Source organism: Daucus carota, chromosome 2 (genome assembly GCF_001625215.2).
Source record: "Daucus carota subsp. sativus chromosome 2, DH1 v3.0, whole genome shotgun sequence".
Classification (NCBI taxonomy): domain Eukaryota; kingdom Viridiplantae; phylum Streptophyta; class Magnoliopsida; order Apiales; family Apiaceae; genus Daucus; species Daucus carota.
This window is the reverse complement of record NC_030382.2, coordinates 33872259-34099431: the sequence shown is the minus strand read 5'-3', so window position 1 is coordinate 34099431 and position 227173 is coordinate 33872259. Positions and strand designations below refer to the sequence as shown.

At 34.6% G+C, this 227173-nt stretch overlaps 21 protein-coding genes and 1 long non-coding RNA gene across 26 annotated transcripts; 7 read left to right on the top strand and 15 right to left on the bottom strand.

Annotated features, from left to right (window-relative positions):
• Nucleotides 1–6134: 6134 nt before the first annotated feature.
• LOC108208017 (uncharacterized protein At5g01610) lies at nucleotides 6135–6632 on the bottom strand. Its single transcript, XM_017378484.2, has one exon. It carries the CDS (start codon nucleotides 6630–6632, stop codon nucleotides 6135–6137), a length of 498 nt encoding a protein of 165 aa, XP_017233973.1.
• Nucleotides 6633–11178: 4546 nt separating this feature from the next.
• On the top strand, nucleotides 11179–11913 carry LOC108208409 (RING-H2 finger protein ATL2). Its single transcript, XM_017378941.2, has one exon. The coding sequence runs from the start codon at nucleotides 11179–11181 to the stop codon at nucleotides 11911–11913; it is 735 nt and encodes a 244-aa protein (XP_017234430.1).
• Nucleotides 11914–18165: 6252 nt separating this feature from the next.
• LOC108208454 (probable pectinesterase/pectinesterase inhibitor 41) lies at nucleotides 18166–20148 on the bottom strand. Its single transcript, XM_017378983.2, has 2 exons — nucleotides 19151–20148; nucleotides 18166–19070 (listed from the first exon to the last, which is right to left on the bottom strand). Exons 1-2 carry the CDS (start codon nucleotides 20118–20120, stop codon nucleotides 18382–18384), a joined length of 1659 nt encoding a protein of 552 aa, XP_017234472.1. The 5' UTR covers nucleotides 20121–20148; the 3' UTR covers nucleotides 18166–18381.
• A 1268-nt stretch (nucleotides 20149–21416) lies between these two features.
• LOC108210219 (putative disease resistance protein RGA4) lies at nucleotides 21417–25677 on the bottom strand. 2 transcript variants are annotated; one of them, XM_017381515.2, is made up of 2 exons: nucleotides 22380–25677; nucleotides 21417–21966 (listed from the first exon to the last, which is right to left on the bottom strand). In XM_017381515.2, the coding sequence occupies exon 1, from the start codon at nucleotides 25584–25586 to the stop codon at nucleotides 22536–22538; it is 3051 nt and encodes a 1016-aa protein (XP_017237004.1). In that variant the 5' UTR covers nucleotides 25587–25677; the 3' UTR covers nucleotides 21417–21966; nucleotides 22380–22535. The 2 variants fall into 2 exon arrangements, with proteins under 2 accessions (XP_017237004.1, XP_063943280.1); XM_064087210.1 differs by having other exon boundaries at nucleotides 21417–21894.
• A 20780-nt stretch (nucleotides 25678–46457) lies between these two features.
• LOC135150164 (uncharacterized) lies at nucleotides 46458–47952 on the bottom strand. Its single transcript, XR_010288461.1, has 2 exons — nucleotides 47680–47952; nucleotides 46458–46596 (listed from the first exon to the last, which is right to left on the bottom strand). It is a non-coding gene; the product is annotated as an uncharacterized LOC135150164 (long non-coding RNA).
• Nucleotides 47953–52935: 4983 nt separating this feature from the next.
• Nucleotides 52936–54229, top strand: LOC108207943 (ethylene-responsive transcription factor ERF071). The gene is made up of 2 exons (XM_017378392.2): nucleotides 52936–53166; nucleotides 53562–54229. The coding sequence occupies exons 1-2, from the start codon at nucleotides 53034–53036 to the stop codon at nucleotides 54080–54082; spliced, it is 654 nt and encodes a 217-aa protein (XP_017233881.1). The 5' UTR covers nucleotides 52936–53033; the 3' UTR covers nucleotides 54083–54229.
• An 877-nt stretch (nucleotides 54230–55106) lies between these two features.
• LOC108206079 (large ribosomal subunit protein eL19x) lies at nucleotides 55107–57154 on the top strand. The gene is made up of 5 exons (XM_017376259.2): nucleotides 55107–55298; nucleotides 55560–55682; nucleotides 56319–56632; nucleotides 56761–56819; nucleotides 56929–57154. The coding sequence occupies exons 1-5, from the start codon at nucleotides 55187–55189 to the stop codon at nucleotides 56942–56944; spliced, it is 624 nt and encodes a 207-aa protein (XP_017231748.1). The 5' UTR covers nucleotides 55107–55186; the 3' UTR covers nucleotides 56945–57154.
• A 5491-nt stretch (nucleotides 57155–62645) lies between these two features.
• LOC108209763 (probable polygalacturonase) lies at nucleotides 62646–67120 on the top strand. Of its 3 annotated transcripts, none has more exons than XM_017380852.2 (6): nucleotides 62646–62807; nucleotides 64043–64360; nucleotides 65391–65511; nucleotides 65618–65792; nucleotides 65879–65949; nucleotides 66053–67120. In XM_017380852.2, the coding sequence occupies exons 1-6, from the start codon at nucleotides 62796–62798 to the stop codon at nucleotides 66724–66726; spliced, it is 1371 nt and encodes a 456-aa protein (XP_017236341.1). In that variant the 5' UTR covers nucleotides 62646–62795; the 3' UTR covers nucleotides 66727–67120. The 3 variants fall into 3 exon arrangements, with proteins under 3 accessions (XP_017236341.1, XP_017236342.1, XP_017236340.1); XM_017380853.2 differs by lacking the exon at nucleotides 62646–62807 and adding an exon at nucleotides 62886–63534 and having other exon boundaries at nucleotides 64141–64360; XM_017380851.2 differs by lacking the exon at nucleotides 62646–62807 and adding an exon at nucleotides 62887–63534.
• Nucleotides 67121–67347: 227 nt separating this feature from the next.
• Nucleotides 67348–71676, bottom strand: LOC108205906 (uncharacterized). Its single transcript, XM_017376032.2, has 10 exons — nucleotides 71297–71676; nucleotides 71127–71210; nucleotides 70472–70605; nucleotides 70284–70381; nucleotides 69772–69860; nucleotides 69594–69672; nucleotides 69082–69233; nucleotides 68934–69004; nucleotides 67889–68003; nucleotides 67348–67785 (listed from the first exon to the last, which is right to left on the bottom strand). The coding sequence occupies exons 1-10, from the start codon at nucleotides 71567–71569 to the stop codon at nucleotides 67615–67617; spliced, it is 1266 nt and encodes a 421-aa protein (XP_017231521.1). The 5' UTR covers nucleotides 71570–71676; the 3' UTR covers nucleotides 67348–67614.
• Nucleotides 71677–72515: 839 nt separating this feature from the next.
• Nucleotides 72516–83598, bottom strand: LOC108210268 (nicotinamide adenine dinucleotide transporter 1, chloroplastic). Of its 2 annotated transcripts, XM_017381580.2 has the most exons (9): nucleotides 83225–83598; nucleotides 79860–79964; nucleotides 77650–77756; nucleotides 76907–76955; nucleotides 75732–75841; nucleotides 74390–74484; nucleotides 74200–74288; nucleotides 74003–74097; nucleotides 72516–73251 (listed from the first exon to the last, which is right to left on the bottom strand). In XM_017381580.2, exons 1-9 carry the CDS (start codon nucleotides 83292–83294, stop codon nucleotides 73009–73011), a joined length of 963 nt encoding a protein of 320 aa, XP_017237069.1. In that variant the 5' UTR covers nucleotides 83295–83598; the 3' UTR covers nucleotides 72516–73008. The 2 variants fall into 2 exon arrangements, with proteins under 2 accessions (XP_017237069.1, XP_017237070.1); XM_017381581.2 differs by lacking the exon at nucleotides 79860–79964 and having other exon boundaries at nucleotides 72871–73251; nucleotides 83225–83440.
• Nucleotides 83599–86830: 3232 nt separating this feature from the next.
• Nucleotides 86831–87259, bottom strand: LOC108207413 (uncharacterized). The gene has a single exon (XM_017377862.1). The coding sequence runs from the start codon at nucleotides 87257–87259 to the stop codon at nucleotides 86831–86833; it is 429 nt and encodes a 142-aa protein (XP_017233351.1).
• Nucleotides 87260–93809: 6550 nt separating this feature from the next.
• LOC108206699 (receptor like protein 27-like) lies at nucleotides 93810–97461 on the bottom strand. Its single transcript, XM_017377084.2, has 2 exons — nucleotides 96403–97461; nucleotides 93810–96174 (listed from the first exon to the last, which is right to left on the bottom strand). Exon 2 carries the CDS (start codon nucleotides 96014–96016, stop codon nucleotides 94580–94582), a length of 1437 nt encoding a protein of 478 aa, XP_017232573.1. The 5' UTR covers nucleotides 96017–96174; nucleotides 96403–97461; the 3' UTR covers nucleotides 93810–94579.
• Nucleotides 93879–94307, bottom strand: LOC108207412 (receptor-like protein 9DC3). The gene has a single exon (XM_017377861.1). The coding sequence runs from the start codon at nucleotides 94305–94307 to the stop codon at nucleotides 93879–93881; it is 429 nt and encodes a 142-aa protein (XP_017233350.1).
• Nucleotides 97462–101797: 4336 nt separating the features above from the next.
• Nucleotides 101798–102991, bottom strand: LOC108207986 (GATA transcription factor 15). The gene is made up of 4 exons (XM_064087209.1): nucleotides 102851–102991; nucleotides 102611–102647; nucleotides 102365–102466; nucleotides 101798–102273 (listed from the first exon to the last, which is right to left on the bottom strand). Exons 2-4 carry the CDS (start codon nucleotides 102626–102628, stop codon nucleotides 101998–102000), a joined length of 396 nt encoding a protein of 131 aa, XP_063943279.1. The 5' UTR covers nucleotides 102629–102647; nucleotides 102851–102991; the 3' UTR covers nucleotides 101798–101997.
• Nucleotides 102992–106862: 3871 nt separating this feature from the next.
• On the bottom strand, nucleotides 106863–111433 carry LOC108210197 (importin subunit alpha-2). Its single transcript, XM_017381488.2, has 11 exons — nucleotides 111113–111433; nucleotides 110706–110802; nucleotides 110526–110617; nucleotides 110275–110406; nucleotides 109972–110157; nucleotides 109510–109673; nucleotides 109325–109403; nucleotides 108742–108870; nucleotides 108388–108515; nucleotides 107934–108307; nucleotides 106863–107090 (listed from the first exon to the last, which is right to left on the bottom strand). The coding sequence occupies exons 1-10, from the start codon at nucleotides 111314–111316 to the stop codon at nucleotides 107935–107937; spliced, it is 1584 nt and encodes a 527-aa protein (XP_017236977.1). The 5' UTR covers nucleotides 111317–111433; the 3' UTR covers nucleotides 106863–107090; nucleotide 107934.
• Nucleotides 111434–128549: 17116 nt separating this feature from the next.
• Nucleotides 128550–135205, top strand: LOC108208375 (dnaJ protein ERDJ3B). The gene is made up of 10 exons (XM_017378906.2): nucleotides 128550–129034; nucleotides 129221–129369; nucleotides 129468–129597; nucleotides 130597–130711; nucleotides 132541–132657; nucleotides 132825–132911; nucleotides 133803–133862; nucleotides 133940–134017; nucleotides 134588–134659; nucleotides 134792–135205. The coding sequence occupies exons 1-10, from the start codon at nucleotides 128964–128966 to the stop codon at nucleotides 134948–134950; spliced, it is 1038 nt and encodes a 345-aa protein (XP_017234395.1). The 5' UTR covers nucleotides 128550–128963; the 3' UTR covers nucleotides 134951–135205.
• Nucleotides 135206–139678: 4473 nt separating this feature from the next.
• LOC108205648 (phospholipase A1 PLIP2, chloroplastic) lies at nucleotides 139679–142988 on the top strand. Its single transcript, XM_017375644.2, has 5 exons — nucleotides 139679–140375; nucleotides 140741–141316; nucleotides 141423–141482; nucleotides 141590–142006; nucleotides 142099–142988. The coding sequence occupies exons 1-5, from the start codon at nucleotides 139875–139877 to the stop codon at nucleotides 142675–142677; spliced, it is 2133 nt and encodes a 710-aa protein (XP_017231133.1). The 5' UTR covers nucleotides 139679–139874; the 3' UTR covers nucleotides 142678–142988.
• Nucleotides 142989–150975: 7987 nt separating this feature from the next.
• LOC108206100 (BRCT domain-containing protein At4g02110) lies at nucleotides 150976–157486 on the top strand. Its single transcript, XM_017376289.2, has 10 exons — nucleotides 150976–151195; nucleotides 151301–151390; nucleotides 151824–151928; nucleotides 152386–152487; nucleotides 152600–152684; nucleotides 153457–153526; nucleotides 153622–153666; nucleotides 153810–156251; nucleotides 156350–156566; nucleotides 156722–157486. Exons 1-10 carry the CDS (start codon nucleotides 151103–151105, stop codon nucleotides 157337–157339), a joined length of 3867 nt encoding a protein of 1288 aa, XP_017231778.1. The 5' UTR covers nucleotides 150976–151102; the 3' UTR covers nucleotides 157340–157486.
• A 5779-nt stretch (nucleotides 157487–163265) lies between these two features.
• On the bottom strand, nucleotides 163266–166354 carry LOC108205842 (uncharacterized). Its single transcript, XM_017375934.2, has 3 exons — nucleotides 166053–166354; nucleotides 165188–165600; nucleotides 163266–164752 (listed from the first exon to the last, which is right to left on the bottom strand). The coding sequence occupies exons 1-3, from the start codon at nucleotides 166143–166145 to the stop codon at nucleotides 163525–163527; spliced, it is 1734 nt and encodes a 577-aa protein (XP_017231423.1). The 5' UTR covers nucleotides 166146–166354; the 3' UTR covers nucleotides 163266–163524.
• A 40881-nt stretch (nucleotides 166355–207235) lies between these two features.
• LOC108207411 (uncharacterized) lies at nucleotides 207236–207697 on the bottom strand. The gene has a single exon (XM_017377860.1). It carries the CDS (start codon nucleotides 207695–207697, stop codon nucleotides 207236–207238), a length of 462 nt encoding a protein of 153 aa, XP_017233349.1.
• Nucleotides 207698–210089: 2392 nt separating this feature from the next.
• Nucleotides 210090–216082, bottom strand: LOC108207977 (BRASSINOSTEROID INSENSITIVE 1-associated receptor kinase 1). Its single transcript, XM_064087208.1, has 11 exons — nucleotides 215634–216082; nucleotides 214696–214828; nucleotides 214518–214589; nucleotides 213745–213888; nucleotides 213417–213488; nucleotides 213189–213260; nucleotides 212995–213102; nucleotides 212129–212250; nucleotides 211701–212042; nucleotides 210974–211368; nucleotides 210090–210491 (listed from the first exon to the last, which is right to left on the bottom strand). Exons 1-11 carry the CDS (start codon nucleotides 215722–215724, stop codon nucleotides 210177–210179), a joined length of 1866 nt encoding a protein of 621 aa, XP_063943278.1. The 5' UTR covers nucleotides 215725–216082; the 3' UTR covers nucleotides 210090–210176.
• Nucleotides 216083–217222: 1140 nt separating this feature from the next.
• LOC108210238 (GTP-binding protein SAR1A) lies at nucleotides 217223–219803 on the bottom strand. Its single transcript, XM_017381537.2, has 3 exons — nucleotides 219516–219803; nucleotides 219285–219416; nucleotides 217223–217810 (listed from the first exon to the last, which is right to left on the bottom strand). Exons 1-3 carry the CDS (start codon nucleotides 219642–219644, stop codon nucleotides 217490–217492), a joined length of 582 nt encoding a protein of 193 aa, XP_017237026.1. The 5' UTR covers nucleotides 219645–219803; the 3' UTR covers nucleotides 217223–217489.
• Nucleotides 219804–227173: the final 7370 nt, after the last annotated feature.

Here is a 227173-nt window from a genome sequence, read left to right as displayed (position 1 = left end):
AGGACGCGCCCTCCCCAGACATGGCCCGGGAGGTGCGGTCTCTTGTCCAGTAAACAGGGATGAAGACGGGAATTGGGAAGGACACGTCCTCCCTATCAGGGCGCGTCCTTTGACTCAGAAGAGGCATAGTTATGAAATACATGATGAAAGAAAGAGGATGAGTGAGTCTCCGTGACAACCCTTCCGAGGGATATGAAGACTAGTTACCAAGCTCATTTGGTAGTTATCAGGCTCATCTGATAGTTCCCGGGCTCATCCGGGCATGATCTACAATCCTCAATCCTGCTATCTGCCGAGTTAACCCTCGTGTGGGGGCTTGAGGTGATCATGGCTCTTGAAGGCCCTCCGGGGTAACACGAAGGCCGATCATATGTCTGGATCCTGTATTCTGGTGAGTTAGCCCTCATCGGGGGATTGAGACGATCGTGTAATTCGGCTCCTTGTCTACCTTGTTTGAAGATGAAGACCTCACCGAGAGGTGAGGACATGTCCCTGCACCTCGAGGGGTTAGCCATGGCTCTCCCAGATAACTTCTCCATAAGAGTCGTGGTAGATGCTATCTCTCGTAGTGGAGATATCGTTGAATCCGTGATCTATTTGGATTAGGAGTCTGGGGTAGTCATACTCAAGACTAATTCTAACAGGAGTAGGATTCTCCAAGATGGGCCTTCGGCCTATCTCCGACCTTATCGCCAAGAGGCCTAGTCCTGATCAAACTAGGACTCTTGGTCCAATAGAACTACGTATGGCTTGATCCCCTATAAATAGGGGTACGTAGGCACATTGGGGGATCATGAGTTGAGAGCACGTGAGACCAACTCAAAACCCTAATCTCAGCCACCCCCTAAAACAAACAACCACCACTCTCCGGCGACCAAAACCACCGTCACGGATCTTGATTCCGGCCATGAACCTCATCTTTGTTGATTACCAAATTCCTCTATCAACAAATTGGCGCTAGAAGGAGGGGCTATTCAAGATCTTCATCTTAGGAGGAAGAGATGTCACACGACGGAGATTCGCACGTAGAGGAGGAGCGTTTTCCGGCAGGGCGATGGCTAGAGCACAAAAGAGGAGGAGACCTTCATCTACTTTTTCAGGAAAAGGACGATATCTCCATCGGGAGTTTGAAGGAGGACGATCATCAACGAAATTCTAGGAGGTAACCTAATTTGCGATCAGGGTTTTCTGGACCGGGAAGTCAGCGAAGGATGTGATTTTCGGAGACCTGACACCTACGAAGAGGGTACGCCTCCCCCGGACAGAGTACGCCTCCCCCGGACAGAGTACACCTCCCCCGGACAGGGTACACCTCCCCCTGACAGGGTACGCCTCCAAGTGATGTGGTGCTCGACTACCACCGTGAGGAACGAATTCCCTAACACCTCCGAAGAAGGCGCACCTCCGGGTAAGATTCTCACAATGCTTTCGCATGTTATTGCTAACAAGTCTGTTGTGGTTTGAGTCTTTACGAGAAGGAGATCGCCTCCCTGGAAGCCTCAACGGTTCTCTGAAGGGGCGCGCCCTCCCCAGAGCAAGTAATTTGAGGTTCGCGAGAGGCGCATGTTGAAGGCCTGACCACATGTGATGATATGAACGGGAAAGTTACGAAGGGCGAGCTATTGAGATGGAACCTAGCTCGAAAAGTCGTAAGGATGCGCGCCTTCCCCTGACCGGGCGCGCCCTCAGGTAAATACTAAACTCCCTCAGTATTTGGTTCCCTAAGACTACTACATGTGTAAATTCACAGGTAATATGGTGTTACCTTTAAGAGGAGTACACCTCTTCTCCATGAGGAGTAGTCGCACTTTCCTCCAACAAGGCGCGCCCTCCCGAAGAGACAAACATACTCAGGAAAGAGCTCACTAGTCTTGAAGAGGTCACGTCCCTCCCTAGGGCGCGCCCTCTCGGAAGTACTCATCACTTGAGGAAGCGCATGAAGGCGCGCCCCCAGGATAATAAGGTTGAGGAGGAATATGCTTCAAAGACGCACCTCCTCCTAGTTGGACGCACCCCGAGTTTCAAAGTCACGTTTCCAGGGTTGATAATTTGGGAGGACGCGTCTTCCCCCAACAGGGCGCGTCGTGAGGTAACACTGACCATCAGTATTAAGTCGTATACATGATAAAGTGCAGGTCAAGTCCAACATGCTAAAGGAGCTGTCCATCTTGATGAGGGCGCGCCCTCCGTTCTACAGGAACGTAGCATGATACCTGCAAGGTCTTTGATCAAGGTACACTTAAGGCCTTTCAAAGGTTACCAAATTATCCATGACCAGCTCTGGGTACTATGAATTTTAACCATCCATGATACGCTCTGGATGTCATCCACGATCTACTCTGGATGCTATGATTATTTACATATCCATGATACGCTCCGGATACTATATTTGCGCATCCATGATACGCTCTGGACATTATACTTGCGCATCCATGATACGCTCTGGATCTTACATATCCATGATATGCTCTGGATAACATTTTATACTATTCATTCCCCATTGATCTATGAGCTCTGGGACCTGTGCGATGCACCGGAGTTATGAAAACCACGATAAGATTCGTGATGCCCCATATGGGAAGATGTATGGACTGGGGAGTGGTCCTCTTGATTTTCTTAAGCAAGTGATTCACGCGTGAAAAAGTAAAGCTGCGCCAAAGGCCGCGCCCTCTACTTAATCCTTGGAAAAGATCAAAAGAGCCCACATTACAAGTAAGGCTGCGCCCTCTGCTTATACAGTCCTTGAAAGAAAAGAAATATTGCAAGGCAGCGCCATCAGCCGCGCCCTCTGCTTAGGCAATTCTTTAACAAAAAGAATTAAAAGGGGTCATGTTATAACAAGGCAGCGCCACTCTGTAAGTCGCGCCTTATATTTACTATTCCCAGGTACCATGGACACACTAAGGCTAAAAAAAAAAAAAACCCACAAACCTTCGCACAGCGAGGGCGCGCCCTTCTTTTGTTGAAGTTCATTGGCGCGAATGTTATGGTTGAATGTGTCCTTTGGAAGGAATAAGCGAAGCTGCGCCACTGTCAACAACAGATAGGCCGCGCCCCCTGTTTTCTTTTGTCTACATAAAGATTGCTTATTATTTATGAACACATCAAGAAGACGCGACAGCCTCATGCTTAGCAACTTTGCTAAATGATCAAAGACACCGACATTATATACATGCAAGGCTTGTGCACAGCCTGCATCTTGGAATGTCGAGGAATAGAAGTGGCTTACGTCACGCCTCTATGGGCGGACGCCCTCTCGGAAGAGGATGTGTGGTATGGAGTAAAAATTTCCCTGATATCTCCAATATCAAGAAAATTTGGGGAGTACTTGTTATAGCCAAATTTGGCTAGGTCCTTGTTGGGCCAAGTATGTACTTAGTTTAACTAAGTAAGACATGAATTGGGCTAAGAGTCCTATATAAAGGAAGGACGCGTCCTCCTGCTTATAAAGTGAGGACGCGACCGACCCTTGGTGTTGCTTGAAAAGGACGCGTCCTCCGAGTCACAAGGAGGGACGCCTTACTTGAGAGTGTTGATGGAGAGACGCGACCGACCTCCGTCCACCCACGTCCTGTAATATGTGGAGGAGGGCACGCCCTCTTCGGAGGTGACCGAGGGGCGCGTCCCTTGTAAGAAGTTGACAATGAGATGAAGACCAAGGGCGTGCCTTTAACGGGGTGTCCTCGCCTCCCCGGGGGCGCGACCTCATGTTAAAGAAGGACCTGTCTGATGTGTTGTAAGAAGGCTCTTCTTATGAGAGAGTGTACATTCGCTGAGACAACCCTTCCGAGGGAGACGAAGACCGTCCCTCCGGGGATAGGAAGACCTACCCCTCCGGGGGGATATGACGACCCCTCCGGGGGATACGACGACTCTTCCGAGGTGTTGTAGCCGTTTTTGTATATCATGTGGAGGGGAGGACGCGCCCTCCCCAGACATGGCCCGGGAGGTGTGGTCTCTTGTCCAGTAAGGAGGATTGAAGACAAGATAAGGGAAGGACGCGCCCTCCCCAGACATGGCCCGGGAGGTGCGGTCTCTTGTCCAGTAAACAGGGATGAAGACGGGAATTGGGAAGGACACGTCCTCCCTATCAGGGCGCGTCCTTTGACTCAGAAGAGGCATAGTTATGAAATACATGATGAAAGAAAGAGGATGAGTGAGTCTCCGTGACAACCCTTCCGAGGGATATGAAGACTAGTTACCAAGCTCATTTGGTAGTTATCAGGCTCATCTGATAGTTCCCGGGCTCATCCGGGCATGATCTACAATCCTCAATCCTGCTATCTGCCGAGTTAACCCTCGTGTGGGGGCTTGAGGTGATCATGGCTCTTGAAGGCCCTCCGGGGTAACACGAAGGCCGATCATATGTCTGGATCCTGTATTCTGGTGAGTTAGCCCTCATCGGGGGATTGAGACGATCGTGTAATTCGGCTCCTTGTCTACCTTGTTTGAAGATGAAGACCTCACCGAGAGGTGAGGACATGTCCCTGCACCTCGAGGGGTTAGCCATGGCTCTCCCAGATAACTTCTCCATAAGAGTCGTGGTAGATGCTATCTCTCGTAGTGGAGATATCGTTGAATCCGTGATCTATTTGGATTAGGAGTCTGGGGTAGTCATACTCAAGACTAATTCTAACAGGAGTAGGATTCTCCAAGATGGGCCTTCGGCCTATCTCCGACCTTATCGCCAAGAGGCCTAGTCCTGATCAAACTAGGACTCTTGGTCCAATAGAACTACGTATGGCTTGATCCCCTATAAATAGGGGTACGTAGGCACATTGGGGGATCATGAGTTGAGAGCACGTGAGACCAACTCAAAACCCTAATCTCAGCCACCCCCTAAAACAAACAACCACCACTCTCCGGCGACCAAAACCACCGTCACGGATCTTGATTCCGGCCATGAACCTCATCTTTGTTGATTACCAAATTCCTCTATCAACAGATAACATGGTCCGGAGAGACTGTCATATGTTCAACTGCTTTCCAGAATGGCGAGTCAGTCTTGTAAATATCTTGTCATTCTATACGTAGGGTCACATGAGCTGGACAGTCAAAATATCCTAGAATTATACTTTTTAGGTGAAAAACCGAATAAAATCAGGGATGTATTGTAGCCTTGAAGGGTGAAAATAATGAGAGAAACTATCAACTGTAAAGAATTGCCAAGGTTAATGGGAAAGCTTAATTTAAGTCTAAAAAAATGAAGCCTTATGTTTGGACTAAATGGTCTCGGGCCTCTTGGCTAATCTGGTCAAAGAATATGATTGTTCCTTTTAGAAAATGGCAGGCCTCTTTATACTCTACCGCTTTAGTCAACACTTTCAAGCATGTTTTTATCACTTTATAATCATCTTTTATACCACTTAATCTTGTAATTTCTATCAAATTTAGCTGAATCTACAGTTTTATCACGTTTATCATCACCAAATTGAAATATGATCTCACTCTTTTGTTGAAGAGTCTATACAGCGGCGCAGCAATGTGAAGTTCTGGGAAGCCATTTGATGCGTACTCCAAGTCCTTTGCTGAGAACAAGAGAGTCTGAGACAAGGTCTTAAAGTAATTTTCTGTAAACTAATAATTGGAAAACTAATATCGAACACTACCGCGTTTTGAGGATGATTATTAGTAGCCTTCTTCTCAATATGATTTCAAAAATGAATCTATAGCTTTAATAACAACATGACAGTTTAACTAAATTTATAAACATTCATTAAATACATCTCTGGTGTTATTATTCGATAAATTACTAAGTTAAATATATTAATAAATTATTTTTAAATAATATTTTAATAAAATAAATTGTATGGTTCCAAAGACAATTTATTCATCGAGACTCAGGAGAGTAGGTTGGAATATTTTTGGTGCTAACAAATTTTAATCATTTATCGAAATAATATAAATTGTGAGTTGAAAAACACATAAAAATCATATAAGCATTTCTAACGATATTAGTTAAATACAATAATGGAAACTACTGAATAGAGTACATCGATTACTAACACATCGTCTTCCAACAGATTTTATTCTTCTTCGAACATTTTCTACATTTCTAACATACTGCATGTTATTTTGCAACTTAATTTATATTTGTTCGATCATACTCCTTTCTTGCTCTCGAAACCACACTGCTAATCTAACGAAGGATAAAGAAACCGATTCAAATACCACGATCTATCTCTCTTCCCCATTCCAACGCCGCCGTTACAATCAAACCCACACCCACACTGCGGACTCTCCTCGAAATTCTCAACATCAAAATCCGCCGAAACAATCCCTACCGAAAACTCCAATTCATCCCCGTCTCTACTAACTTCACCGATATTCAACCAAAACAGCAGCACCTTCACACTTATCCCGCTCAAATCCTTGAGCTTGTTCGTCGAGATCGTCCCGGATATAGTCGACTTGTACTTGAGCGTGTAGCCTTCCACGTCAAACTGGCACGAATCGTCCAAATAGACTTGGAACTTGCCCGTGTTCGTGTCGAGTTCGTATCGTGTTATGCCGACGGGGAGCAGGCCTACAGGGAAGTTGTATTGTTGGAGGACTTCGTAGACTGAGGGAGTGGAGGTGGAGAGGAGAGGGAGAGATATGAGGAGGGAGATGAGAAGGTGAAGTGAAGACATTGTGTTTGTTGAGTTTAGAACAAGGTGTTAGGTGTGTGTTTGTATATGTAGAACTCAGTAGAAGAATGGTTGAGTGATGGGCCACGTGGGTGTTTAAGACCTTTCTGCGATGAGATTAAGGCTCGGTAGTCTTTGGTGAACTTGTCAGTGTAGGACTAGGAATTAAATGCGTTGGATGTTCAAGTGTGACGCCACGAATTTCATCTTGCGCACGGGATTTTATGATAATTATTTAGCTATGATCTCGCAGTTTTTTTTACGAGCACTGGACGATAGATTTGAGATTGTGCAACACTTACACACGTTATTTGTGCTTAGGCTCCACGTGTTTACCTATCATTTCCCGAAACAAGTCGATCACATGGCACGACTTATTTCTTTCTGTTGCCGATATTTTGTTAAAACTAAATTCAACGACTTAAGACGGAGTGGGTTGATAATTGATATCATCTGATAAGAAATGATAGGCGTTAATTGGGCCAGCATTTCAAAAGTTTGAACAACATGATTTTTGGCCCAGAACTAAACCCAAACCACACTCGCATCGGTGACTACTATTAAATCACCAAGACACCAACTACAGTAGATAATCCACGTGGGAACGAAGAAGAAAAAGAAATCGCCGTGCTATTTTTGGGTTTTTATTTAATAATTTATGTGAATGTAAGGTATAAATTTGTTAGCCGGTGGAAAGAGCAAGCAGATTGTAGCTGTATTTTACTTGTGTTTATTTGAATGGAACGGTGAGGGATTAAAATCAAATTTCTACTATATTAAGAAATATCGGATAAATATTTATAATTTTCATCATATCATTTCATACTATCTAAAATAAAAATTAACACACTTATTTTGAGTGGAATGTTCCCATTTCCTCACTATTTTCACAAAATTCGTTCGCTATTATCTTACATATTGTTATTTCTCCTTTAAATTATATTTATAATTTTTCATTATGTTCCTTGCTCTAGTAATGTTTATTGAAGTTCTTTGTCAAATTATATAGTAGATTATATAACAATATTTTAAGGGTAGTGTTAAGAATCCCAAAATTTGTTTTCAAATAATTTTTTCAAAAGACGTGACAGACATATGACGAATTTTGGTTGGGTGGTTTATGTGCATACAGGGTCTCATTATTTATTAGTATGAGTGTAACTAATCTGGTATTACCACATAAATTTAGGAACAAATTCTGAGATATTTAGCATTTTTCATATTTTAAGGGCCCCAACTCCTTGCAAGCGTTTTTGTAGCAATCTATTTAACTAATTTTTCGCACAAAGAGATTACGTTGTATTTTTAATGAGCATGCAGGATTTATTAGCCAATATGCGGTTTAGACATTCATTTTAAAGTTTTTTTCCCTCGGTATTTTATCGTGGTGAAAACAATCAATTATTAAGACAATCTCGTATAACTAAATAAAATGTATTTTTTTTTATCAAAAACAGCACCAAATACATGCTATTATATCATTCCAAACAACAAATGAAGTTTGTGTTCAATATTATGCCCACTAGAACGTATGAAATGTGTGTTCAACATCATGCTGAATAGAACTTATGGAGAAAATTTTATCAATGCTCTAAATGTTCTTCGACTCACAACTGTCCCAGTCGCTGTTAAGGGGCAAGAAGGGGTAACTAATCAAATTAAACAGCGCTTGCGTAACCAGGCTAGTATAATTGTGCCTTAAATCTCCAATTAAATTCCTGCGCCATTTTTGTTAAGGCAGATCTCAACTAGAGCTCTTGAAAAACTTTTTTTGAAAATAACGATAAATGGACGATAAGGAATAAGAGAGATTAAGAGAGAAATGACGTCATTGAAGGACATGATCCAACAGTCATAAACTTTCCTCAAACAAACAAAAGTGTCGACAAAAATAGTCCTCAAATGACCGGAACATTTGTGTGAAAATGTGAAACAAGTCCTCAAATGACAAGAAAAATCAGGACTTGAATGTGTTTAAAATTGTCCTCAAATGATTGGAAAACGTCTAAGACATAATAATCTTCTAATGACAAGAAATGAAGCATCTGTCAGGACAATGAAAATTATATGTAATACAATCTAATCTAATTGTTTATTAAAAACAGTAATATAATATAATTTAATTGTTTATTAGAAACAAGTAGTAGTTTGTTCCAAGAATTTCTTATTGTATTCAACGACTTGGGGGGGAATATTAAACAACTTTCTTTTAATTCATTAGTTTGAAGGGGAGTTTAAGCAGTGAGAAGGGTAGTAGAGTTTTTGATTTATATATATGTGTGTATGTGTATGTATATATACAGTGTGTGATCTAATTGTGAAGAAACGTAGCCCTTTTCAGTAAAGTATATTACTACTCCTTCCGTCCCACCAGGATGTTTACGTTCACTGTTTGCACGCATTTTGAGACTCCTATGTAAAGTATAGTTCAATAGCATTTTTTTAATTTATTTATTTTTTGAATAAAAATTTACACGTCAAACTTTTTTTTTCCATGAGCTTTTTTGAAAAAAAACATTATGAAACTATACTTTACAGAAATCTTAAAATACATGCCAAAAAGTAGCGTAAAGAACTTGATGGGACGGAGGGAATATCTCTTTGTTCATTACTTTGTTCCACCTATTTTTGAATCTCAAACTAAGTTATTAACTGCCTTACAAAATTCTTCATTGTTTCCTTGAAAGATTGAATAAATAAAGCGGATGCTTGCTGTTAAATACTCTGGATAAGACCTAATACAAGTACAAGTAGGTGTACGTTCATATAATTCTGGTATTTTGAATGGTACAAGTGGGAAGATTTTTATGAATAGCCGGAATAGCATATAATCACAAGGAAAGCTACTCATCCTTTGCTATGCTTTATTCGCAAGTGAGCTTTCGGCATTTAGCTTTGAGAACACCAAATTGCCCCCGTCTCCCATGCCTCTGCCTCTTGAATCACGAAATGATCAGATTATGGGAGAGTGTCCACTCAAATCACCCAGATAAGGTCGGATATAATATGCATGTTGCAGGCTGTACTAAAGCTTTAGATGATGCTCTTTTAATTCCCCTCTTGTGTACTGAGGTTGGATGCCTTCCTTTCAATATCAATAAATTCTTCTCTTGCACTTTTTGTTCTACCTTTTAAACTCATTTCTTGTTTTAGGCTTTAGCTATAAACATGAGCATGTTCGGCCCTACTTATTTTTTACGAATCATGATTTATGTTTGAAAAGTTAAATTATATTTTCATAATCATATAAAGAGTAAAGTTCTATGGAGTACATAAAATATTGGGGTATTGGAGTACAAAATTGGATAAAATGTATTCATTCATCTAAATTTTAATTTTTTTTGTTCAATAATATTCGGAAACATTTAATAACCTGCACATTATATTCTACAACATAAACATTCTAATCAAAAGATAGAATAATGACTTTTATAAATTATAGGACTCTATGTTCTGCAATATAACTAATAAGCAGAACAATAATGTTAATACTTGTTAAAGTTGAAAGATATTAACGATTGATAGACAATTATGTGCAAGACAACTTATAAATGATAGATTGTATATAAATTTGCATAATCAAATATATTATTTATATTTAAACTAAAAAATTAAGACTTGTACTCCAATACTCCAATGTTTTTGTGTACTCCATAGAACTTAACTCATACATAAAATCATGTTCATAATAAAAATCGAGATGTTTTTACATGCTCCTGATTTATAACTCCTAATTTATGTGTTCTTTGTGTAAAAAGATTATAAGTCAATTCTAACTTAAACATTATACTCCCTCTGTCCCTCTTTTCTTTACGTTATTTTTTGGCACGTTTTTTCACACTCATTTAAAATATAGTTCCGTAATTTTTTTTTAAATTTTTATTCTCTGAATAAAAATTTGATGTTTAAACTTTTATTCAAAAAACAAAATAAAAAAAAAAGTCATGAAACTATACTTTATAGGAGTCTCAAAATGCGTGCAAACAGTGCATGTAAACTACCACGGTGCACGGGGGACCGAGGGAGTATAAGAAATTGAAAATACTAGTTTCTTAAATGAATTATTGTGTTTGAAATTTGATTTTATCAAAATAAGTAGGAACACTTTGAAAATACTCTATCATTTTTTATTATTATATGGATAATTTTTATACTTGTGAATATTAAAAAAAGTTATTCAAATATATAAATTAAAAATTATATCTCATTTATTAATTGTCTTCATTTATAACTAAATATATTTTTTAAAATTAAGCCAAAATGAAGAGAGATAAGTTTTAAGGTTGAAATGTACTCATTTGACAAAAAACTATAATGTGTTACAATCTAGATTTTACCAAGTTGCACAATCACATAGGAACAAACCGACTCTAAATTCTGCTTTCTGCATGCATATAAATATCTCTCTACCCCCGACTTTCACCGAATCATCTCTAGCCAACTCACTCATTATATACCACACCATCCTTCCTCTCCAGTGTCTATACGCACACACAACATATCGAAAATTCTCTCATCGAACACAAACACCAGAAAACATCAAATTAACATGGATGACAAATACACTCCGCACGTAAATATCGAAAAATCGAGCACCCATCTCACGAACTATGCTTATAGTAGCAAGGTCATGTTAATCTCCGTCATTGTACTCTTCGTTTTCTCCGTCACCTTCGCTATTTTTCACCTCTACTCTCGCTTCGTTCTCCTCCGCCGCTCTCGTAATCTAATCCGTCTTCGTCATCATCGCACTTCATTTACCGATGATTCGCCGCTCTCTTCTACCGAAAAGGGGCTCGCGCCGTCCATTTTAAATTCGCTTTCGACGTTTGTTTTTGTCAACAAGGATAATAACGCATCGCTTGACTGCGCGGTCTGTTTGTCCGAGTTTGAGAAAAATGAAACGGGTCGGATCTTGCCCCGGTGTAACCACGGGTTTCATTTGGAGTGTATTGACATGTGGTTTTTGTCGAATTCGACTTGCCCGTTGTGTAGAGCTCCGGTTCAGTTGTGTCCGGTTTCGGAGCCGGGTCGTAACCGGGTTGATGTGGTTATTGATATCGATCGGGTGGGTCCTGACCCGGTTCGGTCCGGTTTGAGCTCAAACCACAGCTGTAATAGAATGGTTTATTCCTCATCGTCTTCTTCTTTGCCGCAATTGCTGAATTGTGCAAGTGTGAATAGGGGTACTGGGCTGGATGTAAGGGTCGGGTCGGATTCTAGAATAGGGTCTAAACCGATGGGTCAACCTGCAAGGTCCTTGACCAGGCTCATGAGCATTTAATTGCAGTTGTTTATTGTCAAAACTGTTTGTAAATGCTGGCACTTGAACCGGCGTGTCGTGCTGTGGTGAAGACACGTTGCAATGCTGTCGTACACCTCATAAACCTTTATCTATAAATATAAAATTTAATTTTATGCGTTAATTACACAGTGAATTCAAATGTGACCACCGTAAAATGTCTCTTCGTGTTAAGGGTTGCCGAGCGCTTATCCTTAGGGCTGTAAAATGATCCGGTGATCCCGGGTACCCCTCTGCTCAAGTACCGGATCATATTATATTTAGCTTGTCCAGATTTGGGTCTGGGATCGTTTTATTCGGATCTAAACCGATCCCGAGTATTTGAGATTCGGATCTGAACCGGATATGATCCAGTATCGTATTTTCGATTTTTTAACCGGGTAGTTTATGATCCATCGAATATGAGCCAGATATGATCCACTACCACTAAGTATCATTATTATTTCAGCTGTTCAAATAACTATCATTAGTCTAAGTAAACATAATATTATAAAGTATAATAATTTTAAATTAAAACATATAGTTATATGTTGATATATATCATTTATTAAATATATATGAAGATAATAAGTATGATCACATTAAATAAATCATATTTTATGAAGATATAAACTTAAATAAGATATTAAAATTTTATAAAATGATGACTATTTACTTGCAAATATGATGGTGTTAAAATATAATATGTATATGAATTTGAATCGAATATGAACCGTGGATCATATTCGGTTATTCGGGTTGGATCATATTATGAAAAGTTATATGAGACCGAATCTGAGCGGGTATAAGCGTGCTCGTATCCGGGATCATATATTATACGGGCTTAATTTTTCCGCCATATTTGGATCGTTTTCAAAACGGATATGAGACATGTATCATGTTTTCGAGCCGGATATGAGCCGAGACACCGGATAGTCCGTATCGATTTACAGCCCTACTTATCCTACACACGATTTGTGTATGTTCACAGGTGGATGTGATTTAAAAATTTTCCAATACGTACAGGGTACAGCGCTTAAAAACCGTTGTACGTGTAAATTTCTTCCTATCATACAATGATTGAAATACGTTGTAAATACAGATATTCAAAAACGTTCCAAAATTTTAATAATTACAAAACTTGACAGCGACTCAAAAACGTTCCAAAAGTTTAATAATTACAAAGCTTGACAACGACACAAACATATGTGAACAACCCTTACTTACTACTCCAAGTCCTTCACCACCTCTGCGCCACCGTCCCGACCACGCGCGTCATCATTCTTTCTGAGTCTCTCCCACCCTCTCCTCTGACCTCTCTCGCACTTCGTTACAACGATTGACGCTATCTCCGACACGTCAAAGAAGCTCGATTATGTGATTGCCGCACAATTGTCGTTTTTGTCACTCGTATTGCCGTTGGTGCTGGCAAAGGCAATTGCGCAGGAAAAGGCGTGTGGTGCGGTGGAGTTTGTTCAGAAACCGAGTGTTGGGAGCTCGGAGCCGAGCGTAAGAGTGATGGTTAAATGTGTGGGGCTTCTGTTAGGGTTTGTGAATTGACAGAATGGTATATATGTGCTTGCAGCGCTTTTTAAGCGCTGTATTTCAGGAAGAATACACGTATAACGGTTAAAAAATGATGTATGACAGACATATTTAAGGGCTGTATTTCAGGAAGAATACACGTATAACGGTTAAAAAACGATGCATGACAGACGTACAACGATTTTTAAGTGTATGAGAAAATTTTTAAATCATGGTCGTCCGTGAACATATCTAACGGTGCACAAATCGTATGCCGGATTAGCACTCCCGGCATACAAGTGAACCCTTCTATTAAAAAATTTTCATTTCTAACTACATTTTTGATTGATAGGCATTTGATTAATCGCCAGGAGTCGAACTCCTAAACTCCCGCAAAAGAGACATGAGCTCAACCACTGCACCAACCTTTGCTGGCTTCTTCCAGATAGTAAAACAAATACGATCTATTATTAAATTATGAACTGATACTAGTTCATAACTCAACCATATTTTTCTAGTTTAAAATTGAAAATTGATAAACTGAACAAAAATTCAATATAAGCGAGAAAATCTATCAAAAATATTTGCAGAGCACAATCAAGCTAAAAATATCAATATAAGTGATCCTCTCTCGGAGAGGTGAAAAACAAGAAACATATCGTGGGCGTTTGGGAATATAACTTCTGGGCTTAAAAGCCCAGAAGTCTGCTTCTTCTTTTTTCACTCCCGTTTGGCAAATCAAATGAAGCGCTTATATTAACTGAAAGAAGCTCAATAAAAAAGCTACAAAACATAACTTCTTTTGGAGACTTGGCTTCTGCTTTTTTTTTCTCTGTGACCCACCCCATGTCCAGTGATGCAAGGATGAATTGATATGTTCCGCGTAATATTTTTTTTCTCCATTCAGCACATAATCTTTAAATATATAGAAGTTAAAAACTATGATTTCCTTGCATTTTGTGTCATCTCTCATGTGTTGTTGCAAATGAAAAGAATATTTTCATTTTTGCTTACATTCGTTGTTCTGTGATTCAATATTCCGATAAAGTTTGATATTTGTAAAATATTTCATGTATTACCAATAAAAGGTCTTTTATTATTATTATTTATATTTTAAAAGAGGCAAATTATTATATTATAAAATTATAAAATTCCAAAACTATATCAACTTATAAGTTAAGTTATCAAACACTTAAAAAACTTATAAGTTACAGTATCCAAACACTTACAGTAGCTTATAAGTTCAAACCAACTTCTCAATTTTAATCCACTTCTTTATTTTAAGCAATAAGTCACTTTTTTTAAGTTCAGCCAAACGCCCCCGATACATAAGTTTTTTTTTGAATAAGTCTAATAATACTCATTAGTATCTGTTCTGTAAATAGCTCTACCACTCTACCACTGAGCTACTCTTAACCAATATCAATATAAATAAGTTACTTAACGCGTTTAAAAACAAATTGAGAACTAGTTATTATATATGCAAATAAAAAGTGTCCCCGTAGCATGAGAAGGAATTGTTTCTGAGACTTTTTTAATAGTTGAATTGATAAAATTCCAACCATAATTTTTTCTATAATTTTAAAATATTGAAATAGATTTTACATACTTTCCTGTTATATATTTTAAATATATTTTATTTAATTTGGCTACTAAACTTTACTTCTTTTAAAAGTAAAGTCTTCAGAAGAGTTATAATAATGTGCTAAAATATTTTTATCAATAAAAAATTAGTCATTTTCAACACATCATTCTCCTCGAATATATTATTTTAACAATACAACATAATGAGAAGATACGTTGTTAAAGTTTATTTACTAAGATAATATTCGAAATTGTTACGACATTTTTATGTTTATTGAATACTTACCACAATATTGTTTTTTTTTTTTTTTGAAATTACTTACCACAATATTGTTGAACTTATATTTGGTTGGATTGTATTTAGCTTGGACCGTCGATTTCCAATCACGGAGACCTTGAGCGTTATACTAGAGGGAAGAGTTAATTACACTTTGTAACCTCTAGGTTTGCTCCAAATACAGTTTAGTATCTGAACTTTAAATCGTGTCAATATGCATCCTACACTTAACATTCATGTGCAAGTTGTAACCCCTAGTCACTATTCCGTCCAAATTTGCCGTTAACTTTAACTGTTTGAGAGATAACAGTGTGTATATTAGTTTCTAACAGCTACTTTACCCCATGTGAGCCCTCAAAAATTATGTATTATCTTTTGAAATTAATTCTGAACACACACAACGATGTAAAAAAAATGAAATAATTTTTAAAATATGTATCTAGATTTAGAATTTGAAAATTCAACTTTTTTTTACATAAACGATGTAACTTATTTTAAAATTTTAAAATAAATACATATTTTAAAAGTTATTTTGATTTTTTTTACATCGTTGTGTGTGTTCAGAAATAATTTCAAAATATTATACATAAACTTTTAGGGGTCACAGGGGGTAAAGTAGCTGTTAGAAACTAATATACACACTGTTACCTCTCAAACAGTTAAAGTTAACGGCAGATTTAGACGGAATAGTGACTAGGGGTTACAACTTGCACGGGAATACTAAGTGTAGGGTGCATATTGCCACGTTTTAAAGTTCAGGTACTAAACTGCTTTTGGAGCAAACCTAGAGATTATAAAGTGTAATTAACTCCAGAAAGAAAGCAGAATACATCAGGATCATATACACAGACTGCATTGAAAAATTCCGGGCTCAGATTTACGTTGTTTTGGTTGATTTCTCATAATTGAATGATTTTTTGATATTTCGATCATAGATATTGTTGGGGTTTATATTTAACTGGTCAATATTTACGTCAAAATATCTCACTTGACTCACCCATCTCATCGGGTGCGAGTTTGATATAAAACTCGATATTGTTGTGAAGGAATTTGACCAATTTTCTACAGAGTGTATGTCTTAAAAATTAATTAGCCTCAATTTCCAAATGATTTACGATTGAGAATATTCAACATTACATGTGAGATTATGTATACTTTTTTGGGTTGAATTTATTGCAATTCCTGGTAAAATAGAATGATGCAAAGTTATGCACAATCATCATAGATCATTGGTAAAAAACATGTATGATCATTCCCGTCGTTACCTAAGAATCGATCCCTGATATATGGCTTGTATATCCTCTATTTTTACCGTATTTATAAGAGTATCAAGTTTAATGGAGCTATCATTGTCGTTGGCTTAAGATATAAATGATCGACTATATTTTTAAGTATCATCATTCGAATACTAATTTATAGTCGTTTGTAGCATCCAAACTGTTCTTAGAAGTTTCGTGCAAAATCTTATATTCAAATTAAAACTTATAAAAAATATTCACTCTTTATTAATATATAGGAGTATGATATATCGGATATATGTGATGTTCATCTTCTGATTTGACATAATTATCCAACTAGAATTGTACTAGAAATCCAAGATAAAAACTATTCCATCTTTTGATGGTCGAAAGACTCGAAACCTCCAACCTCCAAAAATTTTGTGCATAAAATATTTTTCATTTCAAAATAGAATGAGTAATAATTTTAACAATACAGTCAAAACGCCTAATATTGGGTGAATAAACGTCACATCATGCCTAAAACAGATCGCGGGGAGCATGAATGTGATTACTTATCTATGGTTTTGGAGATTAATAATGTTTACACAAATCCTTATTTTTGCTTATAAATAACATGAAAAACTCCGAGAGCATTGTTCAACAAGTCCAAGGCCTCCTGATTGAGTTTGATAAGCTGCTCTGTTTTGGGGCCCTTCCCTTCCAGATTCTTCTGGCATGCTTCAATCGATGAAACCGCATCTTTCAACAAACCATGAATCTGTTTATCATCGTCTTTTGTTCTGCTAGCCAAGTAATTAACTGAGTTATCGACATCATCCATGGCGCCTTCGTATTGCTGCTCACAGTCATCAAACACCTGCTTTAGTGAAGACTTTCCCGCGTCTCCTGCCTGACCGATCTCGGGATCTTCACTTGATCGTGTAATGTATTCTATGTTTGCGACGGTCTTGATGGATGCAGCTTCGAAAGTTATGAAAGCGAGATCATTGATGTCGTTTTTCGGTGTTTTGTTGTCTGCATTGATTGTCTGGTGACAGAGATCTTTGTTAGGTGTAGAACTACAAGCTTGTGCGATTAGTTCATTTAGTGAGGCTGAGATTTCCTGGGCAGGTGTGACAGCTGCTGTGGTCGGATCGGGACAAATCGAAAAGGAAAGTGTGAGTGATAATAGGAAAATGAAGCTTGACATGGTTGGATTCATTTGTTTCTTTGTCTGATAATGTTTTTCTTTGTTTCTTGGCTTTTGTTTTTCTTCATTCATTGATTGGCAGGGAGAATTATTAGGAAGCATGACCATGCAGAGTCTGCAAGCTACGGTAAACCACTCAAACAGGGCCTGCACATTTACTGGAACCATTCTACTTCATCAATATGTTTACTCAGTCAACTCAACTGTGCCAGATCACATACTCCGTCCGTCCTCCCATCCAAATGTTACATTTGAGGTGGATATGAAACTTAAGAAAATATATAAATTAAGAGTGAAAAAGTAAGAAACCTAAGGATAGCGGTAGGACCGACTGATATTTTAAAGTAGTGAGGCAGTCGATTTTTATATTATAAAATTTTATTATATTTGGTAAGTTTCGAAATATAAAAAATTGGTTTTGATATGTTTAAAAAAGAAAGCGTAAAGAAATGATTGGAACCGAAGGCGTAACATATTTCCGAGAACAAGTGCAAAATGAACAAAAATTAATACATAACTGAAGGTATATTTTCCAGATGATGAATCTGTCAATAATCCTAACCACCGAGTATAAATTTGAATTGTAACAGCTTGTTTCTCTTTTAAAGATTCCAGCGTAAAATCAAGAACGCGGAAAATAAGCTGGCCTTTCACAGTTATAAGCCGCTTGAATAAGGCACTCCAGTTTGAGGTAACCAGCTATCCCCAGATATAAAGTTAGCAACTGTAAAATCAGCAGCCTCTGTTGCATTAATAATGTGATAACCTGGCCATGTAACTCTGCCACTAGTGTTTGATCCAGGCCCTGTGTTGCTGAACTCCGCATAATACAAAGTATCCAAGGCAAAATTTCCAGACCATTCATGCCAACCAACAGGGTTTATCAAACTATCCATAAAAGATTGCAGATACACTGTCCGCGAATACTGTTTCCAAGGCCTCCCGAGATAAGTCTGCGTGCCTCCATTGCTTGATGCCAGATCATCAGCCGCTCTAATATTACAGTTCTGTATTGAAATGCCTGTGTTCTGTGTCAAATCAGTTCTTCCTTGTGCAGTTATGGCATTGAATTGATTAGCCAGAGGCAGACGCGGATAGATGTTGCAGTCTTGTAGCATAGCTGCTCCGTTGCCAAATATGAAGTCGACTGTGCCATATATGTCACATTCTGTGTAGAATTGCCTGTTGGAGTGTGTATATAGCGTATCTTGATACCCTTCAAAGCTGCAGCTATAGAATGTTGACATATCCGCGCCACTTCTCATGGCAACTGCCTGGTGATCTGCTCCCCCTGCTGTGTTCCGGAATGTTATATTCACGGCCACAAATCCCTGTCCTACTACAGCTGCATTAACAACATTTTGTCACAACATAACTCAATTATTTTTTTAAATCAAATTAATCAAGAAATCGATGATGTCTTACCAAATGTTGCAGAGTTGAAAGTTGTGAAGCCATCAGCAGTGCTACGGTCGCCTGTGATCACTGTCTGATTAATTCCGTCCCCAATCATCATCACGTACTTGTTGTTCTTTGGAATGGACACATATTCTTCGTACACCCCAGCCGTGACATATATCACAAAGTAGCCATCACTAGCTAAAGTTTTGTTGGGAGCCAAAGTTAAGGCCTCATTGATGGTTGTAAAGTTCCCTGTTCCATCCTGACTCACGACCACAATGTCGCTCACCACAATATAATCACCATCATCTTGTAGTAGATGTCTTCGACCTATTTTTTCAAAAATCGCTTTATTTTTGTCAGATGTCTTAAAGGGAAATCTACCCTGTGCAAATGCGCCTCTTCTCCTTGGAGTATGAGATGAGACTCTTTTTGTTTTTGAAACCCATCCGGTTTTGAAAAGCGATAAAGAAAGACTATAACTCTTAGTTGCATTAACAAGAGGCACGGATACTCCATCTTTAAGACTCCAAGTCGAAGCAGTTTGTTCAAGTCCATCTAAACAAGTCTGCGTATTGGTTAAAACTGAACTCATTAACGTATGAACGGTGTCAGCTTGAGCAACAGACAACGTCTCAGCTTGTTTTGTAATTGTGGACGATTCAAGTATATAATCAACGTTTAGCTCAGCCAGTAACCTGCAATCTTCAAGAGCAGCCACAGCTCCGGATGGCAAACCGGAGCTTCTGTCAAGAAATTTTTGTGTTAATGACAGAAATGCACGAGCTGTTGATAAGGAAGTGGTGAACGAAGATTGGCCATAGTCATGGACTTTGGCATTGTTGTTATTGGGAAGAGAGGATCGACATAAGGATGGATAAGGAGTGGAATCACAGACATGCGCGGCCAAGGCCTCCGAAGAGAACAAAAATGGTAGTAGAAAGATGAGGAAAGTTGTGCTGACAGAAGTGGAAACATAGGGTTTAAAGGCCATGGTTGTCTGAAGCAAGGAAGGATCAGTAGTAGTTTGTAGTAATATGGTTATAAGAGTGAGTTGACAGGGTACTTATAGTACTCATCAAAAGTTGGTGAGATAGAATGTCTGAGAACTCAGAATATTGTTGGTAATGAAGTCAACTTTGATATATGTTCACCAAGAAACCAGAAGCACGTCTATCGCAAATGTAGATTGACTTTGTCCTGTGCTTGTTCCAAATAGGACAAGTTTTCAGTTTTTGAAGTATTCTTATTGTTGCATATGTATTAGAATGTTGAAGACTTGAAGTAGTACCATTGTTCAATTTGATCTTTACTGATTTAAGTTATAAAAGGAAAAACCTTATAGTTCAAAAGTGAAGCATGCATTTGAGTAATTTTTGTTATAACATTCATCAATATGATTAGTATCATTAAGTTTTTTCTTCCTCTGGCTCGGAATCAGGATTTCAAAACAATCGGGACTAAGAAACAAATCCCCCTCCGAGTGGTTAACACCAACCTTACTTGATTCTGTCATCGCATATGTATAGGCAAAATTATGATGTGGTGCATATTAATAAAGTAGTTGCTTCAGCAACTTAGTAGTTAGTATACATACTGAATGACACGCAAAGGATAGGTGCATGCACGTTTGGCGGATAGAAGACACAGGCATATAAAGATACCTGAAATAAACCTTGGACTGGGCCTTTTGATAATAAAGAAATAGTGCAGGAAATTTAGAAGATCAATTAGTGGGATGTATGTTAGTCTTACTACAGAAAAGGATTAATAAAGACTGACTATAGTATATGGGTATTTATTTGGAGAAAGTCTAAATTGGACTTTCTAATTACCTAACGGATGTGTTGAACAATTAGCTTAATAATCATATATACACTACGTGAGAGGCAAATTAAGGAAGCTGTCCTTGATCAATATCACAAATATTACGTATATATATTATTTTCCTATATATCTCATTTATTTATAATATTTTTATTATTCGACACGTATCTTAAAATTCATTCTCTCATCATTCCATTTTATCCAAATAAACACACAAGACTTAGTTAAGAACAACACGATAATGATGAAATAGTAACCGTAATTTGGTTTTAGTACATAAATAGGGAGCGATCGAATTATGTAAGTAGAGTCCATTGTCACCCAGTGTCTTAAGGTGTGCCTACAGGCTACTGTAATGAACAACCAACAGCGTCTGCATCTCAGTATGAAAGCGAGTCTTTGAATTGCTACAATGATAACTATTTCGATCCATAAAACATTCAGGACTTACTAGAGATCGCTGGAGTGACAACTCTTTCGATGCATAAGCATTATCAAGGCCGCCATGTCACCACTGAGACCAGTGCTCAGGTTCATCGGGAGGTCTCAACTATTTTAGTTCATACAACAGTAAAGCGGAGACCAAATTTAGCAAAAGAGGAAAAACTAATGTGACAAATAAAGAATTACTATCGAAATTTCTTCATAATCATAAACCACTTTGATAATTAACTCGGTCAAGTGGCAGGTTCATATCAAGGGGTACCAGAGCTCAACCACCGCACCAACACCTTGTTGGCATATCTCTCATAAATTTTTAACATAATAAGAAGGGCCGGACAGCAAGGGCCTAAGCACATGATGCCAGTTGTTAAGAACTAAACAAAACATTCCAAAGTTCTGTCTGATACTCTGATCCAGCACTCAAGAACCTATACCTCTGCCTGATCTCAAATGTTCCCATTCTTCTTCTTCCTTTGCATGTGCTTCCTTCTTTGTTCCTGCAGTTGTTATGTTCAATGCCATGTCTGGAAGAAAGTCTTCTCTGATTCTCTACCTTCATCTCATCCAGCCTAATTAAGGTAAACAAAACTCACATTTTCAAATGAAAATAGATCAAATTGTGTATAATTTTGATGAATGACTAAAAATAAATATTTTTTAAACGAATTATAAATAATTAGTAGCAGTGGAACACACCCTGATGAAATACGAATCATAAGTCAGTATATAAGTTTATTATGTATTCAGTATTCACCAATTATAGCCATCGGTATAAACAAAGAAAATGAGGACATATTAGATGTTCTTGCAACATTTTAATTTCCCGGCTTGAAAAGAATTTAATAAAATCATGGTATGACAAGTCCGTTCCTAATTTTCGAATTGGATATATCATCATCCCTGAATCATAAGCAGATATAAAAATAATTAAGCAAATCAATGATCTAAAAATAGAGAATTATGGGAAATTTGGATGTTGTACCGTCTTATATTTGAAATATGCTGAATCCTTGACAATTCTGGCTTACTCCCCTTCCTACATCCTTCTTCCCTGGGTCTTTGACAGGATTAATCATCAAGTTCCCCCGCAGGTAGGCATCATTGACTGTTCGACCTTACCTGTCCCAACCAAGGAGATCTAACCTGATATCCAGTTTGAAAGAGAGGGGCATCCCCAAATCGTAACATAGTTCAGAACACTTGAGTCTTCGACTAAATTGATACTGGTTAGATCATGACAGTAACTCACTTCTAATTCCTTAATAGCCGGACCAAGTTTCAGACTTGTCAATCCCTTGCAGTCATATAGTTTCAAAGTTTCCAAAGACTTAAAATTGTTTTCCAGGAGCTGATCAATTATGGAATCCATTTTTGAAGAAGAAGACGAAGAGGATGAGCCTCCTCCTCCGTTGCTAATATTCTCCAGTCGTAGATACGCGAGTGAGCTAACATTTCTACTAATTGTTTCTAGTATCATGCTGCTGCTGTCTGAATCTACTATGAACAATAATTTCAAGGAAGGAAAACAACTACCCGGGATTCTTGTCAACTTTGGACAACCATTGATTTCCAAAACCTCAAGTTTAGGAAATGCTAGCATAGTACTTCGGTCTTCATCACATGTACTCATAACCGATTCCAGCCATTCTTCAAGCTCTGGCAAATCAAAGAAACGGAGTTTTGTCAATGATGGATACATAGTTGTATTAGTTTTTGTTCCCCAACTTGCAGTAAACTCAGTACCACCACTACCGCGACCTCCACTGGAATTGTCCCCAATGAATTTGACATTTTTCATCCTATTTATCTCCATCTCCCTAAGTTTAGGAAGGTGGCCCAGTGTTGGAAGTCCTTCACATCTTGAGCAATATCTCAATGTGATTTTTACCAAGTTGGTCATCATTGCAATCCATGATGCAAGCTGCTTCCCCTTAAAGTATTCAATCTTTAATTCTTTCAGATTGGTGTGGGGTTTTAATCCTCTCATCACTTCCTCATCATTGTATTCTTCGTCTACCCTTAGACTTGTATTGGTGTCCCATTCTAACACTAAAGACTGGAGATTAGGCTTTAGACAGAGCTTCGCTTGAGTTGCTTCAACCATATCTTCCACATTATCAAGGCCATAGAGGTCAAGTTTGCCTCTCAGATTATTCAACCCTCCTAAATTTTTAACAAGACAACTATGATCTGGACTCACAACAAAGTGAGGCAGCGTTTGTAGACAAGTTAAATTCTCGATCCCAATAAACATGCATCTTTCATGTGGATTCACAATGTATAGATGTCTCAAGTTAATCAAATTGCAGAACTCTTTTGGAAGAACTTGTAGAGCCCAAACTCTCAATGTCTCCAAATTGTAGAGGTCTGTGATGTAGCTTGGCAATATACCACGGAAACAAGAGATATCAAGATATTTTAGATATTTCATCTTGCTCAACGAACTTGGCAACTCAGAAGTGATTTCATTAGCATTCAAAACCAGAACAGTCAAGTGTTTGAGGTAAGGTAACATGTCACCCAGGAAACGAGCCCCAGTATATAATGCTTGAACCCTCTCAAGATTTCTCTTTAAAATTGCTGGGTTTCTATTTGAAATTCGTTCATCAAGCCTCAAATATATAGGCTGGGAGATATGGGATACAATGTTCAGCTCATGGCCTGTCTTCACAGTTACAGAGTGATATTTAGATAGATCTAGTGCAAGATCATGCACTAGATCATGCATCTTGCAACTAGTGATGTTTCCCACTGCATCCTTTTCTACGTCTTGTAACAAAGAATTACATAACAGAATGTTGAAGTACTCGTAGCCAATATCTTCCATTAATGCAGTACTTCCTCTAGCAGGCAATAGAAATCCCAATGCCTTCCATATCTGTGCTAATTCATCCTTACAAATGTCGGTATCCTTTGGTATGATGGAGCAATATGCAAAACATCTTTTCAACGAAGAATATGGTAAATTATCATATGACAAACGCAAGGAAGCCAATACACCTTTTGATTTCCATATTTCACTGTTTTGGATCTCCAACCATTCTTGTTCAGACTCCTTTGAGTGCAACAAACCGCCTAGTGTTTTGATTGCCAGAGGCAAGCCACCACACCGTTTCACCAATCTTCTCCCCAACTCTTCAAATGCCTCTGTCTCTACGATTCCACCATGAGAAAAAGCTATTCTCTTGAACAATTCATAACTATCTTCCTCCGATAATATCTTCACCTGATAAGAAACAGAACATCTCATGGCATAAGCAACTTCCTGACTACGTGTGGTAATCAATATATTGCTTCCTCTCGCACCACCAATTTCAAGCAAAGAATTCCTCAAGTTATCCCACTCCTCCGGTTTCTCATTCCACACATCATCCAGTACAAGTAAAAACTTCTCCCCCTTGAGATTCTTTTGAAGCTCTTTAATCAACCCTTCTGTATTCTCCAAAACAGAAGCCGTTGAAGTGAGTGACACCACCATTTGATTCAAAATCTTCATGAAATCAAAATCTTCTGACACAGTTATCCACATCCTCTTCGGAAACATATTGATCACAGCATCTCTATTGTACACCATTCGCGCAACCGTCGTCTTGCCTTGACCCCCCATCCCATATACAGCAGTGACAGGCAATTCAACTTCATGATTCTTGCACACCATTTGGACTAAATAAGATATATCATCATCTCTCCCAACTAATAGTGACTTGTCTTCAGAGTGAGGTGTCTTGCGTATTAGCCTCGTTTGCATAGTGGCAAGTAAATGAGCTACAGGCTGAAGCCCAAGCTCTCCAGCACTTGTAAAAATATTGTCAAATGAAGTATTGATAGACTTCATCTTATGAGCTACTTTAAAACGATATAATAAGCTGCTTTTTTTAGATGGAATGAGAAAATCCCATACTCTATGATGCTGTACCTTATGTCGAGTGACTTGGTACGCAAGTTCGTCCATAAAAACATCAGCAACATGAGCGACAGCTTCGATTTGGTTGAACCAGGTTTGGACAGCCGACATGGTTAGTTTCTTGGTAGCAGCGTCGAGTAAGAGAGCGTCAATTGATTCCATCCTTTGCCTTAGTCTTACGAGATCGTCCAGAAGATTCCAAGCTAGTATTATTTCTTCGGTTGCAAGCGAAACGAGCTTACGAATCAAGCCGCTAGCAAGGTCACCTATAATTGCATCACTCATTGTTTCTTGTAAGTTGTAATGATTTTTATCTACAGATTTGTAGATCTCTATTTCGAGCTGATGGTTGGATGTAAAGTAGTACTCCCTCCGTCCCACCAGGTTCTTTACAGTTACCTCTTTTGGACGTCCCATCCATTTTTTTACATTACAAAACTTTCCTAAAATAGTTAATGGGTCCCATCACTTTATCACTTTTCCTTCCTTTTCACACTACTTTTACTCCACTATCTCTCTTTTATATATTAAAAATCGATGGGTCCCACCACTTCACCCACTTTTCTTCCTCTTTTTCACTACTTTATACATATTTCTTAACCTCCGTGCACAAACCCAATGTAAACAATTGGGTGGGACGGAGGGAGTATGTAACTACTAGTCTACTACTCACTCAGATTTTTAAGTCTTGGTCAACTTTCAGCTAGGTGAATAAATCGCACACGATCCTATACAGGGCCCTCCATCCTAGCTCGCTGCATCCTCATCCTTAGAGCATCTGCAGGATAAAGGATTCTGATAATCTGCCCAGACTGACTGCCTACATTGTTAGGCAGATTTGAGACTCTCAAAATATAGTTTTTTTTAGTTATCACATTTGGTTTTGTGTCGGTTAAACTGACCAAAATTTGGCTAAAATTTATTAATAATTTATTAATTGATAAAATAAAAAAAATATGTCATCGGAAATAATTTTTAATCTATTTTAAGATGTAACTTTAAGTTTTTTAAAATAAGAAAAGAGTGACTTATAATCTTAGGTCAAAAGTTAGTCAATTTGACCAATTAAAATAAAAATGTGACAACTAAAAATATATGGAGGGAGTAACGTTTTTCTAATTTTTTTCTTTTTTTAATAAAAATTTAAACGTCAAACTTTTTTCAAGAATATTTTATATATATATATATATATATATATATATATATATATATATATATATATATATATATATATATATATATATATATATATATATATATATATATATATATATATATATATATATAGGGAAGTGCTCAAATACAAACTAAGTTAGTGTACAAACTACAAACTCAATATAAGCCCTTGGATGAATCTAATCCAATGGCCCCGCAGGGGCAACCACACACCAGTTAATATACACCCTGTCACACATGATCCGCAGATTCCCCTCCGTTTTTAATTTGAATTTTCCCGTTAATCGGTGAACTTTTTTTGAAATCCGACTTCACTGTATTTTTGTTCATCTCGCAACAATCAATTTCCATACCATATGTGCTATATTTCGATTTGATTTAGAGACTTTTTAATTTTAGTTTGTAGTTTGTACGCTAAGATGGTTTGTACCAGAGTAGGACCCTATATATATATATATATATATATTATGTAAGTATACTTTATAGGAGTCTCAAAATACGTACCAAAAAGTAACATAAAGAATCTGCTGGGACAGATGGAGTATATAATAAGCATAACTCTTATATTAAATAATACTATTAAAAAAATATTCTATGTTAAATAACAATTCAAATAATAATTTTACTTGTGTTCTCTAAAAAATTAATTATCAATAATAAATTATAATTTTTAATAAAGTATGAAATTATATTTTATTTGTAAGTTAAATTATTAGAAAACTAATTTTATTTTTTTTTCATTTGAAAAATATCAACTTCTATTAGCAATTGATGTTACTATATTTTTCACGCTTTTCCAGTATTTTTCTGTTGATGCATATATTTGAATGTTTTCGTGTTGTTTTGCTTAGAAATGGCAGGCCTTAGGTTCTTAATATATGACTACTTTTTCATTTCTAGCCCGTGTGATTAATGTCCTTTCAAAGTACTTTGTTGTCAACTAATAAGTTCTAAATTAGTAGTTGATGAATTCTTGAAATTATTAGTTGACAATCCAATTTTCATAGGGGCCGTTTGGCTCGACTTAAAAGAAGTGACTTATTGCTTAAAATAAATAAGTGGATTAAAAGTGAAAAGTTGATTTAGACTTAAAAGTTATTACAAGTGTTTGGATACCGTGACTTATAAGTTCTTATAAGTTATTTAAGTGTTTGGATAACTTAACTTATAAGTTAGTATAGTTGTGTAATTTTGTAATATAAATTGTTTTATTTAAAAATAAATTATAATAATACAAAACCTTCTATTATTAATAGACAAAATATTTTATAAATAAAAAATATAAGAACTATGCATTAAAAATATAAACACTATGCATTAGAAGAAAAAATTCTATTTTCTGTTAATTAAAGAAGAAGTGCTGCAAGAAGAATTAAAGAAAAAGAGTTGCAGGAGAAGATCGGCGGCGAAGAAAAGGAAAAGGAAGTGTTTGTAATAAGCTGGAGTTAAAAAAGAAGCTGGATTTTGAAGCTTTTTCTTGGAGCTTCTTTAGCTGAAAATAAGCGCTCTTTACATTTTGCCATACAGCCAATTTATAAGTGAAGGTGTAACATCTGGGATTATCCGTGTAATTATTTTAATGATTAATGAATATTATATGAATTTCTGGGAATTAATTGGTTCCTGTTCTATCTATTTAGTTATACATTTCTGATTAAATTTTGAGGAATATCAATTTTTATATGTTCAGTACGAAATATAGTTTATTTAGATATTTTCATATCGATTTATGTGTTGTTGTATGATTTTATATTTGATTTATGGATTTAATTACGTATATTACATTTAATTATTAATTATTTTGATTTTACGAAAACCGTCAACTTGTAACGGTACCGAGATTTTATTTCCCGAAAATTTCAACAAAACTCACCTTTAGCTTAATTTGAATATTCCGGACACTTTTCATGTTTTGACTTTTTCGATCCGGAGTACGGTTTGTTCCGGAGCCGGTCCGGCGGAGTTTTTCGGTATTCGATAATTATCTGTTTGTCTCGATAAACGTGAAACTAGATATTTTACCTCATCCTTATCTTGTAATAATTACAATGGGACCCGCATACTAATGACTGATTAAAAAGCCCGTTTTGATAGTTATCTCGAAAACCGGTACCGATTGGACTTGTTTTATTATATAAAGCTATTAAACATTGTATTTTCGTGTCATATATGATCCAAAGGGGTATTAATTTTTCAAAACTATAAATAGCCTTAACCGCAATTTAATTCATCGGGGAAATCATAATCTCAGTAAAACACGGGTTTAGTGAGAGAGTGTTCTTCGTGTTCTTGAGATTCAAACGAAGATTTGGAAGCGTTATCGGACTCAGATTTCAGCGTTCAAGTATCCAAATCGAAGGTTTTGAGGAGTAGAATCTGATTCTAGCATCAAAAACATCAAGAGATTTACAGGTGAGGAGAGATTTAAGGTTTTTAATTCGAAGTCATTTAAATTAAATTAGGGATTTTTGATTTTGAAGATGTTTATGTGTTTTGATGATTGTATGTTGTAGAGAATTGAATTGTGATCATTTTGGTATATCATATGTGTGATTTGGAGTTCAATAACATAGTTAATTTGAGGTTTAATTATCGAATTGAAGAACTAGGGTTCTAAATCGCGATGAATGTTCTTAATTGGAATTGGGAACTTTTGATTTGTTGATTCTGGGTACAAATTGAGGTGTGCAATAGGTTGAGCATAGATAGAAGAGTCGAATGGTGGGATAAAATGTTGTGGAGGACGCCGGAATCGTGCAAATCGGGAGAGAGAAACTCGCCGGCGACGGCGAGTTTCTTCGAGGTTTTCCGGCCGATTCCGGCTATGTTTGATGAATCTGAATGGTGGAACAAGGTTATAGCAACCAGGAGAAGTGATCTGTGGAGTTTTGTGGCTAAAGGTAGCCGAATTCTCCATCTCCGACGTCGGGCGGCGGCGCCGACTGTAAAATTACAGTTCGGTCCCCGACGTTTTGGAGATGGTGAAGTTGTAGGATCATACTTTCATTTCTTACACTTTTTGACCCCAGGTTTCAGAATCTTACACTTTACACCCCTGCGACAAAGTTTTAAAACTTTACAAATAAAACCTTTTCCTTTATTTTCAAAAATATATTTTAATTAATTTCAAAAATAGTTTTTAATTATTTATTAATTCAAAAACAATTCTGATTTAATTTATTAATTAATTTTAATTAGTAATTAATTATAATTAGTCAATTAATTTAAATATTAATTGATTAATTATTTTAATTAATTATTAATTGATTTTAATTGATTTATTAATTAGATTTAATTATTTTAAATGATTTTAAAATTCCGAAAAATAGTTTCGAGCTTTGAAATATTATTCTAAAATATGTGTGAAGCTCGTTAATTGTTTTCAAATGATTTCGGACTTGATTTCGAGTATCCAGAATTGATTATTTATTTATAAAATGATTCTTTGACCCGTTTTAATTCCGAAAAATGTTCTAAAATTCATATCAAATGCCAGAAAAAAATCCTTTTGACTTCAAACCTTCTTTGGAAAAATAAATTTTATTGAATATCTTATTTGATATATGTTATATGATATCTGATGGGTGTGTTACATGCCTATGTGAACCTTATATGATTGTGTTTGACATATCTTTTAATCCGTAAGTCGGATTTAAATGAAACGAAGGGTAGTTAGGAACTCGTTGTGAAGGTGTGATGATAAAAATAGTATGAGATCATATATTGATAGATGATTGTTGTGATTAGCAGACGAAACGAGGCGTAGAAAGGAAAAGCAAGTGGCTATAGAGTAGTATAGCGAGCAGGTGTAATTGAAACCTGAGATCAGCTATATAAGGCAAGTTTCCCTCAGACTTTCCTTCAATTATATTTTGTATCTGTTGTGGTTATTTAGTGAACTTTCTGATAAAGTCATGTGACCTATTGAATTATAGCATGGATTATTTATCCTATTGATTCTTGAACCTTCAACCAAATTTCTTGAACTATTTTATGGATTATTTATCCTATTGATTCTTGAACCTTCAACCATATTTCTTGAACTATATTATGGATTACTTACCTTATTGAATCTTGAACCTTTGACCGATTCTTTGATACCTGCTACGAAACTTATTTCAATTGTAAACCTTCAATCTTTAAAACTTCCAAATGATTACCATAAGAACCTAATTTCATTTCAAGAATATACCCTCGATACCTCAACCAGTTATCAATCACTCTTCTTTCAGACCGTAACCAGTTGACCAACCCCAAATAACGTCTGTTATGGCATATACCTTACAGTTGATTGATTCTTTCCATAAACTCCAGTTTCTTGATCTTAACAGCATTCATTTATACTTGGATTCTCTTTTTGTGAACCTAGAACCCTTCTTCATATAAACGCTACACTTTGATATGCTTTGCCATCTTATGAGACAATGTTTAATTCTTGTCTAAACCATGAAGTTATTTCTCATTCCTCCGTTGAGATCTATCTGAGACACTTTGAATAGTAGTCTGCTTCTGCTTCAAAATTTATTTATGATGTTGATGTTTCTATTTTATTGAATAATATTGTTGATCATCTTGATTGTGATAGAATTGGATAGTTTTCTAACTTGGACCAAATGAATGGTCAGACCAGATGAGTGGTCGCTTTAGGCCAATGTGTGCCTTGGATCCAGTAAACGAGCATGGTGGGACCTGCTCGGGGTTAGTGTCTGACTGATCAGCAGCCTAACCTTTGATTTTTTAAAAATAAATTTAATATCCAATTCTAATCAATGTTCTAAAAACAAATCTTGGTATTGAGATTGATTCCTTGAGACACTGGTTTCCTTCAGCTTATGATTAATATTGTAAATTGATATTGTTATACTTGCTGAGCTGGTTAGCTCACTCTTGCGGTATTTTATGTTCTTTCCAGTGAAAGCAGAGAAAGTTGGTAACGATGACCCTCAGGCTAGTGGTAAGGCCAGGATTCCAGGCTAGGAGATGAAGAAAGCTATCAGCGGCACCTGGCTTTTTATATATATGTACTAGTTTGAATAACGAGAGACAAATGATGTGTAAGCTTGTAAGATTTAAGTTTATATTTTGGGATTGGGTTTGTAATAATTAAAGTTATGCTGTGGCTTGTTTTATACTTTAACCTGTTGCGATCCATGGACAGCTAAGGGTCACTGCATATATTATATTATTTACAGGTTTATGTTATGTTGTGGACCCCAAACTTCTGACCCGGGTTTGGAGGGCGCCACAGGTTGGTATCAGAGCGACAGGTTTTAAGTCAATGAAACAAGCCTAGATTGTTAGGTTGGGTAGAAGATTAGGACTAGAAATGAGTGATAGGTAGATAGAACGTGAGAGGTGAGTATTAGTGAGAAGTAGGCTCTTGTGCTATCAGGAATTCTTATAGGTGTTCTGTTATATTGATTTGCAGATATTTATGATGTCCGACCCTATCATTCCTCCATATTCACAACATTCAGACACCACAGTTAATGGACCCTCACCTCCTCAGAGACCTGAGCTTCGCCAGCCTGTTTCACCCTCTTTAGAGGATGTGTTGGCCGCAGCAGCAGTTGTTCCATCCAGAAAGATACCCTCGACTTATCATGCTAGGCCTTTTATACGTGGACCCCCACCCAGTACCCTTAGTTCCACCCGAGGTTCTTCTATCCACACTTCTTTCCGTACTGCATCAGACCCTGTTCCTTATCATGAGTTTGAGGCGATGAGGATGGAGCGTCAGTACTTACTTGGGCAGGTCAGAGAGATGGAGCGTATCATACAGATGATGGACCCTAGTAGAGCTGAACGAGAGCTGAGGCAGAGGATTGTGGATGTAAGAATGAATGCGATGGCAAAGCTTAATACCGTGGCTGAGGGTTATGGTGACTTAGCAGACTGGGCTATTTGGATAATGAAAGAGTTGGACACATTTGGAGGTCCTACTTTTCCTGGGAGCTAAATGATAGTAGTTGTAGAGCGGAGGTGCCAGGTACATTAGTGTGTAGTGTGTAGTATGTATCAGGTCAGCAGATTTTGACATGTATGTATATAGACTAGCGGAGCTGACTAGATGACGGGTATGTTGTTGTGGTTGTCAGCAGATTTTGACATGTATATATAGACTAACCGAGCTGACTAGGTGATAGCCTTGCTGTTGCTGTTGTTGTACTTTACTTTTGACGAAGCGCTTGACGCTTGTATCTCCAGCACTGACTTATATATATCAGCATCTTTTATTTACAGTCTTGTCCTTTACTTTATCGCACTTGCTTTACTTTACTTTACTTTCAGTACCAATCATAAACTCTTGTGATAATATTGAACCCTTCTCTTTTATTGCTTTACATTCTGTAAAGAAGCATGCAATTTATTTAGTTCAACAATCTCAAAAATGTTTTCAAAAATGTATAACTCTGTATTCTTAAAAAAAAACTTTTTATAAAAGAGAATTTGATTTAAAACGACTGAGTAAATTGTTTCTTCTTTACAGAATGCCTCCAACAAGACATACTCGTGCCAACAGTGATCCTGAAGGCACCAACAGCATTAATGATAACAATGATAACCAGAATGTCAACATAGGCCCAGTAGATCCTACTGTGGCCCAACTAATTCAAATTTTGGCACAACAAACTGCTCATCTTACCCGACAACAGCAACATCAAGAAAGTTCTAGGGTAACTTTTAAAACTTTTCAGGCAGTTCATCCTCCAGAGTTTAAGGGCTCAGCAGATCCTGTTGCAGCCCAAACATGGTTAAAAGAAATGGAAAAGTGTTTTGAATTAGTTCCAGCAAGTGAGGATCAGAAAACAAAGTTTGCTAGTCATTACTTAAAGAATGAAGCAACGTATTGGTGGGAATCTGTGAAGAATATGGAAGGTACAGTTGAGATTACTTGGGAGAGGTTTAAGGAATTGTTTTTAGAAAAGTATTTTCCTAGGTTTCTTCAGGACCAAATGGAGTTGAACTTTTTAGAGCTGAAACAAGGAAATATGTCTGTGGGTGAATATGAGAATAAGTTTGCGGAATTGGCTAGGTTTGTGCCAACGTATGTAGAGACCGATAGGCAGAGGGCAAAAAGATTCCAACAAGGTCTGAAGCCTTGGATTAGAAGCAAGTTAGCTATTTTGCAATTAGAGACTTATGCGGCAGTGGTTGAGAAGGCAATGATTGCGGAGGCTGAGAATGAGTTGTTTCAGAAGTCTAAAGAGGATAAGAAGAGAAAGCCAGACAATAAAGGAGGATCATCTCATCAAGGGAGGTTCCAGAAGAAAAGGAAGTTTCAAGCAAGAGGAAATCCTAATTTTAAGAGAATAGGCAGTGGTGGACAAGGAGGACGTTTTCTTACGGGAAGTCAGGCCAATCAGCAAAGGCCTTCAATGCCAGAATGTCAAACGTGTGGCAAGAGACATGGAGGAGTATGTAACAAACTGAATGTGGTATGTTTTAAATGCAACCAGAAAGGACACTACTCTAGAGAATGTCAGAACCAGCCAGCGATAAAGGATCAGACCAATAGAGGCTCAACAAGTAAAGCTCCAGCTATAGGATATGCATGTTTCAAATGTGGGAAGCAAGGACATATGGCTAGGGATTGCAAAACATCAGCTCCAGTTAGTAATGCACTTAGAATCATGGGAACTGTTCCAGAAGTGAATGAGCATGAGTCTCCTAGGGCAAGAGTATTTGATATGTCAGTGAAGGATGCTATTCAGGATGCCGATGTCGTGGCAGGTACGCTTAACGTAAACTCTTTAAATGCTAAGGTGTTAATTGATTCCGGAGCCACTAGATCATTTATTTCTCAAGCTTTTGTTGATAAGTTGAATTGTCCGGTTGAATTGTTGAATGAGGTTATGAATGTAGAGCTAGCTAATCAGGATCGTATTCCCGTTAATCAAGTTTGTCCTAATTGTGAAGTTGAGATTTTAGGAAGTAAGTTTTGCGCCGACTTGATACCTTTCAAGTTGGGGGAATTTGATGTAATCTTAGGGATGGATTGGTTGTCTAAACATAGTGCGCAGATAGATTGTAAAAGTAAGAAAGTAATACTAAAGGCACCAGACGACAAGGTAATAACGTTTAGAGGACAAAAGCAAGTAAAGAAGTTCTTAACCATGATGCAAGCAAAAAGGATGTTACGTCAAGGATGCGAAGCCTATATTGCCTATGTAATTAATAAAAGTCAAGAACCAGTAAAACTTGAAAATATTCCTGTAGTGAATGAATTTCCAGACGTGTTTCCGGATGAGTTACCAGGACTTCCTCCAGATAGAGAGATAGAATTTGCAATTGACTTAGCACCTGGAACGGAGCCGATATCTAAAGCCCCGTATAGGATGGCACCCGTAGAGATGAAAGAATTGGCAAAACAATTACAAGAGTTATTGGAAAAAGGAGTGATCAGACCGAGTGTATCCCCGTGGGGAGCGCCAGTGTTGTTCGTAAAGAAGAAAGATGGGAGTATGAGGTTGTGCATAGATTACAGAGAGCTAAATAAGCTTACTATCAAGAATAAATATCCTTTACCCCGTATTGACGACTTGTTTGACCAGTTGAAAGGAGCAGAATATTTTTCTAAGATTGACCTTAGGTCAGGATACCATCAGCTCAAAATCAAATCTGAGGACATACCTAAGACAGCTTTTAGAACAAGGTACGGTCATTATGAATTTTTAGTGATGGCTTTTGGATTAACGAATGCACCAGCAGCTTTTATGGATTTAATGAATAGAGTCTTTAAGAAGTATTTGGACAAGTTTGTGATCGTTTTTATAGATGATATTCTGATATATTCTAAGACAGTTGAGGAGCATGCAGAACATTTAAGAACAGCCTTAGAGATACTAAGAAAGGAGAAGTTGTATGCAAAGTTTTCTAAATGTGAATTTTGGCTACAAGAAGTTCAATTTCTAGGACACATAGTGAGTCGGGAAGGAATCAAGGTAGATCCAGCAAAGATTGAAGCTATAATGAATTGGGAAAGACCAAAGACCCCCACAGAGATCAGGAGTTTCTTGGGGTTAGCAGGTTATTATAGAAGGTTTGTACAGGATTTCTCAAGAGTTGCGACCCCACTGACTAAGTTAACTAGAAAGAATGAAAAGTTCATATGGAATGAGAAGTGTGAGGAAAGTTTTCAGGAGTTGAAGAAGAGATTAGTGTCAGCACCAGTATTGTCCCTTCCAGATGATCAAGGGAATTTTGTGATTTATAGTGATGCCTCTTATAAGGGATTAGGATGTGTATTGATGCAACATGACAAAGTTATTGCGTATGCGTCTAGACAACTGAAACCTCATGAACAGAAATACCCTACTCATGACTTGGAGTTAGCAGCTATTGTATTTGCATTGAAAATATGGAGACACTATCTGTACGGAGAAAAATGTGAGATTTATACAGATCATAAAAGTTTGAAGTACATCTTTACCCAGAAGGAGCTTAACATGAGACAAAGGAGATGGCTAGAGTTGATTAAGGATTATGATTGTACGATTAAGTATCATCCAGGAAAAGCCAATGTTGTAGCAGATGCTTTAAGTAAAAAGGAGAGGTTAAACGTATTGACTGTGCCAGAGGAATTATATAAAGAGTTTCAGAAGTTGGAAATCGAGGTAAGAATTCATGAACCATCAGAGATAGCAATGTATACCATGACTTTCCAACCAGAGCTATTAGAAAAGATTAAGAAGTGTCAGGAAGAAGTAATGGATCAGGATGTGAATAAGTTAGTAGGGGAGGAGTTATGTACACAGAAAGATGATCAAGGTATTCTTAGATTTTCTTCTAGGATATGGATTCCACCGGTGACAGAATTAAAGAATGACATCTTGCAGGAAGCACACAATTCTAAATATTCAATTCATCCAGGCAGCACTAAGATGTATAGAGATTTAAAGGAGAACTATTGGTGGCCAGACATGAAAAGAGAGATTGCAGAATGGGTGAGTAAATGCTCTACGTGTCAAAGAGTGAAAGCAGAACACCAAAGACCAAGTGGATTAGTGCAACCTTTAGAGATTCCAGAATGGAAGTGGGAACATATTGCTATGGATTTCATTGTAGGATTACCAAGGACTAAAGCAAACCATGATGCCATTTGGGTTATAGTGGACAGACTAACCAAGTCAGCTCATTTTCTTCCGATCAATGAGAGATTCTCTTTGGATAAATTAGTTCATATGTACTTAAAAGAGATTGTAGTTCGTCATGGAGTCCCCGTATCCATTGTATCAGATAGAGATCCACGATTTAATTCAAGATTTTGGAAAAGTTTTCAAGAATGCTTGGGCACCAAATTGAATATGAGTACGGCATATCATCCACAAACAGACGGCCAAAGTGAGAGAACTATTCAGACGATCGAGGACATGTTACGTGTTTGCGTAATCGATTTCAAAGGCAATTGGGACGAACATCTACCTTTAGTGGAGTTTGCATACAATAATAGTTATCACGCAAGTATTGGGATGCCTCCTTATGAAGCTCTTTACGGACGCAAATGTAGATCGCCAGTATATTGGGATGAAGTCGGAGAACGTAAGATACTTGGACCGGAATTAGTACAACAAACAAAGGAAGTCGTTGAAATTATTCAGAAACGACTAATTGCAGCACAGAGTCGTCAACGAAATTATGCAGATCAATTCCGGAAGAACGTAGAATTTGAAGACGGAGAAGCAGTGTTACTGAAGGTGTCACCATGGAAAGGACTGTCCAGATTCGGAAAGAAAGGCAAGCTAAGTCCCCGATACGTGGGGCCATTTGAAATCTTGAGGCGTGTAGGCAAAGTAGCATACGAATTGGCGTTACCCCCGCAAATGGAGCACATTCATAACGTCTTTCATGTATCGATGCTTAAGAAGTATAATCCAGATTCGAAACATGTGATAGAGTATGAGCCGGTAGAACTCGAGGCAGATTTATCGTATGTAGAAAGGCCAGTGGAAATTTTAGATAGAAAAGAGAAGGTGTTAAGAAACAAGGTAGTTAAGTTAGTAAGAGTATTGTGGAGAAACCCAAAGGTTGAAGAGTCAACCTGGGAATTAGAAAGTGATATGCGTGAAAAGTACCCTCATTTGTTCACCTAAGCGATTCTGAGGACAGAATCCTTTTAAGGGGGGAAGGATGTAACATCTGGGATTATCCGTGTAATTATTTTAATGATTAATGAATATTATATGAATTTCTGGGAATTAATTGGTTCCTGTTCTATCTATTTAGTTATACATTTCTGATTAAATTTTGAGGAATATCAATTTTTATATGTTCAGTACGAAATATAGTTTATTTAGATATTTTTATATCGATTTATGTGTTGTTGTATGATTTTATATTTGATTTATGCATTTAATTACGTATATTACATTTAATTATTAATTATTTTGATTTTACGAAAACCGTCAACTTGTAACGGTACCGAGATTTTATTTCCCGAAAATTTCAACAAAACTCACCTTTAGCTTAATTTGAATATTCCGGACACTTTTCATGTTTTGACTTTTTCGATCCGGAGTACGGTTTGTTCCGGAGCCATTCCGGCGGAGTTTTTCGGTATTCGATAATTATCTGTTTGTCTCGATAAACGTGAAACTAGATATTTTACCTCATCCTTATCTTGTAATAATTACAATGGGACCCGCATACTAATGACTGATTAAAAAGCCCGTTTTGATAGTTATCTCGAAAACCGGTACCGATTGGACTTGTTTTATTATATAAAGCTATTAAACATTGTATTTTCGTGTCATATATGATCCAAAGGGGTATTAATTTTTCAAAACTATAAATAGCCTTAACCGCACTTTAATTCATCGGGGAAATCATAATCTCAGTAAAACACGGGTTTAGTGAGAGAGTGTTCTTCGTGTTCTTGAGATTCAAACGAAGATTTGGAAGCGTTATCGGACTCAGATTTCAGCGTTCAAGTATCCAAATCGAAGGTTTTGAGGAGTAGAATCTGATTCTAGCATCAAAAACATCAAGAGATTTACAGGTGAGGAGGGATTTAAGATTTTTAATTCGAAGTCATTTAAATTAAATTAGGGATTTTTGATTTTGAAGATGTTTATGTGTTTTGATGATTGTATGTTGTAGAGAATTGAATTGTGATCATTTTGGTATATCATATGTGTGATTTGGAGTTCAATAACATAGTTAATTTGAGGTTTAATTATCGAATTGAAGAACTAGGGTTCTAAATCGCGATGCATGTTCTTAATTGGAATTAGGAACTTTTGATTTGTTGATTCTGGGTACAAATTGAGGTGTGCAATAGGTTGAGCATAGATAGAAGAGTCGAATGGTGGGATAAAATGTTGTGGAGGACGCCGGAATCGTGCAAATCGGGAGAGAGAAACTCGCTGGCGACGGCGAGTTTCTTCGAGGTTTTCCGGCCGATTCCGGCTATGTTTGATGAATCTGAATGGTGGAACAAGGTTATAGCAACCAGGAGAAGTGATCTGTGGAGTTTTGTGGCTAAAGGTAGCCGGATTCTCCATCTCCGACGTCGGGCGGCGACGCCGACTGTAAAATTACAGTTCGGTCCCCGACGTTTTGGAGATGGTGAAGTTGTAGGATCATACTTTCATTTCTTACACTTTTTGACCCCAGGTTTCAGAATCTTACACTTTACACCCCTGCGACAAAGTTTTAAAACTTTACAAATAAAACCTTTTCCTTTATTTTCAAAAATATATTTTAATTAATTTCAAAAATAGTTTTTAATTATTTATTAATTCAAAAACAATTCTGATTTAATTTATTAATTAATTTTAATTAGTAATTAATTATAATTAGTCAATTAATTTAAATATTAATTGATTAATTATTTTAATTAATTATTAATTGATTTTAATTGATTTATTAATTAGATTTAATTATTTTAAATGATTTTAAAATTCCGAAAAATAGTTTCGAGCTTTGAAATATTATTCTAAAATATGTGTGAAGCTCGTTAATTGTTTTCAAATGATTTCGGACTTGATTTCGAGTATCCAGAATTGATTATTTATTTATAAAATGATTCTTTGACCCGTTTTAATTCCGAAAAATGTTCTAAAATTCATATCAAATGCCAGAAAAAAATCCTTTTGACTTCAAACCTTCTTTGGAAAAATAAATTTTATTGAATATCTTATTTGATATATGTTATATGATATCTGATGGGTGTGTTACATGCCTATGTGAACCTTATATGATTGTGTTTGACATATCTTTTAATCCGTAAGTCGGATTTAAATGAAACGAAGGGTAGTTAGGAACTCGTTGTGAAGGTGTGATGATAAAAATAGTATGAGATCATATATTGATAGATGATTGTTGTGATTAGCAGACGAAACGAGGCGTAGAAAGGAAAAGCAAGTGGCTATAGAGTAGTATAGCGAGCAGGTGTAATTGAAACCTGAGATCAGCTATATAAGGCAAGTTTCCCTCAGACTTTCCTTCAATTATATTTTGTATCTGTTGTGGTTATTTAGTGAACTTTCTGATAAAGTCCTGTGACCTATTGAATTATAGCATGGATTATTTATCCTATTGATTCTTGAACCTTCAACCAAATTTCTTGAACTATTTTATGGATTATTTATCCTATTGATTCTTGAACCTTCAACCAGATTTCTTGAACTATATTATGGATTACTTACCTTATTGAATCTTGAACCTTTGACCGATTCTTTGATACCTGCTATGAAACTTATTTCAATTGTAAACCTTCAATCTTTAAAACTTCCAAATGATTACCATAAGAACCTAATTTCATTTCAAGAATATACCCTCGATACCTCAACCAGTTATCAATCACTCTTCTTTCAGACCGTAACCAGTTGACCAACCCCAAATAACGTCTGTTATGGCATATACCTTACAGTTGATTGATTCTTTCCATAAACTCCAGTTTCTTGATCTTAACAGCATTCATTTATACTTGGATTCTCTTTTTGTGAACCTAGAACCCTTCTTCATATAAACGCTACACTTTGATATGCTTTGCCATCTTATGAGACAATGTTTAATTCTTGTCTAAACCATGAAGTTATTTCTCATTCCTCCGTTGAGATCTATCTGAGACACTTTGAATAGTAGTCTGCTTCTGCTTCAAAATTTATTTATGATGTTGATGTTTCTATTTTATTGAATAATATTGTTGATCATCTTGATTGTGATAGAATTGGATAGTTTTCTAACTTGGACCAAATGAATGGTCAGACCAGATGAGTGGTCGCTTTAGGCCAATGTGTGCCTTGGATCCAGTAAACGAGCATGGTGGGACCTGCTCGGGGTTAGTGTCTGACTGATCAGCAGCCTAACCTTTGATTTTTTAAAAATAAATTTAATATCCAATTCTAATCAATGTTCTAAAAACAAATCTTGGTATTGAGATTGATTCCTTGAGACACTGGTTTCCTTCAGCTTATGATTAATATTGTAAATTGATATTGTTATACTTGCTGAGCTGGTTAGCTCACTCTTGCGGTATTTTATGTTCTTTCCAGTGAAAGCAGAGAAAGTTGGTAACGATGACCCTCAGGCTAGTGGTAAGGCCAGGATTCCAGGCTAGGAGATGAAGAAAGCTATCAGCGGCACCTGGCTTTTTATATATATGTACTAGTTTGAATAACGAGAGACAAATGATGTGTAAGCTTGTAAGATTTAAGTTTATATTTTGGGATTGGGTTTGTAATAATTAAAGTTATGCTGTGGCTTGTTTTATACTTTAACCTGTTGCGATCCATGGACAGCTAAGGGTCACTGCATATATTATATTATTTACAGGTTTATGTTATGTTGTGGACCCCAAACTTCTGACCCGGGTTTGGAGGGCGCCACAGAAGGTGGCTTTTTGGGCTTTTAAGCCCATAAGCTCAATCCCCAAACACCCACATATCTTTGATGGGTTAAATCAAATTATTGTTCATCGGTTGGTATTTCGATTAGTTGTTGATTTTCATTTCACTTGTAAGTCGCTTACTGCGTCCAAATGTATCAAGTGAGTCACTAAATACAAAACTGACTAAAATGAGTTATTTAAAAAATTTTATCAACAATATCACTTTATCGTTAGTCGAAATTCTTAAACTATTATATATTGAGTTTCGCACATTTTTTATCAATGTTTTTCTTATGAATGTTAATACATCCAAATGAAAGATTCCGAGTGCTAGTATTTTAGATAATAATTTTAGATTTTTAAAAATCTACCTGCTATTCGTTTTTATTTAAATCAAATAAAACAATCAAAAAATTAAAAATAAATAGTTGATAATATTTCTGAACCCACTACTTATCAAAAATTTGTGGGCAAGCTGCTTTATTTAATAGTACCTAGGTCTGGCATTACATATGGTGTTTAGGGTTAAAAATGGGATGGGGAAAATGGGGAACCCGTCCGAACCCGTCCTGAATGGGGTAGATCCGTCCCGCTAATACGGGGAATGGGGTAGTGACGGAGAATGATTTTCTGCCCCGCGAAAATATGGGGCAAGTATGGTATTTGTTGAATCCCCGCGGGGATTTTCCGCCCCGCCCCGCATATATTTAATATAAATAAATAATTATATTTAATATAATATATTTATTATATTTAATATTATTATTTTATAATACACAAAACTATAATTTTACAATGTATAACATGTCTCTTTGATTTCTATTACATTTAGTTTTTTGCTTTTAATATACATGTCTCGTATATTTTTATTAAATTCTGAAGGAAAAATTACTAAATTTAAAATAATTATTTAAAGTGTAATATTATAGCAGCGGGGCGGGGTGGGGCGGGGCGGGGCGAAATTATATCAAATCCCCGGTGGGGCGGGGATGGGGATTAAAAATAAATCCCCGTGGGGAATGGGGCGGGGACGGGGCAGGAAAAATATATATGGGGCGGGGCTGGAAAATGTAGTCCACGCCCCGAACCCGCCCCATTTTTAACCCTAATGGTGTTCATCATTTGAGCTAGTTCTTTCAAGCTTCTCGTGTTCCTTATATTAGGGGTTAGGGCTGCGCATGGCTGGACTGGATCGGTTTGATCGTTCTAACGACCCAACTCATTTAATACGAGTTACAAGAATATCAACTCATTAAACTCGAAAAAATTATGAAACCTAACCCTATTAACAGTTTGATGGGTTGGGCCGGTTTGGGTTCGATTAATTGGGTTAATCTAGTGAAGATACATCACACCAGGTAGCCTGATTTAAAGAAATTATCATGTGTCTGCAGTGGTAAAATGAGCATGTGCTGCCATATAATTGTTCGGAAATAGGAAAAAGGGACTGCTGGAACTTGTAAGGATCAGAAATGAGCTGGACTATTAGAGTTTAGAGTGTAATAAATCTAAAATGGACTGGGCCTGTTTAGTAGAATAGGGTTGGGTTGGGTTAAGGTAATATTTATCTAGATTTTGACCCAACCCATAATAAACGGTCCAACTAAAAAACAACACAATTAACCCATGGTCTCGAATGGGTCGGTTTGATCGGCCAAATTAAGGGTTAAATTGGTTTGGTTTTGCCGGGTTCTACAACCCATGAGCAGCCCTACCTCATATGATGGCATGGCAGTACACCGTGTTTTACGTTACTTAAAAGGCATATCTTATCAAGGCTTGTTTTATTCTGCAAATGAGTATATAATTGTAATTGGCATCTCTTTGGTTTCAGCATAATGCACATTGCACCTAATAATTTTGGAAAATACACTTTGCAGCCCCAGACTTTTAACTCGTGGACACTTTGCACTCTTTCTATTAATTTCTGCCGTTATCGTTAATTTTTGCAGGGGCATTTTGGGAAATTTAATTATATTTAATTAAAATTAGACCTTTATTTAAATTTTCTGATCATATAAACGATATTTTTCGGAAAAACTTAAAGAACGAAAGTTGTAGAGAATAAAAAGATCTTTTTAGAACAATAAGCTTCAAAATTTAAATAATTATTTAAAAACGATTGTTCATTTTTACAAAATTTCTAATTTTTGAATTTTTCTAGAATAATTATAAAAAGAATTGCGAAAATTTTGAACCTTATAATTCTGAGAAGATCTTTTTATTCTCTACAACTTTCGTTCTTTAAGTTTTTCAGAAAAATATCGTTTAAATGGCCTGAAAATTTAAATAAAGGTCAGATTTTAATTAAAAATAATTAAATTTCCCAAAATGTCCCTGCAAAAGTTAACGGTAACGGCAGAAATTAACGGAAAGGGTGCAAAGTGTCTACGGGTTAAAAGTCTGGGGCTAAAAAGTGTATTTTCCAAAACTATTAGGTGCAATGTGTATTATGCTGAAACCAAAGGGTTGCCAATTGCAATTAACTCTTCTGCAAATACTACCCTCAAATGTGAGGCATATTGTGACCTCTACATTGAATTCTTCTGGTATGCTGAAGCATCATTGGCATGTGGTTTAGCATTGGGCTCTTCTCTTGTTAATTGACATTCAACTAAGCAGAAAGTTGTTTCTCACTCAACAGCTGCGGCTGAGCTGAGGGCTCTTGCGGATACTGCATGTGAGGTTGTAACACTCCAGTCCCACATCGAGTCGTGTGGAGACTTTAGTTCAGTTTATAAGCATAAGTATTACTACTAATTGCACCAACAAATCATGATCTTTTGGGGGCCTGTGGTGGGCTTGTGGATTACCCAAGTTGTTGTAATTGGGCCAGTTTATTTCGGCTTATTTTCGGATTCGGATTTCGGGACTTGACCCGATTTTCGAAAAAGACTCAGGATTTGACCCGGGCTGTTTCATATGGTATTCAGAGCAGGCTCTCGAAAGCTTGATTCGTCAAGTTGCCGGAGGTGGGGACACGAAAGCTGGTGGTATTATCCCGCAATGGGCAGGGATCCGGAGGTCAAGTTGCTGGAGGTGGGGACACGAAAGCTGGTGGTATTATCCCGCAATGGACAAGGATCCGGAGGCGGGGACACGAAGCCAGCCGGTATTATCCCACAATGGCTAGAGAGGTTCGATCTGGGCCTATGGGCTATCTGTTTCGGCCTGACGAGGACGTCAGGAATTTAAGTGGGGGAGTTTGTAACACTCCAGTCCCACATCGAGTCGTGTGGAGACTTTAGTTCAGTTTATAAGCATAAGTATTACTACTAATTGCACCAACAAATCATGATCTTTTGGGGGCCTGTGGTGGGCTTGTGGATTACCCAAGTTGTTGTAATTGGGCCAGTTTATTTCGGCTTATTTTCGGATTCGGATTTCGGGACTTGGCCCGATTTTCGAAAAAGACTCGGGATTTGACCCGGGTTGTTTTAGAGGTCTCTTGGTTTAATCTGCTACTAAGTGAATTTCAACTACCTCAATCTTTGCCAGTTGAGATTCACAATGATAACCAGGCTGCACTAGATATAGTTGCAGACCAAGTGTTTCATCCACAAACTAAGTACTTTGCCTTCGATTGCCATTTTGTTCGTCAACAAGTTCAGGCCACCCTCATTCATCCACGCTATCCTTCCCCGTGCATCTCAGTTAGCTGATATATTCACAAAAGGCTTGGGACGATCTGCTCATTGGCATCTATTATCCAGATTGGATGTTTCTCATCCACCTTTAATCTGAGGGGAGACAATTACACTGCTTATCACCAACACTCCACTTCATTTTATCAAGACTGAATAACTGTTTTGTAACAGATCTCAATATATAGTGTGCAAGTAGCTTGTGGATATTTCACTTCTTCACCATTACTATCTGTAACAATACATTTTCTCTACAACTCCAAGTATCTATATACGTATGTTCTGTGCTAGTATGTTGGCTCTGCTTTAAGCTTTAATGGCGTTTATAACAACTTAAGGCTTGCAACATTTTAATTTCCCGACTTGAAAGGAATTTAATAAAATCATGGTACGACAAGTTCATTCCTAATTTTTTTAATCGAATATATTATCATCACTGAATCAATAAGCATATCCAAAAGAATTAAGAATATTAATTGATAGATCCAAAATCCAACATAATCCGTAAGGTCGTAGGACCCGACAGCACTAACCCCTACATCACCCCCATACCCTACCATGCCTCCGGAATATACATAAGGCCCGTAAGCCTGAAACATGACACGTGTCCGCCTCCTGTTGCCACACTTGTCCACCCTAACCCCTAACTCAGCTGCCTTCCTGTTGCCAAAAGTTGCACCAATCACCTACTTTAAAAGAATAGACTAGCCCTGGTGTTAAGAGGGGAGAAAACAGGGAGTGACTAAGGTAAAAGGAGAAATAAAAGAGAAAGGAAAGAGAAAAAAGAGGATTCAACCATTATCAAAACTATCATCAATGATAACAACACACAAATTGAAGCCCTCCTTTTATTTGTCATTTTCTTTATTGACTTTCCATTTAACCAAACTCCTCAAAAATAGTGCGTTATTTACAATATGAATGGATCTACGGTCTTCCGATTCGTGGATTACTATGCACTGTTGGTGATTCTTCCCTCAATTTATCAGGTATGTGTTTTTACTTTTTAGTACTCCTGGTAGAACTCGTACAGATAAATGTTTACCTAAATGCTCGAATAAGAGCCTTTCCGATACAGTATTCTAGAGGTAGGACTCTCTCCAAAAGTATGACTCTCTCTTTTATTTGTGCATCTCTCCCAAATTATGTATGCTTCTGTTTATGTTTAGATAAAAATTTAGTATAACGTGTTTTCATCTCTTTTGCTCTCTTATTCACACTATTTGATCCATCCGATTTGCGTTTTCAACTGAATCAAATATTAGGATCTCGATCTACTCACCGACATCTGCACGGGCATCTTTGAAAACGACTCATTTTGAGTGAATATACTCCACAAAATTAAGGTGTACTTTTTCTAATTCACACTCTTAATTGTTTATGTGATCCGTTGATAATGTAGATATGTTCATCAAATCTTAATATTATTATTCGTAAAATATATCTTTTGCATTTTGATATTTTTTTTTTTTTTTGACTGAAATGCACTTGCCCGCAACGAGATACAACAATACTCCGAGGAGTTTCTTTCATTCAAAAAGCTTATTATCTAACCGAAAGACATGAAAATGTCTCCGGAAGTTTAGACAATAATACTTAATGTCCGAAAAGAGAAACGTCCCATCTTGTATGATCATGCTACCTGAGACAAAAACAATCCATTAATAACATGAAAAGTAATTATAAATTAATTATTAAAATAGTATAGTTCGTCAAAAAAAGTAGTTGGATGAAATAATAAATATAAAATAATCTGTCAAAAATAGAAGATAAATATAAAAACAAAATATATCTAACCAAAGGGAGACCCTTTGGCTAGATATATAACAAGCTGAATAATTACTAAGAATATAATTAAATAATTAATAAGAACTAAAATATAAATATAAAAATATAACTTTGATATTCAAAATGATATTTAAATTTTAGATAACAAGTTAAATATAATAAATAAGCCAACAAAGTGGCACCAAATTGCCCCTACTAGGCCAAGAATTTACGCCATCAATCATGGCCACCCATATATGGTACATAAATTTAAATGCATTCATTTACAAGATTCAAAATTCAAATCACCCATAAATGGTGCAAATAGATTTAAATGCATTCATTTACCAGATTCAAAATCCGAATATTTTAATTAATCTTCTAATGAATACATAAAAGTTGAAATTAAAGCATGAAGAGAAAATTCAAATTTCAAAACCAAATAAATTAAAAGAGTCAACTTGCCATTTACAAAACTGAAATTAAGATTAACATTTACTACTATTAAAATCAAATAAAGCCAAATTTTCAAATCTAAACTAAAATAATGCAACAAACTAAGTCAATCAGAATAATCTAATATCAAAACACCCGCTAATTAGGTCGCCACTACACCACCTCCGTCGTCACCGTGCAAGAATCGGAAAACTACAAACATTCATCATGGACACTAGCGAAAACTAAGAATCGAAAAGAATCGAGAATCAAAAGGTAACTAATCATATAATATAAAAATGGTTACATATACCCAATCTCCTCCAATTCAGACAAAACAGAATAAAAAATGACAAAAAGAGGATACAAAACAACACATACACTAAAAGATTCAAGCACATTACATCAATATACTTAATCATGAAAAATGAGTGATGAGCCAAACTATAATAATATATACCGTGAATTCATAAATAATCACACAACCATAATCATGAAATTTTATATATTGGAAAGATCGCACCTGTTTTTCTTGTTTTTAATTGTATTTCTGTAGATATGAGCTTTGACAGCTGTGAGCATTCAGACTCATAACCTCCGTTGACTCGGACACCATTTCTAGTGATGCGTTGATGACTATACATATCATAGTTTTCATCAGAGAAATTGAGAGAGGAGGGAGGGAGAGAGGATTTCTCACTTGCGGGGTTTTAGAACAATAGGTTGAAAATCGGATATTGATTTGTGCTGAGGTAATTGTACTGGGGAGAGAGAGAGAGAGAGAGAGGAGAGGGGGAGAGGGAGAGAGAGGGGAGAGGAAAATAAATTTGAAGCAGGAAAAGTTGAAAAAAGATGAGTGCCGCTAAATAAGAATAAGCTCTTTGCAATCTTGAGTCTTGACCAAACATAGATTTTTGATTTAGTGTTTATATGTTGTTCTTATGAGATATTAGATTCCGGGGAGATGATGGTGGTTTGCGGTGGTGGTTTGCGGTGGTGGTTGTAATATCTTTGACTAAAATTTTGGCATAATTTATGATTTCAGTTTTATAAAATTGTATTTAATTTTCGGGTTTAATTGTCTGCATTAAATTTCGAATTTTTTCGATTACAATAGATATAAATTTTATCATGCAATATTATTTTCTTTTATAGTGATCGACTCATGTGTTTAAATTTTGATATTAACCTTTTTAGTAATTGTTATAGTAAATTTAGTGATTGATGTTTTACTTAGATTCCAAATACATTGTATAAAAATTTGAATTTCTTTAATTAGAATTTCCTTTATCATGTTAAAGTTGATTCTTTTGTACAAATGAAAATTATTTGAATTTTTTTAAAAATGTCTTGATTCTCATTTAATCGGTTAGTATGTTAATTGTGCCTCTATTGATGACTAATAATGTACCATTTATGGGTGGCCATGATTGATGGCATATTATTGGCTTGTAAGGGGCAATTATGTGCCACTTTGTTGGCTGCAATTATGTGTCATTTTGTTAGCTTGTTAATAATTGTTATTTTATATTTTTGGTATATTATTTTTTTCCTTCGTGTCTCACCAAAGATCCATCTTTGGTTGGGACTTTAATTAATTTCCTTTTCACTACTTGAAATGATATACACATGATTTTAATAATTATTATTTCTTGGATATATTATCCTTTATTTTTTAATTATATATATATATAATCAGTCATATATATGGACTTATATTCTCCCTGTTTCATTTGTTTATATTTTCAGGATGTTTGGAAGAAGACGGGTTTTTCTTTTCGGACATTAAAATTTTATTATCTAAATTTCTCTGGTCATCTTGCATGTCCGATGGTTAGATGATAAGTTTTCTTGAATGAAAGAATTATCACGGTGAATTGGCGAATCATATCGGTTGAGATACATTCTCATTTAAAAAAAAAAACTATCATCAATGATTAAAAAAGAAAAAGATCCCATTTGGAAAATAAGCAAAAAATTCGGAAATAATATTTGAAAAATCTGGCATCTCTTTTGAGAAAAATAATGTGGAATACTGACACTGCCAGAAAGAAAAAAATGACATAAATTTTTAATTAACTTTTACCGTACAAGTTACATAAAATATGTCTAAAAACCCAATTTCTGATATTTAAACCAACTAGCATAAAAGCCCGTGCGAGGCACGGGACTCTAGTTTTTGTTGTGTTTTAAATAATATTCGTGTGTCATCATATTATTTCGAGCATAACTATTACGTCTTTTTTTTTAACAGAATATGTAAATATGAAATGTAACATTTGCAATCTAATAGCATTGATATATAGTAATAATATGTACTATATTTAAAAAAATTATGGATCAAAAACAACATTTGAACTGACTTTTCTATATTCTAATTCGTTAGGATATAGAGGCCACTACCATATTATCTACATGTTCAAAATTATATTCGAAATTACTCCTGAAACTTTTAGAATTTAAATATATTATACCTCATTAAAAAGATTTGTAATTTATTGTTAAAAATTATTAAATTATTTCATCCAATATGAAAACTTGTTCTTGATATGTGAATTACGATATCCTAAATCATGATTAGATGAAGATGTGTGGTCCGTGTTGTTTTATATTTATTTCTCTTTTTTTGAGCGTACGTTTGTGTAATAGTTAAGTGATATATGATAGACACACAATCAACACATTATTTTATATCATATGTTGCACACACCTTGTATAAATAATAATTGAAACATACATTGTATGTAAAAGACCCTACCCTTTATTATAAAAGCATCAATTGAACTACTAACCTTATAATTGTACCCGAAAAATTTCGGCACGTTTGATGTAGCTTACCCTTTTAATTTTCATATCAATTATATAGTACTTCAATGTCTTATATATTTTTTTGTTAATTTAAAATATTAGATGATTATTACTTTGATACCGCGTGTTATAATATTGTCTTGTTATAAAATATTAATTTTTTATCATTAGTTTTCTGAGCTTGTTGATTAAGACTTTTAATGATTTTTCATGTAATTGTTATAAACCAGATCCCAAATAGCAAAAATAGAGTGGATGTCAGTTAGGCACCATGAAGTTCATAAAAATAAGAAGTTTTTAGTTTAATTAGTCGCATAGTTACTTTTTTAGTTTTGTGCAAACTCACATTTTTAAATATTTTGATACTCTTATTTCTTAGGGGTGAGTAATGTAGTATATCATGTTCAGTTGTTAAACATCAAATCAGGTGTTCGATATTCTGGATTATGAAAAATTATTCTTGTTCTATTCCTGTTTAATCAGATATTAGTTTTCACCTTATCGCGTCGGATTATCCATTTCAAAATTAATTATATTTTATTAGTTTAATTTGTAAATGATTAATTAATTTAATTATAGTTTGAATCATTTTATTTAACTCGTATGTTATACATTGATGGATGGCATATTAAAATTATAGTTTTAAGATTTTAATATATATATATAACTTATTTCTCTGTGTTATTTTATTTTAAGCAAGTAAAATTTATAACTCAATTCTTTTTAGTAGGTCTCGTGAACACGTTTTATTATTATTTGCTTGACTTTTGATTAACAACATAGAATTTCCCTAAATTCACATTTGTATCACAAGTTATAATATTTCAAATTCATATATCACCAAAATCACATCATTTAGACATATTTTCTAACACCAAATTTGATGTCTTTGTCACTATTCTTATATCTATAAAAAAAAATCAGAAAGATTTGGTTACACGTCAAATTCTGAATTCATAAGTTTAAAATAAAATGTAATCTAAATAAAAATATTCTTTCAGTTATCTTATTTCATGTTCTTCAAAATATTGTAATCTCTTTATAAGTCATCTTTTATAATTAAAAAAAAATATGACATAGTCCATGTTGAAAGTCCATCAATTTTTCTTTTCAAAGATGCTCACCGAAATCTTAGTTTTTGTGCTTATTTCTCACATTCATGAATTAAATTTCTCTATATTGTATCGGTACTCGTTTAAAGTATTAAGTTAGATTTGTCCAATTTTATTCAAATATGAATTATATCCATTTTTTGAAATCTGAAACATGGCTTGAGCCCAATTGTTCAAATTCTTTTTCAAATTTAAATTTATTACATAAATAATTATTTTATGGATATTAATCTATCATGTAAAAAACATATAAGACTTACCTGAAATAATAACTTAACTCAAATAAATAAATATCAAAAAGAATATAAATACAACAGTATTAATGTATGAGTTTAATGCTTTTGAATAAAAAGATTAATTGCCTGTGTAGCTCAAGTGGTTTGAGCGGTGTAATTTTAATGAAGAGGGCTTGGGTTCGAGTCCCATGAATAACATTTTTTTTTTTATATGTATGAGGAGGAGTTAGGTTCGGAGTTAGGCTCGAGTTCGGAGTTAGGCTCGAGTTCGGAGCTAGGTAATTTATTTGCTCATGAGGGAGGCTTGGCACGAACGTGTTGGGCTATTATAGATATAAGTAAGAGGGCTTGGGTTCGAGTCCCATGAATAACATTTTTTCTATATGTATGAGGAGGAGTTAGGTTCGGAGTTAGGCTCAAGTTCGGAGCTAGGTAATTTATTTGCTCATGAGGGAGGCTTGGCACGAACATGTTGGGCTATTATAGATATAAGTAGATAATCATGTAACCGATCTTATAATCTTCGAAAGTAAGAAAAAATGTTTTCAAATTGCTATAAAGAATCGTAAATTTTTTACAAGAGATCTAGGCAGTCTTGTTTAAAATCTTTCTCCCAGCTTTAGGTATGAGTTCTCCATCCTAGCTAAAATCGGTAGAATATAAAATTATATTTTCTACTCTAAAACATATGTAGAAATTATGTATAATTTGACGAATTTATAAGACGGTGTGTTTCGACGATATTGATTATATTGGTTGATTATAATTTAAAAATAATATGTTATTAATATATATCAGATTGTTAAAATAGAATATATGATTTCAACATGACTATAAATAATGTGTAATCTTCTAGAGATTCTTTACCGACCGATTCGAGAAATAAAACTATCCATGACTAAAATTATAAACAAAGTTTGAGGATGGTTGAAACATGATGGTTTCAAGATATTTATTATATTTTTTATTTTTAACATGTCTATTGACATTTTAGTTAAGGCTTTTGATAGTCGGAAATTTTATTTACGTACATAAAACATTTACGATCAACGCCTTGCAACGAAAAGAAAATCGTAACATTATATGCTGCAACAATGTTAGGAACCCGAACCCTCGCGGCAGCCCCTGGAAAACCATTTGTGCAGCAGCCGGTTTTAAGTCTCTAGTGGATTATACCGGGACGAGGATATTGTACTTCAGCACTTGCGGGAAGTACAACGTGCTGCATGTACAGCACTTCACTCTATTCTTCTTGCGGCTACATACCGTGGATTTCATAATTACAAGTTTGCGAAACAATGTGCTTCTTAATTCCTAAACATCCCTCCGACATGGCATCAAAACTTTTACATGCTAAAAGATAAAGTCGATTAGATTACATACTCCAATATGTTTATAAGGTTTAACTACTACAACTTGCTGGTATTCAACAATTTTATAAAATCGGAACAAACAAAATAATTAGAATTTATGCAATTATCGAAGATTACGAAACAAAAACACTTGTAGTTGATGCCGTCCCCTAAACGTTTAGTAAAGGTTACTATGAAAGTTCATAATTATAGGTGTTATCCACCACCTTTCCTTGTCCCTTCCAAACCTCTATATAAGCCCTCTTGCATTACCACATTTCCCTCATCCATATTCTAAAACACTCTGTCTTTGGTTTTAGTTCAAGCATTTCACTCGCAAGTATTCTCGTCAAACAGTTAGAATTAAAGATGTGTGGAGGTGCAATCATCAGTGATTTTATCCCTCCTCGAAGTAACACCAAGTATGTATCCTCCTCTGATATCTGGCCCTCCTCACCCCTCAGTCCTAAAAGAGATCATCAGCCTAGCCATAATATTTCTGGTAACGAAATTTCGACTTTTTTCTCTGAATTCACCGACAAAAATACGATACTATATCATATACTCCCTCCGCCCCATGAGTTTGCTAACGTTCATTGTTTTATTCTAAGTCTCCTATAAAATATAGTTCTATATCTTTTTAAATTTATTTTTTTAAATAAAAGTTTAAATATCAAACTTTTATTCAGAAAAAAATATCATGAAATTATATATTAAAGAGTTCTCAAAAAGAGTGTCAAAAAGTATTGTTAACAATCCGGAAAGACTACTAGTTTACGAAGTGAATTACACAGTTGATCGAGAGGCCAAAATCAAAATTTGTCACTAGAAATTTGCGGTGTAATTTTTTTTAATTATTAAGTTTTATTGTTTGACGAGTGCATTTTGATTAAACAGGGGGTGAGGAACTGAAAAAAAGTGTAAAACGCCAACGCAAGAATCTGTACAGAGGAATAAGGCAGCGTCCCTGGGGAAAATGGGCAGCTGAAATCAGGGACCCGAGAAAGGGCGTGCGTGTTTGGCTTGGCACATTCAACACTGCTGAAGCTGCAGCCAGAGCTTACGACAAAGAGGCTCGAAAAATCAGAGGAAAGAAAGCTAAGGTTAACTTTCCGAACGAGGATGTCACAAATGATTGTCTCGTCCGACCCCGATCCGATCCTCCAAGCGAGTTCTCTACAAATGACATGGCTCATAACTGTGAGAATGATCACAACAAGGTTGGGACAGGGGAGACTCGAGTTATGGAAGAGGAGAACCAAGTGCAAAAACTGACGGAGGATTTGATGGCGTACGAGTCGTATATGAAATTTTACGAGATTCCGTATTTTAATGGCTCGTCTGTAACGGTGGCTGCAGCAGCAGCTGCGCAGGAAAATGCTGAGATCAACCTGTGGAGTTTCGATGATGTGGTCTGATCTTGTTTTGCCAAGACTGATTTTTCTTTTTTTGTCTAATTACAAGTATTTTGCTTCTGTAAAACCATTTAAGCTTTTGTTTTCAATTTTTATTGTATGATCTTCGTTAACATAACTAAGGCATGTTGGAATGAATACCTTTTTTCATCTCACTAGTATTATTAGTACTTAAAAGTAGCCGAGGTTTGAACAAAGCGGCGCTGCTGGTTTCGTCCTCTAATTAAACAACTGAAATTTGTTGGATTGATTATTTTATGCTCCAAACCACCACAGGCCACAGATACATTTCATTGTTAATTGCTGTGTTTGTAGCACTTTTACATTCTTGGACATGTGAAACCTGAAACTTATTAACTTTTTGCTTAATTGTGTTGATGTACATGTCTTGTATAGTATCATACCCACTTTGCCTCAAACTTAGTAAATTTTTGCTTAATTGTGCTGATGTTCGAAGTCTTGTACAGTGTCATACCCACTTTGCCTAAAACTTACTAAATTTTTGCTTAATTGTGCTGATATTTATACCCATTTTGCGTTAGCAGATTTTTTACGTTAAATTTTGACTAACATTTTGAGTCTCTCGTAAAGTATAGTTTTATAATTATTTTTTATTTTTTCTTAAATCTTTTTTGATATTGAAACTTTTATTCAGAAAAAAATATTATGAAACTATATTTTATATATAGGAGCCTCCAAATACGCGCAAATAATATATATAAACAATATAATATATTCACAATTACGGTTTATAAGTCATATTAGTTAAAAAAAAAAAACATGTGTATCTTGAAAATTCATTTGTCAAAAATTAAACACACACTATCTCTGGTATTACAGGGCCAGGAAAATATTATTTATTCAACAAAACTTATCGAAAATTTATTTATCGTATTTTTACACAGGCCCAAACAAACACAACTAATTTAAAAACAATACCCAAAGTTTTTCTTGGGCCTCGACCCAACAGAAATAGTTCCCTTTCTCCGAACAGAAAAAGCCCAAAAAGACCCAAACCCTAAGAGGGCCAAAACATATAAAAAGAAACCCTAGCCTATCGCTTTTCTTCTTCTTCTTCCTGGAGTGGTGTGCCGCTGCTAGACAAAAATGGTGTCGCTGAAGCTACAGAAGCGTCTAGCCTCCAGTGTGCTCAAGTGCGGCAAGGGCAAAGTGTGGCTCGATCCCAACGAAAGCAATGAAATCTCCATGGCTAATTCTCGTACGCTTTTTCATCAATTTCCTTTCACTGTTTTGTTTAACTTAATTTAATTTAATTATCCACTTTCTTGTTTTGTTATAAGTACTATTAGTTTCTATACTAGTTTGTATTGTTATGGTAAAGCTTGCTATTAATTTATTATATTCGTTGTTTTTGGGTGGCATTTCTGTTGGGTGATGTGTGAAATGGTTTAATTGGGAGGGTGTTTCTGGAAGCTGCGGGTGATGATGTTGTTTTAATGTTTTTGTTTGCGGTGATCAGGTCAGAACATTAGGAAATTGGTCAAGGATGGGTTTATTATCAGGAAGCCGACTAAGATTCATTCCCGCTCTCGTGCTCGTAGAATGAAGGAAGCTAAGAGGAAGGGTCGACATGCTGGATATGGTATTTCTACTTGCTCCTGTCATTTTACGTATTTAGTCTTAGGCTTCATTGTATTTAATCAATTAAGGACTCTTTATTGAATGGAATTGAGAAAATTTTAGTGTATGCAATTTGATTTTTTCATCACTAGGGAGAATGTTAGTCATTTGGCAATCAAGCACCTAGGTTTTGCAAGTATTCGATTAAGCACTAATTTTTGCTAATATTAGAATCTTGCTAGTTTTCTCTTTCTCTGTTCCAAACTTATAGAAAATTACTTTTATTATTATCATTAAGCAAACTACAACTAAGCACTTTGTATGTAGCACCACCACCGAAATCTAAAAGAAGGGAAGAAAACGTGAACTTATTAACCCAAGCAGAGCAAATAAATGAGTCATATAATCTGTGGAAATGATGCTGGCTTTTGATTGTCCAATCCATTATATGATATAATTATCAATACAAGCAGACATGCATATATATAAATGTGTATGTATATATATGTCGGGTTGATAATTATCTTTTATATTTTTTTCAATGTCAGCATATGTAGGCATTAAAATTGCAGGCAATATTGAGAATATGTTTACAGTATGTACAAGGCAGGTTAATAATGTTTGTGTCCTTATAGCTGAATTCATGTACTCAAAATAGGTAAGCGGAGGGGAACTAGGGAGGCTAGGTTGCCAACAAAAGTCTTGTGGATGCGGAGGATGAGAGTGCTAAGGCGTCTTCTCCGTAAGTACAGGGAAGCAAAGAAGATTGACAAGCACATGTATCATGATATGTACATGAAGGTGAAGGGTAATGTGTACAAGAATAAGAGAGTTTTAATGGAGAGTATTCACAAGTCCAAGGCTGAAAAGGCTCGTGAAAAGACCTTGTCTGACCAGTTTGAGGCTAAACGAGCAAAGAACAAGGCAAGCAGGGAGAGAAAGTTTGCCAGGAGGGAAGAACGCCTTGCCCAGGTAATGAACTGATACTCAGATGTCTTATTGCAAAATGAAAAGAAGCATGTGTCCCCTTTCCTAACAGGTTACAACTATACACTGTTATATTCTGATCAAGTAAATTTCTTGTTATTGATTATCTACAGGGGCCAGGAGAAAAAGCACCAGAAGCTCCACCAGCAGCAACTCCAGCAGCTCAATCTCAGTGAGTTTTTGTATTGTCGTTAATGTGTATATATATTGTATTGTAAATATTATCTACACCAAAAGAATTAATAAATTAATGGCTGTTTAACTTCTGTTCTTTTTTCCAGGCCATCAAAGAAGTGAAACATTTCAGTGAAGGAAAATTCAGTACGAGTCTGTGTTTAGCTCTAGTGTTTTTGACCACCATGGTTTTATGTTTTCATCATTTATTGTTAAAAGGGTTGGTTATATCTAGATGGAAGGAGAGTTTAAATCTTGATACTTTGTTTAAAATTCTCGTATCTAGATGAATGAAATTTAACTCAATACTGTGTTTTAAACAGTGTTATTATAGATTGCTCTTATAACTGCTATTCTTGTGTTTGATATCCCATTCTGTGATTAAACCGTTGAAAAATTGAAACTTGTAACAAAGATTTTAAGGTAGAAATCTGATTGTGGACAATATGAGTGGGATAGAGGGAGTATATGTTCTTTTGTACTTCATAGGCTTCATGTCATTTAAGTTCAAATCCTAAACTTCTAGATCTCATAAAATTGTTATGATATTCTATTATATTAGTAATTTATAGACCTATGTCTTTCATACATTTTTTATGTAAAAAATCTATACAATTATTGTATATAGGATACTAATATACCATGTGTTGGGGAGAATATAATGAGCAAAAATAAAGGATGATAAGTGGTGGGATGGAAGATTTTGGTTAAAAATTTAAAAAAGATTTTGAATGGTTGTCCATGATATAGTTCAAACCTCAATCTACTCCTTTCAAATTTATTCACCCCAACTACATACAACATTAGTGTACGGAGTTTACTAGTGGCAACTGAGGTTGTAACCTTGTGTCGACCTGCTCATTGTGCTTTTTGCCAGCTTGATTATGCTTTTTCCACATGGGTTTTTCGGGTCTCATATATGTTTAAGTGTCATCTTCTGAGAACTGAAGTCTGTCCTCCAATTTCTTTGTGTCGATCTTGATGATTCTTCAGAAAGTGTTGAGGTTTGTTTATAATGTGGGCTTCTTTTATCTTGTTGCTTTCTTTGGAGCATCTACCATCTTCAATTTTCAATTCAACAGTTTTACATTCTTCTCTGGAATCCTCTGCATTTTCTAGGTCACTTCTGTACTAAATTGCAGCTCTTCTGTTTACTAAATTATTGGATTAGATCAAAGCCTAATTGGATTGTTATAATTTCATTTACACTGGCAAGGTGAATTGAGGCGAAGACAAGGAACAAGCCTCACTCAACAAACACTTTTTTTAAGTTAAGTCAAACGATCCCAGAATAGAATCATCTAGTTTTGAGTGGAAAAAATTAAGCAGAATAAGTACAACGTAGCAATAGAATGGTATATCGTATATGTAGAGCTAGAGTAACTTGTTTTCTAAAGTAATGGGCAGTTTTGTACTTGAGATTCGAGGACACGTAGAAAGTAAATTCAGTGAACTTTCGAGATTTTGAAAATTATAAATCTGAATCTGTAACCGAATGGAACAAGACTCTTCAAGTAGTATAAAATTTAGTAGTATTTCATAAAAAAAAAAAGAGTAGGAATTTGGTATAGCCTGAGCTTGCAATATTGAAGAGGCAGAGGTTATAGTATTTTATAAAAAAAGGGAGAATCTGATATAGCCCGAGCTTGCGATATTGAAGAGGCAGAGGTTCAGAAAAGCCGTTCGGAGAATAGTAAAGTAAGGTTGCTAGAAGCAAGTTTAACAGTTTACCTTTCTCATGACATGTTAATAATATGAAATAAAGAATGCTAGTGAGACTTACGGGGGTGTATTCGATTGGGATTTTAATGCATTGTTTTTAGTCTATGGATTTTAATGGATTGTATGGGATTTTGATTTTTTGCGGATTCTTGATGAAATGTCGCAGAGTTGATAGGATTTAGGTACAATGCTTCGAAATCCCATTGAATTTGGTGGGATTTCAAAAAACTTAAAATACACTGAAGAATGCCACAAAATCCATCATTTTATGAAATGAAATCGAATACCCTCGGATTTCATGAATGCAAAAAAATGCTTTAAAATCCCAATCCAATACACCCCTCTTAGTGATTTAGATAATTTATTTTTACTGTCAACTCTAGTAACAATTCCTATATTTATTTTCCTATTATTATTTTAATAATAAATTTGAGGGAGAAGGGAGAAAAGATAAAAGAAAGAATGAGGGACATGAATTTTTTATTCATAAATATTAAATAATTATTAGTTAGAGTTTACTTAAAAATAAATAATAGGTAAAAGATTTGAAAATGTTCTATTGATTTAGATAATCACTAGAATAGTAATAAAATAACTATCATTTACTCCCTCCGTCCCGGTAGATTGTATACATTTGGTTTGGATACGGAGACCAAGAAAAAGTGCAAAAAGTGAGTAAAGTGAGAAGAAAAGTGAATAAAGTGGTGAGACCCATTTATATTTAATGATAGATTTGAGATAGTGGAGGAAAATAGTGAGTGTAATAGTTTTTATATTATTATAGAATGGAAATAGTGGAAGAAGAAAGTGGGTGTAATAGTGTTTTATATTATTAAAAGTTACTATATTTGGAATGTATAAAAATGATGGGACGTCCCAAAAAGAAAACTGTATAGAATTGATTGGGAGTGAGGGAGTAAGAGCATCTCCAATAGTCTCTTAAATTGGCTCTTAAGACTAAAAATTAAGAGCATGGAAAAATATAGAGCTCCAATAGACTCTTGGCTCTTAAAAACACTAAGAGCATATCCAAGAGGCTCTTCATTTAGGCTCCTAACTTGAGATTTGAGGAGGGAGAAGCAAAATGTTGCTCCAAGAGACTCTTAGGTGGCTCTTAAATCTTAAGAGCCTTTTGTTTCTCTCTCCTCAAAGTTAAGAGCCACCACATGGCTCCTAACTTATTTTTTCACAATAAAAAAATCCTTCCCTCCAATCAACCTCCATCTTTCCCTCTCTTTTGTTATAGTGGAGCCCAATATATGAATAAAATATGAAATAGATAAGAGATGTATAGAGTATTGTTGGAGTTTAGAGCATCTCCAAGAGACTCTTCATTTAGGCTCCTAACTTGAGATTTGAGAAGGGAGAGGAAAAATGTTGCTCCAAGAGACTCTTAAGTGGCCCTTAAATCACTAAGAGTCTCTTGTTTCTCTCTCCTCTCTCCTCAAAGTTAAGAGCACCCACAGTGCTTGGGGTTACTTTCTTTACTTTCTGACCCCACGCAAAAGCCACGTAAGCAAAAGAGGTTCTGTGAAATAAAATGGTCTCGTGCCTCCAATGCTGAGCCCGTTTCACTTCTTTTAATAAAATTCTTTTTAACTTCATGGGTCCCGCATTGCAGTAATTCAGCCGAACTTAAGTGAACAATTGATTAATAAAAAACTAAAGAAACCAAAGTGGCCAGGGACGGTGAAGAGGCACCGTGCCACTTCCTTCTTATTCATTCAAGGTTGTCCAGGGTCATTTCTATATAGCTAAGACAGTTTGCGCGTCCCAAGACACCAAGTGACCCTCCGTTGCTGCTGCTCTAAGAGCCACCACATGGCTCCTAACTTATTTTTTCACAATAAAAAAATCCTTCCCTCCAATTCACCTCCATCTTTCCCTCTCTTTTGTTATAGTGGAGCCCAATATATGAATAAAATATGAAATAGAGAAGAGATGTAGAGAGTATTGTTGGAGTTTACACTCTTAACTTTGTCCTAAATTACTAAGAGCCACATTTTTTATATTATATTTAGGAGCGAACAAAGAGGCTCTTGGAGATGCTCTTACACTCTTAACTTTGTCCTAAATTACTAAGAGTCACATTTTTTATATTATACTCCCTCTGTTTTTTTATATATGACACTGTTGACTTGGGCACGTATCTTTAGGTGGGTTGACCGCATAGTAAAAATTATTATTTTTAATTGATTTTTTTTGTGAATTAAAATTTTGATTGTATATTTTTATTCAGAAAAAAAAATTCAAAAATAATATTTTTAACTACCCGGTCAAAGCACTTAAAAGTGTGTGCCAAAAAGTCAAACGTCATATATTAAAAAACAGAGGGAGTATTTAGGAGCCAACAAGGAGACTCTTGGAGATGCTCTAAGAGTCCATTATCTCTCCTCTCTTTTAAGAAGAGTGTGGGTCCAGTATGATGATGATCTGGTGAAGTCAAGTCACTCCCGCCTGGCATTCGTAGTAGTGTATCATTATTCATTGGGCTGCCGGTCCCGTATTTGGCCAGACGCTAGTCTTCGCTGTCCATGTGCACACATGATTCCAAAAATCTCTTCCTCAATCATTAATCAATCAGGTGTATTGTTAAATTCCATCGGTGTATTGTTAAACTCGTTCGCGGTTAAGATTCATCTCGGTGCACTATCTATATTCAGGTTCATATTTTTCTATCTCGTCATGATTTTTGGTTATTGGCAGATTTTTTTTAAACGAAAGCTCTCCCTTCTTTTTTAATTATGCGGATTTTGTCATTCTTTCGGTTGTTTTATTCGGACATCAAATTTTTTTATCTAATCTCTTGTGAGTTTAAATGAAAGTTTCTATGTATAAAATAATCTTTTTCGATTCTTTCAGTATCGTATTTCGATATGACATGAAAGTCTTATGACAAAAAATTATTTGAGAAAATAAAATCAAGTTTGACATGATTTAAGTTGAAAACACTCTCTTCAAAACCCTAAAAAAATCCTCTCAAGCTTCTTTATTTTCCCTAGCCATCGTGAGGGGTTTTCATCGGTTTTCACCGGTGGAAAACCCCAAATCATTTATTTTCTTTGTTTTGTTTTTTGTATTTCAATAATACTCCTCCTCAGGTAAGGATTTCTATCTTTCAAGATTGTATTTTTGTTTGATAAAATCTTTTTTGGGTGAGTTTTGTTCCCAATTTATTTAGTTTTTGTTTATTCTCTCATTGTGAGAGCTTGGTGTGTTTTTTTGTTGTGTTTTAGTGTGGTTCAATGTCCAGGATGTTAGATTTGCCAGATTTTCAAGAGATTGATTTAGTGGTAAAGATTTATATGGGATTGCAATTACGATCGATAGCTCAAACTGGTTTTAACGAAGACTACATGTATATATATCAATTTCAACAAATCGCTTGATTGTATCTTTATAAAGACCAGATTAATCAGCGATATGATCCGTTTTATGTTTGTTCGACTCAATTTTTCTTAGAGATGCGGTATGGCTTTTTATTATTGAATTTATTTTATTTTATTTTTTTTAAAAGTTTGACATGATTTAATTCATTAACGATCCTAAGCACCTATCACTCGATTATGATTATGATTTAGCCCCCTCTAATAGTAGATTTAGTTTTTGACCTAAATTTTGGTATGAATTTAAATCGAGCTAGTTTTTCATTATAACAATTTGACCTAAATTTTGGTCCAAATTCATATATCAATATTTTATTCCTCAAACTATCCTTATATTATTATTTTAATCTTTTAACAATAATAAAAAAGTTCATATTAACATAATACTTAATAAATTTATTAAATAAAAAAATATTACATTTAAACAAAAATATATATATATATATATATATATATATATTAATAAAAATATTATTTATTACTATATATATTATAATATATCAATAATATCACAATTATAAAATACAAAAAAAATGATATGCGATGGTAATGACTAATGAATCGAATTTACCCAAATGATACATTATTGTTAATTAGTTTTTTCTAATCTTTTGTAAACACTAAAATAAGCACTGTTCACTCAACTAATAATACAGTAACAGCAGATCTGCAATGTGATACCGATACGTATACCAAGAGTAAACAGCTGTAGTATAAGCATTCTTCTACCTGTATTTTCTACTCCTCAATCAATAGGTGTCAAGGAAGAAGGCCTCTCTTTTCTTTTATCTTCTCACTTGTCTCTTTCTCTCTCCCTCCTTCTTCCTCCTCCTCTTCTGCAAATGCTCTGAGGAGAGAAGACAATCATGAAGAGGCTAGTAAGTACGCTGCTTTCATTTCTTACATTTTTTAGCATGATTCATGAATTTCGCTTGTTTTTAATTTTCTTGATACCCATTTCGTTCTTGCATAATGGGTCTTTCTTAGTTTACTTCAATGAAATCTACATTTTGTTTTATGTATTATTTTGATTTTTGGGTAAAGATCGTTTCTTTATGATCTTCGTGTGATCATATGATGTGTTTGTTGTCTAGTTATGTAAATTGTCATGTGGGTATCTGTTTATTTTAACTGGGATTGATTGATCCTATATGTTCTTCTTGTAGCTGTTCACTTGTCTACATTGTCTGTTCTCAGTTCTGACCTTGGAATGACTTGTCTTTTGTAGGATGTATGGTTTTGGTCTATTAACTTTAATGTTGTTTTGCCAAGAGTGGAAATTGTTATGATTTGCTTTCATTGGTCTTTTGTTTGACTTTGTGGCCATGAGTCAGATCACCTAGGATCCGTTTTCACTTGCTTCTTTTTGCACTCCATGTGACTAAATTTTTGTACAATCATATTGAGCTAAACGTAGCTAGTGTGCATCCGGTTCGGATAAGTAGAGTCCGGGGAGGGTATAAATTATAATGTAAGCAGACCTTACCTCTCGGCTTCGGCTCGGACTAGCCTAACCGTTTTAGCTCATATATGAATGGTAGTTTATATCTTTTGGTTTTCACTTCTTCCATCTTGTAGCATAGGATGTTTCTCTTCGCTAAACTGGTAATTTGCTGAACTTTTGGTTTGTTGAAATGAATGGATGTCATTTCCGGTTGTATTCATTTATAAAAACAGCATTTAGTTCTTTTTACATATCTGTTGTGCTTGATTTAATTATTAATTTGGTACCAGCAGGTTGTTAAGTTTTATAGTCAATGTTTGGCTGTTTAGACAACTTGTCCTTCTCTGGAATGTTCAATAATTAATAGTTCATCTACTTTGTAAGCCTTATTCCAATTGTTGGTTACATGGTTGATATTTTCATGTTCCATTTTAGTATTGTTGTTTTATTCGTAGTTATAAGTAGCCACTATAAAAGTGACCTTGACGGCATTGTTGAACATATATATCCCGTATACGTTTCTAATTTCTAGTAGTTCATTGCGTAGTTATTCTACCAAAAGTGAGCATCAAATAATGAAAGGAAATTTTTCAGCGTAAAACTTTGAGGCGTTGAACCATGTTTTGCATCTCTGTTTACTGTTTATCTTTTATTATCCGCTCTTTTCAGGTGACTCTGCTTTTACTTCTTGCATTGAGTCATGTTGTTGAACATTGTGGGGCTGATTATACTGGACAATGCAAATCTAACGGACCTCTCAAACCCAGGCCTCACAGCGTGTCTATATTGGAATTTGGGGCAGTTGGCGATGGGAAAGCACTAAACACGGTTGCCTTCCAAAATGCTATCTTCTATCTGAAGTCCTTTGCAGATAAGGGTGGTGCCCAACTCTATGTTCCGCCCGGTAAGTGGCTTACTGGAAGTTTCAACCTTACCAGCCACCTCACACTATTTTTGGAAAAAGATGCAATTATTCTTGGATCGCAGGTGACTAATGCCATTCAGTTATTTTTTTTCGAGTATGCAGAATTCATGTAATTTAATGTTATACATATTTCAAGCCCGTTTGGGATTGCTTTTGCGGACACTAAAAGCAGCCTTCCTAATTCTTCTAGCCAAAAACTGTTTTTGGTAAGCTTGAAAGTAGCGTCAGCACTTGTAAGTCAAGGCGATATTAAATTTTTATACAACAATAACCCGAACCTTTAACTTAATTTCTGTAAAATCCAACATTAGTTTCTTTTTTAACTTTCAACTTCTAACTTTGTCCTTCCTATCACTTTTAACTTCTGCCAAATTGGACCTACATACGTGTAATGTGTGCACCATCCCTTTTACTTTATCCGTGTTTACACTAGTTGCAACATGACAGAGAATATTAGAATGCATGTGCAGTAACTAGTAACGGCCAATATGAATGAATAATTATAAATGTGGGAACCTAACCAGACCTGCAAGTTGAATTGCTTCCTACAGACTACAGTTAAAACAGGCCCGGCATAAGAAATTGGTGTTCTGATAAATTTAATTTAGAAATTTTCTCCACTAAAACTGTATAGCTACAAGCCATTTATTGTCCCTACTCCCATCTCCTGGATTGTGCAGGCTTGTATGTCAAATAATAAGATTCAATTCAATAGATTCTAGTAATCTTCCAGCAGAGGTAGTCATCCTTTGCACATTCATGGGATCTGATTTGCTCGTTGTAAAAGCAATGACAGTCTATCCAATTTGAACTAATCAGCCTGCTGAAATAATTTGTTGATCAGAGAGGACATTTGTTTGTAGGCTTGTAGCTGAATAAGTATTTTTGTGGGTACCAAAAGGAACCACCAGCAGGTTGTGTCTTCAAAAAGAATTAATTAATATACAGTTAGATAAACACTGGATGACCTTTTGTCAGCTAAAGAAAAGAAATCTGTTCAAGTCTTGTATAAACTAAATAATATCCTTCGTAAATGCATCATTTCCAAATTGCACAATATAAATCCTCTGCTGATATTAGTTCATTTTGCAGGATATTGCTCACTGGGAGGTTGTTGACGCCTTACCATCATATGGACGAGGTATTGAACTTCCTGGTGGTAGGTATCGAAGCTTGATTACAGGAAATAATCTAGTCGATGTTGTAATTACAGGTAGTGGAGCATTCTTTCATATTTGAAGATGCAGCTTTCTTTTGAGCTCTTACTGTTTTCTGTATGTTATTCTTATGGATTATGGATGAATTAATTTACTGCACAGGTGACAATGGGACTATAGATGGCCAGGGTTCCGTTTGGTGGGAGCACTTCAGTTCTCATTCTTTAAACTACAGCCGACCACACCTGGTTGAATTTATAAGCTCCAAGGATGTGGTTGTTTCAAATCTAACATTTTTGAATTCCCCATCCTACAGCATCCATCCTGTTTATTGCAGGTATTTTCTTATTAAATTTTTTGTTTCGCCTTCTATTTTATCAATCCTAAATTTAGCTTGCAATTATCCGTGTGGATGTGATGCAGCAATGTGTTGGTTCAAAATGTAACAGCTTATGCTCCCCCAGAATCGCCTTACACTAGTGGAATAGTACCAGGTACGATTATTCAGTTTGTGTACTTGAAAACATGTGGACTACATATTGTAAAATATTATGCGGTCCAAGCATAGTCTCAGCTTGTTCATCTGTGAATATGCAGATTCCTCTGAGTATGTATGCATTGAGAAAAGCAACATTAGTGTGAGCTATGATGCTATTGTGCTCAAGAGTGGTTGGGATGAATACGGGATTGCCCTTGGGAAACCAACTTCATATGTCCACATTAGGGAGGTTCGCCTTCAATCTACTATAGGCGCTGGCTTGGCTTTTGGCAGTGAGATGTCTGGGGGCATCTCCAACGTTCTGGTAGAGAACATAGACCTGCATGACTCATTCATTGGGTGTGAAGTGAAGACATCAATAGGTCGAGGTGGTTATATAGAAGACATCTGTATATCCAACGCAAATATCAGAAATGTTAAGATAGCTATTCAGGCTACAGGTCAGTGTAACTCACATCCAGATGACGAATATGATCCTCATGCACTTCCTATTGTCAACGGCCTCACCTATAAAAACATAATTGGCACAAATGTCACTATCGCAGGAAATTTCTCTGGAATTCCTGAATCTCCTTTCACGTCAATTTGTCTATCTAATATTTCCTTCACCACCACTCCTTACGCGTCTGCTTCATGGCTATGTTCAAATGTATCAGGTATCTCAGAAAACGTGTATCCCGAACCATGTCCCTCCCTCCAGAACTCATATAGGTCTTCTGCATCAGTTTGTTCTTTCCTCTTTTACCCAAGCAGGCGTGCTGCTGATTTATGATACCTAAAATACCCAAACTCAAATTGTTTCACAAATCTGTACATTATGAATTTGTCATATCAACCTTCACTCAATTTTAGCAGTAATCTTAAATAAGCAGCAGCACAGAATGCCGCGTCTCATCCCTCCATTCAAACATAAGCATTCTCGTTGTCGCTCAAATCATAGTGTCATTTGGCAGCAGTTGCACTGTACAGCCTTGCTTTCATCAAGATGTGAGAAAATTTTGGTAGTGTAGTATGATTCATCAGATCGAAGTTTTCATTTCATTTTACATTATTTCCCATGTTTTTTCATCTCCTTGTAAACTGTAAATGTAAATTTCTGGCGTGCAAGATTCGTTGGTGTATAGTACTCTGGAATAAATAAATTTATAGTTCTCAGAGGATCAAAATGCAGTTTCTGAATAAGAAGCAGATTTTTCATCCATAATAATGTTCAACATTGGTAAATAGCTGGCATGCTCATTAGTTCAGCTCACTTTTAAACTTTCTACTTTTCACTTTAAAGTTATTCTTTTTTACTTAAAAAGTAAAAAGTTTTTTCCATCCACAAAATATAAATAGAATACTAGAAGTAATTTAATTTTAATCAAGATAATGCTCACATTATAAACTCGAATTACATAAAAAAAACATGCAGTATAAAAAAATATACATATAACATCCATGTGCTTAATGGCAGCCTGGGTTCTCACAATAAAGTAGAGAAACTAACTTGTTGTTTTGTGTGCCATTCCCTTGCACTATTGTATTGTGCTCGATTAGCAGTGGTGAAGTTATTACATTATTCTCTCCCAGCTTTTATATAACACAACCCCCATTCCAAAATGAGAAAAGGAAAAAAATAATAATAATAATAAAGAGGCAGAGAACATCGAAGAATATATCATCCAACTGTTGTGGTGGATTGAGAGGGAAGTTGAACCCAAGCAAATTCCTCTTTGTAAACAACGCCTTCATCACAAGAGGCTTCGCATGTATATATGACAATGGTTGACCAATCAAGAGAATTCACATCATTTTGGACACCAAAGTAGTAAAGTAGCTGTGGCAAAATCTGTAGACAAACACAGTTTAATCACATGCAGAAGATTGTAGGATAGATCTAAATCACATGTTATCAGCAAATTAAATTCTTAGTTAGAATAAGAGGGCCACACCTGAAGCTCAAAGCAGCGAGGTCCACCACAGTAGCTGCATTTAGGAACGTCAGTGTTTGACGGCCGCCCACTTGACATGGGCCATAAAGGTTTGGCTCTAGCATACCTACAGTACCTGTTATATCTTTATATATTAATAAATATCAATAATATACAACAATTTGTAGGTATGTCAATTATGTTGAGCAGGAAATGAATCAAGTCGATGATCATTAATACTTCACCAGCAATAACAATGATTAAAAAGAAATGATGACAACGATCACAACCAACTGAAAACATAGAATTAGACCAACCTATTAGTGGTCAAATGCTGATTACAACAAGCGAAAAGGAGAGCATTAACTAAGCAAATTTGAAAATACTGTTGTGCTAATTTAAGTTTTAGACTAATTATGTATAGCAGTAGAGCAATTACTAAGCAAATTTCATATACTGATGTGCTAATTTAAGTTTGAGACTAGTTGTGTATAGCTCAAATCAAGAAGACTCTTCAGCCTAAGTAGATTGGCACAACATCAACCCATTGCTGAGCCGTAAACTCGGTTGAATACACGAGTTGAGCTCCCACATAATAGAGATAAAGCAGGATTATCATGAAAACCTATCCTGAATGACACATACTAAGTTCTTGTGCAAACATCCATGCATACATCTTAATGGTGTCAAAGACTGCCCAGTGCATGCAATGCATGAAAGTGAGTATCTGCAGCTTAAATTTGTGAAATTGATAAAACAAATTTAGATCAAGCTTTAAACATGCTCATACTTTCAAATTTCAGTCATTGAAAGCTGAAAAGTAATCTTTTAATTAGCTTGAACAAAGTATGTAAAAAATTCTAATCCTTGTACGACTAAAATCTCGTGGTTCAAATCAAAATACCATTTCGAAAGCTTGTACTCTGCATAGTCTTCCTATGCAAATTTCTTCAAACCACATCTTCCACAAGTACATTTTTATAATCATAACTAGAGATTAAAAGTTCTCTTTCATCATATTTGTGATGGAAAGGTCTCTTGAATTTGTGGTGAACAAATTAATTACCTTATAACTTGCTCAGGGAACCTTGAAACTCGCTCCTGGAATGTAGCCCAACTTTTTTTGTCAGCATCTGCCTGTTTACCATATAAACGTTTCATAAGAACTCAGCCATATGTATTCCTTGAAGAACAGTTGAGAACAAGACACAGACCTCAAAACTGTCGATGAGTGAATTTAAGCCTTCATCCACATGGCTTACTGATGCCAACGCAGTGGCATAACCACCATTCTCAGACATCGTGTCAATTTCAGGTTCATCCTCATTAACGATCTCAAACTGTGGCCAGATACTGTTGCTTGCAACTGTTAAAGAATTTTAAAAAAAAAATAATAATTGGCTAGATATTATATGATAATCACACAAAGTAAACATAAAGTGAGTGGTTATCTTTAAGGACATCAATTGCAAGGCTCGTAACTTCATATACAGGCTCCAACAGGCACCAATATGGACATGGGAATCAACTATCAAGAGAACAATTTTAATCATTTCTGCTATACAGTATGCATGATTAAGTAACTGCAAATAGATATTCGAAAATATTGATAATAGACAATGTGCCTCTCAGTTACCAGCAAGTCCAAATATTGACAGTATTTTAAAAGGTGGTAAAAGTTGTACATTGTATTGGCTAAAGTTTCTTTGTTTCTGCTTACTCTTACCAGAGCAAGAACTAGAATTCTGAGGATCAATGGCCAATTTTCGACATTCATTATTATGACCTTTGCACCAGTGAGCAGCCTGTGTAAAGCACGAGTTACAGATTTAAATAAGCCAACTGTTGATTATATGTACACACACACACACACACATGTTATAAGATAATTTGTCTTAAATAACCTGATGCTTCTCAGAACAGTAACGTGCTATTTTGCAATTTCCACAAACACTGCATCCTTTCCAGGTCCCACACCAACTGCATAATGCAGCTACAACAAGAAGGAATGCTAAATAATATCACGGTGATGCTATACAAATGTAATACACATCACTAAGACACTGATAAGTGATAAGGGTGTAGTTCATTTCAATAAGAAATCATCTATATTATCTTCTTATGAAAAAAAAGGAAGACTTTCTATTAACCTGCAAAATGAAATATCCAATACAATTACAGGAGTAAAAACCGAAATCATTGTACTTGCTCTGCTATCCTATGCCAGCCTGGTACCATTTCTATATCTTTATTTTCAGCAAATGAGTTAAATACAAATCATAAAAAGAAGTCTGGCAATGAAAATCTAGATTATTAATATTACTAAACAAAGGATTGTTCTAATACAAAGAAAATTAGAGAAAGAAATTAAGAAAGAAGGGCCCTCATATAGCCTACTAAGTGAGTAGAGCTGTACCTTTAACCTCGGACGGTTTGTCTGTCCCATTATGTTTTGGAGGTTCGCTAGAGTAGAAAGGATTGGAGCGAGGCAACTGGCAACGGTATACCTTCACACTTTCAATATGAAACATTTCGAGAATTTAGTATCTCAAAGACTCATAAATAACAAACATTATAGGCATTCAATCATGAGAGAGCAAATACCTTCTAGATGGATTATCTGAAGGGCGTTTCCACTGCTCATGTTGATCTTGCAAAAGACACTTCATAGACGGGCACATGAATACAAATAAAGTTCGGTGGAATGTTGATTTCTTTTCAAAAAGGGGTGCATATACCTACAAGTCAATGATGATAAGAATTATTAAAGAACACATAAAAATCAATGAAACCAAGAAACACGAACGGGATGAATCTCTTCCATGATATATGCAAACCAAGTGAAACAGCAAAAAAGTGTTACAAAAGAAGGGGTTTATATCAAAATGGCCACTCATTGCACTCAAGTGTCTCACTTAACTCACCTATTTGCAAACATGAAATTAAAAAAAATAATAATAATAACTGAAATCACAAATGGTGTTAATGTACTTAAAGGCAGTACGGGCTTGGCATGGTTTTCAAAAGTTGAGTATGCTTTTTACTAGTTATCAAACTACGAGCACACATTGCACCACAGTCCACAAGCATAGTTCAAGAACACAATTTACATTTTACTCGATTGGATGTATAAAACTTTATTAAATTAATCACCTAAATCAATATTTTTTTCTCCATCCTAAAATATAAAGAAAGTGTATTTCTTAATCTCGAAAAAGTGACCCCATTCGGAGTTTAACAATAATCGAAACAACATTACCTGAAGCAAAAACTGCAAAGGATCACCACAAATGCCACAAACAGAGGAGCTACCGGACGGCAAATTAATCGGATCCAACCAAGCCTATGTTTCAAAACAAATAACTTTAATCAACCAATTCAACAATTATAAACATACATATAGAAAATACAAAATTGAATCCTAATTACCGGAAAGCCACCAGCTTTGCTGGGAAATAAATGCGGAAGAAGTGACCAATCATGTTTGGGCTTTTCGACAAACCCTATCGTTACTGTCATTTCATCTTCTTCGTCTTCTTCATCGTCTTCGTCTTCTTCGTCCATACGATTGATGAGATTGGTGGTGTTGTTAGGTGGAGATTCGTCGTCTTCGTCATCGTCGTCGTCAAGAGATGTGATTCGAAGAGTTCGCCGGAGATTTTCGACGGAAGAATCTCCGGTTTGGTCATTCTGACGGGCCATTTTTCTGTGGGTATTGAATGAGTAAAGGGGATTAGGGTTTATCAGGGTTTAGGCTCGTTTGTTTTTCAGGTTTTGTAGTTACGTTTACGTGGTAACTACAAATTACCTTACGCAATTGAAAATAGCGTGTGTAAATTATTTAATAAAAAATGAAAATAAATTTTGAATATTACTCCTTCCAAGTTCCGTCCAACTTCTTACCACTATTAACATTTTGAAGGGCGATGAAACCCATTTTAAATCTCTTATAAATTGTTATTTATATATTATTTTAATTTCTTTTTTTTATCAAGAAAAGTTAGTTTATGGGGTGTATTAGATTGAGATTTTAAAGCATTTTTTTCATTCACAAAATTCGAGCATATTCGATTCGGATTGGTTGAAATCCATTAAAATTTTGAGGTATTCAATTGGAATTTTTAATTCGGTTTTTCTAGTGTGTGCCCATGGGCACACACTAAGCACCAAATTCTGTAGGTTTGATGGATTTTGATTGGCTTCTACTCTTTTATAATGGTGGATCCCCTGCAAATTCACCAACCACACCAATAGAAATCCACCAAATTTATAGAATTTGGTGCTTAACATGTGCCCATGGGCACACACTAGACAAACCCTTTTTAATTATACTACAAAATCTGGTTGCGTTCAATTAAAATTTTAAATTATGCTTTAAAATCCGATAATATTCAATTGAGATTGTTTAAAATCCAATGGTATTCAAATGCTCAAGGATTTTTTTAGATTTCATGAAATGATGGATTTTGTGGTATTTTTCAGTGTATTTTAATTTTTGAAATATCACCAAAATTCATGAAATTTTGAAACATTGTGCTTAAATCCTATCAACTCTACGACATTTTATCAAAAACATTGTGCTTAAATCCTATCAACTCTACGATATTCTATCAAGAATCCGCACAAAATCAAAATCACATACAATCCATTAAAATCCATAGACTAAAAACAATCCATTAAAATCTCATTTGAATACACCCCCTCTTAATATTTAATATTTACACACAGTACGAATTTGGATAGTTGAACTAGCACTGTTTATAAAAGAATTCCCCAAAAAGAGGCAACCCAATTGTTTAATCACACAAATCCTATTCATTTATAAAGGTCAGACTAATATGCTAAGCCCATGGCAATTATACATGGTAAAACCAAAAATCCAGTGGGAAAGAATGGTATAACAAAGCGCAACATACAAGCAATGTTTTGAAAGTTCCATGGCCTCATCTCAACACTTTTTCATCATTATCATTGTGTATTGTAACATAATCCTCATCTTCAAGGCTCACCGACCCTACTGAAGGCAATTAACAGAAGCATGCATGTTAACTGGAGCTGACAAAATTTGCTTTGCCTGTTGGGAGAATATGTAGTTGCCTAAATTGGTTTATCCACACTATAGTGTAATTATGATACTGCTTTTAATTTCTAAATGTTTGACGATGCGATTCTGTTGGGAATGTAGTAACCAGGAACCGGTGAATCATCTCAAAACTGGTGAAAGTGATTACAGCAGCTGGGGTAGTCCTCAGCAGGTTGATGGCACAACCACGGTAAAATCCAGTGATGCCCTCTTGTTGAAATACCTTTTTAATACAATCAACAACACCGGAGTAACGTTTCTCAGAATGGTGTCCTTGTTCCTGGAGCCTTGAACGTACGACCTGCATATATTTTTTAGATAAAATAAGGCAACAGTGATGATAAAGAAATGTGATGGAATCAAAACAGTCTGGTGCTAGCCAAATATGTTTGGTTTGAATACTGACAACAGAAAATGAACAAAACATTCCAACAACTGACCAGATAATGATGACTGGAAATGATGGAAGAAGGCGCATGTTCAAAAATTGCATGTAAATAATAAGAACTGCATCTAAATGGATGACAAACGGTCCCATTCATCTAAATGACAATGACAGGAATTTATTATACAAAATAGCTCTTATACTTTCACTTCTTTGAGTTGTGTTCTCATTTCTGGAATTGTCTGATATAAGGAAAAAAATTAAAATTACATTTATGTAATGACCTTTCACAAGCTTCTACTCTCTGCCTTATATTTAAGCATGCGTTAAAATACAAAAGTTTCTATAAAGCGTCTAGTGAATCTTAATTGTATTTTTCGCTGATTGAATTTTTGTGCAAACTATATTTTACTTTAAAGCATGCATTCTATTAAAAAGCTTATAGTATTTAGTATATCGTGCATATTTATATACAGGATACTCCTGGTTTCAAGGGCTTGTAGTCTCTAAGATAGTTTGTAGAAGACCATTATATACATAATCAACATAAAGTTAAGTAGTTCACTTTGTTTATCATAAAACAAGACATAAATACCACATCTGAGCAAATACTACTTAAATCAAATCAGGAAAATGATGAAATCAACATTTATTTCTGGCACGGTACCTCGTGTGGATAAGTCAATGTAGATGCGATTATTTTTGAAACTGATGAGGCAACAGCAACATCACTTGCACCAAGTTTATCACTTGTAGTATTATCTAATATTATAAAAATCAGTACACAAAAAGAAAAGTTTCATTAGTTAGTAAGTACAAACGTCTCTCCTAAAACCATTCTGGAAGTGGGTGAAAAATTAATACCTCGATCTGCTAGATAGAATTTGATTTTTTCATATAATGGAAACTGGATTGCAACATGACTAATACCAGCCAATGCAGGGACGAGACCACTGTACAACGATATCTAACATCAGGCATCAATATTTACCAGTATATAGAAAGCACCACCTCTTATTAAATTATGTATCAAAACGGAATGTTATAGACAAACCTGTACAGACCGCGGACACCTTCTTCATGAGCAATCCTTCTCAAAGCAGAAAATGTGTTTCTGTATGGCACAAGACCTGTCCTCATACCCTGTGTCTTCAGAAAGAGAAGCAGCAAGTGTTAATTCTCTAGAACTGTTACTCCCTCGACAAATGCAAACTTTGAAAAGTTAAGCACCAGACACATGAGCAACACTATAAAAATTCTAAAAACGAGAATGTTGCAGGTGTGAGATACTGAAGATATGCTGTAAAATGACAAAGGATACAGTTCACTTTTTATTGTACTAACAGGATAATGGGAAGATCAAGATAATCATATGAGTGACCAGACTGGATTGCTATTTAATTATCCAGATGTGTGTACCAGATGAGGTTATAAAATGCTTCAAAATTAGTTTTGTCAAGAGGAAATAATAAGAAAAAGTTCTGGCTGCGCGCAGAAGTAGCAGGTCACAAAAGGCCCTGAGCTCTAAGCTCATATCAATTATTATATAGATAAAATCAGATCTGTTCATATGATGACAAAGAGACTACTGTCTCCTTGATTCTCGACTACTTCGAAAGAACGAAATTTAAGACTACTAGAAGTCTCTAGAATATACAACCTAATGTTTACCTTTTCAGGAATTATATTTCTACATGAATTTCTTACTTGAATTTTACATAAGTTTGGTCACCCATTTTTGCTCACATGGGGCCACACTCATTGTTATTATAGCATCCCATAGCAACTACATGGCTCCTGATGCTAGAAAACGAAGGGCATACCAAATCGACCTGTTTATACTCGACCCATGTTTATTACATACCGAAGACCATATGACCACAGACACCTTATAATACACAAATATAGAATCACTCAAGTATTTAAACTCCCAAGGCATGTGTTTATCTGCAACTTATTACTTTTTCACTTCACATTTAGTGCAAACCCAAAATTACATGAAAATATCTACAATATAAAGAAATAAATATTGTGGTAAAAGTTATTCATAGACTGCCAGTCACAATCTCATTTCCCATCAAGGCATTTAGAATGGTGGAGATTCTGCCATTTTATGGACTACTAGCTTAGCCCAAGAAAGACGTACACAAATTCGTACAAAACCACCACCACCCGTACAGAATGAAGATTCACATAAACTACATATTAACTGCAAATATGCGAAGTCAGCAAATCAAATTTGCTGAGGCATTAAAAAGACTAGATGTTCAATAGGTCCTCTCAAAGTCTTGGTGGAAGTGCACAGTGTTATTGTCAATATGCTGTTCTATCTCACATCTCACAGCATACAAGTGAATTGTGCAATAAATTTGTAATATGTATTCATATATACATACTTGAAACCTCGTTTTCACAACCCAAAGAGGATTTGTCACTATGGTTGTTACAGTTCCAGCCCCAGCAGCAGCTATCATATTGGCACCTATTGAAAGTTGATGATTTCCATCTTCATATGCACACCAATAAGAACATGTTAGTTCCTTGAAAAGAGGAAGCTATAGTACATCTATGCATGGACGAGAAAATGATTACAATTCTCTCAAAATGAAAATACATAAGGCTGTTGGCAGGTGTATTTCAGATATAGAGCCTGTTTCCCTGGCTTAAAGTTCGGGCTTTAAGCCATTTTCGACTTTAAGCTGGAAAATGTTTGTTTGTGTAATAAGCTAGAAGTAGGCTTAAAGTTAGAAATAAGCTAGAAACTGACTTAAAGCCAGAAGTTAGTTTGAGGTACTAACTTTTTTTTTAAAAGTACTCATAAGTCATAAGTTATCCATAAATCATCTTTTTTATTATTATTACATTTATAATAACTCATGAGTCATTAATAAGTCAAAATTACCCAAACAAACATTTTAGGCTCCCATCTTGTCACATTAAGTCATGTAGAGGTGGCAATATGGTTGCAAAACCATTAAACCAATCCAAACCAAACCAAAATTGTGAATTTGGATCAATATGAAATCATATTTAGGAAAATGAATTTGGTTTGGTTTCTAGTCTCACACTTCTCACAAAACATGGATCTAACTATATTTGTGTCTCTCTTTTAAGATTTCTTAATGACACACACTGTTGTGTTTTCTTTTTCTTCTTCTTTTTGCTAGTTACAACACACGCACACCCCGTGGTTCGAACTCATGACCTTTCTTGGAAAAGCCAAGAGCTCGAACCACTACATCAACTCACACACCCACACACGTTTTTTTTTTGTATTTACTATTCATTATATTGTCACTTTAGTGTATTTATTTTTGTTCATTATATAATACTTGTTTTTACTTATTATACTAGTTTACGTTTACCCATAATTCAAGCTAAAACCATAACCATATTTATTAATATATGGTTCTGAAATGATTTTGGTTCATTTATCCAAACTAGATCCATTTTATGAGAACCAAAACCAAACCAATCACACATTTTGCCAACTCTAAAGTCATGTTAAGTCATAAGTCACAATTTTAAGCTCAGCCAAAGGGGCTCATAATATATAAAGTTATGAACTAACCGTCAGAGCTAAGTAAACTTTTTAGCTGATCATAAACTGTAAAATATACCTGCAAAACAACCAAAAAGATAACTAGTGAAACTAAGTCTCAGCACCACTGACAAAATGTTATAAAAGTTGTAATAAAGGATCATGTTGTATAATTTACATAACTGCACAACTGGAATTGCAAAAATCAAGTAATGATAAAAAGGAACAGAATGGTGGGAGTAACCAAAACATAATATTTGCATATACAAATAATTAGCAGTGACTGGCATTGGGTCTTGACTCTTGGGTTTTCCCAATTCTGAAGAGTTTTTCAAGACTATTTCTTAATGTTCATACAAATTATATTAGTTGAAGAGGAAAAAAAGGTTGCATCAGTTCTGCTAATAATTCAAGGAAATGACTTTCTGTGGCCTATAACCTTCAGCCAAACCACATACGTTCATAGGACAAAAAATGCAGCTTTGAGTAAGACATGTGCTACATTTGAGCATACATTTTCACCTGAATATTTCTATGCTTGCCTTCATTCTGTTAAGAAGACTATGATTTTTTCCTAGGTGAGACACCAAATGTGGTAACCTGCACATTGTTTTCTTTCTTTTCCTTTTAGCATATTTTTTTAATACTTTATATCTGTGCCTTTAAGATATGCATCGCAGGTGGAAGAAATAACTGCTTATGCTTAAGCAAATTTAAATTCTGCTTGTAAAGAAACATAAAAAAATAAAAATTTAGAACTGTATATAGCTCACCGCCCAATTCGGAAGTAAAGCTAAAACAGTCGGAGAAAGCCCACGATACATGCCACGTATTCCTTCCCTCTGAAAAATTTGTTCCAAACTTCCAACTATGAGACTGCCTGATCAAGTTGAAAGTTCAGAAACCACATAAAAGCAACTTAAAGATTCCTTAAACAAGTTTCACATTGCTATCTTAATTCTACTTCATATCTATTTTATAAATGTTGTATTGTAGTACACATGCATAGAACACATATATACACTTTACTCAGTGTTGTCAATGAGTGGCCTGACTTCTGATCTAGCAGTTTGGTGAGCCAACTTCTTAAGAGCCTTTTACACATAAAATTCCTTTACTCAGTGTTGTTGATTAGTGGCTTGACTTATGATTTCGCAGTTACAACTTCTTAAGAGCTTCAAAATGGTGGCTGCCATCAGGTTTTGATTAATTCCATTATAAATTATTTACTTAGCCCAGTGGGGCATCTGAATTAACCTACTGAACCAAATTTAACCCAGTCTGAGACCCTACCAGATCATCATCTTCAACCTTTTCCTATCCAGTTAGGCTCTGAAACAGACCCCTTAGTTTTTCAGTTACTCGATAAGGATGAAAATATAATCAAGAAAATGGGTCTTCGGAACTAGAAAATAAATTTAGCATAGATGTGAAACACAAAGCCAACCCATATTACTTTAGTTGGAATCACAATAGACCCTGAGGCTGACTATCCACCAGACTTGGTCAGCAGTCACCACACCACTGACAAAATGTAAGTCTTCCCTTAATGTTTGTTTAGGCTTCCTCTTCCTAGCAAAATCCAAAATACACCAGGTGTATGTCCCTATCAATCACAAGATTTCTGCTCCACTAAAGTCTGGAAACCACGAAACAAGATACAGAACAATCGTAACACTGATTACTATTGCCATTAATATCTAGTGGTGTTCTTTTTAAATTCATGGCTTCTGGAAGGAGATATGTAAATTGATTGTTTGGACGATAATGATGCTTGAGAAAAATTTGGAGTGCTTCATTTATGTTTACAACCAGGCATTTAGATGTACATTGCCTTTTGTTATGTTTATAACCAGGCAAGTCCACATTCGATTTGAGTAAAAAATCATGTCTGGCTGCTTTTTTAGTATTAGATCAAAAAAAGTTCTTGAAGGAAAGAAGAAATAAAGAGGATGAACAAGAGGCTAGAAATAAAGATCTGGATGAGTTTTTGGGTTGGGGGTCTGTTCGGATGGGTCATGCAAAATATGGATAATGTTTGTCATAACAAAAGTTGTCAGAAACCACAATATTAATTAGCTCATGTGAGGTTAAGGTCGCTGAAATGCTATATAATTCGAACCACCAATAGACTAAAGTACTAGACCGAGTAAAGTCTGGCCACTACAATACATTTAACTCTAGAACATATTCCTGTATCACATAATGCACCACTAATGTGTTAGCAGAACACAAACATTTTTGATAGCAAAAAGTTAAAGCACATGTATCTCAAGGTTTACATATCCTTACGAGAACCCAGATGACTTTTATCTGCTATTTTCACAGAAATGAAATCTGTGGCAATACAGTGAACACTAATTAATACTTGTCAGATTTTAAGACAATCATTTTCAGCATTTCTTCCACTTGAGAGGCTACCGACTCAGCTACATCCAGGCATTCACATGTAACTGTAATACAGTACTCTGGTGAATCCTGTATTGGACACTAATAATTTACATCTTTCTATTAGTATGCGTCTGTCTTCATTTTTAGATTTTATATTCTAGTATCATTCTGAATATAGTGACATTTTACCTTTGTGATCCTGGCATGATGATTTTTTTTATTGCTAAATAGCAAAATTATCTTTGCCTTTTCCAGTATAAGAATCTCACTAAATTAGCTGTCTTTCGTCTTTCAAGCATGATAAATGTTGCAGTGTTATCTTGACATGTAAAACTACTGTAATAGACTTTACAATTAAACAAAAAGCATATTTTTAAATAAGAAGATGATTTCGCTAAGGCAAATCCCCACCTTGGTTAGTAAGGGAGTCAATTTCTTAACTGTGGAGGAAGAGCACATGTGATTTATGATTAAGAAAGTTTTGTTTTATTCAATCTTTGCGAAATTTATTCAACATTATGTAATTTGGTAGATAACCAATCTCCGCAAAACCTTTAAAATTAACAAGGCTCGAACATGAAAGTTAGCATACCTCGAATGGTTCCACTACTTACACTACCAAGGGTAGGTAGACCATGAACCTGAAACCTAGTCTTGATTACATCCAAGGGACAAACAAAGGTAGCTGCAATAACTCCTGCAATCAATCCCCATTTTGTAAGCTATTTCTCTAAAACATAGAGGGGGATCACAATTTTTTATATATAAAACTCGACAACCTTAATGTAGTTATCTAATGCACTAAAGCCTGTACATACTTCGGAGGTATTATGAGTGCCCTAAATAAAAATATAGAACTCAAATGAGAAGTATACATCTAAGTGAAAACTAAAATTTTAAATCTTTTATTTGAAACATATAAAATCCCTTTTTATATTATAGACTATCTTGGCATCATGCTCATATTCGGCGTCTTCCTGTTCTCTTTTCCCCGCCTCTCTTTTCCTCTCTCTGAAGAAACCCTAAATTTTAGTCATCGTTCTAGGGGCTATCATCAGCCTTTTAGGTTGAGGCCCACTTATTACTATTGTTTACATAATTCCTTTTCGTTTAATTAATCTCTCATTATATTGAGAGTCTTTCTACCTATTTATGGGGTTTTATCTCCCCATAGCTTGGGTTCTCCTCTCTCCTGGCGAAAGTTTTAGTGTCTCGTAATCAGTGTTGTGAAAAAGCGCGCCTCGAAGCAAATCACAAAAATGCACACCCTTAGCACCTCACCTATGCTGAGGCGAAGCAAGTTCAATCAAGCAAAAGCTTGTGGCGTTGGCCGTTGAAGCACAGAGCGCTCTTTAGTGAAGATAACCGCACAATAACATAATTAATGTTAAATTCTGATCATATTTGTTAGATGGCGCAAGGCCTTTTATTAGTAAATTGTCTTACCTTGAAAAATAAAGGGGTTTCATATTCAGCGGCACAACTCGAAATTTCACAAAATTGGGAAATGGGGACCGATCCTAAATGTAACACAAGTACGACATAATTTAACAATAAACAAGTAACATAAATATCATAGTAAAAATTAACAAAAAAAAACCCTCAAAGCTATAATATGACATTGTAAATTTTTTTTGCAAACATCAAGCTTGTTACTCCCCACCCCTCAAAAAAAAAAAAAACTAAAATTAACTTTATTGTTCTTTCAACTTCTAAAGTCAACTCTTAATGATAATAATTGGAACTTTGTATAATGATTAGAAAAATTATACATTGCTTCCTCCATTCCATCCCTAGCAAGTCAAACTAAAATTCAAATCCACCGATTCTAGAATAAGGCCTTACGCAGGGCAAGAAATTTATATATTAACTTCTATTTATCTTATTTCAGTACTTAAAAATTAAGTTAATTGTAATTTACCATAAAGTATAATAATATTAGACTAATAGTTATTTAAAGGCTATTGCAGAAGATTGTAAATGTATTTTTCCCTTTATTTTGGAAGTTTCTTATTATTATGAATTTGATTGTTAGGTCTTGATCTTACACCTATTTAAGAAAAATACGGAGATACAGTCTTAGATAATTTTGAAACTTTAATTATTGATATTGAGTGCGTCTCTTGCTATGGCTTGCGACCCACCAAAACAAATTTAACTTTCTACACTTCAAAATCCTAGGGTAATGGTTCATCTGCGATCAACTAGTTAATTATGTGGGCTTAACCACACAACCTTGTCATAGTTCCTTATTCTTGATTATTTTGCGCCATCTAATTCGTGACTATAATTTTTTTTCATTAGTGGAAATAATAGGAATTAGAGCCTATTATCCACCTATTATGCATTATGAGAACAGTAATTCACATGGCCAACTTGTTTTAATTTTTGCAAGTAATACTTGATGAATATCTTAAAGTTCCATGTATTTGTAAAAGAAGAGGCAGGGGTGGACGAGGGGCATTTTAAAGTTGATGCGGACAGGGAGAGACAACATGTCTGGAGTTCTTACCGTATCCATATATTTTGTTATTCTAGATTGCTTTCAAGAATAGAACTTATGGGATTAAACTATGATGAGTTCAAGTTGTGTTGGTGCTACAAATTATCTCTCCTTAATCTTAATATTATTTGAACTACTGGATGGTTTTTTTCAAAGGAGAGAAGCAAATAATCATACTAGCTGAATTATTTTGTTATTATTTAGGAACAGAGTTGATTGCAATTTATTAAAATGGCTGCAAACATTACAAGGATATCATAAAAGGATTATTTGAGGCTATGCTAGCAAAATTACAAAATGATCCATTTACTTTCAATACTGATTTCCCTATTTATTATAATTTACTTATTTGTTAAGTTAAATTGTTGTATTCCAATATAGAGAAATATAATCTTTATTATTTTTTACTGTGATTGTTCTATAGTGTTACGGATTGCAATCCAAACATTCCTCCTTCAGTTTTTTTTCATTAGAAAAGGTAAGTGCTCAAATGAGAACCACACGACACTGTGAAAACTAAAGTAACTCACCAAATTCATACACACAACTCACCATATATTTATATATCGCTAGGAATTTTGGTGATTTCCTTAAATACTTCGAGTGACTTACTTTGAATTTAAAAATTCACACTTTAACTTCGTTCTATTCAAACATGACCCTAGTTGAGGAATCCTAGGGATAATGACTCTTCCGCAATTTATATCACACTAGCCTTTAACCCGTGCGAAGCACGGGCGGGTATATAGTTCGTAATTTATTATTTAAAATTTAATTTTTAATATCATTTTATTAGTATTTTAGTATTAATAGATTGAATTTTAATTAAATTATATTATTCAATTGACTATATTTTCTCCCGATTAATGTTAAAAAGAGTTATATGAAGGTTTTTGTTAAAAGAAGATATTCAAAATTGTATATTTATATCATTATTATAATTTTAATGAAATATTATATGATAATAGATTGTTACGAGTGTTTTTAAGTATTTGAAACTGTTTAACAATATAATACTAATAGACTCCACATTTGTAGACTTGTAGTACCAAAAGGAGAGTACCAAACCAAAAAATATAACTAAAACCTTGGACTACAAATTATACCCATGTTGGCTTATAGTATAGTATATAGATTAGGCCTAGTCAATTATTTGCGCATGTATAATCCACCCAAACCCATGCGTATCTCTTTATAGTTTCCTACTTCTAATCATCCTTCATATCCATCCTACTCATTTCCTTCAATCACAAAAACACTTGAAACACTTCCAATTTTTCACTCTTCCCTATCTCATTTTCTCTCCACTTCTAGTTTCGCATATAAGCTCAATCAACCACTAATCAACAAGTATTCGACTATTTCTCGTAACTCTAACAATTCCGATAAATTAACAATAACAAAACTAATTCCAACAGCATATAAACACAATAAACACAAGATAGAAAACTAACCGGCAGCAGCTCCAGCTCCAGCATTACAAAGAAGGCCCGTAGGATTAGGAACATGAGTATCCGCCGTCATTTCTGTACATACACACAGCTACCAAACTGTATATATGCAAACACAATAAAAAAGATGATGAAAAATGAATGGTTCTTGATGAAGTCCTCTGTGGAGAGGTGGGCAGTGAGAGAGAAACAAAGTGGCATGGCAAGCTCAACGACCCAGATTTCAAAATTGAATTTTGCGAAGTGGGTTTGATTTTGATTGGGGTTTTGTGGGACGGGCTTATCGATGAGATCGAGGGGGTTGTTGATATTTCGCCATTGGAAGGGAAGACAAGAGGGTTGTGTTTTGATAAGCAGATGAGGACGAGAATTAATACCATTTATTAAAGTGGTTTGTGTTTACTTTTATGTCTGTTTATTTGGGATATTATTATTTTATGAGTTTCGAATCTAAATTGTTGTGCCATTTTGGACGATTCGCCACATAATGGGTCCCGTCAATCATATTTTTTTATTTTTTAATTTTTAAATATTCAATTACTTGCTAAAATGGTTTTGAAAATTTAGATGGTTTTTTCAATGCTTTTGTCTAGTTTTGACAATTTGATCATTTCCAAATTAGCTTCTTTCTTTTCTGACCGCCTCAAAAAGGGACAAAAGAAAGATCTTGTTATTTCTTCAACAATTTATGATATGATCTCTAGTGAACCTCTCACTAAGTTGTTCACCCTAGTATTAGTACAATAGCAGAAATTATAATCTCAAATTTATGGTTTGATATTTGGATTACCCTTCCCGTGATAAGAATGGAAAACTCATACTCCCTCTGTGCCTCTCATATCTTTACAGTTTTTTCACATTGCTCAACACGCATTTTAAAGCGCATATAAAACATAATAACTTATTTTTAAAATTTTTCTTTTTTTATAAAAATTTAAACACCAAATTTTTATTCACGAGAAAAAAATGTTTGAAATAATTTATTAAACTACATTTTACGAGAGAATTAGAATGCGTGCCGAGCCCCCGTCCCCCAATGTAAACAAATGAGGGGGACGGAGGAAGTACTTTTTTTATAGATAAAACATTCATTTCATAATTTTTAAAATGCTCATTTTCATCTAAAAAATTCTAAAAATCTCTCTGTTTTTGAAATGACCGCCTCTATATTTTATGTCAAAAGCTTTTATTAGTTTTTATTGGGAGAAAGTCCCAAACTCTTTCATTCATTTATTTGATTTGTTTTCTTTAATGATATTTCTCTTGGGAAAAGATTTCTATCTGTTTGACTAGGTTTGGTTTGTTTATTTAATCTGCATCAGTAGAGCTTTCGGTTTACTTTTTTCTTCGATTAAAGCGTAACTTATCGGATTCAAGAGTTAATTATCTATCTTGTGGCTTCGACTTTCATATCCATATTTTCGATTCAAACGTAACTTATCGGATCCAAGAGTTAATCGTCTATCTTGTGGCTTCGACTTTAATATCTATATTTTTTATTTTCATTTGTTTTCAGTTTGCTTTTATTTCAGTTTTTGGCTTATATTTTCATGTTGTTTTCTCTTCCGGATGAGAGATTTATTTTCGCTTGTTGATTGTATGCGGCGGTCTTGATTTGATGAAAAAATTTATATGGCATTACAGTTTTGATCAATATATCAAACAATATCTCTATCACGACATGATAAAGATGGTACAATGTTTCAACGAGAATGGATGAAATGAGTACTTGTATTGTATATACATTATTTTCAAAAAATCGTTTAACTGCTTTTTAATGAGAAAAGACGAATACAATTGTTCGACTCGGCCATTGATATATATATATATATGAGCCTATATAGAGTTTTACTCCAATAGAAACCTCCTTATCCTAGAAACTAAAAACCAAACTGAAATATCACTAAATCCTAAAGCAAATACCACTAAATTTTTAAACAACCCCATCCCCACCTCCATCTTCATCAAACCCACCTCCATCTTCACCAACCCCACCTCCACTACCACCACCTCCGTCGTCGCCTCCTTCATAACCACTACCACCTCTATGCCGCCCACCACCTCCATCTCCATCTCCACCTCCACCTCCATTATTTCTTTAACAACACAACCTCCACACCTCCATCTTCACCAGGCCCATCTTAATCGCCGCTTCAACCTCCTTCAGATTCGTTCATACTTCTTTCTCCACCTCGATTCAACTTCAAAGGCGGAGCCGCCACTATTCCGGCAACGCTCCAACCCCCTACTTCAAGCCGCCCAAACCTCCGCTACAATCATCTTTCCTCCATCTCCACCTTCACCTCCACCATCTCCACCACTATCACCACCATCTGAATCGAAAACATGAACAGATCTGGAGATTCTAAGCTGGTTAATATCTGGAGATTGAGTTTTCACTAAATTCTGCAGCACAGATCACTAAATCCTAAAGAGATAATCACTAAATTGTACTGAGAATATCACTAACTTGTATAGGTTTCTAGTTTTTATTTTAAAATTGGTTTCTATTTGATCATGAGCCTATATATATATATATAATAATAATAATTTATCTTGAATTAGGTTGGAATTTTTCACGAAAACAATTATTGTATTTAATACAATTAATCTACGTGTGTGTAGACCTGACAAAAAAAAAATATACATGATCTACATATATTTTACTCTTAACATTATATAATCATCATTCTAAACGAGATATATTTCCTAATCTTCCCGAACACGTGCATGATCTCTAATTCTCTGTACATTTTACCTTCATCATTTTAGTGAAATATATATTAAATAAGTTTGATTTGAATTCTTTCTTTACCTAATACACACACACATCATCTGTCTCAAAAAAAAAAGTGATGCTTTGAATTTTTCACATAATTTGAGTTTGTGAAAAAAACACACCTCTATATATCATATTTCAAATTTTTTTTCTTGAATAAAAGTGTAAATCTATATCTTTATTCAGGAAAAGAAATTTTTTAAAATAACGGGTAGAAGTATGTTTTTTACCCCTTAAATTATGTGCAAAAAGTCAAAGCGACACTTATTTTGGGACGGAGGGATTACTATATAATTGGTTTTATGTAGTATAAAACAATAAAAATTACTCTATCCATCCCATTCAATTGTTGACACTCTGTTTGGGCATATAGAGATTAAGAAACACGTGTAAAGTATCGGAAAATAGAATGAAAAATATTCTAGTGGCGGGACTCATTGATTTTTAATGTATATAAAAGGAGATTGTGGAATAAAAGTGGTGTGAAAAAGATAAGATCCATTAACTATTTTTGATAAATTCTGAAACATAAAAAATTGTATAAGATAACTCAAAAAATTCCGTAAATAAATGATTGAGAAAGGGTATTATTGAATCGATATTCATAGATGAACTTGTCACCGTCACCTAAATAGTTACAGTTACCGACAGTTATTCCATCACCATTTTTAATCCATGCTTTTCCAAGTAGAAATTCTGCAATAAGCCCTTAATAAAAGAATTCAATAAGAAATATCTGAATTAAAGTATTTAAACTTTCTCCGGAAAATAGCAAAATGAAAACAAAATAATCGAGAAAGAGCAGAAAGAAAAAATATACTAGCACAGATTTATCGTCTGAGAACAATTTCAGATCCATCCGGATGAACCAACTGATTCCGACCCATCAAAATCTTCTTGTACAACTCCACCACCATTTTCTCATCATACTCCTTCACGGGTCGGGTCACGAAACAAGCTTCCCCTCCGTACCCGTTCCCATACCCGCTCACTCCCATAGCGCTCGAGCTAGCTAATCTCATCATCATCCTCATGTACGCATCACGTATCCCAATAAAAAACTTCTTGGGCGACCACCTCAACTTTATTTTCCGCCGGATCTTCACGCTCCAAACCCGGATTCTCCGGGTCGACCCGCCGGAACCCAAGTGAACCGCCGGAACTACACGTTTCCGGCCAGACCCAGAAATTCTCCGGTAACCCCTTCTCCTCCAATAGCCTTTTAGACCTTTGTACACTTTGGTTGACACACCTTCCATTCTTCACCTCTTGAGTATATAAATGTTCGTGTCTATATTTCTCAGAGTGAATATATTAGAGCAAATTTTTGTTGAACTTGCATCAGCGTGTGGGTGTACATAGAAAGGAGATAAAGATTAGATGTAAGCATGAAGAGAAGAGAGAGAAGATGTACATGTATATAGATGAGAGATGTAATGAAGTAATAAATGAGAAGCTGGTATAGGTTGTTCGGGTGACTGCGGTTAGTAGCGAAACAAAGAAGCATGGTATTATTTTCACGGGGAGGTGTGTGTGGTGGGGCAGTTTGGAAGGGAGATGCATGTGCACGATATTATAGGCTAAACCGCCAAAGCTCTCCATCTTTAATACAAGGAGGCTTTTGATAGCAGTCATCTTCCCCGTCTCTGTTCTAAAAGTCGATTATTAATGACTATTACCGATTAATCCTTGTTCCGTAGTTCGCCGAACTAATTAAATCTCCGATTAGTCTCCGATCAATCCGATTAATCCCCGATCAATTCAATTAATCCCCGATTAATCTTTGTTCCATAACTTCACCGATTAAGTCCGATTCCCGCTTTTTACAACACTGTTTGCCATACATGATTTGGGTGACGAATACATTTCACAAAACATAAAATTTCAAATATATATTTTTCTCAATTCTAAATTAATTAGAGCATAAAGATTGTGTTGTATATAAAAGATGGGTTCGAAATTTAAAAAAAATTGGGATGGACTAGGAGTCTAGGACTGGATTTAAAATTTTAGATGTATTCTATTTTCTGTGATATCTGGTAAGATGTAATTTATGAAATATTTGATTTAACTACAATTCTACGATAATAAGTCTATCGAATAATTTGTTACTAGTTTGACTAACAAAGGGTGAAAGGAGTTAAAAGATTACAAGACTCACATGATTCTAATAACTGTATGTTTCTGGCTAAAGTAAAATAAAATGTATATATGTTGAATTTGGTATCCTAAACGCGATAAAATTATAATGGTATCAATATTTCACGCTTACGATGATAATATGTATGTTGTGATGCAATATGTATACACATCATATCACTCTTACAATATCCACGTGGTAAATGGTCATGACATGTCAACTCTTGCAACATCGACATTTACATTTATAATCAGTTAAAAAATAAAATTTGTTATACCAAATCATGTAATTATCAATATATAGAGATATATTTATAACAAACAGTCACATGTCTTAACAATCCCTCCATATTAAGAAAATATACTTCTTTGCAAATAATCATCTATTAACTCTTGTTGATGCTCTTCTTTGAGCCTGTTGATGCTCTTCCTCGTTGGATCATGCCTCGCAGAGGCAAGGTCAAGATTAACGTCCATGGACGTTTCTTTGTTAATGCACTACCGAATGGGAATGTCACTGGAATAGGAGTAGTAGTTCGTAATAGCCGTGGCAAGATTCTGCGGATGCTATCAGGTTCTTTAGGTATCCAGAATCGCAGGGTGAATGAGTTTCATGCAATGCTGGAAGGATGCAAATGTGCTTTTGCTGAAGACTGGGAACACTTCATCTTAGAGTCTGATCACTTCGAATCGTTCTGGGAATGGAGGAACTCGCATCTGGAAGGGGTTCATCCTGAACACCAGTTCATAGTGCAGCAGCTTAATCAGCGTAAGGCAGATGCGAATTTTGATATGGAAATATCCCTTTGTGACCTCGAAGCAAATGCTCTAGCAGAATACCTGGCAGATTATGGAGCTCATCACTTCAAAGTAATGGTCATAATGGCTCAACCTTTTGGTAGGGTTTTCGAACTTTGGAGTCTTGACATGGGATTGGGTTTGGTGGATCAACAATTTGTGGCAGTTCATGAGGCAGATGTAGCTCCTGTTGTGGAAAATGGTGCTGAGGACCAGGTTCCGATTGTTGATGATGAAGCTCAGGACGAGATGATGGCAGCAGCTAATGTAGCTGGGGTGGAGATCATAGAGCTGGAGTAATTCTAAGAAGACTAAGGGCCGTGTTATGGTGATGCATGAAGTTTCCATCTAGTAATAGCATATGTAGTATTCTAGCAGTAGTAGTCTTTATTGGGTCCAGTTATTTTGTCCGCTTAAAGCTATGATGGTTAGGGAATTTTGCTGGTGGTTGTTGTTTCTTTATCTAATCGGTTGTACCCAATCCATGATTATTAATATATCCTTTTGCTTTTCAAAAAAAAACTCTTGTTTGTAACATAAGATAACACACATCGAAATATGTATTGTCATTAACTAGTACTCCCTCTGTCCCTCTCATTTCTTTACGGTTATTATTCTGGGATGTTCCTCTCATTTCTTTACGTTACTATAAATAGTAAATTTTTCCCATGATTACACCCACTATCTTACCATACTATCTCATATTTAATAATAAAAACTACTATTACACCCACTACTTTCCTCCACTATCTCAATTCTATTATTAAATATTGATAGGTCCCACCACTTTACCCACTTTTCATCTAACTTTACTCATTTTTTATACATTGTCTTGGTCTCCGTTTCCCCCTCCAATGTAAACAATTGAGGGGGACGGAGGGAGTATTATATATGATTTAAATGCTACTTTCTCTGTCTCATTTAATTATATACGTTTTTTTTCAACTGCTCGACACGCATTTCAACACTCTTATAAAATATAGTTCCGTAACTTATTTTTGAGATTTTTTTTCTTAATAAAAACTAAACATCCAAATTTTAATTCAGAAAAAAAATTAAAAATAAATTGCACAACCACACTTTTCGGAAGCATTAAAGTCTATGTCACGTCCCCGTCCCCGATGTATACTGGGGATGGAGGACAATTTCAGTGCTTTGGAATTACTCCCTCCGTCTCAATTTATTGGTCCATTTTGGAATAAACACACATATTAAGAAAAAAGTTGGTTAGATAGAATCTTATCTCATGTATCATTAATTAATGCATTGATAATTGAGAATATTGTTGAGTTTCAAAAAAATCACAATAAATATAGGGATTTAGTGCATTGAGAAATGAAAATAATGTTGAGTTTCAAAAAATTTACAATTAATATGCAGATAAATTTGTATTGAAAGAAGAGAGGGACAAGTATTTTGGGACAAATTTTTTTTCCAAACTGGACCTATAAATTGAGACGGAGGGAGTACTAATTAGTGACAGTAGGTCAAGTTCTTCGGAGGCGATACTTCTTGAGATACACTCGTGATAATTTCAACACTTCAGCATGTTTCTATGTTGGGTCCAGTTCCTAGCAGCCGTTGGATGAATAACCAGCGGCTAGAATTAAAACATATTTCCATTGTTTTTCCAGATATTTCCTTGATCTAGAGCCAAACCGCTAGCCTGTTGGAGAATAATTCAAGTCACCTGACTGAAGTGACCACAGTGTGTAAATTGATGTGCAGTGTTAGTAGTTTTTCTCTCAAGTTACTAAATAAGTAACTACTCTATATTTTTTTCTCTCCAGAACTGTAACTTGTAGGCAGTTATGTTGTCCAACCCTCTTAGTGAATTCTCTTTTGCTGTAAACAGAATGCATAAATCACGCTACGTCAGTTCAAACCTTGATGATTTTTTTTTTATGATGCAACCTCTGTCATTTCCTTCAACCTTAACAAAATCACTGTAGTGCCCCTATCACCGTCAACTGATATTGCTTCTTTTAAATAAAATTTAGCAAATAATTTATTGATTGCAGATGAATCCAGCCACAGTTGCTTCTTTTAAATAAAATTTAGCAAATAATTTATTGATTGCAGATGAATCCAGCCAAAGTTGAAAACGGATCTTAGAAAAGACACACAGGACAGACACAATATGAAAATAGTTTTATGTATATATGTTTAAAAATTGATATGCTATGATAATAGTTTAAGTTGCTATTATCCCTTAGTAATGAATAATTTAGAGTTTAAATTGCATTCTATCTGGTATTGATGTCAGTTCTTGGCGAGGACTATATACATGTGAAAAGGGTAATCTATGTGGATGATTTTGGACAAAAGAATGCACTAGCTAATGGAGCACACATAAACAGATCTGCAATAGTTTACCCAAGGGCTCAGTAGCCTTTGAGTTGGATATAATTTTTATTGTCTAAATTTTGATTATTGCTATGACAATTTAGCTAATGAGTTGCAGGGTTGGAGGTGCTCTGCAGAAAAGGAAGTCATAAAATTTTCAACTCTTGTAATTTATTTATAAAGTACTAGCCTTTAACCCGTGCAAAGCACGGGCCGGTATATAATTCGTAATTTATTAATTATAATTTAAATCTTAACACCATTTTATTTGTATTTTAGTATTAATGAATTGAATTTTAGTTAAATTATATTAACCAACTGATTATATCTTCTAACGGAAATTTAGCTTTCACAATTTATTATCTATCTATAAATATTTTTCTGATATTAATATGTGACAGTTTATTGATATTAATATTCATAAGGAGTGTTTTTAGTATATGAAACTGTTTAATAGATATCTACATGTTGTAGACTTTTAGTTTTAGAGGAGAGTACCAAACCTTTGTACGACTACAAATTATACCCATGTTGGCTTTTTATAGTATAGTATAGATAGTATAGATGTTCCCTGCAGCAGAAGACTACTAGAGTATAAATTTATCAAATATCAACACCCGACACCGTTATACAAACAAATGACCAAGACTGAGAGCAAGTTAATTTTGAAGCTCAGGATCAAAATATTCATGTTGGATGAAAATGGTAATCCCAAAACAACAGGTTGCTTGCCATCACTGAAGCCTTGGATTGTGAAGGCTAATATCAACAAAGTTCAAAGTAGTATAATCGTCACACCCAAAGGAACCTGATAGGGTATAACCCGGATTGGCTTAATCCGGACCCTGGATTGGCTTAATCCGGACCCGAGCACGATATGACCCGGAGATGATCCCGGACCCAAACACAATCTATCCACTCTTCCTCTGGACCGGGACACAAGAGTCCAAGCCGACACCGGAACAAGCCACATTCTGACATGAAAAGGATTGGCTTAACCCGGACTCTAGATTGGCTTAATCCGGACCCGAGCACGATATGACCCGGATATGGTCCCGGACCCAGGAGATGATCTCAGAACCAGGAGACGATCCCGGACCTTGGAGATGATCCCGGACCCAGACGCAACCTATCCATCCTTCCCCCAGACCGGGACACAAGAGTCCAAGCCGACACCTGAACAAGTTGCAGTCTGACATGACAAGGACAATACCCAATGCCAGCTATTGACACTATGAAGACAAACCTCATAACACTCCAAAATACTATTTCTTAGCTGACACCTGGACAGGTGTTAAGCATCCAAGCCCTACAGATGGACAGCAGGATCCAAGGTACACATCCTTAAACCCTAATCCTTGGCCTATAAATAGACCAAGGATGAGAGGCTTAAGGATCTTCTTCTCCACACTCTCATATTTCTCACACACTCTAAGCCACCATACACAGCAGCCATATACCTTCACCCACCACACATAGATATCTCATTTCCCGTCTATCTATTTTCCGACGCATGTACTCATTCTCACGCCGGAGGCGCCGCGGGGCTCAAACCCCCCTCCGGTGTTGTTTTGCAGATACCCGTCCAGCAGCTACACCGCAAGATACCAGTACACGGCGGAGGAAGCACCGGAACGGGATTTGGCGTTATCAGAACCCTTAGAACTCCTTTGCTGTTTTTGTCTATCAAGTATCAACAAGAGAATTAAATTTTAAAAGTAGGCACAAAGCCGCAGCAATTTCAACAATCTCTCACCCGTACCAGTGATTTGACTTGGATGATTAAAAAGATTGTCCCTGCAAGTACTTCCTTGATATTGAAATCAATGATGTCCGTCGAGCTTTTACTTCCAAGCTTCTCAACAAAATCTTCTTTGCTGTGGGCTAAATGAATAGTTAAATTGGAGCAATCTGGTTTAAAAACCATAGTGCAAAAAACTATCATCACAAAACTAATTAAGCTCCTTTGAAGAGTAAAATTGTAACTAATGGAGGATATAATCTTAGGGTTTTGTTCCATAGCCCCCATATTATGCCATATAAGCCTTAACCAACACACAGCTTCAAAATCGTTAGATCTGAATTTCAAGGGTGTAGATTTAAACTTTTTTTTTGTTGCCATCCGTTATAATTTTCGGCAGATCGGACTTCTTCCCTTCCGCGGAAAATTTCTGCGGAAGGGAAGAAGTCCGATCCGCAGAAAATTATAGCGGATGGCAAAAAAAAATTGCTTGAATCTGGACCCTTGAAATATAGATCCGAAACCCCTGGATGTGTATGTTATATAAACTCTCCCCGGCAACCAGTTGCCGGGGACCAGCACCCATAATCTTAAATATGAGAAACAATTAAAAAAACATTTGTAAAGACATTATGCCAAAAGTTCATCTTATATACTCTTTGATATTATTCTAGTTTGCCAGTGTACCTCACTTAGTGTATGTGCATTTTCTTTTGCTCAGATGATAGATTGTATTATAGCTAGCCCGAGGGCTAATGAAATCGGATAAAAAAGGTATAGAGAAATATTATTAACTAGTACTGAATTCATAAACTGACATTTAACGCAAAATACAGATTATAGAATATTCTTATTTATCGCATTCTAACCTCCATCCTCCTGATTTTGAGACCCAATTCCCTTGCAATAATTCCAGAAAACCATCTTGGTTTTCCAGCTTGCAACATCAAGTATCCAATGATAAATGCAGGCACCACTCGGCAGCCATATCCAATCACCACAGCTTGCCAAGTAAAACCACCAAAAAAGAAATCATCCTCTTCTTCACCTTCTTTTTGCATCACAGTATCATGTTCACACTCTCTGGACAAGGGATTTCCACACAGCCCCAAGTTGCCAACATAGCTATCATTTTCAAATGTATTGAATTGATAACCTTGTGGAATATGACCACTAAGTTGGTTGCAAGACAGATTTAGACGTGAAAGTGAATATATATTAGTGATTTGCTGTGGAATTTCTCCTTCAAGTCGGTTGGATGAGAGGTCTAGTGACTCCAACATTGACAATTTTCCAACCGTGGATGGTATGTGTCCTGTCAGATAATTGTTGGAAAAATTGAGATATCTAAGTGCCACTAGGCTTCCGATGGATTCTTCAATTTTCCCTTCAAAGTGTGCAAGTAGATATGTATATATTGATATTTGTATCAGTCATAGTTTCCTTATCTGTGTATGATAGGTTCCATGATAGGTTCCAGATTTTGTGTAATTAGTTTCGGACTTTCCATACTTGTAAAGCTGAGACATTATATATTGTAAATAATACACCAACCCTAATCAGGGACTTTATTCCAAATAGCAAAGTGGTTCCTTGATGCATCAATGGTTGTGAATATAGTTAAAATCCTTACGAGCTCAATCTCTACTCCTTTAATCACTAGAGCCGTGGAATCACTGTAATAGGTATTGTGCTCCATATAGGCAAGCTTCATTTTATTCATGTCACCATTCATCATAGCCTTGAAATTTTTGAAATACAATGCTGGCAGTGGACCTGAAAACTCGTTGCACGACAGATCAATGATTCTCAAGCGAGGAAATGGATGTACAATCTCCGAACTCTTGCTTATGATACCATGAAATTTATTTGATTTCAGTACAAGAACTTGGAGATTTGGAAGACCTTCCAAACATTGCGGGAATGTATCATGTAGTTGATTATTTCCAAGATCAAGAACCTGTAAATAATCAAACTTGGAAAATGAAGAAGGAATTCTTCCTTGTAATTTGTTACCATTCAAATTTATAGTTTCCAGATAGTGGAAATTTGACAAGGTTGATGGAAGGTTTCCCTGAATGTTATTCATCCGCAGATCAAACACCAACAACGGGCTCATAGACGTTGAACAATTGGGGAGTACACCACTCAGATTGTTATGCGACAGATTAAGAATCTCAAGAGACCTTGATTTACAGAATAAATTGGGCAATGATCCATTCAGCATATTGGATTGTAGATCAAGAATCTGAATCTCATTCCAAGGTAGTTGCTCAAGACCACCTGTTAATCCGTTGTAAGAAAGATTCAAATATGTCTTAGGAAAGAGTACGCTGATTGGGCTCCTATTCACCAACGAAATCCAATGTGGAATTTCCCCTTCAATTTGATTATCTGATATATCTATATGTAGGAAGAACTCTACATCTTTAGAGATACGTGGGAACTTCTTCATCTTGCAAGATGACAATCCTAAGTGATGAAGCTTAGGAGGGAGTGTAGCCGTACCTGTACTTGTCACTAACAGACTGTTATGAGAAAGATCAAGATGTTCGAGGTATTCAAGGCGTGAAAACGTTTCAAGGTCCATAACACCACTGAAATTGTTGGATGACAAGTCTAGGTGAATAAGGTTCACAAGTTGAGAAAATGATCCATTTAATGAATTGAACACATCAAGCTGACCTGTTAGTGAATTAGATCCTAGATCTAAAGAAATGAAGTCTTTAAGGTGGAAAATCCAGGAGGGGAATGGACCAGTAAAGTTGTTAGAAGGAAGGTATAAATTTCTTAGGTTTGTAAGGTTTGCTAAACCTACCGGGATTTGGCCATGAAGGTGATTGCCATCGAGGCCTAATCTCATCAGTCGACTAAGGTTTCCTATGGATCTTGGTATCAGCCCGGACAAGTCACAGTAGGAGATATCCAAAAAGGTTAATGACTCCAGGAAGCCTATTGAATCAGGTAGACCTCCATGTAAGTTTATGTTCATGAGAATAAGGCGATGAAGACTACCACTACTTCCCCACTTATCTTTGGGTAATATAACAGTGAGGTTTTAATCAAAGAAAAAGAGCTGTTCCAAATTGGGGAGGTGGAAAAGCTGTTGGGGTACTACTCCGTGTAGACCAGTGTCCGCGAGCATAAGAACTGTTAGAGAAGCAGACAAATTCTTTGGTAAAACAGAGGAGATATCAATAAAATTAAGATTAAGTACTCTCAGTTGAGTTAAATTCTGCAATAATAATTCGAACAAGTCATATTCAAGTTTAACAGGGAGCCAAGAGAGATCAAGTGAGACCAGTTTATGCAAATGAGAGATTTGATGAGGGACTCTCCCTGAAAATCCTGTATGAGTGAGGTTGAGATGTGTCAAACCTTTTGCAAATAAACCGAATTCTTGAGGGAATTGATTGGAGAGGGAAAAGTCGTTGTAAGAAAGGTTGAGGAACCGGAGATGAGAGAGTTGGAAGAGGCTGTTGTTTGGAAGTATGGCTCCTTGTAGCTGGCTGCAACTCAGATCAAGTCCGATTACATTTTTCGTCTTCTCTTCACAGGTAACCCCTTCCCATGTGCAGTAATCAGCCCTCATGGTCCAATTTATCGTCTTTGAATGCGAATGAATTCCTGAAATATAGGGGCAGAAATCAGAAGAACCAAGTGTCAAGCTTTGCTTAAACTGAAACAATGCAATCTTTTGCATGTTTGGACTCAAATGTACAGCAGCTAATTGTGTTTGTAGTTGGTGTTGCATGATGATGAGAAGCACCATAAATTTTTGATGCCAGGTGAATTTCCACATTTTCATTAAATGCTTTAAATTATTTGTTGGGGGATAGCTTATACATGTTATGCTTAGGGTTCGTATCTTTATTTATAACAAATTTTCACTTATGGACAAGAGAAAGAGCTGAATATATGTGAAGGGCACACGATAAGATAAATATATGGGACATTTGAAAAGAACCTGCTTTCAAATGTATATTATGAACAATTTATAAATAAGTTTGCTAGCAGAACTACTAGAATAGTATGATTTCTGAAAATTAAAGGAGAGATGACAAATTTTTTAATATTTCAGTATATAATTCCAACCATGAAGGATTGTATAGGCTTTATATATAGAAAAATTATATAAATTTTTAGATTTATTCAGTTTTCGAACTGATTAGTACAAAAAGTCTAGTAAAGTAACATAACTATTCTTAGTTACTGATATAAGGTGGTATGCAGAGCTGCCATTTTGAATAGGTGATAGTCTTTTGTCTAGACCATTTTACACTAGTTTATAGCAGTATGCTCTCTTATCTCACAAATCATTTCAAACTCACAACTAATATGTGGCCTGCAATTGAAGCACTCAAGAGCAGTAGAAGACAAAGACCAAGACTTGAGAATTGAAAGATGATCCTGATGAGATTATGAGAGCAACTTTTGAAGCTGTAATGGTAGAAGACAAAGACCAAGACTTGAGAATTGAAAGATGATCCTGAATCCTGATGAGTTTATGAGAGCAACTTTTGAAGCTGTAATAGTAGAAGACAAAGACCAAGACTTGAGAATTGAAAGATGATCCTGATGAGTTTATGAGAGCAACCTTTGAAGCTGTAATGCACTTTTAGGAGAGGGGAAAAAATAAGACAATTCTATACACTTTTTTCTTAACATTGTTTTCTTCGGGAGAACCAATTGAGAACCGCCTTAGAGCAAGTCCAATGGTGTGCTATATCTTGTTCAATATCTATATTATAGAAAAAAACTAAAAATCAACACTTGAATGGTGTTCTATATCTTGTGCTAAAATATAACAATGTTATAGTTTGTTCTAGATAAAGAACAAAAGATAGATGGAGCTATAATTGCCTCCACACCGGAAAATGAAAATAGTGAGATCATTGGTATAAAGTTAGCTTGAAAATTTAAATTTATAGTTAAAAGAGTGGAGTACCTTGGAGAATAAGTTAAATTTGGAACATGATATAATACAAACTGTTGGAGACAGGTTGTAGTTTAGCATAAAAAATAGCTTTTTGATGTTCAAATATAGCAATAGCTCAATTTATTTTAGCACACTTGCTCTAACAAAATTGGCTAGAATTGAGTTTCAAACATGAGAAGCTTCAAATTATAATGCTGACCAAGATTTTGAAAGATGATCCTGATGAGTTTAGAGAGCTACTTTTGAAGTTCTAATGCAATTTCAGGATGGGGGAAATAAATGCAACTGTATACACTTTTCTTAACTGTCTTATAAAATGGGCCAGAGTTGTGTTTTGATCTTGAGAAGTGTTAAATTCTCAACCTTCATAATGATGTTATGTAATCCCTCTCATAGCTCATACTCTTCAACAAATGTCGAATCAAACTTAAAGAATTCAGCTTTGTAAGTTAATGTTTCTCTCTCTCTTTGGAATGGCAACGAGGATTTAATTTTGCTGGTATCCCTGGTCTCTTGTTCTGGTGTTGGAAAAATTAGTGTAAAGGAAATTCAGAGAAGTTGATAACAAGGAGATATACATGATTTTAGTTCAAAAGGTTTTAATTAGCGTAGAAAAGTTAAAAAATTTCCCACCAAGTTAAAGATGACAATATTTTCTTTTAGTACAAAGTATTAAACACAATTCTTGGCATTAAGTTATGAAGCAATTCACATATACTCCCTTCCTTAAAAATATACTATTTTTGTACTTGTTGACAGAAATATTGTTTATTTAAGTGATTTTAGACATTGCAATCTGGTTATTTTGTTGTTCAAGGGCTCTTATTAGTATTCTTTCATGCTATATAATACTACTAAATTTTGTTGTGTGAAGTGTATTATTTTTACATAACCAGATTCTTCTTGAGCACCAGATTTATATGTTACAAGAATTTACTCCATAGTTCACATTTGTATATATCTAAATTTTTTTTCATATTTTTCAATAAAGAATTTGTTGAGTGTTGCTTGAATTGTATGTTTTAGTTGTGTAGTATGATGTGTTTCCCTTCCTTTCTTTCCATAGTTGTGTTTTCAACTTGAGAAGTGTTAAATTCTCAACCTTCATAATGACGTATTGATGTTAAGTTAGGGTTAAAAATGGGGCGGGTTTGGGGCGGGGACTTTATTTCCCAACCCCGCCCCACATAATTTTTTCTTGCCTCATCCCCGCCCCATTCCCTGTGGGGATTTATTTTTAATCCCCATCCCCGCCCCACCGGGGACTTAATATAATTTCGCCCCGCCCCGCCCCGCCCCGCTTCTATAATATTACACTTTAAATAATTATTTTAAAATTAAGTAATTTTTTCTTCAGAATTTAATAATAATATACGAGACATGTATATTAAAAACAAAAAACTAATTATAATAGAAATCAAAGAGACATGTTATACATTGTAAAATTATAGTTTTGTGTATTAAAAATAATAATATTAAATATAACAAATATATTATATTAAATATAATAAATATATTATATTAAATATAATTATTTATTTATGTTAAATATATGTGGGGCGGGGCGGGGAATCCCCGCGGGGATTCAACAAATACCATACTTGCCCCATATCTTGGCGGGGCAGAAAATCATTCCCCGTCACTGCCCCATTCCCCATATTAGCGGGGCGGATTCGCCCCATTCGGGGCGGGTTAGGGCGGGTTGCCCGTTTTCCCCACCCCATTTTTAACCCTATGTTAAGTAATCCCTCTCATAGCTCATATGACGATGAGGTGCCAAACAACATCTTATACTCTTCAACAAATGTCGTATCAAACTTAAAGAATTCAGCTTTTATGCTATATAATACTCAACTAATTTTAGTTTTTATAGGTTAAGCACGATTAGATAACTCAAGTGGTGTGTTTATCACTCTGTTATCCTGGGAAACTTGAGTTCGATTCTGGCTCATCCTAAGTATTAGAACATACTCGTTTACAAGGCATATAAGCCTAAATTGTCAAGAAAATAATTATTTAGTTTTGTGAAGTGTATTAGTTTTACATAATCAGATTCTTCTTGAGCACTAGATTTATATGTTACAAGAATTTACTCCATAGTTCACATTTGTATATGTCTAAATTTTTTAATATATTTTTCAATACAGAATTTGTTGAGTGATGCTTGAGTTGTATGTTTTAGTTGTGTAGTAAGGACTTATATATTTGGCTGAACATTAATTTTTATATTAATTTTTTCTCCTTGATAACAAGAAGTAAGATGGCAATGCATGCTAAAGGCTTGTGAATATGTAAAGACAGAGTTTTAATATCAAGAACGCTAATATTAATTGATCCTGCAAATTATAACGCAAAGCTTGAGGGCAAGGTTCTGAAAGGAGAAGGCGAAAGAAATTAATAAAGACAATGCCCAGTTCAATGAAATTATGTTTGACATATGGAAGAAGTTGGGGCTTTTAACACCTATAAAATTGCAGCTCCGAAGAAGTTGAACTAAAAAATGCGGGCATCAAAACATAAAATGGACTATAGAGAGAATTCTGTGATGTAACAAGTGTCAATAACATAATTTTATAGGTTGCTACTCTTGTCTTTTTCATGTTTATGTGTCCTTGTAGTACATTGCAGGAGCTGATGATGGTGTTTGTTAATAGTGAGGAAGTTGATGATGTAGTATGTTAATAGTGAGGAAGATGAATGAGACATCTGGTTATTTCAACTTTGTTGTTTTTTTATATTCATTTCAGCTCTGAAATTAGAAGGTGGAGACACACTGAAAAATCTCAGTTCAAACTCTCTCTTTTCTCTTTAACCTCTCTATACAATCTTTTCTCTTTAACCTCTATACAAACATTAATTTTTCTGGCGAACTGAGTGCTTGTCGAAGTTGAGCTTAACTTTCCATGGGGCTTTGCTGTGTGTTGTTTTATCCCGGGAGGGATATTGTTGCAACGATCATACTGTAAGTAGAAAATAATTTCTTCAAAAACAGTCAGAACTTGTCTTTGCCTCATTTTGGCAATTAATATTTCCAACAAATATTTTGTACCATCAGTTAGAGATTGCTATTTTTATTTTTATCTTTTAAGTGTTTTGAAGATCTATATCAGAGTTAATGGATCATGCTCAATTGATCATGTTTAGTGTATTTACAAATATTTATTTGTTTTGTAGAATAAAAGTATACCTCATCTGTATTCTGTAGTAGCTGCATGTCTAAGCAAGTAAGCATATAAGCAGTAACACAACTGAATATTCTTGTTATTTGATACCCTAAAATCTGATTCTTATTTTGATGTTGTGTGTTATAAGCTGTTAAGCAGCTAATAATATTATCACCTCCTATTCTTTAATTTTAACTAAACTAACTAAATTAAATTGCAAATACCCTTTTGTTGTGTGCTATTAATCCAAAAATATTTCAGACTTTCAGTGTACTTTCTAACCCAAGCAGTCAGTCTCCGAAACCACAATAGTCATATCATACCTGTGTGTTTCAATATTCATTATTTATTTTTCATTTTTATGTGATCCGGATTCCGGCGTTTTCGGTTTTTAATTCCAAAAAATCAAAGATTTACGGTTGATCTTGTTATGAAACTGCACAGAACAGATTCATGCTCATCCCGACATTTTTGATATTTGTACCAATAATGAATGATAAAAAATGGCAGATTATAAATGATCAGTATCTTTATATACTGTACAAATGTAAGCTTGTATAAGCTACAGTATAATCAACAATTAGCTTTATAACATATTAGCATTTGGCAGAAGAACCATTTAGCAGTAGAGAAATGAACTTTGTTTATGAATCTAACACTAAACAAGATATCAATCTAAATTCACAGCAAATCAGCTGAATTAACTTAACCAAAACAGATGATGATCTTTGTTAGTGATAACTACTACATTCAGTCCTAAATCACAACTGCAACATCTACCAAAACTAACCCTCAGTCACTCAAATTACATCCATCACAGTTAGAAAAAAAGGGTCTAGTTAAAAAACTGATCACAAAACTTAAGGGCAATTAGGGCATTTCATCAAGCACAGAAGCCAGAGATCCACATGAAAGAGCCATCAACAGTATAGCTGCTTCTTCCTCTTCCCCAAACTTGGCTGTAGCTGATATCTTCAATCCCATCTCTCTTCCCAATGCAATCAATCTCATCACTTTCACTGATCTCTCCACTTCATTACCACTCTTCTTCTGCTTCTTTTTCATCCCATGTTTTCTTGATCTATCCAGCCCCAAGAGCTGCCTCCTTTTCTTGTTGTATTTGATCCCACAAGCATTACAAAGTGACTGAAACCAAAAATTGTCAGATTCAAAAACTGATTGCAACCCATTTCAAGATTTCAAAAAGGGTAAAATGGGTAGGTGTTAGATTTCTCACCTTGGGCCCAGATGGACCACCCCTCCATAGAGGTGTTCTTGTGGTTTTACAGTCACTGCAGCTCTTTTTTGTCTGCACATCTTTATTCTCAGCCTCTGTTATCTACAAGAAAATACAAGTGATCACAAACATTAGGTTGCAGATCAGCTCATAAACACACATATTTAACAAATGCAACAATAATAAAGCAAAAGGAAGTGATTCTCACTACAAATAAAACAAAAAAATGATCACAGAGTCACAGACCTCTTGTTGTAGATCCATCTTGCATATATAATATAAACGGTTTGGCTAGTGTGTGCCCATGGGCACATGCTAAGCGCGAATTTTTTTGTATTTGGGAGCTTTTGATTGGTGTGGTTGGTGCATTTGCAGGGGGGGTCCACCATTATCATGAAATAGGAGCCAATCAAAATGATCCAAGTACAAAATTTTCCGCGCTTAGCATGTGCCCATGGGCACACCATAGAAAAACCGTAATATAAATCACCACCTTTTCAAAATAGATAGATACACAAAAAAGTGAAGAAGATTAGTAGTAAATGCAAGTAGTGATGAAGCTGATGAGTGAGTAAAATGATCAGAAAATGATGAAAATGAGTAGCAACAATAGTGATGGTAAATGATAAACAAGATGTGTGGACAGTAGCCAGCTGGCCACGAAACCCTAGATAACTTTTCAATTTTAATATTGAAATGACTGGAGTGACCCTGATATTTTAGTTATCAGATACTTTTGAGAGGATCTTGACCGTTAAAAATGATGTGGAGGAGTGTAGTGACTAGAGATGGTGTATTGTTTGTCTGCATGTACATTTGATTTTTTCGTGTCCTCATTTCCCCCTTGATTTTTTTGGCTTTGGTTTTTTCATTTCCCCCTCTTTCTGTGTTTGGTCCATGTCAAAAACAGGGCATTTAATTCATGTCGTGAATTGACAGTTCAGAATTTCTATCTTTGGGATGGTTTTGCTTCTATGCTGTCAAAATGTTAGATGTAAAAAAGATACTTAGGCGTCGTTTTCATTTCTTTACATTTTTTTCGTTCTTCAACACATATTTTAAGACGTACTCCCTCTCTCCCATTTAATTGTATACGTTTTTTTTCAACTGCTCGACACGCATTTCAATGCTCTTATAAAATATAGTTCCGTAACTTATTTTTGAGATTTTCTTTTTCTGAATAAAAATATAACATCCAAACTTTAATTCAGAAAAAGAAAATTTTAAAAATAAATTACACAACTACACTTTACAGGAGCATTAAAGTCCGTGCCGCGTCCCCGTCCCCCAATGTATACAACTCAGGGGGACGGAGGGAGTATTAGAATGCATGCCGAGTCTCCGTCTCGGAATTGAGGGGGACGAAGGAGTATACTACTCTGGCGTTTCATATCAACCGGTTTTTTGTTTTGAATGTTTCAAAAAAATTGAACCTTTCATTTATAATACTATTTGCTATTAATTGATGTTTTAGAATTTAAATATTGTTATCATATAATTAACGTTCTCACATTATAATAAATGATTGTTTTTACTGTGAATACCCTCTTTTATTTTTCTCTTTCTTCGATTTACACCATCTAACCAAGGAGAGATATGGAATTGTGTATAATTATAAATGCATTTGAGGAGCAATAATTGTGCATTAATCTTAAACGTCAACTAATCACAAACAGAGAGAGTATCTATTTAAGATTATTGGAGCAACTCCGAGAACATTTTAGTTCATTCTTTAAATTTAATATAAAATATTGAATCTTATTAACTAGTTATTCTCATTTTCAACGATATTTATTATATTCTTTCCTTATGTAATATTTTATCATTAAAAGGTATCATCATTAAAAAAAAGTGAAGAGAGAAAAAGTGTTTGTTTAGCTATTTGGAGCCTTAAACTTTTTCTTTTTGTCATATATTTGGAGTCTTAACTAAAGTATAAGGAATGTGGGAAAAAAAAAACCACTCAGAGCAATATCTAAGTGAATTCCTAAATTACTGAGATCTTCTTCCCACTCCTTATATTTAGCTAACCTCTCTTGCCTTATAACTCTTATCTTATAATATATATTAGAAATAAATACTCTCTCTCTCTCCACTATTCAAATAATATATATTTTAGTGATAAAATATTACATAAGAAATGAACAAGAATGTTGGTGAAGATGAGAATAGTTATTGATGTCTTAAGTTGCTACTTTCTTCGTCCCTTTGAGTTATATATACTGGGGGACGGGGACGCGGCACGGACTTTAATGCTCTTTACAAGTATAGTTCTATAACTTATTTTTAAGATTTTTCGTTTATGAATAAAAGTTTGAATGTTATATTTTTATTCAGAAAAAGAAATTTTGAAAAATAAGTTATAGAACTATATTTTATAAAAACATTGAAGTGCGTGTCGAGCAATGAAAAAGAAACGTATAGAATTAAATGGGACAGAGGGAGTATGGTCTAATATTTTATATTAAATTTGAGAAATGAATGAAAATGCTGTTGGAGTTACTGATATAGACAAACATTTTTTCTCTTATCAATTTTTGTAATAACGATATCTTTTAACAATAAAATATTACATAGTGAATGAAATATAAGAAATATTGTTGGAACATTATATAATATAAATTTATATTTATATTATATATATCATTTCCAACAATATATAAAATAAAATTTTACATATTCGTATAATATAACAAATATAGAATCTAAATTGTGTTTATACATATCAAGTGAAATATTTTTACACTTGATTTTGAATGAGAACCAATTCATTGCTTTGAACTTGCTCAGATCGAAGGTTGTATTTTGTTGCCCATTATATGGACATTGGCGTGACTAGTAATCGTAGAAAGTTAAATATTCATATTTTTGAGCCATCAATTTATTTGTTAAATCTTAAGAAAACACTTTAAATGACATGTCAAATTTGAGGAAAATTGCTCAAACTGATTCCCGGTGCTGCTTTAAGGTCCTCGTGAGGAGTCTACCATCAGTCCATCAAAATGTCCTATATTATTTCAAGTGCTTAAGAAATAACAATTCTGGTTAGCTATTGGCAAAAATATTTGGTCTACGAAAATGTTACTACTCAGTAAAATCCTAAACTGAAATTTCTCGAAAGGTTAGCTTTCGGCAATTATATTTGGTCTACGAAAATGTTGCTCAGTGAAAACCTAAACTGAAAATTCTCGAAAGGATGAATGTTTATTTTTTTGCTTCTCGTTGTGGCCATTAGGCACCCAAAAACACACCGACCGTTGCACAAAACGTTTATACCAGGCCTCGTTATTTGCATGTAAACACTTCGTTCAGTTTTGGAGACATTTAAATTTTCAATTTTGCTATAATTGGAACAGTTAGGCTCGCAACGCATATTCTTGGGGTTATTGCTGCTCATATCTTCAAGTGCCCTCTCGTTGAAATATTTAACGGTTTTCAGGAGAGTCTGCAGTTACCAACGAAACACAAATCTTGAATTCTACTTGACATTCAAGTTGTCAATTTATTTATATTTATCTTTGATGAAAGATAAACTTTTACCATTTTTTGTTTTTATAGCTTTGAAGTCGCATCTAAAACCCAAACGGCAAATGAGTGAAACAATAAAGGGACAAATAGCTTTTGACGGGAACGTGACACATATTTAAGTACCACAGTCACATATTTAAGTACCACAAAATTGACTGTTTCCTTGTATGCAGCAAGTGATGCACGTTTTAGTAGCCGTCACATTATGTAACACACACCAAGAAGCCAGCAACTTACAACACAAATCTAGATACTACTCCCTCCGTCCCTTTTTACATGTCCACTTTGAAAAAAAAAATTGTCCCAAATTACTTGTCCACTTCTCTTTTCAAAGCAACTTTTTGTATGTTTTTTCAAAAAGTAACAACTTCCAATGTATGACTAGCATATATACACACACAACTCTATCTAATTCATTACATTTATTAGACATATGTATGAAAACAAGATATCCAACTAACATTTTCTTAAGATGCGTTATTTTTTCAAAAGGGACAAGTAAAAAGGGACGGAGGGAGTAATAAGAGCAAGTCCAACAATGTCCTAGCAAGTGCCTTATAAATATAATAAAAAAATAGTGTCCTAGTGATTTAGGACATCATTGTGATGTATGAACTCCAACAACATGCCTTATAATTATGCCTTATAATTAAACTAATAATTTTTTTTGAATTAGTATTGGAGGGAAGTGAAAAAGTAAGAGGAGAGAGATGTAGTGGAATGGAGGGAAACTAATATTTTATTGAGAAATTTGGTTTAGGACATGCCTAATAGTGCCTTAAAAATGAGGCACTTTTTGGATGTCCTAGTGATTTAGGGCACTACTAGGACATTGTTGGAGCACTCATTTGTTTCAAATGCCTTAAATTTTGATTTAGGACACCAATTTAGGGCACTCTTGGACTTGCTCTAAGTAGTTAGTCCATTCTCTCCATCTTACTCGAGAGTAGCTCCGTGCTTCAGTAAAAAGGAAAAAAAACGTGGTCTCAGTAGATTACAACATTGAAATAATATTTCAATTCCAAGTAAACTTCATATGTAATTACTGCTTTACTTCTGTAATTAAACCAAAAGAATTTTAGTACATGGAAAAATTTCCCTATAGGGATAATTCCCGGCCCAGCTAGCACAATAGTTTATCCAGATAAAAAAGCTGATAGACTGCACTTGCTTCACACCGCAGGAACAATACAAATCTCTGCCAAGTAAAAAAGACCAAATATCAGTGATCAAGTTGTCACATAGTACTACCATTTGCCAATCATAGATCATATGTTGACTCACTGGGGAGAAATAGGTTTCATATTACAACCACTAAAATCTGAGATAGTAATACAGTATATGCACATACATTGCCAGATGAAATGATAATTATATAAAAATACAGATAAAACCATTAGTAATTTTAACTGTTTCTATGCAGCCTAAGCTGGAGTCTTTACGGTAAGTGTAATAAAAAAAAAAAACCAAAATACCCCATTTATAGATATCTGTCATTCTTAGGTTCTTAGATATCACCGCTATTTGTTATTTTCCAATCCCATAATTAATATAATTCTCCAAATATACCCAACATCTTATAGACTTGTATATACTGCTTTGGAAGAAGAGAAAGTATATACTACTTATTTATAGAGTAGTGCATCAATCACAATTTCATAACTGCATAATTTGACTGTAAATTCCTAAAAAGGCGTTTGCTTATGTTTATAATCCCGAACTTGTATATTAGAACTACTAGTTCATCACAATAACATGTTGATATTTGCGGATTTGTAAAATGTTACTATAATAAAAGTTAGAAAGGAAAGGAATAAGGTTTATAAACAATAGTTAAGAAGCCACGATCATCAGTCAAATAGCTAACAGCTTAGTTAACTTCTGAGTCGCCAAAAGTGTATTGCAAACAAGCACAAAAACCAAATTAATACATTTTTTGACCACGTGACAACATTTACCATTAATTAAGATAAAAGCATCAATGAGTAAATAAGTTGTGGATATAAAGTCTATTACAAGAAAGACAAGTGAAAGTTTCTACCTTAGCCAAAATTGAATCCACCAGATGGAACTGCAGGTCCACTTCCTGCAAACTGCAAACCAGATTGAGAAGTATCACCTGTTGGTAACTGCTCGTCGTCTTCCTCCAACCAATATGTTTCGAGAATCTTCACTGCTTTCTCATATATTTCATTGTTGTCATGACTCTGAAGATTTTCAATCTTTTCCAAACCCTCAGCTTCGTCAATCAACTGGGCATACACATTGACATCACCTGTGTTGCCCGAGATCTTCTCAGCTTCTCCGACCTTCAAGATATTTTCAAGGCCTTCCAAGCAAACGGTGATAATTCTTGCATCAGGACAAACTAGAAGATCACACAACGGCTTTATACAGCCTTGGCTCACCAAGAATCTACAAAGAATTATATCTATGTAAGACACCAAGTTTACTAAAACAAAAAGGACAATAATACATTTCAGTAAGATGCCAACTTGATTTGCTCATTTGTTCCACCAGATGTTGCATTTGACACTGCCCAAGCAGCCTCTTTCTTTATTTCAAATTCAGCATTGCCAAGCACTTGAACAAGAGGAGCAATAATACCAGCCTCGATAACAGCCTAGGTATATGTTTGGAAATTAAATTCATAAAATCAAGACAAATAAGTAACAATTTAGCAATATACAAGACCGTGAAACAGCCAAATATCCGTGTGGCCCGAGTACTGGCCAACAGATAAAAATATGGCTTCCTCAATAAATATTGACTTCCAACAAATTGTTTATGACACAACGAACAAGGACACTATATATGAGTCTATTTTCTTAGAACATCATAAAACACACCTGTATTTGCTCTTTGTTGCCAGCTGTGATGTTTGAAATGGTCCAGCAAGCTTCCTTCTTAATACTCTTCTTGTGATTATTTGTTAACAGGTTCAATAGACAAAGAAGAGCTTGATGTTGTATGATAACCTGAAAGATTATTGAAACAATAAAAATATTAGTTTGACAAGAAAGTAAGCAACAATATGTCTAAATTCAGCAAGTACATGTTAATTAGCTTGATCAAGATTTTTTCTTTTCTATCCTTATATTCTTTGTTCGCTACAGCTTTAGAAGTTCTTTAAAGATGACACTTAAAGGAAATACTATTTAAAAATCTTAAGTGTGCACATTCTCCCAATAAAAGAAATATATCCTAAGAAAGTAATAGCCTTTTTTCCTTTTTCACGAGAAAAGAGAACAATAAAGACAACTATATGACAAACATATCCAACGCTATCGAACAAGAAAAAATGTATTCTTTTTCACGTATATATCATCACCAATCTCAAAGGTCATGACAAGCATATATGACAAAAGCTAGCAAGATTATTGACAAATAACGCTGCATAGTACTTAAAAAGATATGGTTTGGTGTCAATACCTGAGTCTGCATATCATCTCCTGTGACAATATTGCCAACTGTTCGCAAAGCAGGAATGAGGACAGAAGCTGATGGATGCCTAGTCACAGAAAATTTAATTAAATAGTCAAGCCTAATGAATCTAATATAAACACAGAAAGAACTACTATAAAATGACACTAAAGAAAATAAAACTAGATACTCACAGTAAAAGCTCAACCAGTCGCGGGCAAACACCAGCATCAATGACAGCTTGAATTTTATCATTTGTACCATCAGAAAGATATGATAGCGCCCAGCAGGCATCAGTAAGGACTTCTTCATCATTTGAATGAATAAGACGAGCTAGAGCAGGGAGGGCAGGCTTTGTCTGTCAAATATATTTATAATAAATTACCAAAAGCAAAGATATATTTCACTTGTAAATATATTATAATCATGAAACACTAATAATAAGAAAATCGTAATGGTGTAGCATATTAAGTATGAACCGAGATAAGGGACCTAAACTTAATATCATTATTTACTTGTAATTCATTTGTCAAAGGTATTCTTTATTGCCACTGATGTTAAACACTTGATCCAGAGGGGTATTTTCGAGACTGAGACACTACAAGTTATTCACATCCTTTTTTCTCAATCTATTAAATTAGAAGTTGCGGAAATACCTGCTCAAAATGAGGTTGTGGCTTGCCCCTGCAGAAGTTTGACAGTGTCCATGTTGCATTCCTTAACATAGAAAGCTTTGCATTCTCGTTGAACTGAGCTAGCAGTGGTATCAAAGCTTCATGACTAAGAACAAGATCTCTGCATTTAGGTGAGTCCCCGGCCACATTTCCTAGTGCCCAGACAGCCTAAACCAATTCAAACAACCATAATATTAAAACTAATTTATTTGTACCGGTGCAACCAGAAGCAGCTTACTGAAGAATTAATCTTATATGACTTCTAACAATTCTTTCAAATAATACCTGCTCCCGGACATCATCACTTGAAGAAGCAAGAAGTCGCACAAAAATTGGAATGGCACCATGTTCAATCACAACCTTGGTATGCTCGGATGTACCAGATGCTATATTTGTGAGAGCCCAGGCAGCCTCAAACTGAAGATATATAAGATTGTACCAGATGCGTTTGAAATCCAAGTAGGCAAGATAATAACTCCATAAGAAAATGTAAAAAGACACTCATACATATCGAAGTTCAAACTTTAGACTCAAACCTGAAGTTGTGGGTAGTCATCTCTGGCAAGAAACTCAACAAAACGAGGAACAACTCCAGATTGAATCACTTCCTCAATTGGAGGATTACGCTCTATAAGAAAATAATCAATGCCGAGTAATTTAACAACACATCTAGAAACACCATTACAATTTACACATTAAAAAGGACCAGATCAAACCTATTGAAAGCAGCTTCCGGAAATGTGTGGTGGCCTCGAGTCGCATATTCCCATCATCTGACCAAACACCAGCTACCATTGCCGGAAGACTTTCTAACTGCAGCACATTATAAAATCAATAAACATCAATTCCCATCATCTGACCAAACAAGCTTTGCGATTCTAAAACCCTGCCATTTACTTAATTCAATTAAGCCAATAAACTATTCCATGATTCTAAACATAACATCCGATCACTCTCGAAAAACTACCAAAATTAAACCTAACCATCTCAACACATATAAAATCGATAAATTTCAATTAAACACCTCAGATAAACAAAAAATACTTTCACAGCTAAATTAAACTAAACAACTAAAAATAGCAACCCTAAACAAAAACAAGAGCAAATATAAAATGAAAAAGACCTTCTTTTCGAGCTGAGCAGCAGTAGCGTTCAATTGCTGAGCTTGAAGGCCTTCACGGCGCTTCTTAAGCAAGCTTTCTTCTCTCCTATTCTTTCGGATCTCCACCATATTATCTTCTCGCCGTCGCCGTCCTTCCTCGGCGTCGACGGCGACTTTGTACCGGCTCCGGCGAACCTCGGTTCTCGCATTTGGCCTCAACGACATACTGATCAAAACAGCGTGGAGATTATAGATACAGATGAAATGTATGTATAGGTTTGGTTTTTGAGTAGCAGAGCAGATGAAAACCTAGAGAGACGTGAGAAAGTGACAGAAGAGTGGGCGGTTTTGTTGGTGGTTCTGAGGGGGATGTTTTGGGCTTCTTGGGCGGTTGGGCCGGGTTCATTGTGTTGCTTTATAGTTTATACATATCCATACGTTTGACGTTTGGCTTTCCTTTTTACTCGGCCTGTCCCGGGCAAGTCCAACGTAACAAAAGCCTGTAAACATATTAGAACATCTCCGGTAAGCTGTTTACAAGAGCATCTTCAATAAAGAAAATTAATTTTCTTTTCAAAATTTGAATTGAATGTGTTGGAATGGTTGAATTTGAAATAAGTATAAAATATTACTCCTTCTGGTCCTTTATATAAGGCATCTTGACTTTTTGCACATTGTTTTAGGAGCTTTGACCACCTATTTAAACTTAATATTTTTAAATTTTTCTTTTTCTGAATAATAATATTTATGTTATATTTTTATTCAGAAAAAGAAAAATTTAAAAATATTAAGTTTAAATAGGTGGTCAAAGCTCCTAAAACAATGTGCAAAAAGTCAAGGTGCCTTATATAAAGGACTAGAGGGAGTAATAGAGAGCAACTATAAAGAGTAGCAATGGAGCTCTGTATTAAGTCACTAGGAGCCACATCTACTTCTATATATTAAATGGCAACCAAGAGAAAAAAAAATGATGGTGACATTATACCCTTATATTAGTTGTAATTACAAAATTACCAAGTGATTCATTTATTATGCTTGAAAATTAAGTATTAGTAATTAATACATGTGCATAATAAGTATCAATTTAATTACAGTTATCACTTATTTATGACCACTCATTACAAAGAAATTAAAATATTAAATGCTTATGTAGTTAGTTAATTTATATAAAATTAATGTGAATTCAACTTGTGACATATAAATAAACTCCCATGTAGACTTTACAATCATAATTACTAAATTAAGATTTTCTGATTCTCATTTTATAAAAAAATAAATATATTTTTTTACATGTGCGGATACGTTAAATTATTTTCGATTTAACTTTGTGTGAAAAATATTAAGCTACTGATTTCTTGCAACATACTTGCGATTATATTACACATTTTAAATAAGCGAGCAAAGAATAGTACGTAATCAAAGAAGTAAAAATACTTCAGAAATGAAGAAACTAACAAGCACGAAAGGTAGGACAGCCATATTTATTGGTTTGAAATTTTTACATTAATTATTGACACTAAATTTTATAACAAATAATAGATTCGTTACGTCTTGTGTTTAAAGGGTGGGAGTACATGAATGTTTTTCTAGACATATATCTTATGATCCAAAGACTATGATAGATGTTTGTGTTCAATGAAATTCTAACACTCAAGTGACAAGTAATTAGCTGCTCTAAGTAATATATTAAAAATTGAATTTTGATTTGACGTGATAAGCGTATGAGTACTCGTAATAATTGAAAAGTACTTGTTTAAAATGTTTGGATACATTTGTAAACTCATTTTAGAGATTAAATCATTAATATATATGTATAATATGATGAATCGTAGTTTATGTTATAATTATATATAAAATTTTACAAATGTTAGATGATTATGTTATGTGGGATCTTTTCTATTTTTAACCTTCTATTATATTTAAATTTTTTATTGTATGATCCAAAGATGCCCTGATTTTTATTTTTTTGTTAACGAGGGTGACACCTCATAAAATTTTATACTAAGAAAAGATAATTTACAATGACTCTAAAATTAAAATCTCTAAAAACACATCTCAAATGAGCGAACATCAATAGAAACTAAAATAACAAAATGTCTAACGGAGAAAAGAAACTTTTGACTCGAGTTATGTTGAGATTTATATGAGTTAAGCTCAAACCGGAGTTATCATCTAGCTAATATATCCAACTCGAGCGCGGGTACTCGGTCGAGTTACCAATCAAATTGGTCAAATTTTAGTCAATATATTCTAACCGTTGACTATTAAATAAATAATCACATATAAATTATTAAAAAATAAATAAATCAATCAATTAATTATCGATAAACTCGCATGATAAGGTAACAACAGAGTATTTAATAATCGATCGAACTGTTAGATATCAACCGTTATAATAATAGTAATGGCTTGAGTGATCCAAAATATATATGGATATAATTGTATGTTTACAATTATTATAAAAAGTATAGGTTGGTTACACAAAAAAGAAGGGTATGGGTTGGTGAAGGATTAGTGGCTTAGTATTAACCGTGTATGAATTGAATTATGATTTGAGTTAAAGATTTCAGAATTGGAGTTATGTAAGATTCTGATTTAGTTACATTTAAGATGATTATATATACATGGTCACATTTTGTCTGTTATGTGGTTCAAACTTGGGTATTATTTGAGAGCAGATGCTTGAGTATGTTAGACTTGATTATCATAATTTGTTTGACTGTATTATTGATACGAATTTGATGAATTAATTGTACAGGTTGGACGTGAGTTTTCCGCGACATATATTTTTTTGTTTATGCCATACATCGGATGTCGAATTTCGTATTTGTTATCCGTAATACGACCGACTGATAATCAGTGTATCACTAATCGATAATTAATTGATAATTAGTAAATCACGCTGACGAGTAAGATATATAAATATGTAGAGATTTACTAGAGGAAGAGGGGGAGAGGAAAGAGAGATGGAAGAAAAGATAACAAGTATTAACAAGTATTATGTCTATTTTCACTGTATGACTGCCTCATATAAGTATGTTTTATATAATATGTTCGTCAGTGTTCGATCGTATCTCTTTTATCGTAGCACATGAACATATTAAATCAATTTTAATTATCATATTATTTCATGAGTTTGTTTATATGATTCACTCGAACTGCGCCTATTACATTTATCGTTTATAATCACATTTGGTTGTGTTTTGATGAATATCACACTAAAAAATTGTAGTATAAACCTCTTTCATGTGAGAATTTTATTGTGCCAATTCGAGTTATATGGAAATTTATTAGTTATTTCAAATCAGTTGTTATGGATATTATTAGTTTATTGTAAAAAATTATTTAAATATTAATAAAATTAATATTTTATAAAAAATATATATTTAAACTATTAATCAAAATATAAAATATAAATAATAATTTATAGATGACGGCTCGTGCCTTGCACGGGCATTTACGCTAGTTTCATATTATTGTTTAAGGAATGAATTATGAGCACCATTGTAGATGCACTTAATTAATATTCTCCAAGTTGGCTCCTAAATTTATATTGAGCACCTACTAAGTTAGTATATTTATCAAGAGTATGAACTTCAATTATGCTCTTTATGCCCACTCCTAAATTTATATATTTTATTGTTATTTAAACTCCAGTATGACGAAAATTCAAATGGGAGAAGGAACATTTTATTATAAAAAAACAAGTTAAGAGCATCTCCAAGAGGTTCTTAGAGCATCTCCAATAGCCTCTTTATAGTGGCTCTTGAATTAAAATTTGAGGAGGATTATATTTTTGCTTGCTCCAATAGTCTCTTAGTTGCTCTTAAATTTACTAAATTTCTCCTTTCTCTCCTCACTTTTAAGAGCGACTAGTCACTCTTAACTAATATTTTATACTCCCTCCGTTCCATTTTATCTGGATGATTTGACTTTTACACGTATATTAAGAAAATGTAGTTTTATCTTGTTTAGGACTATATTACCCTTATTTATATAGTTAGAGGTAAACAACTTGCAATTTATTCATTATAGTTTCAATACCTCAATGCTTTGAAGTTTTATTTAGGTATGACCAAAAAATACAACCGAAATATAGTACTACAAATTATTTGTATGTTTACTTATTATAGTATACACAAATGTTTTAATACTTATTTTATTTTAAATATATATACATATATATATATATATATGTGAATAATATATGTATTTTAACTAAACTTATTAATATAATTCGTACGAGATATGAGTTATTTTCGAGCATTCAATCGATATGTATATTTCTGATGTTTATAATTGAAATATCATTTTTTGTGAGATTATTTTAAATTTTGAATGCAAGAAATAATAATAACTACTTATTATATTAAGCGAATGATCAAACACATGTGAATAGTTTGGAGAGGTCTAAGAATAAAGATGACGTTATTTTAAATTGTGAAAGTCATATATTTAGGATCTTTGGATATTTAGTTGGATAAAGTACAGTGTGTGTCGGACATATCTAATTAAAATTTTCATTATACGTTTGACATAACGAATAGAAGTGGTTGTGGCGTCGTGATTTGGTCGATGTTTTGACAGCTAATGGAGCACATTAGAGTGTATGAAAACTTGACCTTTTTAATATTATAAAACTCTTTCCGGGCTTTGGATTAATGCAAAAACATGCATCTTTTTGTGTAACCTACGATATATTCATATCTCAATTATTAATTATAAGTTCTTAGATGGAGCTGCTTCATGTTTTACATAGAACATATTTAATCTATTCCAAATCACCCGAGCATCCATTAGCCATTACTAATAGATATCCCGAGATATCTATTTAGTGCTTCGAGGGTCATCTTCACCTTCCTCGAGCTTATCACCGGCAGTCTGTTCAGGGTTCCAAACTCAATGATGGCAACTAAACACGAGGGTTGCACTCGTTGCGGGACTTAACCCAACACCTTACGGCACGAGCTGACGACAGCCATGCACCACCTGTGTGCCGATCCATAATACAAACGAGACTTAAATTACTCTGTTTAATCTAGAACAGAACCTTGAATCTATGGAATTGTAGAAATGAAAAAAAGTTTCTTATTTTTCAATGAGCATCTTGTATTTCATAAAAATTGGGGGCAAATCCTAGACATAAAAATATACGAGAAAAAATATAAAAAATGAAAAGAAGAGGCTAGACATAAATCGATATGATGAAATAGGAAATAAGAAAAGCCGATGAGATAGAAAAAATGAATCGTAAATAGAGTTAAATTGATTTCCGGTTCGAGTCCCAAATTGCATGAGCAATAGGTCTTACATGTAAAGGGTCATGTACCCATGACTCAAAATTTCCTTGTCAAGCTACATGAAACAGATTTCCGGAATTCCTAGGGATCCAACGAACAACGTAAATAGAACCAATACAAGTATAGGAAATAACATAGTATTATCCGATTCATAAGGATTAAAAAAAACCAGAGGTTAATCGTACTCTGGCAACTTTACGTAGGGCAGAGTTTGATTTTTTGGGGTGATAGTGGAAAAGTTGACAGATAAGTCACCCTTACTGTAATATTTTGAGTTTAATTTTTTATCCTTACTTTATGAATATAAATGAATATAAAGTTATCTAATAATAATGAAATTGAGTATTTTCATTTTTTTAAAGAAAAATCTTAGTTAATAACTAAATTCGCTTTTTATGAGCAAGTTGGTCATATCATTTGCCCAATTGTAACTTCTTTATTTTAACATTTAAAGTCTTTTGGAAAGACCCAGATAATATATAAAATTCGAAAAATATCTTTAAGTTAGTAGATTTCTTGATTTTTTTATTGAATCTATCATGGACGTAGCGGACGACGTCCTGATAGAGGATATAGCGCGGAAACTGGAGGTTCTTTTAGAAAAAAAAGGAGTCCCCTTACCCGAGGGGCCTTTTTAAGTCCGCCGTCAAATCCCAGGGCTTAACCCTGGACAGGCGGTGGAAACTACCAAGCTGGAGTACGGTAGGGGCAGAGGGAATTTCCGGTGGAGCGGTGAAATGCGTAGAGATCGGAAAGAACTTTTGTTTTACGCAATATTAAATATTTTGAAATAGTCCAAATATTTATTACTTTCTAACTTTTTTAAAATTTAGCAATTATCTTATTTTTGGTGGGAGTATAATTATTTGTTGACCACTTTGATTATCATATCATATATACTAGCTTTACATAACACCATTTGTAACACCCCAGTCCTACATCGAGGAGTGTGGAGACTTTAGTTCAGTTTAAGTATGAGTACTACTACTAATTGCACCGACAAATCATGTTCTTTTGTAGGCCTGTGCTGGGCTTGTGAATTACCCAAGTTGTTGCAGTTGGGCCAGTGTATTTCGGCTTATTTTCGAATTCGGGACTTGACCTGATTTTCAGAAAAGACTCGGGATTTGGCCCGGACCTGTGAGTTTTGGGTTGACTTCGTATGGGTAAAAGTAAGATTTTTGATATAACCCTGCGATATTTACTACATATGTGTTCCCATAATAAATGTTGTAGGATGTCGCCTAGAAGAGATACCTCAAGAAATAATTCAGGAGGACAACAATTGTGATGGACAGGGACACTTTCTTGGACATGGCTAGAGAGGTACGATCTGGGCCTATGAGCGATGTCATGAATTTAAGTGGGGGGAGTTTGTAACACCCCTGTTCACATCGAGGAGTGTGGAGACTTTAGTTCAGTTAATACGCATAAGTGCTACTACTAATTGCACCAAAAAATCATGATCTTCTGGGGGCCTGTGCTGGGCTTGTGAATTACCCAAGTTGTTGCAGTTGGGCCAGTGTATTTCAGCTTATTTTCGGATTTGGAATTCAGGACTTGACCCGATTTTCGGAAAAGACTCGGGATTTGACCAGGGTTGTCACGCCATTAATATGATGTTATTCTAGTTAAGGTATTTTTTAAATGATAACCTTAAGTTTTTATGGTATGTTGCTTTAATTGCAGTTAATTTTCTTACTAAGTGAAATATTTTCCTATTATTCGTTTTCAAATAAAATATATGTTCCCGTCAATTTTGACTTATGGCATCATGGTTCAAAATATTTTTTATAGAATTATTTAATGATTACATTTGTATCCTTTTTTATATAATATATCCTCCATCAGTGGAGGGGAATGTATTATTGTTTGTTTTACAAATCAGTCCAGGGACAACATATGATACGTAGAACGTAATTACGAAAATGAAATGTAAAGCAAACAAGTCGATTCAATTTCATCATGTAAGTCTAAATGTAAAGAAAACTCTGTCTATTATAAAGGAATAATAACAAACATCAGAACATATCTGCATCGAATTGGCTGTTGTATGCTGTGTCAACTCATAACAACTTTAATCCTTGATTGTATGTGTTTATTTAAAATAGTAGTATTTTTTGTTGTATAAAACATAAAAAACTAAATTTATATCAAAAATTAAAAAATACGGAAATATAATAAAGTTGAAACAAGAGATTTTGCTTAGCATGTGTGTAAAATGAATTTTGATAGAAATCGGTTATCATTTGACGATGGACAAGAACCTTCTGCAAATTTGAACACAACTTAAAAAGTATCTTCTGTGCAAGATAAGTATTTTGAATATTAATATATTTCACTCATATTAAATCACTCATCCTACATGTGATATGAATCAATATCTCTCGAGATAAAATGAGTTACCGGCTGATGATTGAAACCTTCAACAAACTTGAACACTGTTTTAAAATTATCACATGTATGAGATAAGTCTATTGTATCATATATTTATACTTATATTACATCAGTTAATAATAAAGACTAATGACATTATGGGCCATTAAATCTTATTTTAAGGCCATTACATGTTATTGATTAAATGGGGGTTCATATCTAATAGTATCAATATTGATAAATGTGTGCATTGATGTGTTATTTTATAACTAACCGCAAGCGCACGGTGTCTATTGTAGTGTAGACTGGCAAATGCGGGTCGTATCCTCAAGGAGACAGATGCTATCAATCTTATTCGGTTATATTCAATTGTTTCCAGATCAAAACGATTATAAAATATATTTTAACTAACTAATATTACTAAATTAACACTAACTAAAAGGACACGAAAATAATATATTTAAAACCTAGGGCAATCAGGTCCACCATGCTTACACGATAACTGGCTCTAAGCTAAAGCAACTAAAGTGGTCATACAACTAGAGTTTGTTAATCTCTCTCAAGTATCAACACTCTCGAAACACGATGACACATATAATCACTTTTAGTAATACAATTAATCAAGTAATTAAAGCAAGACTAATCTCTCTCGAGTATTAACGCTCTCAGAAATCCAATGATGCTCTCGCATTCAAATTCAATTCTGCTAATTGTATGTGTGCCTCTAGTAGTATATCTCTCGATCATACTCCTATTCGCATAGAATCAATTCATGATATCGGCCGATTACACAAATTAATATTAAAACATATCAATTAGAATTACCACAATCAAACAAATCACTGTAAAATCATGCCAATTACAATAAAACATGAAAATATATTAAATAAATGTCCAAATCAGTGCAAAATATAATTAAATATGAGAATAAAATCATATAGAATATATATATAAATATATTCTATTATGCATGTGAAAACCTCCTCGTCCTAACTTCTTAATACATCACCCAATGAACACTTCCTCCTTTTCTTTCTTTATATAAATTTAGAAATTTAAGCAATTATTCTTGATACATTACATGACTACATTGTTTTAATCATAGATAAAGTATTATGACAAAAAAAAATTCAATATGTAGATTTAAGAACAAAGATCAAATAAAATGAGAAAATCGATTTAAGTATGACTATTCAGGCAGTCATACGTGTACATAAATATATATATATATATATATATATATATATATATATATATATATATATATATATATATATATATATATAAAGAGTGAAATAATGAGACAAAACCGATTAAAATACAACTACTAAGGCACTGATGCGTGAACATGATAAACGGATAACAAGTATCTATTGATTATTAGTCATGTGTAGGCTTTGTCTTGTGCTGGCTCTTCATTTGTTGGTAAAATTGGGCAATAAACTGATCGGCTTTGTCATCAATAGCCACATCTGCATCACAATTCTCAAGCACTTGATCATCACCTTCTTCATCTGCATCAACTTCTTCGTTCATGTCCAAATCAAGAAGATTAAGAGCCGATGCATATCGACGCATTCCAAATTTTAAATCTTGGAGATTACTAGTTGACTTGCTATAATGCATGCGCCCCTTTGTCCCTAGGTCATTAATATTTCCCGTGGATACACTGTGCTTGTGTCTCATTGTTGGACGATCAGAAAGATTGTAAGGTGATACACTATTGCTTATGGATCCTCCAGCTTCTTCGAGATTATCGTTTGATAAACTAGGGCTCATGTCCATATTGGCTAACTCCTGAAGATTATTAGCGGATGCATGTTTTCTCATGGTGCCACATGGCAAGGAGGATGAACGTGCCGGTGAATTTGGAGTGGAGTTGGCATTAGCTATATGTTGCGGTGGATCTGAATCATTATTGTTTTTGCCATCCCTACTTTTATGTGAATTCTTGTTTTGCTTTGTGGTTTCGTTTGAGCTGCTATGTTGCTTGGCCTTTGATCCCCTAAATAATGGGATCCATGATTTTTTCCGGACAAGTTGTTTACCATCTTCTCGGAAGCAACTTGGGCCTACGGTGGTGCTAGGGATGATAGAGGTTTTGTCCTCGCCAACAGTGATGTCGGTGATGGAGGTTTTGTCATCCATGATGAATACAGGTCTATTAATTAGGTATGGATACTAAAACTTTGGGATAATATGTAAGACCTAGCTCGCCCTGCAAATTTTGCAGGGTGAAAGGGTGAAGAATAAGTTTCAAGCTGAGGAATCCTTTTTACAAGGTGTTGAGTTCTTGCATCTTCATATTTCACAATATAGGTTGTTAGAGACGAAAATATCCTAAAGCCCCGTCCATAATTTGTTGATTTACTAAACCACCCATGTACATGTCAACAGAAGAAGAGTTTTGCACTTGTTGACAATAATATGTCAAGCTTCTTGATATATTTTTAAGGGTAAGAATGGTAACTGAAATGATCATTCATAATCAACCAGTAATGTAATTGGTGGTGAGCCGAATGAGTAGGAAAATTTTGATGAAATGATATAGATGCATGCATGTATTTAATTTTACTAATAATATAGGCTAATTAGGTGAACCACAATTAAAAAATCTTAAATCCTGTAAAACTCTTAGCTAAAATGGGGTTGATTATATCATAAATAAAACTTATATAGAATACATAAAAATTCTCCACTTAAACTACACATTCTACTTGTCTAAAAATTTTGCCAACCTAATGATATTGACTATATTTGTCGAACCTCCATAGACTTGTAGAAAGGATTCAAGTCATCTATTAGCATAGTAAAATAATATATTCTATATATAACAACTTGAAATAGTAATAGTATACTATTATAATAGTATATCCAGCCATTACAGCCAAAACTATCAGAGTACAAGGTATTACATGGTTCAACAAATTTTACATAACCAGTATCTCATATCATTTTAGCCAACATAGTTGGAGATGCTCTTAAGATTTTTTTTGCCATGTGAATAAACTTTAATATATAACTGACAATTAACATTTGTTGTACTTCTTGAAAAAATGTACATATCCGATGAAAGTGACATGCGACAATAAAAAATCACCAAAGTTTGAGCCTTTGAGGTGTTTCAATTATTAAAAAGGAGTATAGAAAATATAATTTTGAATTACACTAGTGAAATGCATGAACTTAAATAAATTATTTAATTATATAAATATAAATAACTTTCAGTATTAATATTAGATATGATTATGCAATATAATTAAATACTTCAGGCAGAGAAAAGGAAATTTTGAAGACAAATTTTAATCGAAAAGTATGGACAATACTGCTTATTTATTTATTCCATCAGAAGTGCATAATGGCAGAACTAACAATTCTTGCCATTTGTTAAAAGTATTCTTAGTATTTCTAATGATTGTTTTGTTTTAAATTATTCCAGGTCTCACTTCAAATAGTTCGTAGTGTGGAACCCAATGAAATTTTGTGTTGATGTTTGGCATGATTATGTCGACCTGAAGGAAGGATTTAATATTCTCTATGATATTTGCAAGATAAAATGAACTTGGTAAACAAGATGGTTCAACTATGGGATATTTCTAATCATGACATGTCCTGGGGAGATCATTTGGTTGAAAGAGGAATGGAATGAGTTATCCTTGTTGGATGCTTGCTATAAAAGGTAATCCTTATATATTAGGAAGACAAGATACTGTGAAAGGGCAACACAATAATACTACCGATTACATCTAATTATGGTTCCCTGATAGACACTTTAACAAACAATTTGGGACAATGCTTGGATTTCATAGATAAAATTGCAACGATACATGAATTTCAGAGATTGATTCAAAAAATGCTCTTTGAATGATGATTAATTTGGTGGAGGAATGTGCTTAGTATCACCTTTTGTCCTCTCTACCTTTGCAAGAATGAATTAGTAAACAAGTATAAAAAATATCATTACTAAGTTTGGAGTTTTTGAACAAATATTGCACTTATTGCTGGGCTAAAACAGCAAACCTGGTACACTCCAATCAAGAGAATATTTGGACAATAGACCTGAAACATGCCATAATGTTACACCAAAAGGTGAAAATAAAGAATTGATTGACAACTAGTTAGCAATATTTAGATGTTATAGGTATGTAGATGGGTCATGGAAGATAGACACAGATAACTCCATCAAAGCTAGAATTAGTGGTTTCTTCACACACAAATTAGGTTAGTCGTTTTCTCATTCTCAGGCCCAAGCTATCAAGACACAAGTCATCAAATAAAAAAGGAAACCTTTATTTTTTTACTGAAAAGTGTATGATCAAATAATGCAAAGAAGGCTCATCCCTTAATTTTTACTGACTCTACGAACCTAATCAATTAGAAGTTTACCTTTAGAAGTAGGATATCTTTTGACAGTACTTTCAACTATTCATATGATAAGGAGTTGTCATATAGGTCAAATTTGATCTATATAAAATGAAGACTCAATTTATGTATAGACTGGATGATAAAACAAGTTTCTAAAAAGGACAAGATCGTGGAAAGATAGTCTACAAACTTTTTACAAAATGGTACTTCATACTGAATCACTTGTAAGATAGAAGAAGGTAAACCGATGTTCTCCTAAACTCTACTTCTACTAATAAACTAGAACGATAAAGGCAAACGATATGTTTATTAGTTGTAATTATTTTAGAGGTTGTTTCTTCTCATAGGAATTAAAACTTGGTCCCTCAGTAGTTAACAGTAAACCCCAATAATGACATCATGATTGTGAGGTATAATACATATGTCATTTTTACATCTTAACACTCTCCGTCAAGTTGATGCATATATATCACCCATGCCCAATTTGCTAATAAGTGAATACATCATTTTTTTCCTGACCCATTAGTTAACACGTCAGCTATTTGATTCTCCGATTTTATATATTGGATACTTATGATATCATTATTGATCTTTTCTTTGATATCGTGACGATCAAGCTCTTTTGAAAAATCTGGAAACATGTAATTAATCTGCTATCATTCATCTACATTCGCGGAATGACTTTATTGACCTTCAATCACATTTCTATCATGGTGCAGTCTCACACAATTTGCAGTCTTCTCATTTAGGAATAGATGTTGTAATCTCAAGATGAGAGGAAAATAGCGGAAGATCTTTGGCGGGATCTTTTTGCTCTTTATATCGAGTTTCATTGCATATATCACAACGTGTCTTTTCGTTACTTTTCTTAAAAAATAGCATACAATCATTCTTAAAAGCATCAATCTTTTCATATCTCATATTCAATTCTTTAAGAATCTTTCACACATCATAGTAGTTCAAAAGTAATTTTTGACTACTGTAAAAGACTGATCCAATGAGCTGAAGCAACCCATCATAGTCATTGTCATGCTTGTTTATGAAATGAAGTGGCTTGTTCATGAACTTATAGGTTGTATAATTGACATTATTTGGATATATTGGTTCAGAAGCACTATGCGCCATCTTGTAAAAATATTTGACCATTTGGTTCAACTCATCATCCAAATTCTCGAAATTCCTATATGCCTCCCGAAATCTCTGAACATATCATCTACGTCATAGTACATAGCATAATCTATATCATCAACATTTATGATATTTTTTCTAGAAAATCACAATGGCATCTTCTCCCCGCGTTCAACCCATGTAATATATCAACTACATGTGTGTGTAGTTGACCGGAACTAGTTGATAGTCTAATTTTATTTAATCAAAATTCAAATTTTGGAAAAAAAAATTAAGGGACAAAATTTCTCGCTCAAACTTAATTTTTACTACATTTAGTTTTGACCAAAAGTATGAGTGAGAAATTTGATGATTCTTTAATTAGAAGTAAATTTCAACAATGAAAAAATCTGTCAAATTTATTGAAAATTTTGAATTTATTCATTACTAATTTGACTAATTTTAATTAAAATAGTAATTTTGATGGGTCATTTTTGGCCAAATTTATTTTCGACTAGTAACAAATTATGGTCATTTTAATAAAAATTCTTGTAGGATATTCTATTTTTCTTACAAGAGGCTTGTGCTTAAGAAACATAAGATGCATTAAACGAGACAATACATGCACGATTAAATTTAAAATCTTAAAAATAAGAACATTTCAAATTAGTTGGTAATGTCGTGTAACTATATTATCTTCATAACTTGTAAGGGTAACATTTTTAATTCTTTCCCATGCAACTTTGCTATACAACATCTTAGACATAAACTACCAAATATGACATGGATCCATAAATTTAATTGGAAATTGCAACAACACAGGTTCATATTTATTTGGAAGATAAAACAACCATGATAACGTGCATGAATGCATGCAACTACAAATCTCTTGTACATATGTTTTCCTTTCACAATCTCTCTCAGGCCATGATACATGACTGCATCATCTGAAGATAAGATAGAATATGAAACTACAAAAAATAAAAGATTTGTATATGAAAACGCCCAAATATACTTGAAATTATTAGCATCCCTTGCTATTGTTGGCTCCTCATTTGTTGGTAGAATTTAGCAATGAATTCATCCGCCTTGGTATCGATCATATTATCGGCCTCACATTTTTCAAGTACATTATCGTCATCATCCTCAATATCCTCCTCAATCTCTTCATCCATATCAAAATCATGAAGATTAAGAGAAGAGGCGTACCGACTCATGTTATCGGACATTTTTCGCAGACTATTCGATGATGCACTCTGCTTTATTGTTCCTATTCCAGCTTGATCTTGAAGGCTAGATGTCGATGCATAACTCGACGTACTCCAAGATGTGGTGGACAAAGAAGGAGATGATGCGAAAAATTCATCCTCCGAACGTTCAGAAACTGTCGAGACACTGAATAAAGCCTTTTTAGGACCAGGACTTTGTGGTGGCGTAGACCTTTTGTCCTGCATATGTAAAGGCCGCATTGACCCCACTAACCTCTTCCATTTCCCATCTGATCTAGAGTTATCATTACATTTTGAGACTTTCGTCATTTTTGGTTTTTTGTTGGGGCGATTTCGCAACAAGACCATTGCGGTCTTAAAAAAACTAAATCGTTTTTGGTTTCTTTCGCCATTAATATTTTGTTTCTTGTGGATGACGACGATGGCGTTGCTGGTTGATTTATCTTCCATAGCATAAAAATGGAACCAATGTGTATATATGTAGCTAACTATTTAGGGTTAGATATCTCTACCCTGCAAAATGCAGGGTGAGAGGAATGAGAAATATTGAAAGAAATTCTAGAACTCTTTCATTATTTATACGATCATTAGCTTATTCATATTTTAACTATTTTTAGACATGCTGATATTTTGTCGTTATCACGGTGATAATGTTAGTCTTAATGGGATATGAATTAACAATAGGATGCAGATGATACAAGAATCAAACACTTGTACGTCCAGTTTCTCTCCCAACAATAATCCGAAAGTTAATTAAAATACTCGTGCCTCGCACACTTAACTTCTTATTTTACATTTTGTATTTGTATTAGATATTGCATGCAATCATTCTGTCCAAGTATGTTTATCTTGCCTTAAATGATGAAAATAAGTACTTATTTCAGGTAAAAAAGTCACTCATATATAATATTTTTTTTAGAAATTAATATTTAATAAGCGTTCATCATTTATTATTTGTAAAAATAAGTCACTTGTTTTCAAAAAAAATATTAATCAAGATTCCACATCATTTATAACACAATTAATAACAACTTGAAATGATAATAACATATATCTTTTAAATATAGCACATTACAATTAATATATGATTCACAGTGTCTTACAGGTTCAACAGATTTTACGCAATATCTTATAAATCCAATTCATGGGTTTTGTTTGATCACGATTTTAAATGACAATATGCTTGAAATCTGATTGTATTCGATTGAGATTATTTAAAAATTTAAAAATTCATTAAAATTTGATATTATCCAAATGTTGATGGATTTTTTTGGACCTCATAAAATGATGGATTTTGTGGGATTTTTCAGTGTATTTTAAGATTTTTGAAATCCCACCAAAATCAATTTTGAAACATTGTGCTTAAATCCTAAAGACTCTATATCAACTTTGTGATATTTTATCTAGAATTCACATAAAATCAAAATCATATACAATCTATTAAATACATGGATAATTCATCAGTCATTAAAATCTAAGTTAAATACACCTCATTAGTCAATCATTTTTAGCCAACATCGTTGGAGATAGCTCTTATTGACTATATTTGGACAACTTCCAGAGTCCTGTAGCAAGTTTTCACATTATCTACCATATTAAAATAATATATTTATTTATAACTTCTTGAAATAATAATTGAAATATTAATAACATATTATTTTTAAAATTTAGCCGATCAATATAGTTAATCCCAGAGCATAATATTTTAGAGGTTCGAAAACTTTTACTCAATATTATAAAGTGTTTGTAATGGTGTAAGCTAAAATGTTTAGTTAAAATAATACGAAGAGCATTTCCAACCATGTAAAACCCTTAGCTAAAAATTATTACTCCTATGTCCCAACATGTTGTTTACTTTCACTGTTTGCACGCATTTTGAGGCTTCTATATAGTTTCATAATATTTTTTTTAATTTATTTTTTTTGAATAAAAGTTTAAACGTCAAACTTTTATTTAGGGGAAAAAAATTTTAAAAAATTATTATGGAACTATACTTTATGGCCAATCATTATAGTCAACCCCATTGTACGGCATTATGTAAAATTTACTGAACTTGTAAGGCGTCGTACTCTGATGGTACTAACTATAATGATCGACCGTATTTTCAGAAATAATATTTTGTTATTATTTCAAGTTGTTATTAATAAATATATTATTTTATTATGATAATAAATGATGTAAAATATTCTAACATGTCTCTAAAAGATAAATGATCTGAAATTCTAATAGGTCTCAAAAAGATTGATAAATATAGTCGATATTACGGAGTTGGCAAAATTTATAGATAAGAAAAATTCATGATTGGAATGGATATTTTTTACACATTTTCTGATATTTTTATTTATAATATTATTTATATAATTTTAATTAAAAATTCCAAGGCGTTGTTTCAAAAATAAAATAAAAGTCTAAAGCATCGGAGGTGGTGTCCGATGTCTAATTGAGTCCAATGTCAATCAGCTTTGACATGCTCTAAGTTCTTTCTTTTTTTTAGAATAGAGCAGATAATTCAATAAATAACAGTCATACGGCATCTATAAGAATGATCGAATCAAACAAATATAGAATAGATTAACAAGTCTTCATATCCAAGTTGAGACAAATAAACAATGTTGAAATTGACGATGGTATATTTTTAGATCTTTATTTTGTGTTCACCATCTTTTCCAAAAAAATCCGTTTGAGCTATCAGCCACAGATGCAATTTCTAGAATGTTTTTATTAATAATTTCAAACCAACTCTGACAAAAAGAAAGAATTGAAAAATCACGCTCTCATCGGGGAGAAAATCAAACTATAATTATAAAGCACGAGAGAAAATCCAACTGCAAACTAAAATGATTAGATCTACACCATGAACCTACACCAGGAGATAATCGATCCACTCACATCCAAAAAGTCCATTATAAACGAATAAGAATGAAAATCAAAAATGTCCTTGGTGATATAGATCTAACAAAATTTTGCCCAAAAAAACAGTTTATTAAGAAAATCAATGAAAACAATCAAGAACAATCAGACAACAAGCATTTAAATGGAAAGATTTGAGGCTTTCTACCAAAAGACCGGTGGAAGCGCGGTCGGAATGAGAAAAGAGGGAGCCGGCAAACAGGACCATGGTTTTGCTTTAAGTTCTTTTAGAAGTTTTAATTTGTTAGGCCCACCCCCAACTGGGCTTCACATCTCCACACTTGGACATTATAATTCATAACCACCTCAGGGCTTCATGTACCCTGTAGCTAGCAACTACTGGCCTTTCTCTCTCGTGACCAGTTCCACAAAAAGATTAACTACACACAAAAAGAGCAAACACACATAACACATTGCCTAAAACACGACCAAATTAATCGTCAGATTATCAGTGAACTCCTCTCTGTATATTGCTTTGATTTAACAACACTAGTTTGGTGCATCATTTTTGAGAAAAATATAATTTTGATTATTGATCAGCTGAATTGATCTAAGTTTTTTAGATCACATAAATTGAATGTGGCAATGCCGCAAAGAAGATCACAGCTGTTATGTCTGCTATTCTTTCTTTCGTATGCTTTTACTACTATTGCGGAGTAAGTATTGTATTTTGTGTTCTTAATGAAATGCATGTGGATTTATAAAGTGCATGTGTATGTGTGTTTATTTGTGTCATTGTGTGTGTGATTCTAGCAGTCTGAGTATGTGTTTTTTTATGCATGTATCATTTATGATTTTCCAGTGACAAGTGTCTGTTTAATGTGTGTTTTGGTGAAATGCAGGAAGAGTTATTATGACATTTTACAGGTTCCTAAAGGAGCTCCAGACGATCAGATTAAACGGGCCTACAGGAAGCTGGCGTTGAAGTATCATCCTGATAAGAATCCAGGGAACGAGGAGGCTAACAAAAAATTTGCTGAAATTAATAATGGTGAACTGCTCTTTAATTATTCTGATTGGTGACATAGCTTTGTATTGGGCGTTTATGATTTTTTTCGTTATTATTTTATCTATATTGGAATTGTTCAGCTTATGAAGTACTATCCGATAGTGAGAAGCGGGAAATCTATGATAGGCATGGAGAACAGGGGCTTAAGCAGCACGCTGCTGGCGGTGGTAGGGGAGGTGGGGGCATCAACCTTCAGGACATTTTTAGCCAGTAAGTTATCATGCATTTTGTATGCTTTAAGCATTTCTATTATAAATTTGGTACTTTTACTGCGGTAAATCAAAATAGTCCAATAAGGACAAGTAGTATACCTGTAGAAGCTAGCAGGTGTTCATAGCTGGCAATCTGGTTTGTGCTAGCCAATTGCGATGAATTGAGTAAATGTATAATTTGTGACAATTAACATCAGTGACGGCAGCAAATGTTCGTTATTTTTTCTAGAATAATAAGGGAAAGTAGGAATGATGTTTACGTAATTATTGCCTTTGAATCTGCTGTACATAAGCATATTTATTTGGACATCTCTTGATTGAAAGTACGAATTGTGAAATTATGTTGTGGGTGTTTCTAGTCACTAGTGTATCTTAATTCTTACATAACCTCTAAGTTATCTTTAAAAGTGATTTATAGTAGCTTATAAGAGCATAAGGGACGTGCTATGTTATCGTCCAGCAAAAGTTTCATACTTTAATCAATTTGTTCATGTTGATCATTCTTTTTCATAATGATTCCTAACTTGGGATCTTTTAGAAAAATATATTGTGGTATTATTATGGATAGGAATACAAACCTGGTTTCAGGGTCCTTCACTTTCTCTCTAGATGATCTTTACTTTAAAGGTAAACGAAATTGCAAAGATAGGGCTCCATGTTAATGGTTTTAGAATTGAGTATCTAAACTAAATCTGATAATAGTACGGACGAGGAGGGGGAGGGGGTGTCACAGTCCAAAAATGTGAAAACAAGAGTACAGTTTGAAGGTTTTAAGTTTAATTACTTTTACCAGACATGCAAGCTGGGTTCAGTATGTGGTTGTATGTTTTGTTGCGGTAGCCTGTAGGAAATTAAAAAAATAATCATCTCTCCAAAATGTCTGTGTGAGGAAATCCCATTTTCTTACAAATTACAATTTGGAACATTATAGCACAAAGTTGACAGATTGATTTGTACGGCCACTATTCTCTCATCTTAACAAACTAAAATTCTGTAGGTTCTTCGGCGGAGGAGTTTCAATGGAGGAGGAAGAGAAAATTGTAAAAGGCGATAATGTTATTGTTGAACTAGACGCAAGTTTGGAGGATTTATATATGGGAGGAACAATGAAGGTGCGATTGTGTTTCATGATAGGAAAATGATAGGTATCCCAAAAACTTTTCCCAAAAGTTCCCCAAATTTCACGTGTCATCTTTCTATTGGATATCGAGCCATTAAATAGACATGAACCCCATGCAGTTACATCAATCTCAGCAATATAATCATCCCAAATTGACACATACCTATTTGGGAACATTTCTGGGAAAATAATTTGGGGTACCTAGAATTGGCCTTCATGATATATGTTTATTTCATGTTTTCTTTCTCATTCCTATTTCAAATTTGGGCAGTTAATCTTTTTAAAGACCTGAAATATAATTGTACTGGAAGTAGCCTTAATATGTGTCAGACACAAGGATAATATGAGTCTACTTGAGTTACTCGGGGACATGGATCCGACATATATGAAAATATTGGGGATTTGAGTGTGGGATACAGTATATATAAATTTGTATACGATGTTTTACTTGTATATGATAAAATTAGTCATCAAACCAAAAACTTTATGCAAATTGAAATGACACAGCAGAATTATTCTTGATATTTGACAGACAAAAATGAATCATTTTTTAATATATTCTGTTGTCCACTTTAATCTTCACAAGTTTCTAATGTAACAGGTCTGACAGTATGCTATCTTCTCAAATTATAGAAGACTATTAATTAAGCCTTTTTCTGTGTAAAATTTTATTTGCAAATTGGCAATTGTTAAACAAAACATCAATTTGACTTTAAAGTTTTTTTTAACCTATCTTATCTATGTGATTATATTTACAGTTTGTACCACTCCTGCAACCTGTTCACACATACCCGATGCAGGGGGACACACCACCAGTGTTGTCAAAAGAGGCAAAGAGCACTTAGTGTAAAAGTGCCTCAAGGCGCAGAGCACAAAAAAGTGCACCCCAATTGCTGCTTCCTGGGTGAAGCACCATGACTTTAAACAAGTGCATGCTTGGGGTCTTAAAGTCTGAGGTGCTGAAAAATCTTGTTTAGTGAGGTTTATCAAATATAAATAGAGCTGATGTTACTTGATCACTCAAAGGCCCCAACCAATATCACCCAAAACATTTAAATAAAACATAAGAGCTAAATAAAGTAAACATTGCAGTGGCGTTCGAAAGGAAAGACCCATATTAAAATTTCTCAGCGTCAACGAGTGGTTCGGTGGAAGACTGTCTTCTCTGATGATGATAGATTAGGATTGACATATGTTACAAAAGTTGTTGCAAAAGCTTCTTGTTCTGGTGTCGGAGAGACTTTGCATAACTCCAGTCTCCAGGTCACAGTATCAGCCTTAAAATCTAACCAGAGTCCAAATCAACCTTATCTTTCAAGTTGAGGCAGGAGACTGTTAATAGACGAGGATATAGAAGAGGTGGAAGAAAAAGAGTTTGAATTTAAAGGGAACACTTAGTGATGTGAAGATGATTTGGATGAAGAATTTTAAGATGAAGATCACAAATGAAATTTTACTGGCAACATTGTTGCGGGTGCTTAGCAATGAACGTTCAATTTCAAATCTTGATGTTGAATTTTATGATTGTATTGGCCCAAGAAGTGTGATTTACTATATCATGAAGTATAAATTAGGCTATATTTACCCGAGATGTGTGAAACAATAGGTTATAAACTATAAGCTAAGTGATAATACATTAAAACCTAAGCAATACTATAATTTAGGATTTTTTGTGACATTTGCACCTAGCTTCAAAGAAGGCTCCGGGAAGTTTTAGGCGCCAGGAAGTTTTGCTTCTGGTTACGCATAACACTTTTGCCCCAGGATTTTTTTTTCGTTTATAGTAAATTACTCATTAATGGTGCACTTGAATGAAATCAGGTTTGGAGGGATAAAAATATTTTAAAGCCTGCTCCAGGCAAGAGGTCTTGTAACTGCAGAAACGAAGTCCATCACAGGCAAATTGGTCCAGGAATGTTTCAGCAAATGACAGAGCAGGTAGTTTAATATTGTGTTGACTATCATGGTTTTACATGCTTTGCTGCCATATAAAGGAATCATATATGCCGACCTCATTCTTTTGGCTCCAAATTTTATTATGAACATGTTACACCAAAGCCATATGGTGTATTGGACATTCTACACTAACATTGTTTAAATCTCAGATTTGTGAGAAATGCCCAAATGTCAAATATGTGCGGGAGGGGTTTGAAGTTACCATTGATATTCAGAAAGGAATGCAAGATGGGGAAGTGAGTTTTTGGTTTTCCCTTTCCTATGCCCTAGTTCTGATGTAGAACGTATACAAATGTTAACATAAATTTAATTTGTTTAAGTAATGATTTGATTGCATATTACTTACGTTTGTGAAGTATAATGAGTGGAAGTTGTCTAAATGATGCTTTTCACATCTATGCTTTGAGATTTAGGGATTGTAAGAAGGTAATCTATTTGCGTTTGAAATATTTATTTCATTTGTGTATTTTTAGTAGTTATTTAATTATAAGTTGCAGTGCATAAGTAGTATCATGATGCAACTCTATTCTCCAGAGGACGTTCTTGATCTTAACTCTATGTACAAGACCAAGCGGCAAGCATTATTCTTGTTACATAGACTGCTGTTGAGTTTTCTGATTAATAAATAGCTGTTAAACAGTATGAAAACGGATTCTCTGTCTATCCCATTGTAGGGTTGTCCTCTATCAGCAGTGCGTCGTAGCCTACTAAGCAGTGAACCAAGGGCTCACCTCAGTTTTTGTTTGTTGTTACTCTGTTCCTTCTATTATCCTATGCTTAGTTTCTTTCCAGTTGGTTTGTCAGTTTTGTGACCTATGAAGGTGCAAATATATTACATAGAGTTGTAGACCTGTGATTTCTTAAAACACTGTAATTTATGGTCGTGCGCCCTACTCATTGTGAAGGCTTCTGAACACAACATATGCTGAGATCACAATCCTATAGGCCTCGAATCGTCGTCCCAATTCTTACAGTCTAATCCCCCTTCCCCCCCCTTTCTGTGTGTGTGTGTGTCTGTGCGCGTGCGTTAATGCATAAACTTAAAGTAAAATAATAGGAACACATATTTTTGATTTATTTAGTTGTTTATAGATTTCTAAATCCACTCAATGTTTTCTTTTTGACAGGAGGTGGTCTTCTATGAAGATGGTGAACCTATCATCGACGGTGAACCAGGGGATCTTAAGGTTATACATTGCCCCTCGTTGCTGTTGACCTCGCTCTGTTTACAGTTCTAACTGATAATAATCATTTTTGTTTGCAGTTCCGAATTCGTACAGCGCCCCATGATGTTTTCAAAAGGGAAGGAAATGACCTCCACACAACTGTTACGATTACTCTGGTAAAAACAATTAATTATTTGATATTGTTTTGGTTCTCCTCATAGAAAATTGAATGTCGAAAGTTACTCTCTACGGTGAGTACTGGATACTGCATTGTTAAAATGATTTGAGCCACCTTTAGAATCTTCCACCAGGAGTTAATTCATCTGAACAGTTAGCACATTGCTATGTCTCAAGGGTTCCCGCAGTGACACACACTAATTGGATAGGAGAATCTAATTTAGAAGAGTTTAACAGTTCTGTACAGAGTATATGCGTGTAATTTTGCAGATCTGCCATCTAGATTAAATGCTAGATGGCTAAACTATATCTTTAAATTTTATCTTTCTGGCGTGTAGGCAACACAAACCTTTTCTCTGTCAATATCTTTTAAAGATGCTGCACAGTTTTAACCGTTAAACTCAATGGCGTTCATGTAAAATTATCAATGCCGAATGTAGTTGCACTGCTGGTGTAATCATACTGCCTGTACTTTCATTTGTTATTTTTTAGATATAGTGCTGTTGGTAAATTGCTTTTTCTATATTCTCACCCTATGTTTGTTTTCATGATTCTGTTTTCTGTTGAAGGTGCAAGCTCTCGTCGGATTTGAGAAGACTATTAAACATCTAGACGATCATATTGTTGATATCGGCTCAAAGGTTTTCTTTTTACTTAGAGATTATAGAGCTTTTTACAAGAAATTGAGGCTAACTTTCTCCTTTAGTCCTTATATCCTTCCCTGTGAAAGGAAACTTTGTTTAAAATTTTGCTAAACTTTGTTCGCCTGTCAGGGAATAACAAACCCGAAGCAGGTAAGGAAATTTAAAAAAGAGGGGATGCCACTACATCTAAGCAACAAGAAGGGTGATTTATACATAACATTTGAGGTTCTCTTTCCTACCTCGCTAACAGAGGAGCAGAAGACACAAGTGAATGCCATACTCGGGTAGATGCTAATATACATACACTGGATGACTGGATGGGTCCTGATTGTCGCGTTGAAGGCTTGTAACATGCTTGTGTTTGAAGATCCAGGCACCGCTAATATAACAAACAGCTATGCATATAAGGATGTTTGCATAATCTTCTAAACTCCAAATTGGTCAGATAATTGGATAGATGTTTTTTATACACATTTAAGATATATAGTTAACCTTGTCATTGGATTTTATTAGGAGGGCTTTGAGCAGATAATAGTGTAAGTTGTAACTGCAGAAGTTAAGTTCCCATTGCATATGAACTTTTGGTTTTCAAAATATGAGTTTAATGCAAGTGCTCATCCATATATGCACTAGGGGATTGCCACTGAAATGATCTCCTCCACCTTTGGCAAGCAGGACTGCAATCATGTTTGTTTGGATAAATGATTTGACATAGGCAGGGGCGGAACTAGAAGAGGCACGGGGGATACGTGTCCCCCTAAAATTTCTATTTACATTTTTTCATCATTCTAAAATTTGCAAAATTATAGAAATGCCTTCACAGAATTTGAAAATACAAAGACGCTTTCCGAAAATTTGATGATGCCCTCAAATTTGAATCTTAGATCCGCCCCGGGACATAGTTACCAAAGAGTCTTTTAAGGAAAGGGTTGGAATGCATATTTAAGCATCAGCTCATCAGTTAGCTACAAAAGACATACTCCCTCCGTCCCGTTGGATTGTATACAGTTTCCTTTTTGGGACGTCCCACTATTTGTATACATAGCAAAAATAGTAAGTTTTTATAATATAAAAACTTAACTACACCCACTACTTTCTTCCACTACACCCACTTTATTCATTAAATATTAGTAGGTCCCGCCACTTTACTCCCACTACACTCATTTTTACACATTAAATATTAATGGGTCCCACCACTACACCCACTTTTCTTACTTTTTTTCACTAAATTACACTTTTTCTTAACCTCCGTGCCCCTCCCCATATGTATACTAATCAATGGGACGGAGGGAGTATATAATTTCGTATCTTCACCAAACTGGCGCCATGTGATGGGTCTGCAAGAGGGGGCACATGTCATATAAGGATCATGGTCTTTCTCACTGAGCGAATGCATCCGATCTGACATAAGAATTCCTATATGAGCAACCCTACCTCTCATAAGTAATTCCTATATGATCTCACAACCCTACCTCTCTCTGGTAATGGTTCTCTTGCTCAATTTCTAACTCGGTGGTGCCGTTCTTCTGCAACGATAAGTGAAGGTTGTTTATACAGCATTATGCAACGATAAATGAAGGTTGTTTATAGTATTAAAAAATAAAGGTTGTTGCAAGCAAAGGTAGTTATAGACCGCTATGTGGGAGTTGACAAATCCAAACACGGGAAAAGAATATACTCTTTACATGATATTAATGGATGATATCAATAAATTAATTATTAGTGAGGTATGTTTGTGGTTATTTTTTTATAATATTTGTTTTGTTCATCAGATATGTTTGTTGTTGTTAATTTTTATATGATTTACTTTGTATATATGAAAAATTTATGCATGCATAATCTGTTTGCTCTGTTCAAGCAACTTTTAAGTGAAGGCTGTTTATACAATACTAAAAAATAAAGGTTGTTACATGCAAGAGTAGTTATAGACCGCTATCTCACGGATTTAAATTTGATATTTTTGTGCACAATCAATCCAAAAAAATTGAAAGAAGGTGACAATGTAAGAACATGATTATTTTTAAAAAATATACAAATAAAATTAAGATTCGTCGTACTTTAAATTCTTAATTACGTGTATAAATTTATTTTCATTTTTTCACCATGAATTATAGTCCAATTTTACAATATTATATATTAGTATTGGTATTACATCAAGATTTTTATAATATAAAATTTATTTTATCCTACAAATATTAATTTTGAAACATTAATATACATTTTATAGACAGCTACAAAATTATTTTATTCTACAAATATTAATATTGAATTGTTAATATAATTTTTATAGGCCGCCGCAACACGCGGCTTCTCAGTTTTTAAAACACCTCAAACCTTGATTTTATCCCGCGACCTCTAATTTCATTTCAGGACAAAAACATCAGCGGGTTTAAACAAAAAGGCTACGTGGTGAAAAAAGAAGTAGCAAGCGTGTTGGGTCAACAGACTCAACACAGGAGGAGGCTCAGTCGCTCAGCTACTTGGCACTTGCAGATTTGGTTAGCGAGTCCGCAGACGTGAATGGATTTGAGGAAAATAAACTTCACATGACAAGTCGTGACTCTTTTTTCCTGTGTTAACCACGTGGCATTCTTATAGCTAGATTGGGAATTCCATATCATATTTTGGAATTGTGTAGGATAATACATTTACAAATAAATATCTAACTACGTTGACCGAAAAATATAAGATATTGTGTACGTAAATGGACTTGGCTTGTAATCTTGTATTATTGATTATATGAATAAATTATTATTTTAATCTTCTACAAATAATATTATATAATTTTGATATTATTTTTATCAAGAATTATTAAAGTTTGATAAAATTATTTAACATGTTAAGTACAACATGTTAAAGTATGTGTTGGATTAGCCACATTCTTCTTTATTTGTGTTAGATTAGCTGCACTCTCCTTTATTTTGCTTTTCATCCTTGCCCTTTCCTTTATTGCTCTCCATCCTTTGTTTTTTTCCTTTTTTAACGGGTTCTTATTGATTTTGCTCCGGTGAAAAACTTAACCCTAGGTGTTTCTTTATTTTCGTTGATCTTTCATTCAATAAAATCAAAATTTTTAAATGTAGGTGCATATGTGTTTTTAAAATGTTTACTTTTTTTCTTATTCTGGAGTGGTTTTGTCATGCTTTTGTCATGCTTTTGTTTACTTATGTTCAGGGTTATTCGATGTTTGATTTGTTGAGAATAATTTCAATGATGTTTTTGGGATATCAAAGGCCTGCATCAAATCGAGCCGGTGATAATTACTACAAGAGCCCACCTTTTGTAATCAAAAATTATTCATCCGTTAGAGATTTGCACTTTTGACATGTGTATAGTTGATGTTCGACATGTAGATAGCCGAGTCGTCACTCTTCCAATATGAGTTTATGCGATTAGATTTCTGAACACCGGTCTAACAATGATTTTATGTGATAAAATATGTTTGTACTTGCAGAAACATTGGTGCAATTTAGATTGTTTAGAATATTTTTGATTTCATTTTAATTATTGACAAGGTGGATGTAAATATAGTGAAGTTCACGTCTATTTAGTGACTCAATATCCAATAATAAATTCACATTAAAAGGAAACTTTTGGAAAAAAGTTTTAGATACCCAGCATTTTTCAAAGAGAAATGTTATATTCAGGTCAATTTTTTAATTTTCGAAACAATTTGCAGGAATTTGTATTAAAAGTATATGATTAACGGGGAGAGAGAATCGAATTTGTTCAGAAACTAAAAATGAACATTTCACTGAGTATGAGGTACCCTAAAGATATTGGGGTTGTTTGGCTAATCTTAGAAAAAGTGATATTTGCTTAAAGTAAAAAAGTGGACCAGATGAGAAGTAAATTAAGTGGGTGTTTGGCTCACCAAATTAAGTACTTCTTTTCATTATAAGCTTGCTTCTTCTTTTTGTTGTCTGTTTGGGTGCAGAAGTCCACATCATATTTATTAGTTTTATCAATAAAATCAAGATCTAATCCTTTTGGGTGAGTTCTTGTTGAGTACCTTGTCATCAAGGTCGTGCCCATCTTTTTGGGATGTTTGTGTCTATTTTGATGTTTCTGTGTGTTTTGTTCTGGGTCTCGGTAACGTTTCTAAGAAGGAGTTACATGATATTTTGGGTAATCCGTAAGGCTTGTATCAGATATGACACGGTGGTGAATATCGTAAGAGCTCACCTTTCACGACATAAAATTGTTCATGTTTTGGGGTCATTTGTTGATCCAATATCGATTGATGTAACTGATAATTCTGAACATTGGGCTACAAATGCTGCTGCTTATGTGAAGGTCAATTGCGATGCTACTATGTTCACAATTGGATTGTTCGAGATTTGATTGTAATACTTTTTAGTTTAAAGAATTTAAATATTCAATTTGTTAAGCGATCTGAAAACAAAGCGGCTATATGTTTAGCTTGTTTTTTGTTTCTTAATCAGGTTGTAATTGACAGTTCGAGGGTTTGTCTCGGCTGGATTTCTGTTATCTATTAAATTCTTCGTTTTTCGTCAAAAAAAAAGTTAAGAATCGAGAAGCTAAGAAGTGTAGCTCTCCCTCAACTTATTTTTTTTTTAAGTCTCCACTACCTTGTAAACTAACTAGAATGTGATGTATTAAATTTATATTTAAATAACTTAATGTAAATTTAATTTCTTAAATTTATCCTTATATAAATTAATTTTTATTGAAAAGTATTAACTTATAATTTAAATTACTAAAAACTCTACTAACTTATAAGTCAAATTATCCAAATACTTCAAACACTAATTATATCTTTACTTCTCAGCTTTAAGCAATAAGTAACTTTTTTTAAGTTCCGCCAAACATCCTCTAAGTCTTATAAGTGATTAAACAGAAGTTAGCATTCTCAATTTTTTATAAGTACTTGTAGCTTTTTGAAAACAGGTAAAAAAAAGTATTCACATTATTTTATCAAAATATTTCACCCTGCATACTTGAATGTTGATGTTTACGTTTCCTTATAAATGGGAATACGAAATCAAGCAGTTGAGGAAATATCGGAGAGAGAGGAACACAAGACATAAAGAGAGGGTGAAAATTAGGTGAAACACAACATATCATAAGCTTCCCCTTTCAGTTTGGTCATAAACGCAACACAACCCCCATTTCTAAACCCCCCATATATATTTAACATCTCCTCTGTACAATCACATTCATATATACATAATAATATATACATATTATTATGTATATAATGGATGGCCTTTGTCTTAAAGCAGGCCTAATGCCTGCTCCGATCACCATCTCCGACGTCCGCGCCACCGTCACCGCCGCCCGGAAACCGTTCTCGCCGCCGTGGGGTTTCTCGTTTAAGTACCCACTGAGATCTTTGTGGGGCAAAAGATTTGATGCGATTGCAGCGGACGACGCCGTTTCGGTGGAGAATGAGGAGAAAAATGGGGAGGGGAGTGGGAGGAATTGGGTGCTCAGGATTCTTCATTTTAGGAGCTTGAGGAGTGATTTAGAGGGGTCTGAGAATGTGGTTGAAGAAAGGGAGGTGGAGAGTGAGGGAAATAATTGTGATCATGATGAAGAATGTGATGTTTGTGATGATGATGATGAAAAAGTGGTGTTTGATAAGGAGTCTTTTGGTAAAATGTTGAGGAGGGTTACATTGGGGGAAGCTAGATTGTATGCTCAGCTCTCTTATTTGGGTAGCTTGGCCTATTCGATTCCCCAGATCAAGGTACCCCATGCCCTTCTTTTCGAATACTGGGTGTATTTTTTGTATGTGTGTAGATTTTGATGAATTGTGATTAGATTAGGAATCAGGACCTCGTTCTGTGGTCAGAAAGTAATTTTTGTGAATCATGACTGAATTTTTTGTTGATGAAGGTAATCTGTGTATGTTATGGAATTATGGGTTTGTATGTCGGTTTGAATATGTTGATCTGATTATTTTTATTGTAGTTGATGTTGGAATTATGATAGTCGCTTTAGCGTGTGCCTCAGGCTGAGAGCTTGCTTGGTCTTGTTTATATCTTGTCGATTAAGAAAAATGTGTGTATTATATATGGATGTATGTTTAGTTTTATTTATGTGGTGGTGCAGCCAGGTAATCTTCTCAAAAGACATGGACTTCGTTTTGTGACTTCGTCATTAGAAAAGAAAGAACAAGCTTTGAAGGCTGAGAAAGATAAGGCTTTAGCTCAGGAAAAGGAGAATGCTTTAGCACAGATTCAAGAAAAAATGGGAGGAGGTTCAGCTGAGGGTCGAGAAGCAGAAACAAGCCCAAAGGATATGGTAGATATTGTTGAAGACAAGACTGATGGAAATGAAACTGGTGGATCCACAGCTTATCGGATTGCTGCATCTGCTGCTTCTTATCTGCATTCTCGCACAGCAAGTCTACTTGCCTTCAAAATGTCGAACCCAGAAATGAGTGAGGACTCACCTAATGGAAGCAAGGGAGATATTGGCAATGTCGATATGCTTAACAGTATTGATATGATGAACGGGGACATGGCTTCTTTTATTGCAACCACGGATTCAGTGACATCAGTTGTGGCGGCAAAGGAGGAAGTGAAGCAGGCTGTTGCGGATGATCTGAACTCGACAAGTTCTTCACCTTGTGGGTGGTTCATATGTGATGATGATCAAACTGCCACAAGATTTTTTGTTGTACAGGTAGGTTCCTTGGTGAAGAATCACTGATTTTATTGTGCATTTAACGTTACATGCGACTTCAGTGTTCCTGATTTGCTTATTGGTTTTACTTGATGTCTTATGTTAGGGGTCTGAGTCACTGGCATCATGGCAGGCCAATCTACTATTTGAGCCTATCCAGTTCGAGGTATGCAAATATTTCACAGCTACCTTCTTGCTTTTCGTTTCGTGTGTATTTAAGTCAAGATTGCTGTGGTACTTGGAATAACCTTTAATTTTCCTCTCTGCATTCAGGGGCTAGATGTGATTGTTCATAGGGGTATATATGAGGCTGCAAAGGGTATTTATGAGCAAATGTTGCCCGAGGTTCGGGACCATATTAAAAATCACGGTAGTCATGCTATCTTCCGCTTTACCGGGCACTCTCTTGGAGGGAGCTTATCGGTGCTGCTGAACCTTATGTTGCTGATCAGAGGGGAAGTCCCACGTTCTTCTTTACTTCCTGTCATCACTTTTGGGGCACCATCAATTATGTGTGGAGGAGATCGTTTGCTTCGCAAGCTTGGATTGCCAAGGAATCATGTCCAATCTATTACAATGCATAGAGACATAGTACCCCGAGCCTTCTCCTGCCATTACCCTAATCATGTTGCAGAGCTTCTCAAGGCTGTTAATGGGAACTTTAGGAATCATCCATGTCTCAAAAGTCAGGTAATGAATCACTTCAGGAAAACAATATGGCTTATACTAAAAGAACAAAAAAAAAAGACTAATTCTACTTTCCAATTTACTGATTTTAACAGGGTTTGTTATATGCGCCAATGGGAGAATTTCTAATCTTGCAGCCAGACGAGAAATTTTCTCCACGCCATGAACTGCTCCCATCAGGAAGTGGTTTATACATATTAAGCTGTCCAATTTCAGATGTCACAGAGGCGGAGAAGCAGATTAGAGCTGCACAGTCTTTATTTTTAAACTCACCGCATCCACTTGAGATGTTAAGAGACCGTTCGTCATATGGTTCAGAAGGAACCATTCTCCGAGATCATGACATGAGATCTTACTTGAAATCTGTTAGGAATGTTATCCGCCAAGAGCTGAACCAAGTGAGAAAAGGTCGGAGAGAACACAGGCGCAAGGTCAGGTGGCCCCTTGTCGCAGCACGTGGCTCCAACGCCAGCATCACTATGGGCAGGCCTGTGACATCGAGTAACATGGAGCAAAGCCAGTTCAAGTTTGCTGGTATACTACAGACTGGTAGGGAATCAATGAAAAGATTTAGTAGGCTTGTTGCATCACAGCACATGCACTTGCTGGTGGTATTTTTGCTACCCGCACGTACGATAATCTTGGGGGCCTACAGCATTATCAACTTCCATTAATCCATCGAGGTTGGCATCTTATCTGGCAATCTTATTAGCACTTGTCTAGGTTCGCATATGAGTTAGCTGGCGGCAAAATGTATTTAGAAAGTTTGACCACGCACTTAGTTTAATAATTATACACATAGCTCTATGTAACTGATGTTCCCTTGTTTATTAGATAGGGAATTATGAAGTACAATGTCAATATACAAATTAGAAAAGATCTCACTTCCATGCCATGTTGCTGGAGAATTCTATCTTTGGTAGAAAGTTTTTCATTTCTAGGCATCTTCTTTACATAATACGGAAAAGGATTCCTGAATTTCTGTTTCTTGTGTTTCGGATGCTTGCCAATTTTTTGTGTGCTTGTGTAAACCTCTGGTATAACTCAGAAAGTATGCCAAGCAGCGATTACTATCATGACAAGTACAAATTCTTGAAATTTGAAGGTAAGAACAAAATAGAGGTCTTGTTCTATTGGCTGCAACAGGCCAAAACACAACGCCTATCCAAGGCCGCTTAGCTGGAATATTTAGCTGCAAATTGAATGATTTGAATCATCAACTTGAAAGCTTGTTCTTCTACTTGTTGAGTGTCACTATTAGTAATGGTTATATTGATCTTTTTCGCTGCTGCTTCTGATTCTACATGTTTTCAACCCCACCCCTTTCTGGGAATTCTCTTCCATCGATGACAAAGAACATGCATACTAAGATGAAGGATGAAATAGCGAACTTAAGTTCCGAAATCCATCGAATCTAGTTGGAAACAGTCATTGTCATTGACAGTCTGCTAGGTGAGCCTCATTTGGTGTTCTAAAACTTGAGTTGGTAAACGCCTGGATTTTGTCCAGATTTTGTTCAAAACGGACAATATGGTCCTACTCTCATAGTGGAATATATAATGTGCAATGCTTTGAGGAGGAAAAACGATGAACATGCAATTATAGTTTATTAACTCATTTAATTCAATTGAAGAAAATCTTACCCTATCAATCCTCTAAATTGATACTACGCACCTCAAATATATTATTCCAGATTTTTTTCCTAACAAATAAGTTGCTGATTTTAATTGGATGATTTATGTATATGCAGGGACTCTAATTATTATGAGCGAGTGAAACCAATAAAGTATTATCTTGCCAATGAGGATTTGGGAAAAAACTGGAAACAATTTTCAGAATACCAAGAAATAACACAATCCAAATCAATGTGTCTGGTTCTCATGATGAAGTGATTTTTTAAACATGTAAATTGCAGCTTCGTTATCACACTCTACTAGAATGGGAGTGATATCGAGGAATTCGAGTCTTGTGGTAATCTGTATTACGAAGAGAGTCTCAGACAATCTGTGCAAATAAAAATTGAAGGAGATAAAAAACGAGACGACATATATGCAGGGACAGATCTAAAATTTAAACTTTGAGGGGCGTCAAACAAATTTTCGGAAAACATCTACTAGTATATATTTTTAAATTTTATGAAGGCACTTTTATAATTTTGTAAAATTTAGAATAATAAAAAAATGTAAAAAAATATTTAAAGAGGCATGTGTCCTCACACCTCTTCCTACATCCACCCCGAACATATGCAAGATTCAAGTCCAGAAGACATTTCTGACAAATTATAACAATCTTTGATACTATCTTGGTCGACCAAGGACTAGCCACCCTTTGGCTACCTTATAATTTATTGTTTCCCTCCTATTTTATATGTCCATTTAAAAAAAAAACATATGTCAAAAAATAATTGATTCTATAAACTTTTGAAAATGAACATGTAAAAGTGGATAGATAGAGTATGACTTAATGTGACTTATGACTTAACATGACTTATGTGATAAGTTGGGAGTTTAAAATATCTGTTTGAGTAATTTTAACTTATTAATGACTTATGAGTTATAAAAAATATAATATAAAAAATAAAATTGATTTATGAGTAATTTATGTCATATGATTAATTTTTATCAAAAAAAGTTTAAAACGGTTAATCCACTGAAAAAAGTATCTTAAACTAACTTTTGATTTAAGTCAATTTCAGGTTTATTTCTGACTTTAAGTCGGATTTTGACTTATTACACAAGCAGATATATTTAAGTTTAAATTTGTAAAGAGCTTTACGTCCCAACTTTAAGTCGGGACAAACAGGCTCGTCCGAGAGACGACATTGTTTTTATGACACTTGCATTCATGTCTTCAAATCGCACACACGGAAATATCTGAGGCTTGCGAAGCCATGAATTCACCTCTGAGTAGGGGTGATCACGGTCTGATTTAAACCGCAAAATCCGCGTAAACCAATCCGATGTTAATCCGATCCAAACCGAAACCGAAATGAGGTTTACGGTTTCGATTCGACTAATTTAAAAAACCGTGGTTTGTGGGTTGGTTTCGGTTTTATATTAAACCAACCCGTTATAAAACCGAACCGCATATTTATATATATACAATATAATTATTTAATATTATATATATATATATAATATTAATTTTATATAAAAATATTAATTTTTTAATTTATACTTGTTGAGTTGTTGTTTAGCTACTTATCTTGTCAATACCAACTAAAACTCTACAAGTCATATCAATTCAGTGATCCACGACTTCGATTTCGATTCAAGTTTATGCATTTTATTAGACTAAAGTTTGTATTTTAATTTAACTATATAAAATTGTGCAAATGGAGAGAAAATGATACTTTATTTTCTAATATTATTCATGAATGCTCATCTCTGATTATAAATCTTAGTCATAAACCGATCAATCCGCTTAACCGAACCATCAAAAACCGCACCGCTTGGTCCGGGTTAATTGGTTTGCGGGTCACGGGTTGGTTTGAGATTTTAAAAAACCGCTAATGTACGGTTTGGTTCCGGTTCTACCTCCAATCCGAACCAAACCGAACCGCGATCACCCCTACCTCTGAGCCCATAATTTGCACTCCGGTAAACAGCACGGGGTATTCAATTGAGATTTTAGTAAATTATTTTTTATTTGTTGATTTTAATAGGTTGTATGTAATTTTAATTTTGTGCGGATTCTTAATAAAATGTCGTGAAGTTGATATAATTTTTTTACGATTTAAGCACAATAATTCAAAATCCCATTAATTTTGGTGGGATTTCAAAAAACTTAAAATACACTGAGAAATCCCTAAAATCCATCATTTTATGAAATCCAGAAAAAATTTATCAGCATTTGAATGCCATCGGATTTTAATGAATTTAAACAATATCAATTAAATATTATCAAATTTTAAAACATAATTTAATTAAAATCCAGACTCCAATTTTACATATATAAACTCCAGACTTTTTCTGCAGGGAACCTATGACATGACATAGATGTCTATCAGATATAATTTCATAAATTAAATTTTTATGTAAAATTCAGTATTTACCCTTTTGAAAATTTTAAAAGTAAATATGAAATTATATTTTATAAGAAATTTGTAAAACATGTTAAGCGATGAAGAAAAATCGTTAACAGAGGGAAAGAAGAAGAAGAAGAACTTCATGCAAAAATATAGGGGCCTTTTAGGTGTGTTTAAAATAAGTGTTTCTTACTTAAAAGAAAATAAGTGAAGTAAAAGTTAGAAGTAGAAGTTAGAAGTTAGAATTATTTGGGAAAAAAGTAGAAGTTACGAAACAAAAATTAGGAATACTAACTTTCTATAAGTGTTTCTTGACTTTTTACACAAACGGTACAAATGAGTGCTTCTAATTTAAAACTCCAAAAGCGGAGCTTTTAAGCCCAACCCAAACACCCACACTAATCTATGGCAAAGTATAGGTTTGTTGTTTTAAAGTTGTACTCCCCTCGTCCCCGTCATTTGTTTATATTGGAGGACGGAGGCTCGGCACACATTCTAATGCTCTCGTAAAACGTAGTTCGATAAATTATTTTGAACTTTTTTTCCTTCTGAATAAAAACTTGATATTTAAATTTTTATACAAAAAAAGAAATTTTTTAAAAATAAGTTATAAAACTATGTTTTATATGCGCCTTAAAATACGTGTCGAGCAGCATGAAAAAACTGTAAAGAAATGGGAGGGAGTGACCATGTGACTACAACCACTTAATGCCGAATTAGCTATGTATATATATTTTGAATGATATGCGGTATATTATAAATCTTTTTATTAATTATACAAGTAATACTTTTGCACCAATTTCAGCGAGGAGATTCACGAGTAAGGTGTATCCGTATGTATTGCGGAGTCTCGTGTACCACAAGTTAATACCTTTAAATATTTGGGTTCTATTATCCAGAGTAATGGTGATATTTCTGCGGATGTGACGCATCGTATTTCGATAGGATGGTTTCGATGGAGAGCTGCTACTGGTGTCTTGTGTGATAAAAGTGTACCGTTTAAGTTGAAAGGTAAATTCTATCGAGTAGCGATCAGACCGTCATTGCTATATGGTTCTGAGTGCTGGGCCTGCTGGCCATTAAGAAAAGCTCAGGAGCGTAGGCTAGAGACAGCGGAAATGCGTATGTTGCGTTGGATGTGTGGTAAAACCATGACAGATCATATACCAAATGTTACTTTTCGACGCCTTTTAGGTGTGGAGGCTATCTCTAAGAAAATAAGGGAGGGACGTTTACGTTGGTATGGACATGTTCGACGAAAATGTAACTCGGCCACGGTTAGAAGAGTTGAACATATATCGGTTCGGGATAAGAGAAAGAGAGGTCGGCCCCGTCGGACGTGGGCTGATCAATTAAGTTTAGATATGGGAGCCCTAAATCTCATGGGTGATATGACATTAGATAGAAATGATTGGAGAAGACGTATTAGAGTAGTTGAGACTCGGTCTCGTGGCGTCCAAAGGTTTTGATTGTCATGACATTATGCTTTCAGAACAGGTTCAGATTATTGATGGACATAGGAATTAAAGACAAAGAGGTTTTGAGTGTTATGACTATATACTGTGACGAAGAGGTTCAACTCTTTCATTGACAGACGAATTAGAGGTAAAACTGAGTCCCATGTGTTCGCAACCATGGGCTCAGGTACCATTTACATATGTATCACACCATACGTTGTCTTGCACTAAGCTGGGGGTCTGCACGGAAACAACCTCCCTATTCTTTAGAGTGGGGGCATGGTCTGCGTACATTTTACCCTCCCCAGACCCTGCTCTAAGCGGGATATACTGGGTTTGTTTGGTTTGGTTTGGTTTGGTTTAATATTTTATTTATTACTTTTGAAAAAGAGAAATTATGAATGGTACCACTGTGTAATTGGCTTTACAAGTGGTACCACTGCGAGTTTTTGACTTACAAGTGGTACCATCGTGTATTTGACAACCTGTTAAAAACATTATTCTGTGAAGTAAACGTTTAAACAGCTGTTAGCTTATAAAAAAAGGCAGTTGAGTACAGGAAACTTGAAATTTCCCGGGCTTTTAACCTCTGCAACAGTACAATCCAACAAAACATATATTTAGACAATCTCCAATACCAGAATGCCCTGTAAACTAGAATGTGCAAAAACCAAGAAAGCAATAGTTTCAAATCCAACAAAAGTAATTACCAGGACATCAAAAACATGTTAAAAAACATGAACAATTCAAGAAAACTAAATCTGTGATTGAGACTGTGAAGGAGTGCAGTGTGTGGTATTGGTCAGTGATGCCTGAGTTGCTGTGTCCTTTGGTTCCTTAGTCGCTTTAGCTGCATTACTTTGATCCCTCGCCCTAGGATTTCGAATCACCAGAGGCTTTCCACTGGCCTGCATTTCCTTCTTTTGCTTCTCAGTTAGCCCCCCCTTGCAGGTCCTGGCATTGTGTCCATAACATTCACACTTCTTGCATTTGATAGTCTTGGACCTCTTCCCTTTCTGATCTTCCCCCTCTTCTCTCCTCCTGTTTCTACATGGCCTCCCAACACCTCTCTTCATAGTAGGTGGACTCAGAATAGGTAAGTTTTCATAGGTTTGCCACTGTTCTTTATCAGGAATAGGTAAAATGTTGTAGTTATAAATTTGTTTGTAAGTGCTGACATGAAACCAAGTACTAATCACCTTTTGTGGATCAATCTTTGCATGAATCATTGCCCTGATTGCATGCCTGCAAGGGATTCCAGAGATCTGCCATGCTCCACAAGAACATACCTTGTTATTAATTGACAATGGGAACTGAGATTTACCTTCATGAATCTCATATTCCCCAGGACTGGACATAAAAGCTTTGCAGGTAATGATGTCCTTGCTTATAGATTTGAGCAACTTCCCAATCTTGGGACATAGATCATCATCCTTCCAAAGTCTTGCTCTTTCAGCTCTAGTTGCCATCTTAACCATACACACTCTCCTGATTCCTGCTCAGAGAAAACATAGCACAAACATAGAAAATATTAGTAGTGAAAAGATAGCACAAATATAGCAAATATTAGTGCTTTATCTTCAAGAAGTGTGAGGACTGGTCTACACCTATCAATCCCTAGAGTTGAGTTGAAGCTCTCCACAAAATTGGATGTATTGGAGTCATTGCAGACATTGGGATCAAATTTGTGCTTGCTCCAGGTTGAAGGATCCCCTAATTGTCCAAGCCACTCAATTGCTTTGTCACCCCCTTCCTTCTGCAGCCTCTCCATTGCTTTCCTAAAACTAAACTGAGAAGTGGCATTGCAAACCCTCCAAAATAATACATACATCAGGGGCCCTGGAAATTGTTTCTTAAAGTTTTTACTCAAATGCCTACAGTAGTATCTCCTTTTTGTTGTTGGCCAGACTTTATCAATAGCAAGATCAATTCCCTAAATTACAGTAAAAACAACAACAATTAGACACCCCAATTTGTCATCTAAAAAATCATACCAGTTGTCTTTGAAACTTTTTTGTTGAACAATCTATGTTCTGTCACAACTGTAGGCCTAGTTGTTGCTGCATTGGTTTGTATTGGAGAGAATCTGGGACTTTTCCTCACTGGTAAACTCTTGAAAGCAGTTTTGGGTGTAATTGGTGCTGGCAGTGTAACATTTGTTGATTTAGCTCTTGTTTTGGGTTGTCTTTTAGGGGTTTTCTTAGCTTTTTCCCCTTGGTTTTGGAAGGCCCAGGCTCAAATACTTGTGCATCACCCGCATTATCCAACACCTGAGAAAAAGGATCCCCCCTTGATCATTTACCTCTTTTACTTGATTTCCCTCATTTTCCCCATTTCCCTCTGCTTCCCCTTGTTTCTCCTTAAGCTCAGTTCTTCTCCTAAAATTCAGCACTGTCTTGTACAATTCATTAGGCCTAATAGTAGTCCCAACACATATATGTATCACTTCTTTCTCAGCCAATCTCTCAAACATTTTCATTAAATCCCTATCTGTTACAAGCAGTTGGTGCTCCATCTTAAAAGCATATCTGAATGTTGGAAACGCATAATCCAACTTCACACCTCACTTTTTAGCCTCGTCTTCATAGTCAATAACAACATCCATAATATTACACCTATCTACATCTACTTTAACTTCAATCACACCAGCCCTCCAAAAAAATCTCAACACTTTGTTATCACCCATTCTGCAGATACATGAAAAAACTACCAATAAACTAACAACTAACGATTTAAACACAAATAAATCACTACAAAAACAGATATGTGTATATATATGTGCATGCATCTTTTTTCAAACAATCGTTATGGATAGTCATATATGCATTACAGGAGCAAGAAGAGAGCAAGAATCAATACCTGTGAATCTGTGATCGAGATTGAGAAGAGAGAAGATGCAAGCAATCACCCACCGCTCCGCTCCGCTTAAACCATCAATTAGAGAAGAATAAGAAGGGTTTTGCCCGTTATATTGTTTCTTTTTTGGGCTTTTTGTTTTTATCAGCTGCTCAACACGTGTCTCTGTATTTTTACCGTATTTTTTATTTATTTTCAACTGCTAATACACCATTAAATACACTTGTACAAACGTTTGCTTAACGGTTGCTCGACGGAGTGGGTTCGTAGCTTTAAAATTTAAACACGATGATACCACTTGTAAGTCAAAAATTCGCAGTGGTACCACTTGTAAAAGCCAATTACACAATGGTATCATTCATAATTTCCCTTGAAAAAATTTGGTAAAATTTTAAATCCATATATTTAAAATATAATTGTACTGCCCCAAAAAATATAAAAAAATATTGATTGATTGCTTTTAAAATATCATTTTAAAATCTAATACCTAGTTATAATAATATCTTAAACCATTTTTTTAGATTTGAAAAATATTAAGAACCAAAAAAACACACTCTTAAAAGTCTTAAAAAATGTTGCCGCCAAAACAACAAATATAAAAGGACCGAAAATGTAGAAACGCGTGCCCTGTACTTCAATTCCTCATTCTTCCTCGAGACGTTTCATACATTCTACTAACACTATATAATCACACATTCAACCTTCTTCACCAATTCATCACTAATTCATCACTCGAATCAAAACCAAATAAAATCTTCGATGCCTGAAAATTCAGTACCCGAGCGTTCTCTTCAAGTTTTCAGTGATGTCCGGTTCGTTCTCCTAGGGTTCGACTTACTTAATAAAACCCGGGTATTTTTTAATTATTTGTTTTATTTGTGTTTTGAAATGTATTTGTTTGTACTGTGTTGATTATCATTTGATGGGCTAATTAATTTGATGGGGGTTTGTTTTTAGGTTTTGTCGCTGCTTGTTAGTGGAGGTGGAGTCGATGCTGGTCAGTATGGTCCAGATTGCACTCATGTTATTGTCGATAACCTTCTTTATGTTAGTCATTTCTTGTACTCTCGTTCTTTTTTATTTGAGTAGTATCGATTTATCGAGTTTTTTTAGTTACAATGTGTAGCCTATAGGTGTTGATTTAGATATGAATTTACAAACTATTAGTCGGTGATTATATTAATTGCGTTAGTACAAGTGTGCTAGATGAAATGTGATCAATGATTTTTAGCTTGTTAGTAGAACATGACCATTTATGTACCGTCTTTAGTTAGTTCTAAAATAGTACATTGGAGTAAATTAGTACATTTTCTTGAGAGATTTATACAAATATACTACATACTGAAGTGAAAGCAATATTAAGAATTTATGTTGTTGATGGTCTAAAAGTTCCAATTGGGACAGTAATTTGGAAGAGGAGTCTGAAAGAGTGGATTTTTATGTAATTGATGTTTATGCTGTGAGAATTTTTCTTTATTAGGATGATCCTCCGTGCGTTGCTGCTCGAAATGATGGAAAGGCACTAGTAAATGGCTTGTGGGTTGCTCACAGTTTTGAATTGGGCATGGCTGTTGGTACAGATTCTGTAAGTTATCCTATTCAGTCATTTTTTTGATATCCATATATTGTAGAAAGCTTCTTTATTTTCTGTATGCTAAGTTTGCGAGTGGCACACCTATAGGGAATGGTATATATTTGTGCTGCACTTCTTTGTTTCTACTCAGATTTTTTTTTTTTGGCTAAATCTACCCAGATGTTTGATATTTAAGAACCTAAATGGTTAGGCTAGTCATGTAGTTCGTGATTAGCAAGCAAGACCAAATCTTGGATCCTGGCATGGAACTTGTCTATTGTTTGTTTCATGTGCATCTGCCATAACTGCTTAAATATTCTATTCAATATGCTATATTTGTCTATTAGCTGTTCGTAAACTTTTCGTCTCACATTCAATTGCACCCGCCCATAAACACCAGTGTGTCCGTGAAGATGTTTGATTGTTTCCGTTTCTTGTTCAATATCATGTAATCTTCATTTGGTTCCAGGTTTTGTACAAACCTCCAAGAGATCAGAACGGTATTCCTGGTGCCCAATATTTAGTAATATGCTTGACTGGATACCAACGCCAAGATCGTGATGACATTATGGTTTGCTTATACCTATTATGCTTACATTTTATCTTTATATTTACATACAATATCTCTGCACTTAAATAAACTTTAGAATTTGTAACCTTACTAATACTTCTGTCCTACCCAGACATTGGTTAGCCTTATGGGAGCCAACTTTATGAAGCCTTTGATATCAAGCACAGTGACTCATCTTATCTGCTACAAATTTGAGGGTAGGTTTCTTTTCCTTCTTTTTTTGTGTTTACAAGAGGAGGATTTTCTGACCTGTGTTTGCCAAATTATAATTTAGTTTCTCTTTATTGCACATTACATGCATTATATATTTGTAAAGTCAATGCCGTGCCACTTACCTTAATAGAATCTGCTATGTAATGAACTCATGTCAGAAACCTTATTATAGCCTTATTTGGAACTTAAATAGAGAAAGATTGGTAAGTGCTATATATGCAAGACTAGTAGGGTGTTATTCCTCTTTTAACCTCGCAGCATTCCCGATTGATCCGTATATGTTCGCTAATCCTGCACGGGAGCCGGTCGATGCAGTGACAACTCTACATTCTATACTCCTGCATGATGATCTCCAAGATTTTATGGGTTCTTTCAGTGTGTATTTGTGCTACAATGGGTCTGGCTGGGAGCATTATACCTTCCTCCTCCCATTTTATTCACAAAGCTAGTTGCGATTTCTAACAGAAATTTATGTTGCACCAGTTGCAGTATTATCTTTAATCAGTTTTCGTCCACTACTTCGTTAATACACACATTTTTTTATTTTTGATCTAATTTTCTACAATCAAACTTTCTGTTGCTGCAGAAAGTGATTGGTCTTATGCAGTAGGTTCTCTGTTAATATAGAATCTTAAATGGCTCCAAAGCACCCCTATTTTATCGACCTATCTGCAAAGAATCCTGGAATTGTGATTAGTATGTTTGATGAGGATATGAACATTGCATTTAATCTATTTGGTATTCTCCATTTTGTAGGTGACAAGTATAAGCTTGCAAAGAAAATAAAGAAGATAAAGATTGTCAATCATCTGTGGTTGGAAGACTGGTATAGCTCAGCTCTCTTCATGCATGTATCTTTGCATGTTTTGTCCTATTGTTATTTTCTCTAACAATGTTTCCCAAACATTTTTTCCCTGGCAGCTTGAAGGCTTGGAAAATTCTACCAGAACTAGATTATGATAAGAGGTTTGACTGATACTGTCTTCTGTAATTGTTTAAATTTAAATCATGTACCACACCCCTTTCCCCCAAAGAAATAGTAAGACATAATTTGCTTGAAATTGATCTCTTCTTCCTCGTTTATGTATTTATAATGTATTGGCTTGCAGTGGATATGAAATGGAGGTCTTAGAGGCAGTGGCTAAAGATTCTGAGGAAGCAGATGTCAGTTTAAAGAATCAGCAGATCCCGAATTCCTTAAGAAACCACCTAGATACAAGTGTATCTAGTGATCGGTCAAATTTTATCAATGCTAATAACATGGTATCTATCGCTGGAAGGGAGAGACTATCTGGTCGAGACTTAGATAGCACAGATGTTCCTGCAACTGTGGGTAACGACTTCGGTTCCATTTTTGGAAGTGGGAGGTCCCCTCTTTCCGATTCAAGGAAATCCAGCCTCAGACTTAACTCTAGTGAAGCCACACAAACATTGGACTCGGGGAAAGGAACAGGCTTCCTGAGCACTGGGGCGATCATAAAGACAGGCAGGCGTGATGTCAATGATGAATTTTCCTTTCCGTTTGTGCCAGCCGGTTCACAAGAGATGAGCAGAAGGGAACTGTTGGACTCTGCATCATTGATAAGTGGTCAAAATAATACAAGTGATAAGGTATTATATGACAAGGATGCCCATGATTTAATTCCGGCTTCTGCTTCAAGTCCCATATATAGAACTACCAGCCCCAGGCTGTCTAGCAGGATCTCCCTAGGTGCTGAGTGGAAGTCAGCAGCTTTTGAAACACCCATCTCTAAAGCAACCAACTTAGAGACAAGTCAAGATGCCACATTGGAGGAAACGGTTCAAATTAATTATGTTCATTCCGAAATGGGCAGCTTGCATGGTAAACCCAAGAATAGAGATTGTTTAGATGGACAAGAACACTCCTGCGATGAAGTTCCAAATAATTCTTCTTCTAGAAGCCAAATGAAGGAAACTGAGAGATGTAATGGTCCTTCCGATGCGAGCATGAGTGCACATTGCAAGCCACCTGTGAACAAGATATATAATAGAAAGACCTGGAGTAAGGGAAGTACAACAAATCTGAAAAGTTACTTAAACAATAGTTTACCTGAAGACAATCCTGCACTCTCTTACATAGGGGTAGAAGAGACAGCAAACTATAAAAAGATTGAAATTCTCCCTTCAGCAGCAAATTGTATTGAATCGAGAGCAGCAGAAGTTGATGTTCTGCAATCTAGAAATGAAGTTCAGAGGAAATTGACGTCAGTGGATGATGAGACTGAAGCTCTAGTGGAGAAAGAAAATAATGTTGTTAAAGCAGTTGGCGATAAAAATGAGACTTCAACAGGAGAAAGTGATAAATCTGAAGAGCTGTTTACTAATGGAAATATTGGTGTTAAATTCCGTAGGCATGGTACTAAGACATCCGGAAATGAAAAGGATGGGGATAAACAGGAAAAGGTTGCCTGTGGCAAAAGAAAGCTGGGGAAATCTGCTGATATGCAAATACTGTCCAAGGAAATTGCAAGCAGAAGGAAAAATCGCTCATCAAATGAACAGAAAAATACTGTTATTGATATGGATCCTGAGAATGAGTTTACAGAAGCAGTCTTTGTGAAGAACAATGGTGAAGCTGAAGTAGAAATTTCTGGAAAGCAATTGGGTGTCCGGAGTAAGAAAACAATTAATAAAAATGAAGATGCCTCTAAACTGAATAAAGCAGCAACTGGTGGTAAGAGGAAGCTCACACAATCAGTCCATTTGGAGAAAACAGTGAAGGAGAAGATGAGCAAGGGCAAGAGATGCCGTCAAAATAAATGGAATGAAACAACTGCACCTCTTGAGACTCGCAAGAACAACAAAGAATACGAGTTTAAGGAGATCTGTGAAGAGAATGCTGGAGAAGTTGAACCAGAAACACGTGGAGATTTAGGACCTGAAGATAAACCAGAAGTGTGTAGCTCTAAAAATGACAGTTATGCATTGGCAGTCCCTAGCAACACAACAGCAGCCGGTGGAAAAGTGAATGATAGTGCTGAAAAGAATAAGATATTTTGCAGAAAGAGAGAGCTTGGAGAACCTATGAACATGAAGAGTTTAAATGATAGCAGGAGTACAGGGAAGAAAAATCTTTCACACAAAATCAAGAAAGGGAAGTGCATATCTGTTACAAAACTAGCTGGCAGTCCTAAGGCTGAAGATGAAAAGAATGAAGCTGCATCTGTTAATAAGCTGACAAAATCCATGGAAAATGACAGAAAAAGCGTGCTAAACCATGTTGGGGATCAAAGTGCGAGACACGGCATAAATCAGTCGATGAAACTGGATTCATACGAACTGTCTAGAAATCTTGATTCAACGAAAAGCAATTCAAGAATGACTGTCAAAATGGACTCAAAACCTGAGCCTATATGGTTTATCACAAGTGGGGATAAATCACAAAAAAAGGAGTTTCAGCAAGCGATACGGAAATTAAAAGGGAATTTATGCAAAGATTCTCACAAATGGTCGTATCAGGCAACACATTTTATTGTACCTGATCCACTTCGGAGAACAGAGAAGTTTTTTGCTGCTGCTGCATCTGGAAGGTATGTCCTGTTTGACTATCATTGTTTACCCTCCTTTGTACTATTTCATGTGCCATTACACTGTATTAATTTATATCAATGGACCTATATACTTGCAGGTGGATTCTGAAAAGAGATTATATAAGTGATAGCAACAAGGCAGGGAAATTCTTGTCAGAGGAGCCTTACGAGTGGTACAAGAGTTGCCTAAGCGAAGATGGTGCTATTAACTTGGAGGCACCAAGAAAATGGCGCCTTCAGCGAGAGAGAACTGGTCATGGTGCCTTTTATGGATTGAGAATTGTCATATATGGCGAATGCATTGCCCCTTCTTTGGTATGCGTTGAAGTTTAATGTTGCTCAGCCTTTTCATTCTCATACTTGATTTACGATATAGATATAATCGCTCAAATTTGAATAGACAATTTTAGGGATTGTTATATATTGTACATGCATATGTGAAGTTTATGTTTATATGATGAGTTATGCAGGATACTCTTAAGCGTGTTGTTAAGGCTGGAGATGGAACTATATTAGCTACTTCTCCACCGTACACTCGATTCTTGGAGTCTGGGATCGACTTTGCTGTTGTCAGTCCAAGCACGCCACAGACCGATATGTGGGCCCAGGAGTTCTTAAGACATAAGATACCATGTGTAGTAGCCGATTACTTGGTGGAGTTTGTTTGCAAACCAGGCTACTCCCTCAAAGAGCATGTTCAGTTCAACACTGATGATTGGGCGGAAAAATCATTAAACAAACTTGTAAACCAATCAGAGACGAATGAATGGCAAAAGGATCCAGCAAATGACGGCGATAGTCCTGTTCTACCATCTCCAGGGGCAACAATGCCCTCAAATTGTCACGGTGATAGTGATTTACTATGTCAAGTCTGCGGATCACCTGGCAGACGAGAGGAAATGCTGATTTGTGGTCATGTAAACAAATCCGTTGGTTGTGGCAGTGGCATGCATATTGATTGCTGCGATTCTTCTTTGCCAAATGTACCGAACAGAGATTGGCTGTGCCCAAAGTGTAGTAAAAGTAAGAGTAGGAAAAGAACTCCAAAGAGTGCTAAGAAAAGAACCTCTGTATCAAAGAGGAAATGATCTCTTATGCTAGTCAGGTCAAGTCATCTCATTCTTGTACATGCAAGTTCTTCCAAATTAATATAGTTATGGTCTAAGTAATTAGTAATTCTCTTCTTTGCAATTCTGTTCCAACTGAAATGTAGATGTTTGGGATCGTTTAAGTAATATCTGATCAATAACACTAAACTTTTATGGAAATGATCCATGATGCACACTTGGGCTGACTGTTATCAGTGTATGTTTTGACCCAAAAATATTGGGCCATTTAAGATTTTGGTCCAAGTTGAAATCTCTGGAGCACACCTTACAAAAATGTTTGAAACATGAAAACATAATGAAAGATTGTTTGACGAATCAAATTTGTTTAAGTCGAGCAAAACGAGTATTTCGCTTAACAACAAAATAAATTTAAAGCTTTATTCCAGGTGGAATTGTCAAATATTTCACCTTATTCTACTACTTGAAGTTTGCTAATTGTCTTGGGAATGTTTCTTCCACGTGCTAGCATGATAATATTAAAGAGAATACGATGCATGCAGGACTAGGCCTGTAAACGGATCGGATTTGGATCGGATCTAACTAAATCCATATCCTAATCCATTTAAATTTATCGGATTCAGATCGGATCGGATCAGGAGTCGGATATTTTACAAGTCAATCCATATCCGCTCCACTCGGATCATGGATAATCGGATCGGAGCCCCGATCCACTAAAAATTATGAAATATATTTTTTCACCGTGAACAATATTTTAACTTCCATACAAAAAAAAGTGATATTTTCTAATTATATTAATTCATAAACTTTAGCGTAATAGGTAAAAAAAAAAAAGCTAATAAAGCAGTATTTAATAAAAACTTTGTTAGTTTTCCTATAAAAACTTCAACACAAAATTTATCAAGTAAATAAAAAAAAAAAAATAAGTTGCTAAATATTTTTGGAGGAAGCAAATTATAATTTGCTCCTCTATTAATAAGGATTAAAATCGATAAATATGTCTTAAATACGGAACCAGGTGATTGAGGAGGTTTTAAGTGGAAGAGTTAGCTCCTGTGTTTATACTCACTCTGCATAAAAAAAAGAGTGATTATTAGATTAACCGGATAACAAGAGTGAGAGCCATGTCAAGAATTAGGAGCAACTGATCGATTATAAAAAATTATGATTTAGGGTTTTGTCTTGTTTCTTTAGAAATTTTTATTTTGTATGTAATATATTAATAATTATATTATATATTATAATACAATATAATATAAAATATATAATATAGTTAAGCATGAATCGGATCGGATCGTTAACAGATCGGATTTGACCATATCCATATCCATTCTTTATCGGACCGGGTTATTATCGGATCGGATTATTAGCAGATCGGATTTTTTTAATAAAGATCCATATCCATTTATTTGACCACGGATCGGATCGGGTCGGATCGGATATCCGATCCATTTACAGGCCTATGCAGGACACACAAAGAAATTAAAAGCCGAGAGCAATTTCCATAAATTAATACTCCAGCTTTGTTCTATTTTTCAATCTTCAATTTTTTTTGAAGTGAAATATAAATATTTTAATTTGACAAAAAAACAATTTCAAAAAATGTTGAACTGAAATATCTTTCTTTTTTTTTTAACTTAAATTATGTACAAAAGGAAAAATATATTCAAATGCTCATGTAGGGAACGACGGAGTAACTGATAGATTAATTAATAAATCAGATTTTCGTATTTGTACTAGTTATTATTTATAAAGATAAAGATAAAGATATTCTGTAAAATTCTAACGGTTTAATTTTGTTATATAATTTGAGATTAGGGAAAGGGTTGAAGAGACATATACAACGCGAAAGTGATAAAAAAAACAGTTGTAAGATTCGAGGCAAATCCAGCATTAATGTTGAGATTAAGAGATAAGAAAGTGAAGCAAAGCACATGACTAATCACATGCTAATATATCTGCCCATGATCCATCCTCTCTCGTTTGCTCCCAACATTCAAACCATATCGCCTTTTCCTTTTCCTTTTCTTTTAGTTTCGCTGTTATTCTCTATATTTATTCTGCTTTAAAACCTCATGTTTCTTTATTCTATACATCCTTATTATTCTTATTATTTTTGGTCGTTTCTTTTTATCCATTCCTATTTGTATGTATAATTTTAGGATTGAAGTCAATCTTATATCAAGATCAAAGGCTTGGCATCTTCTTTTTACTCCCCCTGTTTTTTTTAAATGACGCTTTGACTTTTGGCACACACTTTTAAGTGCTTTGACCGGATAGTTAAAAATATTATTTTTAATTTTTTTTTTCTGAATAATAATATATAATCAAAATTTTTATTCAAAAAAAGAAAATTTAAAAAAATAATATTTTCCCGTATCACATACTCTTTCAAAGATATATCCAAAAATTTTACTAATTGAAAAAACAAGAAAAGAAAGGAAGACCAATACCATCGGAGACTTTGAAGTGGTATATGATACTTTACTCCTACAACCTGCATTTTTCTGTGGTTGAAGAAAGTGGTTACGTCCCTCGTGAAGAAGCCCTTTACTTTGGCCACAAGACAATAAAAAATGCTTGCAAAAAGATGTTGTATCTGTTACGACAGTAATATCATACACCATAAATATGCATAAAAAATCAAACCGATTGAGCAGTTGAGGATTAGAAAAAGACGCAGCTGACAAAATGCTCCTATTTTTATCCCTTTCTCCACAACTCAAGAATCAGAGGGGATGCTGAGATGTGAAGCCATGTTAGCTTTTCACCATTCCTCCACTCACACTCCACTATTCGCATTCAATACGAAATTTAAATTATATTCGGTGTTTTGAAATTCGTTCATCTCTGAAAATGTTTCATATTTAAATTCACTAGATTTCTTATTCCAGAGTAATATAAAACTTGCATTGCGTCAGTTCATCTGTATCGGTATGAAATGTGCATGCATGAAGCCATTATAGTTGTATACCCTATAGCCTGTAGGCATGTGTGGGAGCTAGTTCGTAGGTTTTACAGCAGATCCACCTATTTTATTTTATTTTTAACATTTTATTAAAGAAATCTCAGAAATCAATATATTCCTCTTTTCACTAATAAATAAATGTATATGCTTTTTATATTGAGTGTCCAGCATTTTTTTTAGATGCCATATCATACATGGGAATCAAGTTTTTAAAGATCAATGTAGAAATTTTTTCATTATCATATTTCAAATTTATCCTATTTAGTCGCTTAACTGAAAATTCAAACGTATGAATGTGGTTATCACATGAAAATAAGTAAATATATAAAAAAAAATTATATTTTAATAAATTGAATCAATCAATTTTTTACAAAAGAACTATAATCGATTCGATATTTTGTAACAAACAATTAGTACTCTACAACTTAAACATACATAGAATATATAATATTATACAATAAATCGACATAAATTTCATATAGAAATAATTGTTATATATAAATATAGACCGCTAATAGAGATTTTTGGATTTTACCGGATGATCTCTCGCGTGTGGAAGAACCAAAATTCGAAGCTTTGTTACATAGCTTTGTTTATTTTTACGTACACATGAATGATTATATTCAGTCTTTATAAAAGCAATTAGAAACAGGAATAAAAGTTTGTAGAATCATGACGACATTTTCTGGTGTATATGCATTATTCTATTTTCGTTGTAAATATTCCCATAATTGTATTGTTTGATAACATGCATGCTCCACGGATTTTGAATAACAGGTTCTTAATATACTCAAGAGTAATCTACGTTCACAGAAGCTGATACAGAAAAATGCACAGAATGATGGAATCTACGTTCACAAAAACTGATAAAAAAAATGCACAGAATGATGGATTTCACTGATTTCTGCCCTCTGTCATTTTTGTTTAGTTTTGGACTCTGTCTTTTCGGTTTTGAGCTTTCAGTTTCAAAGTCTACGGCTACTCTTTGTATAAACAAATATTTGTATTAAACTTTTGATATCTTTTTCCTATTATTCAATATATTTATTATATATTATTATCTTTATAATTTGACTCTTTTTTTTCTTCTATCTTTATAAACAACTGGTAATGAAATTGCGAATAATTTATTTTATACCAAATCGAAGAGCATGAAAATCAAAAGTATTGTTGATTAGAGTTGAAGAAAAGAGCATGTCTTGCTAGAATCCGAAGAAAAGTTAAAGATGACGTCACTTGCAAGTGAGGTTTTCAGATAAAATAACATATCCACTGGTAAACTCGCTGCAGTATTATTTTTATAGCATGACGTTTTCTTGATCTTGCGAAACCACCGAAATTAAAAAGAATCAATTATTTAATCACCTTGATTACGAGGAAATACGGAAAAATAATAGGTCAAGTAGAACTATTGCATCAAAGTTTGCCACTCCGTTTTACAAGAACGCTCAATGTCTTGAAATGGAGGTACCGTTTCTATTTTAAACCATTTAATCCACAAGAAGACATGGCTTCAAAAAGAATATTTGTACTCACATTGGTAAGAAGAATTTAACTTCATTAGTTCTCTTTCTTATGTAATCATATATGTTCATGTTTTCTGATAAGTTTGCTACCATCTTCTGAAGTCTCGACTGAACTTGTAAAATTGCAATGACGATATTTTTAATTGTTGTTAGGATAAATTGAACATGTTTATTAATTATGTATATTATTGAAAGACAGTGTGACAATTTAACATCATTTGGCTAGCATGGTGATGATTCATTTTCATCATTTTCTTCTTGGCTCTTTCTGGATTCAGCTGATGTTCTTTCTTTTAGTTGCAGAAAGACCATGCTCAAAAGAAGAAACAAAAAACATATCTGTGCCTCTGATATTTAAAGGTTTTAAGTCATAATACCATTTTCCCCACCAAACCACTTGGCTGAAGCAAAGATAAAAATCAGCCAACCATTTTTACCTTATCAAAAGCATGAATATAGAAAACATCAGATTAACCATTTAATAAAGTAGTCCAACTACTTCTCCATGTGTTAGTGTGTTACTCCAAGTTTTATGTTGCATGTTCTGGATATACAAAACAATTCACCTGTTTAGTGATTTCAAGAATTTGCATACCAAGCCATTATATTTGACTTGAAGATCATTTTTTTACCCTGGTCAAATCTTAAAAATGGGCTATTTCTAGAGAAAAGCTTTTCAAAAGATGGATCCAAAGGCACTGAAGGTAGCAATTTACACTGAAATGTTTTCCCCATTTTTTGTTCAAAATGTGCTGCAGGCATACAACTCTTCAAAAGAACAATTAACAATGTATTAATCTAACTTAGTTCTCCTACTTCGAGGTGAGCGGAACGTCAGACGAGTTAGAGTCGAACTCAAAACTTGAGATAACTGAGGATATATCCTTAATAACTTAGATTATCGGTAGTATGTGATAATTTTACCGTTCTCTGTGATGTAATATTTTCCGGATGTCGATATTTGAAAAATGTGATATAAATGTATAAGACATCCAAGTAGAAGATGGAATTACTAAGGCTATGTGCAATGCAGCATTCAGAGGCTGAAAATGTAGTATTTGTCCTAGAGGCATCAAGTAACCCACCCTTCTTGGATCCTCTGGTCCAGAAGATAAGAGAGAAAGGACAATGGCCTTTCACAATTGTACCATTCAACAAGGATAGATGCCAAACAGATGAATGCTACCTGGCTATGCATACAATTGTGAATTATTATATACACGACAAAGTAAAGAATGAGACAATGGCAAACTAGTACATGAAGCAGAAATCTAGGCTTGTGAATAGTCATGGATAAGCCTTTTGGCAATGCAGCAGATAAAACATGAGAGAGGTAAATGCTAAGCCTTTTTTCTTGCTGCTGCTACAGTTATTAGCCACATCTAACTTTTCACCTTTTTGCAATTTAATGCTTTTGTTTTCCTTTTACATTAACTAGCAGATAGAAAGAAAGTGACAGAAGAAGATGATCTCGAAGTTTTATTTAGTTCAACAAAATTTAAATATAAAGGTCTAGTACTGAAATTAACTCTGTACATGATGCTCATAAGAGAAGGGACATGGGAAAGGAGGACATAGGTGACAAAATTTCCCCAGCAGAGGAGTAATATACAAGACAACACTAACAGTTTACTCTGCTGGTAATATCCGATTAATTCTAGGATCCCCATTCTTCATCGTAATCAGATATTTATCTTAATTGTTGTGAAAGATTAACAGCTTAATGCTTCGTACTTCACTGCGATTGGAAGATTGAATCCGGTCTGCGATAGCAAATTTCCGACTGCTGCAAGGTCCCGGCAGAAAACACCTTGAAACACTGATGATGCTGCAGAAGCTGCTGCGGATGAGGTGTTTTTGGTATTGGCCATGTTCATTGAAGCTGCATTGATTAGTTCGGCTTGGTCTTGTTGGACCTGATGAACTTGCTGTTGTATTGCTGCCGTAGCTTGTAATGTAGCACACGTCTTTTTCCTTTGCTTTTCAGTTGATTCATCATCCAGAATCGTGGACATAACACTAGTATAACCCTTCTGAATCAATCTATACAACAGTAGTGAAGACATCTTCGCTCTGTCCCTGATTGAATCAACATCCTGTTCATTGGAAAATTGACATCTGTCAATAAAAGTAATTGATTTATCAGGCTTGTGTCGTAGAGTAAGCAACAAATGGGCTCTCTCTAATTCAGATCTTGAACATCCCCTTCTCAAACCAATCAATGCATAATAATCCACATTTCCAGTCTCTCCAGAAGCTACCCTTTGTTTTAAAGCTTGAATCTTCGTGGCTAATGTACATAACCTTCCAGGGATTTCTCTGTAATGGACATACTGACGCTTCCATGCTGGACCAGGAAGTTTTCGATCACGCAAGATTGTATTGTACAAAAGCTTTAAGTGTTCAAGATCATGGAGAGAATCAGGCAAGCATCTTATACTCTCAAACAAAGCAGCTCTAGTACTGAGAGCATCAATACAGGATGGGTTCAAGGCCAAAGCTCGGTTACAATCTGCCAATGATTCAGCAATTCTACCAGCCAATCTATATGCTGAAGCCCTGTTCATATAACACTCTGCTAAGAACCCTTGCGGGGCTCCACGTCGGCCATCGACAATCTTTGAGAAGTGTCGTACGGCTTCAGTGTAAAGCCCTGCATCCAGGGCTGCCATTGCTGAGGTTTTACGTCGAAGGAGAAGCTTAATGTGGCTTATGAGTTGAGTAATGTTTTCCAATTCAGTTTTGGGTTGCATAGGTGGTTGATTGTTAATCATAACATCTCCATAAATTGGAAACTTAGAGAAAGAGAAGCTATCATCAGACCAGCAAACACTCTCTCGACGAAAGGCCGCAGAAGCCATACGTTTTCCTGTCTGAAGAAGCACCAAAGCATCTTCCATTAATCCCAAGTAACAACATGCTTGTCCCAAAACCAAGTACCTATAATCACAAAAGTTTCATCAGCTTCGACACATTAAATACCCAATTCACAAAAATATTGATCTAGAACATGTTCACTGTGATCTGAATATGATTAAACATGACATGATATATTTTGTCCAAATATAATAGTCGCATCCAATTAATTTTAAAATTTATACATGATAAAATAACAAATCTAGTGAATCACAGCTCTTAATCACACACACTCTGGTCATTCAACATTATATTCTGTAAGTACATAATTCCAAACCAAACCAAACCAGTTCAAGCCAGCAAAGAGTGACACATTTTGACTTTATCACTAATATCTTATTCAACCACAAAGCGTGCTTACTGATTTCATCATCTATAGCTGTCACTTAATTAAACTCCAATATCTATATTAATATAAATATAATAATAAATATACAAAACAAAAGATGGGAAAATTACCTCCATTGACCCTGTTTATCACAATTTTTAGTCAAACCAGCCATGACTTTCTTCTTCAAATCTGAAACAGAGAAGCACTTAAAACTCGGTTCATCGTGACTCGGTGAGTCACCGGATAAAAGCTTAACTCGTTCTTTAGAAGAGTGTTGGGACGAGTTATCAGACGACAAAGAAGACGATGAGTAGTCATCAGAAGATGACATTTTGAGACTAGGAATGTAGTCTTGTAACATATCAGCAACATCTTTGTATCGCCTTAAATAGAGTAAAGATCGGGCCTTTAACTCGAGAGCTGACTCAGATTTTGGTGAAAGAGTCAAGGCTGCATCAAGAAGATTAACAGCTGAAGCGAGTTCACTCGGTTCTTGTGTTGCTAATAGATATCTTGCATCTTTCACATACTTATCAACAATCTGCATATACACACAAAATATGTTAATGGGTGTTCAAGAATTGTGATCAATGATAAAGAATCGTAAACATTGAATTTTTGTACAAATTTGATTAATGGGTCACCAAAAAACTACAAGAAACAATTGAATATAACATAAAGATTGAGTCTTGGTACATATTTGAATAATGGGCCACCAAGAATCTTCAAAAAACAGCCAAATATAACTTAAAAATCAAGTCTTGGTACACATTTGAATAATGGGTCACCAAGAAATTTCAAGAAACAATTGAAAACAACATAAAGTTTGGATTTTGATGCATTTAAACTACATGGGTCGCAGTGATATCATGTAACTAATGATAAAATAAGATAAAGTTACAATCTTGATGCAATCAAAAAGATGGGCTTTAGTTAAAATGCTTTGAACAAGAAAAAAACTGAGATTTTAATGGAGTGTCAATTCAATGTTACCTTCTTGTTCGTAAGGTACCATGGCTTCTTGTCTGTGCAAGTGAGTGAAGAAGATGGAGATGAAGGCATAGTTGATGTGCAAAGATCAACCATTAAATCTCTCTCTTTCTCTCTGATAATGCGAGTGTAGGAGAATATGAGAGAGAAGGTGATAGTGGGGGAGAGATTTAAGTTGCAATAGCTGGTTTGGTTATGATGGTTGATAGAGAAGGGTCTGAGAGAGAAAAGATATAAAAACACCAAGGTGACAGCAAGAGAAAGCTTTGAGCCTTGTATTTCATAGCTGGCACTTGTGCATTCTCTCTCTAGCCCTAGAACTGTCTACAAGGCCTATTCTATTCTTGGTTGTGTGTCTATTACTCATTTACCCTCCAACCTTCCCACATTAATTTCATTTACTCGTTTACTGCCATGTAAAAATGAGAAAATGCTTGGATTTGTTACCCATTCACGGGTTATTCACTCGCTGGGTCGCTGCCTCAACTATCCGGGTAAAAAATTTAAAGGCGGCAATAAATTGAGCCGAAGAAATATGTGAAACTTTTAGGGGCCATCTGAGTTTTCGCCTGTACAGATTTGGTGGCTGTTTAGTCAACTTTTGGTTTTCAAACTTCCTTTTGTTTTCGTGAAGATTTTATTAAGGGTCTTTCTAATGTGTGCACAATAATCACTAAGAGAGGTGTATTCGATTAGGATTTTAATGGATTGTTTTTAATCTATGGATTTTAATGGATTTTGTTTGATTTTGATTTTGTGCGGATTCTTGATAAAATGTCGCAGAGTTGATAGGATTTAAGCACAATGTTTCAAAATCCCATTGATTTTGATGGGATTTCAGAAAACTTAAAATACACTGAAGAATGCCACAAAATCCATCATTTTATGAAATGCAAAAAAATCCATCAGCATTTGAATACCATCAGATTTTAATGGATTTTAAACAATCTCAATTGAATATCATCGGATTTTAAAGCATAATTTAAAATCACAATTGAATACCACCAGATTTTATAGCATAATTTGAAATCCTAATTGAATACCTCAAGATTTTAATGGATTTCAAACAATCCCAATCGAATACCCTCGGATTTCATGAATGCAAAAAAATGTTTTAAAATCCCAATCCAATTAACCCCTCTAAATTCTATAAAAATGGCCTATTCTGATTGGTGGAATTGATGTGAATGCAGGGGGGCATTATCATTTATTATTCATCCACCAATCAAAATGAGCTATTTTTATCGGAGTTAGGGACTATTGTGTGCCCTTGGGCACACCATAGAAAATCCCTTTTATTGATGCTGAAAACAATCCTTTTCTAATAGTCTGTCCGTCCATCCCGGATTAGATGAGTTCGTTAATTTCGGGCACTACATTACTTATTTTTAAAATTTTATTTTTGCAAATAAAAATTTAAAGATAAAATTTTCGCTTACAAAAAAAATTTTAAAAAATAAAATTCAGAACTAAACGGTCAATGCTTCTTAAGTTACGTGTCTAAAGTCAACTAACTTATCTAATTTGGGATGGAAGGAGTAGTATTTAATTATGCTATCGAAAATATAATTTTGAAAAGTATTTTCTTAAACATAATATTTGTTTTATATTAAAAAAGTAAAATTTAAACTTAAAAATAATTTTAAACAGGCGATCATTCCATTAATCTACAATTATGCACCGTTTATTATTGGGGAAAGGGAAAAAATCCAGAGGAGGTGTCTAAAAGGCGGATGGGACCATGGCACCTCCAAACACATCGCAGATTTAGTTTACGGTACCGAGAGTTAGGGGTGAGCAAAAAACCGAATAAATCCGAAACCGAAACCGAAACTGCCAAAAACCGCTAGAATCCGAACCGTATAAAACCGAACCCGAAACCGAAAATTTTAAAACCGAACCCGAAACCGATTATGCGGTTCCGGTTATAGCTAGGAACCGATCCGAAAAAAACCGAACCGATCCGATTTTTAAAATAATTATAATATCTATATAATATTTTATATTTATAATATTTATAGTATTATTTATATTTTAAAAATACAAACTTATATATATATATCTACTAGAAATCTAGAGTTTCTGGGATTAAATAGGACTTGGGTCTGTGCTAGTAGTTTGGGCTCTTGATATGCTGCTTGCCTGCTTCTGTTTCTTCTTGTTTGCTATTTTATTTTTTAGTTGCTTCTTTTTTTGCACGTAAATTCTCTTTCTTTGCTAGTGATCCTAATGCTTTTTATTTTATTTCTCTGCTAGTCCTTTACTCCAGAAAGAGACTTTCTTCAACTCCATCCTGAGTCTCCTGACTAAACATACACATTTTAAATAGCATTTGATGAGGTTTACAATACACTAGCAAGACTTCTGGATTTGTTTATTGCCTGTAACTTGATTTAGTGCTAGTGCTGGTTCACAGAATGTTCTACCTAGCAGGCAACATGCAATAGCGTGACTGAACTAAATTTGTATTAATACCTATGTAGATTTATGAATTTTTATGTTTTCTATGTTTAAACTTCGGATGGATGCATAATTTTAAGTTAAGTTTAATTATTTATGTATAATTTTTCTTTTTTTCTTTCATGCAGTTTTATAACCGAAACCGAACCGATAGAAACCGAATCCGAGGTTTTGGAACCGAAACCGAAACCGAGGATGCGGTTGCGGTTGAGGTTTTTGATTTCTAAAACCGAGGGCATGCGGTTCCGGTTGCGGTTTTATCCAAAAACCGCACCGAACCCGCATCCGCTCTACCCTACCGAGAGTAGAGTGTTAAATAGATAATTCAGATATAGGTTTTATCCAAAAACCGCACCGAACCCGCATCCGCTCTACCCTACCGAGAGTAGAGTGTTAAATAGATAATTCAGATATATTTTTATCTATATCCGTATTCGAATTCAGATCTGAATCTAAACATTCGTGTTTGTATTTCAATCTGAAATTTTTTAAAGAATAATATCCAAACCTGGATCCGACGGATGCTATCCGGATACGGATTATCCAGATTCGAATCAGATTTTCAATCAGATTTTTTTTTATTTTTTATTTAAAATTCAAAAAATAATCAGAAAAATAGTATAAATTATAATTTAATTTAAAAATTGAGTTAAGAGTTAAATTTATTAAAGACAATTTCTATCTATACAAATATTAAATTTATTTATCTTTAAATATAAATCTACTATTTTTTAAATACCAAATTGAAATGATATTATAATATACTTATATATATCTATAATACTTTTACAATTATATAAAATTTGTGTGTATATATCCGTATCCGTAATTGTCGGATGCGGATAATATCTGTTTTGTCTCGAATACGGATAATATGTGCTTTGTATCGAATACCTGCAATAATCGTTTGGCAAGAAACATGAGTGCTAAATTTTATACTGAATAATTACTAGAATTGTTTCATTTATTTTTCAATTATAAAATTACACTATAAAACTCTTTAAATGACAGTGAGGAGAGTAAGATAAATTTAAAATAAATTTTTCCTGTTCCAAATTAGTTGTCATTTTGAATGTTAATGTATATTTTAAGGTGTATAAAAAGTAGCTTCTTAAATTAATTGTTGAATTTTCTTTTGAAAATAAAAGTTCACTATTTATACTTTTAATCAAAAAAATTAATATAAATAACAGAGTTACGACTTTTTTTATAATAATTGATTGTAAATTTGATTAAAAAAGACTAATAAAAATATTAGACCATGTAACAAGTAACAAATTGAAATAAGTCATAGCCATGATCGCCATGAGACCGTCGGGCTAAACTTCAATAAATTATTTATTCTTCAAAATAAAAAAATATATTATGATTAATCAGTAGGTTCTAATTTATAAGTTATTAAAATATTCGGATAATGTGAATTATAAATTACTTTAGTTATAATTATATTTATAATGTGCGATAATTTGAAGAAAAAGAGTGTTGATAGAAAATAAGTTAAACTTGTAAAAGAAAGTTGATTTCTCAATATCCTATATATTTCACTCAAACTTCTTATAAATATTTATATCTTTTAAACAAACGGATCAAGAAAAAATAAATGTGCTAACTTTCTCACTATCTCCCCTGTACTCCTCTTCATCCAAAGACAACTTCATCAGATATCATCATCGATAATCCAACCGGTATTCCACCTCCACCGCAGATAAATTTTACTAATAAACCTATGATTTTATTCATGTATGGACACAGTTTTAGAAAACTTGTTCCTAATACTAAGATATATGTATCTTATATTTCTGGTAGCCACTATTTTGTCTTTGAGAAGTGAGCTTTTGTTGAAGTTTCAAGATACCGGGATTGTTAATGGCTTTTTTTGCCCATTCTCGACGCTCTTCCTGATATTACAAGAGTTGTCTTCCCTTCTAGCAACATCTGCTTAACATTTAAAAGACTTTGACAATGATGACAACATCAACAAAACTTGTTCATCGAAATTCTTTGCCACATCAACATTAGCGTGATGACGTATTGGCTTTCTAAAATAACTAATATGATCACGAACATTACCTTCTTCATCCAATGTGTAGAATTACATCTCCATCTCATGTCAAGTCAATTGATCAACAACTTTGAAGCATAGATGCTCGCTAAATTGTCCCATATCTATTTTCATGTCATCACCTTCAATACGTTATATCTCTAATTGTAAGCAAGTGTCAGATTGATTGTTCTCTTAGATTTCTTCTAGATTTTTCCCCAATGAGCCATTCTCCTCTTTTAGCATTTCATTCTTCAAGGCACTATGAAGTCCTTACTGAACTAATACATCTTTGATGGTTAACTTCCACATAATAACATTTGGCTTATTGTACTTATGTGCATCAATATTCAATAATCATAGATCATAGTTAATACAAAAAATCAATTTGTTATTTTACACCAACTATGAGAAAGATTGTAGAAGGGGGGGGTTGAATACAATCTTTTACAAATTTAAAAGATTCAAGGATGATACACTAAAACACAGTAAACAGAAAAACACCAAGTATTAAAAATACGGGTGGATTGAATGATCCACCCGTGAGATTTTATATAGAAGAATCTGTGGATTGTTTACAATTCGCACAGCTGCTGGTTCATCACTCAACAAGTTCTAACTCTCAGATTTTTCTCTCAAGTAATTTGAACAAGTTCAACTGATGCTACTAACTTGGTTATATACTCCAAGTTTTACAAAGCTTCTAGCTAGAATACAAAATGCACTCTAATCTAAAAACAATGCTGCACAACTTTGTCTTATGCATGCTTTCTGAGATGTCTTCATCTTTGACCATCATCTTGATTTGATCCAGATTGCACTGCATGAGATAAGTATGTTTCTGCTTCTTCTTTATTTTCCTAATTAGGCTTCCATGTCTATTTTAGTGTAATTCGATCCATGTGATTTGTCAGACTTAAGCTCTAGTCACTTTCAACTGCTCTTTGCTTCATCAGTTGAAAGTTCTGGTTACTTTCAACTGCTCTTGACTTCATCAGTTGAATGCCCGGCTCATCAGTTGAATGAATTACAAACTTCATCAGTTGAATGCTGTTCCAGTCTCATCAGTTGAATTCCTCAGCATCATCAGTTGAACACTTTGTCTTCAGTTGAATGCTTGATTTTCATCAGTTGAAACATCATCCAGTCTTCATCAGTTGAATAGTTACATCTCATCAGTTGAATATCCTTCACTTAGATAAAATTACATGGCATTGGATATTTACAATTAGCCATCCTATTCTACCCATCCGTTGATAATTCCCAAAGACAAGAAACATAACAATTACAACTGAAATTTGATAAAGGTTCTAAGTAAGACATGTTACAAAATGTTTATGTTATCATCAAAAATTATTGATTCCTAACAATCTCCCCCAATTTATGACTGGAGAAGATGCAGACATAAATTCTACACTTGATGATAACAAAAACATTAATAAAATAAAATGCAGAATTTAAATACAAGAGTTAGAAAAGATTACAGATGATTATGCTCCTCTAGACTGAGCAGTTACTTGTTCCTAGAAGATCTTATTCTTCTGGACTTAAGTTTTTCTTCAAGAATATTAATTTGCTTCTGAAAGATCCTGTAGAACCATTCTTCATCACTATCTTGTCTGTTGAGCTTGGATTGGAGAGTCTTCAGAGTATTCAAGCTAGCAACCTTGAGTTGATCTTTAGGTCTGAAAAATCTCCTAACACCTTGATTGTCCCTAAATTCCATAACTGGAGTAGGTTCATGATGAATTTTCTTTCCAGTGTAGGGAATTTTCAGCCTTCTTTGTAGACTAGCATCTGAGTTCCATTCCTTCCTGATCTCAAGGATTCTCTTTAGTACCATTTGCTTTGCAGGTGGTGTAAATCCTCCAGTCCTCTTCATAGATCCATATATTTTTGTTAGAGAACTGAATCCCTCAGAATTCAGAACTCTGTGAAGAGGCCAGATGACATCACCCTTGTTTTTGTAAGAGAATACCAATCTTTCAGGTAACTTTGAAGTTGCTTCTATTCCTCTTACTTCTTGAAGATCATCCAGCTCCAGATCCAACTCAGAAATTTCTTCAATGTTAGCAATGATGAGATAGTCATCAGGGTTCTCAGGTTCTTTTGGAGGTTTAGGAGGGTTAGCCATCCTTTTAGCCACAGATTTGACTTTCTTCTTTGGCTTGGAAGGTTCTTGAACAAGAAAAGCTGGAATTGGGATATCTTCCAAGTCAACTGGCTCCTCCTTTGGCATTATTGGCTCATCATGGAAGTTGACATCTGGATGTACCACTGTGGTGTCCTTGATTGGAGAAGAAGGCTTTGAGATAGGCTTTTCTGGCACTTCTTCTCTTCTCTTGGCTGCCTCAGGCATCTTAGTCTTAGATTTGACTCTCTTTTTCTTTGGAGAAGATTCAAGAGGCAATCTTTCCTCATTTAAAAGCTCAGCTGCCAACTCCTCTTCCAGCTCAATAGCATACCTTTCATCAACCTCTATTTGATTTAAAGTGAGTTGGGATTCAAACTCCTCTTTTTCACATTCTCTGGCCACCTCTTCAGCTTTTGCAAATGAGTAGTGAGGATGGCCAGTTCCAATAAACAGCTTCTGGCCTTCTCTATGGATGATGGCAAAATGAGCCTTTAAGGCCACATCTGCACAGTCTTTATAACTTTTGATTTCTTGGCCCAAAAGCTTGTATTCATTTTTGTCAGGCCTGGCTAGTGGAAAGTAGATTGAGCTTGAGTCTTTTCCAGGCCTGGAGTAACCACAATTGTTTGGAAACAGAATTGGCTTGAACTCATTCAAAAATGATGGCTCACCCTTTTCTGTCTTGGAGGGAATAACAATCTCAGGTGTGATTACCCTGAGAATTGTGGTTGTGGTTGGAAAAGAGATTTGAGCTGTGGTGGCTGTAGAAGATGTAGATGATTTCTTGCCCAATTGAGCCACTCTCTTTGCAATGGAGTCCAATTCTTTCATCCTTTCAATCTTTTGCTTTTCCCTTTCAGTGTGGAAAGGAGGAGGAATTTGACTGATCAATTCTGCAGGAGTTGGTAATTCTTTCTCCCCCTTTTTGTTAGCAGCAAGTGTAAGGGATGGACTGGGAAGAGAAGCACCAGAGGCAAGAAGAAGATGTTGAAGGAGTCCAGTCTGAATTCTTTGATGCTGCAACATCTCATCCATTCTAGAGTTTAAGATATAGACATTGCCTTCCAGAGCTTCTACTTGCTTTTCCAATTGCAGTTGTTTTTGCTCAGAACCAGAAATAGCTGATTTGACCTGAGCTGGAAGCTTTTCATCAATTTGTTTGGTCAGATCAGTCTTAACAGAGGCAATGAGACAATTGAGATGCTCTATCTCTTTCTGAAAGTGGAGAGATTGATATTTGTGAAGCTTGAGGTTTTCCAGAGCTTGACTGGCAATGGTGGCAGAGATGGCTTGAGAGGAGGATGAGCTTCCAGGTTGTGATTGAAGAAGAGTGGAGGCTTGCCTTTCCAGCTCCATGCTAACAACAATTGCATTGGCAGACTGCATGGAGAGCCATGAAGGCAGAGAAGTTGTAGGTTGTTCACCAAGAGATTCCTCAAGAGCATCATTGAGGTCTTCATCACTATCATCATACTGAAAATCATCTCCAGCATTGGCAGGCAGAGCTGTAAATGCCTCCTTTGCTCTAAGCATGGAAGATGTAGTGTGAATCAGATTAAGGTGCCTCTCAGCTGCTTGATTATCCAATCTTGCAAAATCTTGAATGGAAGACATTCCATGAGTAAAAGTCTCAGGGTCTAGTGAAACACTATCCAATATGGATCTATATTCAGCTTGAATCTCTTGTTCACTAAACCCTTCATTGACACCTGCATTTCTCTCATTATCTCTCTTTTCTTGCATCAAGGGCTCCCCTTGGCTCACCACACAACTCACCTCTCCCTCACTTACCCTTACTAAAGGGTCACTCATATCCTCTCCTTTTTCCTGGCTAGAAGAAAATGCCAGACTCTCCACACCCTCTCCTTTTGCCAGCTCACTAGGCTGCCTCTCCACTCCATAGCTCACTCCACTCAATCCTAAAAGTGTTTGTGCTACCATGTGATCAACTGCTGTAGAAGAAGGTAAAGTAATTGAAGTAGTAGCAGTTGTCAACTGATGAGAGACATCAGTTGAAACATGAGTAAAGGAGGCATTCAACTGATGAGAGCTGTTAAGCAGATCAGTTGAAGGACAAACACTTGTCAACTGATGAGAAAGATCAGTTGAAGAAAATGAAGAAATAGGTTTAGAGGCTGTGATAGTTGAGTCTGTGGTGATTGATTTTAATGGTATATCCACAGAGCACACTTTCACAAAAGAAGGAATTGGAAGAGAAAGATCCAACAAATCATCAAAGTGATGATGATCAATCTCAGAGGGGGACTTCTCCATGAAATCTAAAGATGGAGAATTTACAAGTGTGGTGTGAATCAATTCCACATCCACAGAAGAGGTTGGGGATTGTGTTTGAGTTGTAGAAATAGTAAGATCATGAATATGGGTAATTGGATTTACTGAAGAAGGGGGCTGTGACTCCACATTTATTGGAGTCACATCAATCTGAATTTGAGAAATGACAGGAATACATTCCTGTGTGTGTGCAGAGTGCTTTGATTCATCACTTCTTTTCTTCTTTCTCCCATAGGCTTTAACAGGTGAAGAAGTGGTGTCCCTCCCCCTTTTTGACTGTGTCCTTGGCTGAGGACTGTTTTCAATAACAACATCCTTTTGGGAGGATGCTGCTAGGGATGTGCTTAAATCCATATTAACATCTACAGTCTTTTGGGAGACTGCAGAGTGGCTAGGCTGGTTAGCACTCACCTCTCCATCCTTATCCTTAGGGTTTCTTTGATGATCACCCTTTCCCTCCCCCTTACTTCCTCCAATCACACTCCCCTCAGGCTTGTGTTTCTTAGTTTTTACAACAGATGCCTTTTGGGAGGCATCTGAGGTTGGTTTAGAAGACTTGGTTTTAGAGGGTTTTGCTACTTGTGTAGGCTGTTGATGGGCCTCTTCAACAGCCCTGATAGCAGAAAGCAAAGAAGTTGAGGGTTGAGAGAGAGTAGTAGGAAAGCCATGTACCTCTTTGTGCTTTCCAGCCTCCATTGTTGGCAGGTACACCACCTCCAAGGAGGGGTATAAATTCATCCTAAAGAGGTCTTTAAAGACTCTCTTTTCCTGCACAAAACTGGGAAGCTTGGCTTCCTTGTTAGTAATAACTAGCTTATCATTGAGATGATTAGCTAGCATCATAAGAAATCTGACATAATATATATTCCTAGGTCTATCAGTTTTATCACCTAGTTTCTCCCCAATTTCTTGGATCATCAAACCACCAAAGTTGAAATATTCATTAGTCAGGTACATGTAAAGCATTTGTAAGATCTGGGAAGTAAGAGCATTGAAATTACTAATCTTACCAGAAAATGCCTTAATAAAAGCATCACATAAATAACTCCATTCTCTCCTAAGACCCCTTCTTTCTATTTTACCTAAGGCATCAGTTGGCAAAACATAATTCATGGCATAAAGTAAATTAACCAACTGATTATCACTAGGCAAAGATAAAACAGTATTTTCAGGAATCTTAAAGCATGCTTTCATAACATCAGCATTAACAGAGTAAGATTTATTATTGACAGAGAAAGTTAGAGTTTCATGCTCACTATTAAACTCTGCAGAGGTCCACATTTCCTCAACTATTTCATGGTAGATGATGGGAGCTTCAGTCATAGCATAAGAGAGCTGGCTTGACTTGATGAACTCCATCATCCTGTGATACTCTTTCTCCTCCACAGCCTTGGTATCCACAAATGACGCAAAGTTGTTCTTCTCATAGATAAACCCACTTGGTGCAGTGTACTTCTTCATTGGTGCCATTGCAGTTACAGAGAAAGCTTGAAGAAGAATTAGAACTTGTTTTTGCACAGAGAGAGAAGAGAGCTTTGAGAATTCGAAAGAGTAAGATGAAAAGAAATGAAAATAGATTAAAACACTTAAATACTTTCTCAGAAAATTGCTGTGATTGGCTGAGAAATTACCGTTGAGAAGAAATTACTCTTATTGAACTCTACAAAAATTACACACACGATCGTGTGTATAAAGTAGGTGAGAGACAAAAGAAATTTCAACGGCTCAGATCTGATAATACTTTCAACGGATGAAATAAGCGCCTCTTTAAACTTCCTATTCAACTGATGAAGATCAGTTGAAGGCGTCTTCAACTGGTGTCATCAGTTGAATGAAAAACAGCGCAGGAGGATATTGTGTCAAACATCAGTTGAAACAATTTCACTAGTTCATCAGTTGAAATATTATAGATTTTATCCAGAATTATAATTAATTCAATTTTGATAAATCAAAATTAATCAAATTCTGGCTGCCAAATTACAGAAAAATTCACTCTAAATTAGGAGAAATTTAACATACCTAATTTACTCACCAACCTTGTGAATGTGGATTCATCAAGAGGCTTTGTGAAGATATCTGCAATTTGTTCTTCACTTGGAACAAAATGCATTTCAACAGTACCAGCCATCACATGTTCCCTTATGAAGTGGTATTTGATGTCAATGTGCTTGGTTCTTGAGTGTTGTACTGGATTTTCAGTTATAGCAATAGCACTGGTGTTGTCACAAAATATTGGGATTTTTGAGAGGTTTAATCCATAATCAAGTAATTGATTTCTCATCCACAATAATTGTGCACAACAGCTTCCAGCTGCAATGTACTCAGCCTCAGCTGTAGAGGTTGATACAGAATTTTGCTTTTTGCTAAACCAAGAAATCAGTCTGTCACCAAGAAATTGACATGTGCCTGTTGTACTTTTTCTATCAATTTTGCATCCTGCAAAATCAGCATCTGAATATCCAATTAGATCAAATCCAGAGTCTTTAGGGTACCAAATGCCAAGATTTGGTGTTCCCTTAAGATATCTGAATATTCTTTTTATAGCAATAAGATGTGATTCTTTAGGATCAGATTGAAATCTAGCACAGAGGCATGTAGAAAACATAATATCTGGTCTACTAGCTGTCAGATATAAAAGAGAACCAACCATGCCTCTATAATTAGAGATGTCCACAGATTTCTCATTAGGACTTAACTCTAATTTGGTGGCTGTTGGCATGGGAGTCTTAGCTTCTTTGCAATCCAATAAATCAAACTTTTTAAGTAGATCATAGATGTACTTAGTTTGATTTATGAATATACCTTCCTTTACTTGTTTAACTTGTAAACCAAGAAAGTAGGTGAGCTCTCCCATCATGCTCATTTCATACTGACTCTTCATAAGATTAGCAAACTTCTTGCAAAGTTTCTCATCTGTAGAACCAAAAATTATATCATCTACATAAATTTGAACCAGAATAAAGGCACCATTTACATTTCTGTAAAATAGTGTTTTATCCACAGTTCCTCTGGAAAAATGATTATCTAATAAGAATTGAGACAGAGTGTCATACCATGCCCTTGGTGCTTGCTTTAGTCCATAGAGTGCTTTTAATAAAAAGTAAACATACTCTGGAAATTCTGGATCTTCAAAACCAGGAGGCTGACTGACATATACCTCCTCTTCCAGTTCACCATTTAGAAAAGCACTCTTGACATCCATTTGATAAACTTTAAAGTTGGCATGAGCAGCATAAGCTAGGAACATTCTTATTGCTTCCAGTCTTGCAACTGGTGCAAAGGTCTCATCAAAATCAATTCCTTCAGATTGAGAGTATCCTTTAGCAACAAGTCTGGCCTTGTTCCTGGTGACAACTCCATTCTCATCCACCTTGTTTCTGAATACCCACCTTACTCCTACAATTGTTTTATTTTTAGGCTTAGGCACCAGCTTCCAAACATTGTTTCTCTCAAATTGATTTAATTCTTCTTGCATAGCAAGAACCCAATCAGCATCTTTGAGAGCATCTTCTATGACTTTAGGTTCATCCTGTGAAAGGAATGCACTGTACAAACACTCATCTTGAGTTGCTCTTCTTGTTTGTACAGATGCATTTGCATCTCCAATAATTAGCTCAAAAGGATGATCCCTTGTCCACTTTCTTTGTGGTGGAAGTGATTGTCTTGATGATGTGGCTTCATTGTTGAAGTTCAGGTTTCCATGTTGGAAAGCTCCCCCTAAATTTGACATCTCATTATTTCTAGACTGATTGAAACTTTGAGACATTCTTTCAACTGATGATCCTTGAGGTGTTTCAACTGATCCCTCCAATGTAGTTTCAACTGATGCTTCAGTTGAATTTCCAGTTGCAGTTGTTCCTTGCACTAGAGAGTCATCAGTTGGAATATTAATTCCAGGATTAATTCCAACATTTTGAATAATGTCATCATCATCATCACTGTCATACAGATCACCTTCACCTTCATTTTCAAATCTGAGATTATCATGAAATCCTTCATCTGAGAATCCTTGAATCTTCTTATCATCAAAAACCACATGGATTGATTCCATAACAATGTTGGTTCTCAGATTATATACTCTAAATGATTTTCCATCAGAGTATCCAACAAAAATAGCTTCATCTGCCTTGGCCTCAAATTTTCCAAGATTTTCACCTTGATTTCTTAGAACATAACACTTGCATCCAAATACATGAAGAAAGCTAGTTGTTGGCTTCTTTCCTTTGAAGAGTTGAAAGGGAGTTAGATTATGAGGTTTGGTAATTAGTGAAATGTTTTGAGTGAAGCAAGCAGTGTTCACAGCTTCAGCCCAAAAATAGGTTGGAAGTTGAGCTTCATTAATCATGGTTCTTGCAGCCTCAATAAGAGTTCTATTCTTCCTTTCAACAACACCATTTTGTTGTGGAGTTCTTGGTGCAGAGAACTCATGAATAATTCCTTCTCCTTCACAAAATTCTTTCATCACAGAATTCTTGAATTCTGTCCCATTGTCACTTCTTATCCTTCCAACTTTGACATCTGGATTGTTGTTTAATGCCTTGATATGATTGATGATGATTTTCCCAGCTTCATCCTTAGAATGCAAGAAGAAAGTCCAAGTGAATTTTGAAAAATCATCAACAATCACTAGGCAATATTTCTTCTTTGAAATAGACATGATGTTGACTGGTCCAAACAAATCCATATGCAAGAGCTGAAGGGGCTTCACAATTGATGAAAGAGTCTTGCTTTTGAAAGAGCTTCTCTTTTGCTTTCCTAGCTGACAGGCTCCACAAAGTCCATCTTTTGAGAATTCCAGCTTTGGTAGACCTCTTACCAAGTCCTTCTTTACTAACTCATTCAAGGTTTTGAAATTTAGATGAGACAATCTCTTATGCCATAGCCAACTGTCATCTGAGCTTGCTTTGCTGAGAAGGCAAGTGATAGATTCAGACTTGACAGAATTGAAGTCAGCTACATACACATTTCCTTTTCTTTGTCCAATCAGAACCACATTGTTGTCATCTCCTTTGGTGACAACACAGGCTGCAGGAGTGAAATTGACTTTGTAACCTTTGTCACAGAGCTGACTGATGCTAAGCAAGTTGTGCTTAAGACCAGACACCAATGCAACTTCATCAATGATGACATTCTCTTTAGCAATCAAGCCATATCCCATAGTATATCCTTTGCTGTCATCTCCAAAGGTAATGCTAGGGCCAGCTTTCTCCACAAACTTTGTGAGCAGGGAGGAATCACCAGTCATGTGCCTGGAGCATCCACTATCCAAGTACCACAAATTCTTCTTGTGGTTTCCCTGCACACATTTCACAAACAGATCAAGTTGATTTTGGTACCCAAATTGCTTTGGGTCCAGATTTGTTAGTCTTAGCAACCTTTTCCACCTTCTCAACCTTTTCCTTGGATTGAATAGGTTCAATCTTTGGTTTTGGTTGAGAAACTGGAATATCAACTTTGTTTTCAAACACAGGCCTTTGAGGCATGCATACATTGTTCATTCCATGCAAGTTTGAATGAAATTGAGGCATGTTAAAGGCATTGAAATAAGGATTGAACATATATGGCATGTTAGGCTGAGAATAAGGATTGTGAGGCAATAAACCAGGCATCATATTCATAGCAGATAAATTCATGTGAGGAACAGATGTCATAGGAATAGGCAAAGACAAATTAGGAGCAATCACAGTTTTACAATTAGCAGATAAATGATTTACACTACCACACTTACTGCAGGTTTTCCTAAGAGCACTAGCATGGGGAGTGTAATTGGTGTGCTTGTTAACTCCTATTTTGCCATTTCTATTTCCTTTCTTCTTTTTAGTCTCCTCAGATTTATGCTCACTAGTATCCAACTTCTTCTTGTTCTTGTTACTAGAATGAAGAGTGTTATTAACACTATCACTGGTCTCAGAAGAACTATTCTCACCTTTAACAAAATTCTTTTTAACAGGACCATATTTCTTGTTAAGCTTCTTGAGAACATTCTTGTCAACTGATGAGTTTTTGTTCAACTGATGACTCTCATCAGTTGAGACTTTGTTCTTCAACTGATGATCATCATCAGTATTCTCATCACCTGAACTGTTCTCAGATATCTTAAGCACTTTCTTATTCCTCTTCCATTCATTCTCCACAAAGGTTTCTCTGCCTTGCATGTTAATGATATTGGTGGAAACATCTCTACCAGATTTCCATTTGGCAATGATCTCTTGTTCCTTATCAAGCTGCTTTCTTATGACCTCTTCTCTCTTCAGAACAACCAAGAGATCATCCTTGGCTGTCTGACACTCAATCTTCAGCTTCTCAAATTCAATAAATTGAGCTTCTAAGGCACTGTTTCTATCACTAAGAAAGGTGTTAGCTTCCTTAATTCTACTGTTTTCCTTAGTAAGAGATTTTAAAGAAACATGCAAATGATACAGTTCAGTAGACATTTCATTAATGGTAGCATTGCATTCATCTTTAGTTAACTCAACTAGGTTTGTAGTGAATACCTGACTACTGCTTCCAGTGTTTTCTTCTTGATCTGTGGAGTTGGCCATTAGAGCTAGATTGACAAACTCCTCCTCTTCATCAGAATCATCTCCAGCTGCCCAATCATCCTTTGTGATGAATGCTCTTTCCTTTTGTTTGAGAAGTTCATAATATTTCTTTTTGTAGTCAATGTTTTCACTTGACTTCTTCTCAACTTTAGGCTTTCTGCACTCATTTGCAAAGTGACCTGCATTCCCACAGTTGAAGCACTTGAATTTTGATCTGTCTACCATGCTTCTATCAGACTTGGGATTGCCTTTAAAAGATTTTGCAGAATTAAAATTCTTTTTGAATTTCAGTTTGGAGAATCTTCTTGACAAGAAGGCTAGATGCTCATCAATTCCATCACTTTCTTCACCAGAGTCAGCTACTTCTTTCTCCTTTCTTCTTCCTTTGCTTGACTCTGAGCTCTCCTCTTTGACCAACTTCTCAGTTTCTTCAACTTGAGACTTTCCCTTGTCCTTGACAGTGTCCTCCAGAGATGCAACTAGAGCCACAGATGAATGCCCTTTCTTTTGGCTTTTCTCAATCTCTTCATCTTGTTCCATTTCAAGCTCATAAGTCTTTAAGGTTCCATACAGTCTCTCTAGAGTATAGTCTTTAAACTCTTGTGTGTTTCTGAGAGAGACTGTCATGGGTTTCCATTCTTTGGGAAGAGCTCTTAAGAATTTCAGGTTTGAATCCTTAACTTGATATACTCTTCCAAAGAGCTTTAGACCATTTAACAGTTTTTGAAATCTGTTAAATGTATCACTCAAACTTTCACCAGCCTTGAAATGGAATGACTCATATTGTTGAATCAGAAGCTGCATTTTGTTCTCTCTTACTTGCTCATTCCCTTCACAGATGGTCCTGATGGTGTCCCAAACTTCTTTGGCACTTGTGCAGCTAATAACACTATCAATCATTTCTTGATCCAAACCATTGAACAGAAGGTTCATGGTTTTCTTGTCCTTGTGCACCTCCTCAGTATCTTCTTGAGAATATTCATGGACAGGTTTTGGAATCATCTTACCTACCATGTCTTCACCATCAGCTCCCATGCTTGTGCAGACCTTCATGGGGACATGAGGTCCTTTTTCAATGCAGTTCACATAGCTTTCATCAATGGACAACAGATGCAGATGCATTCTCACTTTCCAGTGAAAATAGTTGTCTTTGTCAAGAACAGGAATCTTCACTCCAGCATCCTTCTTTCCCATCTTTCTCTAGCAGTGTTGATCTTTTTCCCTGTTTGTTGGGAACCTGGCTCTGATACCAATTGTTATTTTACACCAACTATGAGAAAGATTGTAGAAGGGGGGGGTTGAATACAATCTTTTACAAATTTAAAAGATTCAAGGATGATACACTAAAACACAGTAAACAGAAAAACACCAAGTATTAAAAATACGGGTGGATTGAATGATCCACCCGTGAGATTTTATATAGAAGAATCTGTGGATTGTTTACAATTCGCACAGCTGCTGGTTCATCACTCAACAAGTTCTAACTCTCAGATTTTTCTCTCAAGTAATTTGAACAAGTTCAACTGATGCTACTAACTTGGTTATATACTCCAAGTTTTACAAAGCTTCTAGCTAGAATACAAAATGCACTCTAATCTAAAAACAATGCTGCACAACTTTGTCTTATGCATGCTTTCTGAGATGTCTTCATCTTTGACCATCATCTTGATTTGATCCAGATTGCACTGCATGAGATAAGTATGTTTCTGCTTCTTCTTTATTTTCCTAATTAGGCTTCCATGTCTATTTTAGTGTAATTCGATCCATGTGATTTGTCAGACTTAAGCTCTAGTCACTTTCAACTGCTCTTTGCTTCATCAGTTGAAAGTTCTGGTTACTTTCAACTGCTCTTGACTTCATCAGTTGAATGCCCGGCTCATCAGTTGAATGAATTACAAACTTCATCAGTTGAATGCTGTTCCAGTCTCATCAGTTGAATTCCTCAGCATCATCAGTTGAACACTTTGTCTTCAGTTGAATGCTTGATTTTCATCAGTTGAAACATCATCCAGTCTTCATCAGTTGAATAGTTACATCTCATCAGTTGAATATCCTTCACTTAGATAAAATTACATGGCATTGGATATTTACAATTAGCCATCCTATTCTACCCATCCGTTGATAATTCCCAAAGACAAGAAACATAACAATTACAACTGAAATTTGATAAAGGTTCTAAGTAAGACATGTTACAAAATGTTTATGTTATCATCAAAAATTATTGATTCCTAACACAATTTAAGATTAACCATTAACACAAAGACATCATGTTGTTCTCGGACACCCAAAAACCGTTCGAAGCCCAAAAATCTAATCTCCACCATTCAAATCATAGATATTGATGTAATGAAGCTACTATCCAAATATGAGCTCAATCCAATGGTAGATGACTTCTTTATAGTTGCGCGTCTCAGAAGAATTCTTTGAATTTTTGTAATTTATTTCATGATTGCGTACTCTTTAATATTGAATCTATTTCTCAAACCCAAGCTCTTGACACCAATTTGTTCGAATTACGTTCACTATCAATCCGCATTTGACAAAATAATAATGAACACAACTTAAAATGAGGATAAATCTACAAATACATGACAAAAATGGATTACTTCCACATTCATTTTTTTTAAAATAAAATGACCTCATTTTATCATCTGAATTGCGAAAGTTTCACTTTTCACATTTCTCATCCAATTTTCTAATTTTACAATAGATAAAATCCTTATATATGAAATTTACAAGCACTGCATATATCATATTCCTAATATATATATTAAACCTCAGTTATGATAATATAATTATTTTTCTTATCTTAGATGGGAATTCTGTTATGATTAATTTCATAAAATAAGATATCTACTATCATCAAGATTAATATCGCTTATCTAAATGGATCGTGACAAATTCTAGTTCATATTACTATGTTTTTACAAAAAATATGAACTAACGTTTTCTTAGGAATTGTTTAGGCAAACATATTAAAGCATCCTTAGTGAGGTTAACTAAAATTGATTAGCTATATTGGATATTTAGGATATTATGTAAAATTTTGAGGTATTGTTCTTCAATGAAATATCATAAGTTGTGTTGTAAATTAAATAGAGTATATCATTTCAATATGATAATAAATAATAATGGATTTTCTTACAGTTTTTTATAGGTATGTAAATGTCCGACAAATATAGCCAATGTCACAATACTAACTATATTTATACAATAAAAATGTATCATTCGAGTTTAATTTTTTACATAATCTCTATATTTTTCTATCTATATTATGAATTAATAATTATTAGTTTAAAATCTGTACATGATTGGAGTTGCTCTTACAGATAATGATGTATATGTCGATATACATTTTAAGAAAAATACCAAGTACATCAAAAATTATTTCTAGTTTTTTTTTACTCAAATCTATCTGGCAACTAAGATTGGTTGAACCAACACTAATAATATTAGACTTCCTGTATGCATATCAATCATTCAATTAAAACTAACGATGATTTGTCAAATCATTTGTGAAAATAAGATTGAAAACAAAATTTGAGATAGTACTACTTATATTTAATCCGCACTTCAATTTTAACCTTGTGAATTATGGGAAGAGAAGTCTTTCGTCACGAATTTTTTTGGTGAGATTAAATGTAGACTTTCTACGCAAAGTTATCATTCATAATTGGAATGTGAATTATTTCACCCAACTTAAGTTCCATTCGACCAAAATATATATTGGATTTAGGTTTTACAGGAAATCATAAATATGTCGTTAAATTTTTCGAAAATAAACAAAGCTTTCAAATTAAATTTTAGACTGCCAAAAGTCTGTGACAGTTGTGATAGCCTTTGTTAACTAAATTTATTTATAAAAAAAACTAAATAGAAGTTTTAATTTTACATGGCAGGTTTTTTTGTTTCAAATTACAGCTAAGTTTTCCACGTTGGAGAGCGAATGGGCTCGTTTTTATTGTGAAGTAGCCCATTTCGTCCATTATCGCCGCTATAAATATTTGTGCTTTTTGGTGGGCTTGCGGGTCCAATTCTTTGGACGGAATTATCATTTTAAGTAAATCTTTTAAGATAAATACAGTCGATTTTGATCCCATTTTTAATTTTTTCTGATTTAGATAATATATTTAGCATAATACAGATATATTTAATTTTTATGTCATTCAGAATTTAGGTATCAATACTTTTTTACTCTTGGGATTCATTTCACATATATTTGTGCCCCATTTTGTTACACTGAATCAAAATCCAGTGCAGCAATGTCCCAACTTAAACGCCATATCAGTGTTTTCAATGTCAATCTAGAATCACATCATCTTTTTGTTTATGTACTTGTTGTAGCCCATTAGCTTGTCACTTGTCATGCACTGCACTCCTGTTTATTGGCTTATTATCTGATTGCTTCAAATAATTATTTCTTTATTTTTTTTTCCTAATCAATGTACTCCGTAGTAACACTCGTTGCTTAATCTCTGTACAAACACTTTAAATGACTATCCAGGAGTAATTGCACTTCTAAGCTGCGGAGATGGTGGAATCCAAGGAAGAATTGTGTGACGTTAACTTAACTCTCCAACTATATAGTGATATATTTTTCTAGTATTATGTTATTATTATATCGAGATGAATGTATAAACACTCACATATCATGCATGCATGTACATTCTGAATCATGGTCCGAGAACCAAGTAAAGAAAAAACACATTAATATGATTGAGGTCAAATAGAGAGGTTAGTTTTGGATTAATTCCAGTTAACATAAATCTAACACAATAGAGGCACGTGAGTCGATGAAATTTCACGTGAAATATTATGGATAGTGGGTTTGCATGTGAGAGTAGCGGGGTCAGACTCTCAGTCTTGATGGAAAAACACAGATGGAGCCAAACCAACATTGCCAGCCTAATCGAGCTGCTCCTTTTTCAAATTGGTGGGTGGGTGCTGGGTAGATCGATGCTGCTTTCCCACTGAAAACCTCTAGCTAGCTCTTTCGTCCCCATACTAAAGCAACTATAAGTTTGGAGTCGAGTGAAAACAATAATTTCACAAATTTGACGGATCGCTGGCTAGCTCTTCCATGTCGATTCTTGTTCAACCACATTTTGTAAGGGTTTCACATTCCGTTCGTACAAATAAGCGTTCCCCATTCATAGTGGCAGGTTAAGCGCGGAGTATTGGGACATCTCAGGGAGTATAAACTTTCTTTAATATAAAATACTTGGGCAGGCCCGTCTTAGACATTCGAGGGGCCCTGTGCTATATAAAAAAAATTGGGCCCATAACATAATATCAAAAATGTAATTTCCTGTAACGATAATAAATTTTTCATACAAGAACAACTTGATGATATTAATAAAAATATAGAGATGATGATTTTCCATAGAGAAGGTGTAAATTTCGAAAATGAAAGTTTTGATATGAGCCTGCTTCTAGTTCTTGCTCATAATATTTGGGGCCCTAAAAATTTTGAGGCCCTGTTCGGTTGGGCTGTTTGCACTCCTCAATAGCCGGCCTTGTACTTGGGTAAAATTAATAGTAGTCCGACTATATTTGAAAAATAAAATCATAAAGACCGTTTGGACAAGTAGATTAGAAATGATAAGTAAATAAGTTAATAAAAATTTTGAAAAAAAAAAGATAGAACCTCCGAGAGAAAAGCTAACATTCACAATTTTTTAAAAATATTCTACTTATTTATACAAGCGGGTCAAGAAAAGCAAAACTAAAAACTTCTTCAGCTTCTCTTGAACGAACGGACGCATATTATTACTAAGTTGTTGTAATCAGATACAATATTCAGACCGACTCGTTCGATTCTTATCAAGAATGCAGCAAAACTTGGAAGGTCCCGAAAACTCCGTTTAATTTTATGATGCGAATTGTAGTGAGCAACTGTATACACTGCGACTTCAGCTTGAGAAGGAATGGGCAGAAAAGCGCATATAAGCTTTGTCTCTTGAAAAGGTACTCTATCTGTTTGACTTTTTGGGCATAGTTACTTGGCAGTTTCATACAGTGATACAGAAACAGTAGCTGACCTTGGTCCATGAGTTGACTTTTGGAAGCTTTGAGCCTACGCTGCTAGTACACGACACAGCATCCCGTAATCATTTGTACTGGAAATAGTCGGTGATTCACCTACTTGAACTCATGCAGACCTAGCTAATGCCTAGTCAACAGACTGTGGTTGACATTAGAAATTTGGAGCTCCAAAACTTTTCACTCTTTTAAGCCCGCTCCTGGAGTTGAAGTTATATAAGTTAGAAATACTCCCCCTCAGTCCCTTCCATTTTTTTACACTTTCCTTTTTGGGGTGTCCCATCCAATTCTTTACATTTCAAAACTTACCAAAAATAGTTAATGGGTCCCACCACTTCTCTTCTTTTCTTTCCTTTTCACACTACTTTTACTCCACTATCTTCTTTTTATACATTAAAAATCAATGGGTCCCACCACTTCACCCACTTTTCTTTCCATTTTCCACTACTTTATTCATATTTCTTAACCTCCGTGCCCAACCCATTCGATAAGAAATGGGAGGGACGGAGGGAGTATTATTCATATTTCATGATTTTTACATTTTTTCCAAACACTTGGGGCCGTTTGACTAAATTTAAAAGAAGTGATTTCTTACTTAAAATAAAAAAGTGGAGTAGAAGTGAGAAGCAGAAGTAAAACTTTTAAATTATTAAGTGTTTGGTTACTCGAACTTATAAGTTTTTTTTAGTGTTTCGATGATTTGACTTATAAGTTCATATGGAGTGTTTGGTACATTATAATAATATTTTTAAAGGTGTTTAAATTGATAATAGATCAACTTGCTAAGAAATTTTAATACAAAATACTAAACATGGATAATCAATGAATCGGTGAAATATTTTCTAAGAATTAATCAGATATTTTTAAATCAATTAGAGTTAACAATTGTTATTATATATTGAAAGAATAAATTACGAATTTAAAATGTATAATAGAAAAGCAAATATAATAATTCTTCATAAAAAGTATAAGATTTATAATTTGAACACCACCTTTGTAGTGCTGGCCCCCTGGTGCTAATTGGCTGAAAGAAGTGGATGAAAAAGCTCTACAGAAAAATAGAAATTGACAATTGTTAATTGTCAGCAGTATGTATTTGCTGTCTGGTGTTATTGGCAATCTAAATTGCTTTCTGTTGGAATGAAGTTATTGCAAACACTTAAAGTCCTTTTTAATCTGACAACCGAAAGAGAAGCCAAGAAGCTAGGACTTCTGGGTTCTCATTTACCGCTTCTAAAGCTCAAAATAAGTGCTGAGCTTTTTTTCCCAAACACGGATCTAACTTCTCAACTGGGCTTCTACTTAAAAGAAGTGGTTGCTTCTATGGCCCAAACAGCCACGTTAATCACTTGTAAGTTTTAACTAACTTCTACTTATTTTTTCTTACTTTAATCAAGAAACACTCATTTTAAACTCACTCAAACACCCCCTATATGTATGTTTTCCATAACTTTTGCTCATATTTTATCCATCGCATTAATTTGTACTCCCTTCATCCTTCTCTTCTGGTGGATGTATATTGTACTCCCTCCGTCCCAAATTGTATGAGCCAATTTGACTATCACGGTTTTTAAGAAATGAATGTTTGACTTAAATTTATTCACATAAAAGAAGGTAGTGAATATTTAACGAGGATAGTTTATGAATATGTGGTTGTAATAATTTTAAATATATGCCATGCAAGGAAGGATTATTCTTTTTCAGACATCCAAAAAAGGAAAGCGGCTCACATAAAATGAGAAAGAGGGAGCATACATTTGTAATAGATAGAGAATAATAAAACTATATAACATAGTACAAAACAATGAAAAGATAAAGAATAATGAGAAAATTTATGGGGAAAAAAACAGTTGGAGATATATGAACATAAAATTTAAGGAATATCAGGGAAATCGAATTTCTCTAATTAAACAGGCAAAATTTATTTTATATTTACAGAGTTTATTTTTCAAATAGATAGTTATAATTAATACTTATACGAAATAGTAATATCACAAAATATACACCAAAAAGTTAGTATAGTCCACTAATCTTCATTTGCCACAAGTGGTTTGGACGTTTTGTAATACTCCCTCCGTTTCAAATTAGATGTGCATTTTAAAAAAATCACACAGTTTAAGAAAAGTGGTTGTTTACAAATTAATTGCATTAAATGATCAAAATATGTGGAGTGAGATTGATCTAGGAAATATAAATAAGAGATATGTGGAGTAAGAATTGACTTTGGAAATATACATTTGCATTGAAAGTTGATGTAACTTTGGAAATATACAAGTAATTTGAAACAAAATATTTCTTAAAAATGGACATGTAAATTGAAACGGAGGGAGTATCTCATATCTGGTTCTCAGCGTAACCTGATAACTTGAAACATTGAGGCCTTGGTTGTGTCCAACCCTAGGATTGTGGGTCGGTTTAGATCCTTTTGTCAAAGAAATAGCAGGCCCGTCAACATGCACTTGACACCGGCCTTATTGCAAAATTCTTGCGAAGCCATAAGGAGTTCTTGTTGTTTGAGCACAAAAGTGTTGCTGCAGGCCTGCAGCCTTTATCGGACTTCATTCTTGAAGCTTTATTTATTGATGTATGCCAAATTAACAAATTCAACTTTAAGTTTTAAGTTATGAAAAAGCAGGGTTCTGATTATTTTCTGAGTTTCGATGCCGGGTCGGGTTCAATAAATTCAAGTTTAAATTTGAATATTTTCAAATTTTTATTTAAAATTTAATATTGAAATCAAAATCCAAACTTTAATTGAGTTCTTGATCGAATTGAGTTTTTTTTGAGAAATCCCAAAAATAAAAATAATTTAATTGAGTTTAATATGTGTGTGTGTTGCACTCCACAAATAACAACTTAGAAAAAAAATAAGAACAACAAAAATACAATGAAGTCGATTTTACATTAGAAGAGTTAGAGCATCTCCAACGGTGTTGGTTAAAATCGTTGGCTATATGGGACCTGTAAGATATTATGTAAAATTTACTGAACCTGTGAGACATTTTGCTTCAATGGTATTGGCTATATTGGTTGGTTATAATTTAAAAATAGTATGTTATTAATATTTTAGATTGTTAAAATAGAATATATCAGTTTAATATGGTAAAAAATGATGTGTAATCTTCCTACAGATTTCTTACAGATCTGTAGAGGTTCGACAAATATAGCCATTCATAGGAGGTTGGCTAAAATTATAGACAACATATTAGTGTGGTTGGAGTGCTATTTTTTCAGGACGTTGGCTATAATTTTTAATTTTGGAATGCCAACTCATTTTTGAGCCAAGAGCTTTGTATGGTTGGAGATGCTCTTACCCCTGAGACAGCATGGAGTCGACTTTGTTCTAGCTTCATGGAGTCCTATAAGAAGTTAAAAGGGCATCTCCAACCGTGATCCAAAAATCCAAATTTGGGGCAGTTTTGGCCCAAACCACTCCAACCGTGGACTAAAAAGTGATCCAAATTTGGATCAGGGAATAGTACTGGTCCAAATTTGGATCACTACTATTCACTGATCCAAATTTTTTTAACATTAAAATATTATTACTTTTATTATTTGATGATTTTGTTAATGTTATTAAAAATAGATTAATTAAGATTAGAATATAAATAAACAACGATTAGTTACAAATTAAAATTTCAAAATAAATAAAATTTGAAAATACATAAAATTTCAACGATTTATCAATCGCTACAGAAAAATCAAAAACAAATATTGTTCATCTTGAACTTCGAAATGCACTAATTGAGCATTGGTGGGAAAAATATACTAATTCTGAGAATTAGTATTTTAATGTAATATTTTAATTTATTTTTATGTACCGTTTTAACTTTTTCGAATTATTTTGTAATATTTTATCTTTGTCTATTCGTTAATTATATTATTATAATCAATGATAAAATTAGTTAGTCATTTTTTAAAATATTTAAAATCAAAGTATATGATTATTATAAGAATAAACGAATTTGGATCTATATTTAGATCACATGATTGGAATAAGATTTGAATCCCACTCCAAATTTGGATCATTTGGTGATCCAAATATGATGGAAAAAGTGACCACAATGGCAACAACTAAGTGCGCAATTAACCTTCGTTGGACAATACTTATCCCTACTTGGATGAACCTTCGATGAAACAAACAAGTAAACCAACAATAAACAATAAACAAGACACCTAGAATTATACGTGGAAAATCCCCTCAATGAAAGGAGTAAAAACCACGGGACCGTAGTCCACCCAAACAATTCACTATGACAAATTATATGGGTAATACACCAAGTTCTTCTCCAGATAAAACTAGAGGAATACAATCACCTTCACACTCTTGGAATAACTCGTCAAGAAGTATGGAACCAAATAAGCAACAAAAGAACAAAGACCCACGGCTAGGTTCAGCCTCTCCACGGCTCTTTAGCTACTGCCCAGCCCCTCAAATACACCTCCGAATCCGATCTCCACCGTTCAGAATTTAGATATCGGTGTTAGGAAGATGCTGTCCGAAATTCAAGACGATCCGACCGTTGGAACTCCGGGAAATGCAAAAACAAGGCAGCCAGCGCAACCAGAAAATTTCCCGCGAATTTTCACACAATATCTCTCTTTTTGCCTATTTTCTCTCTTGCTTATTTTCACAAATATCCTCCTATATTTATATATAGGGTTCCCTTTATTTTTATCTCCTTGTGGGCCAAAACAAGGGTAATCCTATTGGGCTTTTAATCTCATAGGTAGAAACTAAAACCCAACAAATCTCCCCCTTTCTAACTATGAGAAAGAGTTCGCCATTCCGGCGATCGAACAACATACCTTTAGCTTACCTTTAGCTAAAGACTTTGTCAACATATCAGAACCATTCATTGGTGTGTACCTTTTCCACTTCAAACAACCCTTCTTCAAGAGCGTCTCTGATCCAATGATACCTCATATCGATATGTTTCGTCCTTGCATGAAATGTTGGATGCTTAGCTATATCAATAGCTGCTTGATTATCACAAAGAATCACATAGCGTTGTTGCGGGAAGCCAAGCTCCTACATCAATCGCTTTAACCACAACAACTCTTTACAAGCTTCAATTGTTGCTACATACTCTGCCTCCCCCGTAGAAAGTGAAACACCCTTTTGCAACCTAGATTGCCATGAGACTGCTCCCCCTGCAAAAGTCATCAAATATCCAGAAGTGGATTTCAATGTATCCTTATCACCTGCCAAGTCAGAATCTGTATATCCAATAAGCACTGGTTTATCATTCCCAAATGTAAGACCCAATTTGGAAGTACCTCTAAGATATCGCATAATCCACTTAACTGCTTCCCAATGCTTCTTACCCGGATTTGTTAGATAACGACTGACAACCCCAACTGCAAAGGCTATATCAGGTCTCGTAGATACCATAGCATACATCAAACTTCCTACTGCTGAGGCATATGGAACTCCATCCATCTCTGCAATTTCTTCCTTCGTAGAAGGAGAATCCTTTTCAGTTAACTTAATGTTGGTAGTAAGAGGAGAACTAACAACTTTAGCTTTATCCATGTTGAACCTGCAAAGCACCTTCTCAATATATTGCTCTTGTGATATATGCAACTTCTTGGCCACTCTATCTCGATGAATACGAATGCCAAGAATCTGTTTCGCTGGCCCCAAGTCCTTCATGGCAAAGGACTTACTCAACTGTTGCTTCAGTTGGGAAATTCTTTCAGTATTTTTGCCAACAATAAGCATGTCATCCACATAAAGCAATAATATGATAAAATCATCATCTGAAAATCTCTGAACAAAAACACAATGGTCAGAAATAGTCTTACGGTAGCCTTGCTTCTTCATAAATGACTCGAACTTTTTATACCATCGCCTTGGTGCTTGCTTCAAACCATATAGACTTTTTAGAAGTCTACAAACATACCCCTCTTTACCTTTAACCTCAAAACCTTCAGGCTGCTCCATATAGATTTCTTTGTCCAAGTCACCATGTAGAAAAGCTGTCTTGACATCCATTTGTTCAACCTCCAAATCAAGACTAGCTGCTAAACCAAGCACCGTACGAATTGATGTCATCTTAACAACGGGAGAAAAAATCTCATCAAAATCAATACCCTTTTTCTGACTGAATCCCTTGACGACCAACCTAGCTTTGTACCGTGGTTGTGAAGTATGCTCATCTTGCTTCACTCTGTAAACCCACCTGTTCTTCAAAGCTCGTTTTCCCTTAGGTAGCTTCACCAACTCAAAAGTATTATTCTCATACAAGGAATTCATCTCATCTTGCATGGCATAAACCCACTCCTTCTTGTGCTCATCTTCCATAGCTTCTGCATAAGATTCAGGTTCACCACTATCAGTCAATAGAACATACTCATCAGCAGAATACCTGTTGGAAGGATGACGATCTCTGTTAGACCGCCTAAGTGGAACGAATGGTGGAACATTTTGTATCGGTGACTCCTCATGGGCATCATCATCCATGTCACTATTTTCGGGAATATCAGTATTAGTGTCATGTTGGTCATTATCATGAGCATCGTCTCCAACCTGCGAGTCCACATGTCTTGGAGGAACTGGATCCAAATCAACCAGATCATTGTTATGTTGAGGAACTGACTCTGCCTTCCCAACATCTTTCAAACTCTGATCTTCAACAAAGATAACATCTCGGCTTCTCACAATCTTCTTTGAAACTGGATCATAGAGCCTATAGCCGAACTCATCTTGGCTATAACCAAGGAATATGCACTCTTTAGTCTTCACATCTAGTTTAGACCTTTCATCTTTGGGAATATGCACAAAAGCCTTGCATCCAAAGACACGCAAATGATCATAAGAAACATCTTTACCACTCCAAACTCTATCTGGAATATCAAACTGTAAAGGAACACATGGTGAGAGATTTAATACATTTACCGCAGTATTTAGTGCCTCACCCCAGAAAGACATCGGCAACTCAGCATGTGAAAGTAAACATCTGATCCAAATTTGGGGCAGTTTTGGCCCAAACCACTCCAACCGTGGACTAAAAAGTGATCCAAATTTGGATCAGGGAATAGTACTGGTCCAAATTTGGATCACTACTATTCACTGATCCAAATTTTTTTAACATTAAAATATTATTACTTTTATTATTTGATGATTTTGTTAATGTTATTAAAAATAGATTAATTAAGATTAGAATATAAATAAACAACGATTAGTTACAAATTAAAATTTCAAAATAAATAAAATTTGAAAATACATAAAATTTCAACGATTTATCAATCGCTACAGAAAAATCAAAAACAAATATTGTTCATCTTGAACTTCGAAATGCACTAATTGAGCATTGGTGGGAAAAATATACTAATTCTGAGAATTAGTATTTTAATGTAATATTTTAATTTATTTTTATGTACCGTTTTAACTTTTTCGAATTATTTTGTAATATTTTATCTTTGTCTATTCGTTAATTATATTATTATAATCAATGATAAAATTAGTTAGTCATTTTTTAAAATATTTAAAATCAAAGTATATGATTATTATAAGAATAAACGAATTTGGATCTATATTTAGATCACATGATTGGAATAAGATTTGAATCCCACTCCAAATTTGGATCATTTGGTGATCCAAATATGATGGAAAAAGTGACCACAACGACAACAACTAAGTGCGCAATTAACCTTCGTTGGACAATACTTATCCCTACTTGTATGAACCTTCGATGAAACAAACAAGTAAACCAACAATAAACAATAAACAAGACACCTAGAATTATACGTGGAAAACCCCCTCAATGAAAGGAGTAAAGCCCACGGGACCGTAGTCCACCCAAACAATTCACTATGACAAATTATATGGGTAATACACCAAGTTCTTCTCCAGATAAAACTAGAGGAATACAATCACCTTCACACTCTTGGAATAACTCGTCAAGAAGTATGGAACCAAATAAGCAACAAAAGAACAAAGACCCACGGCTAGGTTCAGCCTCTCCACGGCTCTTTAGCTACTGCCCAGCCCCTCAAATACACCTCCGAATCCGATCTCCACCGTTCAAAATTTAGATATCGGTGTTAGGAAGATGCTGTCCGAAATTCAAGACGATCCGACCGTTGGAACTCCGGGAAACGCAAAAACAAGGCAGCCAGCGCAACCAGAAAATTTCCCGCGAATTTTCACACAATATCTCTCTTTTTGCCTATTTTCTCTCCTGCTTATTTTCACAAATATCCTCCTATATTTATATATAGGGTTCCCTTTATTTTTATCTCCTTGTGGGACCAAAACAAGGGTAATCCTATTGGGTTTTTAATTTTATAAGTAGAAACTAAAACCCAACAAAATATTGATCTATGGTTGGAGTTGACCTAATGTCCTTACCTGAGGCTATCTCGTATATGAGAGTGTAGACACTCTCCTGGCGATGTAAAACTGTAACGTGGAAAATTGTATGGTCATTGTCATCTGTCTTCCGTAACAATTCAGGACACAACCGAAGAAGCTCAACTAAAAATTTAGTGTTGCCCAATGCAGCAGCAATAAACAAAAGTTGACATTTATCTCCTGAAAGGACTCTGATTATGTTCAACATGATGACATGCTCCAGTTTAGCTGAAATAATATGGCCATGATTTGGGTATAAGAAAAAATAATTGTTTTAGATTTAGAGTTTTCGAGGATACTCAAAGAACAATTTGTATATAACTAATCGAGTCTCTTCATTTTATTTAACCACGTTAAGAGTCTGATCTTATACAAGTTGAAGTTCAGTTTATTGGTAGTGGGACTCACATTGAAGGTATAAGATTTTATGCTTAATTAATAAGTTAAATGAGCCCATTTTGAGATAGGTAACGGAGTATTTGATACTTCCTACGTTCCTTTCAATTCTATACACCTTTCAATTCTATACACTTTCTTTTTCGGGATGTTCCATTCAATTCTATACCTTTCAAAACTTCCCCAAAATAATAAACTTTTATAATATAAAAATCCCACCCAACCACTAACTTCATCTGCTTTTCCCAATCTATCACTTAAATATTAATGAGTCCCACCACTTTACCTACTTTTCTTTCTCTTTCTCATTACTTTATACACTTTACTCCCTCTGTTTGGATATAATAGTCGTTTGGCTTTTTTGCACATACTTTTAAGAGCTTTGACCGCAATCTAAAAATTATTATTTTTAAATTTTTTTTTTGTGAATAAAAATATATCACTAATACTTTTATTCACAAAAAGAAAATTTTAAAAATAATAATTTTAGGTGTGCGGTCAAAACTCTTAAATGTACATGCAAAAAAGTCAAAAGACTAATATATCGAAACAGATGGAGTACTTCTCTTAGTTTCCGTGCCCAATACAAATGTATATATCTCAAAAAGAGGGAGGGAATACATAAAAGCCAAGTTATTTTATACATAAAAGAGTTACTATTTGATATTTAACCTTTTTTTTAAATGTAATCACTGCGATTTGCCGCGGAATATAATCACTGTGATTGCAGCGGAATTCCACAAAAGTTTGGAGCAACCGCACTAATAAGAAATCATTGCGAAAACCTCGCTTCTTGTTGTTAGGGCAAAAGTATCTAGAAAACTAGGTCGACCATAGAAAGGTAGAATTTATTCGGGTTATTTTCAAATATTTTATTTTAATAATAATATTTCTACATTTATGATAGTTTTAAATATAGAATGTAGTAAATTCCAAAAATTTATATTTATTTATATGTTTAAAATTAATATTATCAAAACTAATTGTTTCAAAAAGTTATAAAATTGATATTAATGGCCCTGTTTGGAAGTTAGAGGTTTGGGGCAAAATTAAAGGTTTGAGGTGTTTTAGAGGTTTGACCACTAAAATAAGCAAAGCTACTTTGAGGAGTTTTTTGGATTAGCGATTTTGATTTGTGTCAGAAAAAACTAATCAATCAGCTATTTACTAAACAGTTTTACTAGAAACAGCTAATTAATTTAATCCGCTAATCAGAACGTCTGATTCAATCAGCTGGTCAAAACAGTTAATCCGATCTGCTAACAGCTAATCGCTAACCGCAATTCCCAATTCCCAAACAGGGCAAATATGTTATTAATAAGAATCAGGTCTTAAATTCTTCTATCAGAAGATTTTAACATTATATTTAATAGTTTCCATCGATGTGCTGTAACTAAATAGAATGATGGTAGTTAAACAATCTTAATTTTAAAATAGTGGTTTAGTTTTAAATTTACACACATATTTAAAGACGTATTAAACTGATAATTCTATTAGGTTATTTTTGTTATGTTCTAAATTAAAATTTAATTCTCCTCCTCTACGATCCACACATCTAACCCTATTCACACTAATGTTTACCCAAATTCCGGAAAACTCGAGGAATCTTAACCCTATTCACACTAATGTTTACCCAAATTCCGGAAAACTCGAGGAATCCTCCGCCACCAGCAACCCCGCATAAACACAAGAGGGCAGATTCAAGTTTTTAAGTATATGCTAAGGCCATCTCCGGCAGTTGTGATCCAAAAATCCAAATTTGGATCATCAACCGATCCAAATTCTGAACCAAATATCTGATCAACTCCAGCAGCGTGATCCAAATTACTTTTTATATATTATATTACATAAATTTTATATTAAAATTAAACTATATAATCTCAAATTTAATTTTTAATCATTATTAACTACTTATATTATATTTGATTAAATAATTTAATTATTTTTTAACATCGACCAAAATATCTCAAAATTAAGGACATGAAGATGAAACTCAAGGATCTCAAAATGACATGATAGCTACGTATAATGTTTTGATTATCTCGGAGGAAATGGAAATAATCTGTTCGACTAAATCAAAATTTATATTTATTATACTGTTTTCTAGTCATTTCTGGATATTGTAATTGTATTTTATGCATTTTATGTACCTTTTATTTTATGCATGTAATGTATTTTTTTTTAATTTCAAAGAAATTTACTTTCCTATTATTCTAAGTTTTACTAAAACATTAATTTTATTAATTATTAATTATAAACTATTATTAATTAAATATTAATAATCACAAAATAATTTTAAGTCCGATAAAGAAAATAACAAAATCATTATTTTATAATAAAGTAGGTGTCCAAATTTGGATCAGTACTATTCACTGGATCACTGCTGGGTTTACCCTAAGCACCCCGCATAAATGTTTTTGGATAGATCATCATGTCTAGACCAAGCATTATGTAGGAGTGTCTTCGGATAAAATATCAGTCATATCAATATGCAGCATCCCACAATTTTAATTTATAAATTTTTTAGAGTCATATATCAAATATTACATAACATATTTTGAACTATCTGAATAAAGTCCAAGTCCACCAGACAACTGTTTTCATATACAAAAGAAGCCGCTGCTTGCGGAAAAAAGTCATTACTTTGTGATAGTTTCTGTGAAAGAAAGTTGGAGGAAGAAATAATTAGAATAATGTAAGGTCGTTTGGATAAATTTAAACTAAATGTTTTTTTTAAAGTAATTAAAAAGTGATAAAAAGTTATGAAAGAAATTGAAGCCATGAAATAAAAATTAGTATTCTCAGTTTCTTATAAAAACTTCTTGACTTTTTACACAAACGATACTAACAGTGCTTATAGCTTATAAACGCAGAAGTCGGGTTTAGCCAAACACCCCGTGGAAATGGATATAACTAATTGACATATGATAGTTCTTATGAAAATAAAATAGAAGAAAATATAATATGGACCATATAAAAATAATTTCCCATTCAGAAACAGTAAAGCTAACTCACTACCATAGATATCGAAAGTTTAACATATTTAAGGTTTATTTTCAGTGTTTGTGTATGCAGTATTTATTTTATCAATTCATTAGAAAACCTGAGACAAGTTAGCACACAGAGGAAGTATTAGCACACAAAGGAAGTATTTAACATCATGAGAATGTGTCTATAATTATTCAATATAGACAAGTTGTCGGAGATTTTTAGTTGATCCCTCGGCATAAAGTAGGTACCTATTGACATGAATAAATAATAATCCCACCATTTTGAATTTATAATTTTGATTTTCTTGTTTTTTGATTTTTATTATCAGTATAACAGTGATAAAAAATTATATTGTTACAGAGTCTAAATAGAAATTGGATTCTAAGGTTTTTTTTTTAGAAAGAAATTGGTCTTTTAGTTTTTTTTGAAAAAAAATGTTAATCTAATAACAAAAAGTTATAAGGCATCTACACCAATGTCGAGTCAAACAAATAATAAATTATAATCGTCTGTCCTCATGAATGAAAAAAGACAATTAAACGATATTTTGAAGATAACCTATATACAAATATAAGTAACCGCTTCATGCATCCTCGTTGAGTTAGTGATACCCTCTTCAAAATGCCCTAATAGAGTCGACCACAACTGCGATTCCATATAAAATTTCATTATCAAATCAAGACTCCCCGCTCACAATTAATTAAGAAGCAAAAACAAAACTCTCACTATGGAGGGAGAAAAGACAACCTGAAAATACAAGTCGAAATTCGAAATAAAAGCAAATTGGAAACAAATAAAAAAAAATCTTAGATCTAAATAGACGAGGATAATAGTTAATAAATTTAAGCATAGCTCTTGCAAGTACTAATCACAGCATAATCGAAATGTATAATTAGAACAATCAGATAAAAAACATGTTCAATAAGTACACAGAAATGTAAATCATGCAAAAACAACATGAAACAATTTCACCTTCAACAGTACATATCTAGCGGAAAGGAAATCTTGATCCACATCTTTTCAACTGTAAACCAGCCTAATTCACAACATTAATACTTACACATACAGTCATATCGCACGTACACTAGCCTTTCCGAGAATTCGAGCATAAATTTTTACCACTAATATATTCCCGAATTCTCGTACTAATTTTAATACAACCAATGACGAACCCTAGGATTAATTCCTTTTTCCACAATAGTATCCAGACTAGGTTTCCACCCCTTGCATGAAACTTGTCTGCTCAGCAACTCCGGCGTATCTTCCAGCATCTTACCGAAATAATCTTCTTTTTCCGGCAACTCATTTCCCTCCGATCCTCCCTTCTTCACAACCACCGCATTCTTCTCCGCCACCCAGTTCCCCGGCGCCGGACAAATCTTCACAAAAAACGGCAGCACCCCGGAAGTCTTGGAAAAGAATTTCGACGACTTCAGCAAATTATTCGCCGTAAAAATCAGCTGCCGAGACTCCAATGACGCCAAAGAAGCCGGCTTGCCTTTCTTCACCGGCAACATGACGTAAATCTTGTGTGGGTCCAGCTTCTCGTCGGCCGGTAAAGGTGACGGCCGTTTTGCATGGCTAGTTGGCTTGTACTCCACCACTACTTGCTGCGGGTGTTCCAGCATTAGCTCCGCCACCGTGAGTGGTGATTCGTAGTCGTGAACGGTGCCGTCGGAGAGAATGACTTTTCCGGTGGACGGCGGCGAATGGTGGTGGGATGTGATTTGGTTTCCCATGTTGTGGAAAGTGAAATTTGAGGAGGAGATGTGAAGAGCATGGGCTAAGGTTGTGTTGGTCATATATTGACATGGGAGTTTGTGTTTGTTTAACTGTTCCAACTTGATTGTGTTTTCGGTTGATGGGCACACAAGAATAATTATAGATATGTAAATTGTAAAGGAGTATTTATCTAGTATTATTTAATGCTGCTGGATTGTTAAATATTTAGTTATTGGGTAAATTGGATTTGGATCGAGTCGTTTGGGAGATATTTGACTTCGCTCTATTAAATTTGGGGTGGTAGTGGAATGTTCAAAGAAAGCGGGTGGCACAGTAATATCATCTGTATATAATAATTCATTTTGCTTAAGAATTTTTTTTTAGGGGGTTTTTGGTTAAAATATAACTAGGGTAGAAACCGCATGTTATTTATAAAATATTCATTATTTATTATTTCAAATGATAATATATTTTGATTTTTTATTTAATTTTAATCATAATATTATTTTAAAAATCAATTAATAATATCAATGATGTAAAATTTGGGATGGGATAGTAAATACATTTTCATTTTACTTAGACTAACACAATATAGCGCATGTGATTTATATAACTAATAATCAGTCTCCTAGTTTAAGTCGAATTATAGTAGAACATGTCTATAAACGGTGGAATTTATAAGACTGAATTATATAATCTGATTGATAAAATTGATGGATAGTTTTTTTTTTTGAAACTAATAAAATTGATGGATAGTTGAAATTGATTTAAAATGTTCAATTTATCCAATCATTTATATTGATAAGATCCAATATTGAGTGACATGCACATATAAAATTTTATTTATACGAGTCGATCAGAGTAGATATATAATACTTGTTATTTCCCTACCTCCCTTTTTATCACCCTCCTTTAGAGACTTCTTATAATCCGTCTATACGTATTTATATATTTCACTCACTAATGTATTAATAATTTGACCATCATACATATTTATATATTTTCACTTATTAATGTATTAATAATTTGACAATTATAATCCGAACGATATTATGATCATTATTAGTTGTTCGATCCATCATCTACTATTTTATTATTATCTTATTATAAAAGTTTATTAATATTTAACATACTGATTTATTTTTTAATTTATATGTAATTCAGTATATTAACTATAATTAAACTACAACATTTTAAATAATCAACATTTCATATTATTTTAGTCAACTAGAAATACATATACATATTCTCGGATCCCGCTTCAAAATCTTTAATTTGATAAAAGAAATTTTGAATAGGATACTTATCTTGTTTTCTCATTGGGTATTTGTTACTAATAAAATGAAATAACAAAACCACTTAAGGTTATAAGAAATATTTTGTTTAGATGTTAATAATATATTAAAGCATAAATAAAATCTGTTTTTTTCCCAGAAACATATACACATGGTGTTCTCTCTAGAGTTGAAAATAAAGGGGGTGTTTAGCTGGGTTTTTAGGCCTTGTTTGTTTCCGCGGATTTATGGTTACACAGGAACCCACGCTTACGTGGAACTGGGTTACAGTGTGTGTCTACCGTGAAACTCAAAAATACAGTGTTTGGTTGATACTTTATACAGGTCATGTAACTATAAAATTTTGACAATTTAGATAATATCAGATTAACACCTTATAAATATATAAATAAAATAAAAATGATTTGAGTGTATTATAAACATAAAATAATATGAATGTTCGCGTAATATAATAAATGAGATTTATAAAATATAAAAAGATTATTTGAATGAGATGATATATTAATATAATATTAGTAATATCTAAATAAAAATAAATAAAAATAAATAAAATATATAATAAAATTTATGTTTCAAAATTTGAGATGAAAAATAAATAAAAAATTTATAAGATGGATAAATTATTAATGTAAAACACACATATATAATAAAATATAGTAAATATTATTAAGGAAAAAAATATTATTTGTAATAATTGATATATGTAATATGAGTAGATCCTAAATAGAAAATATTATATTATTAAATAATTAATTTTGATATAATATATTTTTTATAATTTAAATTTTGTAATTTGATCATGATATATCTAAATATGTAAAATTATAATATTTTAATAAAAAGTAATAAAAAGTAAACAACTGTGTAACCCAAAGTAACCACGTTTCAACTATGTAACTAGGTTACACCGTTTCACAGGAAATTGAGATTCCATGGAAGTCTAGGTTACATTGTTTAATTTTAATATCATATAACCAAACACCGTAACTAAGACAAGTTCCATGGAACTCTGGGTTACTACGTTGGGTTACAGGCTACCAAACGAGGCCTTAAGCCCAGCTTCTAGATTTATAAAATAATAACACTTATTTGTTTCGTTTGTGTAAAAAGTTAAAAAGTACTTATAAAAATCTAGGAATGCTAGCTTTTTTGTTTCACGACTTCTACTTATTTTCCAAACACTTTAATCACTTATAAGTCTTAACTTGATTCTCACTTCTATTTCAATCTTTATTTTAAGCAAAAAAACACTTATTTTAAACTCAGCCAAATGACCCCACTGTTTTCTTATTACGTCTAAAAAGCTGCGTATTTTGTACTTTTTACAAGTATAAAAGTCTTTCATTTAATCTTATTACTTGTTTACATTCAACACATTATATAACTATGACAATTAATCGGTGTTAATAATGTTTTTGGAGCAAGTTGAGCTTATGATGTCGGTTTGGAGCGAGTCCATGTTCATCGGCAAAGATGAGAGTTTAATAGCAAGTCATACCTAATAACAAACCCAAGTCAACTAGGAAGAAGGAACCGTTCAACGAACTAGCTAGGTAAACTAATTTATTTTTCATTTGAATGATGTAAGAAAGAGAGATACGAACATCAAGGTATGTGTGTGTATATGAACTGAAGAGCCTTTGATGCTTGTTAAACGACATGTTTTTCAAATATTTTGATCACTTCGGCTCTTGTTAACAATCTAGAAGTCCTAATATGACGGTGAACTTGTTTCGTTTGAGATGGTGCAGGTAAAAAATTCGTATTTTTTGTGTAAAAAGTCGAGAAACACTTATAAAATATTAGGATTCCTAACTTTTGTTTCATGACTTCTACTGTTTCCAAATACTTTGACCACTTATAAGTTTTAACTAACTTTGAACTTCTACTTTATTTTTTTTACTTTAAGAAAGAAGGGTTTATTTTAATCTTACGCAAACGAGCCCATTATATACACAGAATATACAGTTGGTAGTTGAAAAGTATGGTTTCGTATGCCGGAAAGGCCCAACGCAATCACTCATCTTTCAGCATAGTGGACTTCATTTTTACACGAAATAGAGACCCTCATCTCATGGGCTGGGTTGGTTGACGTTTCCGGTTTCACTGAAGCAAAGCAAATCAAAGCATATTTTCAACGCAACTGACAACTCACAAGAGTTGAACACGATATTATTTATCGTACGATGAATTAAATTGGATTGACTATGTAAACAAATTATATTAATTTATGGGTCTTAAATTTGATGAGTTGACTCTGTACACGTATAATTCAAAATATATTAACCTGTTTATTTTCGTAATATCTTTTTACTGGTAGAACTTTGATATTTAAACTTTTCTTTACAAGATATTTTTTTTAAATAAATTATATACCTATGTTGTCAGTACTTTTGAAATAGGTCTGCATATGTTATTTTTAAAAATAAATTATATTCGGATCTTGTTACTCCATTCTTCTCACTCAATTTTATATATTTGGACCGGAAAGTTCGCTAAGTATATTAAAGTTTTTTGGTAAAAAATAGTTTCATAAATATTTTTATTTTTCCTCTTCTAAATAACATATAATTTTCATTAAGGATTTATAAAAAAAAAAATCGTAGAATTATGTCAAGAGTATGTCAAACTTGATGATAAGTTAGAACATTAGTATTTTTTAACTCGTATAATTATTTTGTAGTTGATCAATGAATGATATTCATTTTGCAATATCCATTGATCAGCCAGGTCATGAACGGATGATGTGACATGGTAAGAAAACTATTACTCCTCCGTCCCCCTCAATTGTTTACATTGGAGGGGGACACGGAGACCAAGACAATGTATGAAAAATGAGTAAAGTTAAATGAAAAGTGGGTAAAGTGGTGGGACCAATCAATATTTAATACTCCCTCCATCCCAAATTAGATGGCCCCGTTGACTTTGGGCACACATTTTAAGGTTCATTGACCGCATAGATACGTGATTTATTTTTAAAATTTTATTTTTGCAAACAAAAATTAAAATATGAAATTTTCATTTATAAAAGTAAAAATAAAAAAATAAATTTCGGAAATAGATGGTCAATGCACTTAAAGTTATGTGCCCAAAGTCAACGGAGACATCTAATTTGTGATGGAGGTAGTAATAGATTTGAGATAGTGGAGGAAAGTAGTGGGTGTAATAGTAGTTTTTATTGTTAAATATGAGATAGTGGGGGAAGATAGTGGGTGTAATGATGAGAAAAACTTACTATTTATAGTAACGTAAAGAAATGAGGGGGACATACCAAAATAGTAATTATAAAGAAATGAGAGGGAGAGGGAGTAACTTTTAATTTTAGTGGTTGATAGGATTTAGTTTAGATAGTAATTGTTTTATCGACGGATGTGTATATTGGAAGACAAATTGTAGTTATTCATAATCATGAAATTTGTAAAAGTGAAGTGTAGATGAATGACTAGTTAAAGTATCAACAAATGAGAAATAAATGCTCTATCTCTGACACCATAAATTTTTAGATGGATTGATTTTCAACATGATATCAGAACTCTAGTTTGGCGGAGAATCGAACAAGTAAGAGAAAACGACAGCAGTCTGGGTTAAACGAAAAATTATAATAACAAATTTGGAAACTAAGATATTAAAAAATTTAATCATATATTGAAAATCTCGAAATCAATTCTACAAAAACAAAAAAGAAATATGCAAGTATTCTTTCTATCATATAGGACATATATTTTCCTAAAATATGGAAGTAAAAAATGGAGTAGGAGGCTGATGTGTGAACTAGTATAAAAAAATAGCTAGTCCGCTTCAATATATGTTAACATCATAAGTTTCATTCTAATGTATCAAAATATGTTAACATTATAAGTTTCATTCCAAAGTATCAAAACACTAACAACTGAAGAGCAACCTTGAAAAGTTTAGCAAACAATATTTTGTAAAGTTAGCCCTTCAATTTTCTTGTAAGCAGCCAAATAAATTTTACATGGAAGGTTTTTCAGTATACAAAATTCTCAACTCGACAAAAACAATCCTCGAAATTTTGAAAACCTCTTATTCATTGTTTCTTTTATGCACTTTAAATAATTCTTGTTTTGAACACAATTTTAGTTGTAAAAGTGATAATTATTAGATTGTACTCGACCCGTCTACACTCTAATCTTATTCTTTGAATGGTTAAATAACAAACTATACTATATAGAAGTCTTAACATGTGTGAGAAGCAATACATAAAAATTATATAGAAATGTGTGACACTGGGATAGTAATATTTGTGTTAATTCAAAATAGATACAATTTTAAGTTTTGAATTTGATATTCGAAGATATAAAAAAAACCTCATTTTACATTTTACTCTGATTTTCACATAATTTAAGCTGTATAAAAATATATTTAAGTATTATATTAAGATCATCTTTTATTGAACATAAACAAATTTATAAATTTTGCCAATAAAAAGATGTATCCAAAAAAGTAAGTGAAATACAAAAATGAATGCAAGATGTAATAGAGAGAATATAAATTTTATATACTCCTTCCGTCCCTTTTTACTTAGTTACAATTCTTTTTTTGTTGGTCGAATTGACTAACTTATGAGCAAAGGTTATAAGTCGCTCTTTCATTATTTTAAAAAAATGAAAATTACATCTTAAAGTAGATTAAAAGTTATTTCCGATGACACATATTTTTTTATTTTTTCAAGTGATAAAATATTAATAAATTTCAGTCAAATTTTGATCAATTTGATCGGCACAAATTCAAATATGATAATTAAAATTGGACGGACGGAGCACAAGCATGTAATTACATGATCAAATAATTGGGGAAAAACCAAAAAATTTAATACACTATAGATGAACCTAACTCGTGCTTTGACAAGCCCTAAACTACAACAATCTACTAAAGTCCAACACTAATAATTTTAGTCAGACGCCTCATAAATAGGTTCCAAAGACGGCCTCCACTTATTCTCCAACCGGCAATCCTCCAATCCGGCACAACTCTCCTCCCCTTCTCCCTCTTCCTCCACGACCACCGTCGGCAAAACCTTCGCCGTCGCCCTTTTCGAACGTCGGTTTCGAAGAGCCGAATCCAAAGCTGCTATCTCGGATGCAGAAGCCTTGGAATGAAGCCTAGTAGTCGGAACCAAGACGTAGAGCTTGCCGGGCTCGAGTTCCTCGTCCGCTTTCATCGCAGGAAAACGAAGAGTGCGTCGAAGATCCTCTGCTGGGGAAATGAAGTGGCCGGGTTGTTCTAGCATAAGCTCTGCTACTGTGATGGGTATATTTATGTGTTTTAGATTTCCATGAAAATCTATGAGCTTGGCTGTTTTGAGGGAAGGATTTATGCTTAAATTACAAAAACAAGATGACAAATTTCCCATAATATTCCAGACCTGATTGTGGAACCACGAATAGTGTGTTGTGTATAGATTGGAGCTGAGCAAGCTATAGAGAGTGAAGTATGTAGACTGTGTTTATATTTTGGGGGCCTGTGAGTGCTTATATGTAGGAGCTAGTAGTGTTATATAAAGGAATGGAGCAGGAGGGAGAAAAGTAGAGCAGAGAAGAGAATAGTGAGTGAGAAGCGTGTTAGACCCGTTTGTAAGAGAATTAGGACATGCATGCACAGATGAGACGAGAACGCGCCTGCTAGGCTGCTACTCCACTGTGTGACGTTTCTCGTGGTCCAAACGCTTCTCACTCTTCTAGGGGAGAGCACGGTGCGGATCGGTGCGGTTTTAGGGTAAAACCGCAACCGGAACCGCAAGTGTTCGGTTTTTAAAATTGAAAACCGCAACCTCAACCGAACCGTCGGATCGGTTTCGGTTTCAAAAAACCTCAGTTCGGTTTCAAACGGTTCGATTTCGGTTTTAGAACCGCAATAAATAAAAATAAGAAACATACTTTCAAATTAAATTAGTAGATAACTTATGTTGGTTCGATATATACTTCAAATTTAATAACGAACCACATTATTATATTATCGGATTTAAACAAGATCATATTACAAATGAAACTTATATATTATGTGGGGATCATGATGGAAGTAGATTAGCGACTCAATTGTAGTGATACTAAAAGAAAGTGCTCGGTGGAAGAACTAGTTCAGATAAAACAATTTTAACGAAACAACCTCAGCACATTTCAACCCCACTTCCTAGTAACCTCCCCCGTCTCATTTTACTTTGTTCATCACATTTATATGTTATATATAAATATTTATATAAATTATGTGTAATATACATATATATATATATAAATAATATTTATTTTAATAATCGGTTCGGTTCGGGTTTTTGCGGTTCGGTTTTGGCCTAAAACCGGAACCGCAACCGTTATAATCGGTTCGGTTTTTAAATTTTCGGTTTCGGATCGGTTCGGTTTTAGGCGGTTCGGTTTTTATCGGTTTTCACCGGTTTCGGTTACGGTTTCGGTTTCAATTCGGTTTTTTGCTCACCCCTACACTCTTCTACTGACTTTTCTTATTTTGTCCCCTAATATCTATGCCCAGTTAAAGTGACGAAACGCCACTTAAAGTAAATTTAACTCAAATTTATCAATAATTAATTTTGAAGTTGTTAGGATTCTGTCTGTGTCTCTTCTATTTTGAGCCGTGTTCTAAAAATCCCCGATTTAATCGATTAATCTCCGATTAATCCCTTGTAAGGTCGGCCACCGATTCAATTTCTGAAATCCGATTAATCCTTATATATATTTATTAATCGAAGTATATATGCTAAATTATTAAAATTAAAATACTATATTACTTTAAATATGAATAATTATAGAGTTTATGAATATAGTAAATATATTAGTTACTAAATAACTAATATAATAATAAATAAATATTAAATAATATTTTAATATTTAAATAAATCTGATTTTCACTCCGATTAATCCTTCCGATTAATCCCCGATTTCCGATTAATCCCTGAATCGGTAGCTCAACCGATTAGGTCCGATTCCTGATTTCTGTAACACTGATTTTGAGAGTCAATTCTCGTAATAGAATTTTATCAGTCACTTTTCTATCTTTTAGATATTCATATCCCCCGGTTAAGCCATCTTCAATACTCATCTTGTTATATTCTTGGGATGTTATGTTATATTTTGAAATTTTTGTGTATATTCGTATGGGTGTCGGTAGTTTCTTTAAAAATGATTTATATGATATTTTAGGTATTTATAAGACTCACGTCAATTTTGAGACGATAGATACCGCAAAAGTTATCTTTCCCAACAAAAAATTTGTTCACAGTTTAGGGTTATTTGTTGCTCTAATATCATTTGATGTAAGTGATAGTTGTAAACGTTGGGTTACATATGATGATTATGTGAAGGTCAATTGCAATGTTATTAGTCTCAAACCTTATATAAGTTGGATTGTCAAAATGTCCTTGTAATATTTTTTTATATTAAAGAATTTGATTTGCTTCAAAAAAAAAAAATATATTAAAGAATTTGATTCTATGTTTTAAGCATTCTAAAAACAAAATAACTATTTGTTTAGTTCGTTATTTTCTCACAATCAAATTATAGTTGACGGTTAAATGATTTGTCCCAATTAGATTCAGATATTTGTTGATTTTGTTAAGCGTTTTGTGTTAACAAAACCCTTTGTTTGGCATAAAAACTTAATTTGATCATTACACTAAAGTCAAAAGCTCGTTATAAACTTCAATATGATATCAAAACTAGCTATTTGGCTCACTGAATCATGATAAAATATGATTTTTATTTTTCAAAAGTTTAGGAAGTACATGTAACTATAAACTCAACCAACAATGCTCTATAACTGATACTTTAAAATGTCGGTACAGCTTGAGCTAGCTTACAAAGGCTAAAAGATAAACAAAACTCTTATCTGGGTCCAGATAATTCATCCGGATAAATTTTGCAAGTGGAATCAGGAATGATCCAATTAGTATCCGCATTGTGTGTGTTGATGAACTCTTGACTGAAAATCTCCTCCCGCCATTCTTCCCACCTCTCAGCCAACCCATTACCTTCAAGCATTCTAACAACTTCTGTCATTTTGGGACGTTCAGTTGGCGAATTTTGTGTGCAAAGTAAAGCTACCTGAATTAACTCTTCCACCTGCTCATTAACATAGTTACCCTGCAGATCTGCGTCAACCAACAATTCGAGCTTTTTGTCTTTCAGAAGTACTTTCACCTGGGGTTTGAGAAAAATTTATAAGATAGTGAATTATGTCATACTCTCCCTTCCAGTTTCAAATTAGTTGTTCAGCGGTTAAATTGATTGAAATTTATATATATTATATAATCACAAAAATTATAAAAAATATACCAATGAAAAGTTTATAAAACTTTTTAGAATTTTGAAATTTTAAGTATAATTTATATATTCGGTTAATTTGACCGGTCAAAATTCAAAAGTGGACAACCAAAATGAAACGGGAATTATTATTTTTTATTCCCTGTTTGGAGCATTTTAAAGCTATGAATTCTGCAAGAATTTCAGGGCATTGTAACATGAAGAACATAAAAAGAAGGAATCCAATATTAATATTGAGTGTTAACACTGTAATTTACCTAACTGTCTATGGGATACTACATAGGTGCAGCCTGCAACACAATGTTGTACGAAAACATATGATAGATAAGCATGGCAGAATAAGATATGTAAATGCTTACCCATTCAAGCAACATGACATCATTGTCGTTGGCAAGCCGAGCAAGATCAACAGCCCTTTGACCTGTAATGAGCTCAAGCAGCATAACTCCGTAGCCATAACAATCAGTCTTCTCTGAAGACTTTCCTGTAGATAGGTACTCAGGAGCAATGTGTCCGATAGTGCCTCGTACAGCAGTAGTGATATGAGTATTCTTGTAGTCCATGAGTTTAGACAGCCCAAAGTCCCCAACAACTGCTTCAAACTCTTCATCCAATAAAATATTTGCAGCTTTGACATCACGGTGAATGATTTTAGGGTCACAATGATCATGCAGATAAGCAAGTCCTCTCGCAGATCCAAGTGCAATTTTCTGCCTTACTGGCCAATCTAGTGGAGGCTGTGACTCACTTCTCTCTGTAGTAATGCACCAATAAGCTATGAGAATGGCACTTTCGACAGAACTTGGAAACATGTTTTTAGCATTGAATCAGCCTCGGTTGTTTTGTTACATTTTTTTTCTTGCAAGTGGTCGCTTTTCCATAACGAACACAGAAATGTATTCTGTATATAGTCCGAATGTAAGATTCAGATAAAAGAAAATGTAAGATTCAGTCTTGATATTACATGAAAACTCGGTACATATAAGAACTAGATGAAATTTCCAATAAACCAACATCTTTCAATATGATAACACACGCTGTAAGGGATTCAAAAAGCTGAAAGTTGCAAAGTGGACGGAGTGGTACCTCTTAAACACGATGCAACACTTCCATTAGACATATATGGATAAACAAGCAAACGCTCGGATGGTGTCATACAAAAGCCTCTTGGGAGCAGTACATTTCGGTGAACAGCCATGCTAATCATCTCAACTTCTGTTTGAAATTGCAATTCCCCTCCTTGCGTCCGCTCATCTTTAAGTCTTTTCACAGCCACTGGAGTCCCATCAGCCAAGCGTCCTTTATAAACTTTGCAAAAACCACCTTTACCCACAAAATTTTTTCTACTAAATATATCTGTTGCAACTTGCAGTTCATGCAAAGAGAACCGCTTGAGTTGTTCAAGATGAACATTTGGATCTTCTTCAGCTGCAGCGGCTAAAAGTGTGAGTAATTTTATGCTCCAATTCAATGCACTACTTCAGTGATCAAAAGCTACTAAACAATATACAGACCTGGTACATCAAAGAAATGATCTTGCAACTTCTTTCTTCTCCACCATAGAAGTGCAATCACAGGACCAGCCAACAGCAAAGCAGCACCCACAGCAACTCCACTAGCAATAGCTCCAGTTGCTCTTTTGACATCTGAAATGACTTTGTCAATCAATTTAAAACACAAAATGGCATGTGAAAACAGTAGTAAAATTGACTCACCAAACTCCTTTACAAGCCTAATCATTGGTACCAAAAATGTAAAGAGACTTGAATTCTACACCCCTCAAAGTACTAGAGTTGCCTGCTAAAGCTATTCAAATTCCTAATAGTTAGCCTTGAGTTTCTACAACTGGCATTCGACAAAGCACAAATGTTGAATAATGGATTGTTATTATTATTTTTTTTGAATAAATTGTTATTATTTTTATTAATAATTAACACACATATGCTTCTGATAATGTGTTCCAGCGTGATTAAATAATTATAAACCCGGGCTGCAGGGGAGAGGAAAACCCCAAGGGATGGGATATGTAGCAAAACATTGAGGACTTCATTATTTAATCAGGTCTTCACGACTGATTTAAAATTTCAGAAAAGACTCTTTATGAGAAACATGGGTAAGGCCGCTGTATAGGCCTTCATATTAAGTTACAACATGTATTGTCCTATAATATGTTTCTAATAGCATCTAGTTAAATTAAAACATGTATTGTTTTAATTCGTTTCTGGTAGTATCAGCTACATAAGGCAGACCAAAAAATAGTTGCAGAGTCAGACAAGTAGTCAATAACATAGGCATTACAATAAAAGAAAGAAGACAACAAAACGCAATGCTCCTAATACCACTCAAGGTAAGTTATGTACAACTACACAAGCCATTATACGAACCTTGAGAAGCTGGAGGTGATGGTCCTGATGGAGGAAGCGGAGGTGATGAAGGAAGTGGAGGTGGAGGAGAACCTACAGGAGCATCCAGTTGATTACCAGCAAAACTGGAAGATGTTAAGGGAAAATTAACACCATACTATAAATATATCAGAGTGTATTAAAAATGGAAAGAATCTAAACAGAGATTTGCCTGATTGATGTGAATATAGCAAATGATCCATTGCTCGGAGCTGCTCCTGTTAAACTATTGTTTGAAAAATCACTGTATTTTATGATCAGATGGTAATGTATAATTATTTATGTTTATGATATAATGTAATTGACGTAGACAGTGTACACAATATGAAATAGATATAATACAAATAAAGAGATAGAGGTGGTTAAACTTTATGAGAACTAATAGATTGTTAGTTCTCACATGACTTGAAGTGACAAGATTGTAGTCAAAGAATAAGGAATAGTTCCTGACAAATTGTTGTTGTTCAGCCTCCTGTCATTGCAAAGAGAAGAATAGATCAGCCACTACAAAGCCTCATAAAACTGCAATGGTTATCTGTCCATCTAAATTTTCAGAGCAACTCCAACTCAGTGCTCATTATAATGAAGTGTCAGTCGAAAAACAAATTCTGGAGTTTATCTTCTATAGGTTCGACAATGAAGTATTCAGTGCATACTTCTTACTCAAGTAGTAGCTGAATAAAGTAAATCATTAAAAACAGAGATTTTAATAGATGTGTATTGCATACAAAAAACGTAATTTCTGAAGCCTCTTCAAGGAGTCTGGAATTGGACCATTTAAATTGTTTAGGTAAAGATCCAAGCTGACTAAATTTGTTAAGTTCCCAAGCTCGGCAGGAATTCTTCCGCTTATGTTGTTACTATAGACTTCCCTGTTAATAAAAACAAGCAATTGGAAAACACATCAGCATCTGCAATTTATAGGTCAATGGACGTGAGCCAATAAAGGCTGTTGGTCCTTTCGCCTCAATTTATTGATAAAATGTGCAAGATAACATGTAGAAGTTAGTTGTTCCATTTTAACACACATAACAAAAAATGTGTGACAAAAGAATGCAATACAATTTCTAATGCATATTACCTATACTTTTCCCAGTTAACACATTTTATTTTTTTTGTTTTATCCAATAAAATACAAAACCTCTGGTGCTAAAAAGAACCAACTCTTATAGTTGTTTGTCATTGGGCATTTCTAACTTCTGCATATTTATCTATATATCTTCTCCGAAGTTTACCCTCAGAGGTCACTCAATTACATTGCATAAGGAAAGAATTATCATTTCAAGTTATCAAGTCTTTCAAAATCTTAGAGTACCAGGAGAACAAAATGTATATCATAATCATCTTTTTAACTGTTAAAATAATTGCTTTGATATTAATATAGGGAGTCAGCCGGCAGCCGCTAACCAGTGCTCGTCGTACAGTATGATTCTCCCCTCCTCCCTAATTTCCCCATATTTATTGGAACATATGGAAGCAATAAAAGAAGAATCAGACTTACAAGTATTGCAAGTTTGGAAGCTGATCAAGCTGGGAAACCAGTTGACCAGATAAGTTTACGTTTCCAAGATCTCTGCATCAAAGATAATCAAATTTCTAGTTATATACTGCAGCAATGCAGCAGAAAAAAATAAAATTAAAACATAGTAGGTTAATTAGAGAGTGATTAGGTGGATTACACTCTTGTAACACTTTTCTCGTTGTTGCAAGTAACATGAAACCAATCACAAGGATTCGCAAGGGTTGCATTCCAATTTCCCAGAACATTGTTTGGATCGTGTAAGTTGTTCTTCAGTGCAGTCAAAGCATCGCCTGATATATAGAGAGGAGCCAAACACATTCAAAAACACCAGTCATACAAATAAATGATTTATGAGCAGCAATTATCAAGTAAGAGTGAAAATGTACAGCAAACCATTTACTCATTACAGTTTAAATACTGAAGCTAAATTTTCAAGTAAACGTACTTCAATTGACCTCACCAGACGGGATTTACAGATTATTAGTTAGTTACAATGAATTCTAAACAAACTGCAAATCACTCGCGTCTCCTAGTTTTGAATTGTACATTGTGCTGAATTCATTAGGCTACAATATAACAAGGAAATAAAGCACCAAACAAAATAAATGTTTTACAAAGTTCCTTTCAGTTGAACTTATTTTTTAACTCACAAGCTATGTTATTCCAACACTTCATTTTGCGACCTCTATGACCATGTAGTCATGTACTACATATTCATAATTCAGTTTGCCAAATAAAATTATACATGTCATACAAGCCATAACTTAGCAAACGTTCAAGGGTATATAATCAGTCCTTCTGAATTCGTAACATTTGTTTTGCATGACAACAACTATGAATCAAAACTTATAAAAAAAGTATCTACTTAATATGCTCCTTAATCCTTATAGAATCTACGTTTCAAGAGCGGAAATTGTAGAAAATACACAAAATTTGAATATAAAAGTATATGTGCATGCATATGAGAAATTCAAACTAGCATACAGATAACCTAACTAGTTAAGCTAATAAGCTTAGTTGCCTAACAGACCTTGAACAAGTTATCATTCCAAAATTGCGATAAAAAATTGCACTGCTAAGATGTAGATGACTCACCTTCAGCATTAGCAGAAACAGCTGAGAAGTGATTAAGCACCAGAATTGAGCAGAAAGCAGCAGCATTAAGCAAGGATACCAACCAGTCCATAACTATTCATAAACCACCGAGATTCATCATCATCTGCTCACAAAACAACAACAAAAAACACCCAACTATCAGAATGAATAACTAAAAACCAAAACAGAGGAATGCCGGTCTCAGAATTATTTTTTTGAAATGTTCTTTCCGTGAATAAAACAAAATATATTTTTATGCCTTTTGCTAGCGTGAACTTTGGGTCGATGCAGGCAACCCCAAATGTATGTAAATTCCTCTAACCAGTTATGAATTTGTGTTGGGTTTTGAAGGTTTAATGTTTGCGGGTCGTATTTTGTAAAGGTTAGTCAATGTAGTCGTTATCATCGTCTTCTTTAAACTTGCTAATATTTAACAACTGATTTATATGGATATAAATGGCCCCATGTACCGGTTATTAGGATTCTATTTCATCACTACTCCATCAAACTTTCAGTTGGCCTAGCGGGTGAAAAAAGTTTTTAATTAAATAATTAAGCATCTAGAAACTTACAATCACGAGATTAAGTTTAAAAACAATTTCAGTGCCGTTAAGTAATCTTTGACTTTAACGGATTACACTAGATCGTGCAGCGTTTTTTTTCTTTAACCATAATTGTAGCATTCTGTTCTAACTTCCAAGTGACTCCAGGCTTTAGGAAACTCTTATTATTCAACATAAGGAGAGTTCTGTAATTTTAGCTTGTGGTACCACAAGTTAAGCAAAAGTTTCTTATGTGATGAATTTGGGTAATTGGTGTCTTCCCCCGTCCAACTCCTATTTTTCAATTTTTCTGAGACTTCAACTTCAGGCTAATTCTATTTATTCTCTGAATGATTTATCTGAAGCAAGTATCTCGACAATTCGGACTTCTATCTGATATAATTGTGTTGATCTAGCCTGGTACAGTATGGTCATCTCCTCCATCAAGTCCCCATCCTTCTATTTCATGATATAGAAGAAAAGAATATGAGAAATCAAAGTTGTGGTTTATTCATTCATCTTGCAAAAGATACTGATTAGATGACTTGAGTTAACCAACTGCTGCAAGTTGCAATTAGTTACAGCAACTTTGAGTTGAGTTAACCAACTCCTCAACTTCAGCATTGTTGGATTCAAGTTCAACACATAAAAACAATCTGCTTGAAGTGGAACAATGTATCTACATATTTAAACAATTGTTGAGTACTGTGATAGGATGCTTTAGGCTACAAAATTACTGTTAAAGTTCTGTTATTAATTGAACAGATGCAACTAAATTCAATTTCTATCATTATATAACGTAATTGACATTCCAACTTCCCCCATGTTGGGGTACAAGTGATCAAAAATAGCACAACTTCAGGAACTTCTTCAAGCATCAAACTCATGCATTTCCTTTCTGAATTGACAATAAAACCCAGAATATGAGCAAAACATTTCAGAGTTCTCTACAACAAATCCATCTTGTATGAATATATAATACCTGCAAAATCAGGTCCTAAACTGCAATTATTTCTGATACAAACAGTACCCCTTAAACTTACCATATAAAGAACATCTGCCAAACAGATAAAGATAATAAATAGGCTGTCAAAGAAGCTGAATTACATGTGAAACTGCTTTAAGGCTATAGTTAAGATTTTACACTACAATAAAATGAAAGGTCTTCCACGCAGACCAAAAGAACATCCAAGAGAAGAACTTACAAACCAAATCAAACCGGGGAATCAATATGAATTTCAATCCTTCTTTGGAACACTTCATCTCTTCTTCCAGAGGAGAATAACATCATAAAACTCCTCGTCAGCAGATTTTCTACTTGATGTATTGAGAGACCCATTTGAATCCATCACCATAACCCATTTTGCGCACAATGCTGCACATGAATACCTCTAAAGGACGCACACTTGAATCTGCAAGATTCACCTTACCCTTTCCGGTGGTGACACCAGTCAGGCCAAGATGAAAGCGCAGCTCATCCTCTGAGGCAGCATACGGGATATCAATTTTGTTTCCCAGAATGAGAAATGGGACAGTGGCCAATGACTCGTCTGAAAGGAGAGCATCCAACTCTTTCTTAGATTCTGCAAACCTCTCCTTGTCATAGGCATCCACAAGATAAACTACAGCATCAACCTGATATATTGCCAAACAAAATTGCATCATGTTTTGAAAATAAACGACTTATAAAGAAAATTATTATCAAAGAAGTTTATACAAAAGTATATGCCATCGTAAAAGTCAACCATATGCATCGTTTTTGATAATTATAACAAAGAACATAAAATGAAATTGGAAGTAGATTGCAATTTATTTACAGTATTTGAGTGAACTCAACCAAACACCAACCACAAAGGTAATATTATTCAAATTCCAACATATAATTCTTGCCCATTTTTCCCATTATAGACAATCATCATAAACGATAGCAAGAACATTAATCCAATGCAAATGAGACACTGAATTCTATATAATTCAAGATCTTTGCTCCCACTAGTATGATGTCCTCGTGATGACCATTTTTCATATAAATATGATTACTACTTGCAGTAAATATAATTGTAATCTGTTAAGATCTTAGTCATGAATCAAGATGAGACTCTTCCAATGAACAGGATGCATTTTTTACAGGAAAAAATCCCACCTTTCTGATTAAATAGGCTTCATGCAACTCTACAAAATAGATATAAGCTAGGATACAAGAAAGAAGGTAATACAACAGCATTAAATTAAGATCGGGCCTGAGAGAGTCCAAAATATATAGCTGTCAGGTAAAACAATATTTAAGAATAGAATCAAGCACAAACCACTAAAAAGGGGAATGTGAAAGTGAAATATTATATGTGTACATGTGTAAACACTATACTATGATCCCAAACAAAAAGAATTTTGGCACAACTAGCTGGAAACACAATATTTGTGTGGGGTTAAAGGAGAGGATAATATTGTAGAAGAAATTTCATCTTGACTTTACTAGCACCGACTGCTTAACATCCCAAAAGTATGATAATCTAGCACAACTGAGCCATATTCATTGTTTTCTCCAAAAGTTCAGGAGGAAACCAACAAGAGGAGGCATTTTTACAAAGGTTCTGAATGCGCAATGACCTTGGGAGGGGCAGAGTACATTATATTAGGTTATCAGAAAATTTTGTAGAATAATAGTTTAAGTCTCGGAGCGTTTCATGTCGAGAGGCCAAAACAGGCACATTTTCAAAGTAATATCTCAAGAGCCCAAAATAGGCACATCTTCAAAGTAATTGGTTTTCCTGTTAATAGTCAGTCCCGCATAACTCAATTATTTATTGCTCTTTTCCAACAAAAAGGTGCTTACACCATAAGTACAACAAAACTTCCATATTCTCACATATTAAAGGACTTACTGGCATACAAATTCTTAAAAACAATTGATGACGAAAAAAGAAACAACATTTAAGCTGTGCAAAAACAATTCTTTTTCCACAACCCTTGTACATCCAAAAATAACCCATATACTATCCATATATAAGTGCAATCAAAATTAAGCAGATCTACAAATGACCCAAATAAATGAATCCAATAAAAAAGAAAATAATCACATGCTATTATACATATAGATATAAGAGAGGACCTTGGCATAGTAATCTTTCCAAACTCTCCGAGCAATCTGATGACCACCCAAATCAAAAGCCTTAAACTTGATTTTACCAATACTCAGCTCTTCTGATGTTGGATGTTGTGTTGGCTGATGCTGAACTAACCTCTGTAAAACAATCAACAATCAATACACACAAAATTAACACAACCCATTTATCCAAACACACACACAAACACAAAGAAATGATTTCACGAAAAGTGGTACCTCATCTTTGAGCATATGAAGAAGGGTTGTTTTCCCAGCATTATCAAGGCCTAAAAACAAGATCTTGGCCTCTTTTTGCCATAGCCCAAGAGATGCTAACACCCCATAAAACCAATCAAACAAAAACATCTTGGTGTTGTTGCTGTTCTCTCGATTGTCGATATTCCCGAGGAGATAGGTACAGATCTGGAGAGTGAGAGACAGGGAGAGCTCTCCTCCACACTGTAGTAGTTGTTTCTTTTAATGCTTGTGGTTTGTATTTTTAGCCCTCGTGTTCATTTTAATATTTTCTTATTATTCTCTTTTCTTGGATTTTGTCATATATTTAAAGTCAAATTTGGGGGGTAATTTTTGTTTTTTATATCAATTTTATGAAATATTAATACTTCTCCATATTTTATTATTATTCCGAAATATGTTTTGAACAAATGCATTATTGGCATGCTTTTTCATAGATAAAAATCATTATTCGTGAGCGATCAACAATTTTTTACATATTCACAATTGAACTATCAAAATAAAATAACGATATATTTACTTATTTATTTATGTAACTTATTTATAACGGTGTTGTCAGATCTTATATCCGACTCGTGAATGTATGTACATGGGTGTCCTTGGTATTTAAATATTTGGATATTGAGGCTATAAAATCCTTAATATTTTAATATTGAGTTAAATGCAGAATGTGTACTTGAAGTATGCACTATATGCACTTTGTGTACCTAAACTTCCAATTGAGCATATTGTGTACCCCAAGTATTGAAGTCTGAGCAATGCGTGTACTACCGTTAATTCTAGCAAACGTCTGTTAACTCTGTGTACCTGTATCTTTCTTTCTTTTACTTCTCCAAACTCTTCGCCTGCATCATTCAATTCAGACGGAAGAAACGAAATAATAAAATAATAAAAGATGAAGAACATGAGTTTTTTATTTTAAAAAAAAAAAGTTTAATTATTTGGTGCTGTAATTTCACGATTATTGTTATAGGGCTAATTTATATATTTCAATTAATTAATTAAAAAATTATTATAAATTTTTTTTAACATGCTCATCCAATTTCTTATATATTCAAATTTAAACTTTTATAGAACATATTATTTATTATATTTAACTAACTTATAACACGCGTCAAAATTTATAATATTTATTTATTCATCATATATTTTAATATATAATTTTATTATGTATATAAAATTATGTTTGAATAATATTATTTATTATTTAAAATAGATATTTAAGTAGTTAACAAATGTTTTTGTACTAGTATATTCTTAGTGTGTTAAATAAATTATTTATTTAACATGATGAACGAATTTTAATAATTAAATCTGTCAAATTACTAATTAGAATTTGATTTGAAGAGATTTTTTTAACGAAAAAGTTTTTTTTTATTTTTTTTGTGAATCGTTTTAATATATTTTAATTATAACAAAAGATTTACTAAGATATGTTATTAATTAAGGAGACTCGTACACCCAAATAATGATTGCCCAAAATTTTAATATTTTAGTTTTAATTAGTGTACTCCCTCTGTCCCAATGAATTATATACATTGGGATTGGACACGGAGAGCAAGAAAAAGTGTAAGAAATGAGTAAAGTTAGATGGAAAGTGGGTAAAGTGGTGGGACCCACATATTTTCTAATAATAGATTTGAGGTAGTGGAGAAAAGTAGTGGATGTAATAGTGTTTTTATTATTATAGAATGGAGATAGTGGGAGAATGTAATGGGTGGAGTGGTGTTTTATATTATAAAAAGTTGCTATTTTGGGAATGTATAGAAATAATGGGACATCCCAAAAGGAAAACTGTATAGAATTGATTGGGACGGAGGGAGTAATATATATGAGAAAGAGATCGACTAAAATAATTGGTTATAATAATATAATATATTGATTATGTAAAATTTGTAACCATTTTTAATGGGTTGTTTAAATGGTTAGCTAAAATAGTAAAATAATTATTAAATAAAATTTGCAAGACATTTGTTTCGATGGTATTTACTATATTTTAGAAATAATATGACATTATTCTTTTTATTTTCAAATTATTGTGATTTTAAATTTATACACATAATTTGAGGTGCAAAAAATGTAGTTCTATACATTATTTTCAAATTTTATTTTTCTAAATAAAAAATAATGTGTAGAATTATCTTTTTACATCTCAAATTATATGTAAAAAGTCAAATCGACTATTATTTTAAAATTTTTTAAAAGATTATAAATGGAATATATCATTTACTATTATAATAGATGATGTAGAATATTTTTTACGATTCGACAAATATAAAATTATAATTTATATATATATATCAATTTTTTGTATATATAAAAGTTATTATTCAAGATTCTCATAAATTGCTATTTACAAATTTTATGTATGTTACATTTCTACTTTAATAATATGAGATAATGAAGAATTATAACTTTTTTTTAGTTGATTGAAGATTATTTAAATTAAGAATTTTATACAAATTAAAAAGTAAAAATAAATATAAGAATTATTTTTGAGTGATGATTATTTTAAAATATGTGAAATAATTAAAATAAAATAATTTATATTATTTGTTATTATTAAAAAATATTAAAGTAAATGAGATTTTAATATAAAATCTTAAAATTTATAGAAGTTGTTTAATTAATTTAATTCGAGGCAAAAAAAAATTCTAACTACCTCACGTGTGTTCACTGCGGATGTGTGTGAGCAGAGTTGTTTGAAGTGCATTAACTAAAGACATGAAAAGAGAAATCAAACAAAACAGGAGTTAACGGACGTTACAAAAATTAACAGTAGTACACACATTACATATATTTATATAGTTGAGGTACACAATGTGTTCAATTGATAGTTTAGGTACACAAAGTGCATAAGAGGCATAGTTTAGGTACACAAAATGCATTTAACTCTTTAATATTTGGGTATTGAGGTATAAATTTTATAAGGATGTTCATCAAACAGCACAAATTACAGGTCCCGTTAAATTATTTGTGGTGTGATACATTTTGCGACTTTACTTTCGGCGATTCAAATCGCATTGTATTACATATAAAAATATATTAATTATATATGTATGTATACATATAATGAAAGCCATACTTGCTCTGCGTTATATGTCGAAGGTCAGACCTACGCTGGATTATATGTAGAAGGCGCAAGACTTGCTCTGGGTAATCTATTGAAGATGACTTGCTTCGGAAAATATGTCAAAGGCCCAAGATTATATTCGAATAATATGTTAAAGGCTTAAGATCCATTTTGAGTGAAATGTCGATGACCTAAGATTCCCTCTATGTGATATGTTGAAGACCCTGAGTTAAGAAGACGTTTTTTGCAGGTATAATGAAGACTATTAAGATTTGAGCCTTGTTCTAGAAAACCGAATCCATAATATATTTGCTGGTACAAATGAGAATGAAGACCTTCATGGACGATGTTCATCTAATATGCGCCCTCAACACAGTGAGAGCTTTGACATACACCGGACTCTGAATCATTTACCTTATATATTCTGGTGAGTTGTCCTCATCGGGAGTAGGGATGGGCCTTAACATTTAGGGTAAGTTATGACTTCACCAGTTGGTTAAGTTAAGAGACATACGCAGCGGTTAGTGTTGATTCCGATCGATAGGGTCCATGCTGTATTCGTGAAGTCCCTAAATTATAATAGGGGCCCCCGGCCTTTATAATTAGGCCTTGTCGTTTGCATTCCTTAGCGACATATGCTATTAATTCATGGACAAGAAACCTAATCCATCGCCCTGACAAAAAAAAATAAAAATAAAACCTAATCCACATAGATACCTGTTTTCCAAGAACTATATATGATTTGATCCCCTATAAATATAATGGTACATAGGCAATCAGGGAGAGACGAGTCGAGAGTTCAAGAAGGCAACTCAAAATCCTAATATTAGTGGCCCTTACTTTCATCACCACCACTCTCCGGTACAAGTTTCAAGAAGCGGTACCGTTACAGATCCTAGTTCCGGCCACGAACCTCGAATTTTGTTGATACCAAATTCCTCCACCACGCATACTAGTAAAAAACACTTAAATGATATACTCTGCTCGTGTAGTTTATAACAAAATCATCAAAAACACTTTAATTACATAAAACTAATTGTTTATTCATTTTCAACACACGCGCGCACACACACACACACAAATTTTAAATTTGAAGATCCTTTATTTTCATGACCCCGTGTTGTGCTAACACCGTCCCCGTTGACAAGCAGCTCAGAAAATGTCAAGAGTTAATGAAAAATCTCATAAATTTTGCCCGCAAGGGTTGGTTCAGCTGGTTAAAAGAGGGGGCTTGACAGGTTTGACTCCCTAAGGTAGGAGAATTTGTGATTATGCCTTATGCGCCAGAGCCTGTCGCTTATATGCGGTCACTGCTTACCCAATGCGCACCCAAAGGGTAGCGGCTGCGGGTTTCTACATTAAAAAAAAATCCCATAAATTTTGTTTGGGCTTCAAATATATTAAAATACATTAACCAATTGCACAAAATTTATCATTTTATAAAGTTCACAAAATCCATCACCGTTTGGATATCATCATATTTCAATGAATTTTAAATGATATCAATTCAATATGGTTAGATTATAAAACACTATTTAAAATCTAATTAAACAACACCAAATTTTATTACAAAACTTAAAATCTCACTTAAATAGCCAAAGGGCCCAAAGTTGATACATTTTCTAAAACCCCGATTCAATGTTAGGATTTTATGAATGAATGAAAAAACAAAACCCATCCCATTTAAATACACCCGTGACCCGTCGGCCGTCGATCTCATACTATTACATAATTTTTATTTTTTTTTGCTAAATAAAATTTATATAAAAGAGAAAAGAGAATACATCCTACAAGGGGCATACCCCAGGAAGATACAGAAGAGAACAGTCGCTCAGCAATCAATCAAGAAAGAAACTTACGACAGGCTAAGCAAACATGTAAGATATAGAGCTTTAAAACTAAGCAGACTAAGTATAAATTCAGTACAAAAGGCAAATCAGCATACTATCCTCATGCAACCATTTCTGAAATTTTGCTGAAGTAAATAACTTCTCTCTAACAGTGCGTTTCATAAGAGTAATGGTATGAATAGAAGCATGCCCTGACCCCTGATTATGTAGACGATAGTTTCTTTCTTTCCAAACCAAGTTAACAGCCACAGAAAGGAAGAGGCTGCCAAGAAGTTTCTCCCTTTTGTTAATATTGATGTGAAATAAATTCCCACTCTCCCATTACTCTCCCATTGACTCCAATCATTAGAGAAAACAATCGGACATGCACGCCTAACAAGCTGAAAGTAAGGGCATTCCGTGAACAGGTGCTTCACTGTCTCAATAGCGTTACAGAGAAGGCAATTAGAGGGAGTTTGCATCTGAAACTTCAGCATCCGATCCCGGGTAAGCAATCTATTTTTTAAAGCTGTCCAAAGGGTAAAGGAGCATTTCGGAATAGAGAAACTATTCCAGATGACATCATGTAAAAGCATCGGACCATTTTTGTGACGAATGGTGTGCCAAATCGTCGAAACGGAAACATTATGCTGCTGCAATCCATCCCAGGTAATGTGATCATGAGAGCAGATAGGAACAGATGTGATCCTTGAGTGAATATCTCTAACATCTATATGATTCGAAGGAGGAAAATGCCAAGTACCCTCATGCTGAAAATCCTGAATTTGAGACATAGGGTGCGATGCAAAAAGATCAACAATGTGCGGCTCATATTGCAGTAACAGAGGACGATTGCGAATCCAAGGATCCAACCAGAACCTGAAAGAAGAGCGTTGGCTGATGTGATACCGAATAAAATCAAGGGCCTGATCACGGCAGTTAAGTATGCGCTTAACACCCCAAGAGCAACTATAAGGAACTTTAGCAGTCCAAATCCCCTTGTTTTTCATAAGCACCTTGTTAAACCACTGGACCCAAATGGAGTTCGCACCTGGTTGTATAAGACGCCACAACTGGAAGACCACAGCAGATTGGTTCCATTCAAATATATTGCGGATGCCCAGCCCCCCTTCATTCTTTGGGTGACAACATTCATGCCATTTAACTTTGTAATGGCAACGCCCATTGTTCTTGTAATACCCACCCCAAAGATACTTGAAGAGTATAGAGTTTATACGCTTCAGAATCACATCATGTAAAAATAGGTACATGCTCCAGTAAGTTATAATACCATGCAGTATCACCTGTATAAGAATCAAACGCCCAGCAAAAGATAGAAATTTAGCAGTCCATACCTCAATTTTTGCACACAGCTTAGCAATAAGAGGCTGGCAGTGAATAGCACGCGGAGAAGATGTGAGAAGTGGCAACCCCAAATAGGTAATGGGAAAGGAGCCCAGCTGGAAACCAGAAATAGAGAGAATCTGCTGAGATGTCAAAGAATCCACCCCGGAGAGAAAACACAGACTTTTATTTTCATTCGGTACAAGCCCTGAAATTGAAGAAAACATGCGTAGACCGTTCATAAGAGCTTCAACAGATCCAACATCTCATTTACAAAACATAAAAATGTCATCAGCAAAAATCAGGTGGCTGAGAGAAATATCTTTCGTTCGCCAGTGATATTTAAACTCAGTAGAGCCAGTAGCTTGCCTAACACAAGCAGTGAACACTTCCATGGCAAGCACGAATAGGTAAGGGGAAATAGGGTCTCCTTGGCGGAGACCAGAAGCACCTTTAAAGTATCCTTCGAGACTGCCGTTTTTATTTTAATAGAGAACATTACCGAAGTAATACACTTTCTTATACAATTGATGAAATTAACAGGAAAGTTCATACGCCGAAGAGCCTCAAATAGAAATTCCCAGTTCAGAGTATCAAAAGCTTTGTGAATATCTACTTTCATAGCACACCGAGGAGACCCACGAGTCCTGTGATAGTCTTTACACAAAGCTTGGACTAGTAACAGGAAAGTTCATAAATTGTTTGTCGCAGCAATGGCTCTCTCTCTGCAACGCTACGCTTACGCTGATCAAACCAACCTCACTTTGAAACGAAGGTAACATCTTTAATGAATTCTCTATTTGTTCATCAATTTTTTACTGTAAGTGGGCAAAAATTCTCTAATGAACTGATAATTTGGCGGGTAATTATATTTTTTAGGATTAAGAAAGAAAAAGAGAGATCGAAGTTAATTGCATTGGAGAAGATCGATTATTTGCCAGAAGATATGTTTATTGAGATTCTGTCTAGGCTATCGGTTAAAGATTTGTTACAGTTGAAGAGTGTGTGCAAATCATGGTATGAGATTATTTCGAGCCCGAATTTTGTATCCAAACATCTGAATAACTACTATAACAACAATGATGATTGGCGCGGTTGTCTCCTTGTTAAATATAAAATCGCAGCTCGAAATCTGTGGTGTGAGTTAATGTTAGATGAAACTCTTCGAGTTATAGATTATGAAGTATTACATAATAGGCCGACGTATTGCTCTTATATATGCGGTCCTTGTGATGGATTGTATTATGTGTACGAGAACTATGGCATTGGCCGTGCTTTGTGGAATCCGGCTATTAATGAGTTCAAAACCTTGCCTAAGATAATTTGTAAGCCCGATCTTCTGGCTGAGTTCACTTATTCTAGGTATGAAGTTTATGGTTTCGGGTTTTGATCAT

Coding starts and splice junctions, on each gene's coding strand:
- LOC108208017 (XM_017378484.2), bottom strand. CDS start 6,632: ATGTCTTCACTTCACCTTCTCATCTCCCTCCTCATATCTCTCCCTCTC.
- LOC108208409 (XM_017378941.2), top strand. CDS start 11,179: ATGGATGACAAATACACTCCGCACGTAAATATCGAAAAATCGAGCACC.
- LOC108208454 (XM_017378983.2), bottom strand. CDS start 20,120: ATGGCCTTTAAACCCTATGTTTCCACTTCTGTCAGCACAACTTTCCTC. Junction 19,071..19,150: donor TTTCAACTCTGCAACATTTG/GTAAGACATCAT, acceptor TTGTTAATGCAG/CTGTAGTAGGACAGGGATTT.
- LOC108210219 (XM_017381515.2), bottom strand. CDS start 25,586: ATGAGTGATGCAATTATAGGTGACCTTGCTAGCGGCTTGATTCGTAAG.
- LOC108207943 (XM_017378392.2), top strand. CDS start 53,034: ATGTGTGGAGGTGCAATCATCAGTGATTTTATCCCTCCTCGAAGTAAC. Junction 53,167..53,561: donor GCCTAGCCATAATATTTCTG/GTAACGAAATTT, acceptor TTGATTAAACAG/GGGGTGAGGAACTGAAAAAA.
- LOC108206079 (XM_017376259.2), top strand. CDS start 55,187: ATGGTGTCGCTGAAGCTACAGAAGCGTCTAGCCTCCAGTGTGCTCAAG. Junction 55,299..55,559: donor AATCTCCATGGCTAATTCTC/GTACGCTTTTTC, acceptor TGCGGTGATCAG/GTCAGAACATTAGGAAATTG. Junction 56,633..56,760: donor GGGAAGAACGCCTTGCCCAG/GTAATGAACTGA, acceptor GATTATCTACAG/GGGCCAGGAGAAAAAGCACC.
- LOC108209763 (XM_017380851.2), top strand. CDS start 63,514: ATGTTTCTCTTCGCTAAACTG. Junction 64,361..65,390: donor CAATTATTCTTGGATCGCAG/GTGACTAATGCC, acceptor TTCATTTTGCAG/GATATTGCTCACTGGGAGGT. Junction 65,512..65,617: donor AGTCGATGTTGTAATTACAG/GTAGTGGAGCAT, acceptor TTTACTGCACAG/GTGACAATGGGACTATAGAT.
- LOC108205906 (XM_017376032.2), bottom strand. CDS start 71,569: ATGGCCCGTCAGAATGACCAAACCGGAGATTCTTCCGTCGAAAATCTC. Junction 70,382..70,471: donor TCAGATAATCCATCTAGAAG/GTATTTGCTCTC, acceptor TCATATTGAAAG/TGTGAAGGTATACCGTTGCC. Junction 69,861..70,283: donor CAAACCGTCCGAGGTTAAAG/GTACAGCTCTAC, acceptor TTCTTGTTGTAG/CTGCATTATGCAGTTGGTGT.
- LOC108210268 (XM_017381580.2), bottom strand. CDS start 83,294: ATGACGGCGGATACTCATGTTCCTAATCCTACGGGCCTTCTTTGTAAT. Junction 75,842..76,906: donor AAGTTTACTTAGCTCTGACG/GTTAGTTCATAA, acceptor GTGCATATGAAG/ATGGAAATCATCAACTTTCA. Junction 74,289..74,389: donor GGTGTCCGCGGTCTGTACAG/GTTTGTCTATAA, acceptor ATCGTTGTACAG/TGGTCTCGTCCCTGCATTGG.
- LOC108207413 (XM_017377862.1), bottom strand. CDS start 87,259: ATGGAAGGTGTGTCAACCAAAGTGTACAAAGGTCTAAAAGGCTATTGG.
- LOC108207412 (XM_017377861.1), bottom strand. CDS start 94,307: ATGTTGGAGTCACTAGACCTCTCATCCAACCGACTTGAAGGAGAAATT.
- LOC108206699 (XM_017377084.2), bottom strand. CDS start 96,016: ATGAACATAAACTTACATGGAGGTCTACCTGATTCAATAGGCTTCCTG.
- LOC108207986 (XM_064087209.1), bottom strand. Junction 102,274..102,364: donor GTGGTCCATCTGGGCCCAAG/GTGAGAAATCTA, acceptor TTTTGGTTTCAG/TCACTTTGTAATGCTTGTGG.
- LOC108210197 (XM_017381488.2), bottom strand. CDS start 111,316: ATGTCGTTGAGGCCAAATGCGAGAACCGAGGTTCGCCGGAGCCGGTAC. Junction 110,407..110,525: donor ATGACTACCCACAACTTCAG/GTTTGAGTCTAA, acceptor ATATATCTTCAG/TTTGAGGCTGCCTGGGCTCT. Junction 108,308..108,387: donor GGAACAAATGAGCAAATCAA/GTTGGCATCTTA, acceptor AATTCTTTGTAG/ATTCTTGGTGAGCCAAGGCT.
- LOC108208375 (XM_017378906.2), top strand. CDS start 128,964: ATGCCGCAAAGAAGATCACAGCTGTTATGTCTGCTATTCTTTCTTTCG. Junction 129,035..129,220: donor GCTTTTACTACTATTGCGGA/GTAAGTATTGTA, acceptor GGTGAAATGCAG/GAAGAGTTATTATGACATTT. Junction 134,660..134,791: donor TTGTTGATATCGGCTCAAAG/GTTTTCTTTTTA, acceptor TTCGCCTGTCAG/GGAATAACAAACCCGAAGCA.
- LOC108205648 (XM_017375644.2), top strand. CDS start 139,875: ATGTATATAATGGATGGCCTTTGTCTTAAAGCAGGCCTAATGCCTGCT. Junction 141,317..141,422: donor CAAGATTTTTTGTTGTACAG/GTAGGTTCCTTG, acceptor GTCTTATGTTAG/GGGTCTGAGTCACTGGCATC. Junction 142,007..142,098: donor ATCCATGTCTCAAAAGTCAG/GTAATGAATCAC, acceptor TGATTTTAACAG/GGTTTGTTATATGCGCCAAT.
- LOC108206100 (XM_017376289.2), top strand. CDS start 151,103: ATGCCTGAAAATTCAGTACCCGAGCGTTCTCTTCAAGTTTTCAGTGAT. Junction 153,527..153,621: donor CATCTGTGGTTGGAAGACTG/GTATAGCTCAGC, acceptor TTTCCCTGGCAG/CTTGAAGGCTTGGAAAATTC. Junction 156,252..156,349: donor GCTGCTGCTGCATCTGGAAG/GTATGTCCTGTT, acceptor ATATACTTGCAG/GTGGATTCTGAAAAGAGATT.
- LOC108205842 (XM_017375934.2), bottom strand. CDS start 166,145: ATGGTTGATCTTTGCACATCAACTATGCCTTCATCTCCATCTTCTTCA. Junction 165,601..166,052: donor GGTACCTTACGAACAAGAAG/GTAACATTGAAT, acceptor GTGTATATGCAG/ATTGTTGATAAGTATGTGAA. Junction 164,753..165,187: donor GATAAACAGGGTCAATGGAG/GTAATTTTCCCA, acceptor TTGTGATTATAG/GTACTTGGTTTTGGGACAAG.
- LOC108207411 (XM_017377860.1), bottom strand. CDS start 207,697: ATGGGAAATTTGTCATCTTGTTTTTGTAATTTAAGCATAAATCCTTCC.
- LOC108207977 (XM_064087208.1), bottom strand. CDS start 215,724: ATGGACTGGTTGGTATCCTTGCTTAATGCTGCTGCTTTCTGCTCAATT. Junction 214,829..215,633: donor TGTTTCTGCTAATGCTGAAG/GTGAGTCATCTA, acceptor TCTATATATCAG/GCGATGCTTTGACTGCACTG. Junction 212,251..212,994: donor CCTCCAGCTTCTCAAGGTTC/GTATAATGGCTT, acceptor AGATGTCAAAAG/AGCAACTGGAGCTATTGCTA.
- LOC108210238 (XM_017381537.2), bottom strand. CDS start 219,644: ATGTTTTTGTTTGATTGGTTTTATGGGGTGTTAGCATCTCTTGGGCTA. Junction 219,417..219,515: donor TTCATATGCTCAAAGATGAG/GTACCACTTTTC, acceptor ATTGTTTTACAG/AGGTTAGTTCAGCATCAGCC. Junction 217,811..219,284: donor GGAAAGATTACTATGCCAAG/GTCCTCTCTTAT, acceptor GCAATATATCAG/GTTGATGCTGTAGTTTATCT.